The sequence below is a fragment of the Zophobas morio genome, unplaced genomic scaffold, assembly GCF_036711695.1.
Source record: "Zophobas morio isolate AGI-343-1 ecotype UQ-CSIRO unplaced genomic scaffold, CSIRO_AGI_Zmor_V1 ptg000054l, whole genome shotgun sequence".
In the NCBI taxonomy this organism is placed as follows: domain Eukaryota; kingdom Metazoa; phylum Arthropoda; class Insecta; order Coleoptera; family Tenebrionidae; genus Zophobas; species Zophobas morio.
Genome location: NW_026972159.1, coordinates 3,531,905 through 3,757,668, shown reverse-complemented (window position 1 = coordinate 3,757,668; position 225,764 = coordinate 3,531,905). Strand labels below are relative to the sequence as shown.

Sequence of the window (225,764 nt, the reverse complement as noted above, 5' to 3'; positions counted from 1 at the left end):
AACCTATTTTTAACTCAAAAATCATATCTTTCTACATATTTATCTCTCCAAACTAAACGAATCGAATATTGGGTCTGAAAATTTGAACATAGTACTAAAGGTCTTTAAGAAATCGAATTTCTCGAGTCGCAGTTCAGAATCTGGTGCTGTTTTGGAGGTATAACCCGTTAAATTTGAAAAAAGGTTATTTATAACTCAAAAATGACATCTTTTTATATATTCATTTCTAAATACTAAATGGATAGCGTATTCGGTCTGGAAATTTACCCATAATATTACAAAGCTTCAAGGAATCGAATACTTTAAGCCACAATGCGAAATCTTGTGCCGTTTTGGAGTTATGCCTCGTTAAATTTGAAAAAAAGCCTATTTTTAACTCAAAAATCATATCTTTTTTCATATTTATCTCTCCAAACTAAACGAATCGAATATTGGGTCTGAAAATTTGAACATAGTACTAAAGGTCTTTAAGAAATCGAATTTCTCGAGTCGCAGTTCAGAATCTGGTGCTGTTTTGGAAGTATAACCCGTTAAATTTGAAAAAAGGTTATTTATAACTCAAAAATGACATCATTTTATATATTCATGTCTCAATACAAAATGGATAGAGTATTCGGTCTGGAAATTTAGACACAGGATTATAAAGCTTCAAGGAATCGAATGCTTCAAACCGCAATGCGAAATCTTGTGCCGTTTTGGAGTTATGCCTCGTTAAATTTGAAAAAGGGCAATTTTTACCTCAAAAATCATATCTTTCTACATATTTCGGTCTCCAAACTAAACGGATCGAATATTGGCTCTGAAACTTTGAACATAGTACTAAAGGTCTTCAATGAATCGAATTCCTCGAGTCGCAGTTCGGAATCTGGTGCTGTTTTGGAGGTATAACCCGTTAAATTTGAAAAAAGGTTATTTATAACTCAAAAATTACATCTTTTTATATATTCATTTCTCTATATTAAAGGGGTCGAGTATTCAGTCTGAAAAGTAGCCCATAGAATTATAAGGCTTGGAAGAATCGAATCTTGAAACTGCAATGCAGAATCTTGTGTCGTTTTGGAGTTATGCCTCGTTAAATTGAAAAAAAGGCTGTTTCTAAATAAAAAATTACACTTTTCTATATATTCGTCTCTTCATACTAAACGGATCGAGTATACGGTCTGAAGATTGTCCCATAGAACTAAAAAACTTCAAAGAATCGAATGGTTTAAGTCACAGTGCGGAATCTTGTGTCATTTTAGAGTTATACCTCGTTAAATTTGAAAAAAGGCTGTTTTTAACTCAAAAATGACACCTTTCTATATATTTGGCTCTCCATATTAAACGGATCGTGTATTTGGTCTGAAAATCTAAGCATAGTACTAAAGGTCTTCAAGAAATCGAATCCTTCGAGTCGCAGTTCGAAATCTCTGTGCCGTTTTGGAATTATGCTCCGTTAAACTTGAAAAATGGCTTTTTTTAAGTCAAAAACTACACTTTCCGATATATTCATCAATTCATACTAAATAGATCGAGTATTCGGTCTGAAAATTTACCCACAGTACTAGAAAACTTCAAAGAATCGAATGGTTTATGCCTCAGTGCGGAACCTTGTGACGTTTTACAGTTTTACCTCGTTAAACTTGAAAAAAAGATGTTCTTTAGCTCAAAAATGACGCCTTTCAACATATTCATCTTTTCAAACTAAACGGATCGAGTATACCGTCTGAAGATTGTCCCATAGAACTAAAAAACTTCAAAGAATCGAATGATTTAAGTCACAGTGCGGAATCTTGTGCCATTTTAGAGTTATACCTTGTTAAATTTGAAAAAAAGGCTGTTTTTAACTCAAAAATGACACCTTTCTATATATTTGTCGCTCCATAATAAACGGATCGAGTATTTGGTTTGAAAATCTAAACATAGTACTAAAAGTCTTCCACAAATCAAATTATTCTTGTTGCAGTTCGAAATCTTGTGCCGTTTTGGAATTATCTCTCGTTAAACTTGAAAAATGGCTGGTTATAAGGCAAAAACTACACTTTCCGACATATTCATCTATTCATACTAAATAGATCGAGTATTCGGTCTGGAAATATACCCACAGCACTATAAAACTTCAAAGAATCGAATGGTTTAACTCTCAGTGCGGAACCTTGTGCCCTTTTAGAGTTTTACCTCGTTAAACTTGAAAAAAGAATGTTTTTTAGCTAAAAATGACACCTTTCTACATATTCATCTTTTCAAACTAAACGGATCAAGTATTTGGTCTGAAAATATGACCATGGTGCCAAAAGTCTTCAAAGAATTGGATTCTTCGAGTGCCAGTTCGGAATCTTGTGCTGTTTTGGCGGTATATCCCGTTAAATTTGAAAAAGTTTATTTATAACTCAAAAATTAGATCATTTTATATATTCATTTCTCTATCCTAAAGGGATTGAGTATTCAGTCGCAAAATTTGTCCATAGAATTATAAGGCTTGGAAGAATCGAATCTTGAAACCGCAATGCAGAATCTTGTGCCGTTTTGGAGTTATGTCTCGTTAAATTTCAAAGAAGGCTGTTTTCAAGTAAAAAATTACACTTTTCTATACATTCGTCCTTTCATACTAAACGGATCGAGTATACGGTCTGAAAATTGTCCCATAGAATTTGAAAACTTTAAAGAATCGAATGGTTTAAGTCACAGTGCGAAATCTTGTGCCATTTTAGAGTTATATCTCGTTGAATTTGAAAAAAGGCTGTTTTTAACTCAAAAATGACATCTTTCTATATATTTGTCTCTCCATTCTAAACGGATCGAGTGTTTGGTCTGAAAATCTAAACATAGTACTAAAAGTCTTCCAGAAATCGAATTCTTCGAGTTGCAGTTCGAAATCTTGGGCCGTTTTGGAATTATGCCTCGTTAAACTTGAAAAATGGCTGTTTATAAGTCAAAACCTAACACTTTCAGATATATATTCATCTATTGATACTAAATAGATCGAGTATTCGGTCTGGAAATATACCCATAGTACTAAAAAACTTCAAAGAATCGAATGGTTTAAGTGTCAGTGCGAAACATTGTGCCCTTTTAGAGTTTAACCTCGTTAAACTTGAAAAAAAGATGTTTTTTTTTGGTCAAAAATGACACCTTTCTACATATTTATCTTTTCAAACTAAACGGATCGAGTATTTGGTCTGAAAATCTGACCATGGTGCTAAAAGTCTTCAAAGAATCGGATTCTTCGAGTGCCAGTTCGGAATCTTGTGCTGTTTTGGAGGTAAATCCCGTTAAAGTTGAAAAAAGGTTATTTATAACTCAAAAATTACATCATTTTATATATTCATTTCTCTATCTTAAAGGGATCGACAATTCAGTCTGAAAATTTGTCCATAGAATTATAAAGCTTGGAAGAATGGAATCTTGAAACCGCAATGCAGAATCTTGTGCCGTTTTGGAGTTATGTCTCGTTAAATTTCAAAAAAGACTGTTTTCAAGTAAAAAATTACACTTTTCTATACATTCGTCCTTTCATACTAAACGGATCGAGTATACGGTCTGAAAATTGTCCCATAGAACTTGAAAACTTCAAAGAATCGAATGGTTTAAGTCACAGTGCGAAATCTTGTGCCATTTTAGAGTTATATCTCGTTGAATTTGAAAAAAGGCTGTTTTTAACTCAAAAATGACACCTTTCTATATATTTGTCTCTCCATTCTAAACGGATCGAGTGTTTGGTCTGAAAATCTAAACATAGTACTAAAAGTCTTCCAGAAATCGAATTCTTCGAGTTGCAGTTCGAAATCTTGTGCCGTTTTGAAATTATGCCTCGTTAAACTTGAAGAATGGCTGTTTTTAAGTCAAAAAGTACACTTTCCGATATATTCATCTATTCATACTAAATAGATCGAGTATTCGGTCTGGAAATATACCCATAGTACTAAAAAACTTCAAAGAATCGAATGGTTTAAGTCTCAGTGCGGAACCTTGTGTCCTTTTAGAGTTTTACCTCGTTAAACTTCAAAAAAGGATGTTTTTTAGGTCAAAAATGGCACCTTTCTACATATTTATCTTTTCAAACTAAACGGATCGATTATTTGGTCTGAAAATTTAACCATGGTGCTAAAAGTCTTCAAAGAATCGGATTCTTCGAGTGCCAGTTCGGAATCTTGTATTGTTTTAGCGGTATAACCCGTTAAAGTTGAAAAAAGGTTATTTATAACTCAAAAATTACATGATTTTATATGTTCATTTCTCTATCCTAAAGGGATCGAATATTCAGTCTGAAAATTTGTCCATAGAATTATAAGGGTTGGAAGAATCGAATCTTGAAATCGCAATGCAGAATCTTGTGCCGTTTCGGAGTTATGCCTCGTTAAATTTAAAAAAAGGCTGTTTTTAACTCAAAAATGACACCTTTCTATATATTTGTCGCTCCATAATAAAAGGATCGAGTATTTGGTTTGAAAATCTAAACATAGTACTAAAAGTCTTCCGGAAATCGAGTTGCAGTTCGAAATCTTGCGCCCTTTTGCAGTTATGCCTGGTTAAATTTGAAAAAAAGGTTGTTTTTAACTCAAAAATTACACCTTTCTACATATTCATCTCTTCGTACTAAACGAATCCAGTATTACTTCTAAAAATTTGCCCATAGAAGTAGAAAGCTTCAGAGAATCGAATACTTCGAACCGCAATGCGGAATTTTGTGTTGTTTTCGAGTTATGCCTCGTAAATTTGAAAAAAGGCCATTTTCAACTCAAAAATCACGCCTTTCTACATCTCCCCAAACTAAATACATCGAGTATTTGGTCTGAAAATTTTCCCAGAGAACTAGAACGCTTCGAGGAATCGAATTCTTTAAGCTGAAGTGCGGAATATTTAGCTACTTTGGAGTTATGTCTCCATAAATTTTAAAAAAGGTTACTTATAACTCAAAAATGACATCTTCCTATATATTCACTTCTCCATACTAAACGGATAGAGTATTCGGTCTGCAAATCTACCCATAGCATTATAAAGCTTCAAGGAATCTAATTTTTCAAACCAAAATGACAAATCTTGTGTCGTTTTGAAATTATGCCTCGTTAAATTTGAAAAAAAGATTATTTTTAACTCAAAAATGACACCTATGTGTATATTCATCTCTCCGTACTAAACAGATCAACCCTTTGTTGTAAAAATTTGTCCTTAGAAGTAGAAAGCTTCAGGGAATCGAATACTTCAAGCCGCAGTTCGGAATCTTGTGTTTGTTTGGAGTTATGCCTCTTTAAATTTGAAAAAAAGGTCATTTTCAACTCAAAAATCGCACCTTTCTACATATTCATCTCCCCAAACTAAATACATCGAGTATTTGGTCTGAAAATTTTCCCAGAGAACTAGAACGCTTCGAGGAATCGAATTCTTTAAGCCGAAGTGTGGAATATTTAGCTATTTTGGAGTTATGTCTCCATAAATTTTAAAAAAGGCTACCTATAACTCAAAAATTACATCTTTCTATATATTCACTTCTCCATACTAAACAGATAGAGTATTCGGTCTGCAAGTCTACCCATAGCATTATAAAGCTTCAAAGAATCTAATTTTTCGAACCAGAATGCGAAATCTTGTGTCGTTTTGAAATTATGCCTCGTTAAATTTGAAAAAAAAATTATTTTTAACTCAAAAATGACACCTATATGTATATTCATCTCTCCGTACTAAACGGATCAACCCTTTGTTGTAAAAATTTGTCCTTAGAAGTAGAAAGCTTCATGGAATCGAATACTTCAAGCCGCAGTTCGGAATCTTGTGTTTTTTTGGAGTTATGCCTCGTTAAATTTGAAAAAAAGGCCATTTTCAACTCAAAAATCGCACCTTTCTACATATTCATCTCCCCAAACTAAATACATCGAGTATTTGGTCTGAAAATTTTCCCAGAGAACTAGAACGCTTCGAGGAATCGAATTCTTTAAGCCGAAGTGCGGAATATTTAGCTATTTTGGAGTTAAATCTCCATAAATTTTAAAAAAGGTTACTTATAACTCAAAAATGAGATCTTCCTATATATTCACTTCTCCATACTAAACGGATAGAGTATTCGGTCTGCAAATCTACTCATAGGATTATAAAGCTTCAAGGAATCTAATTTTTCAAAACAAAATGCGAAATCTTGTACCGTTTTGAAATCATGCCTCGTTAAATTTGAAAAAAAGATTATTTTTAACTCAAAAATGACACCTTTGTGTATATTCATCTTTCCGTACTAAATGGATCAACCCTTTGTTCTAAAAATTTGTCCTTAGAAGTAGAAAGCTTCAGGGAATCGAATACTTCTAACCGCAGTTCGGCATCTTGTGTTGTTTTGGAGTTATGCCTCGTTAAATTTGAAAAAAAGGCCATTTTCAACTCAAAAATCGCACTTTTTTACATATTCATCTCCCCAAACTAAATACATCAAGTATTTGGTCTGAAAATTTTTCCAGAGAACTAGAACGCTTCGAGAAATTGAATTCTTTAAGCCGAAGTGCGGAATATTTAGCTATTTTGGAGTTATGTTTCCATAAATTTTAAAAAAGGCTACCTATAACTCAAAAATTACATCTTTCTATATATTCACTTCTCCATACTAAACAGATAGAGTATTCGGTCTGCAAGTCTACCCATAGCATTATAAAGCTTCAAAGAATCTAATTTTTCGAACCAGAATGCGAAATCTTGTGTCGTTTTGAAATTATGCCTCGTTAAATTTGAAAAAAAGATTATTTTTAACTCAAAAATGACACCTATATGTATATTCATCTCTCCGTACTAAACGGATCAACCCTTTGTTGTAAAAATTTGTCCTTAGAAGTAGAAAGCTTCATGGAATCGAATACTTCAAGCCGCAGTTCGGAATCTTGTGTTTTTTTGGAGTTATGCCTCGTTAAATTTGAAAAAAAGGCCATTTTCAACTCAAAAATCGCACCTTTCTACATATTCATCTCCCCAAACTAAATACATCGAGTATTTGGTCTGAAAATTTTCCCAGAGAACTAGAACGCTTCGAGGAATCGAATTCTTTAAGCCGAAGTGCGGAATATTTAGCTATTTTGGAGTTATGTCTCCATAAATTTTAAAAAAGGCTACCTATAACTCAAAAATTACATCTTTCTATATATTCACTTCTCCATACTAAACAGATAGAGTATTCGGTCTGCAAGTCTACCCATAGCATTATAAAGCTTCAAAGAATCTAATTTTTCGAACCAGAATGCGAAATCTTGTGTCGTTTTGAAATTATGCCTCGTTAAATTTGAAAAAAAGATTATTTTTAACTCAAAAATGACACCTATATGTATATTCATCTCTCCGTACTAAACGGATCAACCCTTTGTTGTAAAAATTTGTCCTTAGAAGTAGAAAGCTTCATGGAATCGAATACTTCAAGCCGCAGTTCGGAATCTTGTGTTTTTTTGGAGTTATGCCTCGTTAAATTTGAAAAAAAGGCCATTTTCAACTCAAAAATCGCACCTTTCTACATATTCATCTCCCCAAACTAAATACATCGAGTATTTGGTCTGAAAATTTTCCCAGAGAACTAGAACGCTTCGAGGAATCGAATTCTTTAAGCCGAAGTGCGGAATATTTAGCTATTTTGGAGTTAAATCTCCATAAATTTTAAAAAAGGTTACTTATAACTCAAAAATGAGATCTTCCTATATATTCACTTCTCCATACTAAACGGATAGAGTATTCGGTCTGCAAATCTACTCATAGGATTATAAAGCTTCAAGGAATCTAATTTTTCAAAACAAAATGCGAAATCTTGTACCGTTTTGAAATTATGCCTCGTTAAATTTGAAAAAAAGATTATTTTTAACTCAAAAATGACACCTTTGTGTATATTCATCTCTCCGTACTAAATGGATCAACCCTTTGTTCTAAAAATTTGTCCTTAGAAGTAGAAAGCTTCAGGGAATCGAATACTTCTAACCGCAGTTCGGCATCTTGTGTTGTTTTGGAGTTATGCCTCGTTAAATTTGAAAAAAAGGCCATTTTCAACTCAAAAATCGCACTTTTTTACATATTCATCTCCCCAAACTAAATACATCAAGTATTTGGTCTGAAAATTTTTCCAGAGAACTAGAACGCTTCGAGAAATTGAATTCTTTAAGCCGAAGTGCGGAATATTTAGCTATTTTGGAGTTATGTCTCCATAAATTTTAAAAAAGGTTACCTATAACTCAAAAATGACATCTTTTTATATATTCACTTCTCCATGCTAAACGGATAGAGTATTCGGTCTGCAAATCTACACATAGCATTATAAAGCTTCAAGGAATCTAATTTTTCAAACCAAAATGCGAAATCTTGTACCGTTTTGAAATTATGCCTCGTTTAATTTAAAAAAAAGATTAGTTTTAACTGTTTTAACTCAAAAATCACACCTTCCTACATATTTATCTCTCGAAACTAAACGGATCGAGTATTTGTTCTGAAAATTTTACCATAGAATTAAAAAGCATCGAAGAATAGATTTCTTCAAGCTGCAGTGCGGAATCTTTAGCTGTTTTGGAGTTATGTCTCTATTAAAGTTAAAAAAGGCTATTTTTAACACAAAAATGACACGCTCCTATACATTCGTCTCTACATACTAAACGGATCGAGTATTTCGTCTGGAAATTCCCATTGAACTACAAAACCCCGAGAAATCGAATTTTTCAAGCCGCATTGAGGAATCTTTAGCTGTTTTGGAGGTATATTTATATGTTTCCATAAATTTTAAAAAAGGCTGTTTTTAATACAAAAATGACACCTTACTATAAATTTGTCTCTCCATACTAAACGGATCGAGTCTCCAATCTAAAAATTTGTCCATAGAAGCAGAAAACTTCAAGGAATCGAGTACTTGAAATGGCACTGAAGAATCTGGTGCTATTTTGGAGTTATGCCCCGTTGAATTTGACTATTTTTAACTAAAAAATAACACCTTCCGATATATTCTTCTCTCAGCACTAAAGCGATGAAGTATTTAGTCTAGAAATTTTTCCGTAAAACTAAAAATCTTCATGGAATCGAATGCTTCAAGCCGCAGAGTGGAATTGTGTCCCCATAAATTAAAAAAAGACTGTTTATAACATTAAAATGACAACTTCTTATATATTCGTCTCTTTATACAAAATGAATCGAGTATTCGGTCTGGAAATTTACCCATAGAATTATAGAGCTTTAAGAAATTGAACACTTCACACTGTAATGCGGAATCTTGTGCCGTTTTGAAGTTATGTCCTGTTAAATTTTAAAAAAGGCAGTTTTTAAAGTCAAAAATTACACTTTTCTATATATTCCTCTCTCCATTCTAAACGGATCGCGAATACGATCCAAAAATTTTTCCATAGAACTAAAAGACTGCAAAGAATCGAATGCTTCAAGACGTTTGGAGTTATGTCCCGTTAAATTTAAAAAAAATAGAAATGCTCCATTAATTTAAAAAAGGCTATTTTTAGCACAAAAATGACGTCCTTTTATATATTCATTTTTCTATTCTGAAGGGATCGAGTAATCGGTCTGGAAATTTACTCATAGAATTATAAAGCTTCAAGAAATCGAACATTTCAAACCGTAATGGGGAATCTTGTACCGTTTAGGAGTTATGCTTTGTTAAATTTAAAAATAGGCAGTTTTTAAAGATAAAAATTACACTTTTCTATAGAATTAAAAAACTGCAAAGAATCGAATTCTTCAAGCCGCAGTCAGGAATCTTATGTTGTTTTGGAGTTATGTCCTGTTAAATTTGAAAAAAAGTTGCTTTTAACTAAAAAATCACACCTTCCTACATATTCACCACTCCAAACTAAACGGATCGAGTATTTGGTCTGGAAATTTTCCTATATAACTAAAAAGCCTTAAAGAATCGAATTCTTCAAGCCATAGTGAGGAATCTGTACCTGTTTTGGAGTTATGTCTCCATAAATTTTAAAAAAGGTTCTTTATAGCTCAAAAATGACATCTTTTCAACTATTCATTTGTCTATACTAAACAAATTGAGTATCCGGTCTGAAACTTCACCCGTAGCATTATAAAGCTTCAAGGAATCGAATTTTTCAAACCACAATGCGCAGTCTTGTGCTGTTTTGAAGTTATGGCACGTTAAATTTGAAAAAAGGTTGTTTTTAACTCAAAAATCACACCTTCCTACATATTCACCTCTCTAAACTAAACGGATCGAGTATTTGGTCTAAAAATTTTCCTATAGAGCTAAAAAGCTTTAAAGAATCGAATTCTTCAAGCCGTAGTGAGGAATCTTTACCTGTTTTGGAGTTACATCTCCATAAATTTTAAAAAAGATTGTTTATAACTCAAAAATGACATCTTTTCAAATATCCATTTCTCTGTATTAAACAAATTGAGTATTCGGTCTGAAACTTCACCCGTAGCATTGTAAAGCTTCAAGGAATCGAATTTTTCAAACCACAATGCGCAGTCTTGTGCTGTTTTGAAGTTATGCCACGTTAAATTTGAAAAAAGGTTGTTTTTAACTCAAAAATCACACCTTCCTACATATTCACCTCTCTAAACTAAACGGATCGAGTATTTGGTCTAAAAATTTTCCTATAGAGCTAAAAAGCTTTAAAGAATCGAATTCTTCAAGCCGTAGTGAGGAATCTTTACCTGTTTTGGAGTTACATCTCCATAAATTTTAAAAAAGATTGTTTATAACTCAAAAATGACATATTTTCAAATATCCATTCCTCTGTATTAAACAAATTGTGTATTCGGTCTGAAACTTCACCCATAGCATCATAAAGCTTCAAGGAATCGAATTTTTCAAACCGCAATGCGGAATATTTTGCCGTTTTGGAGTTATACCTCGTTAAATTTTTGAAAGAAGGCTGTTTTTAACTCAAAAATGACACCTTTCTAATATTCGTAACTCCAAACTAAATCGATCAAGTATTTGATCTAAAAATTTGTCCATAGAACTAAAAGTCTTCAAGCATTTTTCGTGCCGCAGGTCGAAATCTTGTACAGTTTCGGAGTTACGCGCCGTTAAATTTGAAAAAAGGCTGTTTTTAACTCAAAAAACACAGTTTCTCATATTCATCTCTCCGTACCAGACGGATTGAGTATTTGGTCTGAAAATTTACCCATACAACTAAAAGTCTTCGAAGAATCGAATGCTTCGAACCACAATTCGGTATCTTGCGTCGTTTTGGAGATATGGCTCGTTAAGTTTGAAAAAAAGGCTGTTTTTAACTCGAAAATGGCACCTTTCTATACATTCGTTTCTCCAAACTAGACGAATCAAGTATCCGGTCTGAAAATGTGCCTGTAGAACTAAAAAGCTTCAAGGAATCCAATACTCTAAACAATAGTGCGAAATCTTGTTGAAATTTGAAAAAAAAAGATATTTTGAACTCAAAAATTACACCTTTCTATATATTCATCTCTCTGTATTAGACGGATCGAGTATCCGATCTAAAAATTTGCCCATAGAAGTAGAAAGCTTCAAGGAATCGAATACTTCGGACCGCAGTGCGGAATCTTGTGTTGCTTTGGAGTTATGCCCCGTTAAATTTGAAAAAAGGCTATTTTTAACTCAAAAATCACACTTCTACATATTCTTCTCTCCAAACTAGACCGATTGAGTATTTGGTCTAAAAATTTGCCCATAGAACTAAAACTCTTCGAAAAATAGAATGCTTCGAACCACAATGCGATATCTTGTACCGTTTTGGAAATATATCCCGTTAATTTGAAAAAAAGCTATTTTGAACTCAATCTCAGTCATATTTAAAGTTTATAACGAAATTTTGCACAAAACTTTTTAATGTCCTTACCTTGACAAACAAATGAGAATTTAAAAAACGTTTTACTTTTTTTCACGGTTGATCAAATCTGTATATTGTGTATTCCCTCATATTGTTCAAATATCACACCTGTATTTTATAACATTTTGGGCTCTCCGCTATATACTTACTAAATTTGCCCAGGTTGATTCTAACATTTTTTAGCATTATTTTTCGGATCAAACCCAATAAACTTAATATCAAAAGTAAGTTTACTTATTAGGGAATACGTAGACAGTATTATAAAATACAGGGTGTCTTATTTAAAAAACATTAAAAAACTGACAATTTACAGTTATAATCACTGTATGAATAAACTTAAACATGTTCAGTTTTTTATACGTCTTTTAATATACGGTGACTAAGTATAATTTCTGTGATTTTTCTTTTAAGTGTAGTCAAGTTTAACATTTTTTTATCAAATATTTAATAAATGATAAACACGGACTTTTTTATCGAGTCCTTCGCACATCCTGAATTGGTCGCAAACCACAGTGACGTCACCTGCTGATCTTGCGCCACGTAAATCTGTTTTAAGCTGAGAACTACAAATTATAAAATAAGAGATTAAGAATCCCAATGTTAGTCTTACATTCTCTTTTATCATTTTTTTTTTTAGTTAAAATACTTTAATTTCTTGCTTCGTACATGGATTCTGATTGCGTGTGCATACAAAAACACATGTAACCAACCATAATTAAATCTAATTAATGCAACATTTTGTTTTGTAAATTAGTAATAATTTTGTTAATGAGAATTTGTTTTTCCCCCTAGGGAAACATTGAGCAACAAATCGAGCCTTTTTTATGCCACCAAAACAATGACGTAACCAATAAATCAGTCGACCGAAGACGCAGTTGCTGCATCTTTCTCACTTAAATCCAAAAACCAAGTGCGAATTTTGGTGGATGCGCCGGATTTTCGGTCCACCGATTTGGCAACGAACCAAAAACCGGAAAATTTCTCGCTACTGGTAATAATGCAACATACTTCAGCCGCGCCGTTCCACCCTAGCCCCTTTAAAATACTAGAACAACTAATTTACATTTTAATGTCCCTAATCGCCCGAGTTACCATCTATTGCACATTTTTCGAAATATCTGCAACGAAATAAAACCCACTCCGATTTGAATGTCACGCAAAGAACTAATCCTCAGTCAAAATTAACGATTAATTAAATCTTATCAACGCGTAAATCCGGCCGACCCACTCATTATCATAATCGTCGACGCACGTTTTTTGTGGACGTTTTTTTCCACAAAAATCCGAAAAACAGTGAAAGTGAACGAATTTTCGTCCGGAGGAAAAACAAGTTTTCACTTTATGGCCTTCAATAAACGCTATTTATAGAAGTGCGATGACTCGATGAGTCCACGGCATTTTCAAAATATTTCCGCCGAATTTGGTAACGCGGATTTCGTTATAGTTTCACAAAAACTGAATTTCGTTTGAATGAAAATTAGTAAGCGATGAATTGAGACCTACATATCAGGTCTTAAATGCTCATGAACTAAGATGAACTGAGCAGCGTGCTACTTAAATATAAACAACTTAAAAAATCATCGATTGTACAATTATATAAGTCTCTTATTCTCAATGATGCCCATAGTGAAAGTAACCGACTAGTAAATGTCTTACGATATTCAAAATATTTTATTTAAGTAATCCGTTTTCATAACGTGTTGATCTCGGGAGAAGTGGATCACACAATGCTCCACATTTTTAACGAGCGCTGCTACTTTATTTGCTTTATTTGTTTTATTTGTCTTCTTGATTTCGGGCAAACTTTGCAAAATCCACGCAGATCTCCACACTTATACAATTACAAAATTCCAGCCACACGACTTACGAAACCCCAATTAACTCGAAGGTTAAAATTTAGTCCAGAGCTAGAAAGTGACGAGGCGCAAGTTCACCTCTTCATTAATGGTGTGGAAACAACGAAGAAATGTAATTAAGCAATTAATTAGCTCCTAATTATCAAGAAAGCAGCCGTAGAACTCAAACCCCGATCGGTATGGAACCACAATTTGAAACTCGATGCACCTACATACTTTCTCATCTGAGACTCCAAGGCTAGCCAGCTTAGCTGGAAAATGCACACGACAGATAAAGGTTGCTGTTAATGGAGATAGCGCTGTTTTCTGGTTATCTTCATTCATAAAGCACCGCTGGCATTTGGCGAAATGCTGTGACATTTGCTGGCGATCTGCCAAGGATGTTACATCCTGTTACGTTAGGCCCTGGGGCGAATATTATTTGAAGATTCCGGGCCATCCGACGGCTCAGTGTGCCAAGTTGTGCCCATCTCGATGTACAAGGAGAACAACTTTTCATTTCAGTTCTAATTGTGTCTACCGGCAACGTTTCTCTCGAAATGGGGAAAAATTGCAACGTGGTGACGCGTAAAATCGGTGTTTGGTTACTTCAGAAAATCGACCATAAGAATCGGGGACGAAATCTTGAAACTCATTTGCGCGTTGATTGGATGTTTGGGAAAAAAATTCTTATAACTAAACCGGATCTGTTTTTGAATTTGCGGTGTCGGTTCCTTCTTGTTATGTCGACGTTTTTTCTTTGCTTGATCGATCGTCTAACAGATTAAAAAACTCAAGTCGCAAAACGTAATCGCTTATTTTTAAACAGAATTCTTTTTTCTTTGGTTCATTCTAGTTCAGTTTGCACGAATATTGACCGTGTTTTACTTTACCAACAAAATTCATACTTCAGAGATGATTGCTTGACTTCATTTTAACTGTGTAAATGCTTTAAATAAATTATTTAAACATTTCTGGACAAATAACTGCCAACAAAGAAAAGTTACTTATGACATACAGGTGATTCATTAAAATACACGAAGAAATGAACAATTTGCAAATTTTTTCATTCTAAGTATTTTTTGGAAACTTTTGTTTTTAATACATATTTTCTTCCTATATAAAGTTACATAAAAATATACAGGCGTATTATTAAAAATAATACAACTTGGATGTGTAACCTTTTACGGAACACCTGTACAGTACATAGTTGTTTAATTAATTAAACGCCAACAACTATAAATAAACACACTTACTCCAATTTATATTTACCAATTAATAATTAGAACTAATAAAACAGTGTTAACGGTAAGTAGTCACAACAAAATTAATTTTTAAATAAATTAAATTAATTAAAGCTAGTGTAATTAAGAATGGCGTATCATACTTAACCAATAATAAAGTGTAACTCGGTGATAATAATTTAAAGATACTTAATTGTATAATTAACTGTATTTAATTATACTTAGATAATAATAGTCAACAATAGTTCACCAAAATAAGTTACCACTATTAATTTTAATTAATTACATTTGGCTATGGTTTAATTACTGTCATTTACATGACAGTTAAAATTTAATTACTTAGTTAGTACGAAATGAACTTTATTTTATGGGTGTTGGAGAATAACCATTTGATTGAAAAAAAAAGCCCTCTAGTGGACTGTGAAATTTATTTTTCAAACAATGATGTTGGCAACATCGACGCGTTCCTTGTTCAATTTGACAGTTACAGTCAAATAACTGTCAAATAAAGTGTCCAATATCTCATTACTTTATTCTCGTCTAAGAAAAGAAAATGATGCGAAGATGTTGAGAAAGAGAATAATCAGAATGAAAATGATGAGAATGAGAAAGATGAGAGTGAGAATGATGAGAATAAGAATGATGAGAATGAGAACGATGAGGATGAGAATGAAAATGTGAACGAGAACGATAATAATGAGAAGGAGAAGGAGAACAAGAATCAAAATGCGAATTAGACTAGGAGTGAGAATAATGAGAATGAGAATAATAATAATGAGAATGGAAATTGAAATGAGAATAGAAATGAGAGAAATGAAAATAAAAAAGATCAGAATGAAAATGGAAATTAGAATACGAATGAGAATGATGAGAATAAGTACGGTGAGAATGATGAGAACGAGAATACGGACAAGAGGAGAACGAGATGGAGAACGAGAACAAGAATTAGACTGAGAATTAGAATGAAATGAGAACCAGAACGAGAACAAGAATAAGCTTGAGAACGAGAACGAGAATGACAACTAGAATGAGAATAGGAATGAGATTGATGAGAATGAGAATAACAAGAATGAAAATGGAAGTGGGAATAAGAACAGGAATGAGAGTGATGAGATTAAGAATGATAAGAATGAGATTAAGAATGAGAAAGAGAAAGAGAACCAAAACGAGAACGGGAATGAGATCGAGACCTAGAATAAAAATGAGAATGAGAATGAGATTTGGAATGAGAGTAAGAACTAAAACCAGAACGAGAATCAGAATGAAAAAGAGAATGAAAATAGCAGTGAGAATGATGAGAATCACAATGATGAGAATGCGAATCAGAATTGAAATGTGAATAGGAATAAGAGTGATGAGCATAAAAATGATAACAATGAAAATGGAAATAGAAATTATAATACGAATGAGAATGTTGAGAATAAGAATGCTGAAAATGATGAGAACGAGAACGAGAATGACAGTTAGAATTAAAATAGGAATGAGGATGAGAATGATAAAGAATTAAAATGGGAATCGGAATGAGAACATAAATGAGAATGATGAGATTAAGTATGCTGGGAATGAGAATAAGAATGAGAAAGAGAAAGAGAAAGAGAACCAAAACAAGCACGAGAATGAGCACGGGAATGAGATCGAGACCTAGAATGAAAATGAGAATGAGAATGAGATTAGGAATGAGAGTAAAAACTAAAACCAGAACGAGAACCAGAATGAAAAGTAGAACGAGAATGAGAATAGCAGTGAGAATGATGAGAATCACAATGATGAGAATACGAATGGGAATTGAAATGAGAATAGGAATAAGAGTGATGAGCATAAAAATGATAACAATGAAAATGGAAATAGAAATTATAATACGAATGAGAATGTTGAGAATAAGAATGCTGAGAAAGATGAGAACGAGAAGGAGAATGACAGTTAGAATTAAAATAGGAATGAGGATGAGAATGATAAGAATTAAAAGGGGAATGGGAATGAGAACACAAATGGGAATGATGAGATGAAGAATGGTGAGAATGAGAATAAAAATGAGAACGAGAACCCAAACGAATACGAGAATGAGCACGAGAACAAGAACTAGAACAAGAATGAATATAAGAATGAGAATGGGAATAAAAAAGCTGACTATGAGAATGGTAATAAGAAATCTGAGAATGAAGATTATGAGATTAAGAGTGATGAGAATAAAAGTGATAAGAGAATGAGAATAGAAATGGAAATTAGAATAATGATGAGAATAATGAAAATAAGAAAGGTGAGAATGATGAGAACGAGATAAAGAACGAGAACAGGAATTAGAATGAGGATTAGAATGAGATGAGAACCAGAATGAGACAAGAATAAGCATGAGAACAAAAACGAGAATGACAATTAGAATGAAAACAGGCATGAGGATGATGAGAATGAGAATGAGAATAGCAGTGAGAATTGTGATAATCACAATGATGAACATGCAAATGGGAATTGAAATGTGGAAATAGAAATTAGAATATATACGAATAAAAATGAGGAGAATAAATATGGTGAGAATAATGAGAACGAGAATAACGACGAAAACGTGAACGAGATAGAGAACGAGAACAAGAATTAGAATGAAAACAGGAATGAAGATGATGCGAATGAGAATGATGAGATTGAGAATGGTGAGAATAAGAATAAGAATGAGAACGAGAACCCAAATGAGAATGACCACTGGAACGAAAACGAGAACTAGAATAAAAATAAGGATGAGAATGAGAATGAGATCAGAATGAGATTAGGCATGAAAGTGAGAATAGGAATGAGCATAATGAGAAACAGATTGAGAATAAGAAAGCTGAGAATGAAGATTATGAGAATAAAAGTGTTGAAACAGAGAATAAGAAGTAAAACAAATACGAGAACCAGCATGAAAAGAAGAACGAGAATGAGAATAGCAGTGAGAATTATGAGAATCACAATGATGAGAATGCGAATAGGAATTAAAATGTGGAAATGGAAATAAGAATAGGAATGAAAATGATGAGAATAATAATGGTGAGAATAATGAGAACGAGATTAAGGACAAAAACGTCAACGAGATGGAGAAAGAATTAGAATGAGATGAGAACCAGAATGACAATAATTAGAATGAAAAGAGGAATGAGGGTGATGAGAGTGAGAATGATAACAATGAAGTGGGAATGAGAATGAGAACAGGAATGAGAATGATGAGATTAAGAATGGTGAGAATGAAAATAAGAATGAGAATGAGAACGTAACCCAAACGAGAACAAGAATGCGCATAGGAACGAGAACGTGAACTAGAATGGAAATAAGAATAAGATGACAATGAGATCAGGCATGAGAATGAGAATAAGAATGAGAATGAGGAAAATTAGAATGAGAATAACAAAGCTGAGAATGAAGCTTATGAGAGTAAAAGTGATGAAAATGAGAATAAGACTAAAACGAGGACGAGAACCAGAATGAAAAGGAGAACGATAATGAGAATAGCAGTGAAAATTATGAGAATGAGAATCACTATGATGAGAATACGAATAGGAATCGAAGTGTGGAAATGGAAATAAGAATATGAATGAAAGTGATGAGAATAAAAATGGTGAGAATAATAAGAACGAGAATAAGGATAAGAAAGTGGACGAGATGGAGAACGAAAACAATAATTCGAGTTGGATGAGAACCAGTATAAAACAAGAAAAAGCATGAGAAAGAGAATGGGAATGAGAATTAGAATAAAAACAGGAATGAGAAATAGAATGATAAGAATGTAAATGAGATTGGGAATGAGAACAGGAATGGGAACTGGAATGAGAATGATGAGATTAAGAAGGATGAGAATGAGAATGAGAACCAAAACGAGAACGAGAATGAGCACGGGAACGAGAACTAGAATGAAAATGAGATGACAATGAGATTACGAACGAGAGTAACAACAGGAATGAGAATGATGAAAATGAGAATAAGAATAAGAGTGATGAGAATGAGAATAGAACTAAAACGAGAACGAGAACCAGAATGAAAAGAAGAAGGAGAATGAGAATAGCAGTGAGAATGATGAGAATCACAATGATGAGAATGAGAATGAGAACCAAAACGAGAACGAGAATGAGCACGGGAATGAAAACGAGAACTAGAATGAAAATAAGAATGAGAATGAGGTTAGGAATGAGAGTAAGAATAGGAATGAGGATGATGAAAATGAGAATAAGAATAAGAATGCCGAGAATGAAAATTATGAGAATGAAAAAAAAACTAAAACGATAACGAGAACCAGAATAAAAAGAAGAACGAGAATGAGAATAGCAGTGAGAATGATGAGAATCACAATAATGAGAACGAGAATGTGAATTGAAATGAGAATAGGAATGAGAGTGATGAAAATAAAAATGATAAGAATGAGAATGAAAATCGAAATTAGAATACGAATGAGAATGATGAGAAACGAGAATAAGGATAAGACGAAAACGAGATGGGGAAAGAGAACAAGAATTAGGCTGACAATTAGAACGAATTGAGAACCAGAACGAGAACAAGAATAAGTATGATAACGAGACTGAAAATGATAGTTACAATGAGAATAAGAATGGGATTGAGAACAGGAATGAGAATGATGTGATTAAGAATGGTGAGAATGCGAATAAGAATGAGAACGAGATCCAAAACGATAACGAAAATGAGCACGAGAACGAGAACTAGAATGAGAATAAGAATGAGAATGAGATCAGAATGAGATTAGGCATGAAAGTGAGAATAGGAATGAGAATAATGAGAATCAGATTGAGAAAAAGAAAGCTGAGAATGAAGATTATGAGAATAAAAGTGTTGAAACAGAGAATAAGAAGTAAAACAAGTACGAGAACCAGAATGAAAAGAAGAACGAGAATGAGAATAGCAGTGAGAATTATGAGAATCACAATGATGAGAATGCGAATGGGAATTGAAATGTGGAAATGGAAATAAAAATAGGAATACAAATGATGAAAATAATAATAGTGAGAATAATGAGAACGAGATTAAGGACAAAAACGTGAACGAGATGGGGAACGACAATAAGAATTAGAGTTGTATGAGAACTAGAATAAGACAAGAAAAAGCATGAGAACGAGAACGAGAATGGGAATTAGAATAAAAACAGGAATGAAAAATAGAATGATAAGAATGTAAATGAGATTGGGAATTAGAACAGGAATGAGAATGATGAGATTAAGAAGGATGAGAATGAGAATGAGAACCAAAACGAGAACGAGAATGAGCACGGGAACGAGAACTAGAATGAAAATGAGATGAGAATGAGATTACGAACGAAAGTAATAATAGGAATGAGAATGATGAAAATGAAAATAAGAATAAGAGTGATGAGAATGAGAAAAGAACTAAAACGAGAACGAGAACCAGAATTAAAAGAAGAAGGAGAATGAGAATAGCAGTGAGAATGATGAGAATCACAATGATGAGAATGAGAACCAAAACGAGAACGAGAATGAGCACGGGAATGAAAACGAGAACTAGAATGAAAATAAGAATGAGAATGAGATTAGGAATGAGAGTAAGAATAGGAATGAGGATGATGAAAATGAGAATAAGAATAAGAATGCAGAGAATGAAAATTATGAGAATAAGGGTGATGAGAATGAAAAAAAAACTAAAACGAGAATGAGAACCAGAATGAAAAGAAGAAGGAGAATGAGAATAGTAGTGAGAATGATGCGAATCACAATGATGAGAACGAGAATGTGAATTGAAATGAGAATAGGAATGAGAGTGATGAAAATAAAAATGATAAGAATGAGAATGAAAATGGAAATTAGAATTCGAATGAGAATGATGAGAAACGAAAATAAGGATAAGACTAGAACAAGATGGAGAAAGAGAACAAGAAATAGGCTGAGAATTAGAATGAATTGAAAACTAAAACGAGAGCAAGAATAAGTATGATAACGAGAACGAAAATGACAATTAGAATGAGAATAGGAATGGGATTGAGAATAGGAATGAGAATGATGTGATTAAGAATGGTGAGAATAGGAATAAGAATGAGAACGAGATACAAAACGATAACGAAAATGAGCACGAGAACCAGAATGAGAATGAGATTCGGAATAAGAGTGCAAATAGGAATCAGAATGATGAGAATGAGAATGCAAATAAGAAAGCTAAGATTGAAGATTATGAGAATAAGAGTGATGAAAATGAGAATAACAACTAAAACCAGAACCAGAACCAGAATGAAAAGAAGAACGAGAATGAGAATAGCAGTGAGAATGATGAGAATCTCAATAATGAGAATGAAAATGGGAATTGAAATGAGAATAGGAATGAGAATGATAAGAATGAAATTGGGAATGGAAATGAGAACAGGAATGAGAATGATGAGATTACGAATGGTGAGAATGACAATAAAAAATGAGAACGAGAATTAGAATGAAAATAGGAATGGGAATGAGAATGAGAGTGAGAATAGGAATAAGAATGGTGAGAATGAGATGAGAATAGAAGTGAAAACGATGAGACTCACAATGCTGATAATGAAATTGGGAATGAAAATGAAAAGGAGAAGAAGTATGAGAATGAAAGTAAAAATTACCAGAGCAGCAGCTATCAGACCTATTTAATTATCAATAATGGAGTGGTTAATCTCTGGTCTAGAAAAAATACTTCCAGAACAAGTGAAACAAAAAAATTATATTTAGAATATTAATAAAAAAGGAGATCAAGAGAATGAGAACAAAATAACAATAAGAATGAGACCGAGACCAAGAACGTGAGTGATAATGACAACGAGAACGAGGAAGAGGAAAAATAAGAAAAAGAGAAACAAAAGAAAAGTAGAGAGAGAAAGAAAAAGAGAAAGATGAAGAAAAAGAGAATGAGATGGGAACGACAGGAATGAGAGTGAAAATGAGAAATGGAAATGAGAATGAAAAGGAGAAGAGCATTGAGAATAAAAATTGTCAGAAAGACAAAAGAATGCGATGAAAATGAGGATGAAAATGAGAATAAGAACAAAATCGAGAAAGAGAAAAAAAAGGGAAAGAGAAAGAGAGGGAGAAAGAGAAAAAATAGAATGAGAAGAGAATGATAATGATGACAATGGGAATGGGAAGGGGACGGGGAATGGGAATAGGAATGTGAATAGGAATGAGAATGGGAAAGACGAGAAGAATATGGAAATGAGAATGATGAGAAAGTAAACGGGAATGAGGATGATCAGACTGAGAATGATGAGAATGAGAATGAAAACGAGTACCAGAACGAGATCGAGAATGAGAATGAGAATGATAATAACAATGAGAATAGGAATGAGAGTGATGAGAAGAAGACTGATGAGAATGAGAATGACAATGGAAATCAGATGCTGAATGAAAAGGAAAATAGGAACAAGAATAAGAACAATAACAGTAAACAGTTATTTTATCAAAAATGGTGGGTGAACCCCCAGTTTCCAAAAAATGCTTACAGGAAATTAAAACACAAAAATTATACTTAGAATACTACCTAAAAAAGGAAGTCTAAAGCCAAGTACCGCCAATACTTAAATGAACATATTTGCATAATTCGAAGGAAAAGACACATTGTATTTTTTACGAAAGTTGTTTAATAAAAGATAAGCTCAAAATAAATCCATCGAATTGAATAATTTTACACAGTTATAGGACAAGGATCTTCCTAATATAGAAGTTTTAAACTCTGGCATTTGCAATTCGAAAACGATTAATAATAATTAATAACAACTGCGCTTCGATAATTCAAAAAACATGTTCAATTTGTGTTTCTCATCTAAAATAAAAATGTACTGAAAATTTTAAAAACAAAGCCACAAATAAAACAACAATTACACAAAGATGTCGGTTGTACTTACAGTACTTCGCACTTTTTAACCACCTATATGCGTCCTAATTACAAACAGAGAAAGTAATATCAATAAAAATTTCCTACTAATGTAAATTTGTATATTTCCTTTTGAAAATCTCTCTCCGACCCCCATAAAACGTCCTTCCGAGCATAATCTAGTTAATCTAGACCGTAAAAATGCAAACCGACTCACTCAACCGTAGAAAATAGTTCGCATGTGAAGAATGCTATAATTTCTAATTAGTTATGATTTGATAGGAATAGCAGAGATGTAATCTTTACACTTATCTAGGCAAGTTGTGACTGAAGCATTTCTTCACCGTATCATTAAAGAATTACGGAACACTTCTCGATGAGCCCCTTCGTAAAATAACTGTGCAAATTTACATGTCAGTCAGTGCCTTACTGTTAACTTCTTCGAATAATACGCCGACATCCGTTACTTTACTCGTATGCGCCGAAACTCATTACCACGTTTCTTATTTAGCGGAAGTCACGGCTAAACCGCCATATCCTTCGATTCTTCAGCAAGACAATATTTAATAAATAAAATTCCGTCACGACTGCAACGCCGGGAAAAAATTCCTCCAATTACACTTTTGCAACACGAGGACGAAATTTTCAGGAAAGAAAGGAAGAAATATGCTAACCACTTGATCTTTGGCTTTGACATCCGCTGACCTTATTAGAGGAAAAAACAAATTTCAAGTTTAACCGGACAACGTCCTGAGCTTTCTAAATTCGAAAACTGTGCACACTGTTGCAGCAGTGTCACTTTTATCAAATTTACAAACAACTATTTCGCAAGCTTCGTGAATGGTGCAAGTAGTTTTGTCGCAAACACCGGGTAAATCTAGGATTATTGACCTATCAGAAAATCCAAAATTAGGCAAACAACTCGGTTATGAAGTATCGAGTGACCAGTTTTGTCCAAAAACGTGTTCGTTTTAATCGCGCTTAACAAACAAAAAATTCGTAGCGGTAATTAGGCACGAAAGCGATTTCAAAATTTCTTGAAATGCATTTAAAATATCTGTAAAATATCTCCATAAAAAGCGGTTTGGTGGATTAATCCATGTTGGTCGGGATTCGCCAAATAACCCTGAGATGTTTTCTTGTTCGCACGATTTATCGTTAAACATTTAAAGATCAAAATGTGGAAGGTGAAGGTTAGTCGGATGCACACAGGTGCTGCATCTATTATGGACTGAGAGCGCTCATAAAAAATTAATTTCGCTTTTAACCATCGAAATTTACATAACCGTTTATTTTTTGGCGCGGTGGTCGATTTCGTTTACCAAATTTCTTAATATACAGCGAAGAAAAAAGTTTGGGCCTCTACATACTTACCTAATTGGTGTTTACGCCAAGGTTGTGTTTAATTTTTTAATGTAGCAATGCATTTGCAAATGTCTTTCCTAATGTCAATGATTTTTACTTTCCCATCACTTAAAAATTAAATATTTTTACCGAGTACCGCATAATGCACTGTACATTTTGAGCATATTTTTCATTACAGCTCGAGGTAATGCCTGCCTACAAATGCATAATAAACTTAGTGCATTGGCGTACGTTGCTCGTGAATACTAATCATTTACGTAATCGAGTTGTGCAAGAATTCTGAGAGAACCGGCGGAAGAAGATGCAGTTGAAGGTGCGACACAGAATAATAAGATTTTTATCTGGGAGATACGATAAAATCGCCTTTGTTCTAGATGCTTTTCAAAGATCGCTGATTCATTTCGAAGTTTCGAATTTGGTTTTCCTTGCCGTTGCTTCCGGGAAAATTCGATAAACTGTAAACATAACCGCTGTTGAATAATTATGCTTTACTGTTATGCAGTCGCCTTATTTATATTCAAATAATTATTTAGACTTAATTAAGCGTAAGTGGGCAACAAAATCAAAAGAAACGAACTTACAAACAACGAATTTAAAAAAACGGGGGTCATAAATAGCTAGTATTGTGCTATTACGATAAAAGCTGGCCATAAACCAAGGCCGGATCGAAGGATTAGGATGATTTTGACCAATTTATGATATCATCGATCATAAATACAGTACTCCATTCTGAGAACTATTATTACAAGTGTCAGTTTCATTTGGTCGATTATATTTAGTAATATATAACCTTTCAAACCAAATGATCAAATCTTGATTTATTAACAGCGTTTAAAGCGGTTATATGAACTCAAGTGACGTCTAGACAACAATAAAAGAATTTAATGGTAGATATAAATTACATTTTTTTTATTTTTGTGAAAATTATTGTCCTGCAGAAAACATTTTATATACTTTAGACATAACCCAGCCACAATATTATTAATCATAAACACACAATCACGGAAAAACCTTCTCTTTATGTTTAATAGAATTTTAGCTTTTTTGTATTTTTTTAAATAAATTTTATGAGTGTGTTTATTTCAAGAACATTTGGAAGATCTACCTTGGACGCTAACTATGACTTTTGCCGCGTAATTAAAATTACTGCAGGTTTTTGAGGGTATTGCCAACCTAACTGCACTCGCAGTGGTTATGTAACTAAAGTCACAATAATTACTGTTGTTACTTAATACTTATGTAGTTATGTCTTTTTATTTGGCACTAACGGTTTAATTAAAGAAGAATATAGCTTAATCTGGGCCTCACTGGCTACTTGAAGCAACTTTCTCGTTGGTTTTGTTGTCTTCCTATATTGGTGGCGGTGATGCATCGGAAAAATTGCATAAGAACTGGTATCTTTGTGGTGGTTCGTCATTATTACTGATTTCCGTCTTCAGTAATAATAATAATAACGCCAAAAATTGCATCTGTGTCGAATAAAATTGCTTACACCATTGGGGAAAAAATTTTGGTAGGGATAGACTGTCAGACTGATGATAATCTCAAAGCATGTGCAAAATTGGTTTTGTATTTTTCACGATAACTTTTCAAATTTTCTTGTAAAATTTTGGATTTTTTCCAAAAATTCGGGTGACTGAAGTCAAAAATAAGGGCAAATTGATGCAGCGCTTGTATGGAAGCATATTATTTTATATCTAACGAAATTTTGAGGTTACATCACAAACTGTTGGCGGATAAACAAACCAGTTTTGATTTGTTTTATCGTACAGACAAAAATTGGGGGTAATCGGTCCAATAGTTGCAGAGATTTTGTGTACAATAAAATCATTAACAGTCAGGTAACATAAAATTAGCCATAAATTAAAACTAAATATGATGAGAATGAGAATGACGAGAATAAAAATGATGAGAAGAAGAATAATGAGAATCGGAATACGAATGGGAATGAAAATGAAAAGTAATCTAAAATAACTTAAATGAGCATTAAATGGGAATAGGAATGCAAATGGGAATAAGAATGAGAATGGGAATGAAAATAAAAAGTAATATAAATCAAAATACGGGCCACACTTAAATGAACACATTTTCCTTATGAAAATATTGTGAATGAGAATGATAAGAATGAGAATAATGAGAATGAGAATGATGAGAACGAGAATGATGAGAATGAGAATGATGAGAATGAAAATGATGAGAATGAGAATGATGAGAATGAAAATGATGAGAAGACGAATAATGAGAATCGGAATAGGAACACGAATGGGAATGAAAATGAAAAGTAATCTAAAATAACTTAAATGAGCATTTTCGTATTATGAAAATATTGAGAATGAGAATGAGGAGAATAAGGGAATGGGAATAGGAATGCAAATGGGAATAAGAATGAGAATGGGAATGAAAATAAAAAGTAATATAAATCAAAATACGGGCCACACTTAAATGAACACATTTTCCTTATGAAAATATTGTGAATGAGAATGATAAGAATGAGAATAATGAGAATGAGAATGATGAGAACGAGAATGATGAGAATGAGAATGATGAGAATGAAAACGATGAGAATGAGAATGATGAGAATGAAAATGATGAGAAGACGAATAATGAGAATCGGAATAGGAACACGAATGGGAATGAAAATGAAAAGTAATCTAAAATAACTTAAATGAGTATTTTCGTATTATGAAAATATTGAGAATGAGAATGAGGAGAATAAGGGAATGGGAAGTAATATAAATCAAAATACGGGCCACACTTAAATGAACACATTTTCCTTATGAAAATATTGTGAATGAGAATGATAAGAATGAGAATAATGAGAATGAGAATGATGAGAATGAGAATGATGAGAATGAGAATGATGAGAATGAGAATGATGAGAATGAAAATGATGAGAATGAGAATGATGAGAACGAAAATGATGAGGAGACGAATAATGAGAATCGGAATAGGAACACGAATGGGAATGAAAATGAAAAGTAATCTAAAATAACTTAAATGAGCATTTTCGTATTATGAAAATATTGAGAATGAGAATGAGGAGAATAAGGGAATGGGAATAGGAATGCAAATGGGAATAAGAATGAGAATGGGAATGAAAATAAAAAGTAATATAAATCAAAATACGGGCCACACTTAAATGAACACATTTTCCTTATGAAAATCTTGTGAATGAGAATGATAAGAATGAGAATAATGAGAATGAGAATGATGAGAATGAGAATGATGAGAATGAAAATGATGAGAATGAGAATGATGAGAATGAAAATGATGAGAATGAGAATGATGAGAATGAAAATGATGAGAATGAGAATGATGAGAATCGGAATAGGAGCACGAATGGGAATGAAAATAAAAATAATCTAAAATAACTTAAATGAGCATTTTCGTATTATGAAAATATTGAGAATGAGAATGAGGAGAATAAGGGAATGGGAATAGGAATGCAAATGGGAATAAGAATGAGAATGGGAATGAAAATAAAAAGTAATATAAATCAAAATACGGGCCACACTTAAATGAACACATTTTCCTTATGAAAATGTTGTGAATGAGAATGATAAGAATGAGAATAATGAGAATGAGAATGATGGGAATGAGAATGATGAGAATGAGAATGATGAGAATGAGAATGATGAGAATGAAAATGATGAGAATGAGAAATTCTCGTTTTTAACAGATAACGTGAAATGAGCGTGAAAAAATGCCAAACAAAGGTACTAAATGAAATTAAAACTAAATATAATGAGCATGATAATGACGAGAAAGAGAATTATAAGAATGGGAATAAGAATGAGAGCAGGAACTAGAATGAGAGTGAAAATGAAAAGTAATCTAAAGCAAAACACGTGCAGTACTTAAATAAGCATATTTGCATTATGAAAATATTCCGAATGAAGATGATGAAAATGACGACGACGAAAAAACGATGAGAATGATGAGAATGAGATGATGGTAATGGGAATGATGATAATTAACCAGAACGATACGTATAACGAGAATGAGAAGAATAAGGAGAAGAAGAACGAAATGATGAGAATAAGAATGGTGAGAATGATGGGAATGACAAAAATGAGAATAAGAAACAGAACGGGAATGAGGTAGAAAACGGGAACAAGAATTAGAATTAGAATTAGAATGAGATGAGAACCAGAACTAGAACAAGAATAAACATGAGAACGAGAACTGGAATGCCAATTAAAATGAGAATGAGAACGGGAATGAGAATGATGAGATTAAGAATGGTGAGAATCAGAATAAAAATGAGGACGAGAACCAAAACGAGGACAAGAATGAGCAAGAGAACGAGGGTGAGCACGGAAACGAGAACGAGAACTAGAATGAAAATAAGGGTGAAAATGTGATGAAAATGTGAATAAGAAAGATGAGATTGAGAGTAAGAACTAAATCGGGAACGGGAACCAGAATTAAAAGAAGAACGAGAACGAGAACATCAGTAAAGGTGATAAGAATCATAATGATGAGAATGAAAATGCGAATGAGAATAAAAAGAAGAAGAAGAAGAAGGCGAATGAGAGTAAAAATTATCAGCAGGTACCAGACCTATTTATTTATCAATAATGGAGGGGCTGACCTCCGGCATACAGAAAATACTCACAGAACAAGTAAAACAAAAAATTATATTTAGAATATCAATAAAAATGTAGATCTAAATCCAAGAGAATGCGAACAAAAATCATGAAAATAAGGTTGAAAATGAGAATGAGAACGAGACCGAGACCAAGAACAGGAAAGATAACAATAACGATAAAGATAACGAGAACGAGAATGAGGACGAGGAAGAGTAAGAAAAAGAGAGAAAGAGGAAGAAAAAGAGTATGATAATGATGAGACGGGAAGGGCAGGGGATTAGGAATGGGAATGGGAATGGAAATGGGAATGGGACGGAAGTAAATGAAAATGCAGATGATAAGAATGAGAATGATCAGACTGGGAATGGTCAGAATGAGAATGATGAGAATAATGGGAATGATGAGAATCATGAGAATTATGAGAATGAGGATGATGAGAATGAGAATGATGAGAATGGGAATGACGAGAATAAGAATGATGAGAATGAGTATGATGAGAACGATGAAAATAGAATGACGCAAATGAGAATGATGGGAATGAGAAAGACGAGATAAAGTATGACGAGAATGAGAATGAGAAGAGAAATGGGAATCCTAATAGAATTGAGAAAGAGGATGGGAATGAAAATGAGAATGGAAACTAGAATAGGAATGAGAATGGGAATGAGAATGTGAATGAGAATGTGAATGAGAATCGGAATGAGAATCGGAATGAGAATGGGAATGAGAATGGGAATGAGAATGGTAATGAGAATGGTAATGAGAATGGGAATGAGATTGGGAATGAGAATGGGAATGAGAATGAAAATAAGAATAGGAATGAGAATAAGGTTGAAAACGAGAATGAGAACGAGACCGAGACCAAGAACGGGAACAATAACAATAACGACAAAAATAACGAGAACCAGAACGAGGAAGAGGAAGAGTAAGAGTAAGAAGAAGAGAAAGAGGAAGAAAAAGAGAATGAGAAGAGAATAACAGTGATGAGGATAGGAATGGGAAGGAAAAGTGGAAGGACAAGTGGAACGGGATTTGGAATGGGAATGAGAATGGGAGTGGGCGTAGAAGTGGGAATGGGAATGGGAATGAGAATGGGACGGAAGTGAGAATTATACTGAAAATGTGAAAGCTAATGGTAATGAGGATGAAAATGAGAATCAGAATAATGAGAAAGTAAATGAGAATGATAAGAATGAGAATGATGAGAATTATGAGAATGAGAATGATGAGTATGATAATAAGAACGAGGAGAATGAGAATGACGCGAATGGGATGACGAGAATAAAAATAACGAAAATAAGAATGACAAGAATGAGAATGATGGGAATGAGAAAGACGAGAATTAGAATGACGAGAATGCGAATGATGAGAATGAGAATAATGAAAATATGAGTTGAAGTACGAATGGGATTAAGAGTGGAAAGGGAATGAAAATGAAAGGTAGTCTAAAGCCAAGCGAGCAATTTTTCATGATGTAAGTGTTCAGAATGAGAATGATGAGAATGAGAGAGACGAGAATGAGAAGAGAAATGGGAATGGGAACCGGAATAGAATTGAGAATGGAAATTAGAATGAGGATGAGAAGGAGGAATAAAAGAAAATGAGACGAAAATGACAAGCATGAGAATGGGGATGGGAAGGGGATGGGGAAGGGCAAGGGAAATGGGAATGGGAATGAGAATGGGACGGAACTGAGAATTATATTGAAAATGTGAACGCGAATGGTAATGAGAATGAGAATGGGAATCAGAATAAAGAAAATGAGGATCATAAGAATGAGAATGATGAAAATTATGAGAATGAGGATGAGGATGATGAGAATGAGATTTATGAGAATGAGAATGACGAAGATGAGAAATGATGAGAATGACAATAAGAACGCGAATGAGATGACAAGAATAAGAATTACGGAAATGAGAATGCCGAGAATGAGAATGAAGTGAATGAGAATGACGAGAATGAGATTGACGAGAATGCGAATGATAAGAATGGGAATAATGAAAATGTGAATTGAAATGCGAATGGGATTGAGTAGGGAGGGAATGAAAATGAAACATAATCTAAAGCCAAATGAGCATATTTGCATTATGTTAAGAGTCAAAAATGGTGAGAATGGGGAGAGAAACGGGAATGGGAATCGGAATAGAATTGAGAATGGGAGCGAGAATGGGAACGAGAATAGGAATAAGATTGGGAATGGGATTGGGAATGGGAATGAGAATGGGAATGAGAATGAGAATGGGAATGAGAATGGGAATGAAAATGGGAAAGAGAATAAGGTCGAAAGTGGGAATAAGAATAAGGTTGAAAATGGGAAACAGAACGAGACCGAGATCGAGAACGAGAACGATAACAATAACGAAAACGGGAACGAAGAAAAGAAGAGTAAGAAGAAGAGAAAGAAGAAGAAAAAGAAAATGGGAAGAGAATGATAATGATGAGAAGGGAAAGGCGAATGAGAATCGGATTCGGAGTGGAAATGGGAATGAGAATAGGACGGACGTGAAAATTATCATGAAAATGTGAACGCGAATGGTAATGAGAATGAAAATGGGAATTAGAATAGTGAGAAAGTAAATGAAAATGAGGATGATAAGAATGAGAATGATCAGATTGAGCGTGATCAGAATTATGGGAGTGAAGATGATGAGAATGAGATGACGAGAATAAGAATTACGAAAATGAGAATGACGAAAAACAGAGAATGACAACAATGAGACTGATGGGAATGAGAATACTGGGAACGAGAAAGATGGAAATAAAAATAACGAGAATGAGAATGCCGAGAATGCGAATGAAAAGAATGAGAATAATGAAAATGTGAATTGAAATCCGAATGGAATTGAGAGTGGGCAGGGAATGAAAATGAAAAAGAATCTAAAGCCAAATAAGCATATTTGCATTATGTTCAGAATGAAAATAGTGAGAATGAGAAATATGAGAATGAGGAGAGAAACGGGAATGGGAATCTGAATAGAATTGAGAATGGGAGCCAGAATGGGAATGAGAATGGAAATGAGAATGGGGATGAAAGTGGGGATGAGAATAGGAATGAGAGTCAGAATGAGAGTGGGAAAGAGAATGGGAATAAGAATGGGAATGACAATGGGAATGAGAATGGGAATGACAATAGGAATGAGAATGGGAATGACAATGGGAATGAGAATGGGAATGAGAATGAGAATGGGAATGAGAATACGAATGAGGATGGGAATCAGAATGACAATTAGAATGTGAATAGGAATGAGAATGGGAATGAAAATTGGAATAAGAATAAAAGTGAGAATCAGAACAGAATGGGGAATTAGAAGAGAAGTAATCTAAAGTCAAATATGGACATAAATAAGCATATTTCCATTATAAAAATATTGAAAATGAGAGTGATGAGAATGAGAATGGGAATGGGAATGGAAATGGAAATGCGAATAGGATTGAGAATGGGAATGAGAATGAGAATGAGAAGTAATCCAAAGCCAAATTCGGCCAACTTATTTTTATTATTCGAAAGAAAGAAACATACAAAAGTAATTTAATATAATAAAAGATTCGCTCAACACAAATCTACAAATTATTAAGATAAAATAAAACTAAATATTTTGGAAACATGTTCAAAAAAATACAATAATTGTTTTCCGTAAATAATTTAAGTCCGCTGACCACTAAGACTACAAACAACCCGTCGTGAAACCACAGATATCCAAAAACACACAAAAAGATAATAAACAAAATTAATTGGAACAACAAACTACTTTTTCGAGAAATCATTTAAATAAGCAATTTGTTTAAACCATTAAGTGCCACTTCCTGCAGTTTTACAAGCATGTGTTGCAGATGTTTACGTTATGCCGAAATATTTTATTATAAATTTCTAGAACGATTGTTATAAAAGTGAAACAACAGAATAAAATCAAATCACTGACATTATAGCATTTTGACATAAATTGGGTTAACATCGTTTTAGAACAATTTAAACAAAATTCGGTGCGAACAGTTCAAAAAAATTAAACCACATTTTTTACAAAGTATGAGTAAGAAAGTTACTTAATATTCTCCTGTCACTAATGTAGTGTTAAAGTGTTAAGTAAAAATTTCAAAGAAATGTGTGACGTTAATGACAAGAAAACGCTGCACATCTATGTGAAATGTGAGTTATGAAATTTAGAAACGACGTCATCGACTTTTGGGGGGGATAAAGAGGTTGATTTTGGCTGATGACAATTCCGCGTAAACAGTACTACTATTTCGAAAGATAAACAAATAGAGTCACGAAAATATGAAAATATGCATCCGTTAAATTGAAAAATATAAACATGAAGGTGACACAAGAGTAAACCAAAAAATAAAACAACAAAAATAAGAATAAAATTAAAAAAAGCAAACTTGCCAACTTGGAGAGTTTGAAATTCAAGAAACTTCCATATTTCATATTTTTAGGACGACGACATTAAAATTTATTACACTAATAGTTAGTGTGAGAATAGGTCAATTTTCTCTTTGTCACCTTTGCAACGTTTGACATTACTGTAATATGCAATAGTAAAATCGCCAGTGAGACTTGAACCCAAGTATGAGAAAAATTTACCAAATAATTAAATCAAAAAATCTGAATACAAATAAACACAAAAACCAATAAAAAACGCCATAAAAAAACTAAAACAAAAATCGCGAAACACCTCGGCATCTTCACATATTACGCAACAAAATTTATGGCTCTTTACATGATTAACAATCTCATTAAGCCGCCCAGCATCCGAAGAATCACCCATTCATTTTCGCAACATCTGTAGGTTTGGTAAAAATTTCGCAGAAATGGTCGTGTTATCGTAAGGTCACACCAACGCCGAATCAATTACCCCTGATTAAGAAACCATCAGCACAGCGTTCGATTCTGCATCCAAAACCGCCCCACTTTCACTTTTTTCTGCACCTATCCCATGTGTCATATTTATGGCCCCAGAGAAAGCGACTTTTGCCTTTTGTGTCGCCACTCTTTGTTCTTAAAATTCGCACCGACGTTAACGAGCTCGAATCGCCATAAACAAACCCGGCGGTCCGGCGCTCCTGATGGCTCTTCGGAAGAAGTAATCCCGGCAAGACCAGCGCATTCCTCGTTCATTACAAATCCATGGGCGTTCGTAGATTATACAGTACGTAGTGGCTGCCTGGGCGTGTATAGTGAAAGTGAATTAACAAGAATATATTAAAATATTTAGCGGACAAAGTAAGAAGTCTGATGGGCACAGTCGGACCTTGAGCGCATGGTACAGAAATATACTGATTTATTTGCTTTCGTTCGATTGAGGCGCTTTTCTCGGCTTGAACACACTCCAAAAGCGAAATAAATCACTCGACACACAAACACCGACGGAATTTGCTTTCCGTTGTAAATTACGCTCGATTTTGTCGAAAATATTCGATATCGATGTTGAGGGGAAAAATTTTATAATGCGTTGTGTCTCGAGAATATTTACCGCGGAGTGAAAAGTGAGGTGAGGCGAAAACATTTAAATTTTGCAGTTACGTGTTTGGAATCGGATTTTCACAGAGAAATCGCCGATTCTCGCTCTTCCAAAAATTATAACATCGCGCAAATTTATCGATGTGATGTAAGGTATGTGTTGGGACACGAGGTTGCTTCATTTTTCTTCGAGAATAGCGCCAGATTAAGAAGAAAGTTGGCTTCTTTTGAAAAATTTACCAGCTTTGGCACGCCCCGACTTTCAACTGCCTACTCATCATGCACTCGGTTGCAACATATTCTTATTTTTATCTGATTGTTCGGTTTTATTTATTTCTATTGAGTGGATGTTGCAACCGAGTTTAACCAGTAGTACGAAATTTAAGTGCTTGAGTACGTTATAAATTTAATTATACAACACCACACTTACGGAAAAAGGTCTCTGCCAAGTTTAAGGTTACCCATATCTAGCCTAAACCTAGAGCACGAAATAGAACGCAAATTAGAGCTCGTAAACAAGCTATAAAACAGGACCTTAAGCTATGTAAATTACTATTTACTGTTTATTGTGCCACCCAGCTAAATTCCTTGATGTGTTAGTTGTCTTCATTCTGACACAAAAATTCCAGATATTTTAGTTGGAGGTGAACCACTTGTGATATAGAGGGTGGCTTATTAATATTATAGTGAAACGCTTCCATGATTAGATAAAACCAGATAAGTGACAAGTATTGTTCAATATGTATAGTGATCACTCTGGAAAGAGTGAAAGTCACTTATACATATTTGCCCTCTGCACAATGCTTATTTGACACTTTCTCTGCAGTTGTCAACTCTATTATTATACCTGAAACAGATTCGCCTCTGCCGAGCGATCTGCCACTTTTAATTGCACGCATTTAATTAAATTTCATGCTTGTTGACTATTATTTTCTCGCCTGCCCGCTTTAATTGCGCTATTCGTGCCTTATATTTTATACATACAATGAATGAATGAACATGCTGATATTTTCAACTGCACATATCGCCCTACTTTTGTAATTACAAAATAATTATCATCTATTTCGCAGACTTTCTGATCTATTATGAAGCGTGTTCTCACCCTAGATTGCAGATTAGTCGATCAGATTGAAGAAGATATCAACGGGTTTTTTACGAGAGGCGAAAAAAGTGCCAGTTTGATGTCAAGTCGTCAGTTACCGTAATGAAAACGTAAAAAATGACACCTTATTATGAAAGGTGTAAATTAAAGGTAGTGTGAAAATTGGAGTCGGTTGAAGTAGTGCTTGGAAAAAAATTATGCGACAAAAGTTTTCTGGAAGTATAGAATGATTGTCAATTGTTTTGTGTGGATTTTCCCCTACTCAAAACTGTCTTCTAATATATCGTACTTTAGGTGCTAAATATACATAAAATATAGATATCCTGAATTGGCGAATTGGAACTTTGACGTCTCTATGGATTTTTTCCTAGTCGATCATGTTAGGTCAGGTTGAGTCAGGTCAGGTGATAAACATTTTTTACGTCATAAGACCATAGAAAAATAAAAGGTCTATTTTTTGGAATAACGTAGTTGAATAAATCGCAATTTTTGTTATATTTATTTTTTTAATTTCGGTCTATCCTTTGTGTGATTTTTATTATTTATTTCAATGACTATTTCTGTTAATTGAAGAAATAATTTGAAATTAATTCATTAATTTCGAAGTAATGTTATATATTTTACCTTCTTGTATTTTTGTGTGATTTGTTAATGGAGTTATTTTGAAATTAATTGGAACTGAATTTCATTACATACATATACTGTACAAATTTTAATAATCCTCTTGATATTATTTGTATTTCATGGAATTTTTGGAAATATTAAATTATATTAAACTGCTGGACTTTTTTTTTTAATATTCAGGATTTTGAAAAAATTATTTTGTAATTTATTTAAAACAATTTTGGGGGAATTTGGTGTTCTATTTTTGGAAAATTCTGAGCTGATTTGTTTTTGATTTAATTTTAGGACCCGTTTTTTTTTAATTTAAAACAATCTTGAAGTTCTAGGTATTCCTGTGGAATGAAGTGATTTGGAGCTTCTAGTGTCTTTTCTTAACATAATATCTTACCAGGTAGTAGCCCCGCCCACCCATCCTCTCGTTTCTTGGAAGGTATGTCATTCGCCAAAATCAGTCTTCTATTAGCAAGTACTAGCCCCACCCACCCGCCCTTTATTTTCTTATCGAATGTCATTTGCCAAAATCTGTCTTATCTTAACTAGTACTGAGTAAGATAATACAGATTTTGGCAAATAACATACCCTCTAAGAAAAAAGAAGGCAGGTGGGCGGGGCTAGTCCCTGCTAAGATAAGACTGACTTTGGCAAATGACATACCTTCCAAGAAAGGAGAGGGCGGGTGGGCGGGGTTAGTACTTAGTAAAATAAGACTGATTTTGGCAAATGACCGATCCTCAAGAAAATAGAGGGCAAGATCTTAAAATTGAAAAAGTGAAAATTTTCTTAAATTATAATTATTAGTTACACATTTGAAATGAAAACTAGAAAAGTTGTAATTCAAAACTTGAAGAAATTTGCCAAAGTCGCTCTTTTTTAGCAAGTATTAGCCCCGCCCACCCGCCCTTTACTTTCTTCTAGAAAGTTATTTGCCAAAATCTGTCTTATCTTAGCTAGCACTGCGTAATATAAAACTGATTTTGGCAAATGACATACCCTCTAAGAAGAGAGAGGACGGGTGGGCGGGACTAGTCCCTGCTAAGATAAGATTGACTTTGGCAAATGACATACCTTCCAAGAAAGGAGAGGGCGGTTGGGCGGGGTTAGTACTTAGTAAAATAAGACTGATTTTGGCAAATGACCGATCCTCAAGAAAATAGAGGTCAAGATCCTAAAATTGAAACAGTGAAAACATTTTTAAATTACAATTATTAATTGCACATTCGAAATGAAAACTAGAAAAATTGCAATTCAAAAGTTGAAGAAATTTGACAAAATCGGTCTTTTTTAGCAGTTATACTAGCCCCGCCCACCCACCCTTTCATTTCTTAGAGGATACCTCATTTGCCAAAATCACTCTTGTCTCAGCAAGTAGTAGCCCCACCCACCCGCCCTTTCTTTTCTTAGAGGATACCGCATTTGCCAAAATCACTTTTTTCTTAGCAGGTAGTACCCCGCCCACCCACCCTCTCCTTTCTTGGAAGGTATGTCATTTGCTTAAAAATCAGTCTTATCTTAGCAAATATTAGCCCCGCCCACCCGCCGTTTATTTTCTTCTAGAATGTCATTTGCCAAAATCTATCTTATCTTAGCTAGTACTGGGTAAGACAAGACTGATTTGGCAAATGACATACCCTCTAAGAAGAGAGAGGGCGGGTGGGTGGGGCTAGTCCCTACTAAGATAAGACTGACTTTGGCAAATGACTTACCCTCTAAAAAAAAGAGAGAGCGGGTGGGCGGGCCTAATACTTGGTAAGATAAGACTGATTTTGCCAAATGACAGATCCTCAAGAAAATAGAGGGCAAGATCCTAAAATGGAAAAAGTAAAACAATTTTTAGACTATAATTATTAGTTACACATTTGAAATGAAAATTAGAAAAATTGTAATTCAATGAAGAAATTTACCAAAATCGGTCTTTTTTAGCAGGTATACTAGCCCTGCCCACCTGCCCTCTATTTTCTTAGAGGATATCTCATTTGCCAAAATTAGTTTTACTTTAGCAGGCACCGCCCACCCGTCCTTTCTTTTCTGGAGGATATTTCATTTGCCAAAATCACTCTTATCTTAGCAGTTAGTAGCCCCGCCCACCCACCCTCTCTTTTCTTGGAAGGATTGTTATTTGCTAAAATCAGTCTTATCTTAGCAAATACTAGCCCCGCCCACCCGCCCTTTATTTTCTTAAAGAATGGCATTTGCCAAAATCTATCTTATCTTAGCTAGTACTGGGTAAGACAAGACTAATTTTGGCAAATGACATACTCTCTAAGAAAAGAGATGGTGGGTGGGCGGGGCGCTACTACTTGTAAGATAAGAGTGATTTTGGCAAATGACAGATCCTCAAGAAAATAGAGGGCAAGATCCTAAAAATTGAAAAAGTGAAAAAAAATTTAAATTATAATAATTAGTTGCACATTTGAAATAAAAACTAGAAAAATTGAAGAAATTTGACAAAATCGGTCTTTTTTAGCATGTATACTAGCCCCGCCCACCTGCCCTTTCTTTTCTTAGAGGATACCTCATTTGCCAAAATCACTCTTTTCTTAGCAGGTAGTAGCCCCGCCCATCCACCCTCTCCTTTCTTGGAAGGTATGTCATTTGCTTCAAAATCAGTCTTATCTTAGCAAATACTAGCCCCGGCCACCTGCCATTTATTTTCTTCTAGAATGTCATTTGCCAGAATCTGTCTTATCTTAGCTAGTACTGGGTAAGATAAGATTGATTTTGGCTAATAACATACCGCCTAAGAAGAGAGAGGGCGGGTGGGCGGGGCTAGTCCCTGCTAAGATAAGACTGACTTTGGCAAATGACATATCTTTCAACAAAGGAGAGGGCGGGTGGGCGGGGTTAGTATTTGGTAAGATAAGAATGATTTTGGCAAATGACATACCTTCCAAAAAAAAAGAGAGGGCGGGTGGGCGGGGCTAATACTTGGTAAGATAAACTGATTTTGGCAAATGACAGATCCTCAAGAAAATAGAGGGCAAGATCCTAACATTGAAAAAGTGAAAATATTTTTAAATTATAATTATTAGTTGCACATTTGAAATAAAAACTAGAAAAATTGTAATTCAAAAGTTGAAGAAATTTGACAAAATCGGTCTTTTTTAGCAGGTATACTAGCCCCATCCATCCCCCCTCTATTTTCTTAGAGGATATCTCATTTGCCAAAATTAGTTTTACTTTAGCAAGCACCACCCACCCGCCCTTTCTTTTCTCAGAGGATATCTCATTTGCCAAAATCACTCTTATCTTAGCAGGTAGTAGCCCCGCCCACCCACCCTCTCTTTTCTTGGAAAGATTGTTATTTGCCAAAATCAGTCTTATCTTAGCAAATACTAGCCCCGCCCACCCGCCCCCTTATTTTCTTAAAGAATGGCATTTGCCAAAATCTGTCTTATCTTAGCTAGTACTGGGTAAGACAAGACCAATTTTGGCAAAAGACATACTCTCTAAGAAAAGAGAGGGTGGGTGGGCGGGGCGCTACTACTTGTAAGTTAATAGTGATTTTGGCAAATCAGATACCCTCTAAGTAAAGAGAGGGCGGGTGGGCGGGGTTAGTACTTTGTAAGATAAGACTGAATTTGGCAAATGACAGATCCTCAAGAAAATAGAGGGCAAGATACTAAAAATTGAAAAAGTGAAAAAAATTTTAAATTATAATAATTAGTTGCACATTTGAAATAAAAACTAGAAAAATTGTAATTCAAAAGTTGAAGAAATTTGACAAAATCGGTCTTTTTTAGCAGGTATACTAGCCCCGCCCACCTGGCCTTTCTTTTCTTAGAGGATATCTCATTTGCCAAAATCACTCTTTTCTTAGCAGGTAGTAGCCCCGCCCACCCACCCTCTCTTTTCTTGGAAGGATTGTTATTTGCCAAAATCAGTCTTATCCTAGCAAATACTAGCCCCGCCCACCCGCCCTTTATTTTCTTAAAGAATGGCATTTGCCAAAATCTGTCTTATCTTAGCAAGTACTGGGTAAGACAAGACTGATTTTGGCAAATGACATATCTTCCAAGAAAGGAGAGGGCGAGTGGGCGGGTCTAGTACTTGGTAAGATAAGAGTGATTTTGGCAAATGACAGATCCGCCAGGAAAATAGAGGGCAATATTCTATAATTGAAAAAGTGAAAAAAATTTTAAATTATAATTATTATGTAGTTACACATTTTAAATGAAAACTAGAAAAATTGTAATTCAAAAGTTGAAGAAATTTGCCAAAATCGGTCTTTTTTAGCAGGTATATAAGCCCCGCCCACCCACCCTTTCGTTTCTTAGAGGATATCTCATTTGCCAAAATCACTCTTATCTCAGCAAGTAGTAGCCCCGCCCACCCACCCTCTCATTGCGTGGAAGATATGTCATTTGTCAAAATCAGTCTTATCTTAACAAGTATTAGCCCCGCCCACCCGCCCTTTATCTTCTTCTAGAATGTTATTTACCAAAATCTGCCTTATCTTAACTAGTACTAGATAAGGGACGACTGACTTTGGCAAATAACATATCTTCCAAGAAAGGAGAGGGCGGGTGGGCGGGGTTAGTACTTGGTAAGATAAGACTAATTTTGGCAAATGACAGATCCTCTAAGAAAATAGAGGGCAAGATCCTAAAATTGAAAGAGTGAAACAATTTTTAAAATATAATTTTTAGTTGCACATTTGAACTGAAAACTAGAAAAATTGTAATTCAAAAGTTGAAAAAATTTGCCAGAACCCCGGTACATAACGTACTGAAGATTTAAATAATTTATTCCGGACACCCGGTATATGAACTTTTTATAAAAATGTATTTGGAATTATGGAAAATCGCCCAATTTCCTTTAAAATTCGCCTAAATGTTTCTTGCATGTTTTAAATTAATTTTGTTCTTTGTGTTTTGTTACCTGAAACTATAATATACCAGAAATACTTACAATTTTATTGAATTACTTAAATAAGTTTTACATAATGACAAAATTAATTAATTTCATCAAATTTTCTAAAGTAAATGTTTATTGTAATTACATTTTATACATTAACATTATTTTTTTTTTATTTCTAAGAACTTACTGAAGTTCTTTGAATTTCACCCAAATTCGTTTAAAATTCACCTAAAGTTTTGTGATATTCTTTATTTCCAATTTGTTAATTTGTTACTGCAATTAGTTTTTTGTTTAATTAATTAAAGAATTAACTGAAAATTGGAATTCATTAGGTAGAAGTGGAATTAATGGAGCTAGATTTACTGACGTAACCTGATCTAACCTGACTTAAACTGATCTGGCCTGACCTGACCTGGCGTGCGTTAGAAGAAATACTGCTAGTATTGTCAGTATTAGGCTACTATTTCGAATTTTTGGAATTATAAAAATTCATTAGAAATGACGGAATTTTTTAACAAATTATTGTTACTAGAATTACTTGCTGTTTTAATGACTTGTTTGGAATGTCGATAATTAATTACATTAATTAATAATCAGTGAAAATCATTAGGTAAAATTTAAACTATTTTAGAATTTAGATCAGACTACTATAACTGATTTCGAAAGTATTCAGCACCTACTCACTGCCTAAATCCGTTTTATGTTTTAGCAAAATTAATTCCAGCGTTTCTATTAATTTCATGAAATTTTCTGAAATTTCATAAATATGATATATTCTATAAGTTGGGATTTTTTAAATTTCTTAGGAATTATTGGAATTGTTTGAAAATCATTCGAAATCTTTGAAAATTGGTCTAAATTTTTGTGATATTATTTAATTTCGTTTCGTCCTTGGTGTTGTTTAATTGATCTTTTTTTAATTGAAGAATTAATTGGGAGCTGTTGGAATTGACTTAACCGGACCTTACTTGACTTGACCTGACTTACCTTGACCTAACCTGAACCGACCCGATCTGACTTCAATTGATCTGACCTGACTTGATCACCTGACATAACTTGACCTCACCTGACTTGACTTGACCAGATCTAACCTGACCAATGACCTGTCTTGCCCTGACATTTCTTGACTTATCCTGACCTGACTTGACCTGACCAGAATTCATTATTGGAATTCATTAGTTATAAACATTGTTAGAATTTCTTGTTGTTTTAGCGATTTGCTTAAAATTTTGATAATTTTAGGACCAGTCCGAACTAGTTTATAATATAAGTAATTCCGTTTTATGCTTTGACAAAATTACTTCCGGAAACAACATTAATATAATTTCATGATTTTTTTTTTATAAAAACTTCAGAACCGATTTTCATTTTCCGAAAAAATTTGACCTTAACAGACATATTGTCCTTGGAAACGTTTGTAGACATCTCACTGAAGACTTTATTTTTTTCTACAATTAAATATATTATTCAAACACAATCACCGGCAATGTTTGCATTCACAGCGCACCACTCAACCTCAACTTTCCACCCATCCATCAAACCATCACTTGCTGTGCGCCTACTAAAATTTCCAACCTTCGGAAAAATCTCAAACAACAGAAATCGCATAAGAAAACGCTGCATTCCTCCAACAAGGAACTAAAACCTGACCTTCCGCCGTGCACCTTCACACCTTCGCTGTCTCTTAAGGTCAATGTTTACCCAATGCCGAACTTTATCTCCCAGAAAATCCTTCATTTTCATGAATTTTCATCAACCCGTCTTTTATTTTTTCCTGAATTCGATAAGTAACTTCCCGCACCGCGCCCAATCCCGATCGAGCTCTCCACCCCACCTTTGCTCCTCGAGGACCCATCTTCCGTCGGGGGTGAAAACGCCAGCAGCCCACCGAGAACTGACCACGGAATGTGGACCCGAAGGAATCGGATCAAGGTAGTCTGCGTATGGGTGTGGTGTCGCGTTTGCAAGATCTTTCCTTGTTCATACAAGGAAATTAAAGTCGGGCTTCGGCAAAATGCTCTTGTTTCATCGGAGTGACTAACATAATGGTTTTGTTACTGATCTAGGCGCTGGAGGAGTCATAATTGTGTAACAACTAATAAAAAACGGATTACGGCGAATCGGCCCGGATTTACGATTTTTCAGCGTGACTGTAGAGTAAAAGTAGTCGGGTTTGGACAATAACGGCCTCTGAAATAAGTAGCGATGTGTACAATACGTCGCAAATTGGTTTGACTAAAGGCAATGTCATGTGAAGAAGGCTTGGTTTGTACTTGATCTACTTTTCGGTTGGTTCCCTTATAAGCCATCGTGGTTAGGTGCGCAATTTTCAATAGTGGCATTAGCATGAGTATTTTAATTAGTGTTTGACATGTTTCAAGGCGAATATTTTCTTAAATAAAATGTATCATTGTTGCATTTGGTAGTAAAAATTTAGTTGGACAGAAAAATACGCAGGTCAAGAAACCCAACGAGTGTTTTCCAGTTTCATAATCCGTCATGATTGATTTGTTTACTAATAAAATTCGCAAGTGGCTTATTTGACAATGAAAATTAGAATGGATAGGTAATGGGTAAAGAGAAATAAAAGTTACTTTCTCCTGACTAAATTTAAACAAAAATCGGAATAATTGATTTTGTCCAAAAGCAAAATTCGAAATTTTACATCTTTTTGTGATGAAAACACAGAAAAAAGTTCTACTAATGTGTGCTCATTCAAAATCAAACGCGTTCAAAATTAAAACTTAATTAAAACTTCGACTGACAGCGTGCTTTCATGTTAAGATTAATTGTCACTTAGCATTGATACAAACGCATTATTCTAAGAAACCATAAACTCTTGTCAGTGAAATCAGCTTCTTCGAAAAATTATAAAATTGAAATAACCTTTACAATTTAAACTACAGACAATAAAATTATGGACTGCGAAATTTTAGGTAAACCAGTCATAGTGGAAGGAAAAAAATGGATATAATGGAAGATCGAATCCCAGACCCTTTAGACGCAAACTATCACACTGGCACTGAATCATGGCCTACTATTGCATAATAAAAATTATAATATGTAGTAATAAACAAAATCAAGGCAAATTCATAGACCACAAATGCAGGAGTATGTTATTTTATAAAATCATATAGCACGTACTACACAAAATTTTGAGATGACCTCGTCAAATTGTTGCAGGGGATGATTTCGATTAATGTTTTACCATCTCCACGATATTCCTATGATGCATCTAAAATTTGAAAACAATCAGTGTGGTAGTTTCTATTTAATAAAAATCAGCACAGACGGCAGACAGATGATAGACAGGCGATTGACAAGCGGAAACGCGAGACCTACATTTTTATATTCTTCACCACTTCCCTGCCTTATTGTATCTATTATTTATAGATAAAAATTGATTTTTATTTTGACTACCAGAAAAATCTAAAATTAAAAAAAAGTAGCCCCGCCCACCCCCCTCTTTTTGGTTTTGAACACTATTTTCATCGTTCTGAGACGAAAAGTGAATTTTTTGTCACAATTTTGACCAACATTTTCACATTTTAAAAAGACTGTTTCAACAAAATTAAAAAAAAAGGAAATTAAATAGGTTACTGATTCAGAAAATAATTTCGGAAAATAAAATATTAATATTCTATTAAAACTGAGGTTCCTTGTTAACATCAACTACGAAATTGCAGATTTTTTGCTAGAAAATTATTGCCAAAGTAATATTGAAAAAAGCAACGTATATATAGGATGAGCAGTCAATTAGACGACAAGCGCGACATCACCTGGAAACCCGTATTACACTATATTAAAAGGATTTGAACCATATAAACTTTTTAATTTAATTCTATCTTTTAATTTGTTTAATTGATATTTGTGTCAACTGAAGAATTTATTGGGAGAACTTACCTGACTTACCCTGACTTGATTTGACGTGATCTAAGCTGGCTTGACATAACCTATTTTTTTTAAATCTTATATTCCACAGCTTATCAAAACAGAATTCATTTCCCATTTTACCGTAAATAAAGTAAGTCAGTGAAATGGAGGAAGAAAGTGGGCGGAGTAGCTTTGTTCACCCATCCCTCTTCATTCTGCTGACTACTCCTAATATTGTTCAGTCTTATCTTAGCAAATACTAGCCCCGCCCACCCGCCCTCTAGTTTCTTAGGGTGTAGATCATTTGCCAAAATTAGTCTTACCTTAGCAAGAATTAGCCCGCCCCCCCGCCCTTTATTTTCTCAGTAGGTATGTGATTTGCCAAAATCAGTCTTATCGTAGCAGGTACTAGCCCCGCCCACCCGCGTGTTGTTCTCATTCTAACGATTTTATTTCTGTTCAATATAAGATCCACCTTTCATTCAGACCAGATGAAATAAATTACTGAAATGGAGGAGGGGCGGGTGGGCGGGGTTAAGTTTAACTTTTCCACATTTGACTTTGCTTTAAATCGTAAATTCTACCGCTTGTCGAAATAAAATTCACTACCATTTTACAGTAAATAAAAAAAGTCAGTGAAATGGAGAAAGGAGGTGGACGGGAATGAGTTTACCTTTTTTTTACAAAGTCTTATTAGCCCCGCCCACCCGCCCTCTTTTTTCTTACAAGGTATCTCATTTGCCAAAATCAGTTTTATCCTAGCAAATACTAGCCCCGCCCACCCGCCCGCTAGTTTCTTAGGGGATATATCATTTGCCAAATTCAGCCTTATCTTAGCAAGAACTAGCCCCGCCCGCCCACCCTTTGTTTTCTCAGAAGGTATACCATTAGGCAAAATCAGTCTTATCTTAGAAGGTACTGGCCCCGCCCACCCGCCCTTATTTTCTTATAGAATGTCATTTGCCAAAATCTGTCTTATCTTAGCTAGTACTGGGTAAGATAAAACTGATTTTGGCAACTGACATACCCTTTAAGAAAATAGGGGACGGGTGGGCGGGGCTACAACTTGATAAGATAACAGTGATTTTGGCAAATGACAGATCCTCCAAGAAAATAGAGGGCGGGTGGGCGGGGCTAGTACTTGATAAGATAAGACTGATTTTGGCAAATCACATACCTTCCAAGAAAAGAGAGGGTGGGTGGGCGGGGCTAGTACTTGATAAGATAAGACTGATTTTGGCAAATCACATACCTTCCAAGAAAAGAGAGGGTGGGTGGGCGGGGCTACTACCTGCTATGATGAGAGTGATTTTGGCAAATGAGATACCTTGTAAGACAAGAAAGGGCGGGTGGGCGGGTCTAGTACTTGGTAAGATAAGACTGATTTTAGCAAATGGCATACCCTCTAAGAAAATAAAGGGCGGGTGGGCGGGGCTAGTACTTGCTAAGATAAGACCGATTTGAGCAAATGGCAAACCCTCTAAGAAAATAGAGGGCGTATGGGCGGGGTTAGTATACCTGCTAAAAAAGACCGATTTTGACAAATTTCTGCAACTTTTGATTACAATTTTTCTAGTTTTCATTTCAAATAATTATAATTTAGAAAATTGTTCACTTTTTCAATTTTAGAATCTTGCCCTCTATTTTCTTAGGTTTGTCATTTGAAAAAATCGGTCTTATTTTAGTAGGTACTAGCCCCGCCTACCCCCCTCTCTTTTCTTAGAGGGTATCTCACTTACCAAAATCACTCTTATCTGAGCAGGTGGTAGCCCCACCCACCCACCCTCTCTTTTCTTGGAAGGTATGTCATTTGCCAAAATCAGTCTACTCTTAGCAAGTGCTGAATAAGACAAAAGTAATTTGGGCAGATGACATAGTCTCTAAGAAAAGAGAGGGTGGGTGGGCGGGCTAGTACTTGATAAGATAAAACTGATTTTGGCAGATGACATAGTCTCTAAGAAAAGAGAGGGCGGGTGGGCGGGCTAGTACTTGATAAGATAAGACTGATTTTGGTAAATGACAGATCCTGCAAGAAAACAGAGGGCAAGATCCTAAAATTGTAAAAGTGAAAATTTTTTTAAGATGTAACTATTGGTTACACATTTGAAATGAAAACTAGAAAAATTGTAATTCAAAAGTTAAAGAAACGAAAAATTATAAAATAAAATATGAACATTGAAAAAAAAAGAAAATAGAAAAACAGAAAAAAAAATTTCGAAAATAGTTTAAAAGTGGTCGAACATGTCAAAAGCGCCAAAATCAGTCTTATCTTAGAAAGTACTAGCCCCGCCCACCCGCGTTGATCTCATTCTAACGACTTTATTTCTGTTCAGTATAATCCACTTTTCATTAACACCAGATAAAATAATTCACTGAAAGAGAGGAGAGGTGGGTGGGCGGGATTAAATATATTACATATATTAATAATTCTGTCGGCTGGGAATAAGAACCAATAGAACCTAGGTTGTTAAAAAAAACTCGAATCGTGATTTTCTGTTATTCTACTTGCTATAAGATTTATTTTTCATTTCAGAAGAAAAAATGCAAAAACGTGTGGGTGGATGGGTGCAGCTAAGTTTAACTTTTCCTACAGAGTCTGAATTTTTGGAATTTTTGAAATTCGTTAGGTCTGGCGCAATTGTTTGGAATTTCCAGAATTTCTAATAAATTACATACTACTAAATTTACTCATCGTTTTACCCAATTGTTTAAAATTTTGATATTATATCTACTATTGATAAATGAAAATTGAATTTTATTTTGACAAAAAACAAATTCGAAAATTAAAAAAAACTTAAAGTAGCACCACCCACCCACCCCTTTTCCATTTTGATCACTATTTCCTTGTCTCTGAGATGGAAAGTGAAAATTATTTTTTTTTTTGTCACAATTTTGGATTCTATTCGACGCGCAAAATAATAATAAAAGAAATGAAATGAAATTGTTTTTGAAATATAATATAGGTAGAAAATAAGTTCGCAAAATAGAATTTTAGTAAGGAACTGCAAAATTGGAGATTTTTGCGACAAAATTATTGCCAAAGTAGTTTTGGAAGAACAAGCATGACATCACCTGGAAACTTTGTATTACGCTATATTACCACCATTTAATTACCTTACCACAGATTAATAATAATGAAAACATGGATTATAGTTATTTCTGTTTTTGTAAAAATATAATTTGATGAGAAATCAAAAAAGTTCTCAGAACCCGGGGGCAGAGGTTATTTCGTGACAACCGCACCGCGCCGACGTCTAAAGAAAGGAATTAGTCTTCGACCGTGAAAGAATGGACTCCGAAGTTTATATTTTTAAAATCAGCGTCATAAATTCGATAACTTGATCAACCCATTTTCATTCAAGCCATTAACGAGATAAATTTAAGCAGATTTTGGACAAAAACAAAAATGTGGCCATTAGAACCAATAACTCTTCAAACAAAATCAGCGGTCGATCTCTAAAACTGACAATCTGAACCACTTCTTTGTTAATAAGGCAATTTAAAATCGCGTTGAACAGGTCCATGTTGCACACCAAAAATCCAACTTTTTGCAGTTCTTTAACACAAGAGAAAACAAAAAACTAAAATCGGCTTCGCGACATTTAAACTGATTTAAAAAAGTTTTACCCCTTCCAAAAATCTGATGACGTCACTTCAACTAATTATTACCTTTGCTTCGACTGCACGTCTCGAAATGCCACCGCAACCACAAAAGAGCGAAAATAAACTCTGTAATAAAACCTTCACACGCGTTAGATAACTCGCTTCACCTCTCAAGAATATTCCTCGCACATGCATCGTAAATCTGGCGCTCCCAGAACCCAAAATCCAGCACCATTTGTCCAGCTCTCAGCCCCCGACAATTTGTATGTAAAACATGTTCCGTCCATGTCTTGACCACGTTGCCGGCTCGGCCAGTGGCGTGCATTGGAAAGCAATAATATCGCTAGACAGACCGAGGAAAGAGCTATCAGCAGGATCTCAAGCGGGGGGTCCTGCAACAGCAGGTATAAAGTAGGCAGGCCTCCTGCGGAAAGACAGTCATACATACTTTAGTGCACAAAGATGAAGTCCTTCGCGTGTTTATTGGTGCTCGGTGCACTCACCCACTCTGGTACGTACTAGTGCACTTTTACGAATTTTTGGATTATCTTAGTGCGGCACAGTGGAATTCTCAGACAGTGAAGCGGCTAGAAATTTCGACAATTTGAAAGTGATTTACAAAAGTTTTTTTGGTGGAGTAAATATTTCGCGAAAATTCGTATTATTTTTTTACTTTCAAATGAGAAATTTCTAACGTTGCATGATTTAGAGTGCACTTGTGACACTTATTGTTGTAGAAATTTCTTGAGACAGATGGTCAAGCTTAAACAATACAGGTGGTCAGAGTGAAAATCGTTTTTTAGAATTTTTATGATAATAAATCAACAGCCATAAATGCACTCGTCTGTCTACAGCGTGAAATAACCGAGCAAGTAGGTTGTGAAATTTATTGTGAGTGGATTTATTTACAATCTGGTCAATAATGAGGCTTAATTCGCCCATTAACCACTTTTTACTTTAACGAGCACTCACAAAGCGCAATTATCACATTGCAGCCACTCAATACTTTTTTTAAATTTAACAAGACCTTACATAACGCGGAATCTTACATAAATAAATGATAATAATAAACTAGGATGCACCCACTTTTCGTGCCCATAATTCAAGTGCGTAATGAAGGTAACGACATTTCATGATCAGGAAATGTTGAATACTTTTACAAAATAAAAACGGTACCAGTCAACCTTCAACTACCACGACGACCGTTTTGCAATAAATTTCTGCATAAGATTATTATTGTTCTCGATAAATAATGCAACGCGGCGTCGTTGCATTTTTCGCTAAATTATATCGAATTCTCGCTTCAAAAAATTAACCACTAGATAAATTATTTATCAACTTTCAATTGCATTGGATGTAGGTTAAAGAGACGCTGAAGGCAGCTACAGTTTCAAGTTTATTATTTCCACTTGATCGACTGCAAAAATCCCGTCACTCGAGAGATATGGTTTAGAAACCGTGATCGTCAACATGTGCAACAAAAAAGAAACTTTTTTGGGATAAAAGCAATTTTAATTTGGTTATAAAGTGACCACATCACTTTCATTACTTTCGATTTACATCAAAGAAAAGCGAATTCTGGTTTTTGCGAAGATTAAATAGAAAACTCGAGATTATTCGACGGTTTTGCCATAAATAAACGCAAAAAACGCTAATTGTTATTAATAAGCAGTAAATGTGTCAATGCTGTGCTCAGCATCCGGATAATTACAGATTAAAGAAAACGCGGCGTTTTGAAATTACCATTTTTACGTGAGGAAAATGGTCAGAGCTATTAGACTAATGGCTGTTTACGGATTCTATTACTCGCTAAAATTTCGTTGAGATAGCGAAACATCCAATTAAATTTTTTCGCGCGACGTAAACTCGTCGAAACAAATTAAGGATCGCGCAATTTTCATATTAATGAAAAATCTCGGTATGTGGGTGCGAATTAAAAAAAACATAAATAGTTGTTTGTCGAGTTTATTAACACATAACACAGACAGTTTTTGCAATCAATCTGTTTTTCCAATTTAAATAAATGTCGGAATGTGTCTCAATATTTCTTGAGTAAAACATGACCAGTAATGTCAAGGACCCCGTTAGAAATGACATTTACAAAATTAGGGACATTAAAATTCAAGATTACACAAATAAATTCCAGTGCATCTGATTCATCACTTGAACTTCATGCGATTTGTAACTAGATTTAGTAACTTTTATGTTGTACTTCTGTCAACTTAGAAAATTTTGAAAACACTGAAAAACCAACTAATAATAGTAAAACTTTCACTACACTCGAAACGACGTGACACGATTTTATAAAATATAGAGCCGAAAAACAAATGACAGACACAACGTCAAAGTTGCTAAAAACCGGTTTACTGAAACTAAAATTTACACAAAACCTCGTAAATTCGTCCAAAAAAACTTGTAACACCTCGTAAATTAGATTATGTCAGTTATTATATGACCAGTGTAATAAATGGCCACACATACACTGGCCATTTATTCCACTTCCTACACTTACGTCGCGTGCCTACTTGATTTTTCCACGTCGCCTTTTTTGCACTTACGTCATTTCGGTCGGGTCATACCAAGCAATTAAACACGATTCGTGAATTTATTATTCTTACGTAAACTATATCGAGTAGGCCGTGTAAATAATGAACGGACTATACTTTCTATGAAAAGAGGGTCCATAACTCATAGTAATTTAATTATTTGCTTAATCCGTCGCCACGTTTAAAATGTATCTCACCTACAATTGCGTCATGCACTTTCACAATACCGCGCTTGCATTAGACAAAGACACACTGACTCAGTTTAAGAATAATTAAAATGATTACGTTTTATCTGAATCCAGCATTGTTCGAATCTCGCCGCTATAAAATCTGACCAAAATGCTCAACTCTGTTTACAACACATATGGCACACTTACTCTTAAGCATGCATAATCAAATAACAAATTATATAATAGTGTCATAACAAACAGTGTCGATACAACAAATTCCGAACTTTCTCTCGTGTGCCGTATTATAAAATTCGACAAAGTATTTACGTTTTTCGGTGGAACGTGACCTTCAAAAAAAAGCTAGAAAGCAACTATCACTCGCAATTTAGATTCATTGGAGCGACTAATGCGAGCACTGCGTAAACGGAAAAATGTGTGAAGCGACCTTAACCTTTACCGCTCGCTTGGAATAAGTGGGTAGAAAGCGCGATGATGGACGCAGCTAATTTCGGTCAAACGCTACCGCGAATCCACCTGTCGCTTATGTTGGTCAAAAACAAACATCCCTGAAACACTTGTCGCGCTTGGAATGACAGCTCAACTGTCAACTTTGACGTTCGCGGATCTTCTTCACCACGCTGCATTCACGCTGTGGGTGCGGTTATTTGCATGCAGGTGAAAGACCCCTTAGTGGAACACTTTTCAAATTCGCTTTTAGTCCACGTCTGACAAAAAACCGGCATTGCTTTCGATCGTTGTTCCATGGCGCAATAAGCTGCTCATATTACCTTTCCTCAACTGCAATTACAGGATTCCACTTTCCATTTTTTATTGCGTATGCGTAAGAACACGAACCGAAATGTCGATAGGTTACCAAAATGTCACCAGGCCCGTTTCACACCACAAAGCCCAAAAATTCGACTTATTCGATTACTTTCGAACGCTAAATGACCCGCTTTTGCAGCTCTTGGTCAAGAGAACTTCAAATGTCCGGACGACTTCGGATTCTACCCACATCACACCTCCTGCGACAAGTACTGGAAGTGCGACAATAACGTCGCTGAGTTGAAGACGTGCGGTAATGGGTTGGCTTTCGACGCCAGCGACCCCAAATTCCTGACTGAGAACTGTGATTACATCCACAATGTGGAGTGCGGGGATAGGACGCAGCTGGGTGAGTGCGACAGAGACGGAAAACGTGGGCCGCAATAACAATGTGTTTACAGAGCCACCAATTTCCTCGCCCCATTGCGAACGCCTCTACGGAATTTTCGCCGATGAGAGCAAATGCGACGTGTTTTGGAACTGCTGGAACGGGGAAGCGTCCAGGTACCAGTGCTCCCCCGGGCTGGCCTACGACCGCGAAGCGCGCGTCTGCATGTGGGCCGATCAAGTTCCGGAATGTAAAAATGATGGTAAGAAAAAAGACAAGTTGAAGGTCATTTGATGCCAACTGTTCGTCACGGCCATCTCTGGGCCAAAATCTTTTCGACTGTGAATATGTGCTTGACTCGGCACCAATGTTAGAGAAAGTACAACAAACGTGCAAAAATGCGCGGTTTAACCGATAAATAAAACAAAAAGTTGATCTTGCATGGAAAAAGTTTCAAGACTTTAATTACTAATGACAAATAAAAACTGATTGCTTTCTATTTTTTAAGTCGCTTCGATTGAAACCGCAATTTTTATTAGACGTTCCAAAATAGCAAAAATCTCGTTATCTGTTCAGTTTTTTAAGTTTTAATTTTTTAAATAATTGTGAATGAATAGACTTTTTGCACGACTAAGATGGCCGCCATTCAGTGGAACAATCGAGTGAAAAACATTGGAATATTTGTACGCATTCAAATTTAAGTTGGCAACAATGACTCTTTTAAATTAAACACCACATTCCATTGGTGGATTTAGTCTTAATTAATTTTGACTAATTTGGTGCTGTCTAATTTAAAGTTTTTTATTAAAATAAGCTAAATTAATATAAATTATTGTCTGCATTGCAATAATTGCACGCACATTATTTTTAGGAAAAATAAAATTAACAAAAATATACCTATAATTAAAATTAATTAAATATAAAAAGTACCTCTGGGTACAGATTTTAAAAAATAGTTTAAAGTAAAAAAAGTGACAAGTGAATCCAAAAAATAATTTTGACATCTCAGTACAAAAAAGTGACGTAAACGATCAAATTTGTAACAGTCGCCTACATTTTATTAAATGGCTTAGTTTTTTTAATTTTAAAAGGGATTTTTTTGTTTTTTGGTGTTTTTTCCGTCAAGGTTATCTTAAAAATCTCAAAAATTTTAAAATTTGCAGTAGTGCCATCTTTAGGGTTAAACTGGACTACTTGAACGACAATGTACACTTCAAGATGTTATCATAACCTCAAAATTTTGAGTACAGACTAGTACAAATAATTTTGTATGTTGATATATTTTACGGTACGATTTTATATTTATATTTTATGCTGCAGTTGTAAGTATGGAATTGACAATGTTATTCATTTGTGCAATTTTTAAAAATTTATTTATTTCTAAAATTCGAAAAAAAAACAATGTTGACAAAACTATGAAAATTGCTATATTTCAAAACTAAAACGACTTCTGGATATCGAAATCTACAAGAAAATATTTTGGCTAATTTTCGAAAATAGTTGAAACGTCGTCGAATATGTAAAAAGTGCCAAAATCAGTTCTATCTTATCAAAAACTAGCCCCGCCCACCCACCCGTATTTTCTTACAAGGTATGTGATTTGCCAAAATCAGCCTTATCTTAGCAAGTACTAGCCCCGCCCACCCGCCCGTTATTTTCTTATAGAATGTCATCTGCCAAAATCTGTCTTATCTTAGCTAGTACTGGGTAAGATAAGACTGATTGTGGCAGATGACATTCCCTCTAAGAAAAGAGACGGCGGGTGGGCGGGGCTAGTACTTGATAAGATAAGACTGATTTTGGCAAATAACATAACCTCTCAGAAAATAGAGGGCGGGTGGGCGGGGTTAGTAATTGGTAAGATAAGACTGATTTTGGCAGATGACATATCCTCTAAGAAAATAGAGGGCAAGATCCTAAAATTGAAAAAGCGAAACATTTTTTAAGTTTAATTATTAGTTCTACATTTCAAATGAAAACTAGAAAAATTGTAATTCAAAAGTTGAAGAAACGAAAAATGAAAAAATCTAAAAGTGGAAAATTAAAAAAATTGAAAAAAAAATTATAAGATATGAACATTGAAAAAAAAGAAAATAAAAATTTTCGAAAATAGTTGAAAAGCAGTTGAACATATCAAAAGTGCCAAAATTAGTCTTATCTTATCAATTATTAGCCCCGCCCACCCACCCTGTAGTTTCTTACAAGGTATGTCATTTGCCAAAATCAGTCTTATCGTAGCTAGTATTGGGTAAGATGAGATTGATTGTGGCAAATGACATACCCTCTGAGAAAAGAGAGGGCGGGTGGGCGGGGCAAGTACTTGATAAGATAAGACTGATTTTGGCAAATAACATATCCCCTAAAAAAAGAGAGGGCGGGTGGGCGGGGCAAGTACTTGGTAAGGCAAGACTGATTTTGGCAAATAACATATCCTCTAAGAAAAGAGAGGGCGGGTGGGCGGGGCAAGTACTTGGTAAGATAAGACTTATTTTGCCAAATAACATACCCTTTAAGAAAATAGAGGGCAAGATCATAAAATTAAAGACGTGAAATAAAAACTAGAAAAACTGTAAGTCAAATTTGAAGAAACGAAAAATGAAAAAATCTAAAAATTTAAAAAATTGAAAAAAAACCTTATAAAATATGAGCATTGAAAAAAAAAGAAAATAAAAAAACAGAAACAAAAATTTTCGAAAATAGTTGAAAAGTGGTCGAACATCAAAAGTGCCAAAATCTGTCTTATCTTAGCTAGTATTGGGTAAGATAAGACTGATTGTGGCAAATGACATACCCTTTGAAAAAAGAGAGGGCGGGTGGGCGGGGCAAGTACTTGGTAAGATAAGACTGATTTTGGCAAATAACATATCTCCCAAAAAAAGAGAGGGCGGGTGGGCGGGGCAAGTACTTGGTAAGATAAGAGTAATTTTGGCAAATAACATATCCTCTAAGAAAAGAGAGGGTGGGTGGGCGGGGTAAATACTTGGTAAGATAAGACTGCTTTTGGCAAATAACATATCTCCTAAAAAAAGAGAGGGCGGGTGGGCGGGGCAAGTACTTGGTAAGATAAGAGTAATTTTGGCAAATAACATATCCTCTAAGAAAAGAGAGGGTGGGTGGGCGGGGCAAATACTTGGTAAGATAAGACTGATTTTGGCAAATAACATACCCTCTAAGAAAATAAGAGGGCAAAATCATAAAATTGAAGACGTGAAATGAAAACTACAAAAATTGTAATTCAAAATTTGAAGAAACGAAAAATGAAAAAATCTAAAATTTGAAAATTGAAAAAATGTGTAAAATATGGAACATTGAAAAAAAGAAAGAAAATAAAAAACACAAAAATTTTCGAAAATAGTAGAAAAGTGGTTGAACATATCAAAAGTGCCAAAATCAATAACTAGCCCCGCCGACCCACCCTGTATTTTCTTATAAAATGTCATTTGCCAAAATCTGTCTTATCTTAGCTAGTATTGGGTAAGATAAGACTGATTGTGGCAAATGACATACTTATACTTTATGAAAATAGAGGGCAAGATCCTAAAATTAAAAAAGTGAACAAATTATTAGTTGTACATTTGAAATGAAAACTAGAAAAATTTTAATTCCAAGTTAAAGAAACGAAAAATGCAAAAATCTAAAAGTTGAAAATTTGAAAAATCATAAAATATGAACATTGAAAAAAAGAAACAAAAATTATCGAAAATAGTTGAAAAGTGGTCGAACATGTCAAAAGTGCCAAAATCAGTCTTATCTTCTCAAAAACTAGCCCCGCCCACCCACCCGTATTTGCTTACAAGGTATGTGATTTGCCAAAATCAGTCTTATCTTATCAAGTACTAACCCCGCCCACCCGCCCTTTATTTTCTTATAGAAAGTCATTTGCCCAAAATCTGTCTTACCTTAGCTAGTATTGGGTAAAATAAACACTGATTGTGGCAAATGACATACCCTCTAAAAAAGAGAGGGCGGGTGGGCGGGGCTAGTATTTGGTAAGATAAGACTGATTTTGGCAAATGACATATCTTCTAAGAAAATAGAGAGCAAGATACCAAAATTGAAAATATGAACATTGAAAAAAGAAAGAAAATAAAAAAATCACAAACAAAAATTTTTAAAAATAGTTGAAAAGGTGTCGAACATGTCAAAAGTGCCAAAACCAGTCTTATCTTAGCTAGTTATTTATTTAATTTGTATTCTGTGTAAAATTTAAAAATTCCCGCTCTTTCTAACAGGAACTAACATGAAACACCTGATAAAGGCATTTAAACAAAAATGTATTAAAACAAACCGTTTTTTTCGCCAGCCGTCTTAAAAGATGTCACTTTTAACGTCAATTTTGGACGGAAAACTTGACGTTTTTGTGAGAGTAAAAAAAAGTTGCGTTACTAAAGTAACAACGTCATTTTTGCCTTTTTAATCCTAGCATTAATTTTTTTTTTTAATCCTAGCCTTAAAAAGTTAAAATTTTTTTGAGATTTACTTTTTGGCTGGCGAAAAAGTAGTATGTTTCATTCGGATTAAAAGTCAGTTTTTGACTCGCAATTTTGCATCCGCTCGGCTTCGCTTCGCTCCGCCTCGCAAATGCAAAATTTGCTCGTCGCAAAAAATGGCACTTTTAATCCTAATAAAACAATCTACTATTTTACTCACTAAATTCTCTACCTGTTGCTTGTATCACATCTGGAAATTTGATTTTCCCCACATTTTAAATTTGGCGCCACGAAAACCACCAATCCAGTGTGGTGCTTGAGTTAAAAAATTCATTGTTGCCAACCTAAATTTCAAATGTTTTTTTTTGTGGTTAATTTTGAACACCGAAAAACCTCCTAATTCTCTTTTCCCTGCAGAAGTAGCTGGAGGCTTCTCCTGCCCCGCCCCCGGAGAAGTGAGCAACTCCGGCACCTTCTCCCGCCACGCCCACCCAGACGACTGCCGCAAATACTACATCTGCCTGGAAGGAGTCCCCAGGGAGTACGGCTGCCCCATCGGTACCGTGTTCAAGATCGGTGACGCCGACGGTACCGGCAACTGCGAAGACCCAGAAGACGTCCAGGGATGGTAAGTCCATGGTTAAAGCACCAAACTAACACGCTCACTCACCTACTCGCTTTTTCTACGCATGCGTATACTGGGTCTCCTTGTACAAATAACCTCGGTTCAAACCCCCAAACAACGTAACTGTACAGTAGTCGGATAGCGTTTGGCTATTGCGGGTCGAATTCATAGCCACGCCTCAGTGGCTATAAATCCGGCCCCGGCTCCTCCCCCGCCGCGTTAAACTCGACTCCTCCCCGCGTCCCGCTTGGCCCCTCCCTCACCCAGCACTAATGCCCGATGGGGGTTCACAGCGAGGACTACTACGGTGACTTGGACTTGAAGAGCATCCGCAAGAGCGAATTGTTGGCTGGCCTCCAGAGCAGCGGATCGTCGAGACAGGCCCCGGGCAAGAGCAAGCCTAGGCCGGCCCCCGCGTCGCGCAACGCCCCAGAACCCGCCGACAATTAATCCATAACCTCATCACCCTAACCTCAATCTAGACAGACCGTCATTCGGTAGACTGAGATACTCACTGTATTATTTAATTAGATAGCGTAACTTAGTGAATCGGGTATCTATTTAACCGATTGACTTTCTGTTCCTATGTTATAATAGCTTAATTTAAAAGTAAATTAATTGTGCGAAATTGATCTGTTCTTGAGACATGTTCTATTCTCTACACGGTACAAAAATACTACATAAATTTTTTTTTATAAATAAAAAAACTGTTTTTTAGCCCCTGGTTTTTATTTCGAGACTCCCCTAGAATTTCACTCTATTGGTCTCTTGGTAAGGAAAGTCTTTACTCACACGACTCTCAGTCTCAATGTTGGTGGCTCAGTACTTACTCAGTCATTGGCTCCAATTTAAACTTACACACTCATTTACTTACTTAACTTAAGTTAGTTTTAGTCAGTGACACACTTTCATTTTATTAACTACTAAATGGCTAAGGTTTCCAGTTGTACAGAAACAACGTCTCTGTGTTACTCATCCACTTACTTTCAAAGATCATAAGGTGAAGCGGGGTTAACACAATTCTCAATAATATTCAGCTGCATTAAACTGTTACGAAACAAAATCAAAGAATAAAATTTACTTTAATCGACAAAGTGCAATTTTCAGTGTGCCGCTTACTTCTACAATGACATTTATTACATAAGTTGAGGTTAGAACATCACATGACATTTGATTATAATTCATTCATTTTAACAAGGCGGCAAATTTATTACCCACTTCACCTTATCGCAACGCCCCCTGAACTGACGATTGGCCATTTGCAACCAACCGGACGACAAACGAGTGCCCAATTCCCACTGTCACTATTGAGTTGCGACGCCACTAATATCTTTTTTTCTACAGTGAAGACTACTACAAAGATGTAGACTTAAAGGCTCTGAAAAAGTTAGGGTACTAAGCTCGAAGACCCCGTGAGGCCTGTACAGATCATTTAGCTTAAGCGTCATCATTACGTCATCGTTGTGAAGTCCATGAGTGCGAGAGGAAGCAGAATGTTATACATAATGTTGATTTTTTGTTTGATACTGTTTCTGTAAAGTAATAACGAAGTATTATGTACGTAAGTAATTGTAAGGATGAATAAATTATAAGCTGAACGGGTGTTTGATTGAGGGTCGAGAAAAGCGAGTCGTTTTAAAATATCTTTTAATTATAATCAGGTAGGTAATATTTACATCTTTTAAATTAAACTATACAGTAATATCAGGTATGGCATCTTTAATTATTTACAAACAAACAATAACAACAAGTTTATCGTTATTGTGATTAAAAAGAATTAAAACCTGTAACAAAAACGAATAACGGGTACAACAAACTGCGAATGAATTTTAGAGTTGCAATACTTGTGAAATGTTGACAAATGACAGAATTAACAGCCTTTAAAATTATCTTAAATTAGAGCATTTAGTAGTTTTTCTAAACTCATGTTAATTACAAAGATTCAATAAATATTAACATAGCAGAAAAATAAAAAGAACTAAATCAGTCTCCACGTTTTAATTGTGACATTAAAAAATAGGAAACCGAATTGACATTCCGTCGAGGCAATGCTTGATTAGTTTAATCAAAACAATGTCGCTTCGACTCGACGCAACGTCAAACTAGAAATCGTCCACACTCGAAACAGTTCCAGTGTAGACCATTTCTCCAAAGGAACAGACTAACGAGTAATTTTAATAAATATCAGTCCAATAAATTGTTTGCTTTAAATCTTGAAGTCATTTAACGCTAAAATTATAGATGTGATTTTAAAATGATAAATTACTTATAAAATTAATAATACACAGGACCAGCAACCAACATCCTGACGGATTAAAGACTAGTAATGTAAAGTGACTATGTTTCAAAAACACAGCAGAACACACGATAATAAAACCAAAGACGCTTCGTAAATTCGACAGTACTCAAACCAACGTGCACGGTTTAAATTCGGACGAAGGCAGTGATAATTGTTCGCAATTAAAAAAAAAATTGTTACACGAAAGCGATATCAACTTCAAAATATCTTATTTGTTCGAAACATATTTTCGAACGTACCCTTAAATATAAATTTGACACTAATATAAGCTAATGATGTAAAAAAATATATTTCAAGGTTACGCTGAAACGTCAAACTTGACATGCCTTCGCTCCTCTCGTTAAAAGCCATGGCTGTAGAGGTAGATAGGTTAGGGTATAGTACTATTAACAAATTATGCCACCATAGAACTGTCACAGACTAGACAAACAAGTGACAAAATTTGTTAACCTAATCCTGTCATTTTTATTTCGCCACCTGCGATGTTACTTTTTGTTTTGACTTTTTCGTGGCAGTGTCCCGACCAGTGGCGGCTGGTGGGTCAAAATTTCGGGTCGGCCAAATATTTTGAGTCTACACCTTGGTGTTATATATTTTTGTAATGTATGGCTACTATTCATTAACCACTGACATTTTACGTGCCAGGATGTACAAAACATCTCAAATGTTTCGACCTGTTAAAATAATTTTTTATAGGAAATTGACAATGTCAGTTTGATTCCAAATACTATTAATCCTTAATTCTACTTGTTCTGCTTTATCATTAATTGAGAACCACCGAAACATTATTTTTACTGAGTTCCCCGTCGACCGGCGGCTATACGGCTTGCCGACCCCGGACATCCACAATTAAATAATAATAATTAAATAATGACATGCAGTTAAAAAATATAAAAAAAGTAATAATAAAAGTACCAACTGTTAACTATCTTCATTTACATTTATTTTTTTTAATGTATATGACAAATTGTCAAATAAATTAATTGAATAATTGAAAAATTAAAATGATTTAAAACTTTAAATTCGTTTCTGAAATATCTGAAAACGCTTAGATGCTAAAAATACAGAAAAAGCGCATTTATGTTGTAGCTAAGTTATGTACGAAAAATAAAATTTTAGATAATTTAATGTAATTTTTTTCGTTTATTATTCATACACAGAAAAATGTATTAAATCGACAATTATTATTAAAAAAAAATAGTATGCAGTGAAGAACATCGAAGCCGTTATTGTTTTGTAATTTGGTTAGCTATCTTAAATATTAAGCGTTTTAAAAACTAAATTCGCGTTGCTGGGTACGGCGAAGGAGGATTTCGCCGGACCTGGCACAACATACGTTCCGCCAGGTCTTTGTCTACTACAGTGTACTAGACAAAGAGAACGATGAAACCGTAAGCTGCTACGAAGTCGAAACATCGAGCATAATGCATTCCTGGGTACGGCTTGCCGAAATCTCGCCGGCAAAGCGTGTTTATCAGCATTTAAAATTAGCAACAAATGCTTTATTTTGTACCTACAATATAATAAAATATATTTTTAATATATATGGTCTATCCTAACGTACATTCAAACTTTATTTCTTTTTTTATTTTCTAATTTCAACGCTTACTAAGTATTTTAAAATGACTGGTACGGCGTGGCCGACCCTGCCGCCCCTGACCAGCCGCCCCTGGTCCCGACCTACGGATTGTACGACCGCGACAACTGCACCACCGAGATTTTCAAAAATATACAGGGTGCTGTTTTCAAATTGGCTTATGTGGTGTCGCTTCGACTTCTAAACTTGGCCTATGCAGCAATACTAACCTTAATTTTAGTAAATTACATTTATTTATTGACAAAATGTTGATAGTTGGAAGCTTGCTTAATTATTCGGTCGTCGTTCACGTTGATTTGAATATCGTTAACAAAAAATCTCAAGCACCATTAAAATCGAAAAGCTTTAGCTTATTTCTTTACACCCTGCAGCAGCAATACTATAAAGGCAATTAGTTTCCGATTAAAAAATCATAATTGGCGTTTCATTATTATCCAATTTGATGACCTGAATATGGTAAGTACTCACACTAATTTAACCTACAGCTGTTATGACACGTCGTTGTTGTGGAATAAGCGCCTCTGCGGTTCGGGGGTGTAGTGAAACCTCGCTCTCAGGTGTTGCGGAGAGCCAGGCACTGATGTGCTCTCGGAGAGTCGTCGCGGGGGCGGGACAGGCGGCGTTGGCGAGATGTACCTGCGAAATAACCAGTTTTTTAACACTTTTTTCAACTTGAATTTTTCAATTCTTCGAGTTTTCATTTTTTTGTTACTTTGGTTTTTCGAATTGCAATTTTTCAAGTTTTCAAATTTAAATTTTTGAGTTTTTCAATTTTCAGTTGCTTCAGTTTTTAGATTTTGCAATTTTTGGATTTAAAATTTCTCAAGTTTTCAATTTAGTTTTTCATTTTTTAATTTTTCAGTTTTTTGATTCTTTCACATACTTTTCATATCTTCAAATTTTTCGTTTCTTCATTTTTTCAATTAGCAATTTTTCAATTTTTGATTTTTTTGATTCCTCAATTTACTATATGCAACGCCTCGAGTTTTCATTTTTAAATGTTTCGATTTTTCAACTTTTAGTTGCTTCAATTTTTAGATTTATTCAGTTTTAGATTTTTCCGTTTTTTTTTTGTTATTGGACTTTCAAATTTTTTCATCTATTCGACTTTTCAATGTTTCTATTTTTAATTTTTCAATTTTTCGTTTCTCTAAATTTTAGATTTTGCAATTCAATTTTTCGGTTCTTTAATGTACTGATTTTATAATTTTTCTTTTTTTAAATGCTAAATTTTTTTCATTTCTAATCATTTTTAAATTTTCAATTTTACGATTTTAGAATTTTTCCATCCATTCTTTTCAATTTTTCAATTTTCATTTCTTCAAATTTTATATTTCAAATTTTTCGTTTTGATTTTCAATTTTCTTTATTTCTATAATTTTTTTATTTTTGAATGTTTCGATTTTTTGTTTTTTCAATTTCAATTTTTTTAATTTTTCGTTTCTTCAATTTTTCAATTTGCGATTTTTTCCATTTTTCATTTTTTTATTTCTTCAATTTTTAGATTTTGCAATTTTTCAATTTAAAATTTCTCGAGCTGTCAATTTTTAATTTTTCAATTTTTCGATTTAGAATTTTTCGTTTTGGTTTTCTCTTTTCCTTATTTTTTCAATTTTTCGATTTTTCACTTTTCTTATTTTATAATTTTCTTCAATTTTTGATTTAGAATTATTCTAGTTTTTATTTTAAATATGTACATATGTAATAATTATAATTCAAAAATTTTTCATTTTTTCAATATTAAGACTATAGAATTTTTAGATTTTATAGAAATAATAATCATTTTCAAAATTATTCAATGTCAGTTTTACGATTTTAGAATTTTTCCGTTTTTCTATCTTTAGATTATTTTAAAACTCTTTCATTTATTCGACTTTTCAATTTTTCGATTTTTAATTTTTCAAGTTTCATTTCTTCAAATATCAATTTCAAATATTTCTTTTTTTTATTTTTCCATTTGCGATTTTTTTATTTTTCTTTTTTTTTTGTTTCAATTTTTAGATTTTGCAATTTTTTGATTTAAAGTTTTCGTTTCGGTTTTTTATTTTCTTTATTTTTCAATTTTTCGGTTCCTAAATGTTCTGATTTTCAATTTTCCATTTTTTAAAAGCGATTTTTTCATTTTTGAATTTTCCAATTTCACTGGTCAACAAAATTCAATTTTTTCTCTCTAACTTTGACATAATTGTAATGTTTTCGTTTAATTTGTCTCTGTGTTTGTAACAAAGGGCATAAACCTTACAACTTAGCTCAATTAAAAATAAAAATGCATATTTGATGTTAAAAACAAAAAAGCAGGTAAAACAATTTAATTTTTGTATCTTTAACGGCAAAAAGTGATGTATTAACAAAAGAACAACCATAATTAAGAAAAAAACAACGATTGTAGTTTAAAAAAAGAAAAAAACAAAAGAAACAGCTAAGACCGACGTTTTTTCGGTTGCCTCCTATGGGTTTCATTGGAGATCTCTCGCTTGATGGTCCCGCCGTATTTTGCGAGCATTTAGGGGTTCCATCGATCTTGGTAACGTTTTTGTATCCACAAAATGCCCAGATGGAAACGTTCTCTATGTCCGTCACTCACGTCGTCATAATTTTTGGGGAAAAAATCAAGATCCGAATACATAAAATGCACTTTTAAGAATATGTTAATTTAAAATTTTTTATATGATGATAACATGTTTTCTACTTACTAAACGTAGTTTTCTTATTGTTTCCCAAGAAGTTTGTAGCAATTTGATCACAAAAAAATACACCTTATAGAAAGTTTCCTGTTACTTAATAGTACGATTTTTGTATTTTTCAAAGGATAATATTGAAGATTACTTTTAAATGAGAGCTAAGTTTGGGTTTAGCCGTTTATAATATCATTTAAAATTGTTAATTAAATAATAATTGGCTGCTATAATAAAAGTTAGAGTCTAGCTGTTGACCAGTGTTTTTTTGCAAGTTTTCTAGTTTTCAGTTTAAATATGTAACAATTAAAATTTTTAAAATGTTAACTTAATTTTTGATTTGCATGTTTTTTAGTTTTCATTTTAAATACTTAATAATCAAATTTTTTAAAATCTTTTACTTTTTCAATTTTACGATTATAGATTTTGTCCATTTTTCTTTTACTAGATTTTACTAGAACTTTTCAATTTTTAGACTTTGAATTTTTCAAATTTTCGATTTTAAATTTTTCTTTTCTTCAATTTTTCAATTTGCGATTTTTTTATTGCAATTTTATATTTTCAATTTCATGTTTTTTTTATTTTTCGTTTCCTCAACTTTTGATTTGCAAGTTTTTAAATATGTAATAATTAAAATTTTTAAAATTGTTCCCTTTTTCAATTTTTCAGTTTTTCTATTATTGGATTTTTAAACTTTTTCATCTAATGGACTTTTCAATTTTTCGACTTTTAATTTTTCAATTTTTCGATTCTTCAATTTTTATTTCTTCAAATTTTCGATTTCAAATTTTTTTTCAATTTTTCAGTTTGCGATTTTTTTATTTTTAATTTTTTTTGTTTCGTCAATTTTTAGATTTTGCAATTTTTTGGTTTCAAATTCTCGAGTTTTCAATTTTTAATTTTTTAATTTGCAATTTTTCATTTCGGTTTTTTATTTTTAAATTTTTCAGTTTTTCAATGTTCTGATTTTATAATTTTCACTTAATTTTTGTTTTGCAAGATTTTTAGTTTTCATTTTAAATATGTGATAATTGAAATTTTTAAAATTTTTGATTTTTTCAATTTTGGGATTTTCGAATTTTTCAATTTTCCGATTTTTCAATTTTCATTGCTTCAATTTTCATTTCTTCAAATTTTTTATTTCAAATTTAGGCTTCGATTTTATAATTTTTTGTTTCTTCAATTTCTCAAGTTTTCATTTTAAATTTTTCAGACTTTCAATTTTCCAACTTTTGAATGTTTCAATTTTTATTTTTATTTCGAATTTTCACTTTTTCAGAGTTATATTCAATTTTTTGTTTCGGTTTTGTATTTTCTTTATTTATCAATTTTTCGTTTCTGATTTTATAATTTTCCTTTTTTTAAATGCGACTTTTTTTTTATTTTTGAATTTTCCAATTTTTTTTATTTGCAATTTTATATTTTCCAGTATATGATTTTTTAATTTTACGTTTCCTCAACTTTTGACTTGCAAATTTTCTAGTTTTCATTTTAAATATGTAATAAATGAAATTTTAAAAAATGTTCACTTTTTCAATTTTACGATTTTAGAATTTTTCCATTTCGACTTTTCAATTTTTCGACTTGCAATTTTTCAATTATTCGATTCTTCAATTTTCATTACTTCAAATTTTCGATTTCAAATTTTTCTTTTCCTCGATTTTTCAATTTTCGATTTTTTATTTCGCATTTTTTTGTTTCTTCAATTTTTAGATTTTGCAATTTTTTGGTTTAAAATTGTCAAGTCAATTTTTAATTTTTCAATTTGCAATTTTTCATTTCGATTTTTTATTTTCTTTATTTTTAAATTTTTCAGATTTTCAATGTTTTGATTTTATAATTTTCTATTTTTTTAAAAATGTGACTTATTTTTTCATTTTTGAATTTTTCAATTTTATGATTTGCAATTTTATATTTTTCAGTTTCATAATTTTTTAATTTTTCGTTTCCTCAACTTTTGATTTGCAAGTTTTCTAGTTTTCATTTTAAATATGTAACAATTAAAATTTTTTAAAATTTTCACTTAATTTTTGTTTTGCAAGATTTTTAGTTTTCATTTTAAATATGTGATAATTGAAATTTTTAAAATTTTTGATTTTTTCAATTTTAGGATTTTAGAATTTTTCAATTTTCGGAATTTTCAATTTTCATTGCTTCAAATTTTTTATTTCAAATTTAGGCTTCGATTTTATAATTTTTTGTTTTTTCAATTTCAATTTTTTCAATTTTTCCTTTCTTCAATTTTTCGATTTGCAATTTTTCATTTTTTTTCTCTTTAATTTTAGGACATGCAACTCTTCGAGTTTTCATTTTTAAATTTTTCAGACTTTCAATTTACCAACTTTTGGATGTTTCAATTTTTATTTTTATTTCGAATTTTCACTTTTTCAGAATTATATTCAATTTTTCGTTTCGGTTTTTTATTTTCTTTATTTATCAATTTTTCGTTTCTTCAATGTTCTGATTTAAATATAATTTTCCTTTTTTTAAATGCGACTTTTTTTATTTTCGAATTTTCCAATTTTTTTTATTTGCAATTTTATATTTTTCAGTTTCACGATTTTTCAATTTTTCGTTTACTCAACTTTTGATTTGCAAAAATTTTCTAGTTTTCATTTTAAATATGTAATAAATAAAATTTTTAAAAATGTTCACTTTTTCAATTTTACGATTTCAGAATTTTTCCATTTTTCTATTATTGGATTTTAGAACTTTTGAATCTATTCGACTTTTCAATTTTTCGATTCTTCATTCTTTATTTCTTCAAATTTTCGATTTCAAATTTTTCTTTTCCTCAATTTTTCAATTTGAGTTTTTTGTTTTTCCAATTTTTTTTATTTACAATTTTATATTTTGCAGTTACATGATTTTTCAATTTTTCGTTTCCTTCTAGTTGTCATTTTAAATATGTAATAAATAAAATTTTTAAAATTTTTCAGTTTTTCAATTTTACGATTTTAGAATTTTTCCATTTTTCTGTTATTGGATTTTAAAACTTTTTAATCTATTCGACTTTTCAATGTTTCGATTTTTAAATTTTCATTTCTTAAAATTTTGGATTTCAAATTTTTCGTTTCTTCAATTTTTCAATTGGCGAATTTTTTATTTTTCGTCTTTTTTTCTTTCTTCAGTTTTTGGATTTTGCAATTTTTCGATTTAAAATTATTGTGTTTTCAATTTTTAAGCTTTCAAATTGCAATTTTTCGCTCTATTGCCTTTATTTTTGAATTTTTCGCTTCTTCAATGTACTGATTTAAAATTTTCCCTTCTTTAAATGCGTTTTTTTTAATTTACTAATTTTTTAATTTTCAGTTTCGTAATTTTTCAATTTTTCATTTCCTTAATTTTTGATCTGCAAGTCTTCTAGTTTTCATTTTAGTATGTAATAATTAAAATTTTTCAGTTTTTCCATTTTTCTATTACTTGATTTTAGAACTTTTTCATCTATTCGACTTTTAAATTTTTTGACTTGTATTTTTCAATTTTTCGATTTTTCAATTTTCATTTCTTCAAATTGTTTAGTTATTTCAAATTTGAGGTTCCGATTTTCTATTTTCTTTATTTTTACAATTTTCGATTTTTCAATGTTTCATTTTTTTTGTTTCTTTAATTTTTAGATTTTGCAAATTTTTCAATTTAAAATATCTCGAGTTATCAATTTTTTATGTTCAATTTTTCGATTTTCGATTTTTTTATTTTGGATGTTTCAATTGTAATTCTTTTTTCCAATTTTCATTTTTTCATACATACATTCAGTTTTGGTTTTTTTTTTATATTATTTACTTTTTCAATTTTTACGTTTTTCAATGTTCTTTCAACTTTTCGGTTTTCGATTTTTCAACTTTTAACTCTCTTAATTTTAGTTTTTTTTGTTAATTTTAGATTTTGCAGTTTCATAATTTTTCTATTTTCCGTTTGTTCACTTTTTGATTTGCAGTTTTTCTAGTTTTTGATTTTAAATATGTAATAATAATTACAATTTTGAAAATTTTTCACATTTTTCAATGTTACATTTTTTCGATGCCACAAGAACTTTGAAAAATTAGAAATCAAGAACTTGAAGAATTGAAGAAACGAAAAATTAAAAAATTGAAACTCAAAAATTGATAGTGTCAACTCGAAAAAACGAAATATGTATTAGAAAATCAAAATATTGCAAATATTTTGCATACTTCAGATATCGGCAAAATTTTGTGATGACGTCAAACATTTTGGGAGGGGATAAACGAATAAGATAAAAGAATAAATTTTTATTAATAGTCGGTTTGGCAATTTCAAAGTTAAATTGCAAAATATTGTGCAATTTGATTTTTTTTTTTTTAAATCTGGATGTTTTGGGTGAAAACCCGACACGCACTCATACACCACAAGTGTAATTGACAATCGGTCTAGTAGTTTCGGAGATTACCTATCCAATAAAAATCCGTACAGAGGGCAGACAGACAGACAGACGGAAACATAAACTTACGCTCGGGAAGTAAAAATACACACCTCCTTGACAGACTCGGCGAGTTCGATTCTAAAAAATTCCTGTGCAACGCTAGAGGGCTCTGGTTTTCGCTACTGGCGGCTCGGTTGACTCTGGGTGGCGGTTCCGGGCTCTGGTGCCTCGACGACCGCCCGCTCCTGTCGCCGCCCAACTGCAGCTTAATATAGGAGGCAAACCTTTTCTTTCCTAATCACAACAACCACCATTAACCCACCCTCGCCGACACCCTCCAACCCCAAACCCGCACTCACCGGATTCCTCGGCCTCCTTCGCCAGCTGCTGCTGCTTCTGCTGGTGGAAGAACCTCTGCAGTATAATCGGACTCGTGTTCCCGCAGTTGTACTGCTCCTGGCTCTGCGCCCTCAGCGGCAGCGGCGAGCCGGTCGGCGACTTCCAGCTCTCGCTCCGCCTCTGCGGGAACGGCGAGACCGCGCCGCCGGAGGTCTCCGGCGCCTCGTTGTCCCGCCCCCGCTGCGACTTGGCGGCGGCCACGTGATTCTGATATGCTTTGAACGGCGAGTAAGTTCTGTACAGGCTATCGGGTTCGGTGGTGCTTTGGTGTGGTAGGTCGGCTGTCCTTTGGTGCGGATATGGCTGATTATCGTTTCTTTGGTGATTGAGTGATTGGAATGTAGCGAGACGAGAGATGTGGCCCCCACGCGAGTCCGGCGGCAGGTTCTGGTAGGCGGACGGCGGCTCTTGGCCGCCCTTGGCGGCGGGCTCGGGGGGCTTCAGCGGTTTGTACTGGCACTGCGCGTTGCCGTTGGTGATGTTCGTCAGGTATTGAGCAAGATGTTGGGTGGTGGGTGGTTGCCGTTGATGCGAGGTAAAAAAACGACGGAGGGTGGATTGGGCGATGTTCGATCTGGGGGTTGTAGTTGGAATGGAGGCGAATTAATCACGTGGTAAAAGAGCGGTGAAACAACGATGGGAGATGGGGTGGATTAATTAGTTGGAATTTTATAACCTAACTTTTTTGGGGTGTTGTAAATTTTTCGTACATCTCGTGAGTCTAGTGACCTGAGAAATTCATCTGTCAGATTGATTATGACATTTGAACTTAGTTGTCACTTGATGTGCGAATAATTCATCTATGGGACTCCTATGAGGGGCAAAAGAGGATTTTTTCCCATCATTGTTTTACTTTTTATTTACTGGAAAATTCTACGGCGTTCAAAATAATATCAGTGTTACTGTTTCATGCTTGTGTCGACAAACATTAGCATGCACTTGACGTTATTAACTAATTAAAAAAAGAAATGTGAGTACTACGCAAAAAATAAATGCATCCAAAATGTTCTGTGTTTGTTTATATTTTTTAGTTTTTAGTAAACTGTATACAAACAAATACATGCTATTAAAAACTGAACAAACTGTTTTATTTTCACATGCCTTTTTTAGCGTTCATAACCAGTGGCGGCGTTGGGATTGCATACCAAAATTTTAAAAAATGGTCGAGGGGTCGAACATTATTTTGACACAATTTCCCTTGCCCGTGAAGTACCTCCAACACAACAAATCCCGCTTCTTTGAAAAATTATGAAAATTCTCCCGCGGTTTTATCGACTTGAATTTTTCAGTTGTTCAATTTTCCATTTTTTTGTGTCTTCAGCTTTCCGATTACTTTTGAATTTTTCAATTTTTATATTTTGCAATTTTTCAATTTAAAATTTCTCGAGTTTCCAATTTTTTCTTTCGGTCTTTTGTTTTTTATTATTTTACAATTGTTCGATTTTTCAATGTTCCAATGTTATATATTTTTCTTTTTTCAATTTCAATTTTTTTAAATTTTTTGTTCTTCAATTTTTCATTTGGAATTCGTATTTTCTCTATTTTTCCAATTTTTCGGTTTTTTAATGTTCTGATTTTATAACTTTCCTTTAATTCATTGTGAAATTTTTCAATTGTTGGATTTTAAAATTTTTGGACTCGCAATTTTTCGGTTTTTCAACTTTCAGATTTTTTAATTTTTCGATTTTTCAAACTCAAATTTTTCAGTTACTCGATTTTTCGTTTTTTCGTCTCTTGCATTTTTGATTTGAAATTTTTCTAGTTTTCATTTCAAAACGTAATAATTTTACTTTTCAACTTTAAAACTAGAATTTTTCCATTTTTCAATTATTGGATTTTAAAACTTCCATTTTATCGATTTTTAAATTTTCAATTGCTCGACATTTAATTTTTCAATGTTACATATTTTTGATTTTATAATTTTGACGATTCTAAATTTTTCGATTTTACAATTTCTGGATTTTCCAAATATTCGATTCGTTTTTTTTTCTTTCCAATTGTTCGATTAAATTAATTTTTTACGATTTTTACATTTCTCGATTTTTCAATGTTACAATTTTTAGTTTCCTCAGTTTTTCGATTTTATGTTTCGATTTTCGACTTTTTCGACTTTGCAATTTCTCGTTTTTTCAGTTTTTCGATTTTTCCGATTTTTAGTTGTCAATTTTTCAATTTTTCGATTTTGCAATTTTTCGATTTACAATTTCACGAGTTTTCAATTTTTAATTTTTCAATTTTTCAATTTTTCGGTTTTTCGATGTTCTGATGTTAAGTTTTTCTTTTTTCAATGTGAAATTTTCCAATTTTTGGATTTTTTAATTTATCGATTTGCAATTTTTTGGTTTTCAATTTCTGAATTTTTCAAGTTTTAGATTTTTTACTTTTTCGTTGATGAGTTTTCATTTTAAAATATGTAACAATAATAATTATAATTCAAAAAATCTTCACCTTTTCAATTTTACAATTTTAGATTTTTTCAATTTTTGAATTATTGGATTTAAAACTTTTTCATTTATTCGATTTTTCGTTTCTACAGTTCTTCGTTTTCAAATTTTTCGATTTTCTACTTTTTCGACTTTGCAATGACTGGTCTTTTCAGTTTTCGATTTTTGAATTTTTTCAGATTTTTTTTTTTTCGTTTTTCCATTTTTAGATTTTGCAATTTTTCGATTTGCAATTCCACGAGTTTTCAATTTTTAATTTTTTAATTTTTCGGTTTTTCTATGTTCTGATATTACGTTTTTCTTTTTTTTCAATGTGAAATATTGCAATTGTTGGTTTTTACAGTTTTTCGATTTTTCATTTTTTTCTGATTTTTTAGTTTTCGTTTTTCCATTTTTAGATTTTGCAATTTTTCGATTTGTAATTTCACGAATTTTCAATTTTTTTGGTTTTTCAATGTTCTGATGTTAAATTCTTGTTTTTTTCAATTTGAAATTACCCCATTTTTTAATTTCTTGATTTATCTATTATTAATTTTTCGATTTTTCAACTTTTAGATTTTTAATTTTTCGTTTTTCCAGTTTTAGATTTTTGAGTTTTTCGATTTTTCAATTTTTGATTTGCAATTTTTTTAGTTTTCATTTTAAATATGTAATAATAATTATAATTCAAAAATTTTTCACCTTTTCAAGTTTATGATTTCAGAATTTTTCCATTTTTCAGTTATTGGATTTGAAACTTTTCCATTTATTCGATTTTTCAAATTTTCGATATTTATTTTTCAATTACTTGATATTTAATTTTTGCATTTTTCGATCCTGCAATTTTTGGGTTTTCCAATTAATCGATTCGTCCATTTTTTTGTTTCCAATTTTTGGATTTTTTTTTTTAGAATTTTCAACGTTTAAATGTTTCAATTTTTCGTTTCTTCAGTTCTTCGATTTGCGATTTTTCGATTTTCCACTATTTCGCCATTGCAAGTCTGATTTTTTCAGTTTTTCGTCTTTCAATTTATTGAGATTTTTAATTTCCGTTTTTCCCTTTTTTGGATTTTGCATTTTTCAATTTGCAAATTCACGAGTTTTCAATTTTTCTTTTTTTTCAGTTTTTAGTTTTAGTTTTTCAATTTTTCAACTTTTTTCTGATTTTTTTTAGTTTTCGTTTTTCCACTTTTAGATTTTTTTCAATTTTTGGATTTTTTAATTCATCGAATTGCAATTTTTCGGTTTTTCAACTTTTACATTTTTTAATTTTTCTTTTTTCCGGTTTCAGATTTTTCAGTTTCTCGATTTTTCGATTTTTCATTTCTCTAATTTTTGATTTGATTTTCTAGTTTTCATTTTAAATATATAGCAGTAATTATAATTCAAAAATTTTTCACTTTTTTGATTTTAGGATTTTAGAATTTTCCCATTTTTGAGTTATTAGATTTTAAAACTTTTTCATTTATTCAATTTTTCAGTTTTTCGATTTTTAATTTTCCAATTTCTCGATATTTAATTTTTCGACTTTACAATTTTGACGATTCTATAATTTTTCGATTTCACAATTTTTGAGTTGTCCAATTTTTTGACTCGATTCGTTTTTTCTTCTTTTTAATTTTCCGTTTCTTTAGTTCTTGATTTGAAATTTTTAGGTTTTCCACTTGTTCGACTTCGATTTTTTAGTGTTTCGATTTTTCAACTTTTCGGATCCAAAAATGGAAAAATTGCAAAATTTGTAAAATGAAAAATCAAAAATGAAAAAACGAAAAAGTATAAAATAAAAACTTTGAAAAATTGTAAAAATGGGAATTAAGAACTTGAAAAATTGTAAAAACAAAAAATTGAAAAATGTGCAAAAGCGAAAAAACGAAACATCGTAAAATCGAAATATTGAAAATTAAAAAAGAGCAAAATTATCAAATTGAAAAAACATTAAAAAAGCAAAATAAATGAAAAGCAAAAAACTGTGATATTAAATTGAGCAAATGATAAATAAAAAATCCAGAAAATATCAAAAACTTGAAAAATTGAGGAAAATAAAAATTGAAAAATCAAAAAATTAAAAATTGAGAAACTAAAAAAAAATCAATTTTGAAAAACTGCAAAATTGAAAAATTTGGAAATCGAAGAATTGAAAAACCAAAGATTGAAAATTTGAAAAATTGAATAAACGAAGAATTATAAAATTGAAAGAAACATTGAAAAAACAAAGGAAATGAATAAGGGAAAAATTAAAAAATTCGGAAAACGAAAAATAAAAATCAAGAACTTGAAAAACTGCGGAAACAAAAAATTGAAAAATCGAAAAATTAAATTAAAAAATTCGGAAAACGAAAAATAAAAATCAAGAACTTGAAAAACTGCGGAAACAAAAAATTGAAAAATCGAAAAATTAAAAATTGAGAAAATGAAAAATCGAAAAATTTCAATTTCGAAAAACTGCAAAATTGAAAACTTTAAACATTGGAAAATCGAGGAATTAAAAAATCAAACACTGAAAATTTGAAGAATTGAATAAAAGAAGATTATAAAATCGAAAGCAACCTTGAAAAATCATTTCCTGTGATGAGAAAAGATTGAAAATTTGAAAAATCGAATAAACGAAAAATTATAAAATCGAAAGAAACATTGAAAAAACGAAGGAAATGAAAAACGAAAAATTAAAAAATCCGTAAAATGAAAAATAAAAATCAAGAACTTGAAAAATTGCGGAAACGAAAAATGGAAAAATCGAAAAATTAAAAATTAAGAAAATAAAAAACCGAAAAATTGCAAATCAAAAAATTGAAGAAACGAAACATTAAAAAATCTGGAAGTCGGGAAGCTGAAAAATTGAAAAAAGGAGGAATTGAAAAAATAAAGAAAATAAAAAACGAAAAATTGTGATATTAAGACACCGCGAAATTGAAAAATTTTAAAATTGGAAAATCGAAGAATTGAAAAATCAATGACTGAAAATTTGAAAATTTGAATAAAGGAAGAATTATAAAATCGAAAGAAACATTGAAACACCAAAGGAAATGAAAAAGCGAAAAAATAAAAAATCCGTAAAATGAAAAATAAAAATCAAGAACTTGAAAAATTGCGGAAAAGAAAAGTGGAAAAATCGAAAAATTAAAAATTAAGAAAATAACAAACCGAAAAATTGCAAATCAAAAAATTGAAGAAACGAAAAATTAAAAAATCTGGAAGTCGGGAAGCTGAAAAATTAAAAAAGGAGGAATTGAAAAAATAAAGAAAATAAAAAACGAAAAATTGTGAACTGCGAAATTGAAAAATTTTAAAATTGGAAAATCGAAGAATTGAAAAATCAACGATTGAAAATTTGAAAAATTGAATAAAGGAAGAATTATAAAATCAAACGAAACATTGAAAAACCAAAGGAAATGAAAAAACAAAAAATTAAAAATCCGAAAAATGAAAAATAAAAATCAAGAACTTGAAAAATTGTGGAAACAAAAAATGGGAAAATCGAAAAATTAAAAATTAAGAAAATAAAAAACCGAAAAATTGCAAATCAAAAAATTGAAGAAACGAAACATTAAAAAATCTGGAAGTCGGGAAGCTGAAAAATTAAAAAAGGAGGAATTGAAAAAATAAAGAAAATAAAAAACGAAAAATTGTGAAATTAAAACACCGCGAAATTGAAAAAATTTAAAATTGGAAAATCGAAGAATTGAAAAATCAAAGATTGAAAATTTGAAAAATTGAATCAAGGAAGAATTATAAAATCAAAAGAAACATTGGAAAATCAAAGGAAATGAAAAAACGAAAAATTAAAAAATCCGTAAAATGAAAAATAAAAATCAAGAACTTGAAAAATTGAGGAAACGAAGAATGGAAAAACCGAAAAATTGAGAAAATGAAAAATCTAAAAATTACAAATCAAGAAATCGAAAAATTTGGAAGTTGGAAAACCGAAAAATTGAAAAAAGGAGAAATTGAAAAAAATAAAGAAAATAAAAAACGAAAAATTGTGATATCAAAAAACTGAGAAATTGAAAAATTTTAAAACTGGAAAATCGAGGAATTGAAAAATCAAAGATTGAAATTTTGAAAAATTGAATAAAAGACGAATTATAAAATCGAAAGCAACCTTGAAAAACCGCAGGAAATGAAAATGCGAAAAATTAAAAAATCCGTAAAATGAAAAATAAAAATCAAGAACTTTGAAAAATTGAAGAAACGAAAAATGGAAAAACCGAAAAATTAAAAATTGAAAAAATGAAAAATCGAAAAATTGCAAATCAAAAAATTGAAAAATTTCGAAGTTGGGAAACTGAAAAATTGAATAAATTAAAAATTATAAAATCGAAAGCAACATTGAAAAAACAAAGGAAATGAAAAACCGAAAAGTGAAAAAATCCGGAAAATGATGTTTATCAAGAACTTGAAAAATTGAGGAAAACTGCGAAATTAAGAATTTTAAGTTGGAAAATTGAGAAAATGAAAAATCAAAGATTGAAATTTTGAAAAATTGAATAAAAGACGAATTATAAAATCGAAAGCAACCTTGAAAAACCGCAGGAAATGAAAATGCGAAAAATTAAAAAATCCGTAAAATGAAAAATAAAAATCAAGAACTTTGAAAAATTGAAGAAACGAAAAATGGAAAAACCGAAAAATTAAAAATTGAAAAAAAAAAAATCGAAAAATTGCAAATCAAAAAATTGAAAAATTTCGAAGTTGGGAAACTGAAAAATTGAAAACAGGAGAAATTGAAAAAATAAAGAAAATAAAAAACTACAAATTGTGATATCAAAAAACTGCGAAATTGAAAAATTTTAAAATTGGAAAATCGAGGAACTGAAAAATCAAAGATTGAAAATTTGAAACATCGAATAAACTTAAAATTATAAAATCGAAAGAAACATTGAAAAAACAACGGAAATGAAAAACGAAAAATTAAAAAATCCCTAAAATGAAAAATAAAAAATCAAGAACTTTGAAAAATTGCGGAAACGAAAAATGGAAAAATCGAAAAATTAACAATTGAGAAAATGGAAAATCTAAAAATTGCAAATCAAAAAATTGAAAAATTTGAAAGTTGGGAAACTGAAAAATTGAAAAAAGGAGAAATTGAAAAAATAAAGAAAAAAAAACGAAAAATTGTGATATCAAAAAACTGCGAAATTGAAAAATTTAAAGTTGAAAAATCAAGGAATTGAAAAATCAATGATTGAAAATTTGAAAAATCGAATAACGGAAAAATTATAAAATCGAAAGAAACATTGAAAAAACAACGGAAATGAAAAACGAAAAATTAGAAAATCCGTAAAATGAAAAATAAAAATCAAGAACTTTGAAAAATTGCGGAAACGAAAAATGGAAAAATCGAAAAATTAAAAATTGAGAAAATGAAAAATCAAAAAATTGAAAAATTTGAAAGTTGGGAAACTGAAAAATTGAAAAAAGAAGAAATTGAAAAAATAAAGAAAATAAAAAATGACAAATTGTGAAATCAAAAAACTGCGAAATTGAAAGATTTAAAAATTGAAAGATCGAGGAATTAAAAAATTATAAAATCGGAAGAAACATTGAAAAAACAAAGTATATGAAAAAGAAAAAGTGAAAAAAAAATCGGGAAAATGAAAAATAAAAGTCAATAACTTGAAAAACTGCAGAAACCAAAAATGGAAAAATCGAAAAATTGCAAAATTGAAAAATTTGGAAGTCCGGAAACGGAAAAATTGAAAAAAAGAGAAATTAAAAAAAATAATAAAAAACGAAAAATTGTGATATCAAAAAACTGCGAAATTGAAAAAATTTTAAAATTGGAAAATCGAGGAATTGAAAAATCAAAGACTAAAAATTTGAAAAACTGAATAACCGAAGAATTATAAAATCGAAAGAAACATTGAAAAAACAAAGGAAATGAACAAGCGAAAAATTAAAAAATCCGGAAAATGAAACATAAATATCAAGAACTTGAAAAATTGAGGAAACGAAAAATTGAAAAATCGAAAAATTAAAAATTGAGAAAATAAAAAATCGAACAATTGCAAACCGAAAAATTGCAAATCAAAAAATTTAAGAAATGAAAAATTGAAAAATCCGGAAGTCGGGAAACAAAAATTGAAAAAAGAAATTGAAAAAATTAATAAAATAAAAACGAAAAATTGTGATATTAAAAAACTGCGAAATTGAAAAATTTTAGAACTGGAAAATCGAGGAATTGAAAAATCAAAGAATGAAAATTTGATAAATTGAATACAGGAAGAATTATAAAATCAAAAGAAACATTAAAAAACCAAAGGAAATAAATAAGCTGAAAACGAAAAATAAAAATCAAGAACTTGAAAAATTGTGGAAACGAAAAATGAAAAAATTCAAAAATTAATTATGTAAATAATAATTATATAAATGGTATCAAAAAATTGTAAAATCGAAAAAAAAAAAACGAAAAATTGTGATATCACAAATTACCTTCGACCAATTTTTGATATCACAATTTTCCGTTTTTTTTTTTTTCAATTTTACAGTTTTTTATAAGGGGGAAATAAATTTTGATTGGTTTTGGAGTTTCAAAGTTAAATTGCAAAATGTTGTTATACAATTTTAATTTTTTCCCAAAAATCTGGATGTCTTGGGTAAAAAACTGAACACGTGGGGATGTTTATCCAAATTTTGGTTAGCATTTTACCATCTGCAAGATATTCCTAATACATTTAAAATTCGAACAGACAGACAGAAACGGAAGATCTATTTTTTCGTACTCTAGAGGTCGTGAAACTTCAAAAAAACATAAAAGTACCCAGTCGTACTCGCTTACAGTACTGCCTTAGCTTACTTTCAGGAAGTAAAATTAATTAATTTACAAAACAAGCTGCAATCAATAACAGTTTTTCTCATTGTCTGCCACTCACGAGGCATGCGAGACAAAGAGAAAAAATTCAAGGTTACCAAAGCCATTTCTATTGATTGCACTGTATATAAATACCGCAGACCTCCAATATACGTCTATTTCTGGACCAAGTGATAAAAGCTACTTTTAATCGCGCGAGCAAGTGTGCTAAAATTTTTTTCCCACAACGCCGCCACCATTCACTCCCCCACTCACCCAAACTACAAACTAAAGAAAAAATAAAAAAACGAAACTAACCATGCAACGTACCTAGGCGCTGTTGTACCAGCCACAGCGTCTGCTTCCTTAAGCGCTTTTACCGCCCACTCCCCCACATCGACGTGCTTAGTCTCATACTTTTTAATAAAAGCCAAAGACTTCAATTTCGCATATTTAGGCCTCTGTTTCTGATCTTTAATCAAACTAGAACAAACCCAAAACATTTGTACGTCGCGCAAATACAAAAAACACCTACCAACACTTGACAAATTCCCTAAACTCCGGACTAAAAGTATCAGGAAGACTCGGCGGATCCTGGCCTAATACTTTCGTTAGAACTTCAAAGTCGGTGGTGCAGTTGGGATATGGAAACACGCCAGTTGCTAACTCAACTAGGGTGATCCCCAAGGACCACACGTCGGCGCGAATGTCATAATCTGGATTTTTCGGATCAGGTTCGATGCGTTCAGGCTGGAATGATAAAGTAGAGGGAAACAGTGACAATAAGGACGACAATAAAATTACAGCTAGATATGCGGCACAGCCTGCACTTCTTGTTTTGGCCATTGAGTCGACTAAGCGGCCGCTGATACCGAAATCACAAAGTTTGACGTGGCCTTTAGTGTCTAGGAGGATGTTTGAGGGCTTGACGTCCCTGTGTATCACGCCGTGTTTATCTTTTAAATATGATAAAGCTTCCACAGTCTAAAAATTATTATTGATTCAAGCTTGAACAAATGAGTCAAGTACTCACCGCAACTGTCACTTTACCCAATATTTCTTCAGGTATCGGTTTCCCTAACCTTTTGAGTAATTTATCAAAACAAGTAGTCATTAATTCCATGCATATCCAAACTTCTGTGTCAGTAATAAAACAACCTAAACATTGAACTATGTATTTACAGTCGTGTGATTTTAAAACCACTTCTATGTCCATTATTATCCTTTTATTTTCTTCTGTGTTACCTGAGCGCCTCATTTGCTGAAACACACGCAGTTAAGGTTAGGTGGGGCTCAATGTGCGATTATTACTTTGACAGCTATTATTTCATTACTAGGTTTGTGCCTCATTTTGATAACGTGCCCGCAGGTCCCAAACCCCAACTCTTCAAGCCTCTCCATATCCTTAATATTTGTTTCATATGTTTTGTTGTTAATAGTTAAGTTACCACTAATCTTCATAATTTCTTTCAATTTGTTATCAGTCTCTAAGTTGTCATTGCTTCTGGCTGAGAACGCCAAATCCCTAGGCCTACTCTTGCTAGGGCCAGTAATGTCCACTAAACACACCTCGTTTACGCTTTTATTGAAAAATCAAAGCAACAACTTACATTGAAGAGGGGGGCGACTGTGAGCAACATCACCATTATTTCTGGGGACATTTTTACCGGACATTTGGGGGCTGCGTGGAGGATTACCTTCTTGTCTTAATCGATCTAATAAATTATTTATTTTCTGTTCTTGACTAGACATACTTATACACACTACAAAGTCAAAACCAATGACAGCTATGCGAAATAACCTGTAACTTTTGTTAGCTGCCAAAGGAAAAAACCATTGCCACCTTAGTGACAAAACGAAAGTCCCTAGGTTTTTGCTTGACAGCAGCTGCGGGTTTAAAAAGTTCAAGCGAAATCTGAAACACGAAAAATACTCTGGACACGTTATAACAACCCGAAACGTTCAATATAAAATTAAAATCGCCAATTTCACTCACGTCACAAATTTTATTAAATCAACACAAGTATAATAATACAAAGTTGTAAGAGTACAAAACAGGACCAGTTGTTTGACAAAGTGTACACAGATGTCGCAAACAATGCACTCACGATAAAATTAAAATCCCTATAATTAATAAAAACACAGCTAAATATCTATTTAAACACTATTTTCCTATTCTTTGGATCGACCACTGTTGTTGGCACAAAGGGCATTTAGGACTTTGCTTCACCCACAGAGACATGCAGCAGTGGTGAAACGTGTGGTTGCATTCGCCCCAAACTACAACACATTCTTCTTTTTTCTCGCCCTGGTTGTACACTTTCTCGGCCTGACACTTCAAACAACAGTCCGTCACTTGGTTGCGACAGATAGCACAAGTGTCGCATTCCACGTCCCATGTCCACATACCAACGGCGTTCCACTTTTTCAAAGTGAACATTTTCGTGTCGCTTTTGGTGGAGTCGTCGAGGGGTTGAGGCTTTTCGTTCCCAGTTGCCATTTTCGGAAAATAGAGAGTCTAAACCAAATTTGAAAATTTTTAGTCTTTAGAAAGTTGGGTCTATTTTGTTTACCTTGATTTTTGTTGTTTGAAGCGCGGCTGTAGAATAAATGGGTGGTACTGGCGACTTGGGATGGTATTTAGAGGGATTGTAGATGAAAAGTGAGAGTACTGAGGGTGTCCAGGTGCAGTTTTCAGTGGAGGAGGATTAAGTTAATTCCTACTTAACGATAGTTTTATGACGGAGTCACGTTGATAAACTTAGTAATTGTGCTTCTGGTCTGATAAGTACCATTAGTAATGGTAATGTGTTTGTAATGTAAAATTGTTTAGTATTCGATAGTGGATTGACCATCAGGAGTTCGAGTAACGCCCAAGGCTATAGTAAACAATGCAAATCCCTTTTTAGGTAGCTTATTACCTGATGGTTAGAAATATTCGCACATGGATTCTGCATGTCACAAAGTTTACAAATGTATTACCTTTGAAGACTATCTTTAGAAGTGTATAACTTACAAGTACATACTTAATGCTAACTAGTTCAAAAATTTTCTAATTTTTACTTAATTTTCCCTCAGTCCTTTATACATAAAAAAGTATTTACTTGAAATCATAAGTAAGAACTTATTGCTCGGAAATCTTGTAAATATTTTAAGATTATTGTAATCATGGTAAATCGTTAAACAAAATTTATTCTTTATCCCCTCCCAAAAAACTGGTGACGTCATCTCAAAATTTTGCCGATATCCAAAATGTGCCAACATAAATTTTATCTTAACAAGAACTAGCAACATTCGTGTTGTGCTAGTTTCGATTGCCAATATTGCCATATCAACTACCGCTACCAACCGCGTTCGGCGTAAAGTACTAGATGACAGGGCTACCAACTTGACTTTTTATCGAGTGGTTCCGTAGAAATGACCGCTACTGTATAAATGGATTTTAAATTGCATAAAATAACATAATCCCACACATGTACCTACCCGAAACGTCGAGATTTTTGAAAAAAAATCAAAAATATAGAACAACATTTTGCAATTTACTTTTGAATCTGCAAAATCGAATGCTTTGAAATCTTGCAAATATTTTAAAGTTATGATAAGCATAATAAATTTTTAATCAAACCATATTTACTATCCTCTCTAAAAAATTGGTGACGTCAGCTCAAAATTTTGTCGAATAAATCCTATCTAAAATGCCCAAAATATTATGAGTCTGCACTTGTGATTTATCATTCCATTCATATTTTTTGGATTTTCTCAGAGGATATTTCATTTGCCAAAATTAGTCTTATCTTAATAAGGACTAGCCCCGCCCACCCGCCCTCAATTTTCTTAAAAGGTATGTGATCTGCCAAAATCAGTTTTATCTTAGCAAGTACTAGCCCCGCCCACCCACCCTCTCTTTTCTTAGAGGCTATGTCATCTGCCAAAATCAGTCTTCTCTTAGCAAATACTAGCATTTTGGTATATCACATATCCTTTGAAAAAATAGAGGGCGGGTGGGCGGGGCTAGTACTTGCTAAGATAAGACTTATTTTGGCAAATAACATATCCTCTGAGAAAACAGGGGGCGGGTGGGTGGGGTTACTACTTACTAAGGTAAGACTAATTTTGGCAAATAACATACCCCCTGAGAAAAAAGGGTGCGGGTGGGCGGGGCTAGTACTTGCTAAGATAAGACTGATTTTGCCTCTATTAATCTTGCAAAAACTTGTTAAATTTAAAAGGTATTAAATTGTAAATTTCCATGCTAACGAGTTTAATTCCTAAATCTAACCAATTTTTTTATTTTTCGATTTATCGGTTTTTATATATTTTAAATTTTCCAATTTTTCCATTTTTAGTTTTTCAATTTTTAATTTTTCGATGTTTTGATTATCCGATTTTTATGATTTTCAATTTTTCAGCTTTTCAGCATTTCTATTGATAGATCTTCCAATTTTTCAATGTTCAATTTCTCAATTTTTCAACATTTAGTTTTGGGGATTTTTCAATATCTGGATTTTTCAATTCTTCGATATTTCGGCTTTTCAATTTTTCAATTCTTCGATTTTTAGTAATATTCCAACGTTCCAATTTTTCTCCCGATATTTAAATTTTTCAATTTTTCGACTGTTCAATTTCCCAATTTTGCGATTTTTTGACTTTTCAATTAATATTTTTAACATTTGTCCCCTATTTTCTCAGAGGATATGTTATTTGCCAAAATTAGTCTTATCTTAGCAAGGACTAGCCCCGCCCACCCACCCTCTCTTTTCTTAGAAGCTATGTCATCTGCCAAAATCAGTCTTATCTTAGCAAATACTAGCATTTTGGTATATCACATATCCTTTGGAAAAATAGGGGGCGGGTGGGCGGGGTTAGTACTTGCTAAGATAAGACTTATTTTGGCAAATAACATATCCTCTGAGAAAACAGGGGGCGGGTGGGCGGGCCTAGTACTTGCTAAGATAAGACTTATTTTGGCAAATAACATATCCTCTGAGAAAATAGGGGGTGGGTGGGCGGGGATAGTACTTGCTAAGATAAGACTGATTTTGCCTCTATTAATCTTGTAAAAACTTGTTCAATTTAAAAGATGTTAAATTGCAAATTTCCATGCTGAGTTAAATTCCTAAATCTGATAGGGTGTTTATTTTTTATGTTTCATTCTACGTCAGGAGCGAGGGAAGTTCTGTTGAAACAACTTTCGACCAATTTTTTGATTTTTCGATTTATCGATTTTTATAAATTTTAAATTTTCCAATTTTTTGATTTTTCGATTTATCGATTTTTATAAATTTTAAATTTTCCAATTTTTCAATTTTTAATTTTTCGATGTTTAGATTTTCCGATTTCTAGGATTTCCAATTTTTCAGCTTTTCAGCTTTTCTGTAGATATATCTTCCAATTTTTCAATGTTCAATTTCTCAATTTTTCAACATTTAGTTTTGGGGATTTTTCAATACCTGGATTTTTCAATTCTTCGGTATTTCGGCTTTTCAATTTTTCAATTCTTCGATTTTTAGTAATATTCCAACGTTCCAATTTTTCTCCCGATATTTAAATTTTCCAATTTTTCAAATGTTCAATTTCCCGATTTTGCGATTTTTTGACTTTTTAATTCATATTTTTTAGATTTGCCCCCTATTTTCTCAGAGGATATGTTATTTGCCAAAATTAGTCTTATCTTAGCAAGGACTAGCCCCGCCCACCCACCCTCTCTTTGCTTAGAAGCTATGTCATCTGCCAAAATCAGTCTTATCTTAGCAAATACTGGCATTTTGGTATATTACATATCCTTTGAAAAAATAGGAGGCGGGTGGGCGGGGCTAGTTCTTGCTAAGATAAGACTTATTTTGGCAAATAAGATCTCCTCTAAAAAAACAGAGGGCGGGTGGGCGGGGCTAGTACTTGCTAAGATAAGACTTATTTTGGCAAATAACATATTCTCTGAGAAAGTAGGGGTCGGATGGGCTGGGCTAGTACTTGCTAAGATAAGACTTATTTTGGCAAATAACATATTCTCTGAGAAAATAGGGGGCGGATGGGCGGGGCTAGTACTTGCTAAGATAAGACCGATTTTGCCTCTATTAATCTTGCAAAAACTTGTTAAATTTAAAAGGTGTCAAATTGCAAATTTCCAGCTAACGAGTTAAGTTCCTAAATCTGATAGGCTGTTTATTTTTTGTTTCATTCTACGTCAGGAGCGAGGGAAATTCTGTTGAAATAACTTTTCCACCAATTTTTTGATTTTTCGATTTCTAGGATTTTCAATGTTTCAGCTTTTCACCTTTTCTATTGATAGATCTTCCAATTTTTCAATGTTCAATTTCTCAATTTTTCAACATTTAGTTTTGGGGATTTTTTAATATCTGGATTTTTCAATTCTTCGATATTTCGGCTTTTCAATTTTTCAATTCTTCGATTTTTAGTAATATTCCAACGTTCCAATTTTTCTCTCGATATTTAAATTTTTCAATTTTCCGACTGTTCAATTTCCCGATTTTGCGATTTTTTGACTTTTCAATTAATATCTTTTAGATTTGCCCCCTATTTTCTCAGAGGATATGTTATTTGCCAAAATTAGTCTTATCTTAGCAAGGAGTACCCCGCCCACCCACCCTCTCTTTTCTTAGAAGCTATGTCATCTGCCAAAATCAGTCTTATCTTAGCAAATACTAGCATTTTGGTATATCACATATCCTTTGAAAAAATAGGGGGCGGGTGGGCGGGCCTAGTACTTGCTAAGATAAGACTTATTTTGGCAAATGACATATCCTCTGAGAAAATAGAGGGCGGGTGGGAGGAGCTAGTACTTGCTAAGATAAGACTGATTTTGCCTCTATTAATCTTGCAAAAACTTGTTAAATTTAAAAGGTGTTAAATTGCAAATTTCCATGCTAACGAGTTAAATTCCTAAATATGATAGGGGGTTTACTTTTTATGTTTCATTCTACATCAGGAGCGAGGAAAGTTCTGTTGAAACAACTTTCGACCAATTTTTTGATTTTTCGATTTATCGATTTTTATAAATTTTAAATTTTCCAATCTTTCAATTTTTAATATTTCGATTTTTAGGATTTTCAATTTTTCAGCTTTTCAGCGTTTCCATTGATAGATCTTCTAATTTTTCAATGTTCAATTTCTCAATTTTTCAACATTTAGTTTTGGGGATTTTTCAATTCTTCGATATTTTGGCTTTTCAATTTTTCAATTCTTCGATTTTTAGTAATATTCCAACGTTCCAATTTTTCTCTCGATATTTAAATTTTTCAATTTTTCGATTGTTCAATTTCCCGATTTTTCGATTTTTTGACTTTTCAATTCATATTTTTTAGATTTGGCCCCTATTTTCTCAGAGGATATGTCATTTCCCAAAATTAGTCTTATCTTAGCAAGGACTAGTCCCGCCCACCCGCCCTCAATTTTTTTAAAGGCTATGTCATCTGCCAAAATCAGTCTTATCATAGAAAATACGAGAGCATTTTGGTAAATCACATATCCTTTGAGAAAATAGGAGGCGGGTGGGCGGGGCTAGTACTTGCTAAGATAAGACTTATTTTGGCAAATAACATATCCTCTTCGCAAATAACGGACGAGTGGGCGGGGCAAGTACTTGCTAAGATAAGACTTATGTTGGCAAATAACATATCCTTTGAAAAAATAGGGGTCGGGTGGGCGGGGCTAGTACTTGCTAAGATAAGACTGATTTTGCCTGCAAAACATTATGAGTTTTTACTTGCGATTTATCATTGCATTCATATTTTATAGACTTGCTTATACTGGTGGCTCAAAAAATTAATGAATGTGTCAGTTTATTTTATTGATTAAATCACCAACGGCTCACTCCATTTCCCCAGAAAATTTTGAGATTAAAATACTGTTATTTTTAGTATTACAGTACACCAATCCAAGGTGTCTTTGCAAAAATGTTGATGACGTCATCACAAAATTTTGTAAAGTAAAAACTCAACTCAACTGCCGAAACAGCTTTTGACCAATTTTTTTAAGAATGTGAAACCTTCTCGAGGGTTCCAACTGTGTTTTTTTAAAATGTAAAACCTTCTCAGGGTCGCCAAATGTGCTTTTTAAGAATGTGAAACCTTCTCGATGGCGCAAAATGTATTTTTTTTTAAGAATCTGAAACCTTGTCGGGGGCGCCAACTGTCTTTTTTAAAATATGACCCAACAAACACGCTTATTTTATACCATATGTTTATTATTTAATAAATTTTTTTAAGGGTAAAAGTTGTGTTGACTTAAAAAGACCTTGTCTGAGTCGGAGGACCAAAATTACTGGTTATAGATTTGGTCCATCTTTCAATGTAGAAATTATTTCAAAAAGGAAACAATATACATCAGGACATTGTTTCAATTTTTAAATTTCCCACATTTTTTACATTTAAAACGTCATCTCGCTGTTTAGTTGGCTATCACATCGCTAGGGGCGCTGAAAATGTGTTTCCAAACGAATATTTTCAGGTCTTATCTTTTGATTTGTTTTGATAGGTTATTTTTTGAAAACAAAAAAACTTGGATTCGTTTTTGTTTGAAATATCGCCAGGAAAATTTAACTGAACAGAAATTTTCAACTATCAAAAAATGAGGGTAAAATAAAGCAACAACAATTTCAATTAAAATGCACATTTATTCATACTTGCACTTGCACACTGTAATACTTAAACTAATAAAGCTCTCACGGCCTTAAAGAATATAAACCACTAACCAACTTCATCCACCAAATACACATATAAAAGAAGTTAGCCACCAAATAAAATTAACACCTTAAAACTTATAAATCCTCACGTTTGTGTATGTTTAGCATTGTGATGTCGTTTAAGCTTCTGACTCTCAGTAAAAGACTTGCCGCAATCCGGAAACGTACAAACATACGGCCGCTCCCCAGTATGACTCCGTAAATGAATAGTCAAATGATGACGCTCATAAAACGTCTTAAAACACTCATCGCATTTGTGCAACCTAATCCCCTAAAAAATCAAACTATTAATCTTATCTAAAAATTATTTCCCCATTCTTTGGATGGACCACTCTTGCTGGCACAGCGGGCATCTGTTATTTTGCTTCACCCACAGCGACATGCAACAATAGTGAAACGAGTGGTTACATTCGCCCCAAACCACAACGCAGTCCTGCTTGCCGTAGGAGTCTTTCTTGCTCTCGGCCTGACACCGCAAACACGCGTCCATGACCTGGACGCGACAAATAGCGCAAGTGTCGCACTCCACGTCCCAGCTCCACATCGCCACGGCGTTCCACTTCTTCAAAGTGAACATTTTTTCGTTCTTTGAGGAGTCGTCGAGGCGCTCGGTGTTTTCGTTCTCGTCGGCTATGGAAGCGGACATTTTCGAAAAAACGAGGAAAGTTTGCTCTTGATTTAACTTTTCTAGTAAGTTGGGTTTTTAACCTCACTTTTTGACAGTTTGACTGTGGTTTGAGGTTGACAGATGTGACAAGCAGGATTGCCAAAATAACAGATTAGTGATCCCAAATATTCAAATTTGGGCACTATGCCATCAATTCTATCAATAATTTGTCTGCAGTCTTTACCTGGTGGTATCTCTGGTGTTTTAGAAGTTCTTTCTTCGTGTAAAAAGCTGACGGGCATGCCTGACACTTGAAATCTTTAATTCCAGTATGAATGCGCTCGTGACGTTCTAGACTACACTTTGAACAAAACGCCTTAGTACACTGAGAACAATAAAACCTAACTCCTTCGTGGTGCTTCTTTTCATGTGCTCTTAAGTTGCTTCGTACTGAAAAACCTATATTACATATTTTACACACATATCCTTTGACATCCAAGTGTATTTTTTCATGACAAGTTAGAGAATTTTTTGTAATGAAGCCTTTACCTGGAGAAATTGTCAATAATTGTGTGTACTCATGGAATTAGATTGACACTCACCACAAGTCACACATAAAAATGAACGCTTCCCTTGGTGTTTCAAGTGATGGGTTTTTAAAGTATATGCAGAACTTAGTATTTTCTTACAATTGTTGTATGTACAGATGTACTTAACGTTTTTCACAGGCTGATTTTGACTATCATCTACAAAATATGTTGGCAACAATGTGCAAGTCAACAGTCAAATTAGAAGTACCTACCTACATCAGAGTTATCTCCACTATCACCATTGTCTCTCACTAGTTCTAAAATTAAAACATAAAGTGTGTTAAAACGTTTCTGTATTAATATTACCATCATTTTCAGCATCTTCAGCTTTTATTTCTTGATTTTCAGCACCACACTGATGTGACCCAAATTCATCCAGACATTTAAAACTTACTTTACAAACTGAACATGGAATATTTTCTTTAATAGAGAAATTCGCGGAATGTGAATATACATGTTTTTTGAATACTTCTGAGTCATTAAATTCTGCAGGACATTCTCTACATTTAAATTGTTCCTGGCAGTCTTTTTTGGTCTCTGCGTTTTTTAATACCTTTCTTAAACTTTGATCCACCTTACGCACGTATTGTTTAAATAGGGAAAACGTTTTTATCGTTTTTTTGCATTCATCACACACTGAATGTGGCAAAAATTCCATTAATTTATCATTCACCTAAAATTGTACTTCACTTGAGAAACACACGAGTTGTTAAATTACCTTCACTTTGATACACTCGTATATGTCTTTTATTAATTTTTTATCGTTATTTATGTCGTGTAACCCAGGTTTTGAGTGACAGAGTCGACAATTTTTCATCACAATGTGGTCTATCATGCCCATGGTGGATTTTAATGTCTACAGTACACACGAGTGAAAATATTTACAATTTAAAGTCAAATTAACATTACCCTAAAAGTCGTTTTTATTGTTTGTTGTTATTTGGAATGTTTACTTATTTGACAAATTGCCACATAACCTTACTTTATTTGAAAATAAAAATTAGTAACCAGAAAATCACTAGTGTAACTATGTCAAGTTCGTCCAGTGGCGTACGATTTTTAAAATTCACGGGGTGCGAAAATACCGAGTAAACTACGAGAGTCAACAACAGATGTCGGACTGATACTTAGTATAAACTTGTCAAAGTTTTATTCTGTCAAATCTGGGAATTGACATAATTAAAACCAACTAAAAGATATTGGCTCAAGAAATTGAATAGAAATATCAAGCGTGATATGATAATTAAATAAATATTATAATAGTTGGTAATAGAAGTGTAAACGTAGATGCATATAATAAATATTTTTGACTTAATATAATTAGTAGCCAGCCACTCTAATAAAAGACCGGCAAAATCCTCAGTAAAGATAATTCTATTTCGCCCGTTTTCCATTACCTCGTTCGAAAAAAAACCTAAAATAAACCCGCTCGGTTTGGTATTAACATTTACTACAATAGATTTTTTTATTCCCTTTAATTAACGTCAGCGAAACGGCAGCGGATCCACGCCAAATGCAGATGACACTCATTGCATTTATTTCGAAGCACGCACAGATCACAGGACAAATTCGGTGTGCGGCGGCGGCGGCGGAGTATCCTATTAATACTCCATCATACTCTCAAACGAGCTTTTAATGCGGAACATGCATTTTTCATTTCCTAGATTCCGCGGATATCATAGCAGTGCCGTGCAGGCAAATAGAGCGGACGCGAGCTTACAATTGACAGATCCTTATTGTGCGAGCGCGGGGGCGGCGGGCGGGGGCGGCTGATTCGCCGCCGCTGCAATGTAAAAATCGCCCCCGAAGGGGTTGATGCGGCTATATTGAAATCAGAGCGAGCGATGTTTGCATGTTTCACCGCAGCCACCCCCGGCGTGTTTTTGTTCTTGGAAAGTGCTTGTTTCCTGATGGATGCCTCGCTGGCGGACTGACTACACTCGCCGGATTTTTACATTGTTAACGAGTGACTGTCAATAGCGGATTTTAGAAAAAATACACGGGAGGGTGGGCGTAAATTGGATCGATGTTTTTTCGGGGGGTGGTGAATGGTGGGATAATTATAGACGTAGTGTCGAGGATTTTTTAAGACTGTTGAGTTTTCTATGTAATGTAAATTTCGTTTACAATCGAAAATTTATTAGAGTATTATAATTAATTTTCTTTAGTGAAATATGCCTTTAACAAAAAAGGTCTAGAATTTTACGACGTTCTCTCTTACTTAAATATTTAACTGAAAGGTTTCAGGTCAATATGACATACGCAGGTTCATAATTCGTAACTTGAGGCATCAGCGGCTACAATTTTAAGCGCATCAGACCAATTTGGAATCAAGATAGACTTCAAACATTTATTTTTATAGATTTATTTATCGTTATTTAACAATTTGTTGATGATCTAGGCAACTTTTCTATTATAAAGCTCTTAGTGGTTTGCTTTTGAATTAAAGAATCGAAAATAATCTTAAAGGTTTCTAGTGTGTTATTTTTGAAATCATTGAAAGAATCTTGGGGGCTCCTTATGCTTCGTTCTTGGCTTAAAGAATTGAAAAGAATCTCGAGGGCTCTTGATGGATTATTTTTGAAAAGTTTGAAAGAGTTTCAGGGTCTCCTGGTGGTTTGTTCTTGGCTTAAAGAATCGGAAAGAATCTCTGAAGCACCTTGCGTGAAATTTTTGAAATAACTGAAAGAGACTCAAGGGTTCTTGGTGGTTCGTTCTTGGCTTAAAGAATTGGAAAGAATTTCGGGGGCTTTTGATGTGTTATTTTTGACAAACTTGGAAGAGTCTCGGGGGCTCCTAGTGGTTTGTTCTTTCCTTAAAGTAAAGAATTGGAAAGAAAATCCTGGGGGCCCTTGATGTGTCATTTTTTATATAATTGAAAGAATCTCGAGAGCCCCTAGTCGTTTGCTTTTGACTTAAAGAATCGGAAAGAATCTTGGAAGTTCCTAGTGTGTTATTTTTGAAATCATTGAAGGAATCTTGGGAGCTCCTTATGCTTCGTTCTTGGCTTAAAGAATTGAAAAGAATCTCAGGGGTTCTGGTGTTTTATTCTTGAAATAGTTTGAAAGAATGTCAGGGGCTCTTGGTGATTAGTTCTTGACTTAAAAAATTAGAAATAATCTGGAGGGCTTCTGGCGTGTTATTTTTGAAATAATTTGAAAGAATCTCGAAGACTCCTGGTGGTTCGTTCTTGGTTTAAAGAATTGCTAAGAATCTCTAGATCCGTTAAGGTGTTTTTTTTTTTTTAATTGAAACAATCTTAGTGACTTCCAGTGGTTCGTCTTTGTCTTAAAGAACTGGAAATAATCTCGGGAGCTCCTGGTGTGCTATTTTTGAAATAGTTCAAAAGAATCTCGAGAGTTTTTTCTCATTTTGACTCAATTTGAAAGAATTGTTGTGTTGTTATTTTTGAAATACTTTGAAAGAATCTCGGGGGCTCCAAGTGATTTTTTTTGACTTAAAGAATTGGAAAGAATCTCAGGGGTTCTGGTGTGTTATTCTTGAAATAGTTTGAAAGAATCTCAGGGGCTCTTGGTGATTAGTTCTTGACTTAAAAAATTGGAAAGAATCTGGAGGGTTTATGGCGTGTTATTTTTGAAATAATTTGAAAGAATCTCGAAGACTCCTGGTGTTTCGTTCTTGGTTTAAAGAATTGCTAAGAATCTCTGGACCCGTTAAGGTGTTATTTTTTTTTTAATTGAAACAATCTTAGTGACTTCCAGTGGTTCGTCTTTGTCTTAAAGAACTGGAAATAATCTCGGGAGCTCCTGGTAAGCTATTTTTGAAATAGTTCGAAAGAATCTTGAGAGTTTTTTTCTCATTTTGACTCAATTTGAAAGAATTGTTGTGTTGTTATTTTTGAAATACTTTGAAAGAATCTCGGGGGCTCCAAGTGATTTTTTTTTGACTTAAAGAATTGGAAAGAATCTCAGGGGTTCTGGTGTGTTATTCTTGAAATAGTTTGAAAGAATCTCAGGGGCTCTTGGTGATTAGTTTTTGACTTAAAAAATTGGAAAGAATCTGGAGGGCTTCTGGCGTGTTATTTTTGAAATAATTTGAAAGAATCTCGAAAACTCCAGGTGTTTCGTTCTTGGTTTAAAGAATTGCTAAGAATCTCTGGACCCGTTAAGGTGTTATTTTTTTTTAATTGAAACAATCTTAGTGACTTCCAGTGGTTCGTCTTTGTCTTAAAGAACTGGAAATAATCTCGGGAGCTAATGGTATGCTATTTTTGAAATAGTTCGAAAGAATCTTGAGAGTTTTTTTCTCATTTTGACTCAATTTGAAAGAATTGTTGTGTTGTTATTTTTGAAATACTTTGAAAGAATTTCGCGGGCTCCAAGTGATTTTTTTTGACTTAAAGAATTGGAAAGAATCTTAGGGGTTCCTGGTGTGTCATTCTTGAAATAATTTGAAAGAATCTCGGGGGCTCTTGGTGATTAGTTCTTGGCTTAAAGAATTGGAAACAATCTGGGGGGCTTCTGGCGTGTTATTTTTGAAATAATTTGAAAGAATCTCGGAGGCTCCTAGTAGTTCTTTCTTGTCTTAAAGAAATGGAAAGATTTTCGAAGGCTCCCAGTGGTTTATTCTTGGCTTAACGAATTGGAAAGAATCTCGGGGGCCCTTGGTGGGTTATTTCTGAAATAATATGAACGAATCTCGAGGACTCCTGGTGGATCGTTCTTGGTTTAATCAATTGGAAAGAATCTCAGGACCCGTTGAGGTGTTATTTTTTTAAAAATTGAAACAATCTTAAGGACTTCGAGTGTTTCGTCTTTGTCTTAAAGAACTGGAGATAATCTCGGGAGCTCCTGCTGTTCTATTTCTGAAATAGTGGTTCGTTCTTGACTGAAAGAAGTGGAAAGAATCCGGGAACTGCTGGTGATTTGTTCTCGGCTTAAACAACCGAAAAGTATCTCGGGGGCCTTTGATATGTTAATTTTGAATCAATTTGAAAGAATTGTTTTGTTGTTATTTTTGAAATGCTTTGAAAAAATCTCGGGGGCTCCTGGAGGTTCCTTCTTGGCATGAAGAATAAAAAAAAAATCGGGAGCACTTGGTTTGTTATTTTTGAAATAATTTGAAAGAATCTCGAAGACTCCTGGTGGTTCGTTCTTGGCTTAAAGAATTGTCAAGAATCTCAGGAACTGTTGAGGTATTATTTAAAAAAAAATTCAAAGAATCTCAGGGGCTCCTGGTGTGCTATTTTTTAAATGGTTTGAAGAAATTTCGAGAATTCCTTGTGGTTCGTTTTTGACTGAAAGAAGTGGAAAGAATCCGGGAACTCCTCGTGGTTTGTTCTCGGCTTAAACAATCGAAAAGTATCTCGGGGGCCTTTGATGTGTTAATTTTGAATCAATTTGAAAGAATTGTTCTGTTGTTATTTTTGAAATGCTTTGAAAAAATGTCGGGGGCTCCTGGAGGTTCCTTCTTGGCATGAAGAATAAAAAAAAAATCGGGAGCACTTGATTTGTTATTTTTGAAATAATTTGAAAGAATCTCGAAGACTCCTGGTGGTTCGTTCTTGGCTTAAAGAATTGTCAAGAATCTCAGAAACTGTTGAGGTATTATTTTAAAAAAAATTCAAAGAATCTCAGGGGCTCCTGGTGTGCTATTTTTGAAATAGTTTGAAGAAATCTCGAGGATTCCTTGTGGTTCATGTTTGACTGAAAGGAATGGAAAGAATCCGGGAACTCCTCGTGGTTTGTTCTCGGCTTAAACAATCGAAAAGTATCTCGGGGGCCTTTGATGTATTAATTTTGAATCAATTTGAAAGAATTGTTCTGTTGTTCTTTTTGAAATGCTTTGAAAAAATCTCGGGGGCTCCTGGAGGTTCCTTTTTGGCTTGAAGAATAAAAAAAATCGGGAGCACTTGGTTTGTTATTTTTGAAATAATTGAAAGAATCTCGGGGGCACCTAGTGATTTTTTCTTGACTTACAAAATTGGAAAACATCTCGACGGTTTCTGGTGTGTTATTCCTGAAATACATAGTTTGAAAGAATCTCTGGGGCTTTTGGTGGTTAGTTGGTGGGGCTTAAAGAATTGGAAAGAATCTCTTCTGAATAAATTTTTCGTAACAATTTTCTTTGAGACGACTTCTAATCAATTCACTTAATGTTTTACTTTCAAAACGTAGGTATATTTTACAAAGACTATGTTCTTAAAGACATGGAAATAAAAAATACTTCAACTGAATTTAGACTGAATAATTTTAGTGCAATCAACCATATTGCGTAGAATGTGCCAGCACCGAATCTATAGCTTGAAGCATATTTTGGAATTACGAGACATTTCTAATATTTATTTTTACATCTTTATTTAATATTATGTAGCTGAGAACCTGCACATTTCAAACCCATACAGTTTAGCAGCGTCTCAGATCCAGGTTTCATTACCGCTGGAATTTTCATTTAAACAAACTTTATTTAAAATAAAAACAATATAAATATATCTTATATTTTGGTTAGAAAGTGTTAGAAGCGTCGAAAGCAAATAAAAAACACATCTGCATGCAAAGTTCACTTTAAATGTAAATGTATGGGAGAAGTGTTCGTTACACCAGCCCGACCCACATGAAACTAGTGTTTAAAATGCAGACTTAGTTTGCAAAAACTTAAAAAGTGACAAGTCAAGAGGGTAAAGATGAAGTATGACTCCCCCATTCGCCAACTACCCTCAAAAACGAAATCAGATCCTATCTACAATCCTCCAAGGATTCAACCAAACTGGGTGCATTACAAATTGATTAGATATTATCACCCCGATGCAGCCAAAAACCTCCTTTGCACCAAACCGTTCCCGTTTAAATGAAATGTTAATTGAAAACTTTATGACCGCGCAAACCCAATGGAATTAGCGCGGACAATGCAACTGTATTTTGTTAAATAATAATTGATACTTGATAAAACGATATGAAATCGCTGCCGACACAAAAACAAACTCAGCGGTTTGTCGGATGAATTATGAGTTGGAAAGTGCAACAATGTCAATATAAAACAGGCTCATTGTGTGTTCTGTGTGGTCATATTGAATGTTGATTGGCAGGGTGGCGAAGGGAAGGGGGGTTAATTCAGGGTGAGATTTCATTTCATATTTGCGCGACGGATGGGGATGGCATCCATTCGCTGGGGAGAAAAGGGCACGCATTGTGATAATGAGCCCGTAAGGGGCAAAACGCGTCAATAACACTTGTGGTTTTATATATGTTACTGGCGAGATTATTACGTTTCTGGCCATTGTTAATGTCAAGGGTGACTAAAGTGGATGCATGGAGGAATTACACTGCGCCAAGATACTCCCCCAGGAATAATTCACATGTTTTCTACTAAGGAAATATTTTCTGAAAAAATTTAAACACACAAAAAATAAATTTTGACTGAAGAATCTTTTGACTCGCAGTTGGCATTAGTTCTAAAGGATTTTGTTTTGTCAACCTATAATCCCACAATTGGGTAACAAAGAAGAGGGGACGCGATACAGCTTCAGGTCACGCTTCTTACAGTAGTGGAGGGATGTAAATCGTTTATTGTTGTAACGTGTTGAAAAATATCTATTATGTTCTCATTATTATTAATACCACTCATGAATAGAAACGTTTGACAGTCTTAATCCCCAAAATAAACCATTTATTATTTCGCATTAACTAAACCGTTAATGTGCAATTTCAGTTCGGAGCTTTAGTAAATTAGCCTCGACTCTACATTCGTACATTCATAAAGCAAATCAATATGACAACCGCAACCCCGAACTTCATATTATCCACAACAAGCCGCGCCTCCCGAGCCGACCCAAAAATTCCTTAAGTATTATCAATTTCGCCGCAGTACAATTACCAACATCCTAATACGAGCACAATTATGGATGAGGGTTCGGCAGGGGTTGATAGACAGCTGAACGCCACATGAGTGCTGCGCGCAGATTGCGGGGATGATGATCAGCTAACACCCCTCCTCCTCGTATCTCTATCTGTTCCACTCTTCGCTATGTGATGTGATATGTAAATGAGATAACGCTTTTATTGTGTCTTCGAAAATCCGAACAAATTCAGCGTCCTTATGCGAAAACTCCATTTCAATCCGACGGGGTTGGCGGGAGGGGGAGGGTTTGACAGAGAGCGACAGCTGTCAGGTTTGACAGTCGGTGCGGTTTCGGGGGTGGATAGGGAAAGGGTCATTTGCATGAGTGGCTAATTTTGTTTTTTTTTTTTGGCAGTTTATGGGTTAGGGGGTGCGGACATACAAATCTGCGGGTTCCGTCAGTCTGTCTGTTGCGAATGTTTTCGTATAAATTATTTTCTCTGAAACTACCGATTGGATGCTAAAGACTAACTAAAATTTTTCTGTTCATTCTTTTTTAACGACGAATGACGTATTTAGTAAAATACAGAGTGTTTCATCGATTTGGTGGCGGAACCTTCATCAAGACTATTGAAAACAATGACTTGAGACAGTGTAAAAGAACTCATTTGGAGCTTCAGTTTAATTGACGGGGGTAAAAATACGTCTATATTTGTAGAACAAATAATCTATTCAATTCTTTTTAATGGAACACACTGTGTAGGTATTCATTTATTAATAGAGTGAGGATAACAAATATTTCAAAATAAGATAAAGTAAAGAAATGAAGAGGAGAAAAAAAGACAAAAACAAGATCTAAAATACCAAATAAAAGACATATAAATCAAGATGAAGAAGAAGAAGAAAGGATTTTGACGAAATGTTTCTACTCAAATTTCAAAATAAGAAATTTACACTGACACGTGTAAAATCAAGGGAATTTTATGAAAAAATCCTCAGTAAAAAATTTTTTCTCACAATGTCTCAGAGAATGACGAATTGTGATGGAAAAAGAGGAAAAATGAAAAGATTTTGACATTAGTACGAAGAACGAAATTCAAATGAGAAGATAATTTTATTGATCTTTAGAGAATGAAAACAAGTGAAGAAGAGATAAAAAGAAAATGAGTAAGATATTAATACGAAATAAAAGATGTATAAAGCAAAATGATGAAGAAGAAAGAATTTATACGAAACATTTTAGCTCATATTTCAAAACATGAAATTAAACTGAGGCTTGTAAAAGCATGGAAACTTTATGAAAAGACCCCCAATGTAAAATTTTTTCACACAATATCTAAGAAAAATAACGAATTTAATCGAAAAAGAAGAAAAATTAAATGATTTTGACATTAGTACGAAGAACGAAATTCAACTGAGACGATAATTTTGTTAATCTTTAGGCAATGGAAGCATCTGAAGAAGAGAAAAAAAGGAAAAGAATAATATCTAAAATACAAAATAAAAGATGTATAAAGCAAGATGGAGAAGAAGAAAGGATTTTGACGAAACATGTCAACTCATATTTCAAAACAGGAAATTTACACTGATGCTTGTAAAAGCAAGAACACTTTGTAAAAAAATCCTTAGTAACCGATTTTTCGCAGTGTCTCAAAGAATAGCGAAATCTGATCAAGAAAAGAGGAAAAATAATAAAATTTTGACATTACTACTACGAATGAAATTCAACTAAGAAGATAATTTTGTTGATTTCTAGGAAATGAGTTGAGGAAGAGAAAAAAAGACAAGAATAAGATATAAAACATAAAATAAAAGACATACAAATCAAGATGAAGAAGAAGAAGTAAGAAGGATTTTGACGAAGCTTTTCTACTCAAACTTCAAAATATGAAATTTACACTGACACGTGTAAAATCAAGGGAATTTTGTGAAAAAATCCTCAGTAAAAAATTGTTTCTCACAATGTCTCAGAGAATGACGAATTGTGATGGAAAAAGAGGAAAAATAAAAAAATTTTGACATTAGTACGAAGAACGAAATTCAAATGCGAAGATAATTTTATTGACCTTTAGAGAATGAAAACAAGTGAAGAAGAGAAAAAAGAAAAAGAGTAAGATATTAATACGAAATAAAAGATATATAAAGCAAAATGATGAAGAAGAAAGAATTTGGACGAAACATTTCAGCTCATATTTCAAAACATGAAATTAAACTGAGGCTTGTAAAAGCATGGAAACTTTATGAAAAGGCCCTCAATGTACAATTTTTTCACACAATATCTAAGAAAAATAACGAATTTGATCTAAAAACAGAAAAAATAAGAATTTGACATTACTACGGAAAACGAAATTCAACTGAGAAGATAATTTTTTTGATCTTTAGGCAATTGAAGCATCTGAAGAAGAGAAAAAAAAGGAAAAGAATAAGATCTAAAATACAAAATAAAAGATGTATAAAGCAAGATGAAGAAGAAGAAAGAATTTTGACGAAACATGTCAACTCATATTTCAAAACAGGAAATTTACATTGATGCTTGTAAAAGCAAAGACACTTTGTAAAAAAATCCTTAGTAAACGATTTTTCGCACACTTCTCAGAGAATGACGAAATCTGATAGAAAAAAGAAGAAAAATAATACAATTTTGACATTACTACGAAGAATGAGATTCAACTGAGAAGATAAACTTGTTAATTTCAAGGAGATGAATTGAAGAAGGGAAAAAAGACAAGAATAAGATCTAAAATACGAAATAAAGCACATATAAATCAAGATGAAGGAAAACAAAAAGAAGAAAGGATTTTGACGAAACTTTTCTACTCAAACTTCAAAATATGAAATTTATCCTGACACTTGTAAAATCAAGGGAATTTTATGAAAAAATCCTCATTAAAAAAAAATTTCTCACAGTGTTTCAGAAAATGACGAATTGTGATGGAAAAAGAGGAAAAATAAAAAGATTTTGACATTAGTACGAAGAACGAAATTCAAATGAGAAGATAATTTTATTGATATTTAAAGAATGAAAACAAGTGAAGAAGAGACGGTAAGAAAAAGAGTAAGATATTTAATACGAAATAAAAGATATATAAAGCAAAATGATGAAGAAGAAAGAATTTGGACGAAACATTTCAGCTCATATTTCAAAACATGAAACAAACTAAGGCTTGTAAAAGCATGGAAACTTTGTGAAAAAGTCTTCAGTAAACAATTTTTTCTCACGATATCTAAGAAAAATAACGAATTTTATCTAAAAGCAGAAAAAATAAGATTTTGACATTAGTACGAAAAACGAAATTCAACTGAGAAGATAATTTTCTTGATCTTTAGGCAATTGTGGCATCTGAAGAAGAGAAAAAAAGGAAAAGAATAAGATCGGAAATACAAAATAAAAAATGTATAAAGCAAGATGAAGAAGAAGAAAGGATTTTGACGAAACATGTCAACTCATATTTCAAAACAGGAAATTTACACTGATGCTTGTAAAAGCAAGGACACTTTGTAAAAAATCCTTAGTAAACGATTTTTCGCAAACTTCTCAGAGAATGACAAAATCTGATAGAAAAAAGAAGAAAAGTAATACAATTTTGACATTACTACGAAGAATGAAATTCTACTGAGAAGATAAATTTGTTGATTTCAAGGAGATGAATTGGAGAAGAGAAAAAAAGACAAGAATAAGATCTAAAATACGAAATAAAGCACATATAAATCAAGATGAAGAAAAACAAGAAGAAGAAGAAAGGATTTTGACGAAACTTTTCTACTCAAACTTCAAAATATGAAATTTATCCTGACACTTGTAAAATCGAGGAAATTTTATGAAAAAATCCTCACTAAAAAAAAATCTCTCACAGTGTTTCAGAGAGTGACGAATTGTGATGGAAAAAGAGGAAAAATAAAAAGATTTTGACATTAGTACGAAGAACGAAATTCAAATGAGAAGATAATTTTTATTGATATTTAGAGACTGAAAACAAGTGAAGAAGAGACATAAAGAAAAAGAGTAAGATATTTAATACAAAATAAAAGATATATAAAGCAAAATGATGTAGAAGAAAGAATTTGGACGAAACATTTCAGCTCATATTTCAAAACATGGAATTAAACTGAGGCTTGTAAAAGCATGGCAACTTTATGAAAAGGCCCTCAATGTACAATTTTTTCACACAATATCTAAGAAAAATAACGAATTTAATCGAAAAAGAAGAAAAATTAAATGATTTTGATTTTAGTACGAAAAACGAAATTCAACTGAGAAGATAATTTTGTTGATCTTTAGGCAATGGAAGCATCTGAAGAAGAGAAAAAAAGGAAAAGAATAAAATCTAAAATACAAAATATAAGATGTATAAAGCAAGATAAAGAAGAAGAAAGGATTTTGACAAAACATGTCAACTCATATTTCAAAACAGGAAATTTACACTGATGCTTGTAAAAGCAAGGACACTTTGTAAAAAAATCCTTAGTAAACGATTTTTCGAACAGTGTCTCAGAGAATAACGAAATCTGATCAAATAAAGAGGAAAAATAATAAAATTTTGACATCACTACTAAGAATGAAATTCAACTGAGAAGATAATTTTGTTGATTTCTAGGAAATGAATTGAGGAAGAGAAAAAAAGACAAAAATAAGATCTAAAACATAAAATAAAAGACATACAAATCAAGATGAAGAAGAAGAAGTAGGAAGGATTCTGACGAAGCTTTTCTACTCAAACTTCAAAATATGAAATTTACACTGACACGTGTAAAATCAAGGGAATTTTGTGAAAAAAATCCTCAGTAAAAAATTGTTTCTCACAATGTCTCAGAGAATGACGGATTGTGATGGAAAAAGAGGAAAAATAAAAAGATTTTGGCATTAGTACGAAGAACGAAATTCAAATGCGAAGATAATTTTATTGATCTTTAGAGAATGAAAACAAGTGAAGAAGAGAAAAAAGAAAAAGAGTAAGATATTAATACGAAATAAAAGATATATAAAGCAAAATGATGAAGAAGAAAGAATTTGGACGAAACATTTCAGCTCATATTTCAAAACATGAAATTAAACTGAGGCTTGTAAAAGCATGGAAACTTTATGAAAAGGCCCTCAATGTACAATTTTTTCACACAATATCTAAGAAAAATAACAAATTTGATCTAAAAACAGAAAAAATAAGAATTTGACATTACTACGGAAAACGAAATTCAACTGAGAAGATAATTTTTTTGATCTTTAGGCAATTGAAGCATCTGAAGAAGAGAAAAAAAAGGAAAAGAATAAGATCTAAAATACAAAATAAAAGATGTATAAAGCAAGATGAAGAAGAAGAAAGAATTTTGACGAAACATGTCAACTCATATTTCAAAACAGGAAATTTACATTGATGCTTGTAAAAGCAAAGACACTTTGTAAAAAAATCCTTAGTAAACGATTTTTCGCACACTTCTCAGAGAATGACGAAATCTGATAGAAAAAAAAAGAAAAATAATACAATTTTGACATTAGTACGAAGAATGAAATTCAACTGAGAAGATAAATTTGTTGATTTCAAGGAGATGAATTGAAGAAGAGAAAAAAAGACAAGAATAAGATCTAAAATACTAAATAAAACACATATAAATCAAGATCAAGAAAAACAAGAAGAAGAAAAGATTTTGACGAAACTTTTCTACTCAAACTTCAAAATATGAAATTTATACTGACACCTGTAAAATCAAGGGAATTTTGTGAAAAAATCCTCATTAAAAAAAAATTTCTCACAGTGTTTCAGAGAATGACGAATTGTGATGGAAAAAGAGGAAAAATAAAAAGATTTTGACATTAGTACGAAGAACGAAATTCAAATGAGAAGATAATTTTATTGATATTTAGAGAATGAAAACAAGTGAAGAAGAGACAGAAAGAAAAAGAGTAAGATATTTAATACGAAATAAAAGATATATAAAGCAAAATGATGAAGAAGAAAGAATTTGGACGAAACATTTCAGCTCATATTTCAAAACATGAAACAAACTGAGACTTGTCAAAGCATGGAAACTTTGTGAAAAAGTCTTCAATAAACAATTTTTTGTCACGATGTCTAAGAAGAATAACGAATTTGATCTAAAAACAGGAAAAATAAGATTTTGACATTAGTACGAAGAACAAAATTCAACTGAGAAGATAATTTTATTGATCTTTAGGCAATGGAAGCATCTGAAGAAGAGAAAAAAAGGAAAAGAATAAGATCTAAAATACAAAACAAAAGATGTATAAAGCAAGATGAAGAAGAAGAAAGGATTTTGACGAAACATGTCAACTCATATTTCAAAACAGGAAATTTACATTGATGCTTGTAAAAGCAAAGACACTTTGTAAAAAAATCCTTAGTAAACGATTTTTCGCAAACTTCTCAGAGAATGACAAAATCTGATAGAAAAAAGAAGAAAAATAATACAATTTTGACATTAGTACGAAGAATGAAATTCAACTGAGAAGATAAATTTGTTGATTTCAAGGAGATGAATTGAAGAAGAGAAAAAAAGACAAGAATAAGATCTAAAATACTAAATAAAACACATATAAATCAAGATCAAGAAAAACAAGAAGAAGAAAGGATTTTGACGAAACTTTTCTACTCAAACTTCAAAACATGAAATTTATCCTGACACTTGTAAAATCAACGGAATTTTGTGAAAAAATCCTCATTAAAAAAAATTTCTCACAGTGTTTCAGAGAATGACGAATTGTGATGGAAGAAGAGGAAAAATAAAAAGATTTTGACATTAGTACGAAGAACGAAATTCAAATGAGAAGATAATTTTATTGATATTTAGAGAATGAAAACAAATGAAGAAGAGACAGAAAGAAAAAGAGTAAGATATTTAAAACGAAATAAAATATATATAAAGCAAAATGATGAAGAAGAAAGAATTTGGACGAAACATTTCAGCTCATATTTCAAAACATGAAACAAACTGAGGCTTGTAAAAGCATGGAAACTTTGTGAAAAAGTCTTCAATAAACAATTTTTTCTCACGATGTCTAAGAAGAATAACGTATTTGATCTAAACACAGGAAAAATAAGATTTTGACATTAGTACGAAAAACGAAATTCAACTGAGACGATAATTTTGTTAATCTTTAGGCAATGGAAGCATCCGAAGAAGAGAAAAAAAGGAAAAGAATAATATCTAAAATACAAAATAAAAGATGTATAAAGCAAGATGGAGAAGAAGAAAGGATTTTGACGAAACATGTCAACTCATATTTCAAAACAGGAAATTTACACTGATGCTTGTAAAAGCAAGGACACTTTGTAAAAAAATCCTTAGTAAACGATTTTTCGCAAACTTCTCAGAGAATGACAAAATCTGATAGAAAAAAGAAGAAAAATAATACAATTTTGACATTACTACGAAGAATGAGATTCAACTGAGAAGATAAATTTGTTAATTTCAAGGAAATGAATTGAAGAAGGGAAAAAAGACAAGAATAAGATCTAAAATACGAAATAAAACACATATAAATCAAGATGAAGAAAAACAAGAAGAAGAAAGGATTTTGACGAAACTTTTCTACTCAAACATCAAAATATGAAATTTATCCTGACACTTGTAAAATCAAGGGAATTTTGTGAAAAAATCCTCATTGAAAAAAATATTTCTCACATTGTTTCAGAGAATGACGAATTGTGATGGAAAAGAGGAAAAATAAAAAGATTTTGACATTAGTACGAAGAACGAAATTCAAATGAGAAGATAATTTTATTGATATTTAGAGAATGAAAACAAGCAACGAAGAGACAGAAAGAAAGAGAGTAAGATGTTTAATACGAAATAAACGATATATAAAGCAAAATGATGAAAAAGAAAGAATTTGGACGAAACATTTCAGCTCATATTTATTTCAAAACATGAAACAAACTGAGGCTTGTAAAAGCATGGAAACTTTGTGAAAAAGTTTTCAATAAACAATTTTTTCTCACGATATCTAAGAGGAATAACGAATTTGATCTAAAAACAGGAGAAATAAGATTTTGACATTAGGACGAAAAACGAAATTCAACTGAGAAGATAATTTTGTTGATCTTTAGGCAATGGAAGCATCTGAAGAAGAGAAAAAAAGGAAAAGAATAAGATTTAAAATACAAAACAAAAGATGTATAAAGCAAGATGAAGAAGAAGAAATGATTTTGACGAAACATATCAACTCATATTTCAAAACAGGAAATTTACATTGATGCTTGTAAAAGCAAGGACACTTTGTAAAAAATCCTTAGTAAACGATTTTTCACACAGTGTCTCAGAGAATGACGAAATCTGATCGAAAAAAGAGTGAAAATAATAAAATTTTGACATTAGTACGAAGAACGAAATTCAAATCAGAAGATTATATTGATCTTTCGGTAATGAACATTCGGAACATATGACATAAGACAAGATGATGAAGAAAAAAGTATCTTGACTAAACATTGCAACTCATATTTAAAACACAAATAAAACTGACGTTTGTTAAAAGCAATGCAACTTTGTGAAAAAAAAACCTCAATAAACACTTTTCGTTAACAATGTTTCAACGATTGACGAACTCTAAAAAAAGGAAAAACCAATGAACGAAGTAGAGAAAAAAGAAAAAGAACACCATCTAAAATGAGAAATAACAGCCATCAACCGAAATGACGACGAAGCCCCGATTTTGACGAAACATTTCCCCCATATTTCAAACCAAAAAATCACCACCGACTTTATCTTTGACGCGAAAAAACCACAGTAAACAAGTTTTTTGGCAGTGTGTCAGCGAATGACGGTCACGTAGCAACGAATGACAATTGAAAAACGCGGCGGTGTGGGTGTCGCAAAGGGTGCTGTCACCTGTGGAAACCGCCCCACGTGCACGCCGCCCCACCCTCGTCATTATTATCACATTTAGCGCCCCTCATTGCGTGCCGTGCTGTCACTGAGCCAGCACGTGGTCTTTGCTTGTTGTCGTCGCGACGCTCACGCGACACCGACGCTGATAAGTGAGGTGCTGTGAGATTCGAGAGAGGGTGAGTGGATTTCGGAATCTTATTTTTGTGTTGATTGTTGCGTCTGGGCGCTGAAGTGAGTGACTTCGTGGATTTTTAACGCACCTGAATTTACTAAAGTAAAGAAAATTTGTTGGGAATCTTTTCGTAAACTCTTCTGAAATGATAGCTGAAATATGTATTGCAAAAGTGTCTTTTTGATAATTTTATGATTTATTATGTAAAACATGAAAATCGGGTCTCGCTTATCCGTCTTTCTGTCGCTAGTGTTTGTCCGTCGCCTGAGTGTCATGTGCTAACGATTTTGTTACGTCGAACAAATTTTTTGAAATTTTTTTATCAAAATTCAATAAAATTTACCTTAATTGTCTCATTCTGTCTGAAAGACGTATTGTTTTCGAATTAAAGCACGTTAAACCGTCAACCAGAACCCTCAAGACATTCCACAATGCACATCTAGCTAATCTATTTTCCTACTTCTAAAAATACGGGAATCTAAAACCATCATTAGTGGTAGTTGTTCCCCAATTCAGTGTTGAGTGTTTTTTACCAATTACATATAGGCTGTCATTCTTGTGTTAGAGGGTGTGTGAACATCGACTATAGACCAAATACAACTGGCGGAAGTGAAGTTGTTGTCACATGTGGGGTTCGAGGATGACTTGCACCCCATAAACGAACAATGGGTCTTGACCACGAACCATATGGTCGTGGTCGTGTCAAGACTCATTAAATTATCCTTTTTTTATAAATCTGCTAGCTAATTCGGCTGGAAAATCGATAACCTGTAATTTTGATATTATTAATTATTATTATTAATAATAAAAATTTCAGCTAAATACCCTGACTAGAAAATTTGAAGATTAAACTTTTCTCATTGGACAATCTACATAGTTATATCAAGTTAAAAATAAAAGTAGACCATTAAACCAAAATTAGAGAATTAAATATTTATTTGTAAATTTTATTTTCTAAATGTCAAATAAAAGGAATTGACAGATTTTCCATTTCTAAAATTATACGACAGATTTATTGCGGATATGAAAAGCACGTAATTGAGAAAATTTATTACTGTTATGTGACATAATTTAAACGATATTTTGAAAGTTTACAAGTTTACAAGATATTAAGGAACTTAAAATCAAAGTACATAATTATTTCAATTTCTGGAGAAATAGTGTCCAATGTAACATTTTATTCACGTTGTCACGGTAAAGAACATTTCGTATGAATCTGTGTAACAGATAGTTTGAAATGACGTCACCAGTTTTTTAAAGAAAATGAATACATAAATTTTGATTAAGGCACCTTACGTCATTAAAAATATGTTTAGGTAATTTTCTAAAAATGATTGAAAAATGTCAAAATTTTATTTATGGTTCCGAAGCAAATTTTTTAAAATATTTGGTTTGAAATCGAAATTTTTAAAATTAAAAATTACCATATTTCAATGGATGATTCCGAAAAAATAGTAGAAATTTTCGAAAAAATAAACCCGAAAATAATTTCCGGACGTCAAAATCTACAAAAAATATCGTTAGGTAAATTTCGCCAATGGTCCAAAACAGATCAAAAATTTTATAATACGAAGTATTGAAAAATTGAGCTTCTGGAAAAGTTGTTCAAAAATTCGCCAAAAAAATATGGGATATGGATCTTGGCGTGCTGATTCGAGAAATACAGCCTGTATATGGTGTCGGTACAATATTTTTGAAATATTCCATTTTAAAACCAATTTTTTTATCGTTAAACTTGCCACATTTTCATATGGGCGATTCTGGAAAAGTCGGAAGAAATTTTTGAAGACATATACCCGAAAATGGGTTTTAGAAGTCGAAATATACAAAAAATATACTCAGATAGTTTTCGAAAAATGGTCGAAAAATCTCAAAATTTTCATTAGAGACTATTGAAAAATTGAGCTTAGGAAAAAATTGTCTAAAAAATTAACAAAAAATTCTGGGAGATAAATCTCAACATGCCGTTCGGAAATATATACCATTGTTGTAGTTCTGAAACAAATTTTTTAAAATATTTGATTTGAAATCGAAATTTTTAAATTTGAAAATTACCATGTTTCAGTAGACGATTCCGAAAAAAATGGTAGAAATTTTTGAAGAAGACAAGGCGAAAATAACTTTTAGAGGTCGAAATGTACAAAAAATTATTGAGGTAATTTTCGAAAAATTGTCGAAAATGTCAAAATTTTCATAAGAGAGGCTATTACAGGATTGAGCTTATGAAAAAATTGTCTAACAATTAACAAAAAATTCTGGGAGATAGATCTCAACATGCCGTTCGGAAATATATACCATGGTTGTAGTTCTGAAACAAAATTTTTAAAATACTTGGTTTGACATCGAAATTTTTAAAACTGAAAGTTAGCATATTTCAGTGGACGATTTGAAAAAAATAGTAGACATTTTCGAAGAAATGAACCCGAAAATAATTTCCGGACGTCTATATCTACAAAAAATATCGTTCAGTAAATTTCGCCGATGGTCCAAAACAGATCGAAAATTTTTAATACGAAGTATCGAAAAATTGCGCTTATGGAAAAGTTGTCCAAAGATTCACAAAAAATTCTGGAATATGGATCTTGACGTGCTGATTGAAAAAATATAGCCTTTATATGATGTCGGAACAAAATTTTTGAAATATTCGGTTTTCAAATCAATTTTTTTTTATTGTAAAACTCGCCAAACTTCATATGGACGATTCTGGAAAAATCGGTAGAAATTTTCCAAGAAATATACCCGAAAATAGGTTTTAGAGGTCGAAATCTACAATAAATACTCTCAGGTAATTTTCGAAAAATGGTCGAAAAATCTCAAAATTTTCATTAGAGATACTACTATTGAAAAATTGAGCTTATGAAAAAATTGTCTAAAAATTAACAAAAAATTCTGGGAGATAGATCTCAACGTGCTGATCGTAGTTTCTGAAACATTTTTTTTTAAATATGTGATTTGAAATCGAAATTTTTAAATTTGAAAATTACCATATTTCAGTAGACGATTCCGAAAAAACTGTAGAAATTTTCGAAAAATTCAAGCCGAAAATAACTTTTAGAGGTCGAAATCTACAAAAAATATTGATGTAATTTTCGAAAAATGGTGAAAATGTCAAAATTTTCATTAGAGTGCTAATGAAAAATTGAACTTATGAAAAAATTGTCTAAAAATTAACGAACAATTCTGGGAAATAGATCTCGACGTACTGATTTGGAAAATATAGCGTATTTATACCTTCCACGCAAAATTTTTAAAATATGTGGTTTCAAATCGAAATATTTAAAATTGAAAGTTACCATATTTCAGTGGACGATTCCAAAAAAATAATAGAAATTTTCGAAGAAATGAACCCGAAAATAATTTCCGGACGTCTAAATCTACAAAAAATATCGTTCGGTAAATTTGGCAGATGGTCCAAAACAGATCGAAAATTTTATAAAGGGAAATATTCAAAAATTGACTTCCTGGAAAAGTTGTTCAAAAATTCACAAAAAAATCTGGGACATAGATCTTGACGTGCTCATTCGAAAAATATAGTCTGTTTATGATGCCCGAACAAGATTTTTGAAATACTTCCGTTTTCAAGTTAAATTTTATTTTTAATCGCAAAACTTGCCACATTTCATATTGGCGATTCTGGAAGAAACGATAGAAATTTTCGAAGAAATCAAGCCGAAAATAACTTTTAGAGGTCGAAATCTACAAAAAATATTTTCAAGTAATTTTCGAAAAATTGTCGCAAAATGTCAAATTTTTTATTAGACAAAGAGTATTGAAAGATTAAGCTTATGGAGACATTAAGCTTATTTAAACATTAACAAAAAATTCTGGGAGATAGAACTTGACGTGCTGATTTGCAAAATATAACGTATTTATAGTTCTGAAGTAAAATTTTTAAAATATTTGATCTGAAATACAAATTTTTTAAAAAATCCTGAAAATTACTATACTTCAGGTGGCGTTACAAAAATATTAACCCGAAAATAATTTTTAAGTTAGTTAAAAATTCACGAAAAATTCTTGGACGTAGATCTGAATGTACTAATTGAAAAATTTAGCAGCCAGATTTTCGAAATATTCCATTTTCAAGTCAATTTTTTGTAAATCATAAAATTTGCCATATTTTACATGAATGAATTTCCAAGAAAGGTAGAAATTTTCAAAGAGACGAAGCCGAAAATAACTTAGTCGAAATCTACAAAAAATATTTTCAGGTAATTTTCGAAAAATGATCGAAAAGTCGAAATTTTCATTGGGCCATTGAAAAAATGAGATTTTGTAAAAATTGTCTAAAAATCAACCAAAAATTCTGAGATATAGAGCTCGACGGGGCTGATTTAAACAATATAGCGTACTTATAGTTCTGAAGCAAAATTTTCAAAATATTTGATTTGAAATCCAATTTTTTAAAAATCCTAAAAATTACTATAATTCAGTGGGCGATTTCGAAAAAATGGTAAGAATTTCCGAAGAAATAAACCCGAAAATAACTTCCGGAGGTTGAAATCTACAGAAAAATATCTTTACATAAATTTCGTAGGTAGTCGAAAGCAGGTCGAAAATTTTATAAAGAAAAAGTATGCAAAAGTTATTGAGCTATTGGAAAAGTTGCCTAAAATTTCACAAAAAATTCCGGGATATAGATTTCGACGTGCTAATTCGAAAAGTATAACGTGTTTGTAATACGGAGTAAGATTTTCGAAATATTCCATTTTCAAGTCAATTTTTTTTACAATAATAAAATTTGTCATATTTCATATAAACGATTCCGGGAGAAAAGAAGAAATTTTTGAAGAAATGATGCCGAAAATAACTTCTAGAGATCAAAATTTATAAAAAAATCTCTTCAGGTAATTTTCGAAAAAATGTCGAAATTTTCATTAGATGGAACTATTGAAAAAATGGAAAAATTTTCTAAAAATTAACAAAAAAATTGAAATATTGATCTCGAGTTGCTGATTTGTCAAATATGACTTATTTATAATTCGTTTGAAATCCGAATTTAAAAAAAAGCCTGAAAATTACTGTATTTCAGTTGGCGATTTCAAAATAATAATAGAAATTTTCGAAAAAATGAACCCGAAAATAACTTTCGGGGTCGAAACCTACAGAAAATTTTTCTTTATATAAATCTTTAGATAAATTTCGAAGGTGGTCGAAAACAGGTCGAAAAGTTTGTAATATAATATTTATTCAAAAATTGAGCTTTTAGAAAAATTGCTTAAAAATTCACAAATTTTCGGAATATTTCGTTTCCAAGTTATATATTTTTTTTAACCTTAAAATTTATCATATTTCGTATGGCCGGTCCTGAAAAAAGAGGTAGAAATTTTCGAAGAATAGAAGTCGAAATTAAGTTCTAAAAGTCGAAATCTACAAAAAATATCTCTAGGTAATTTTCGAAAACTGGTCGAAAATATGGCGAAATTTTCATGAGGGAGACTATACATTGAAAAATCGAGATCTTGGTAAATTGCCTAAAGATTAACAACAAAACAACAAAAAAATATAGCGTATATCATTCCAAACAACAATTTAAAATAATCTGTTTAAAATCCAAATTTTTAAAAAAGTCTTCAAAATTTCCATACTTCACTGAGGAACCCGAAAATAATAAAAAATATAGCGTATTTGTGATGCCGGAGCAAGATTTTCAAAATTTTAGATTTAAAATTCTTTTTTTTTTTAATCCAAAAAATTTCCACATATTTTGCGCGCGTTTCTGGAAAAATGGTTAGAATTTCCGACAAAGCGAAGACGAAAATAATTTCTGGAGGTCGAAATCTAGAAAAAAAAGAACTCCAAAAGCATTGGTGGTGTATTCAAAAATACCTTCAAACTTGCATTATTTTTGTTTTTCGTAATGTTTACACAAAGTACGATTTGTATTTATGTGGGCGAACCCTCGGTAGATGTGTTCGACGAATTAATTTAATTAGAAGTAGGTATTGTTTACCCTCCTCGAAGGCTGCGGTTCGGATAAGACAAAGATTCAGACAATATGGAGACGCACATTAATTAAACATTGTTAGATTGTAATTAGTCTGACTGATGATTGTTTGCTCCGTTGAACATCAGCAGCAGCGAAACTTTCTTACACTTGTCTAGGAAAGCCGTGAATAAGACAAATTATGGGCACATCTCTGCGACTCCAACCGCACCTCCGCCCCGTCGTAAAAGTGGCACATTTTTAATCCAATTCAGTCTTAAATCCTCATTAAAACTTATCCATTGCCCGAAGTTTCTGTGTACAAGTGTTACGGATGCAGCAGTCGTAAAACCAGCTAATAAACTTTGTTTCCATCGAGGAGGATTTATTTGCATTCGACGGTCCCATTTTATTAAAGCATTATAAAGTTTAGTCGGGTTGATGTTGAAAGACAATCTGTCAAATTAAAGTTGGTCGTCAATAACAGAGCGAAATTCGAGAAGCGACAAGGAAGTTGGCAGAGCTCAATTCACGATGCAAATTGGGGAACATCTCCCCTAAATGATTTTAAAGTGAGCTTCTGGATTTAAAAGGATTTTATTAGAATGCTGCTGCGGCGTGAGTGTGTTTTCTTGTAGCAGACGTTGTGCTGAGACTTTGCCTATTTTTATACGTTTTTTATTTTAACGGGAATGTCAAATTTTACTGTCTTGCTTGTACTTCGGTCGCTGGAGAGAGACGCTAAAATCACTGGGACTCGATGGAAGAACTAATGCTGGCAAGTTTTTGGCGCAGAGTACAATCGTAAGTTTAATTAAATAACTCCCCGGCTGTTGTTTTTTATTGTTGGTAATAATTAATTTATGGATAATTTTCAGCGATGAAATCCGCTTGATTGTTAGGAAATTATTGTGGCACAGATTTTGCGAAGTGTTTGAACGAAAGCTCGACGCCTAAGCCCGAGAGCTTTGCCGAACGAGTTTTATGAACAAGTTTATGAAATCTTGCAAAAAACAATAAAACTAGTTGGTATTGCTCGTGTATTCGAACATAGAAAACAAAATTATAGAAAAAATTATTTGATTGCCCAAAAATTAGAAATCGCGATATTTAAAATGGATAATTTTGAAAAAATGGTAACAATTTTGAAAGTAATGGGACGAAAATAACTACCGGAGGTCGAAATCTACAAAAAATCTCTTTAAGATATTTTCACAACTGGTCCAGTAAAGGTTTAAAATTTCATTACATTGCTGCCTCACTTATCTCGCCCTTATCTGGTTTCCCTTTCTCTCTTTATATTTTTTTCTACTTTTCCCTTTCTTAAGCCTCGATTTGTCTATATCTTCCTTTTATTTCCATTCCGGTCACTTTCTAGTGTCGCTGTTTTCTAATCTCTTCTGTCACCCCTATGTAGTCTCTCTCTAATTTCGTTCTAATCTTTCTAGAGTATCCGCTTTCTTTTTCCTCTCTCTTCTGTCGTCTCTGTCTAATCTGGTTCTAATTTCTCTCTAGTTTCACTCTAGTCCCGCTTTCTGTCACCCTCTTTCTCTAGTTTATGTTTATGTATCTCTACTTTCTGTCTTCTCTCTCGTCTTTATCTAAGTAGTCTCCGATATCTCTCAAGTCTCGCTTTTTTCTTTCTCTCTCCCTACTCATCTCTTTAACATCTCTTTATGTGAATCACCTTTTCCTCTACTTTTTCTTTTGCCTTTAGTCTCGTTTTATTCCCTTCTTTCTTTCTTGTCTCTCCACAGTTTCGTTGTAATCTCTGTTTGTCTTTCTATGGGTGTCTCCTTTTTCTTTCTCCTGCTTCTTCTCTCTCTGGTCTAGTTTTTGTTTCTCTCTAATATTCATCTAAATACACTTTCCTTCTGTCTCTATTCTTTCTCTAGTCTCTCGTTAATCTGTCATTAGTTTTTCTTTATGTCTCTCCTTTCCCGCTCTGTTTAACCTATGTAGTCTTTATTTATGGGTCTCTTCTTCCTCATTTTTTCTTGTCTTTTTGTAGAGTTGTTTTCTTTCTTTTTTTTTCTCTCTAGCCTCCTTGTAGTCTCTCTATAATATTCGTTTTCTTTTTCCTCTCTCCTCTGTACTTTTTCTCTAATCTGGTTACAGTTTTCTCTTTAATTCCACTCTAGCATCGCTTTCTATCACTCTCTGTAGTTTATTTTTATGTATTTCTACTTTCTGTCTTCTCTCTCGTCTGTATCTAAGTAGTCTCTGATATCTCTCGAGTCTCGCTTTTTTCTTTCTCTCTCCCTTCTCATATCTCTAACTCCTCTTTACGTGAATCTCCTTTTCCTCTCCTTTTTCTTTTGCCTTTAGTCTCGTTTTATTTCCTTCTTTCTTTCTTGTCTCTCCACAGTTTCGTTCTAGTCTCTGTTTGTCTTTCTATGGGTGTCTCCTTTTTCTTTCTCCTACTTCTTCTCTCTCTGGTCTAGTTTTTGTTTCTCTCTAATATTCATCTAAATACACTTTCCTTCTGTCTCTATTCTTTCTCTAGTCTCTCGTTAATCTGTTATTAGTTTTTCTTTATGTCTCTCCTTTCCCTCTCTGTTTAACCTAGGTAGTCTTTATTTATGGGTCTCTTCTTCCTCATTTTTTCTCGTCTTTTTCTAGAGTCGTTTTCTTTCTTTTTTTTTCTTTCTAGCCTCGGTGTGGTCTCTCTCGAATATTCGTTTTCTTTTTCCTCTATCCTCTGACGTTTCTCTGTACTCTGATTATAGTTTTCTCTCTAGTTTCACTCTAGGCTCGCTTTCTATCACTCTCTCTCTAGTTTATTTTTATGTATCTCTACTTTCTCTCTTCTCTTTCGTCTTTATCTAAGAAATCTCTACTATCTCTCGAGTCTCGCTTTTTTCTTTCTCTCTGCTCTCTCATCTCTTTAGCATGCCTTGATCCTTTTTCTCTCCTCTTTCCTTTCTCTCTAACCTTGTTTTCTTTCCTTCTTTCTTTTTTGTCTCTCCACAGTTTCGCTGTAGTATTTTTCTAGTCTAGTTTTTGTTTCTCTCTAATATTCATCTAATTACGCTTCCCCCATACGTCTCTCCTTTCTCGTGTTTCTCATTAATCTATCTTTAGTTTTACTTTATGTCTCTTCTTTCCCTCTCTGTTTTATCTCGCTTTCTATCATTCCTCCCCCACCTCCTTCTTCCATTTTCTTTGTTTTTCTTTTTTCTCACCTCTCTTTAGCCATGACTTTTGGCTTTCTTCTTTTTCTCTCCTTTCTCGTCACTCTCTAGTGTCGCTATTTTCCTAATTTCTTCTCTCTCGCCTCTTTGTAGTTTCTCTCTAATTTCAGTCTTTTTCTCTCCTTTCTCGTCACTCTCTAGTGTCGCTATTTTCCTAATTTCTTCTCTCTCGCCTCTTTGTAGTTTCTCTCTAATTTCAGTCTAATCTCTCTCCTTTTTCCTCTGTCCTCTGTCGTTTCTCTCTAATCTGGTTCTAGTTTCACTCTAGTCTCGATTTCTGTTACTGCTTCTCTGGTTTATTTTTATGTATCACTGTTTTCTTGCTTCTGTTTCGTCTTTATCTAAGCAGTCTTTAATATTTTTCTAGTTTCACTTTTTTCTTTTTTTTTTTTTCTTTCCTCTCCCCTCTCATCTCCCCAGTAACTCTTTGTGGAAATCCCTTTTTTCTTCTCTCCTTTGTTTCTCTCTAGTCTTGTTTTACTTCTTACTTCTTTCTGTCTTGTCTCTCCATAGTATCACTCTATTATCCCTCTAGTCTCTGTGTATTTCTATGAGTGTCTCTTTTTTCTTTCTCCTATCTCGCCTCTCTCTACTCTAGTTTTTGTTTCTCTCTACTATTCATCTAGTTGCGCTTTTCTTCTATCTGTTTCCTCTTTCTAGTCTCTCTTTAATCTGTCTTTGGTTTCTCTTTGTGTCTCTTCTTTCTCTCGCCTCGTTGCAGTCTCTCTTAATGGATCTCTTCTTCCTCACTTTTTTCTCGTCTTTGTTTAGTCCTGTTGTTATTTTTTATCTTTTTTCTTTCGATTCTCTTTAGTCTCGATTTGTGTGTCTCTTCCTTTTTTCTCCTTTCGTGCCACTTTCTAGTCTCTGTTTGTTTTTTAACTTCTTCTCTCTCGCCATTCTGTAGTCTCTCTAATATGGTTCTAGTCTCTCTACAGTGTCTCTCTAGTTTTGCTTTCTTTCATTCTCTTTCTAGTTTCTTTTTGTGTATCATTGTTTTTCCTCTCCTCTCTCATCTTTATCTAGTCTCGGTTTCTTTATCCATTTTTTTTATTACGTCTTTTCATCCTCTTTTAAGTTGTCCTCTAATATTCCCCAATCGCTCTTTTCTCTTGTTTCTCACTAATCTCTATTACTTTCTTTCTCCTCTCTCGTCTCTTTCTAGTCTTTTGTTTCTTTTTAGTATTCATCTAGTTATGCTTTCTCTCTATTTCTCTTTTCTCTCTAGTATCTCAGTAATCTGTCTCTAGTTTTTCTTTATGTTTCTTGCTTCTCTCACCTGTTTAATCTCATTTTTATCATTTCTCTGTCACTTTCTTCTAGTATGTATTTATGGTTCTCTTCTTACTCACATTTTCTCGTCTTTCTCTAATCCTGTTCTCTTTTTCTATTACTTTTTCTCTTGTCTCTCTTTAGCCTCGATTTGTTTGCTTCTTCCTTTTTTCTCTTCTATACTAGTCTCTAGTCTCGCTGTTTTTTTATTTCTCTTCTTTCTCTCCACTCTGTAGTCTCTCTCTAATCTCGTTCTAGTCTCTCTCGATTTTCATTGAAGATCCACTTTCTTTCATTTTCTCTCTTGTGTATTCCCGTTTTCCTTCTTCTCTCTCGTTTTAATTTAACCCCGATTTCTTTTATCCATTTTTTTTTCTGGCGTTTCTTTAATCTCTCTCCAATATGTCTTAAGCTGTCCTCTAACATCTCTGCAGTCTCACTTTTTTCTTTCTCTCTCCACTCTCATTTCTCTCTAGGGTCTATTCTGTGTTTCTTCTTTTCTCTTTTCCCTTGTTTCTCACTGGTCTTTATTTCTTTCTTTCTCCTCCCTCGTTTCTATGTCTCTTTTTTCCCTCACCCATTTAATCTTTCGTTCTATCATTTCTCTCTCACCTTCTTCTAATCTCTCTTTATGGTTCTCTTCTTACTCACATTTTCTCGTCTTTTTCTAGTCTCGTTTTATTTTTTATTATTTTTTTCTTTTGTCTCTACTTAGCCTCGATTTGTTTGTCTCTTCCTTTTTTCTCTTCTATACTAGTCTCTAGTCTTGCTGTTTTTCTAATTCTCTTCTTTCTCTCCACTCTGTAGTCTCTCTCTAATCTCTCTCGATTTTCATTGAAGCTCCACTTTTTTTCATTTTCTCTCTTGTGTATCCCCGTTTTCCTTCTTCTCTTTCGTATTTATTTAATCTCGATTTCTTTTATCGATTTTCTTTCTGGCGTCTCTTTAATTTCTCTCTAATGTCTTTAGCTGTTATCCAATATCTCTCAAGTTTCTTGCTTCTTTCTTTCTCTTTCCTCTTTCGTCTCTTTCTAATCTATGTTTAGCTTATCTTTAGTATCCATTTAGTGACACTTTTTTCTGTCTCTCTCTTCACTCTAGTCTCTCATTAATCTCTCTTTATGTCTCTTCTTTCACTCTCTGTTTAATCTCGTTTTCTACCATTCCTCTCTCCCCTATTACTAGTATCTCTTTATAAGTCTGTTTTCCCCCTTTTCTTCATGTATCTTTTGTCTCATTTTTCTCGCTGTTTTTCTTAATATCTTCTCTCTCACCACTCCACAATATCTTTCTAATCCGGTTCTAGTCTCTCTAGAATTTCACTCTAGTTTCGGTTTTTTCATTCTCTTTCTAGTTTTTCGTTTAGTTGTCTTCGTCTAGTATTTGTTTTGTGTGTTTGTCATTTAGTTGCGCTTTTGTCTCTCTTTCTTCTCATTAATCTCTCCTTATGTCTCTTCTTTAACTCTCTGTTTAATCTCGTTTTCTATCATTCCTCTCTTCCCTCTTATTAGTCTCTCTTATAAGTCTCTTTTTTACCCTTTTCTTTCTGCGTCTTTTGTCTCCCTTTTCTCGCTGTTTTTCTTAATCTCTTCTCTTTCATCACTTCATAATCTATTTCTAATCCGGTTCTAGTCTCTCTAGAATTTCACTCTAGTTTCGCTTTTTTCATTCTCTTTCTAGATTTTCGTTTAGTCGTCTTTGTCTAGTATCTATTTTGTATGTTTCTCTTTCTTTCTCTTTTTGTTTTCCTCTTCTCTTTTTCTCTTCTATGTTAGTCTCTAGTCTCACTGTTTTTCTAAATCTCTTCTTTCTCTCCATTCTGTAGTCTCTCTCTAATCTCGTTCTAGTCTCTCTCGATTTTCACTCTAGCTTCGCTTTCTTCATGTTCTCTCTTGTGTATCCCCATTTTCCTTCTTCTCTCTTGTCTTTATTTAATCTTGATTTCTTTTATCCCCTTTCTCTCTGGCGTCTCTTTAATCCCTCTCTAATATGTTTCTAACTCTATCTAATATCTCTCAAGTCTCTTACTTCTTTCTTTCTCTCTCCTCTCTCGTCTCTTTTAATCTATGTTTAGATTCTTTTTAGTATCCATTTAATTACGCGTTTTTCTGTATCTCTCTTCTCTTTAATCCCTCATTAATCTCTCTTTATTCCTTTCATTCTCTGTTTAATCTCGTTTTCTATTATTCCTCTCTCCCCTCTTATTAATCTCTCTTTATAAGTCTCTTTTTCCCCCTTTTCTTTCTTTATCTTTTATCTATTTAGACTCGCTGTTTTTCTTAATCTCTTTTCTCTCACCATATATCTTTCTAATCCGATTCTACTTTGTCTAGAATTTCACTCTAGTTTCGCTTTTTCAACCTTTTTCAAGTTTTTCGTTTGTATGTAGTATCTATTTTGTGTGTCTCTTTTTCTTCCTTTTTGTCTCTCTTTCTATAGGTGTTTCTACTTGCTTTCTCTTCTTTCGTCTATCTAGCCTCTGTCTAGTCTCCCTTTGTCTTTCTTTGCGAATTCCTTTTTTTCTCCTTTCTCGTGTCTCCCTAACCTCGCTGCAGTCTTTTATGGTCTGTATGGTCTTTAATCTTTCTCTCTAGTGTTTTTACTTTCGTTCTGGTTTCTCTCTAACCTCACTAATGTCTTTTTTGTTCTCTTTTTTCTTTTTAATCTCTGGTTCTAGATTATTGCAGACTTGCTTTCTTTCATTTTCCCTCCTCCTTGCTTCTTCTTTTTTCCTTCTTTTTCGTTTCTCTTTACTCTCTTCTGTGATTTCTCTCTTAGTTTTGCTCTAGTCTTGCTTTCCTTATATCTCTCTAGTTCCACTCTAACTTTTCACTCTAGGGTGTTTTAAGCTCTATTCGTCTACTTCTGTCTTTTCTTGTGCCTCTTTTTCTTTGTATTTATCTCTCTCATTTCTTTTAAGCTAAATTCCAATTTTGTTATGTCAACATCCAAATAACAATTTTAGAATTCGCGCAAATAGTCCAAAGTCGATGGGGTTATTGGTTTTCGAAAAGTTCAGGTTCAAAATCAGCTTTTTAAAAGTACTGAAAAATTGTGTTTTAGGAAAAATTGAATAAAAATCAGTAAAAATTATGGAATATAGATATCGGTGGGAATTTTCGATTAAATGGAACCGAAAATAATTTCTGGAGGTCGAAATCTACAAGAAAATTTGTGTCGTAATGGTGAAAAATTGAACATTGAAAAAGTTGATGAGTGGAAAAACATAGCGTGATGATCTTTGACCAAGATTTCAGACGAAAATATGACCTGATTTGACCTGACCTAACCTGACTCGACCAAAATTTCGGGCGAACGTCTAAAAATATTTCAAAAATAATAACGCCTGACTGAAGAAAAGCGTTTTTTATGAAAATTTGGTTGATATTTTCCATCTTCCGCGTATTGGCAGTATCTCAGAAACCCAGTTCCCATCCCCTGTCTCGCTGTATCCAAATTAGTTCGTTCCCCGAACGCAATAAACTTCCACCCCGCCACCATTATCCCTCATCCCTGTCAATCGAGGTGAGCCCGCCGCCAAAATAAGCCGAGGTTGGCGCAAGGTCTGCGTCAGCGCGCCTCCGGGTCCAGGTGTCTGAGCACCCGCCTTCGAACGCGAATTGTCTTCGAAAGATATTAAACCTCGAAGTCTGAAACAGAGCTGCTTGCAATGCGAGAGGGGTAATGCTAAGCAGCTTATCGGCGGCATATTTTCAGCGAGCGGTTCCTTAACAATTAAATGGTCGGTTATCCCCGCTTTGACGATCCGCACGTTAATACGTTGGCATGCACTAAACGCTCATCAAACTTAATAATCTTTTGTGGGCGAAGCTTTTGTATGATTCGGGCGCATCGCTCGCAGATTTAGCGGCATCCGGGACGTTTCCAGGACGCCTGCATTGTGCTACTCTCTTAGACTGGAAGAGCTTAGTGTAATTGCAAAGAAATATTTTGGTGACGCGATCATATCAACTTCCAGCTAGCGAGCTTCTTTCGACGCCCTCGACGACGGGAATATTTGAGCGTTTTATGTTTGGGGAGGAGATAATAAAAAATGGAGTAGTGAGGGGGCGGGGGTGGGATGACGATTGAAATCGACGGCATTTCGAAGGTTTTTAAATTAAATTTGATTTGGGAGCGGCTCGTACTAAAGCGACTTTGGGTAAATATATACAGGGAGATTTATAAGTAATAATGAGATGCAACCCAAAATACACTACTACCGTTAGTGTTTAGAGTAGAAGTTTTTTCCTCAGTAAATTGTCAATAAATAATATAAAAAGGAGCTTTATTTGGAAGAACATCATACTGATAGTCAGCATTAGCAACTTTCTCTTTCCACCCCTCACCATACAGAGTGACCGAAAAACGCGAATTCTGGTTTTTCTCCTCACTTGGAGAAGTCTTATTGAAGACTCCACCACTAAATTCCTTAGGATACTATAAAAATACTTTAAAATGTACACGTTTCCAATTTTAAATATACTTAATTCTAGTAAAAGTTCCCGTCCACGCTGGTGCTGTGCCAAAGTTTGAACAATCAAACTCGATATAGCCAGTTTGAGTATAGTGAGGAAGGATTTAAGGATAAAGTAGACCTCGATTTGGATCGGGTGTTTTTTGGCTTGTTCGTAGAAAGAGCGTTGGGACCTTTTGACGACCGAGCGATCCGCGCCTGGAAAAGGTACCACCCAACCTTGCGCCAGGTTAGTTTTATGTGGCCGTGTTCTACAAACTCAGTTCTATCAAGGGCAAAGGTTAAAGTTTGCGTATACAGTACATGGATTGCAGTTTTGGTTCAAAAACGGGCAACTTATTAGAAAATAGTTTCTTCCGAACCGCCCCCAAGTCCTTGGCGTGTGCTAGCCCATGAACAGCGCTCTCCCAAGTGGCGTAATTCATAACGGGACCTTCCACGACTTTCTCGTCCCACGTTTCCATATACACGTTAATGGAGTTCAAAGTACCTTTGAACTTTCGTTGCAAAAACACTACCCCTAAATCTGAAGGGACGCTATCGATGCCACAACCACTGATAACATACACCCCTTGTTGTCTGGCTTTTTCGCTGTATTTCAGCTGCATTTCTTCCATGAATTGGGGTTGTCCACTTACGTCTACATAGTGAGTTTGTTCGGCGATGCATGCCTTCACTACTGGTTCCCCATAGAATCTGTAAGGCCCGCTACAATTTAAAACGATGCGGGCCTGTTTTGCCATTTCGATTAGAGATGGTTAGTTGTGAACGTCGGCGACGATGACCGGGATATTACTCAATGAAGTTCCTATTTTACAGGGTTAGATTTTTGACAAAACTACTAAAGTTTTAGCGATTTCTTGTTCACATTGTTATCGTAAAGCTTGCAGTTTTTGCTCGGAACGGCCGGCGATGCCCCAAGTCAGTGGGGGCATTGTTGATTGGGCGAATTTGTGAAGGATGGGTACTACGCGTTGACCGGTGTACCCGGTGGCCCCAAATAAGACCAGGTCTATGGCACGTGCCATTTTTAAACCGTCGCCTACTGCCTATATGATATACCGATACATAAATAAACAATGCAATGCCAAACACAGGTGGATAATTAACAGGGGCGGCTGGTCAGGGGCGGCAGGGTCGGCCACGCCGTACCAGTCATTTTAAAATACTTAGTAAGCGTTGAAATTAGAAAATAAAAAAAGAAATAAAGTTTGAATGTACGTTAGGATAGATCATATATATTAAAAATATATTTTATTATATTGTAGGTACAAAATAAAGCATTTGTTGCTAATTTTAAATGCTGATAAACACGCTTTGCCGGCGAGATTTCGGCAAGCCGTACCCAGGAATGCATTATACTCGATGTTTCGACTTCGTAGCAGCTTACGGTTTCATCGTTCTCTTTGTCTAGTACACTGTAGTAGACAAAGACCTGGCGGAACGTATGTTGTGCCAGGTCCGGCGAAATCCTCCTTCGCCGTACCCAGCAACGCGAATTTAGTTTTTAAAACGCTTAATATTTAAGATAGCTAACCAAATTACAAAACAATAACGGCTTCGATGTTCTTCAGTGCATACTATTTTTTTTAAATAATAATTGTCGATTTAATACATTTTTCTGTGTATGAATAATAAACGAAAAAAATTACATTAAATTATCTAAAATTTTATTTTTCGTACATAACTTAGCTACAACATAAATGCGCTTTTTCTGTATTTTTAGCATCTAAGCGTTTTCAGATATTTCAGAAACGAATTTAAAGTTTTAAATCATTTTAATTTTTCAATTATTCAATTAATTTATTTGACAATTTGTCATATACTTTAAAAAAATAAATGTAAATGAAGATAGTTAACAGTTGGTACTTTTATTATTACTTTTTTTATATTTTTTAACTGCATGTCATTATTTAATTATTATTATTTAATTGTGGATGTCCGGGGTCGGCAAGCCGTATAGCCGCCGGTCGACGCGGAACTCAGTAAAAATAATGTTTTCGGTGGTTCTCAATTAATGATAAAGCAGAACAAGTAGAATTAAGGATTAATAGTATTTGGAATCAAACTGACATTGTCAATTTCCTATAAAAAATTATTTTAACAGGTCGAAACATTTGAGATGTTTTGTACATCCTGGCACGTAAAATGTCAGTGGTTAATGAGTAGCAGCCATACATTACGAAAATGTATAACACCAAGGTGTAGACTCAAAATATTTGGCCGACCCGAAATTTTGACCCACCAGCCGCCACTGATAATTAACAATGCAAGGTCTAATACAACTTGTTACTGGTCTAATTTTAAATAATAATAAAAATAATTCGTATTGAAAGTCTAGTAATTTGATTGAACAACGCACTTGTAAACACGCTAACAGATAGCACAAGTGTCACGTTATCGTAGTGACTTGGTGTTTTATGATAATTAAAAACTTGTAGGGGAGACTAGTGCCAGGTGAAAGGAGGGCCACAGATTTTTTAAATGTGACGACTTAAAAATCTTGTCAGTTATCTCAGGTATGCGTAACTCATTATGTCAGAGTGCGATTCTCTGATGAACATATTACTTTGAAACTAGTGGTGCCAGTTGTACAAATAATTTTTACTGGCGTTTGACTGGTTTTAACGCAAAAAAACACACTTGGCCTTCCCGTTTAAGTATATATTTATTTGACATTACATGGTTAAAAAGTACAATAAATACGCACGTTAAATATTTTAACAAACACAAAGCAAATCAAACAAAGCTAAACCGTTAATGTTTAGAATCAGACAAATCCTTCTCAAAAAGTACATCAAACGTAACTTCGTTTTCATTAAGTTGCTCAATAAGAGAAGTATTAGCGAAAGCATAACCTGGTGGGTAAACTCCTCCACCAGAGGGCATCTTCTCGGGTTCTGTGATGACGGTTATAGCAACAAGCAACAAACAAACGCAAGTGGCGCCGTAACCTGGATTGCCTCCTTTGATTTTGGCACTTATGAGCTTGTCTGGAGGAGTGGAGTACTGATCGTTGACATTAGCAAGCTTTTCTTTCCATCCTTCAGCGCACAAAGTCATACTGAAGCGCTACTTCTCGATTTTTTCTTCACTTGGGGGCTTTCGGTTGAAGAATCCGGCGCTGAATTTTTCAGGGTACTGAAAAACAACGTGAATCACTATACTCGCTGCGTGGGCACTTACTTTCAATAGGAGACTCCTTCCGAAATCGAACTTCGCCAAGAATTGGAAAATCATGCCGAAAATGGATATCAGGAAGACGCTCCAAAGTGATTTGAGAATGAAATAGGTCTCGATTTGAACGGGTCTTTTTTGATCTTTCTCGTAGAAAAGGCGTTGCGATATTTTCATTACTGTGCGATCAACACCAGAGAAAGGCAGCACCCAACCTTCCACATACTCGCTTTTATGAGGAACGGTCCTAAAATCCGAATTTGAGTGAAATGCAAGAAACAATTTCATAATATAAAATAAAAAGGACTTTTTTGACTGCTAACAATACCGTTGAAAAATTGAAGACAAAATTCTTTCACATACTTGGCCTGCAATTTTGGCTTGAAACTGGTAAGTCTGGTGGTGAAAAGCTCCTTTCGCAGCGCCCTCAACTCCTGCGCGTGTGCTAACCCATAGACTCCAAATTCCCAAGTGCCATAATTACCAGCCGTACCTGAAACCGTTTGTCCTTCTTCCCATGACTCCATATAAGTAACAGCAGAGTTCAAGTGCCATCAAACATCTTTTGCAAAAACACGCCCTAAATCTGCGGTATGCTATCAAATCCGCAAGCACTAATAACATAAACGCCCTTCTCCCTAGCTTTCTCGTTATATTTCAACTGCATCCTGTCTATATACTGCGGCTCCCCGCTGACATCCACATGATCTGTCCCTTCTTCAACGCAGGCTAGGCTCACCGAAAAAGCGATAAAGACCACAACAGTTGACGATGATTCGGGCTTTTCTGGCCATGCCGGTTAGACTTTTTTCGACTTGGACGTCGGCGATGATCACAGAGACGTCGTTCAAGGGGGTCCCTATTTCAAAGATCTCCAGACTGTGCTAACCAACACGAAATTCTTACCACTATCTTTCTCGCATTGCTTCAAGAATTATTTTAGCTTTTTCTCGGTACGACCGGCAACTCCCCAATTACAGTTTTTTGCTCAATATATACAGGTTTATTTAAACACCATACTTAGTTCTTCCAAGAAACTGTGGAGGATAAAATTTACAATTTATAGATGTTTTTAATTTCTTGTTGTGAAGAGAAGACTGTGTATATTAAGAAAATAAATAACACAAAATATAAGCCCCGCCCACCCACCCAATCTCAATTGTGACGATATTTCTTTATTCATCGTGAGCGGGGGTGATGGGGGAATTTGGAGGGGAGCAGAGCTTAATTGCAAAATCCATATTTCTCTGCAAGATTTATCATGTGAAACATGTTCTTCAGTGATCGGGTTGTTCAAAGAAAACTATATGTATTAAGTAAAAAAAGAAGCCAAAGATAAGTCCCACCCATACGTTTGGATCTCAATCATGATGAATTTTCCCTTGATTGTCAGACCAAGCGGCCGTTTAAGTTTAAGTACAAAATCCATATTTCTCTACAAAATTTTACTCTTTTAAGAACATATTTGACATGATAATTTCTTGTAGAAAAATGAGAATTTTGCAACTAAGCTCCGCCCTCGACTCACGATGAATAAAGCATTCATCACAATTGCGAGGGGGTAGGTGGACGGGGCTTATATTTTATACATTTTTTCTTAACATACGAAGGCTTCTTTTCCCAACAAGAAACTAAAAACATAAGTATTTAACGTTTTTTGCAAATAAAACTATATGTAACTAAAAAAAGGCCCGATCTCAATTGTAATGATTTTTTTTATTCGATGTCGGACAGAGCGGCAAAGTTTAATTGCAAAATCCATATTTCTTTACAAAATTTTACTCTTTTAAGAACATATTTCACATGGTAATTTCTTATAGAAAAATGAGGATTTTGCAACTAAACTGTGCCCTCGACTCACGATGAATAAAAAAAATGTATCAGAATTGAGAGGGGGTGGGTGGGCGGGGCTTATATTTTGTCCACTTTTTCTTAATATACGAAGTCTTCCTTTCCCAACAAGAAACTAAAAACTAATTTAACGTTTTTTGCAAATAAAACTATCTGTAACTAAAAAAAGTTCCGATCTCAATTGTCATGAATTTTTTATTCGTTGTCAGACCGAGGGGCGGAGCGTAACTGCAAAATACATATTTCCTTAGAAAAATTTTGAACATGTTTTAAGTTTCCTGTTATGAAAAAAGGCTACGTATATTAAGAAAAAAAAGCCAAAATATAAGAACCACCCACCCACCCAATCTCAGTTGTAATGATTTTTTTATTCGATATCAGACCGAGCGGCGGAGTTTAACTGCAAAATCCGTATTTCTTTACAAAATTTTACTCTTTTGAGAACATATTTCACATGGTAATTTCTTGGAGAGAAATGCGGGTTTTGCAACTAAGCTTCGCCCTCAGCTCACGATGAATAAAAAAAATCATTACAATTGAGAGAGGGTGGGTGGGCGGGGCTATATTTTGTCCACTTTTTCTTAATATACGAAGTCTTCCTTTCCCAACAAGAAACTAAAAACTAATTTAACGTTTTTTGCAAATAAAACTATCTGTAACTAAAAAAAGTTCCGATCTCAATTGTCATGAATTTTTTATTCGTTGTCAGACCGAGGGGCGGAGCGTAACTGCAAAATACATATTTCCTTAGAAAAATTTTGAACATGTTTTAAGTTTCCTGTTATGAAAAAAGGCTACGTATATTAAGAAAAAAAAGCCAAAATATAAGAACCACCCACCCACCCAATCTCAGTTGTAATGATTTTTTTATTCGATATCAGACCGAGCGGCGGAGTTTAACTGCAAAATCCGTATTTCTTTACAAAATTTTACTCTTTTGAGAACATATTTCACATGGTAATTTCTTGGAGAGAAATGCGGGTTTTGCAACTAAGCTTCGCCCTCAGCTCACGATGAATAAAAAAAATCATTACAATTGAGAGAGGGTGGGTGGGCGGGGCTATATTTTATACATTTTTTCTCAACATACGAAGTTTTCGTTTCCCAACAAGAAACTAAAAACATATTTAATGTTTTAGGTAAATAAAACTATATGTAACTAAAAAAAGTGCCGATCTCAATTGTGATAAATTTTTTATTTGTTGTCAGACCGAGGGGCGGAGCGTAATTGCAAAATACATATTTCCCTACAAAAATTTTGAACATGTTTTAAGTTTCCTGTTATGAAAAAAAGGCTACGTATATTAAAAAAAAAAAGCCAAGATATAAGCCCCACCCACCCACCCAATCTCAGTTGTAATGATTTTTTTTATTCGATGTCAGACACAGCGGCGGAGTTTAACTGCAAAATCCGTATTTCTTTACAAAATTTTACTCTTTTGAGAACATATTTCACGTGGTAATTTCAAGTAGAAAAATGAAGATTTTGCAACTAAGCTCCGCCCTTGTCTCACGATGAATAAAAAAATCGTCACAATTGAGAGGGGGTGGGTGGGCGGGGCTTATATTTTGTACATTTTTTCCTAACATACAAAGTCTTCTTTTCCCAACAAGAAACTAAAAACATATTTAACGTTTTTTGCAGATAAAACTCTATGTAACTAAAATAAAAACAGGATCACAGTTGTGATGAATTTTGGAAAATAAGTATTTCCCTACAAAAATTTTGAACATATTTTATGTTTCCTGTTGTGAAAAGAAGACTACGTATTTTAAGAAAAAAAGGCACAATATAAGCCCCACCCACCCAACCTATCTCAGCTGTAGTGATTTTTTTTATTCGTCGTCAGACCGAGTGGCGAAGTTTAATTGCAAAATCCATATTTCTCTCCAAAATTTTACTGCTTTAAGAACATATTTCACATGCTAATTTCTTGTAGAGAAATGAAGATTTTGCAATTAAACTCTGCTTCAGCTCACAATGAATAAAAAAAATTGGTCTAAAGAGTTTAGACAGTACTTCCCTCGCTGTCGGAAACTTGACGACTGCATGCCTATTGTGTTTTTTTCTCATTACATTTTTGTAGTGGGAATTTAAAAAAAATTGCGATGACGTCATCAACATTTTTGCAAGGACACGTATATCAGTTGGGATAGATGTAGTGTAATACTAAGAATAAAATTATTGTATTCTCAAATTTTCGGGAAAATGAATTGGGTCGTTTTGAATATTGATTTTTTATAATCAATAAAATAATGAAACAATTTACTCACGTATACGGCAACTGAAAATCGTTTATGTATAAACATTCTTAATTTAAGATGACAAGCGTAACAGCATACGTGCATGAGAGTCAAACAGAGAAACTGTAAACAAAACGACCATCGGTTTTATTTCTTCGACTTCCGCTTATTATATAAAACATTGGGTTTTATTTTAATTCTTGACGGTGAAATTCACAATTGGTTGATTATAAACATGTCTATTTCACATTCGCGGAACCAAGTGAACGAATAAAACAAATGCAGGTCTGTAATGTTAAAGTCGATGTAAATAAGCGTGCTACCCTTATGTTTCAACCGAGTTTTTCCTTTAACAAATTTTGTGTCTACCAAATTGGGTTGGTTGGGGTGTAATACTAATAATAAGTGTTGCCTTTAATTTAATCAATAAAATAAATTGACTTCATTAATTTTTTTGAACCACCTGTTAAGAAAATCTAAAAAATATGAATGGAATGATAAATCACAAGTACAAACTCATCATATTTTTTGCATTTTAGATAGGATTTATTCAGCAAAATTTAAGGGTGACGTCATCAATTTTTTTAGGAGGGATGAACAAATACATTTTGAACAAAAGTTTACCATGCTTATAATAACTTTAAAATATTCCCAAGATTTCAAAGCATTCGGTTTTGTAGTTCCTGAGTAAATCAGTAAAATAAATTTACGCTTTCATTTATTTTCTTGAATCACCCTGTATATGCAAATCCAAAAAATATGAATGGAGTGATAGATCACAAGTACAGACTGATCATATTTTGTACATTTTAGATATGATTTATTCGGCAAATTTTCGAGCTGACGTCATCAAGTTTTTGGAGGGGATAAGCAAATATATTTTGACTAAACATTTATTATGCTCTTTATAACCTTAAAACATCTGCAAGATGTCAGAGCATTCCGTTTTGTAGTTCCTGATTAAATCAATAAAATATATTTACGCATTCATTAATTTTTTTGAGTCACTCTGTATATGCAAATCCAAAAAATATGAATGGAGTGATAAATGACAAGTACAGACTCATCATATTTTGTACATTTTAGATATGATTTATTCGGCAAACTTTCGAGCTGACGTCATCAAGTTTTTGGAGAGGATAAGCAAATATTTTTTGGCTAAAGATTTATGATGCTCTTTATAGCCTTAAAACATCTGCAACATTTCAAAGCATTCTGGTTAGCAGATTAAAAATTAAATTTCAAAATGTTGTTTTATAATTTTGATTTTTTTTCCAAAAATCTGGACGTTTCGTGTGAAAAGTCGATTCGGAGTCGTAAACTACATGTGTAGGACTATGTTATTTTATACAATTGAAAACCCATTTACTATGTACAATTTTGAAGTGACGTCATCGCATTAGTGGTGGGGATGATTAGACAAATTTTGGTTAGCGTTTTACCATCTACATGATATTCTTAATATAAGTACAAAATTTCACAACAATCGGTCGAGTACTTTCGGAGATTATCTGTCTAATAAAAATCCGGGACGGCAGACGGACAGACGGACAGACGGACAGACGGACAGACGGACAGACAGACGGAAATGGGAGACCTATTTCTTCGTCTTCTAGGGGTCATGAAAGATCGAGAAAACGTAAAAGTAGAGAGTCGGCCGACGGACTCGATAACAATACTTCCTTTGCTTACGCTCGGGGAGTAAAAAACAAGGGCTAAAGCTTGGTCATAAAATTTACCCTGATTATTGTAACAAACTTTTTATTTTGTCTCTTTAAAAACCAACAAATAGAAAAATTTAATAACAACGGTATATAAAAACCCTGAATAAAGAAAAACGTGCATCAGTATTTAGAACTGAGCAAATCCTTTTCAAACACCACTTCGAACGTAACCTCATTCTCATGAAGCCGCTCAATAAGGGTGGTATTGGCGAAAGCGTACCCCGGAGAGTACACACCCCCACTAGGAGGCATTTTTTCAGTCTCAGTGATCACAGTAATAGCAGACAGCACCATACACACACACGTGGCACCATAAGCCGGATTGCTAGCTTTGACTTTTCCACATATAGCTTTATTTGGAGGAACGTGATACTGATGGTCGGCATCAACAACCCCCGCTTTCCACCCCTCACCATACAGAGTGACCGAAAAACGCGAATTCTGGTTTTTCTCCTCACTAGGAGAAGTCTTATTGAAGACTCCACCACTAAATTCCTTAGGATACTATAAAAAATACTTTAAAATGAACACGTTTCCAATTTTAAATATACTTACTTCTAGTAAGGGTTCCCGCCCACGCTGGTGCTGTGCCAAAGTTTGAACAATCAAACTCGATATAGCCAGTTTGGGTATAGTGAGGAAGGATTTAAGGATAAAGTAGACCTCGATTTGGATCGGGCGCTTTTTGGTTTGTTCGTAGAAAAAGCGCTGTGACCTTTTGACGACCGAGCGATCCGCGCCTGGAAAAGGTACCGCCCAGCCTTGCGCGAGGTTAGTTCTATGTGGCCGGGTTCTACAAACTCAGTTCTATCAAGGGCAAAGGTTAAAGTTTGCGTATACAGTACATGGATTGCAGTTTTGGTTCAAAAACGGGCAACTTATTAGAAAATAGTTTCTTCCGAACCGCCCCCAATCCTTGGCGTGTGCTAGCCGATGAACAGCGCTCTCCCAAGTGGCGTAATTCATAACGGGACCTTCCACGACTTTCTCGTCCCACGTTTCCATATACACGTTAATGGAGTTCAAAGTACCTTTGAACTTTCGTTGCAAAAACACTACCCCTAAATCTGAAGGGACGTTATCGATGCCACAACCACTGATAACATACACCCCTTGTTGTCTGGCTTTTTCGCTGTATTTCAGCTGCATTTCTTCCATGAATTGGGGTTGTCCACTTACGTCTACATAGTGAGTTTGTTCGGCGATGCATGCCTTCACTACTGGTTCCCCATAGAATCTGTAAGGCCCGCTACAATTTAAAACGATGCGGGCCTGTTTTGCCATTTCGATTAGAGATGGTTCGTTGTGAACGTCGGCGACGATGACCGGGATATTACTCAGTGAAGTTCCTATTGTACAGAGTTAGATTTTTGACAAAACTACTACCTTACTTACCGATTTCTTGTTCACATTGTCGTAAAGATTGTAGTTTTTGCTCGGAACGGCCGGCGATGCCCCAAGTCAGTGGGGGCGTTGTTGATTGGGCGAATTTGTGGAGGATGGGGACTACGCGTTGACCGGTGTAGCCGGTGGCCCCAAACAAGACCAGGTCTATGGCACGTGTCATTTTTAAACTGTCGCCTACTGCCTATATGATATACCGATACATAAAAAAACAATGCAATGCCAAACACAGGTGGATAATTAACAATGCAAGGTCTAATACAACTTGTTACTGGTCTAATTTTAAATAATAATAAAAATAATTCGTATTGAAAGTCTAGTAATTTGATTGAACAACGCACTTGTAAACACGCTAACAGATAGCACAAGTGTCACGTTATCGTAGTGACTTGGTGTTTTATGATAATTAAAGACTTGTAGGGGAGACTAGTGCCAGGTGAAAGGGGGGCCACAGATTTTTTAAATGTGACGACTTAAAAATCTTGTCAGTTATCTCAGGTATGCGTAACTCATTATGTCAGAGTGCGATTCTCTGATGAACATATTACTTTGAAACTAGTGGTGCCAGTTGTACAAATAATTTTTACTGGTGTTTGACTGGTTTTAACGTAAAAAAAAACACATTTGGCCTTCCCGTTTAAGTATATATTTATTTGACATTACATGGTTAAAAAGTACAATAAATACGCACGTTAAATATTTTAACAAACACAAAGCAAATCAAACAAAGCTAAACCGTTAATGTTTGGAATCAGACAAATTCTTCTCAAAAAGTACATCAAACATAACTTCGTTTTCATTAAGTTGCTCAATAAGAGAAGTATTAGCGAAAGCATAACCTGGTGGGTAAACTCCTCCACCAGAGGGCATCTTTTCGGGTTCTGTGATGACGGTTATAGCAGCAAGCAACAAACACACGCAAGTGGTGGCATAACCTAGATTGTTTCCTTTGATTTTGGCACTTATGAGCTTGTTTGGAGGGGTGGAGTACTGATCGTTGACATCAGCAAGCTTCTCTTTCCATCCCTCAGCGCACAAAGTCACACTGAAGCGCGCCTTTTCGATTTTTTCTTCACTTGGAGGCTGCCGGCTGAAGTATCCGGCACTGAATTTTTCAGGGTACTGAAAAACAACGTGAATCACTATACTCGCTGCGTGGGCACTTACTTTCAATAGGAGACTCCTTCCGAAATCGAACTTCGCCAAGAATTGGAAAATCATGCCGAAAATGGATATCAGGAAGACGCTCCAAAGTGATTTGAGAATGAAATAGGGCTCGATTTGAACGGGTCTTTTTTGATCTTTCTCGTAGAAAAGGCGTTGCGATATTTTCATTACTGTGCGATCAACACCAGAGAAAGGCAGCACCCAACCTTCCACATACTCGCTTTTATGAGGAACGGTCCTAAAATCCGAATTTGAGTGAAATGCAAGAAACAATTTCATAATATAAAATGAAAAGGACTTTTTTGACTGCTAACAATACCGTTGAAAAATTGAAGACAAAATTCTTTCACATACTTGGCCTGCAATTTTGGCTTGAAACTGGTAAGTCTGGTGGTGAAAAGCTCCTTTCGCAGCGCCCTCAACTCCTGCGCGTGTGCTAACCCATAGACTCCAGATTCCCAAGTGCCATAATTACCAGCCGTACCTGAAACCGTTTGTCCTTCTTCCCATGACTCCATATAAGTAACAGCAGAGTTCAAGTGCCATCAAACATCTTTTGCAAAAACACGCCCTAAATCTGCGGTATGCTATCAAATCCGCAAGCACTAATAACATAAACGCCCTTCTCCCTAGCTTTCTCGTTATATTTCAACTGCATCCTGTCTATATACTGCGGCTCCCCGCTGACATCCACATGATCTGTCCCTTCTTCAACGCAGGCTAGGCTCACCGAAAAAGCGATAAAGACCACAACAGTTGACGATGATTCGGGCTTTTCTGGCCATGCCGGTTAGACTTTTTTCGACTTGGACGTCGGCGATGATCACAGAGACGTCGTTCAAGGGGGTCCCTATTTCAAAGATCTCCAGACTGTGCTAACCAACACGAAATTCTTACCACTATCTTTCTCGCATTGCTTCAAGAATTATTTTAGCTTTTTCTCGGTACGACCGGCAACTCCCCAATTACAGTTTTTTTCTCAATATATACAGGTTTATTTAAACACCATACTTAGTTCTTCCAAGAAACTGTGGAGGATAAAATTTACAATTTATAGATGTTTTTAATTTCTTGTTGTGAAGAGAAGACTGTGTATATTAAGAAAATAAATAACACAAAATATAAGCCCCGCCCACCCACCCAATCTCAATTGTGACGATATTTCTTTATTCATCGTGAGCGGGGGTGATGGGGGAATTTGGAGGGGAGCAGAGCTTAATTGCAAAATCCATATTTCTCTGCAAGATTTATCATGTGAAACATGTTCTTCAGTGATCGGGTTGTTCAAAGAAAACTATATGTATTAAGTAAAAAAAGAAGCCAAAGATAAGTCCCACCCATACGTTTGGATCTCAATCATGATGAATTTTCCCTTGATTGTCAGACCAAGCGGCCGTTTAAGTTTAAGTACAAAATCCATATTTCTCTACAAAATTTTACTCTTTTAAGAACATATTTGACATGATAATTTCTTGTAGAAAAATGAGAATTTTGCAACTAAGCTCCGCCCTCGACTCACGATGAATAAAGCATTCATCACAATTGCGAGGGGGTAGGTGGACGGGGCTTATATTTTATACATTTTTTCTTAACATACGAAGGCTTCTTTTCCCAACAAGAAACTAAAAACATAAGTATTTAACGTTTTTTGCAAATAAAACTATATGTAACTAAAAAAAGGCCCGATCTCAATTGTAATGATTTTTTTTATTCGATGTCGGACAGAGCGGCAAAGTTTAATTGCAAAATCCATATTTCTTTACAAAATTTTACTCTTTTAAGAACATATTTCACATGGTAATTTCTTATAGAAAAATGAGGATTTTGCAACTAAACTGTGCCCTCGACTCACGATGAATAAAAAAAATGTATCAGAATTGAGAGGGGGTGGGTGGGCGGGGCTTATATTTTGTCCACTTTTTCTTAATATACGAAGTCTTCCTTTCCCAACAAGAAACTAAAAACTAATTTAACGTTTTTTGCAAATAAAACTATCTGTAACTAAAAAAAGTTCCGATCTCAATTGTCATGAATTTTTTATTCGTTGTCAGACCGAGGGGCGGAGCGTAACTGCAAAATACATATTTCCTTAGAAAAATTTTGAACATGTTTTAAGTTTCCTGTTATGAAAAAAGGCTACGTATATTAAGAAAAAAAAGCCAAAATATAAGAACCACCCACCCACCCAATCTCAGTTGTAATGATTTTTTTATTCGATATCAGGCCGAGCGGCGGAGTTTAACTGCAAAATCCGTATTTCTTTACAAAATTTTACTCTTTTGAGAACATATTTCACATGGTAATTTCTTGGAGAGAAATGCGGGTTTTGCAACTAAGCTTCGCCCTCAGCTCACGATGAATAAAAAAAGTCATTACAATTGAGAGAGGGTGGGTGGGCGGGGCTATATTTTATACATTTTTTCTCAACATACGAAGTTTTCGTTTCCCAACAAGAAACTAAAAACATATTTAATGTTTTAGGTAAATAAAACTATATGTAACTAAAAAAAGTGCCGATCTCAATTGTGATAAATTTTTTATTTGTTGTCAGACCGAGGGGCGGAGCGTAATTGCAAAATACATATTTCCCTACAAAAATTTTGAACATGTTTTAAGTTTCCTGTTATGAAAAAAAGGCTACGTATATTAAGAAAAAAAAGCCAAGATATAAGCCCCACCCACCCACCCAATCTCAGTTGTAATGATTTTTTTTATTCGATGTCAGACACAGCGGCGGAGTTTAACTGCAAAATCCATATTTCTTTACAAAATTTTACTCTTTTAAGAACATATTTCACATGGTAATTTCTTGTAGAAAAATGAGAATTTTGCAACTAAGCTCCGCCCTTGACTAACAATGAATAAAAAAAAACATCACAAATGGGAGAGGGTGGGTGGGCGGGGCTATATTTTAAACATTTTTTCTTAACATACGAAGTCTTCTTTTCCCAACAAGAAACTAAAAACATATTTAACGTTTTTGGTAAATAAAACTATATGTAACTAAAAAAAGTTCCGATCTCAATTGTCATGAATTTTGTATCCGTTGTCAGACCGAGGGGCGGTGCATAATTGCAAAATATGTTATTTCCGTACACAAATTTTGAATATATTTTAAGTTTCTTGTTGTGAAAAGAAAACTACGTTTATTAAGAAGACAGGGAAAAAATAAGCCTCACCCACCCACCCTATCTCAATTGTAATGATTTTTATTATTCATTGTTAGACCGAGGGGCGAGAGTTAACTGCAAAATCCACATTTCTCTACAAAATTTTACCCTTTCAAGAACATATTTCACATGGCAATTTCTTGTAGAGAAATGAGGATTTTGCAACTAAGCTCCGCCCTCGGCTTACGATGCATAAAAAAATCATCACAATTGCGAGGGGGTGGGTGGGCGGGGCTTATATTTTGTACATTTTTTTTAATATACGACATCTTCTTTTGCCAACAAGAAACTAAAAACATATTTAACTTTCGTGTTGTTCAAAGAAAACTCTATGTAACTAAAAAAAAGTCCCGGTCCCAATTATGATGAATTTTCTATTCGTTGTCAGAACAAGGGGTGGAGCTTAATTGCAAAATCCATATTTCTTTACAAAATTTTACTGTCTTAAGAACATATTTCACGTGGTAATTTCTTCTAGAGAAATGAGGATTTTGCAACTAAGCTCCGCCCTGGGCTCGCGATGCGTAAAAAAACATCATCACAATTGAGAAGGGGTGGGTAGGCGGAGCTTCATTTCGTAGATTTTTTAGTATACGAAATCGTTTCCTAATAATAAACTAAAAACATATTTAACTATCGTGTTGTTCAAAAATAATATATGTGATTAAAAAAGGTCCCGATCTCAAATGTGATTACTTTTTTATTCGTTGTTAGACCGAGGGGCGGAGGGTAATCGCAAAATATACATATTTCCCTACAAAAATTTTGAACATATTTTAAGTTTCTTGTTGGGAAAAGAAAACTACGTTTACTAAGAAGACAGGGTAAAAAATAAGCCCCACCCACCCACCCTATCTCAGTTGTAACGATTTTTATTATTCATTGTTAGACCGAGGGGCGAAAGTTAACTGTAAAATCCACATTTCTCTACAAAATTTTACTCGTTTAAGAACATATTTCACATGACAATTTCTTGTAGAGAAATGAGGATTTTGCAACTAACCTCCGCCCTTGGCTTACGATGTATAAAAAAATCATCACAATTGAGAGGGGGTGGGTGGGCGGGGCTTATATTTTGTACATTTTTGTTTTAGTATACGACATCTTCTTTTGCCAACAAGAAAGTAAAAACATTTAACTTTCGTGTTGTTCACAGAAAACTCTATGTAACTAAAAAAAGTCCCAGTCCCAATTATGATGAATTTTTTATTCGTTTGTCAGAACAAGGGGTGGAGCTTAATTGCAAAATCCATATTTCTGTACAAAATTTTACTCTCTTAAGAACATATTTCACATGGTAGTTTCTTCTAGAGAAATGAGGATTTTGCAACTAAGCTCCGCCCTTGGCTCACGATGAGTAAAAAAAAATTATCACACTTGAAGGGGGTGGGTGGGCGAGACCTACATTTCGTACATTTTCTAGTATACGAAATCGTTTCATAACATACACTAACACTAAAAACATATGTAACTATCGTGTCGTTCAAAAATAATATATGTAATTAAAAAAGGTCCCGATCTCAAATGTGATGACTTTTTTATTCGTTGTCAGACCGAGGAGCGGAGCGTAATCGCAAAATATACATATTTCCCTACAAAAATTTTTAGCATTTTTAAGTTTCTTGTTGTGAAAAGAAGACTACGTATATTAAGAAGAAAGGGCAAAATAAAAGCCCCACCCACCCACCCAGTCTCAGTTGTAATGATTTTTGTATTCGTCGTCAGTCCGAGGGGCGGAGTTTAATTTCAAAATCTATATTTCTTTACAAAATTTTACGCTTTTAAGAACATATTACACATGGTAATTTCTTGTAGAAAAATAAGCTCCGCCCTCGGGTCACAATGAATAAAAAAATGATCACATTTGTGAGGGGGTGGGTGGGCGGGGCTATATTTTGTACATTTTTTCTTAATATAAGTCTTCTTTTCCCAACAAGAAAAGAAAATGATATTTAACGTTTTTTGCAAATGAAACTATATCTAACAAAAAAAGTCCAAATCTCAGCTGTGAAGAAATTTTCATTCGTTGTTACACCGAGGGGCGGAGTGTAATTGCAAAATCCATATTTTCTCTTTTAAACAATTTAAGTTTCTTGTTGTGAAAAGAGAACTACGCATATTAAGAAAAAAATGACAAAAAATAAGCCCCGCCCACCCACCCTATCTCATTTGTGATGATTTTGTTTTCATCGTGAGCCAAGGGGGTGGAGCTTAAAATCCTCACTTCTCTACAAAAATTTATCATGTAAAACATGTTTTTAAGTATCGTGTTTTTGAAAAAATACTATGTATAGTAAGTAAAAAATAAAGCCAAAGATTAAGCTCCACCCTTCCGTGTCGAACTTAATCGTAATGAATTTTTCATTCGCTGCCAGACCGGGGGGCGGAGTGTAATTGCAAATCCATATTTCCCTACAAAAATTTACCATTGTAAACATGATATAAGTTCTTGTTATGAAAAGGTAACTACGTATATTAATGTATTTTTCCTTTAACTATTAAAATTTTCAAATATCTCAAACCCGCACCCACCCCGCTCCCCCGCCACAGCCACCCGTATTATTCCTCCAGTTAAATTTTAAAATAATTACTTATTTCCTCTCCGCGACAAATTAAAACTTTTTTGATGAACGCGAGCGGCGAGAATTTGAAACTCCGATATTTCTTCGGTTATTCTTTTTCGTCTCGAGATAACGAACGCCAGCTAATTACTCGTCACCGCGATTCGAACAATAAATCTGCAAATGCAATAATTCAAATCAGGCCGCGGTGTTTATTAGAGAAAAATAAACAGAGTAATGAGAGATAATAAATGATTGGGACCGCCATAAATCAGTGTCGTCGGCACACGTTCCCCGGAAGACATGGGGATCGAGTGTATTGTGTAAGATAATAATCGTCGTCTAGTGCGCACAATTCTCGTAATCCCAACCCTTTCTTAGACGATGGCAAGACCATATTATCCTTATAGCAAATACAGATGATTTAATTGCGTCTCAACCAATCTGCAAATGGTTTAATTCCTCCCGCGATCGTCCCGAGATGCTCGCCGTAATTATATGACGAAGATTTAATATCAGAGATTGCGTTACCTGAAGCGACTTAAAATTCTGCGTTTTTGTTGCACAAAATTTACAAAGCTGGTCGCAGCCCCTCCCTCTTTATTCCCGTTATTTTCTTCCTGTTCAATGAATTTCCATCCCTTGACACATCCATACAAATTGTTTAAAGTAGATAACATAACAGATTCGAAAAGCTTGATTTCATTAGCCTACATTTGTGCGAACAATAGGGTCGCGTTTCCGACGCGGAGTCCAGAGTTCACGGAAGTAGTGGCGGTGGCAAGGCGATAGGAGTCCATCGGGATGTGGTGTGCGCTGATTACAATGCCTGAGACGAGTATTGTGCATGTCGGGACCGCTCTCAGACAATGAGCTTGGAAACAATCACCAGCAGCATCGCCATAGCAATGCACCACCTCACTCCTCGTTATCTGGAATTTCGCCCTCTGGCTTTGCCGGCTCGGTTTTTCTGTCTGACTGGTATTATTTGCGGAGTGAATGGAGAAGCGATGGAGCCGGCTCAATTATGACCCGGCGCATCCACCAAGAATAGGGTAGACGGAAATATAAATACAGCTTCTTTGAATGATTATAAATTTTTTTGCGGACAGACGACAGACAGACAGACGGAAAATAAATATTGAAGTTATTTTTTTTTGCAGATGTCTTCCGTCAACGAGCAACTCGCGCCGCCCCCCAAGCCCCGGTTGTCCCCTCTGGAATTTCGCAACACGGACCTCGTCTCGCGTCTCCTGGCGGCCACCCCCCCGTACCTCTACAACATGTCGCTGCTCCCCAACACCTACTTCTTCAGCGAAATGCTGCGATCCTTCGTCCAGGCAAAGTCCGACCCTTCGAGTCGAAGTTTCCCGACCCGACGAACCCGAAAACGTCCTTGGACGGCGATGAAGAGCGACTCCTCATCGCCGCCAAAGCTAGACCAAACCAACGACTGGGCTCTGAAGAACTCCTACGTCGAGCACAAATCAGAAAGTCCTCTTGAACTAACGACTGAGAGTGACAAGGCCAAAAGTACTTTCAGCAGTACCATGACTGAAAGGAAGGTCGAAATGCCGCTACCCGAGCAAGTGGAGCCGTTGTATTCACCCATGGGACAAGAAGGTAACCCGTCTGGGTTAATTTTACCGCCGCCGCCACCCATGTGGTACCCTCCACTGTACCCCACGACAACTCCATACGGGATTGATCCGCTGCACTTCTTCATCGATTTGAGGGTCTCGGGACACATCTACGACAGGAAAAACCAAAGGGACGAAGCGGCCAAAGTTGACTCAGAGGAAAAGAAGCAAACTGTTGGTAAAGAACCAGTCTTTAAACAATCACGACACGCGTCTGCTTTCTCCGTTCCTACTCCACGTCTCAACCGACCCATGAATTTGAGTCACAGTGAAGAATACACGGACTTCACTCAAGAATCCAAGAATTTAAAATTCGACGTTAAGTCAATGGGTTTAGATAGAAACAAAATCGGAACTAGCTACATCATGACCAACATCAACCACATTTACAAGAACGTGGCTGAAGAGGGTCAACACATGGTCAAGAATGAGGGTTCTTCCGAAAACGGAAGCACGAACGAAAACGACAACGAAACCGAAGAAGAAAAACAGAAGAGGGTGAAAGACTTGAGGGCTTTAATTGGGTTGGAGTTGGTGGTGGATTATATGAATCACGCTAAGCCGCAACCGAAGCGCCCTCTGGAGGAAACCGGCTTCACGGACTCGGAGTCCGCGGAAAGTCCGACTCTGGAAGTGGTAGCCGTTCACGACGAAACTTAAACTAGTTGTTATTTTGTGGTTAGGTTTGACTAGAGTTGCAAATGTATCGTTATACAATGTTAGATATGTAATAAATTATGCTGTACATATGTGTATTTAATTTGAAGGCTATGTGGCAAATAAAGATGTATATATGAAGTGCTAAGTTTTTTTTGAAAAAGTGTGAACAAAATTTTGAATGTCAAATTTGAAACTAAATAGTCAAACATTTGTGGTCAAACAACTACATCGTGACTGAAATTGTTCAAATAATAAATATAGGCTGCAAAGCCAGGTTTAATTCAAAAATAATAGACGGTATGCATATTTCGTTTCGGCGTTAATTTTTGGCGCATAAATTAATCTCGACCGTGATTGATTTCTTTTTAAATATTTTGCGATGTAAATGAAACCGTTCGGTTTCCACGCCGCGTTTTATTATAAAATGTAAATTCTATTGTAGCGTAGTGAAAATTTAACTAATATTTGCAGGCGAAAAGCTTTTCCTTATGAATATGCAAAACAGGAGCGGGTGAGAGTGTGTGTGAATATTTACACATTTTACATGACGGTAGTTGTGGAAAATCTCGCTTGTCGGCACCTAACCTACCCGAACGGCGGATTTGCATGCGATTTTAACAATGCCCCGGGCTTAATTTTAACGTGATTAAGTTTTAACAAAACTCCGTCGACATCGGGCTGTATTTGTTCTGACGGATGACGAAAGGGATTATATTACAAAATCGTAAATATTATTACATTGTCTGATTTGCAATAATCTTCATATTTTAAAGATTAAGTCAAAACGGGCTTTATTAGGATTTTTCGGCGATTGATCGTCGTGCGGCTGTAAAATTTTAATGGTGTAATTACGGCTTAGTGACAAAATGGCCGCACGTCAAGTTCTAAACATAAATTAAGCCACAATAAAGAAACTATAACTTAGAAAGTTTCATTTATAAAATCAATACATACTTAAATTGAGCTTTTCAAAGTATTGTAGACACCCCGTACACAAAAAATTCGATGTACATACCTACAAGTTTTGAAATATTGCAGCCGCCGTTTCCCCCGACAAACTTTTCCAATTTATAGCATCCCCTATAAATCACCGCGGTTGAGGAAATAATATCATTATTATATTGTCGGCGGATGACAGCAAGTATTCGTTTTTGTTAAATTTATTTATGAGCTAATATTTAAGCAAACAACGCGACTGCCGACTCGCCGAAATCCAATTAAACGAAAATTCTGTTTGCCGTCCCTCATTCCGAGAAAGAAAACTTAGAGATAGTGAGCCCCGAAAAAATTGTCTTATTCCGACTGCAAGAAACAAACGACCCGGCAGCAAGCAACCCCGAGGGAGTCAAAGTCTCGAAGCGATCACTTCTTTCCTCTTCGGGCTAATTTATTATGAATATTATTTAAAGTAGCTCGCCATATTTGAAAATTACCACCGCCAGGACTCATTTGTAATGGTAATGATGTAAAAGTTGCGCAAACAAATGCGGGATACTTACCTGAAAATCAGACTCTTAAACTTTGCGGCGGTACTTACTTTGCTTAATGAGGAGGCGGGGAGACCGAATTGAGGCGGAAAGAAACTTGAGTGCAGCGATTTTTTTTTCTAAAATTTATCCAAAAGTGAGTAAGTTCAAATTATTAATTTAACAACTAATATAAAATAAAAAAATAACAAATGTAGCTAATGAGGTGACGAGTTTAATTGCAAACGAGTTTATTAAAGTCGTTGACTTTATTGTTAACGTTTTTTGCTATTTAGTCAAATAAATCGATTAAAAAAGTGAAAATCCCTTTGACCTTGTCGTGCGATTGTAATCTGCGCCACTGCCTTGCCGCCGCGAAACTACAAATACCAACCCAACGCACCCAATATCACCAATTTTGATACACCACTTTGACATTTGATTGACTTATCAATATAACCTCCTGTCAACAATGACATTGGCAATGACGTGATATTTAAAAGTTGTTATACATTTATTCATTAGACTTTATAATTAACCCGTTTTACAATCGAAATGTCGACGTTTTACCTCAGAACCATGAAAGCTTTGGACCCTCTGGTCCCACAAAAACTTCAACCCTTGTGGCAACATCCTGCAGGTTAGTTAAAAACAATTACAACATTCAGTGACACTTGTGGAATTGCAGGCCCAAAAACCGTGTTTTTCTGGGCGCCAGCTTTCAAATGGGTAAGTTAAGAGTGTGTAATTTGGAACTAGTTGTATTTGATTATTTTTTCAGGGGTTAGTTGTTGCAGGACTTGGAGACTTGGCTCGTCCTGCTGAAAGTTTGAGTGTCCCTCAGAGTGCGGCGTTGGCAGCTACTGGGATAATTTGGTCACGGTACTCTCTGGTCATTATTCCAAAAAATTACGGGCTTTTTAGTGTCAACGTGTTTGTGGCTATTACTCAACTCATGCAGCTATATAGAGCATATAAGTGAGTTACTGGCTATATCTATGCATAATTTCGACACTTGTTTGTTTTAGTTATCAGCAAAGTCTCAAAAAGGTTGAGTATAAGTAGGAATTACTAAGGAAGTGCCTTCATTTATCAAAACAGGGTTATCTATTGTAGTTTTGTTGAATTTTAAACTCAAATTAGTTTAAGTGCAATTTTTAAAACTACCAAGGTTTGGTCTATTTTTGATATTAAGAAAATGTATTTTCGGATATGTTACATTGTGTCAGAGCTCAATAAAGAGGTGGAACTGCAGTTACTTTTTTCGTAATTTAAATTTGCCGCCAAAATTTCGAGTGTCAGCTGATTGTCAAACCCAAAATTGACAAGTGTTGACAAACACTAGTGGTATAATCGGTGTTATCACTTATAACAAGTGACATTTAAAAATAGAACATCTAAACAAGCACTCGTCACTTCATCCCAATTAGTATTTATCAATTTTTTGCGACTAGAAGGTGTAAAAAATAAGGTGAGTAAAATCGATTTTCGTGAGTAATATATTTTTATTTAATTACAATTAAAAAATATAAATAATTTGTGTGATTATTGTTTATGGTGAATCTTTCATGTAATCAATGTACCATGTGCGAGACCACGCGGCCTTGAAGGTACAAAGTCGACGAAATGTATTGAACCGATAGCTTTTTGATTCAGTTTTTGATTGGATTAAAAATTTTACTTAGTTTCCACCTATAAAAATATTCTATTTTGGATGTAGGAATCCTAAATTAGGCTAATATTAATTGTAGTTTTACTATGGAATTTCTTAAGAGTACCTACTTGTATCATGATAGTAAAAAATGAACCGTCATCCTAAGAGAATAATCGAGATCAAATCATAGTTGTTTTTTTATTGTGTACAAAAAATACAATCATATTTCCGATGCAAAAACCCTGATCATGAGTTCCACTTGATGACTATCCGGACGACCTTCACTTATAACACTTGATTGCTTGTTTACCGTGCAACAAGTTGTTCCTTTTGCACTAAGTGAATTAAAAAAACTGTCAGTCATATTTGCGTCGTCACGCTTACCTACTTCTTGAAATAGTGCGATTTATTTACCCAGTCTGTCAACCCAATTTAACCATGAGTACCATGACCCGAGACCTCGACATCATCCTGTTCGGAGCCACCGGATTCACAGGTAAACACGCCCTTCCTCTAATCGCCAAATTCGCGAAGGCCAAAAACCGCAACCTGACTTGGGGAGTCGCCGGCCGTAACGAGAACAAGCTAAAGGACTTCTTGGAGCAATGCGAGAAGGACACTGGTAAGAATTTCGCGTTGGTTGGCACAATCTGATTTTTGAACTAGGGACCCCGTTGAGCGACGTCCCGATAATCATCGCCGACGTCCAAGACGACAAAAGCTTAACCGACATGGCCCGAAAAGCCCGAATCGTCGTAAACTGTTGTGGTCCTTATCGCTTTTTCGGCGAACCTGTAGTCAAAGCGTGCGTCGAAGTAGGGACACATCATGTGGACATCGCCGGAGAGCCCGAGTATGCGGAGAGGATGCAGTTGAAATATAACGACAAAGCTAGAGAGAAGGGGGTCTACATTGTTAGTAGCTGCGGATTTGATAGCATACCTGCAGATTTAGGGCTTCTCTTCGTACAAAAGAAGTTTGACGGCACTTTGAACTCAGTTGTTAGCTATTTGGAGTCGTGGCAGGAAGGACAGGACATTCCGGGACCGGTGCTTAACTATGGCACCTGGGAGTCAGCGGTTTATGGGGCTGCAAACGCTGGACAGTTGAAAGCGCAACGAAGGCAACTTTTTCCGACGAAACTTCCGAGTTTTAAACCAAAATTACAGCGCAAGTATGTGACAATTTTTTCTACCAAAAAATTAAAACTAATTAAAATTTGTTTTTAGGGCCCGTCCTCATAAAAACGACCATGTGGAAGGCTGGGTGTTGCCTTTCCCTGGTGCTGATCGCGCGGTCATGGAACGATCGCAGCGCCTCTTCTACGAGAAGGACCAAAAAAGGCCCGCTCAAATCGAGACCTATTTTATTATCAAGTCATTCTGGAACGTCGTTTTGGTGGCCTTTTTCGGCTCGATTTTCCAACTTTTGGCGAAGTTCAAGTGCGGAAGAAATCTTTTATTGAAAGTAAGTACCAATGGAGCGAGTATAGTGATTCATGTTTGGTTTTCAGTATCCCGAAAAATTCAGCGCCGGATTATTCAGCCGGGAGTCTCCGAGTGAAGAAAAAATCAAAAATATGCACTTCAGTGTGACTTTATTTGGTGAGGGATGGAAAGGGAAGCTTGTTGATGGGAATGATCAGTACTCCACCCCTCCAGATAAGCTTATAAGCGTTAAAGTCAAAGGGAGCAATCCTGGCTATGGCGCCACTTGCGTGTCTTTGTTGCTGTCTGCTATAACCATCCTCACGGAACCTGAAAAAATGCCCTCTGAAGGAGGAGTATACCCACCGGGTTACGCTTTCGCTAATACCACCCTTATTGAACAACTAAATGACAACGGACTCACGTTTGACGTACTTTTTGAGAAGGATTTGTCGCATTCTTAACATTAACATTTATTGTACATTTTAACCATATAAAAGGCCCAATTCTGAATCAAACCCGTTAAAATTTAAAGGTTGTTAAAAAATAAACAGCCAATCAGATTTACGGATTTAACTCGTTACTATGGAAATTTGCAATTTAACATCCTTTAAATTTAACAACTTTGATTCAGAATTGCCCCTAATGTCAAATAAAATATGTTTAGTTTTATATTTAAACGGGTTTTTCCTGTTTGGAATTTATATTTTCTGACAGTATGAAAACTGTACTTTGGTACACAGTGTACAGAACTGTGAGCATTCTGAACCCAAGGTAAAATTTGACTGTTTATGGTTAAATTTGATCACGTTACATAATTCCGACATTTGTTTGTTTTAGTTATCAGTAGTCTCAAAAATGTTAAGTATTATCCATTTACGATCTTTATATAGTAAAGTACGCTTTAATATTTTTTCTTTAAGTTGGATAAACTGATCTGATGATTTGGTTTTTTGTCTATCAGTAGTCTGATTGACATTTGCTTTGAGCTGGATTGCCACTTTTCTACTTCATTTATTAGATCAGAATTATTAGACGCAATTGTGACAGATTCACAAATCATTGCGACATTATTTAAAAAGAAAATGCCTAAAATAGTTTTACTGCAACTAAAAATTGCAATAAAAAGATGTTTTTATTATATATTTTCTGTAATGTAAAAATACGCTGCAAAATATTTTTTAATTTATTTTCTCATCAACTGTGGCGAAAATTTTACCAACAGGGACCAAAATTTAAAAACATCACTATCTGGCAAGCGAAAACCAACGGATTTATTTACAAATTATATGTTTCGGAAAGACCTGCAACGACAAATTTGGCAACTTAATGAAAAAAACGAATATTTCACTGCAGATACTCTTTTGGCATATTCTAGGGAACAGTTGGAATTTAAAGGGGGGCGAACCACATTATACTAAATTCTTAAGTCAATGGGTTATAAACTCAGAGAAGTAAATGGTCGCAAAATTCTATGTGAACAAAAACATGAAAATTATTTTTTTGAGAACAGGTTTACAGTTTCTAAATTCTTGTGAAAATTTGACTTTCGTGTATTTGGATGAAGCATGGATCCATCAAAATGGTCGTCGCTGGGTGCACGATACTGATCTAAAAAGCGATGGACGGGACAATTTTTCAAAATTGGGTGGTTAATCAGCTCATTCCTGCTTTGGCAAAGTTGGACCAAAAATGTGTGGTGGTTTTAGACAATGCACCGTATCATTCGGTTCAGTTGGATAAACCACCCACTTTTTCTAGTGAAAAATGTATTGAATTTGACAAAAAATTTTCGAAGAGACAGTTGTGGGATTTAATTAAACCCTTCAGAAACAATATTTGGTAGACGATACATTAAGAGAAAGTGGCCATAAAGTTGTACCATTGTCAATATAATCCAATTGAAATGGCGTGCGGATTTTGTAAGAACTATTACAACAAGTATATAAATTCTCAACCTTCATTAAAAAATAGGGTGGAGGCGCTTTCTAAATGTATTCCAAGCATGTGGCAAAATTTTTGTAAACATTGTGAAAAACTTATTTTGCCAGATTTATTGTTTCACTAGGTGAATCTGATTCAGAATCTGAATTTGAAAATGACGATGATGGTACAGATTTTCATAGCGAAATAATGGAAATGGAGTGAATTATAGCTTGTCGGGGGGTGATATTTTTACGCATCTTTCGTTCTAAATTTACCAAGGTAGTATGTGAAAAACTACCTGACGTACAACAAAATAAGTCAATTTTAGTTAGATCATCCACGTTGTCACTTTGCACCAGATTTTAAGCATTTTCTTTTTTTTTTTGTAGTTCTTCATGGACCTGGAGAAGGCATATAGTAACGTTCTTGTTAATAAGCGTTTGAAAGTACTTAGTAAAAGCAAATAAAGAGCACTTACGTAAGCATTAGTAATAGCTATATAGATAAATCATTCAGTTTAAGGCCGGAAAAATGTTTCAGAAGAACTAAACCCATCAAAGCACTAGAGCAAGGTTGTTGTCCTTTACCAACCCTTTTAGTAATCTTAGAAAAGTGAAAAAAGAAGTTGGAAGATATGAAAATAGGCTGTTCACAAAGGTCGAAATTTCCATTTCTAAGAAAAGTGGGCGAGCAGAACGAACTTATGATTGAGAATTAAAGATGACATGCTAAATGTGGCATGCGACAATAGTCGTATGTAGAACCCCCATTCATATAAAAACAATGTTTAAGTGAAATTTTAGTGTTTGTTCCTTACATATGAAATAAACACTTACAAAAAGCCGAATAACTGTTTTAAATAGCGTAAAGTTTTATGCTTTCTAAGAAATGGATACCGTTAACTTGGTCATTGCTACTGAAAACTGAAAGTATCGGCAACAATGTTTATATTTCTGGCGTATTTTTTAATCTTTAATCTAATAAAACATAACCTAACGAAAAAAGTTCAGGGAATTTTTATTCGTCTGCATCGAATACCAACAAACTCACTAGATTTTCATGCCCAACCCTACTATATAAAGATCGTGAACGAATAATAAGTATCACGCTTCTTTAAACCCAGATTCTACGAAACTGTTTGATGAGAATTCAGCTTGATTTTTATTTTAAAAGTTAAATTCAAATTCACCGCGAAAATTTTCATGCTCATCGGGCTCATCGTCACAGACTCTCATCTCATCATCGTGTTAGTTCGGAAGTCAGCTGATTGTCAAAAGTGACAAATGTACGCGTTACCGGCGTTTTATTATCAGTGTGGTGCGGTGTTATCACTAGTCTTCAAGTAACATTTAAAAATAGAAAATAGAAGTGAGTACTGAACACTCAGTGTTTTATCGTTTAGTACCGACTTGTTACAACTGGAAGGTATAAGGCTATAAGGTAAATGGTGGACAAAAAATTCGTTTTTCGTGAGTTTTTCATCCTAATAAAGTTTCTAATTTAAGCAAAATGCATAAGTACTTTGTGAGATTATTTTTTATGTTGTGCTTTTTACGCAGTCAATTATGCAGCCATGTGAGATGCCACGCGGCCATAAAGGTACAGGGTCGATGAAATGTATTGAACCGATAACGCCGATGTTTGCTTTTTTTAATTAAGTTCTTAAAATTCACTTTTGCATCGTCACACTTATTCTCATAATATTGACTTTTCTCTTCCTGAAATGCGTATTAACTCGTCGAAAATAGCATTAAGCGTCACATTTCTCATTTTACGACTGGCACCAAACATTTACACTTCCATCTATAAACCCGCGATTTGTTTATACAGTCCGTCAACACCTGCACTGTTCGCAGTTTAACCATGCCCCGAGACCTAGACATCATCCTGTTCGGCGCCACGGGATTCACCGGTAAACACGCCCTTCCTCTAATCGCCAAATTCGCGAAAACCAAAACCCGCAACCTGGCTTGGGGAGTCGCCGGTCGTACCGAGAAAAAGCTGAAAGACCTCTTGGAGCAATGCGAGAAGGATACCGGTAAGAATTTTGCGTTGGTTGGCACAGTTTGATTTTTGAAATAGGGACCCCGTTGAGCCACGTCCCGGTGATCATCGCCGACGTCGAAAACGAGAAAAGTCTGACCGAAATGGCCAAAAAAGCGCGAATTATCGTCAATTGTTGTGGGCCGTATCGCTTTTTCGGGGAGCCTGTAGTTAAAGCGTGCGTTGAAGAAGGGACGCATCATGTGGATGTGAGCGGGGAGCCGCAGTATATGGAGAGGATGCAGTTGAAATATAACGAGAAAGCTAGGGAGAAGGGGGTTTATGTTATTAGTGCTTGCGGATTTGATAGCATACCGTCAGACTTAGGGCTGGTGTTTTTGCAAAAGAAGTTTGATGGCACTTTGAATTCGGTTGTTACTTATATGGAGTCATGGGAGGAAGGGCAAGCCGTTTCAGGTCCGGCTATTAATTACGGCACTTGGGAGTCTGCAGTCTATGGGTTAGCGCACGCGCAGGAGTTGAGGGCGCTACGAAAGGAGCTTTTCACCACCAGACTCCCCAGTTTCAAACCAAAATTGCAGGCCAAGTATGTGAAAGAATTTTGCAACTTTTATACTATGAAATTGTTTCTTGCACTTCACTCAAATTCGGGTTTTAGGACCGTTCCTCATAAAAGCGAGCATCTGGAAGGTTGGGTGCTGCCTTTCCCTGGTGCCGATCGCTCAGTAATGAAACGCTCGCAACGCCTTTTCTACGAGAAAGACCAAAAAAGGCCCGTTCAAATCGAGACCTATTTCATTCTTAAATCATTTTGGAGCGTCTTCCTGATATCCATTTTCGGCATGATTTTCCAATTCTTGGCGAAGTTCGATTTCGGAAGGAGTCTCCTATTGAAAGTAAGTGCCCACGCAGCGAGTATAGTGATTCACGTTGGTTTTCAGTACCCTGAAAAATTCAGCGCCGGATTCTTCAGCCGGCAGCCTCCAAGTGAAGAAAAAATCGAAAAGGCGCGCTTCAGTGTGACTTTGTTTGGTGAGGGATGGAAAGAGAAGCTTGCTGATGTCAACGATCAGTACTCCACTCCTCCAGACAAGCTCATAAGTGCCAAAATCAAAGGAAGCAACCCAGGTTATGGCGCCACTTGCGTGTGTTTGTTGCTTGCTGCTATAACCGTCATCACAGAACCCGAAAAGATGCCCTCTGGTGGAGGAGTTTACCCACCAGGTTATGCTTTCGCTAATACTTCTCTTATTGAGCAACTTAATGAAAACGAAGTTACGTTTGATGTACTTTTTGAGAAGGATTTGTCTGATTCTAAACATTAACGGTTTAGGCTTTGTTTGATTTGCTTTGTGTTTGTTAAAATATTTAACGTGCGTATTTATTGTACTTTTTAACCATGTAATGTCAAATAAATATATACTTAAACGGGAAGGCCAAGTGTGTTTTTTTTACGTTAAAACCAGTCAAACACCAGTAAAAGTTATTTGTACAACTGGCACCACTAGTTTCAAAGCAATATGTTCATCAGAGAATCGCACTCTGACATAATGAGTTACACATACCTGAGATAACTGATTTTTAAGTCATCACAATTAAAAAATCTGTGGCCCTCCTTTCACCTGGCACTAGTCTCCCCTACAAGTTTTTAATTATCATAAAACACCAAGTCACTACGATAACGTGACACTTGTGCTATCTGTTAGCGTGTTTACAAGTGCGTTGTTCAATCAAATTATATACTAGTCTTTCAATACGAATTATTTTTATTATTATTTAAAATTAGACCAGTATCAAGTTGTATTTGACCTTGCATTGTTAATTATCCACCTGCGTTTGGCATTGCATTGTTTATTTATGTATCGGTATATCAAATAGGCACTACGCGACGGTTTAAAAATGACACGTGCCATAGACCTGGTCTTGTTTGGGGCCACCGGGTACACCGGTCAACGCGTAGTCCCCATCCTCCACAAATTCGCCCAATCAACAACGCCCCCACTGACTTGGGGCATCGCCGGCCGTTCCGAGCAAAAACTACAAGCTTTACGACAACAATGTGAACAAGAAATCGGTAAGACTTTAGTAGTTTTGTCAAAAATCTAACCCTGTACAATAGGAACCTCACTGAGTAATATCCCGGTCATCGTCGCCGACGTTCACAACGAACCGTCTCTAATCGAAATGGCAAAACAGGCCCGCATCGTTTTAAATTGTAGCGGGCCTTACAGATTCTACGGGGAGCCAGTAGTGAAGGCGTGCATCAACGAACAAACTCACTATGTAGACGTAAGTGGAGAACCCCAATTCATGGAAGAAATGCAGCTGAAATACAGCGAAAAAGCCAGACAACAAGGGGTGTATGTTATCAGTGGTTGTGGCATCGATAGCGTCCCTTCAGATTTAGGGGTAGTGTTTTTGCAACGAAAGTTCCAAGGTACTTTGAACTCCATTAACGTGTATATGGAAACGTGGGACGAGAAAGCCGTGGAAGGTCCCGTTATGAATTACGCCACTTGGGAGAGCGCTGTTCATGGGCTAGCACACGCCAAGGACTTGGGGGCGGTTCGGAAGAAACTATTTTCTAATAAGTTGCCCGTTTTTGAACCAAAACTGCAATCCATGTACTGTATACGCAAACTTTAACCTTTGCCCTTGATAGAACTGAGTTTGTAGAACCCGGCCACATAGAACTAACCTGGCGCAAGGCTGGGCGGTACCTTTTCCAGGCGCGGATCGCTCGGTCGTCAAAAGGTCCCAGCGCTTTTTTTACGAACAAGCCAAAAAGCGCCCGATCCAAATCGAGGTCTACTTTATCCTTAAATCCTTCCTCACTATACCCAAACTGGCTATATCGAGTTTGATTGTTCAAACTTTGGCACAGCACCAGCGTGGACGGGAACTTTTACTAGAAGTAAGTATATTTAAAATTGGAAACGCGTACTTTTTAAAGTATTTTTTATAATAGTATCCTAAGGAATTTAGTGGTGGAGTCTTCAATAAGACTTCTCCAAGTGAGGAGAAAAACCAGAATTCGCGTTTTTCGGTCACTCTGTATGGCGAGGGGTGGAAAGAGGGGGTTGCTGATGCCGACCATCAGTATGACGTTCCTCCAAATAAAGCTATATGTGGAAAAGTCAAAGCTAGCAATCCGGCTTATGGTGCCACGTGTGTGTGTGTGGCGCTGTCTGCTATTACTGTGATCACTGAGACTGAAAAAATGCCTCCTAGTGGAGGTGTGTACTCTCCGGGGTACGCTTTCGCCAATACCACCCTTATTGAGCGGCTTCATGAGAATGAGGTTACGTTCGAAGTGGTGTTTGAAAAAGATTTGCTCAGTTCTAAATACTGATATATTTTTTTTATTCAGGGTTTTTATATACCGTTGTTATTAAATTTTTCTATTTGTTGGTTTTTAAAGACACAAAATAAAAAGTTTGTTACAATAAACAGGGTAAATTTTATTACCAAGCTTTAGCCCTTGTTTTTTTTAGGAGTGTTAAACTGTTTAAAATTTAAAAAAAAATCAATTGCAAAAATATATGAGGAATTCACGTTCGGTAGATGTAACTAGATTTTTTTAAGCGTTTAAAATGACAAATTTTTGTAAAAAAAATATGGATTTTGCAATTAGGCTCCGCCTCTAAATTTTCCAACGAATGAAAACTTCATTACTGTTTAAATCAGGGCAAGGCTTAATCTTTGGCTTTAATGTAACTAGTATTCTTTGAATAACGCGATACTCAAAAACATGTCTTACATGGTAATTTCTTAGAGAAATAATAAGAATTATGCAATTAAATTCTGCTCCTTTGGCTCTCGACGATTTAAAAAAAATCATCACAATTGAGACAGGGTGGGTGGGGTTTCTCATTTTGTTTTCTTTTTTAATTAATACAAAATAATGTAATAACAAAAATAATAACACGATTACTTAAAAACATAAATATTTCACATGCTAATTTCTCCTAGAAGCCATCTTTTCACAACATGGTTAAAATGGTACATTTTTATAAGAAAGAATGGATTTTGCAATTATGGGGAGAGTCTAATTGCAAAATCGATTTTCCTTATACAAATTTTCCATTTTAAACATATTTTAAGTTTCATGTTGTGAAAATAAGTCTACACATATCAAAACAAAAAGGTAAAATATAAGCCCGCCCACCCACCCTGTCTCAAATGTGATGATTTTTTTATTCGCCGTATACCAAGGGGGCGGAGCTTAACTGCAAAATACTGACTTTTTTACAAAGAAATTAAAGACATGTTTTTGAATGTCGTGTTGTTCAAAAAATACTATCTATACTAAGAAAAAAAGGCAAAATATAAACCCCGCCCACCCACCCAAACTCAATTGTGACGACTTTTTTTATTCTTAGAAACTTAAAACACGTTTAAAATGGTAAATTTTTCCGCTCTTTTGGCTCACGACAATTAAAATAAAATTTATCAAAATTGAGATAGGGTGGGTGGGCGGGGCTTATATTTTGCATTTTTTCATAATAGATTATGAAGTCGTCCTTTCACAACAAGAAACTTAAAATATCGAGACGGATGGGTGGGACTTCTCTTTTGGTTTTCCTTTTTAATTAATATATACATTTACTTTTCTTTATATACCATGATTACTTACGAACATATTTCAGATGGTAATTTCTCGTAGAAAAATACGGATTTTACAATTAAGCTCCATCCCTCGGCGTAACGACGAATAAAAAACATCATCCGAATTAAGATATGGTGGGTGGGCGGGGCTTATATTTTGTCTTTCTTTTATCTTAATATGCATAGCCATCTTTTCACAACATGAATCTTAGAACATGGTTAAAATGGTACATTTTTGCAAGGAAATATGGATTTTGCAATTATGGGGCGGACTCTAATTGCAAAATCAATTTTCCTTATACAAATTTTCAATTTTAAACATATTTTAAGTTTCATGTTGTGAAAATAAGTCTACACAAATTAAAACATAAAAGATAAAATATAAGACCGCCCACCCACCCTGTCTCAATTGTGATGATTTTTTTATTCGCCGTATACCAAGGGGGCGGAGCTTAACTGCAAAATACTTATTTTTTTTACAAAGAAATTAAAGACATGTTTTTGAATGTCGTGTTGTTCAAAAAATACTATGTACCTATACTAAGAAAAAAAAGCAAAATATAAACCCCGCCCACCCACCCAAGCTCAATTGTGATGATTTTTTTTATTCTTAGAAACTTAAAACACGTTTAATCTTTCCGCTCTTTTGGCTCTCGACAATTAAAATAAAATTCATCAAAATTGAGATAGGGCGGGTGGGCGGGGCTTATATTTTGCCCTCTCTTCTTAATATACATAGTATTCTTTTCACAACAAGAAACTTAAATTATGTTTAAAATAGTAAATTTGTACAGGGAAATATCGATTTTGCAATTAAATTCCTCTCCTTTGGCTCTTGGCGCTTAAAAAAAATCATCACAATTGAGATAGGGTGGGTGGGCGGGGCTTATATTTTGCATTTTTTCATAATATATTATGTAGTCGTCCTTTCACAACAAGAAACTTAAAACATGTTCGAAATAGTAAATATCGATGTTGCAATTACGCTCCGCCCCTCGGTCTGACAACGAATGAAAAATTCATTACGATTGAGATCGAGACGGATGGGTGGGACTTCTCTTTTGGTTTTCTTTTTTAATAAATATATACATTTAGTTTTCTTTATATAACATGATTACTTACGAACATATTTCACATGGTAATTTCTCGTAGAAATATAAGGATTTTACAATTAAGGTCCATCCCTCGGCGTAACAACGAATAAAAAAAATCATCAGAATTAAGATAGGGCGGGTGGGCGGGGCTTATATTTTGCCTTTCTTTTATCTTAATATGCATAGCCATCTTTTCACAACAAGAAACTTAGAACATGGTTAAAATGGTACATTTTTGCAAGGAAACATGGATTTTGCAATTATGGGGCGGAGTCTAATTGCAAAATCGATTTTCCTTATACAAATTTTCCATTTTAAACATATTTTAATTTTCATGTTGTGAAAATAAGTCTACAGATATTAAAACAAAAAGGTAAAATATAAGCCCGCCCACCCACCCTGTCTCATTTGTGATGATTTTTTTATTCGCCGTATACCAAGGGGGTGGGGCTTAACTGCAAAATACTTACTTTTTTACAAGAAATTAAGACATGTTTTTGAATGTCGTGTTGTTCAAAAAATACTAAATACAGGGTGTTATTGAAAGGTACGTACAACAAAATTGACAGTTCTTCCAGAAGTCTAAGAAGCCTGAAAAACGTATTTTGTGTTGTCAAAATTATAAAGGGAAAATTAACCACTATCCAACCTTTTTAGACGCTACTGAAGGATAAATAGGTAAAATTAATTTATTTTAGTAAATCCTAGTAACTGTGACAATAATAAAAAAATAAGAGACCCTTTTGTTTCTATAGAAACGAAAGATGACCTTTTTATCAGAGGCGTACAACGAATTTGGACATAAATTTTAATAATTTTTATCTCTAAAAGGAGAACACTTTTACCTGAACTTTTTTTTAATTTTAACACTCATACTTCTAGATCAATTGCCGATTTTATTTTGTACGTACCTTTCAATAACACGCTGTATACTAAGAAAAAAAGGCAAAATATAAACCCCGCCCACCCACCCAAACTCAATTATGACGACTTTTTTAATTCTTAGAAACTTAAAACACGTTTAAAGTCGTAAATTTTTCCGCTCTTTTGGCTCACGACAATTAAAATAAAATTCATCAAAATTGAGATAGGGCGGGTGGGCGGGGCCTATATTTTGCCCTTTCTTCTTAATACGTAGTATTCTTTTGACAACAAGAAACTTAAAACATGTTTAAAGTGGTAGATTTGTATAGGGAAATATTGATTTTACAATTACGCTCCGCCCCTCGGTCTGACAACGAATGAAAAATTCATCACGATTGAGATCGAGACGGATGGGTGGGACTTCTCTTTTGGTTTTCGTTTTTATTTGATATATACATTTAGTTTTCTTTATATACCATGATTTCTTACGAACATATTTCACATGGTAATTTCTCGTAGAAATATAAAGATTTTACAATTAAGCTCCATCCCTCGGCTTAACGACGAATAAAAAAAATCATCAGAATTAAGATAGGGCGGGTGGGTGGGGCTTATATGTTGCCTTTGTTTTTTCTTAATATACATAGCCATCTTTTCACAACAAGAAATTTAGAACATGGTTAAAATGGTACATTTTTGCAAAATCGATATTTCCGTATACAAAATTTCCATTTTAAACATGTTTTAAGTTTCATGTTGTGAAAAAAAATCTACACATATGTATAAATACAAAAAGGCAAAATGTAAGCCCGCCCACCCGCCCTATCCCAATTGTGATTATTAGAAACTTAAAACACGTTTAAAATGGTAAATTTTCGAAACGGAAATATGGATTTTGCAATTAGGCTCCGCCCCGAGGTCTCCCAACGAATGAAAACTTCATTACTGTTTAGATCAAGGTAGGTATGGGTGGGGCTTAATCTTTGCCTTTAATTCTTTCTTAATATACATAGTATTCTTTGAACACGATACTCAAAAACATGTTTTTAATTTTTCGTAGAGAAATAAGGATTTTGCAGTTAAGCTCCGCCTTTTTATCTCACGACGAATGAAAAAATCATCACAATTGAGATCGGGTGGGTGGGCGGGGCTACAATTTGCTTGTTTTTCTTAATATGTGTAGACTTATTTCGAGAACAAGAAACTTAAAACATATCTAAAGTGGTAAATTTTTGTAGCAATCAGCTTGAATCCTCCAGTTTAAATACGGCGAAAGCTGAACATTAAAGTTGGCAATTTTCAGCTCTAAAAGCAACATCAACAGCAAATTTATAAATCCCACTTTCAGTCTATCCGGTCGTGTGCATTGACGGTGTATAGTTGGTTGCCTAATCGTTTTTAAAATAATTTTAAAAATTATATTATATACCCTTGGTGTCCACTCTAAAAATCTCAATTTGTGACTTATTCATACAAAAGGGACTGAAGGCAGATTCCAAATGACTTTTAAATGGTTTAAGACAAGCATGGGAAATGAAATTCGAAAATCTAAAGGCAGGTACAAAGTTTCAAAATCTACAAATCTTTTAATAAATGTGGTAATAATAAAAATCTACAATAATGATGTCTTGTAAAATTATTTATTTATTAATGTGTTACATCGACAGTACATCACACTTTAAAAATGGCACATATCACAGACTTGGTCTTGTTTAGGGCCCCTGGGGGTAGCAGCCAACATGTGATCCCTGTAGTGAGCCCATCAACAACACCTTCACTTATTTATCAACAAAATTAAAAAATAACAAGGTGTCCTTCAGGGATCCAACGGGAGACATCTGCATTTCGTCATTTTTATTAACGACTTGCTTCCCAAACCGACTTGACTAAGTTCGTGACTAATGGGTGTTTACAAAGACACAACAACGTACTAATTAAAAGTATATTATTAAAAAAGGTGTATACTCACGTTGTACTTCAACACACTGTTTTCATTATAAAAATTAAATTAAACAAGTCTAAAATATCCACCTTATAAAAATTTCCGGGATTGTGTCAGACCACACCTGAAACCACCTGTCAAATAAAACCCAACAATAACAACCCAATCACCTCATCCCTGAGTCAAAGCCATCTGCGCTTGTTTTAGCAGCGGCCCCAATTCCTCCTTGAACAAACTACTGCCTACACCATGCGTGATTTTCAAAATTTTGTACGCAGTGGTCAGATGCTCCAGCGCCAATTCGTCGCTTTCCTCAAACAGCAGAATCTTCCCCAGCTTTAGGTGCAGCAGACCCGTCACCGGATGCACGCCGCCGTAGTACTTGCTGAAAAAATTTCTATTTTTCGTTTCTCTTAATGATGGATGTGAACAGGTTCGCGCTGACGCGGCAACCTGACCCCATTTATACTTACTAATAAGCGTCGACTAGCTCAAGGGCGAGCGTCCTGGCAAAATCCCACTTCTGAAAGTCAATACTCGATTGAAAAGCTAAATCTAGTGTCTTGACGTGTTTTATGTTGTATTTGTGTAACACACCGCGTTGTTTCTGCAAGCAGATTTCGCACACGTCCAGATCTAAGTATATACTTAAGGAAGACACGTCACGGCGCGAACCGCGGACTGAACACCTGGAAAGGATACAGGCCATTTGCTTCATGTTTTGTAGATGCATGTCGGTGAACTCTAGGACTTCGTTAAAATTGGACAAGAATGTCTCGGAGATCGGTGTTCCACATTTTGAGCAGCTGTCGCCTGGACTCGCGTTCTGGGCGTCGATGGAGTTATCACAGGTTGGGTTGGGGCATGCGGCAGCCTGGATTTCCGGCGGCTCGGGGCCCAGGCATTTGGGGCACTGACACAGGAAGTAGTAGGCCGTCTCTAGTTCTTTCTGTCTGTCTTTTGTTGTGTTTAAAATGTCAATGTAACTGATACGGATCTGGAAAAGTGGGTGTAGTTTTGTGGGGCGCTACGGGATCTGGGGCTTCAAATTCGCAAAAACGGCCCTGGTGCATCCGTTAAATTTCTGCAGCTTTGTTGTCGACTACCTTAATTGCATTTATTTATAATATTAAGTGGGTGATTTTTTTTTTTTTCGTCAAGTTGGCGACATATTTATTTTATGTTTGGCGAGGTTTTTAACATTTTTTGGCAATGTTGACATTTTGGCAGTATTTGTTTGCCTGTAGAAAGAACACGCTTTTTATAAATAAATCTTGCAAGAAATTTCTTTATTGTTTTTGACATGTTTGACGTTTTACATGTTGCATGATACCATGTTATTTTTTTTAGATAATTAACTAGCCAAGTTAGTGACCCTGTCTACATACATACATTTACTCCTATTATTTTTGTACCATTGGAACTAATTGTTGTTTATATATTATTCTAGTCACAATACTGAGACAAACACGTTGAGTCATCACAATGCCAGTGGCGTATCATTTGTGTTCTAAAATCAGGACATTCTAAAAAATATATTTTAAGAATTATTTTATACTCTGCAATTCTGGAAATAAATTATTTCAATAAAGAAATACTGACTGTAGGTCGTTTCATTGGTGCTAAAAATAAATCAAGTAATGTAAGTAAGAGTAGTGTTTTTTTAATTTTTGAATAAACTATAGTACGAGATCATTCAACTTTTTATAAATAAATCTTGACATGTTTGACATTTTACACGACACTGGTTTCTTTGACGTTTTTGACGTTTATTTGTTCCCTTTGAAATACCACGTTAATATTTTTTTATATAATTAACTAGGCAAGTTAGTTAAATTGATAACATACATTTACTCTTATAATTTTTGAATAATTGGAAATAATTGTCGTTTATATTATTCTAGTAAAAATATTATTGGAAAAACACGTTGAGTTATTACAATGCCAGTGGCGTATCATGTCTGTTCTAAAATCAAGACATTCCAAAAAATATATTTTAAGATTTATTTTCTACTTTGCAATTCTACAAAGAAATTATTTGAATAGGGAAAAACTGGCTGTTGGGCGTTGTATTGGTGCTAAAGATAAATCAAATCATACACAAAAATTTTTAAAAATCTGTTAAAACTGGGCTTAACATTCGCAAAAAACGCCACATTTATAGCTTTCTGTTGTGTCTAAATATGCTATAAAGGAATATTTCGCTTCAAAATTACCTTAAAAAAGTCCTATCTAAAATGTCCAAAATATGATGAGTCCGTACTTATGACTCAAAAAAATTAATGAATCAATGAATTTATTTTATTGAATAAATCAAGAATTGCAAAAATGAATACTTTGAAATCTTGCAGATGTTTTAAAGTTATTGTAAGTACATAACCAAATATATCTGTTTATTCCCCCCAAGAAATTGATGACATCATCTCAAAATTTTGCCGAATAAATTCTACCCAAAATGTGCAAAATATGTTTTTACTTGTGATTTATCATTGCATTCATATTTTTTAGATTTACTCCTATTTTCTCAGAAGATATGTCATTTGCCAAAATCAGTCTTATCTTAGCAAGGACTAGCCCCACCCACCCACCCTCTCTTTTCTTAGAGGCTATGTCATCTGCCAAAATCAGTTTTATCTTAGCAGCTACCAGCCACACTCATCCACCCACCCTCTCTTTTCTTAGAAGGAATCTCATTTGCCAAAATTGAACTTTTTTACCAAATACTAGCCCCACCCATCCACCCTCTCTTTTCTTAGAGGCTATGTCATCTGCCAAAATCAGTTTTATCTTAGCACGTACTAGCCCCGCCCACCCGCCTTCAAATTCCCTAGAGGCAGTGGTATTTGCCAAAATCAGTTTTATCTTAGCAAGTACTAACCCCGCCCACCCACCCTCTCTTTTCTTAGAGGCTATGTCATCTGCCAAAATCAGTCTTATACTATACAAATACTAGCATTTTGGTAAATCACATATCTTTTGAGAAAATGGGGGGCGGGTGGGTGGGGCTAGTACTTGCTAAGATAAGACTTATTTTGGCAAATGAAATATCCTCTGAGAAAATAAAGGGCGGGTGGGCGGGACTAGTACTTGCTAAGATAAGGCTGATTTTGCCTCTATTAGTCTTGTAAAAACTTGTTAAATTTAAAAGGTGTTAAACTGCAAATTTCCGTGCTAACGAGTTAAATTTCTAAATCTGATAGAGTGTTTATTTTTTATGTTTTATTTTACATCAGAAGCGAGGGAAGTTCTGTTGAAACAGATTTCGACCAATTTTTTGATTTTTCGATTTTTATAAATTTTAAATTTTCCAATTTTTCAATTTTTCGTTTTTTATGTTTTGATTTTACGATTTCTAGGATTTTTAATTTTTCAGCTTTTCATCTTTTCTATTGATAGGTCTTCCAATTTTTCAATGTTCAATTGTTCGATTTTTCAATTTTTCGAGATTTCAGTGTTTCAGTTTTTCGATTCTTCAATATTGCGATTTTTTGATTTCTCGATTTTCCAAATTTCTCAATTTTTCAACATTTAGTTTTGGGAAATTTTCAATGTCTGGATTTTTCAATTATTCGATATTTCGGCTTTTCAATTTTTCAATTCTTCGATTTTTAGTAATATTCCAACCTTTCAATTTTTCTCTAGATATTTAAATTTTTCAATTTTTCGACTGTTGAATTTCCCGATTTTTCGATTTTTTGACTTTTCAATTCGTATTTTTAGATTTGACCCATATTTTCTCAGAGAATATGTCATTTGCCAAAATTAGTCTTATCTTAGCAAGGACTAGCCCCGCCCACCCGCCCTTAATTTTCTTAGAGGATATGTCAACTGCCAAAATGAGTTTTCTCTAAGTACTAGCCCGGCCCACCCACCCTCTCTTTTCTTAGGGGCTACGTCATCTGCCAAAATCAGTCTTATTTTAGCAAATACTAGCATTTTGGTAAATCACATATCCTTTGAGAAAATAGGGAGCGGGTGGGCGGGGCTAGTACTTGCTAAGGTAAGACTGATTTTGCCTGTATTAATCTTGTAAAAACTTGTTAAATTTACAATGTGTTAAATTAGATCTTCCAATTTTTCAATGTTCAATTGTTCGATTTTCTAATTTTTCGACATTTCAGTGTTTCAGTGTTTCGATTCTTCAATTCTGCGATTTTTTGATTTCTCGATTTTCCAAATTTCTCAGTTTTTCAACATTTAGTTTTGGGAATTTTTCAATGTCTGGATTTTTCAATTCTTCGATATTTCGGCTTTTCAATTTTTCAATTCTTCGATTTTTAGTAATATTCTAACGTTCCAATTTTTCTCTCGATATTTAAATTTTTCAATTTTTTCGACTGTTCAATTTCTCGATTTTTCGATTTTTTGACTTTTCAATTCATATTTTTTAGATTTACGCCCTATTTTCTCAGAGGATATGTCATTTGCCAAAATTAGTCTTATCTTAGCAAGGACAAGCCCCGCCCACCCACCCTCAATTTTCTTAGAGAGTATGGCATCTGCCAAAATCAGTTTTATCTTAGCAAGTACTAACCCCGCTCACCCACCCTGTCTTTTCTTAGAGGCAATGTCATCTGCCAAAATCAGTCTTATCTTAGCAAATATTAGCATTTTGGTAAATTACATAATGCTCTGAGAAAATACGGGGCGGGTGGGCGGGCTTTATTTCTTGGTAAGATAAGACTGATTTTGGCAAATAACATATTCTCTGAGAAAATAGGGGGCGGGTGGGCGGGGCTAATACTTGCTTAGATAAGACTTATTTTAGCAAATAGCATACCCTCTGAGAAAATAGGGGGCTGGTGGGCGGGGCTAGTACTTGCTAAGATAAGGCTGATTTTGCCTCTATTAATCTTGTAAAAACTTGTTAAATTTAAAAAGTGTTAAGTTGCAAATTACCATGCTAACGAGTTAAATTCCTAAATCTGATAGGGTATTTTTTTTTCTTTCATTCTACATCAGGAACGAGGGAAGTTCTGTTGAAACAACTTTCGACCAATTTTTTGATTTTTCGATTTATCGATTTTTAAAATTTTAAATTTTCCAATTTTTCAATTTTTAATTTTTCGATGTTGTGATTTTCCGATTTGTAGAATTTTCAATTTTTCGGCTTTTCAGATTTGCTACTGATAGATTTTCCAATTTTTCAATGTTCAATTGTTCGATTTTCCAATTTTTCAAGATTTCAGTGTTTCAGTTTTTTGATTCTTCAATTCTGCGATTTATTGATTTCTCGTTTTTCCAAATTTCTCAGTTTTTCAACATTTAGTTTTGGGAATTTTTCAATGTCTGGACTTTTCAAGTCTTCGATTTTTAGTAATATTCCAACGTTCCAATTTTTCTCTCGATATTTAAATTTTTCAATTTTTCGGTTGTTCCATTTCCAGATTGTTCGATTTTTTGACTTTTCAATTCATATATTTTAGATTTGCCCCCCATTTTCTCAGAGGATACGTCAATTGCCGAAAATAGTCTTATCTTAGCAAGGACTAGCCCCGCCCACCCGCCCTCTCTTTTCTTAGAGGTTATGTCATCTGCCAAAATTAGTCTTATCTTAGCAAATGCTAGCATTTTGGTAAATCACATATCCTCTGAAAAAATAGGGGGTGGGTGGGCGGGGCTAGTACTTGCCAAGATAAGACTTATTTTGGCAAATAACATACCCTTTGAGAAAATAGGGGGCGGGTCTACATCAGGAGCGAGGGAAGTTCCGTTGAAACAACTTTCGACCAATTTTTTGAGTTTTCGATATATCGATTTTTGTAAATTTTAAATTTTCCAACTTTTCAATTTTTAATTTTTCGATGTTTTGATTTTCCGATTTCTAAAATTTTCAATTTTTCAGCTTTTCAGCTTTTCTAATGATAAATCTTCCACTTTTTCAATGTTCAATTGTTCGATATTCCAATTTTTCGAGATTTCAGTTTTTCGATTCAATTTTGCGATTTTTTTGATTTCTCGATTTTTCAAATTTCTCAATTTTTCAACATTTAGTTTTGGGAATTTTTCAATGTCTGGATTTTTCAATTCTTCGATATTTCGGCTTTTCAATTTTTCAATTCTTCGATTTTTAGTGATATTTCAACGTTCCAATTTTTCTCTCGATATTTAAATTTTTCAATTTTTCGACTGTTCAATTTCCCGATTTTTCGATTTTTTGACTTTTCAATTCATATTTTTTAGATTTACGCCCTATTTTCTCAGAGGATATGTCATTTGCCAAAATTAGTTTTATCTTAGCAAGGACAAGTCCCGCCCACCCACCCTCAATTTTCTTAGAGAGTATGGCATCTGCCAAAATCAGTTTTGTCTTAGCAAGTACTAACCCCGCCCACCCACCCTCTCTTTTCTTAGAAGCAATGTCATCTGCCACAATCAGTTTTATCTTAGCAAATATTAGCATTTTGGTAAATTACATATCCTCTGAGAAAATAGGGGGCGGGTGGGCGGGACTAATACTTGCTTAGTAAGACTTATTTTGGCAAATAGCATACCCTCTGAGAAAATACGGGGCTGGTGGGCGGGGCTAGTACTTGCTAAGATAAGGCTGATTTTGCCTCTATTAATCTTGAAAAACTTGTTAAATTTAAAAAATATGTCGGCTTTTCAATTTTTCAATTCTTCGATTTTTAGTGATATTTCAACGTTCCAATTTTTCTCTTGATATTTAAATTTTTCAATTTTTCGATTGTTCAATTTCCAGATTTTTCGATTTTTTCATATATTTTAGATTTGCCCCCTATTTTCTCAGAGGATATGTTATTTGCCAAAATTAGTCTTATCTTAGCAAGGACTAGCCCCGCCCACCCGCCCTCTCTTTTCTTAGAGGTTATGTCATCTGCCAAAATTAGTCTTATCTTAGCAAATGCTAGCATTTTGGTAAATCACATATCCTCTGAAAAAATAGGGGGTGGGTGGGCGGGGCTAGTACTTGCCAAGATAAGACTTATTTTGGCAAATAACATACCCTTTGAGAAAATAGGGGGCGGGTCTACATCAGGAGCGAGGGAAGTTCCGTTGAAACAACTTTCGACCAATTTTTTGAGTTTTCGATTTATCGATTTTTGTAAATTTTAAATTTTCCAACTTTTCAATTTTGAATTATTCGATGTTTTGATTTTCCGATTTCTAGGATTTTCAATTTTAAGCTTTTCAGCTTTTCTATTGATAGATCTTCCAATTTTTCAATGTTCAATTGTTCGATTTTCCAAATTTTCGAGATTTCAGTGTTTCAGTTTTTCGATTCTTCAATTTTGCGATTTTCTGATTTCTGGATTTTCCAAATTTTTCAATTTTTCAACATTTAGTTTTGGGAATTTTTCAATGTCTGGATTATTCAATTCTTCGATTTTTAGTAATATTCCAACGTTCCAATTTTTCTCTCGATATTTAAATTTTTCAATTTTTCGATTGTTCAATTTCCAGATTGTTCGATTTTTTGACTTTTCAATTCATATATTTTAGATTTGCCCCCCATTTTCTCAGAGGATACGTCAATTGCCGAAATTAGTCTTAACTTAGCAAGGACTAGCCCCGCCCACTCACCCTCTCTTTTCTTAGAGGTTATGTCATCTGCCAAAATCAGTCTTATCTTAGCAAATGCTAGCATTTTGGTAAATCACATATTCTCTGAAAAAATAGGAGGCGGGTGGGCGGGGCTAGTACTTGCCAAGATAATACTTATTTTGGCAAATAACATACCCTTTGAGAAAATAGGGAGCGGGTCTACATCACGAGCGAGGGAAGTTCTGTTGAAACAACTTTCGACCAATTTTTTGATTTTTCGATTTATCGATTTTTATAAATTTTAAATTTTCCACTTTTTCAATTTTTAATTTTTCGATGTTTTGATTTTCCGATTTCTAAAATTTTCAATTTTTCAGCTTTTCAGCTTTTCTAATGATAAATCTTCCACTTTTTCAATGTTCAATTGTTCGATATTCCAATTTTTCGAGATTTCAGTTTTTCGATTCAATTTTGCGATTTTTTTGGTTTCTCGATTTTTCAAATTTCTCAATTTTTCAACATTTAGTTTTGGGAATTTTTCAATGTCTGGATTTTTCAATTCTTCGATATTTCGGCTTTTCAATTTTTCAATTCTTCGATTTTTAGTGATATTTCAACGTTCCAATTTTTCTCTCGATATTTAAATTTTTCAATTTTTCGACTGTTCAATTTCCCGATTTTTCGATTTTTTGACTTTTCAATTCATATTTTTTAGATTTACGCCCTATTTTCTCAGAGGATATGTCATTTGCCAAAATTAGTTTTATCTTAGCAAGGACAAGTCCCGCCCACCCACCCTCAATTTTCTTAGAGAGTATGGCATCTGCCAAAATCAGTTTTGTCTTAGCAAGTACTAACCCCGCCCACCCACCCTCTCTTTTCTTAGAGGCAATGTCATCTGCCACAATCAGTTTTATCTTAGCAAATATTAGCATTTTATAAATTACATACCCTCTGAGAAAATACGGGGCGGGTGGGCGGGCTTTAGTACTTAGTAAGATAAGACTGATTTTGGCAAATAACATATTCTCTGAGAAAATATGGGGCGGGTGGGCGGGGCTAATACTTGCTAAGATAAGACTTATTTTGGCAAATAACATACCCCCTGAGAAAATGGGGGCGGGTGGGTGGGGCTAGTACTTGCTAAGATAAGACTAATTTTTCAATTCTTCGGCTTTTCAATTTTTCATTCTTCGACTTTTAGTAATATTCCAACGTGCAAATTTTTCTCTCGATATTTAAATTTTTCAATTTTTCGACTGTTCAATTTCCCGATTTTTGACATTTCAATTCACAGACTTTTTAAAATTTAAAATTTTCCTGTTCACAATATTTAATTTTTTGACTTTTGACAGTGATTTGTTTGCTTGAAATTACTCAACTTTTTATAAATAAATCTTGCGATAAACATGTCTGCATTGTTTTTAACATGTTTGACGTTTCTGACGTAGCTTCCTTGATGTTTTAGACGTTTATTTGTTCTTTTTGTAATACCAAGTTATTTTTTTATATAATTAATAAGCACAGTTAGTTAAATTGTTTTCACTCCTATTATTTTTGTATCAATGGAAATAATTGTTGTTTATATTATTGCAATCGCAATAGTAGAGAAAAACACGTTGAGCCACAACAGTGCCAGGGGCGTATCATCAGTGTTCTCAAATAGGGACATTCTAAAAAAAATGTGACAATCTGTTCAAAAGTTTTAGTATTCTTAAGTCAATTTAAACACACACAGGAACGTAAAACCCAAACTTTGACAAAGCTGTTATAAAACATTTAAAAGCACCCACATTTATTTACTTAACTCACTTTGATAAAGAACACCTTTTCGGCTCGTGACAAATTAAACCGTCGCGGTTTTGATATGATAAATAAACAGCGGAAACTCGAAAGGTTCACTAAAAATAAACTCGAAGCTTCTAGTTCCTGTGCACATACGTCAATCGCCAAAAATATTTTTCCGGAAACCCGTAGTAGACACAATTAGTCCAACGATAATTTTTAGTTAGCACCTGGGGCAATTCGAACTTTATTTTTCAGCCCAGATTCCCGGACTCAGTAAAATTGTGTACCTGCGACCAGTCCAAATAATGGAACGTTTTTAGAGCCCGGATGTACAGGACCGGGCCCTCGAAAGTGGCCACGGCGTTCGGAGTGCACGAGTGATCAATAACCGACGCTCCTAGGTACATTCCCGTGCCTAAACACTGCAACTCCTGGTCCATAATATTAAAGCTGTTAATACACATCTAGAAAAAAAAAGTTATAGGCTAGGTCTAGACTAAAATCAGGGCCAAGTGACCCCAACCTCGAACTTTTTTTGTTTCATTAATTTATGTCCACATTATTATTAGCGCCATGTAAATAGAAGTATTTTTAAGTTTGTGGATTATATAACACACAAGGTGTTTGTGGTGAGTGTGTAAAATGAAAACAAGCCTACCCTTCCATACATGCCCATCAACTCAGCCGAATTTGGAAGAATATCATCGCCCAAAAACTCAAATAAAACAGCGCACAAAGACGTGAAATGCTCCATTCTGGGTTTATCGCCTTTGATATTTGGATAGTCTTAAAAAAGCAATTTTGCAAAAACCACCACAATCAGAAAAAAATACTCACGCGACATCAAGTCCTTGTACATCCTGAAACAATTCTCCAGGTAGTAGCTCTTCACCAGATCGCCTCCTTTACGCAGAATCTGGATCAACCTGGCTAGAAGCCTCGCCGCGTCTGGAAGCACCCTTGGAGACACCCGCTTCAGGTTTCTACACTCAAATCTATGCACACTCCAGCCGTCCTTCTGGCAGATCTTTCCACAGTAGTGCACGTAGTGGCAGCCCGAGCACTTCATGAACTGCCCCCTTAAACGTGGTTCTTTTTCAGTTCGAGTAAAGAAAAAACATCAACAAAGTTAAATCATACGGGTGTCCAGGAGTGAAACTCACTTTTTGAGGCAGTAGTCGCAGCGCTCGGTCCTCAGCCTCGAGCTGAGGACGTACACGAACGGCTTTTCCTTGTGGATGGTGCATCCCTCGTGGACGAGTTTTTTCGTTCGCATGTCTGGCTCTGGAACGAGGATCAACAACGAATGCATATGACATAGAACGAGGCGTATTTATAAACCACAGGCTGAGTATTTACGGAGCGTACAGGTAAAAATATCTCGTGGTCTTTGAAAGCCGGAACGTAAGTACGGACATCACGAGGGCGGTAATTTGGAGTCGGAAGCGTCTGGTGTTGCGAGCACGTGGTCTTCTTCAATTATTTTGACTAATGACAATAATAATAATAATAGTGTGAATTATGGATGAAATAGTTTGAGATCGTCGGCGTACGCGAGTCCCTTGCGAGTAAAACCAATTAGTAGATCATTAATGAAACGATTAAATAGTAATGCACTTAAATCGAGTCCCTGAGAAATTCCAAATATAGAGAACTTGACTTTTTACTTCCCGAGCGTAAGCAAAGGAAGTATTGTAATCGAGTCCGTCGGCCGACTCTCTACTTTTACATTTTCTCGATCTTTCATGACCCCTAGAAGACGAAGAAATAGGTCTCCCATTTCCGTCTGTCTGTCCGTCTGTCCGTCCGTCTGTCCGTTCGTCTGTCTGTCCGTCTGCCGTCCCGGATTTTTATTAGACAGATAATCTCCGAAAGTACTCGGCCGATTGTTGTGAAATTTTGTACTTATATTAAGAATATCATGTAGATGGTAAAACGCTAACCAAAATTTGTCTAATCATCCCCACCACTAATGCGATGACGTCACTTCAAAATTGTACATGGTAAATGGGTTTTCAATTGTATAAAATAACATAGTCCTACACATGTAGTTTACAACTCTGAATCGACTTTTCACCCGAAACGTCCAGATTTTTGGAAAAAAAATCAAAATTATAAAACAACATTTTGAAATTTAATTTTAAATCTGCTAACCAGAATGCTTTGAAATGTTGCAGATGTTTTAAGGCTATAAAGAGCATCATACACCTTTAGTCAAAAAATATTTGCTTATCCCCTCCAAAAACTTGATGACGTCAGCTCAAAAGTTTGTGGAATAAATCATATCTAAAATGTACAAAATATGATGAGTCTGTACTTGTGATCTATCACTCCATTCATATTTTTTGGATTTGCATATACAGGGTGACTCAAAAAAATTAATGAATGCGTAAATATATTTTATTGATTTAATCAGGAACTACAAAACCGAATGCTCTGAAATCCTGCAGATGTTTTAAGGTCATAAAGAGCATAATAAATGTTTAGTCAAAATATATTTGCTTATCCCCTCCAAAAACTTGATGACGTCAGCTCGAAAGTTTGCCGAATAAATCATATCTAAAATGTACAAAATATGATGAGCCTGTACTTGTCATTTATCACTCCATTCATATTTTTTGGATTTGCATATAAAGAGTGACTCAAAAAAATTAATGAATGCGTAAATATATTTTATTGATTTAATCAGCAACTACAAAACGGAATGCTCTGACATCTTGCAGATGTTTTAAGGTTATAAAGAGCATAATAAATGTTTAGTCAAAATATATTTGCTTATCCCCTCCAAAAGCTTGATGACGTCAGCTCGAAAATTTGCCGAATAAATCATATCTAAAATGTACAAAATATGATCAGTCTGTACTTGTGATCTATCACTCCATTCATATTTTTTGGATTTGCATATACAGGGTGATTCAAGAAAATAAATGAAAGCGTAAATTTATTTTACTGATTTACTCAGGAACTACAAAACCGAATGCTTCGAAATCTTGAAGATATTTTAAAATTATCATAAGCATGGTAAATTTTTGATCAAAACGTATTTGGTCGTCCCCCCTAAAAAATTTATGATGTCACCACAAAATTTTGCTGAAAAAATCCTACCTAAAATGTACAAAATATGGTGAGTCTCTTCTTGTGATTTATCATTCCATTCAAATTTTTTCGATTTGCATATACAGGGTAACTCAAAAAAAATAATGAATGCGTAAATTTATTTTATTTTGATTTAATCAGGAACTACAAAACCGAATGCTTTGAAATCTTGCAGATGTTTTAAGGTTATAAAGACCATAATAAATTTTTAGTCAAAATACATTTGGTTATCTTCTACAAAAAACTGATGACGTCAGCTCAAAAGTTTGCCGAATAAATCGTATCTAAAATGTACAAAATATGATGAGTCTGTACTTGTGATTTATCATTCCATTCATATTTTTGGATTTGCATATGCAGGGTGACTCAAAAAAATTAATGAAGGCGTGAATTTATTTTATCGATTTAATCAGGAATTACAAAACCGAATGCTTTGAAATCTTGGGAATATTTTAAAGTTATTATAAGCATGGTAAACTTTTGTTCAAAATGTATTTGTTCATCCCTCCTAAAAAAATTGATGACGTCACCCTTAAATTTTGCTGAATAAATCCTATCTAAAATGCAAAAAATATGATGAGTTTGTACTTGTGATTTATCATTCCATTTATATTTTTTAGATTTTCTTAAGAGGTGGTTCAAAAAAATTAATGAAGTCAATTTATTTTATTGATTAAATTAAAGGCAACACTTATTATTAGTATTACACCCCAACCAACCCAATTTGGTAGACACAAAATTTGTTAAAGGAAAAACTCGGTTGAAACATAAGGGTAGCACGCTTATTTACATCGACTTTAACATTACAGACCTGCATTTGTTTTATGCGCTCACTTGGTTCCGCGAATGTGAAATAGACATGTTTATAATCAACCAATTGTGAATTTCACCGTCAAGAATTAAAATAAAACCCAATGTTTTATATAATAAGCGGAAGTCGAAGCAATAAAACCGATGGTCGTTTTGTTTACAGTTTCTCTGTTTGACTCTCACGTATGCTGTTACGCCTGTCATCTTAAATTAAGAATGTTTATACATACACGATTTTCAGTTGCCTCTGATACGTATACGTGAGTAAATTGTTTCGTTATTTTATTGATTATTACAAATCAATATTCAAAACGACCCAATTCATTTTGCCGAAAATTTGAGAATATAATAATTTTATTCTTAGTATTACACTACATCTATCCCAACTGATATACGTGTCCTTGCAAAAATGTTGATGACGTCATCGCAATTTTTTTTTAAATTCCCACTACAAAAATGTAATGAGAAAAAAAAACACAATAGGCATGCAGTCGTCAAGTTTCCGACAGCGAGGGAAGTACTGTCTAAACTCTTTAGACCAATTTTTCCTCATCACCGTGACTATGGTTTCACAAAAATATAAACGTCAGTTTTGACAAAAAATTGACATGAGTGAGTTGTCGTGACGGCCCTGCCCTGACGATAAAAAATCTGTAAAGGATTTGCATGGAATTTTTCTGGTTTTTGCGTCATTAACATTCACATTTTTAGGCACGTGTGATTCAAAATTTATCAGCAAGATTTATTTTTCCAGGATACTTTTAGCAATTTGAAGATCTAAAAAGTCCGAGTTTTGGAATGTACGGTAAATTCTGTGTAAAATATAACCTTTCGCCTGAGACCATTTTTGGTAATTCCAGATACTAACGGGAGGTTCATTTTTCCGTTATTTAATGAACTGTGGAAAAAGCCGTCTAAACCTAGGACTTACGACAAATTTGGTAGACGATCCAGATCAGCTGGAGGTTTGGGGTCGGCGAAAGAATTAACGTAAGATGGCGACTGTTTTAGCGGGATTGAACTATTTTTTAATATTTTTTTCATATTATTGTTTGATGAATTGAATGAAAACGGTCCAAATTTCAAATTTTGGGAAAATTCTGTGTACGAAAAATACCGAGTGACTATTAATGCTTGTGATTTTTTGTTAGGTTGGCAACATATTTTAAACTTTATGACTGTGCGCTCATTCACAATTACTGCCAATAATGTAGAATTGCCAACCTAAAATTTTGGTTCAATCGTTAATAGTCACCTGGTAAATTTTTTCATGATTGTCCACATTTTAAAATCTTTCAAGAAAATTATTTTTTTCCAATCTTGTTGAACAATTAGGATATCGAAAAATTGGAAAATCGATATCTAAAAAACCAAAAGTTGAAAAATTTGAAAAATCGAGAAATCCAGAAAATCGAAATATCGAAAAATTGAAACATAGAAAAATTGGAGGGTATCAATTTGAAAAAAATCGATAAATCGGAAAATCAAAAAATTTAAAAATCGAGAAATCGGGAAACTAAACTAACGAAATCTCGATAAATCCAGAAATCGAAAAATTAAAAAGCCGAAAAATTGGAAAATCGAAAATCAGATACATATTTTAAAAATGAAAAAATTGAAAAACCAAAAAATCCAAAGACCGAGAAATCGGAAAATCTAGCATTTTAAAAATCGAAAAATTGATGTACGAAAAACTGAAAAATCGGGAAATCCAAACATCAAAAAATCGAATGGAAAAATTGAAAAACCAAAAAAGAACAAATCAAGAAATCGAAAAATCGGGAAATTGAAAAATCTAAAAGTTAAATAGTCAAAAACGCGAGACACCGAAAAATGGATTAATCAAGAAATCGAAAATTTGGGAACGCCAAAAATTGAAAATTAAAACTGAGATAACAGAAAATTGCAAAGATAAAAGAAAATTAAGAAATTTTAAAAATCGAAAAGTTGAAAAATCAAGAACCTGAAAAATTGAAGAATTGAAAAAGTGAAAAATCTAGACGTCGAGTAATCGAAACATTGAAAAGTCGACAATTAGAAAAATGGGAAAATCAAAAAATCGAAAAATTGAAAAATTTGAAAGTGGAAAAGTCAAAAAAGAGAGAAACTGAAAAATAGATTAATCGAGAAATCGAAAATTTAGAAACGCCAAAAATTGAAAAATTGAAAATCAAAAATCTGAAATATCGGAAAATTGAGAAATCGAAAAATAAACAATAGAGACATAATTTTTTTTTTTAAATCGAGAAATTGAAAAATCAAATAACTGAGAACTCGGAAATACCAAAGTTTCAAAAACCGAAAAATTTGGTTTTTTCTCGGTTATTTGAAGAGATACGTCAAAAGCGAATACGGAATCGTAATCCTGAGGAAATTCCGCGTGAAATGACACCCAACACGGTCGAAAACGGACCAATTTTGAATAATTAAAAAAAAGGGGGGCCACCAATTTGCATTTTTCTCGGTTATTTGAAGAGATACGTCAAAAGCGAATACGGAATCGTAATCCTGAGGAAATTCCGCGTGAAATGACACCCAACACGGTCGAAAACGGACCAATTTTGAAAAATTAAAAAAAAAGGGGGGCCAATAATTTGCATTTTTCTCGGTTATTTGAAGAGATACGTTAAAAGCGAATACGGAATCGTTATCCTGAGGAAATTCCGCGTGAAATGACACCCAACACGGTCGAAAACGGACCAATTTTGAAAAATTAAAAAAAAAGGGGGGGCACACAAATTTGGTTTTTTCTCGGTTATTTGAAGAGATACGTCAAAAGCGAATACGGAATCGTGATCCTGAAGAAAATCCGCGTGAAATGACACCCAAAACGGTCGAAAACGGACCAATTTTGAAAATTTAAATATTTGCCATTTTCTCGCTTATTTGAAGAGATACGTCAAAAACGAATACGGAATCGTGATCCTGAGGAAATTTCGCGTAAAATGACACCCAAAACGGTCGAAAACGGACCAATTTTGAAAAATTAAAAAAAAAGGGGGGGCACACAAATTTGGTTTTTCCTCGGTTATTTGAAGAGATACGTCAAAAGCGAATACGGAATCGTGATCCTGAGGAAAATCCGCGTGAAATGACACCCAAAACGGTCGAAAACGGACCAATTTAGAAAATACAAAAATTTCCATTTTTCTCGCTAATTTGAAGAGATACGTCAAAAACGAATACGGAATCGTGATCCTGAGGAAATTCCGCGTGAAATGACACCCAAAACGGTCGAAAACGGACCAATTTTGAAAACTCCAATATTTGCCATTTTCTCGCTTATTTGAAGAGATACGTCAAAAACGAATACGGAATCGTGATCCTGAGGAAATTTCGCGTAAAATGACACCCAAAACGGTCGAAAACGGACCAATTTTGAAAATTCCAATATTTGCCATTTTCTCGCTTATTTGAAGAGATACGTCAAAAACGAATACGGAATCGTGATCCTGAGGAAAATCCGCGTAAAATAACACCCAACACGGTCGAAAACGGACCAATTTTGAAAATTCCAATATTTGCCATTTTCTCGCTTATTTGAAGAGATACGTCAAAAACGAATACGGAATCGTGATCCTGAGGAAATTCCGCGTGAAATGACACCCAAAACGGTCGAAAACGGACCAATTTAGAAAATACAAAAATTTCCATTTTTCTCGCTTATTTGAAGAGATACGTCAAAAACGAATACGGAATCGTGATCCTGAGGAAATTTCGCGTAAAATGACACCCAAAACGGTCGAAAACGGACCAATTTTGAAAATTCCAATATTTGCCATTTTCTCGCTTATTTGAAGAGATACGTCAAAAACGAATACAGAATCGTGATCCTGAGGAAATTCCGCGTAAAATAACCCCCAACACGGTCGAAAACGGACCAATTTTGAAAATTCCAAAATTTGCATTTTTCTCGCTTATTTGAAGAGATACGTCAAAAACGAATACGGAATCGTGATCCTGAGGAAAATCCGCGTAAAATAACACCCAACACGGTTGAAAACGGACCAATTTTGAAAATTCCAATATTTGCCATTTTCTCGCTTATTTGAAGAGATACGTCAAAAACGAATACGGAATCGTGATCCTGAGGAAATTCCGCGTGAAATGACACCCAAAACGGTCGAAAACGGACCAATTTTGAAAACTCCAATATTTGCCATTTTCTCGCTTATTTGAAGAGATACGTCAAAAACGAATACGGAATCGTGATCCTGAGGAAATTCCGCGTGAAATGACACCCAAAACGGTTGAAAACGGACCAATTTTGAAAACTCCAATATTTGCCATTTTCTCGCTTATTTGAAGAGATACGTCAAAAACGAATACGGAATCGTGATCCTGAGGAAATTTCGCGTAAAATGACACCCAAAACGGTCGAAAACGGACCAATTTAGAAAATACAAAAATTCCCATTTTTCTCGCTTATTTGAAGAGATACGTCAAAAACGAATACGGAATCGTGATCCTGAGGAAATTCCGCGTGAAATGACACCCAAAACGGTCGAAAACGGACCAATTTTGAAAACTCCAATATTTGCCATTTTCTCGCTTATTTGAAGAGATACGTCAAAAACGAATACGGAATCGTGATCCTGAGGAAATTCCGCGTGAAATGACACCCAAAACGGTCGAAAACGGACCAATTTAGAAAATACAAAAATTCCCATTTTTCTCGCTTATTTGAAGAGATACGTCAAAAACGAATACGGAATCGTGATCCTGAGGAAATTCCGCGTGAAATGACACCCAAAACGGTCGAAAACGGACCAATTTAGAAAATACAAAAATTCCCATTTTTCTCGCTTATTTGAAGAGATACGTCAAAAACGAATACGGAATCGTGATCCTGAGGAAATTCCGCGTGAAATGACACCCAAAACGGTCGAAAACGGACCAATTTTGAAAACTCCAATATTTGCCATTTTCTCGCTTATTTGAAGAGATACGTCAAAAACGAATACGGAATCGTGATCCTGAGGAAATTCCGCGTGAAATGACACCCAAAACGGTCGAAAACGGACCAATTTAGAAAATACAAAAATTTCCATTTTTCTCGCTTATTTGAAGAGATACGTCAAAAACGAATACGGAATCGTGATCCTGAGGAAATTTCGCGTAAAATGACACCCAAAACGGTCGAAAACGGACCAATTTTGAAAATTCCTAAATTTGCATTTTTCTCGCTTATTTGAAGAGATACGTCAAAAACGAATACGGAATCGTGATCCTGAGGAAAATCCGCGTGAAATGACACCCAAAACGGTCGAAAACGGACCAATTTAGAAAATACAAAAATTTCCATTTTTCTCGCTTATTTGAAGAGATACGTCAAAAATGAATACGGAATCGTGATCCTGAGGAAATTCCGCGTGAGATGACACCCAAAACGGTCGAAAACGGACCAATTTTGAAAAGTCCAATATTTGCCATTTTCTCGCTTATTTGAAGAGATACGTCAAAAACGAATACGGAATCGTGATCCTGCGGAAATTTCGCGTAAAATGACACCCAAAACGGTCGAAAACGGACCAATTTTGAAAATTCCATTATTTGCCATTTTCTCGCTTATTTGAAGAGATACGTCGAAAACGAATACGGAATCGTGATCCTGAGGAAATTCCGCGTAAAATAACACCCAACACGGTCGAAAACGGACCAATTTTGAAAATTCCAAAATTTGCATTTTTCTCGCTTATTTGAAGAGATACGTCAAAAACGAATACGGAATCGTGATCCTGAGGAAAATCCGCGTAAAATAACACCCAACACGGTTGAAAACGGACCAATTTTGAAAATTCCAATATTTGCCATTTTCTCGCTTATTTGAAGAGATACGTCAAAAACGAATACGGAATCGTGATCCTGAGGAAATTCCGCGTGAAATGACACCCAAAACGGTCGAAAACGGACCAATTTAGAAAATACAAAAATTTCCATTTTTCTCGCTAATTTGAAGAGATACGTCAAAAACGAATACGGAATCGTGATCCTGAGGAAATTCCGCGTGAAATGACACCCAAAACGGTCGAAAACGGACCAATTTTGAAAACTCCAATATTTGCCATTTTCTCGCTTATTTGAAGAGATACGTCAAAAACGAATACGGAATCGTGATCCTGAGGAAATTTCGCGTAAAATGACACCCAAAACGGTCGAAAACGGACCAATTTTGAAAATTCCAATATTTGCCATTTTCTCGCTTATTTGAAGAGATACGTCAAAAACGAATACGGAATCGTGATCCTGAGGAAAATCCGCGTAAAATAACACCCAACACGGTTGAAAACGGACCAATTTTGAAAATTCCAATATTTGCCATTTTCTCGCTTATTTGAAGAGATACGTCAAAAACGAATACGGAATCGTGATCCTGAGGAAATTCCGCGTGAAATGACACCCAAAACGGTCGAAAACGGACCAATTTAGAAAATACAAAAATTTCCATTTTTCTCGCTTATTTGAAGAGATACGTCAAAAACGAATACGGAATCGTGATCCTGAGGAAATTCCGCGTGAAATGACACCCAAAACGGTGGAAAACGGACCAATTTTGAAAATTCCAAAATTTGCATTTTTTTCGCTTATTTGAAGAGATATGTCAAAAACGAATACGGAATCGTGATCCTGAGGAAATTTCGCGTAAAATGACACCCAAAACGGTCGAAAACGGACCAATTTTGAAAATTCCAATATTTGCCATTTTCTCGCTTATTTGAAGAGATACGTCAAAAACGAATACAGAATCGTGATCCTGAGGAAATTCCGCGTAAAATAACCCCCAACACGGTCGAAAACGGACCAATTTTGAAAATTCCAAAATTTGCACTTTTCTCGCTTATTTGAAGAGATACGTCAAAAACGAATACGGAATCGTGATCCTGAGGAAAATCCGCGTAAAATAACACCCAACACGGTTGAAAACGGACCAATTTTGAAAATTCCAATATTTGCCATTTTCTCGCTTATTTGAAGAGATACGTCAAAAACGAATACGGAATCGTGATCCTGAGGAAATTCCGCGTGAAATGACACCCAAAACGGTCGAAAACGGACCAATTTTGAAAACTCCAATATTTGCCATTTTCTCGCTTATTTGAAGAGATACGTCAAAAACGAATACGGAATCGTGATCCTGAGGAAATTCCGCGTAAAATAACACCCAACACGGTCGAAAACGGACCAATTTTGAAAATTCCAAAATTTGCATTTTTCTCGCTTATTTGAAGAGATACGTCAAAAACGAATACGGAATCGTGATCCTGAGGAAAATCCGCGTGAAATGACACCCAAAACGGTCGAAAACGAACCAATTTTGAAAACTCCAATATTTGCCATTTTCTCGCTTATTTGAAGAGATACGTCAAAAACGAATACGGAATCGTGATCCTGAGGAAATTTCGCGTAAAATGACACCCAAAACGGTCGAAAACGAACCAATTTTGAAAATTCCAATATTTGCATTTTTCTCGCTTATTTGAAGAGATACGTCAAAAACGAATACGGAATCGTGATCCTGAGGAAAATCCGCGTAAAATAACACCCAACACGGTTGAAAACGGACCAATTTTGAAAATTCCAATATTTGCCATTTTCTCGCTTATTTGAAGAGATACGTCAAAAACGAATACGGAATCGTGATCCTGAGGAAATTCCGCGTGAAATGACACCCAAAACGGTCGAAAACGGACCAATTTAGAAAATACAAAAATTTCCATTTTTCTCGCTTATTTGAAGAGATACGTCAAAAACGAATACGGAATCGTGATCCTGAGGAAATTCCGCGTGAAATGACACCCAAAACGGTGGAAAACGGACCAATTTTGAAAATTCCAAAATTTGCATTTTTTTCGCTTATTTGAAGAGATATGTCAAAAACGAATACGGAATCGTGATCCTGAGGAAATTTCGCGTAAAATGACACCCGAAACGGTCGAAAACGGACCAATTTTGAAAATTCCAATATTTGCCATTTTCTCGCTTATTTGAAGAGATACGTCAAAAACGAATACGGAATCGTGATCCTGAGGAAATTCCGCGTAAAATAACACCCAACGCGGTCGAAAAGGGACCAATTTTGAAAATTCCAAAATTTGCATTTTTCTCGCTTATTTGAAGAGATACGTCAAAAACAAATACGGAATCGTGATCCTGAGGAAATTCCGCGTGAAATGACACCCAAAACGGTCGAAAACGGACCAATTTTGAAAATACAAAAATTTCCATTTTTCTCGCTTATTTGAAGAGATACGTCAAAAACGAATACGGAATCGTGATCCTGAGGAAATTTCGCGTAAAATGACACCCAAAACGGTCGAAAACGGACCAATTTTGAAAATTCCAATATTTGCCATTTTCTCGCTTATTTGAAGAGATACGTCAAAAACGAATACGGAATCGTGATCCTGAGGAAATTCCGCGTAAAATAACACCCAACACGGTCGAAAAGGGACCAATTTTGAAAATTCCAAAATTTGCATTTTTCTCGCTTATTTGAAGAGATACGTCAAAAACGAATACGGAATCGTGATCCTGAGGAAATTCCGCGTGAAATGACACCCAAAACGGTCGAAAACGGACCAATTTAGAAAATACAAAAATTTGCATTTTTCTCGCTTATTTGAAGAGATACGTCAAAAACGAATACGGAATCGTGATCCTGAGGAAAATCCGCGTAAAATAACACCCAACACGGTTGAAAACGGACCAATTTTGAAAATTCCAATATTTGCCATTTTCTCGCTTATTTGAAGAGATACGTCAAAAACGAATACGGAATCGTGATCCTGAGGAAATTCCGCTTAAAATAACACCCAACACGGTCGAAAACGGACCAATTTTGAAAATTCCAAAATTTGCATTTTTCTCGCTTATTTGAAGAGATACGTCAAAAACGAATACGGAATCGTGATCCTGAGGAAATTCCGCGTGAAATGACACCCAAAACGGTGGAAAACGGACCAATTTTGAAAATTCCAAAATTTGCATTTTTCTCGCTTATTTGAAGAGATACGTCAAAAACGAGTACGGAATCGTGATCCTGAGGAAATTCCGCGTGAAATGACACCCAAAACGGTGGAAAACGGACCAATTTTGAAAATTCCAAAATTTGCATTTTTCTCGCTTATTTGAAGAGATATGTCAAAAACGAATACGGAATCGTGATCCTGAGGAAATTTCGCGTAAAATGACACCCAAAACGGTCGAAAACGGACCAATTTTGAAAATTCCAATATTTGCCATTTTCTCGCTTATTTGAAGAGATACGTCAAAAACGAATACGGAATCGTGATCCTGAGGAAATTCCGCGTAAAATAACACCCAACACGGTCGAAAAGGGACCAATTTTGAAAATTCCAAAATTTGCATTTTTCTCGCTTATTTGAAGAGATACGTCAAAAACGAATACGGAATCGTGATCCTGAGGAAATTCCGCGTGAAATGACACCCAAAACGGTCGAAAACGGACCAATTTTGAAAATACAAAAATTTCCATTTTTCTCGCTTATTTGAAGAGATACGTCAAAAACGAATACGGAATCGTGATCCTGAGGAAATTTCGCGTAAAATGACACCCAAAACGGTCGAAAACGGACCAATTTTGAAAATTCCAATATTTGCCATTTTCTCGCTTATTTGAAGAGATACGTCAAAAACGAATACGGAATCGTGATCCTGTGGAAATTCCGCGTAAAATAACACCCAACACGGTCGAAAAGGGACCAATTTTGAAAATTCCAAAATTTGCATTTTTCTCGCTTATTTGAAGAGATACGTCAAAAACGAATACGGAATCGTGATCCTGAGGAAATTCCGCGTGAAATGACACCCAACACGGTCGAAAACGGACCAATTTAGAAAATACAAAAATTTGCATTTTTCTCGCTTATTTGAAGAGATACGTCAAAAACGAATACGGAATCGTGATCCTGAGGAAATTCCGCGTGAAATGACACCCAACACGGTCGAAAACGGACCAATTTTGAAAATTCCAAAATTTGCATTTTTCTCGCTTATTTGAAGAGATACGTCAAAAACGAATACGGAATCGTGATCCTGAGGAAATTCCGCGTGAAATGACACCCAAAACGGTCGAAAACGGACCAATTTTGAAAATTCCAATATTTGCCATTTTCTCGCTTATTTGAAGAGATACGTCGAAAACGAATACGGAATCGTGATCCTGAGGAAATTCCGCGTAAAATAACACCCAAAACGGTCGAAAACGGACCAATTTAGAAAATACAAAAATTTCCATTTTTCTCGCTTATTTGAAGAGATACGTCAAAAACGAATACGGAATCGTGATCCTGAGGAAATTTCGCGTAAAATGACACCCAAAACGGTCGAAAACGGACCAATTTTGAAAATTCCAATATTTGCCATTTTCTCGCTTATTTGAAGAGATACGTCAAAAACGAATACGGAATCGTGATCCTGAGGAAATTCCGCGTGAAATGACACCCAAAACGGTCGAAAACGGACCAATTTTGAAAATTCCAATATTTGCCATTTTCTCGCTTATTTGAAGAGATACGTCAAAAACGAATACGGAATCGTGATCCTGAGGAAATTCCGCGTGAAATGACACCCAACACGGTCGAAAACGGACCAATTTTGAAAATTCCAAAATTTGCATTTTTCTCGCTTATTTGAAGAGATACGTCAAAAACGAATACGGAATCGTGATCCTGAGGAAATTCCGCGTGAAATGACACCCAAAACGGTCGAAAACGGACCAATTTTGAAAACTCCAATATTTGCCATTTTCTCGCTTATTTGAAGAGATACGTCAAAAACCAATACGGAATCGTGATCCTGAGGAAATTTCGCGTAAAATGACACCCAAAACGGTCGAAAACGGACCAATTTTGAAAATTCCAATATTTGCCATTTTCTCGCTTATTTGAAGAGATACGTCAAAAACGAATACGGAATCGTGATCCTGAGGAAATTCCGCGTGAAATGACACCCAAAACGGTCGAAAACGGACCAATTTTGAAAATTCCAATATTTGCCATTTTCTCGCTTATTTGAAGAGATACGTCAAAAACGAATACGGAATCGTGATCCTGAGGAAATTCCGCGTGAAATGACACCCAACACGGTCGAAAACGGACCAATTTTGAAAATTCCAAAATTTGCATTTTTCTCGCTTATTTGAAGAGATACGTCAAAAACGAATACGGAATCGTGATCCTGAGGAAATTCCGCGTGAAATGACACCCAAAACGGTCGAAAACGGACCAATTTTGAAAACTCCAATATTTGCCATTTTCTCGCTTATTTGAAGAGATACGTCAAAAACCAATACGGAATCGTGATCCTGAGGAAATTCCGCGTAAAATAACACCCAACACGGTCGAAAAGGGACCAATTTTGAAAATTCCAAAATTTGCATTTTTCTCGCTTATTTGAAGAGATACGTCAAAAACGAATACGGAATCGTGATCCTGAGGAAATTCCGCGTGAAATGACACCCAAAACGGTCGAAAACGGACCAATTTAGAAAATACAAAAATTTCCATTTTTCTCGCTTATTTGAAGAGATACGTCAAAAACGAATACGGAATCGTGATCCTGAGGAAATTCCGCGTGAAATGACACCCAACACGGTCGAAACCGGACCAATTTTGAAAATTCCAAAATTTGCATTTTTCTCGCTTATTTGAAGAGATACGTCAAAAACGAATACGGAATCGTGATCCTGAGGAAATTCCGCGTGAAATGACACCCAACACGGTCGAAAACGGACCAATTTTGAAAATTCCAATATTTGCCATTTTCTCGCTTATTTGAAGAGATACGTCAAAAACGAATACGGAATCGTGATCCTGAGGAAATTCCGCGTGAAATGACACCCAAAACGGTCGAAAACGGACCAATTTTGAAAATTCCAATATTTGCCATTTTCTCGCTTATTTGAAGAGATACGTCAAAAACGAATACGGAATCGTGATCCTGAGGAAATTCCGCGTGAAATGACACCCAACACGGTCGAAAACGGACCAATTTTGAAAATTCCAAAATTTGCATTTTTCTCGCTTATTTGAAGAGATACGTCACAAACGAATACGGAATCGTGATCCTGAGGAAATTCCGCGTGAAATGACACCCAAAACGGTCGAAAACGGACCAATTTTGAAAATTCCAATATTTGCCATTTTCTCGCTTATTTGAAGAGATACGTCAAAAACGAATACGGAATCGTGATCCTGAGGAAATTCCGCGTGAAATGACACCCAAAACGGTCGAAAACGGACCAATTTAGAAAATACAAAAATTTGCATTTTTCTCGCTTATTTGAAGAGATACGTCAAAAACGAATACGGAATCGTGATCCTGAGGAAATTCCGCGTGAAATGACACCCAACACGGTCGAAACCGGACCAATTTTGAAAATTCCAAAATTTGCATTTTTCTCGCTTATTTGAAGAGATACGTCAAAAACGAATACGGAATCGTGATCCTGAGGAAATTCCGCGTGAAATGACACCCAACACGGTCGAAAACGGACCAATTTTGAAAATTCCAATATTTGCCATTTTCTCGCTTATTTGAAGAGATACGTCAAAAACGAATACGGAATCGTGATCCTGAGGAAATTCCGCGTAAAATAACACCCAACACGGTCGAAAACGGACCAATTTTGAAAATTCCAAAATTTGCATTTTTCTCGCTTATTTGAAGAGATACGTCAAAAACGAATACGGAATCGTGATCCTGAGGAAAATCCGCGTAAAATAACACCCAACACGGTTGAAAACGGACCAATTTTGAAAATTCCAATATTTGCCATTTTCTCGCTTATTTGAAGAGATACGTCAAAAACGAATACGGAATCGTGATCCTGAGGAAATTCCGCGTAAAATAACACCCAACACGGTCGAAAAGGGACCAATTTTGAAAATTCCAAAATTTGCATTTTTCTCGCTTATTTGAAGAGATACGTCAAAAACGAATACGGAATCGTGATCCTGAGGAAATTCCGCGTGAAATGACACCCAAAACGGTCGAAAACGGACCAATTTTGAAAATTCCAAAATTTGCATTTTTCTCGCTTATTTGAAGAGATACGTCAAAAACGAATACGGAATCGTGATCCTGAGGAAATTTCGCGTAAAATGACACCCAAAACGGTCGAAAACGGACCAATTTTGAAAATTCCAAAATTTGCATTTTTCTCGCTTATTTGAAGAGATACGTCAAAAACGAATACGGAATTGTGATCCTGAGGAAATTCCGCGTAAAATAACACTCAACACGGTCGAAAAGGGACCAATTTTGAAAATTCCAAAATTTGCATTTTTCTCGCTTATTTGAAGAGATACGTCAAAAACGAATACGGAATCGTGATCCTGAGGAAATTCCGCGTGAAATGACACCCAAAACGGTCGAAAACGGACCAATTGAGAAAATACAAAAATTTGCATTTTTCTCGCTTATTTGAAGAGATACGTCAAAAACGAATACGGAATCGTGATCCTGAGGAAATTCCGCGTGAAATGACGCCCAAAACGGTCGAAAACGGACCAATTTTGAAAATTCCAATATTTGCCATTTTCTCGCTTATTTGAAGAGATACGTCGAAAACGAATACGGAATCGTGATCCTGAGGAAATTCCGCGTAAAATAACACCCAACACGGTTGAAAACGGACCAATTTTGAAAATTCCAATATTTGCCATTTTCTCGCTTATTTGAAGAGATACGTCAAAAACGAATACGGAATCGTGATCCTGAGGAAAATCCGCGTAAAATAACACCCAACACGGTTGAAAACGGACCAATTTTGAAAATTCCAATATTTGCCATTTTCTCGCTTATTTGAAGAGATACGTCAAAAACGAATACGGAATCGTGATCCTGAGGAAATTCCGCGTGAAATGACACCCAACACGGTCGAAAACGGACCAATTTTGAAAATTCCAAAATTTGCATTTTTCTCGCTTATTTGAAGAGATACGTCAAAAACGAATACGGAATCGTGATCCTGAGGAAATTCCGCGTGAAATGACACCCAAAACGGTCGAAAACGGACCAATTTAGAAAATACAAAAATTTCCATTTTTCTCGCTTATTTGAAGAGATACGTCAAAAACGAATACGGAATCGTGATCCTGAGGAAATTTCGCGTAAAATGACACCCAAAACGGTCGAAAACGGACCAATTTTGAAAATTCCAATATTTGCCATTTTCTCGCTTATTTGAAGAGATACGTCAAAAACGAATACGGAATCGTGATCCTGAGGAAATTCCGCGTGAAATGACACCCAAAACGGTCGAAAACGGACCAATTTTGAAAATTCCAATATTTGCCATTTTCTCGCTTATTTGAAGAGATACGTCAAAAACGAATACGGAATCGTGATCCTGAGGAAATTCCGCGTGAAATGACACCCAACACGGTCGAAAACGGACCAATTTTGAAAATTCCAAAATTTGCATTTTTCTCGCTTATTTGAAGAGATACGTCAAAAACGAATACGGAATCGTGATCCTGAGGAAATTCCGCGTGAAATGACACCCAAAACGGTCGAAAACGGACCAATTTTGAAAATTCCAATATTTGCCATTTTCTCGCTTATTTGAAGAGATACGTCAAAAACGAATACGGAATCGTGATCCTGAGGAAATTCCGCGTGAAATGACACCCAAAACGGTCGAAAACGGACCAATTTAGAAAATACAAAAATTTGCATTTTTCTCGCTTATTTGAAGAGATACGTCAAAAACGAATAAGGAATCGTGATCCTGAGGAAATTCCGCGTGAAATGACACCCAACACGGTCGAAACCGGACCAATTTTGAAAATTCCAAAATTTGCATTTTTCTCGCTTATTTGAAGAGATACGTCAAAAACGAATACGGAATCGTGATCCTGAGGAAATTCCGCGTGAAATGACACCCAACACGGTCGAAAACGGACCAATTTTGAAAATTCCAATATTTGCCATTTTCTCGCTTATTTGAAGAGATACGTCAAAAACGAATACGGAATCGTGATCCTGAGGAAATTCCGCGTAAAATAACACCCAACACGGTCGAAAACGGACCAATTTTGAAAATTCCAAAATTTGCATTTTTCTCGCTTATTTGAAGAGATACGTCAAAAACGAATACGGAATCGTGATCCTGAGGAAAATCCGCGTAAAATAACACCCAACACGGTTGAAAACGGACCAATTTTGAAAATTCCAATTTTTGCCATTTTCTCGCTTATTTGAAGAGATACGTCAAAAACGAATACGGAATCGTGATCCTGAGGAAATTCCGCGTAAAATAACACCCAACACGGTCGAAAAGGGACCAATTTTGAAAATTCCAAAATTTGCATTTTTCTCGCTTATTTGAAGAGATACGTCAAAAACGAATACGGAATCGTGATCCTGAGGAAATTCCGCGTGAAATGACACCCAAAACGGTCGAAAACGGACCAATTTTGAAAATTCCAAAATTTGCATTTTTCTCGCTTATTTGAAGAGATACGTCAAAAACGAATACGGAATCGTGATCCTGAGGAAATTCCGCGTGAAATGACACCCAAAACGGTCGAAAACGGACCAATTGAGAAAATACAAAAATTTGCATTTTTCTCGCTTATTTGAAGAGATACGTCAAAAACGAACACGGAATCGTGATCCTGAGGAAATTCCGCGTGAAATGACACCCAAAACGGTCGAAAACGGACCAATTTTGAAAATTCCTATATTTGCCATTTTCTCGCTTATTTGAAGAGATACGTCGAAAACGAATACGGAATCGTGATCCTGAGGAAATTCCGCGTGAAATGACACCCAAAACGGTCGAAAACGGACCAATTTTGAAAATTCCAATATTTGCCATTTTCTCGCTTATTTGAAGAGATACGTCAAAAACGAATACGGAATCGTGATCCTGAGGAAATTCCGCGTGAAATGACACCCAAAACGGTCGAAAACGGACCAATTTAGAAAATACAAAAATTTCCATTTTTCTCGCTTATTTGAAGAGATACGTCAAAAACGAATACGGAATCGTGATCCTGAGGAAATTCCGCGTGAAATGACACCCAAAACGGTCGAAAACGGACCAATTTAGAAAATACAAAAATTTCCATTTTTCTCGCTTATTTGAAGAGATACGTCAAAAACGAATACGGAATCGTGATCCTGAGGAAATTTCGCGTAAAATGACACCCAAAACGGTCGAAAACGGACCAATTTTGAAAATTCCAATATTTGCCATTTTCTCGCTTATTTGAAGAGATACGTCAAAAACGAATACGGAATCGTGATCCTGAGGAAATTTCGCGTAAAATGACACCCAACACGGTCGAAAACGGACCAATTTTGAAAATTCCAAAATTTGCATTTTTCTCGCTTATTTGAAGAGATACGTCAAAAACGAATACGGAATCGTGATCCTGAGGAAATTCCGCGTAAAATAACACCCAACACGGTCGAAAACGGACCAATTTTGAAAATTCCAAAATTTGCATTTTTCTCGCTTTTTTGAAGAGATACGTCAAAAACGAATACGGAATCGTGATCCTGAGGAAATTCCGCGTGAAATGACACCCAAAACGGTCGAAAACGGACCAATTTTGAAAATTCCAATATTTGCCATTTTCTCGCTTATTTGAAGAGATACGTCGAAAACGAATACGGAATCGTGATCCTGAGGAAATTCCGCGTAAAATAACACCCAACACGGTTGAAAACGGACCAATTTTGAAAATTCCAATATTTGCCATTTTCTCGCTTATTTGAAGAGATACGTCAAAAACGAATACGGAATCGTGATCCTGAGGAAATTCCGCGTGAAATGACACCCAAAACGGTCGAAAACCGACCAATTTTGAAAATTCCAAAATTTGCATTTTTCTCGCTTATTTGAAGAGATACGTCAAAAACGAATACGGAATCGTGATCCTGAGGAAAATCCGCGTAAAATAACACCCAACACGGTTGAAAACGGACCAATTTTGAAAATTCCAATATTTGCCATTTTCTCGCTTATTTGAAGAGATACGTCAAAAACGAATACGGAATCGTGATCCTAAGGAAATTCCGCGTGAAATGACACCCAAAACGGTCGAAAACGGACCAATTTAGAAAATACAAAAATTTCCATTTTTCTCGCTTATTTGAAGAGATACGTCAAAAACGAATACGGAATCGTGATCCTGAGGAAATTCCGCGTGAAATGACACCCAAAACGGTCGAAAACGGACCAATTTAGAAAATACAAAAATTTCCATTTTTCTCGCTTATTTGAAGAGATACGTCAAAAACGAATACGGAATCGTGATCCTGAGTAAATTCCGCGTAAAATGACACCCAACACGGTCGAAAACCGACCAATTTTGAAAATTCCAAAATTTGCATTTTTCTCGCTTATTTGAAGAGAAACGTCAAAAACGAATACGGAATCGTGATCCTGAGGAAATTCCGCGTAAAATAACACCCAACACGGTTGAAAACGGACCAATTTTGAAAATTCCAATATTTGCCATTTTCTCGCTTATTTGAAGAGATACGTCAAAAACGAATACGGAATCGTGATCCTAAGGAAATTCCGCGTGAAATGACACCCAAAACGGTCGAAAACGGACCAATTTAGAAAATACAAAAATTTCCATTTTTCTCGCTTATTTGAAGAGATACGTCAAAAACGAATACGGAATCGTGATCCTGAGGAAATTCCGCGTGAAATGACACCCAAAACGGTCGAAAACGGACCAATTTAGAAAATACAAAAATTTCCATTTTTCTCGCTTATTTGAAGAGATACGTCAAAAACGAATACGGAATCGTGATCCTGAGGAAATTTCGCGTAAAATGACACCCAACACGGTCGAAAACGGACCAATTTTGAAAATTCCAAAATTTGCATTTTTCTCGCTTATTTGAAGAGATACGTCAAAAACGAATACGGAATCGTGATCCTGAGGAAATTCCGCGTGAAATGACACCCAAAACGGTCGAAAACGGACCAATTTAGAAAATACAAAAATTTCCATTTTTCTCGCTTATTTGAAGAGATACGTCAAAAACGAATACGGAATCGTGATCCTGAGGAAATTCCGCGTGAAATGACACCCAAAACGGTCGAAAACGGACCAATTTTGAAAATTCCAATATTTGCCATTTTCTCGCTTATTTGAAGAGATACGTCAAAAACGAATACGGAATCGTGATCCTGAGGAAATTCCGCGTAAAATAACACCCAACACGGTCGAAAACGGAATAATTTTGAAAATTCCAAAATTTGCATTTTTCTCGCTTATTTGAAGAGATACGTCAAAAACGAATACGGAATCGTGATCTTGAGTAAATTCCGCGTAAAATGACACCCAACACGGTCGAAAACCGACCAATTTTGAAAATTCCAAAATTTGCATTTTTCTCGCTTATTTGAAGAGATACGTCAAAAACGAATACGGAATCGTGATCCTGAGGAAAATCCGCGTGAAATGACACCCAAAACGGTCGAAAACGGACCAATTTTGAAAACTCCAAAATTTGCATTTTTCTCGCTTATTTGAAGAGATACGTCAAAAACGAATACGGAATCGTGATCCTGAGGAAATTTCGCGTAAAATGACACCCAACACGGTCGAAAACGGACCAATTTTGAAAATTCCAAAATTTGCATTTTTCTCGCTTATTTGAAGAGATACGTCAAAAACGAATACGGAATCGTGATCCTGAGGAAATTCCGCGTGAAATGACACCCAAAACGGTCGAAAACGGACCAATTTAGAAAATACAAAAATTTCCATTTTTCTCGCTTATTTGAAGAGATACGTCAAAAACGAATACGGAATCGTGATCCTGAGGAAATTCCGCGTAAAATAACACCCAACACGGTCGAAAACGGAATAATTTTGAAAATTCCAAAATTTGCATTTTTCTCGCTTATTTGAAGAGATACGTCAAAAACGAATACGGAATCGTGATCCTGAGGAAATTTCGCGTAAAATGACACCCAACACGGTCGAAAACGGACCAATTTTGAAAATTCCAATATTTGCCATTTTCTCGCTTATTTGAAGAGATACGTCGAAAACGAATACGGAATCGTGATCCTGAGGAAATTCCGCGTAAAATAACACCCAACACGGTCGAAAACGGACCAATTTTGAAAATTCCAAAATTTGCATTTTTCTCGCTTATTTGAAGAGATACGTCAAAAACGAATACGGAATCGTGATCCTGAGGAAATTCCGCGTGAAATGACACCCAAAACGGTCGAAAACGGACCAATTTTGAAAATTCCAATATTTGCCATTTTCTCGCTTATTTGAAGAGATACGTCGAAAACGAATACGGAATCGTGATCCTGAGGAAATTCCGCGTAAAATAACACCCAACACGGTTGAAAACGGACCAATTTTGAAAATTCCAATATTTGCCATTTTCTCGCTTATTTGAAGAGATACGTCAAAAACGAATACGGAATCGTGATCCTGAGGAAATTTCGCGTAAAATGACACCCAACACGGTCGAAAAGGGACCAATTTTGAAAATTCCAAAATTTGCATTTTTCTCGCTTATTTGAAGAGATACGTCAAAAACGAATACGGAATCGTGATCCTGAGGAAATTCCGCGTAAAATAACACCCAACACGGTTGAAAACGGACCAATTTTGAAAATTCCAATATTTGCCATTTTCTCGCTTATTTGAAGAGATACGTCAAAAACGAATACGGAATCGTGATCCTGAGTAAATTCCGCGTAAAATGACACCCAACACGGTCGAAAACCGACCAATTTTGAAAATTCCAAAATTTGCATTTTTCTCGCTTATTTGAAGAGATACGTCAAAAACGAATACGGAATCGTGATCCTGAGGAAAATCCGCGTAAAATAACACCCAACACGGTTGAAAACGGACCAATTTTGAAAATTCCAATATTTGCCATTTTCTCGCTTATTTGAAGAGATACGTCAAAAACGAATACGGAATCGTGATCCTAAGGAAATTCCGCGTGAAATGACACCCAAAACGGTCGAAAACGGACCAATTTAGAAAATACAAAAATTTCCATTTTTCTCGCTTATTTGAAGAGATACGTCAAAAACGAATACGGAATCGTGATCCTGAGGAAATTCCGCGTGAAATGACACCCAAAACGGTCGAAAACGGACCAATTTAGAAAATACAAAAATTTCCATTTTTCTCGCTTATTTGAAGAGATACGTCAAAAACGAATACGGAATCGTGATCCTGAGGAAATTTCGCGTAAAATGACACCCAACACGGTCGAAAACGGACCAATTTTGAAAATTCCAATGTTTGCCATTTTCTCGCTTATTTGAAGAGATACGTCGAAAACGAATACGGAATCGTGATCCTGAGGAAAATCCGCGTAAAATAACACCCAACACGGTTGAAAACGGACCAATTTTGAAAATTCCAATGTTTGCCATTTTCTCGCTTATTTGAAGAGATACGTCAAAAACGAATACGGAATCGTGATCCTAAGGAAATTCCGCGTGAAATGGCACCCAAAACGGTCGAAAACGGACCAATTTAGAAAATACAAAAATTTCCATTTTTCTCGCTTATTTGAAGAGATACGTCAAAAACGAATACGGAATCGTGATCCTGAGGAAATTTCGCGTAAAATGACACCCAACACGGTCGAAAACGGACCAATTTTGAAAATTCCAAAATTTGCATTTTTCTCGCTTATTTGAAGAGATACGTCAAAAACGAATACGGAATCGTGATCCTGAGGAAATTCCGCGTGAAATGACACCCAAAACGGTCGAAAACGGACCAATTTAGAAAATACAAAAATTTCCATTTTTCTCGCTTATTTGAAGAGATACGTCAAAAACGAATACGGAATCGTGATCCTGAGGAAATTCCGCGTGAAATGACACCCAAAACGGTCGAAAACGGACCAATTTTGAAAATTCCAATATTTGCCATTTTCTCGCTTATTTGAAGAGATACGTCAAAAACGAATACGGAATCGTGATCCTGAGGAAATTCCGCGTAAAATAACACCCAACACGGTCGAAAACGGAATAATTTTGAAAATTCCAAAATTTGCATTTTTCTCGCTTATTTGAAGAGATACGTCAAAAACGAATACGGAATCGTGATCTTGAGTAAATTCCGCGTAAAATGACACCCAACACGGTCGAAAACCGACCAATTTTGAAAATTCCAAAATTTGCATTTTTCTCGCTTATTTGAAGAGATACGTCAAAAACGAATACGGAATCGTGATCCTGAGGAAATTTCGCGTAAAATGACACCCAACACGGTCGAAAACGGACCAATTTTGAAAATTCCAAAATTTGCATTTTTCTCGCTTATTTGAAGAGATACGTCAAAAACGAATACGGAATCGTGATCCTGCGGAAATTTCGCGTAAAATGACACCCAAAACGGTCGAAAACGGACCAATTTTGAAAATTCCATTATTTGCCATTTTCTCGCTTATTTGAAGAGATACGTCGAAAACGAATACGGAATCGTGATCCTGAGGAAATTCCGCGTAAAATAACACCCAACACGGTCGAAAACGGACCAATTTTGAAAATTCCAAAATTTGCATTTTTCTCGCTTATTTGAAGAGATACGTCAAAAACCAACACGGAATCGTGATCCTGAGGAAAATCCGCGTAAAATAACACCCAACACGGTCGAAAACGGACCAATTTTGAAAATTCCAATATTTGCCATTTTCTCGCTTATTTGAAGAGATACGTCAAAAACGAATACGGAATCGTGATCCTGAGGAAATTTCGCGTAAAATGACACCCAACACGGTCGAAAACGGACCAATTTAGAAAATACAAAAATTTGCATTTTTCTCGCTTATTTGAAGAGATACGTCAAAAACGAATACGGAATCGTGATCCTGAGGAAATTCCGCGTAAAATAACACCCAACACGGTCGAAAACGGACCAATTTTGAAAATTCCAAAATTTGCATTTTTCTCGCTTATTTGAAGAGATACGTCAAAAACGAATACGGAATCGTGATCCTGAGGAAATTCCGCGTAAAATAACACCCAAAACGGTCGAAAACGGACCAATTTTGAAAATACAAAAATTTCCATTTTTCTCGCTTATTTGAAGAGATACGTCAAAAACGAATACGGAATCGTGATCCTGAGGAAATTCCGCGTGAAATGACACCCAAAACGGTCGAAAACGGAATAATTTTGAAAATTCCAAAATTTGCATTTTTCTCGCTTATTTGAAGAGATACGTCAAAAACGAATACGGAATCGTGATGCTGAGGAAATTCCGCGTGAAATGACACCCAAAACGGTCGAAAACGGACCAATTTTGAAAATTCCAATATTTGCCATTTTCTCGCTTATTTGAAGAGATACGTCGAAAACGAATACGGAATCGTGATCCTGAGGAAATTCCGCGTAAAATAACACCCAACACGGTCGAAAACGGACCAATTTTGAAAATTCCAAAATTTGCATTTTTCTCGCTTATTTGAAGAGATACGTCAAAAACGAATACGGAATCGTGATCCTGAGGAAATTCCGCGTGAAATGACACCCAAAACGGTCGAAAACGGACCAATTTTGAAAATTCCAATATTTGCCATTTTCTCGCTTATTTGAAGAGATACGTCGAAAACGAATACGGAATCGTGATCCTGAGGAAAATCCGCGTAAAATAACACCCAACACGGTTGAAAACGGACCAATTTTGAAAATTCCAATATTTGCCATTTTCTCGCTTATTTGAAGAGATACGTCAAAAACGAATACGGAATCGTGATCCTGAGGAAATTCCGCGTGAAATGACACCCAAAACGGTCGAAAACGGACCAATTTTGAAAATTCCAAAATTTGCATTTTTCTCGCTTATTTGAAGAGATACGTCAAAAACGAATACGGAATCGTGATCCTGAGGAAATTTCGCGTGAAATGACACCCAAAACGGTCGAAAACGGACCAATTTTGAAAATTCCAATATTTGCCATTTTCTCGCTTATTTGAAGAGATACGTCGAAAACGAATACGGAATCGTGATCCTGAGGAAAATCCGCGTAAAATAACACCCAACACGGTTGAAAACGGACCAATTTTGAAAATTCCAATATTTGCCATTTTCTCGCTTATTTGAAGAGATACGTCAAAAACGAATACGGAATCGTGATCCTGAGGAAATTCCGCGTGAAATGACACCCAAAACGGTCGAAAACGGACCAATTTTGAAAATTCCAAAATTTGCATTTTTCTCGCTTATTTGAAGAGATACGTCAAAAACGAATACGGAATCGTGATCCTGAGGAAATTTCGCGTAAAATGACACCCAAAACGGTCGAAAACGGACCAATTTTGAAAATTCCAAAATTTGCATTTTTCTCGCTTATTTGAAGAGATACGTCAAAAACGAATACGGAATTGTGATCCTGAGGAAATTCCGCGTGAAATGACACCCAACACGGTCGAAAACGGGCCAATTTTGAAAATTCCAAAATTTGCATTTTTCTCGCTTATTTGAAGAGATACGTCAAAAACGAATACGGAATCGTGATCCTGAGGAAATTCCGCGTGAAATGACACCCAAAACGGTCGAAAACGGACCAATTTTGAAAATTCCAATATTTGCCATTTTCTCGCTTATTTGAAGAGATACGTCAAAAACGAATACGGAATCGTGATCCTGAGGAAATTTCGCGTAAAATGACACCCAACACGGTCGAAAACGGACCAATTTTGAAAATTCCAAAATTTGCATTTTTCTCGCTTATTTGAAGAGATACGTCAAAAACGAATACGGAATCGTGATCTTGAGTGAATTCCGCGTAAAATGACACCCAACACGGTCGAAAACGGACCAATTATGAAAATTCCAAAATTTGCATTTTTCTCGCTTATTTGAAGAGACACGTCAAAAACGAATCCGGAATCGTGATCCTGAGGAAATTTCGCGTAAAATGACACCCAACACGGTCGAAAACGGACCAATTTTGAAAATTCCAAAATTTGCATTTTTCTCGCTTATTTGAAGAGACACGTCAAAAACGAATCCGGAATCGTGATCCTGAGGAAATCTCGCGTAAAATGACACCCAAAACGGTCGAAAACGGACCAATTTTGAAAATTCCAAAATTTGCATTTTTCTCGCTTATTTGAAGAGATACGTCAAAAACGAATACGGAATCGTGATCCTGAGGAAATTTCGCGTAAAATGACACCCAACACGGTCGAAAACGGACCAATTTTGAAAATTCCAATATTTGCCATTTTCTCGCTTATTTGAAGAGATACGTCAAAAACGAATACGGAATCGTGATCTTGAGTAAATTCCGCGTAAAATGACACCCAACACGGTCGAAAACGGATCAATTATGAAAATTCCAAAATTTGCATTTTTCTCGCTTATTTGAAGAGACACGTCAAAAACGAATCCGGAATCGTGATCCTGAGGAAATTTCGCGTAAAATGACACCCAACACGGTCGAAAACGGACCAATTTTGAAAATTCCAAAATTTGCATTTTTCTCGCTTATTTGAAGAGATACGTCAAAAACGAATACGGAATCGTGATCCTGAGGAAATTCCGCGTGAAATGACACCCAAAACGGTGGAAAACGGACCAATTTTGAAAATTCCAATATTTGCCATTTTCTCGCTTATTTGAAGAGATACGTCAAAAACGAATACGGAATCGTGATCCTGAGGAAATTCCGCGTGAAATGACACCCAAAACGGTCGAAAACGGACCAATTTTGAAAATACCAAAATTTCCATTTTTCTCGCTTATTTGAAGAGATACGTCAAAAACGAATACGGAATCGTGATCCTGAGGAAATTTCGCGTACAATGACACCCAACACGGTCGAAAACGGACCAATTTTGAAAAATTAAAAAAAAAAGGGGGGGGCACACAAATTTGGTTTTTTCTCGGTTATTTGAAGAGATACGTCAAAAGCGAATCCGGAATCGTAATCCTGAAGAAATTCCGCGTGAAATGACACCCAACACGGTCGAAAACGGACCAATTTTGAAAAATTAAAAAAAAAGGGGGGCACACAAATTTGCATTTTTCTCGGTTACTTGAAGAGATACGTCAAAAGCGGATACGGAATCGTAATCCTTAGGAAATTCCGCGTGAAATGACACCCAACATGGTCGAAAACGGACCAATTTTGAAAAATTAAAAAAAAAGGGGGGCACACAAATTTGTATTTTTCTCGGTTATTTGAAGAGGTACGTCAAAAGCGATTACGGAATCGTAATCCAGAGGAAATTCCGCGTGAAATGACACCCAACACGGTCGAAAACGGACCAATTTTCAAAAATTAAAAAAAAAAGGGGGGCACACAAATTTGCATTTTTCTCGGTTATTTGAAGAGATACGTCAAAAGCGGATACGGAATCGTAATCCTTAGGAAATTCCGCGTGAAATGACACCCAACATGGTCGAAAACGGACCAATTTTGAAAAATTAAAAAAAAAGGGGGGCACACAAATTTGTATTTTTCTCGGTTATTTGAAGAGGTACGTCAAAAGCGATTACGGAATCGTAATCCAGAGGAAATTCCGCGTGAAATGACACCCAACACGGTCGAAAACGGACCAATTTTGAAAAAAAAAAAGAGGGGCACACAAATTTGCTTTTTTCTCGGTTATTTGAAGAGACACGTCAAAAGCGAACACGGAATCGTAATCCTGAGGAAATTCCGCGTGAAATGACACCCAACACGGTCGAAAACGGACCAATTTTGAAAATTCCAAAATTTGCATTTTTCTCGCTTATTTGAAGAGATACGTCAAAAACGAATACGGAATCGTGATCCTGAGGAAATTTCGCGTAAAATGACACCCAACACGGTCGAAAACGGACCAATTTTGAAAATTCCAATATTTGCCATTTTCTCGCTTATTTGAAGAGATACGTCAAAAACGAATACGGAATCGTGATCTTGAGTAAATTCCGCGTAAAATGACACCCAACACGGTCGAAAACGGATCAATTATGAAAATTCCAAAATTTGCATTTTTCTCGCTTATTTGAAGAGACACGTCAAAAACGAATCCGGAATCGTGATCCTGAGGAAATTTCGCGTAAAATGACACCCAACACGGTCGAAAACGGACCAATTTTGAAAATTCCAAAATTTGCATTTTTCTCGCTTATTTGAAGAGATACGTCAAAAACGAATACGGAATCGTGATCCTGAGGAAATTCCGCGTGAAATGACACCCAAAACGGTGGAAAACGGACCAATTTTGAAAATTCCAATATTTGCCATTTTCTCGCTTATTTGAAGAGATACGTCAAAAACGAATACGGAATCGTGATCCTGAGGAAATTCCGCGTGAAATGACACCCAAAACGGTCGAAAACGGACCAATTTTGAAAATACCAAAATTTCCATTTTTCTCGCTTATTTGAAGAGATACGTCAAAAACGAATACGGAATCGTGATCCTGAGGAAATTTCGCGTACAATGACACCCAACACGGTCGAAAACGGACCAATTTTGAAAAATTAAAAAAAAAAGGGGGGGGCACACAAATTTGGTTTTTTCTCGGTTATTTGAAGAGATACGTCAAAAGCGAATCCGGAATCGTAATCCTGAAGAAATTCCGCGTGAAATGACACCCAACACGGTCGAAAACGGACCAATTTTGAAAAATTAAAAAAAAAGGGGGGCACACAAATTTGCATTTTTCTCGGTTACTTGAAGAGATACGTCAAAAGCGGATACGGAATCGTAATCCTTAGGAAATTCCGCGTGAAATGACACCCAACATGGTCGAAAACGGAGCAATTTTGAAAAATTAAAAAAAAAGGGGGGCACACAAATTTGTATTTTTCTCGGTTATTTGAAGAGGTACGTCAAAAGCGATTACGGAATCGTAATCCAGAGGAAATTCCGCGTGAAATGACACCCAACACGGTCGAAAACGGACCAATTTTCAAAAATTAAAAAAAAAAGGGGGGCACACAAATTTGCATTTTTCTCGGTTATTTGAAGAGATACGTCAAAAGCGGATACGGAATCGTAATCCTTAGGAAATTCCGCGTGAAATGACACCCAACATGGTCGAAAACGGACCAATTTTGAAAAATTAAAAAAAAAGGGGGGCACACAAATTTGTATTTTTCTCGGTTATTTGAAGAGGTACGTCAAAAGCGATTACGGAATCGTAATCCAGAGGAAATTCCGCGTGAAATGACACCCAAAACGGTCGAAAACGGACCAATTTTGAAAATACCAAAATTTCCATTTTTCTCGCTTATTTGAAGAGATACGTCAAAAACGAATACGGAATCGTGATCCTGAGGAAATTTCGCGTACAATGACACCCAACACGGTCGAAAACGGACCAATTTTGAAAAATTAAAAAAAAAAGGGGGGGGCACACAAATTTGGTTTTTTCTCGGTTATTTGAAGAGATACGTCAAAAGCGAATCCGGAATCGTAATCCTGAAGAAATTCCGCGTGAAATGACACCCAACACGGTCGAAAACGGACCAATTTTGAAAAATTAAAAAAAAGGGGGGGCACACAAATTTGCATTTTTCTCGGTTATTTGAAGAGATACGTCAAAAGCGGATACGGAATCGTAATCCTTAGGAAATTCCGCGTGAAATGACACCCAACATGGTCGAAAACGGAGCAATTTTGAAAAATTAAAAAAAAAGGGGGGCACACAAATTTGTATTTTTCTCGGTTATTTGAAGAGGTACGTCAAAAGCGATTACGGAATCGTAATCCAGAGGAAATTCCGCGTGAAATGACACCCAACACGGTCGAAAACGGACCAATTTTCAAAAATTAAAAAAAAAAGGGGGGCACACAAATTTGCATTTTTCTCGGTTATTTGAAGAGATACGTCAAAAGCGGATACGGAATCGTAATCCTTAGGAAATTCCGCGTGAAATGACACCCAACATGGTCGAAAACGGACCAATTTTGAAAAATTAAAAAAAAAGGGGGGCACACAAATTTGTATTTTTCTCGGTTATTTGAAGAGGTACGTCAAAAGCGATTACGGAATCGTAATCCAGAGGAAATTCCGCGTGAAATGACACCCAACACGGTCGAAAACGGACCAATTTTGAAAAAAAAAAAGAGGGGCACACAAATTTGCTTTTTTCTCGGTTATTTGAAGAGACACGTCAAAAGCGAACACGGAATCGTAATCTTGAGGAAATTCCGCGTGAAATGACACCCAACACGGTCGAAAACGGACCAATTTTGAAAAATTAAAAAAAAAGGGGGGCACACAAATTTGCATTTTTCTCGGTTATTTGAAGAGATACGTCAAAAGCGAATACGGAATCATAATCCTGAGGAAATTCCGCGTGAAATGACACCCAACACGGTCGAAAACGGACCAATTTTGAAAAATTAAAAAAAAAGGGGGGGCACACAAATTTGGTTTTTTCTCGGTTATTTGAAGAGATACGTCAAAAGTGAATACGGAATCGTAATCCTTAGGAAATTCCGCGTAAAATGACACCCAACACGGTCGAAAACGGACCAATTTTGAAAAATTAAAAAAAAGGGGGGCACACAAATTTGCATTTTTCTCGGTTATTTGAAGAGATACGTCAAAAGCGAATACGGAATCGTAATCCTGAGGAAATTTCGCGTGAAATGACACCCAACACAATTTTTTTTATAAATTTTATTATTAGTGTGTTAAAAAAACTGAAATATCGTAAATTTGATAATTCGATAATTTGAAAAATCGAAAAACTGAGGAATCAAATAATTCTAAGGTCGAGAAATCAAAAAGTATAAAAATCGAAAATTCAGAAACGCCGAAAATCGAAAATCAAAAATCTGAAATATCGGAAAATTGCAAAATTGCAAAACCGAAAACTTAAAATGTCCAAAAACGGAAAAATCAGGAAGTCCACACATCGAAAAATCGAATGGAAAAATTGAAAAATCGAAAAATACCTAGAAAAATCAAAATAGCGACAAATCCCTAAACTGAAATATCGAAAAATTGATAAATTAATAAATTGAAAAATCGAAAAACTGGAAATTCGAGAAATCGAGACGTCGACTAATCGAAACAATGAAGTCAAAAAATCGAGAAATTGGAAAATCAAAATATCGATAAATCGAAAAATTGAAATACATAAAATTCGAAAAGTTAAAAAAAAACGAGAAACGGAAAAATCGAATAATGGCGAAATCGAAAATTTAGGAACGCTAAAACTTGAAAAATTGAAAATCAAAAATCTGAAATATCGGAAAATTGAGAAATCAAAAAAGAAAAAATTGAGAAACTGAAGAATGCAACTGGAAAATCCCAAAATTGAAATACCGAAAAACTGATAAATCGAAAGTTGAAAAATCGAAAATTCGGAAAATCTAAAATTTAAAATGTCGAAAAATTAAAACCTCGGGAAATCCAAATATCAAAAAATCAAAAATCGAAAAATTGAAAAAAAAAAATTGGAAAACTAAAAGTCGAGAAAAGTCAAAATAGCGAGAAAAATCGATCAATTGAGAAATCGAACAATAAAAAATCGAGAATTCGAAGATTTAAATAAAAAGAATCGAAAAATTGAAAAACCGGAAAATTCAAAAATCAAATAACTGAAAAACTCTTTTTAGATATTGTTATACAATTTTGATTTTTTTTTTAAATCTCGATGTCTCATATAAAATTCAACAGGGATATGGTCAGTACTTTTGGATATTATCTGGCTAATAAAAATCGACACAGACAGATAGGCAGACAGACGGAAACGGCAGACCTATTTTTCGTACTGTATAGGTCATGAAACGTCGAAAAAACATAAAAGTAGCCAGTCACCCGATGGACTCGATTCCAATACTTTCTTAACTTACGCTCGGGAAGTTAAAACTGCAAAACTTCAGAAAAACTATTTTTCTTCGGTATTCTAGATCTACAAAAAAAACTTTTTATAAATATATTGGGTACTGTTTTTTCCCGAACTTTAGGAAAATTAGAAGAATCACTTCTGAGTTCTTAGATAATCAATAAAATACGAGTATATCGGTTAATGAAACATTTTCAGTAAGTTATTTATAATTTTTGGAAACAATGTTATTAGCAGAGCTGTTCAATGTACTCAAAAAAAGTACTTGAAGTACCAAGTACAAAGTACTACTTGAAATAGTGTTCAAGTAAAGTACCAAGTACTTACTTTCAGCAAGAGTATTTCAAGTATCAAGTACTTTTCAGATGTACTTGAAGTACAAGCCAAGTACATTACTTCAAGTACTTACGAGTACTTGAAGTACTGGAGGTATACTTCAAGTACTTTCTAATTATTTGAAATACTGTAGAATTAGATAACTTTTCATGTTTTTTTAAAAAAGCTTAATATATTTTAGAACTGAATTTTTTAATACTCAAAATTTAAGTATACAATAATACATATTTCGCCACATAAAAAATTGCATAAGCATCAACTTAAATGCAGAATGGTAGCTCACTTATTAATAATACTATGTTATTTATAAACAATATTCTTTTGAAATACTTTTACATCTTTCTGTTGACACAATGCCTTCGACAAAATTAACGTCTATTTCTAATTTAAAATTTAAAATAAAATACATGACGGCATTGTCTATGTATGCTTACTATTAATTTATAACAAAAACATCGGCGCTGTATGGTATTTTCTCAGGCTTCTGTTGCTTTTTTTTTAATATTTTGAATTTTGGTTCACCACCAAAACGTTCTGATTTTTTAATAAAGTTGTGTTAAAAATATATGAATTTTATGAACCGGTTCCGTGTTTAAGTTTGTGGGTAGTTTACAGCACCCTTAATCATTACCCATTGTGAAAGTGCACAGGGCCGGATTTGTGAAACTGAAATTTTTCAGAAAAAAATGTTAAGAGCAGTGCGATACATATACATGCTCGTGACATAAAAATGTTTAAGTCACTATGTTGCATTTTCAAAAAAAACGTATCAATTTTTTAAATAAAAAATAAAATGCCTAAAACGAGAGTCCATTTTCAGCGAAAACTATAACTCTTGAAAAATATCAAGGTGATCAAAGTAATTAGTCGTTTTTTACTTTTGCGGTTATCAAAAATGCTGAGAATTTTCTTGGAACGAATGCCCCATATTCCTGAATATATCTGTCTACCACTTACGTATTTACTATTCTAAAAATTATTAAATCAACCTAAATACTACAGTGACTAAATAGTAAACACTAATCACTACAATGTTTGTCTAACTAAGTAGGTAACTTTACACTGACAAATCATAAATAATAGGTTCGTAATGCTGTTCCGTCCATTTATACAAAATTTTGTTCCTCTAATGCCACAATACTTTCAGAATTTTCCTTTACATTTTCGATTGGCTTATTTTTTATTTTTACCTGAAAACCCAAAGAAGACGGTATTAGTAACTGATAACTACAATGACTTCAGGGAATGCCTAACAACGGCTTTTGCGAAAATTCAGGTAAATATGTACTAAATTTATTATTGTTAAAATATTTCGTAGGGGTGTATTTATCTAGGCAATTATACTAACTAATCGCGAATTTCATTAACTTTGTATTTTTTTATAATGTGAATATGTATTTTGTTCCATTTACGGAAGCGGCCACTGACCCTTTTGGGTATTTTTACCTGATATTGTAAATACAAATGTAAATTCAGTACTTCTGTAACCGTACTGTATTTAAACATCGAAACCGAACACTGTCTATTATTTCGCACACAACAAAACAAAGGTCCTTCGAGCAATATCAAAGTACAATTCGGTACTCATCAAAACCATACAATCATGGTCGTATCAACTGGATTACAAAAAACATTGGTACTACGAGCCGAGTTTCACAAAACATATTTCATTTTGAACAATATTGGGTTTATGTAATAAGCGATGCAATGTAATACGTAAAGTTGTTATACTGTAATAAATAAAATCCGCACAGGAAAGATAAATTACACTAATTAGTGTGACTTTTAAAATCATTGTTTTTCTGCATTACGTCTTTTTAAATTGTTGGTGTTCAAATAATTCATACAATTTAACAGATTATTTGAAACTGTAATGTGAGAAAATATAAGTAGTAATAACAAACTAAGTTTATATGACTGAACCATGTATAAACAAAAAAAGAAAATTTGGTAAAAAACGAGTGTCTAACATGATAAAGAAAATTAAACTGCAAAATATTTAACATAAAATTGTGTTTAAATTCTACGAGGAAGACGCGAATATGAAAGTCTGTACCTGCCATCAGCTATTGCTATTGTAATAAAAGGGATTATCCCCCCCGAGTTCTCCGCCCTGACCAGGCTTCTTACTGACAAATACACGGCGGGGTTAAGAAACTAATGAAAGAATAAATATCTTTTTGAACGAGTACTGAATCATTTCTCAAATATTTTCAAATCCGACCTTGCACTTTAACAGGTACGTCAACAAACCCGATTCCCTTTGGGTACCGGGAAGGTACTGAAAAACTACCCGCAAAGTTAAGTTCCAGACCAAAATACAAAAAAGACAAAATTCATATATTCACAAGTTTACATTGCTAAAATTTTACACAGATCTCCGACCCTTCTGCTGTCGTCATCCACTCTCAAATGACGTATTTATGACATTAATTTTCTTACCTACCTATCTATCGGCATTATGCAAGTACCTATGAAATGTACGTCATATTGTGGATAAGATATCCACTATCCACAATCACAGATCAAAATATAACCTCACAGGAAACAAACACGATTTTACTATAAAAATACACCTAATCAAATAATTGAATTAATAACTTCAAGTATTTAACAGACCCTATTTTGAGATGTGAAAACTTCGTAAAATATAGACTAAAGTATTTGAAATTTCCACTTTCATACTTCAAGTAATTCAAGAGTATTTAAAATACTGAGTGAAGTACTTGGAGTAAAGTACTTGGCAAAATCAAGTACTAAACTCAAGTACATTTTAGAAATACTTCAAGTACCAAGTACCAAGTACCTAAATATAAAAGTACTTCAAGTAAAGTACTTGAAGTACTTAAAATACTTGAAGTATTACTTCAAGTACTTTTACTTGAAGTACTGAACAGCTCTGGTTATTAGTAATCCCAAAACAATGCTGTCAATCGCAGACCGAAATGACGTCATCAATTTTTTGGAAGAGATAAAGAAAAACAACTTGTTTTTTGAAGATTCTGTAAATAATAGACGTGATGAGGTAGGGAAGTCAATCAAAATGTGTTACAAATATTAAATATTCAAATATAAAACAAAGTAAACTAAAATTTGGGGCCAAACAACACGGATACTTTTAGGAAGTAATTATGTGTCATTAACTCCGTCTGCATTATTTAGTTAAACAATAGGGCTCCTATGAACAAAAGTAGGGTATTGATTAAAACACTAATTGAGTAGGGTTTTTTAGTCATTAGTAAAACTAAACAGACGTCACAACATCAATAATACTCCACTATAATTTATTAATCGCCAGAAATATGAGGAAACATGACATTATTTAAACAATATGAACTAACCAACTTTGGCATTACTTACCCTCTGCCATACTTGAACCATTAACTGCCACAATTAACCAAAAAACAACGTTAAAAGTAAAATTTATACATCCAAATTCCGTTTTGTTTATATTTTAAACAACTTGAACACTACAAACACAACTACATAACCTCAAAATTTTTGAAGCGCTTGACCTTGAGAACCTTGATAAGGAATGCACCTGGTGGTGCCAAGATGCTCAAATTAGTTAACAAGATTAACAAAAATAATCAGTCTTTTTTTTTTCGTATCCGCTTGTCCCAGAAAAAGCGCATTGATATAAGTGTCTCGGAAAAACTTCCATGAATAGATAGCAATAATTGCACTAAACTAACCCGTACATGCATTCATCGATCATAAATAAGCTCTAAAAATTAAATTCTCACATAATTGTGTTTTTCTCGCTCTGTAAAAGTTAATCGAAACTAAATAATTTTCGCGCATAAATTTAAATTTGACAGTTGGCGTTGCAGCAGCCGGCGCGTGATGGCAGCACCCGTCCCATTTTAAAAAATAGGTCTAGTTTTTTCAAACATGGCTTACAGATTTGTGTACCGCGTTCGCAGTTTTTATTGATTCCACGTTTAAACCTCGATAAGTATAACAAAGAAAGCTCGCCGTAACGTATTTTTCTAATTAAGCTTTCAACCGCCCTCGATCGTGCTAAAAATTGGTGTAATCCGTGACCGGAGGATTTTAACCATTTCTCCGCAGACGTTAAAGGTGAGTCCGTTATTTTTCCAAAAAAAACCTCTCGTTCGTCTATCACACTCCAAGCTCCGTTTGATTGGTGACATTAAAGTAGGTAGCAAGAGCTAGACTCGCCACCAAGCCGAAACTCCTTATTTGGACGATGATTCATGTATAGTTGCTCTAATTGCTGTAACGGTCTCCAAACTTCAATTCAATCATTCCAACAATGGAAGACGAAGAATACAAAAAGCTCCCCATCGAGGAGCGCTGCGTGCACAAACTGTGGCAGGCCCGCAAGAACGGGTACGAGGAAGTGGCCAAGACCTTCCGACAGCTGGACGACGACAAGTCCCCGGAGTTCGGCAAGTACCTGGGGCTAGTGAAGAAGTTCGTCGTTGACAGTCACGCCGTCTGTCAGGAGAAGGGCCTGGAGGCCACGCTAGCGTTCGTGGAGAACTACGCCAACGCCGGCAAGACCGTGGGAGAGGTCATCACCGGAGTGGTGTCAAAATGCGTGGCGGCCCCCAAGACCCAGACCCGGGAGCTGGCGGTGCAGCTGATACTCATGTACATAGAGATAGAGAAAGGGGAGGCGGTGATGGAGGAGCTGCTCAAGGGGATGGAGCAGAAGAACCCCAAAATCGTGGCGGCTTGTGTGAGTGCAAGCACGACGGCGCTGAGGGAGTTCGGGCCCAAGATTGTGAATGTGAAGCCTTTGATTAAAAGGATCTCGGCGTTGTGTTCGGATAGGGATAAGACTGTGAGGGATGAGGCGAGGAGCATGGTCGTGGAGATTTATAGGTGGATTGGAGGGGCCTTGAGGTGAGTTTCTGTTTTTAGAAATTTTTAATTAACCTTGTGGTGCTCAGTTTCCTTGTTTGTGTGCTGTGTGATGGAAAGTTATGCATTTATGATCTAATCGCTAATCTTATCAGTGACTGCATTTTTATTTCTGGTATTAGTAATGTTTGGAATACAATAGCGGAGCGATAAATTGAGTTGATCTAGTTAGAATTTTAATTGAATAAAGTTCTTGTTAACTGGAGTTTATTACTTTAATTATATGGATAAATAGAAAGTTGTAAAGTTGGTTTTGAGGGTTATTGTGAATTTTAGAAGTTTTGGCAATTTCCTATGATTAGATGTTATTACGTCATACTGAATCACATAAAACGAAATATTAAATGAGAATAAGAGATGGCCAACAAAAATCAATATCAAATTGATCTCAGGAGAGTTGCTGTAATGTGGGGGTTGTGGTTCTCAGGAATTAAACTGAATAAATAAATAATAAGTTTCTTGTGGAAGGTCAGGAAAGGGGTTATATTGAGATTTTGTTGTTGTTTTCTATGATATTTATTATTATTATTAATGTGTGGATTTTTTTATATAACTTATGATTATTATATAATCTTATTTCATAAAGTTTTTGTTCCCTAGATACAATTTAAAAAAATAAATCTCCAATAAGTGTTTTTACCATATAAAAAATACCGAGTTCATAACAGCACATTATAGATTAAGTTTTTGAAATTTTCTAAATTTCTAGAAACTGAAGAAAAGTTTAAAAAAACTATGTTTAGTTTGACAAAAAGCAGTGATTTAGAACAGTGAAAAGACTAAATCACACTACCAATTCAAAAAATCAACGAATGATATACAGGGTGAGTCACTAATTGCGCGTTTGTCGTTATCTCATTAATTATTATTAGAAAATTTTTCAAAAACAAAACACCTTAATTCCCAAGTTTCGCTTTAATTATTTAAAAAAAAAAAAGGAACCCGAGATACTGTAAATGGTAAATTAAAAACTTGAAAAATAGTCAAAGACTTGAAGTTCGAGGAGCCGAAAAATTAAAAATCGAAAAACGAAAAATTCCAAGATTGCAAATCGAAACATTGGAGAGACGAAAATTTTTAAAAATAAAGAAAAAGAAAAAAACAGAAATTGTGATTCCAAAAAATTGTAAAATCGAAGGAAAAGGAAGAACGAAAAATTGCGGTATCAAAAAATAGAAAAATTGAAAAAATTAAAATCGAGTAAATGAAAAATTGTAAATTAAGAACTTGAAAAGTAAATATTAAGAACTTGAAGAATGAAAAAATAAAGACAATGAAATAGCAAAAAATTCTGCTAATCAAAAAATGGAAAAACTGGACAATTAAAAATTTACGAAACGAAAAATCAAAAAAAATAAAAATCGAAAAGCTAAAAATTGGAAAAGGAAAAATAAAAATTGATCAATAGAAGAAAATGAAAAACCGGAAAATTGTGTTATCAAAAAATCGAAAATTTAAAAATCGAGAAAATGAAAAATCAAAGATTGAAAATTTGAAGGATTGAATAAATGAAAAATTATAGAATCGAAAGGAATATTGAGAAAATAAAGGAAATGATAAAACAGAAAATTCTAATATAAAATAGAGAAAATAAAAATTAAACAATCGGGAGAATGAAAAATAAAAATCAAGAACTTGAAAAATTGAGGAAACGAAAAATTGAAAAATCGAAGAATTGAAAAATTGAAACATTTGTTCGAGACATTGAAAAATCGAAAGTTGAAAAAATTAAGCCAATGAAAAATCGAGAAAATGAAAAATTATAAATTAGAACTAGAAAAACTGAAGAAACGAAAAATCAAAAAAAAAAATGAAAAATTGAAAAAATGAAAATTCAAAGATTGAAAATTTGAAGGATTGAATAAACGAAAAATTATAAAATCGAAGGGAATATTGAGAAAATAAAGGTAATGAAAGAACAGAAAATTGTAATATAAAATCGAGAAAATAAAAATTAAACAATCGGGAAAATGAAAAATAAAAATCAAGAACTTGAAAAATTGAGGAAACGAAAAATTGAAAAATAAACACTGGGAAAGCGAAAAATCGAAGAATTGAAAAATTGAAACATTTGGTCGAGACATTGAAAAATTGAAAGTTGAAAAAACAAAAATTACGAAACCGAAACATTGAAAAATGAAGAATTTGAAAAAATAAAGACAATGAAAATCAAAAAATTCTAATATCAAAAAAAATGGCAAAAATGAAAAATCGAGAAATGTAAAATTATAAATTAGAACTAGAAAAACTGAAGAAACGAAAAAGCGAAAATTAAAGAAAATGACAACTCAAAGATTGAAAATTTGAAGGAAAAGTTATAAAATCGAGAAAATAAAAATTAAACAATCGGGAGAATGAAAAATAAAAATCAAGAACTTGAAAAATTGAGGAAACGAAAAATTAAAAAATCGAAACATAAAAATTGAGAAATCGAAAAATTGAAAATTTTGGAAGGCGAGACATTGAAAAATTGAAAAAATGAAAAGTTGAAAAAACAAAAAATTAGGAAATCAAAACATTGAAAAATTGAAAAAATACAAACAATTAAAAAAAGCAAAAAATTAAAAAGTAAAAATCAAAAACTTGAAGAATTGAGGAAACGAAAAATTGAAAAACTAAAACATCGAAAAAGGAAAAATTGAAAATAATGGAAGTCGGGAAATTGAACAATTAAAGAAAATGAAAAACCGAAAAAAAAATGAAAAATAAAAATCAAAAAAGGAAAAATTGAAAATAATGAAAGTCGAGAAATTAAAAATTGAACCATTAAAGAAAATTAAAAACCAAAAAATTCTGATATCAAAAAATCGAAGAATTAAAAACCGGAGATTTTTTTTTTAATTACAAAAACGAAATACCACCAGCCCTAGATTCTTTGATTTTTTTTTTTTTTTGAAAAACGAAATATGTCCCTAAAATTTTAGTTAATTTTTTCAAAAAGACACTCTGTGTTTTGAGATTTTTTTCAAACCTTCAAAATCAAACCAGCTGAGACCACCAAGATACATATCAAATTTTTCAAAAAAAAAAAACGAAACGCCAGGGGCTTCTTTTTGATAAAAAAAACCTCTGGGATCCCATTCTTAAAAAAAAAAACACGAAATACTCCCAACATTTTTTTACACACATTCTCCTGAGATACTTTCACTTATTTTTTCAAAAACGAACCAAAGACCCCCAAAATTGTTATTAAATTATTAAAAAAAAAAAAACGCAATGGCCTGAGATTTTTTTCAAACTTAAAAAAAAACAACTTTTTTTTATTCCTTCTAGAAAAGATACTCTGGGCTTTGAGATACAAAACAAAAATCAAAAACCAGAGTTCTTTCAAGACCACACTTATTATTATTTATAACCATACAGGGTATTATATTCATATTCTATTTTTTGTTTTCTTTCTTTTTGTGAAGCATTTTCTATATTTAAAGTTGGTAGTTACTGCGATTTTTTACTTTTTTAAGTGACTCATCGACACGCTAAAAGAACGAAAACAAAAAATAGAGTAAGATACAGTAATAAAAAATTTGATTTTTATCCTTCCACTGCCAAAAAATTAAAAAAAAAATGGAATAACCTGGCAACGTCGCGTCAGAATTTCAAAAATAAACTAATAATAATTTGTGTATTATCCCTCAAAAATACAACACTGTAGAGTTAAATATAATTTCAGAGTAAGCCCTCAAAGAGCCGTGCAACTTTTGTCTTAGACTTTTTTTATCTCTGACAATTAATTACATATAGAGGCCGCACGCTTTGTGACTCACCCTGTATATAATAAATGTTGCTTTGTACATTTCAAAATCAATGCGTTTATTTATCCCCACCAAAAAGTTGGTGACGTCAATTTATTTAAAAACTCTGTAGATAAATTTTCAGGAAATAATACGTTCCATTATAATCGCAGTAGGCTCACAACAGTGACGTCACGGTGCCGTTGCAGCTACGTCATCGCGAAATGCGGTGCTTGAAAATGACCTTGAACTAAAATAAAACCAAGTCGTTTAAAATTATCGTACTTTCACCGTTATCGATTCGTGAACTCTAGCCAAAATTGTGACATAATTGTGTCTGTTTACGTGGACGACAAACAATTTCCAGTGTTTACACCTGGATCTTTTTTACCTTTTCTCATTAATACTTTTTTTATATAAATATATTGTGGAAATAAAAGAACCTTTTGAATTTTGATCAATTTGTCTAAAAAAAACCTAACTTTTCTTCTGCCTCATCCAGGTCCCAATTAAACAACCTAAAGCCCGTGCAAATAACCGAACTCGAAACCGAATTTGCCAAAGTCGAAGGCCAAAAGGCGCACCCTCAACGCTACATCAAATCCGAACAACAAAAGCAATCAATCCCATCAGCTGTAACAGAAGAAGTAGACGGAGGTAAATGTCGCCATTTTAATAATCGCCCAGTTTTCATGCATCGCCGAGCGTAAATTTCATTAAAAATGACATCACCTTGCTCAGGCGAGTCCGACGATGATCAAGAGGAGGACGAGTCGCCCGAGATGGACCCGTACGACCTGGCGGATCCCGTCGACATCCTCTCCCAGCTCCCGAAAGACTTCTACGAGAAAATCGAGGCGAAGAAATGGCAAGAGCGCAAGGAGGCGCTGGAAACCGTCGAGAAACTCGTCAAAACGCCCAAGCTCCAGAACGGCGACTACGCGGACCTCGTCAGGGCGCTGAAGAAAGTCATCGAGAAGGACAGCAACGTGGTAGTGGTGGCGCTGGCCGGCAGGTGTCTGACGGGGGTGGCGACAGGCCTGAAGAAGCGCTTCCAGCCGTACGCGAACGCCTGCATCCCCTCGCTGCTGGAGAAGTTCAAGGAGAAGAAGCAGAACGTCGTCAGTGCCATAAAAGAAGCGATTGATGTTATTTATTTAGCGGTGAGTGGGGCGTAGCGGAGAAGGTTAAGGGTGGTAATTATTTGTGGGGTTTTTCAGACTAGTTTAGAGGCTGTCTTAGACGATATTATAGAAGCTTTAGGTAATAAAAATCCATCTGTCAAAGCCGAGACGTCGTTTTTCTTGGCGAGGGCGTTCACTAAGACGCAGCCGAGTGTTATAAATAAGAAAATTCTGAAGGCGCTGTGTGCTCCATTACTGAAAAATATTAACGAGTCAGGTCAGTATTAAAAATTGTCTTACTACCAAAGTAGTTTAATTTCAGCAGGAAAAAAAACACATTTATACAGTAACGCATAATTAAAATTCTGCAAGACAATTCTTGAGTTTGGTTAAAAACTGCCATTATACATTGATTCAGGCATCTCAAGTCTAAAATTGTTAGTAAAACAATAAAATTGTGGATACAAATCTTTACCAGATGACATATGTCAAAACAAAAGCTTCCTCTAGTGGGCCATGGATTTAATTTTTTCAAAACTGTGGTGGCAGCACTGTTATTTTCCATTAAAGTTATCTGTCATTTGTGTTGTCAGTGTAATAAAAAAATGCTTCTAATGCAAAAATGTGTAAAATTATGCGGGTAATTTCCCATAACCTCAATTCTGGTTTATCAAGATTTTCTGTTTTCTTTTGAAATGCGAATTATTTCAAAATACCACGCAAATATTCGATATTTGGAGGGAAATTTTCATAATATAGAAGTTATGAGTCAGTGTAATAAAAAAAAGGTTAGTCTTAAGTGCATAGCGATGATTAATTTGTTATAATATCAAAATAATAATAAATAACGATTGTCACGCGAGGCTTGTCAGGAGTCACGCGAGGTGCGTGGGGGTGGCGTGACGTTGGGCAATAATAACAGAACAATGAGTACGCTGTAATGCTAGAATGGGTTCATTCCGTCATTAATGTCATCAATGCATACCATTACTTGGGTATGGTTCCCGCAATGGTAGAATTATTGCCCGAACGTCTATAATTTTCTTGAATCCATGAATTTTATTTTTTATTTTCTACCAGATCCCACAGTCCGAGACTCGGCCGCCGAAGCCCTAGGAACCTTAATGAAACTAGTCGGCGAAAAAGCCGTAGGCCCCTTCTTAGTAGAACTAGAAAAAGACGCCCTGAAAATGGCCAAAATCAAAGAGTGCTGTGAAAAAGCCGTGATAACGATAAAAATCGTGGCTCCCAAGAAGGAAAGACCCACGACGGCGCCGGCTAAGCCGCCCCCGAAAGCCAAAGCCGCGACGGCAGCGCCAAAGTCGGCCCCCACGGCCGCCACCAAATCCAACGCCCCCAAGAAAAAGGCGGGAACGGTGAATTCGGCCACGGTCGTGCGACCCAAAGGCAAGAACGCCCCCAAGAAACCGACCGAGAAAGAACTCAGCGACGAAGAAGTCGACGAAATCTTGGCCAACATAATTCCGACGAACGTCGTCTCGGAAATGTCGGACGTCAATTACAAAACGCGGTAAGTGGTAAAGTCGCTTGAAACGCTAGATTCTAAAACGTTTGTAGGTTGGCAGCGGTCGACCAGTATCTAAAAAGCTTAAAAACGTTGAGTCCGAGCGACCTGCCGGTTCAGGCTCTGGTGAAGTGTTTGAGCCGAAAACCGGGACTAAAAGACACCAATTTTCAAGTATTGCAAATAAAGTTAGAAATTATTAAGTATCTGGCGGAGAACGGTAATTTTTCCACCACGACGGCGAATATCTGCGTCAACGACATAATGGAGAAGTTCGGCGACCAAAAAAACGGACACTTGGTTCAGGAAACCATGACGGCTATAGCTGAGGCCACCAGTTTAGCGCTGATTTCGTCGATCGCGGTTGATTTTGCGCTGAATCAAAAAAATCCCAAAGTGATTACGGAAATGTTCACTTGGCTGTCAAGCGCTATCAAAGATTTCGGTTTTAAGTAAGTCGGGTTCACAGTTAGCGAAAAAAATTAACCAGTGATGAATTGTAGCGATTTAAATACGAAACTGTTGATTGAGAGTGGAAAGAAGGCTTTAGCTTCGAGCAACCCAGGAGTGCGGCAAGCCGCCATCACTTTCTTCGGAGTCGTGTACCTCTACGTCCAGAATCCGTTGTACAGTTTCTTCGACAATGAAAAGCCGGCTATAAGAGACCAACTTACCGCGGAATTCGATAAACAGCAAGGAGTGAAGCCCCCAGTGCCCACGAAAGGTTTGTAAATACCCATTTACCAAAGTCTCCGCAACAAAAAGTAGTTCCTAAAGCCAATTAAAAATTCAATCTAGTTTCTTTACATTTAAAAATGTGTGTACGTCAAGATAACACAAACTAACGAACCGTATTAATACACAAGAACACAAAAAACGGACTAGCATGAGTTAAAATACTTCAGGACGTAATTAACTGTCATTTTGAAAATGCGTTCGAAAAGCGTAGGAATTTGAAGTTTGTCCGTTGCCAACATAAAACACCCAAAAAGTAAAATTTTAGTAGCAACCAGTTCGGTATTTTGTTGCTGCAAGGTTTTAGTAACAACTCACTAGCCGGGAAATATATTTTGTTCAAAGTTGGCTGCAGAAACTCGAAAATCGTCGTATTCCCAGTTGGCTGTCGTATCAATTTCAAGTTTTCAGGTCTCCCTAAATGCGCGAGCAGCAACAGCCTCGACAACCTCGACGAAGACGAAGCTCCGGGTGGCGGCGAACCCGTCAACGTCCAAGACCTGATCCCCCGCGTCGACATCAGCGGCCAAATCACCGAACCCCTACTCAACGAGCTCGAAGACAAGAACTGGAAAGTCCGCACCGAAGCCATCACCAAAATCAACCAAATCATCCAAGAAGCCCACAGTATTAAACCCAACTTGGGTGACCTCCCGCAAGCTCTCAACCGCCGGCTGGCCGACAGTAACAAACAGGTGGCCCAAACGGCCCTCAGCACTTGTCAGAGCATCGCCAAAGCCATGGGCCCGCCGTCCAAGCAGTACATCAAGGTCTTTTTCCCGTTCTTTTTGCGCTGCTGGGGCGACAATAAACCGCAGTTGCGGACCGCCGCCAAGGAAACCATCGACGCGTACGTGGAACAGAGCGGCGGCTACAAGGAGTTCTTCGAGAACGAGATGATCGCCGACGGGCTCAAGATCGGGACGCAGCAGCTGAAGATCGAGCTGTGGGAGTGGCTGGCGGAGATCTTGCCTAAAAGTGAGTGTGGTTTTGGGTGAGAGGGCACTAGGTTGTTTTGTGTAGTTCCAGTGAAGAGTATTCCCAAGGAGGAGGTGGTCATATGCATTCCAATTTTGTACGTCCATTTAGAGGATAGGACTTTTGATATTAGGTCGAGTTCGCAGAAGGCTATATTGGGGGTGATGATGCACGTGGGGTACGACTGTATGGCGAAGCATTTGGAGAAGTTGAAGCCGGGCTCGCAGAGTGAGGTTAGGAAGAAGCTGGAGAACGAAAGGGGGAAATTGCCGGCTCCGGTGACGAAAAAAGCGGCGGAGAAGGAGGAGAAGACGGTGCGAGGGACGAAACCGGTCGCTAACGCGAAGAATGCTGTCAAACCAAAAGTGAGTCAATTGACGCCTTATAACTCCAAAAAAAAATTTTTTTTTTTTTGCAAAGGGGAATGCATCCAACGCCAAAGCGGCCGCCGCAACCACCAAAAACAAGAAAGAAGAAGACATCGACACATCGCCTCTCCTTGTTGTTAATAACATGAAACACCAAAGGACGATTGATGAGTCGAAATTGAAAGTGCTTAAGTGGAACTTCACCACGCCCCGAGAGGAGTTCGTTGATCTTCTGCGAGATCAAATGAGCGCTGCCAACGTTAATAAAAACTTAATATCGAACATGTTTCACACCGATTTTGGGTACGACTTTTCAGTTATTTTTTAACACCCTCTGAACGTAATCTTCAGGTATCACATAAAAGCTCTCGAATCTTTGATGGACGACTTAAACGACAACGCTTCGGCTTTAGTGGCAAACCTCGACTTAATTTTAAAATGGCTGACTTTACGCTTTTTCGACACCAACCCGTCGGTAGTTTTCAAAGGCCTAGAATATCTGCATTCCGTTTTTAACACGTTGACGGAAATGAACTACAAAATGCTCGAAAGTGAAGCGTCGTCGTTCCTTCCGTATTTAGTCATGAAGGTGAGTTTTCGCGAAAAATTAAAAAAAAAACATTAAGTTTTAATTGTAGATCGGCGATGCTAAATTCTGTAATGGAGTGCGTTCCCTTTTTAAAGAAATCTGTTTTGTTTATCCGGTTGGTCGCGTTTTTACTTATATGATGGAGGGCGTCAAGTCCAAAAACGCCAGACAGAGAGCAGAATGTTTGGAGGTTATGGGTTCTATAATACAAGATCACGGTGAGTGATGGGTGAAATTGTAGCCCGAGCTACAACGAACACTGCTAAACACGTTATTGTTTCATAGGTATGTCCGTTTGTGGTTCCTCACCGACTGCGGTTCTCAAAGACGTCGCTAAGCAAGTGTCTGATAAAGATAAGTCGGTTCGTAACGCTGCCTTGAATTGTCTAGTGGAAGCGTACACGATTTTGGGTGATAAGCTTTACAAAATGATAGGGAATGTAGGTGTTTGTAGGTTAGGGTGTTAGGGTTTTAATTGTTGTTTGTTTGGTAGATATTAGGAAAAGATTTGTCTCTCTTGGAAAGTCGAATTAAGCATTCAAAACGCACGACTATTATAAAAGCGGACGCTCAGATACCCCAGTTTTCGTCTAAAGAACAAGAAGCCATTAACACAGACGGTGATAGTGGGGATACTGAACCCGAACGGAACGAAGATGAAGAAGAGGATAATTTACCGCCTGTGATGTAAGTAAAAGAGTAAACTGAAATGTATTTGTTACATTTTTCCACTTTGAAATAAAATTCTGGGGAATTTTGTTGCGGTTGGTACCACAAATGTCAAATTAAACATTTGAAGTTTGAAATTTATTTAACATTGGCGTTTGTAATGGTCACCAATCTTGAAACCAAAATTAACCAGTTTTCTTGACAAGATAGAGATTCAGACTGATATGATACTACTTTTTTTAATAGAATGCCCCTGAAAGTGGCCCAAGAGACCACCGAGCCCACTGGCCCGTTTGCTCTAGACCGAGAGCTGCTAGCACAACTAGACAAACTCCACGTGGTCCAAGTACCGGCCAAAGTTAAAGAATTCGACTTAGACTTTCTGAAGGACGACATACACATTCCCACACTATCACCGGCAGATATGAGGGCCAAGTAATTTAATTTTTGCAATAAAAACAATTTTTTGTTATTTATTTATTTATTTTTCAGAATAATGCCACTCTCACCACCAAAACCCCTAGACCCCAACGTATCTATTTCAAGACTGAACGCAGGCCAGAGACAAGGAAGTCCCAAAAAGCACGACCCCTTCTTGACCAGCATCATCCACCAAATCGGGTCGCCCGACCCCAATATGGCGCTACAGGGTTTGCAGCAAATGATCGAGTTCTTACAATCCACCAAAAGTGGCGCCATGGTAAATTACGAAAACGAATTTTTCCGTTCCATGGTCACCCAATTGAAGCACCTGCGGGGTCAGGACGCCGTGAGTGACCATCAAGTGGCCAAAATTTATCGCAGTCTTTTGACAGCAATTGATGCGGTTAGTTGTTTGTTCCGAGTAACGAAAATCCCTAAATGTGCGTTTCAGTTCTACCACAACAAAAATTTCGGGCAGCAAGTGTTTGTCGAGAATTTGAAAGACATAGTGGATCAGTTGATACACGTCTTGGTTGACGCTAAATTGGAGAATTGTACCAACGGGGATGCGTATGTCAGGGTGATCAACTTGCATTGCGTGAAAATCATTGAGAAGTCAGACCACACGAAAATAATTTGGTTGGTTTGGGTCATGTTTTAGTTGTATTTTAGTAACTGTTTGAAATTACAGCGCTTTAGTTAAGTTAATTCATGAGTGCATCCGCATGGATAATTGGGCTCGGCACACGGAGCTAGTTATGAAATGCCTTTGGAGAGTGATCAAACTAATGCCAGACTGGGGAGAGGATGTAGATTACGACTCCGTGTTACTAGAAGTGCACAATTTCCTCAAAGAGTTTCCCTCGACGTGGTGGAAAAATAAACCCACAGACACCGCGCTTCGCACCATCAAAACCATCCTTCACTCGTCGGTTAAAATCAGAGGGGGCTCCATAATGCTCCACTTTGGCAAAATCTCGAATCCCAGCGAATCAGAAATCGAATCCTACATTCTAAAATTATTAAAGGTAAAACGTTTTTTAATTGAACTAGAAACTTAATAAATGAAAATCCCCTAGACTATGAAACTGGAAGCAGTCCACGTGCAGCCAAGTCAACAACAACGCATGCCCTTCTCCAGAGCCACCCACACAATGTTGACGGAAATTTTCCAGAAAATCGGAAACAAAGACGAGACTAAGGAAGGTTTGACGTTGCTGTACGACTTCATGCAGCAGCACCCCGAAGCCGACATTGACCCATTCTTGAAAAAGTCGTCCAAGTTTTTCCAGGATTATATCCAGAACGGGTTGCAAGAAATCGCGGAATCTCGAAAATCGGCCAAATCGACTATGGGTGAGTGGGTTTAGTTGGTTCGTTGGACGAAAGTGACATATTTTTGCAGAAAAAGTCGAAGAAAAGGCAACTGAGTTGATCACGTCGTCGTCGGGGGTGGCGCAGGACGTGAAAAGTCCAGAGTATTGGAATCGACGGTTGGAGATGTGGAAGAAACAGATGTACGGTGATCGCGTCGCCGACAACTGATTGGAACTGAAGTCAGAATAATTTATTTATTGGAGTAAAATTAAGCTGACTAAAATAGTTGAAATTGTTTACTATATTTATAATTGTCCCGGTTACGACAGTGGCTCTACGATTAGTTCTTCACCTATTTAATTATGCGTAGTGTAAATAACTGTTACTATTGTAATTTCTAAAAAATCTGTTTTTGTATTATTTTTTTACGGTTTCGTTCTGTCATTAAACGTATTCCCAGTGAACTGTCTTTTATTTAGTTAGTTAGTTAGTAATAGCTGCGTGGTAAATTCCAGACGCACCTTGTACGTAACAACAACCATCTAGAAAACTCCACGTCAGAAGATCGTTTTTATCTTATTAAACTCTCTCTTATCCAAATTTGCGTTACGCCACTGCACCGGAACATTCACGAAGCTACGGTCACGTGGACCAATCAGAAGCGGCCAACAAAAGAGAGATTAGCCAATGACAAATCCGGACTTTGAAAATGTGACCAATCACAAGATACCACGACAAATTCTAGATTTATATGCGGCGTGTCAAACCAATTTCGCCAGTTTTGTGCACTAGAGAGGAGATCGAACGTTGCAGTGATTTTAGCGACGAAAAGTGTGCGAGTTTTTTCTTTTTCGGGTATTTATTTGTCTAATTGGTGAGTATTCATTGGTATTGATTAAGTTTCAGCGCTTCGGGGTTAAATGAGAGCGAAAATAGTGGCTTGGTCGGGCCACCATGATACTTCATTGCCGGCTTTTCGGGGGCTTGGGGGTTTGGGGCGGGATGGCGGGGTGGAATTAGGTTAGTTTGGGGAAAACGCGGCGTTTTTGGGGCGTTGAATGTATAGGGTTTGTGGGGATTGACGGATGTGGTGGCTACGTGTCATTACTTCGTGATTACGGAGGTTGGAATTGTACAGTTAGATTACGAGGTGGCACGGCCACATCACATATTGGTGAACATTGGTGGTTGATTGAGCGGTTTTTGGGTTTCAGTTGGGGAGAGAAGAGTTTTTGAAGATGAAGTTGCATGTGGCGTTGGGGGCGATTTGCCTCTTTTTGACAGTTGTGGCCAAAGATGACAAGAAGGAGAAGGAGGATGTAGGGACGGTGATTGGGATTGATTTAGGAACAACGTACTCGTGGTAAGGATTTCACCCGTTTTTGGTTATTTGTTAAAGAAAAATTGGAAGAACTGGCGTGGTGGAAATTAATGAACTGTCTTGAACTGAAAGTGAGATTATTGTTGATCTCTTAAGTACATTGAGGATATAGATTAAAGATAGTCTCATATTTGTTGGAAGTTTTTCTGCCTTGGTTTTAACTAAACAATGATTCAGACATGATTAATTCAACGAAAAAAATGTTACCAAACATGTGTTCAGTGGCGCTAGTACGAAAAGTAAAGTTTTATTGTTCAGTTTTAAGATGAATTAGTTGTTAATACCCAAAAATGGGCTAAATATACGCAAAATTCGAGGTTTATACACACCTTTTCATTCATAAGTTGTGTTAATGAATGTTTTTACGTTTTACGCCTTGAATGTCAATGAACGCCACTTTTTATCACTGTCTTTAAGATTTTTGTTCTCAAATTGCTGTGACCTTTGTACTACTGGTAATGTTTTTTTTTTTAAGAATTTTGGTACCTTTCGGTGTTTATTTTTGAAAAAGTCTTGGGAACCCTTGATGTTTTTGTAATTGAAAAAATTTGAAAAAACCTTTAGGTAACCTGGTGTTTTTACCTCAAGGTTCCAACTCATTGTAAGTAAGCTCGTAATTCCAAATTTTGATCATTTTTTTTTTTGTAAAAGTTAGTCATCAGTATTTGATATGATAAAACTGATTTTGGCAGATGACATAGCCTCTAAGAAAAGAGGGTGGGTGGGCGGGGCTAGTACCTGCTAAGATAAAACTGATTTTGCCAGATGACGTATCCTCCAAGAAAATAGAGGGCAAAATTCTAAAATTGAAAAAGGGAAAAAAAATTTAAGTTATAATTATCAGTTGCACGTTTGAAATGAAAACTAGAAAAGTTGTAATTCAAAAGTTGAAGAAACGAAAAATGAAAAAATCGAAGTTAGATTTTTTAAAAATTGAAAAAAAAAGGAAAATTATTAAACATGAACATTGAAAAAAGAAAGAAAAAAATAAAATACGAAAATAAAAATTTTCGAAAATATGTAGTTGAAAAGTGATCGAATATGTCAAAAGTGACAAAATCAGTCTTACCTTAACAATTACTAGTCCCACCCACCCACCTTCTATTTTCTTACAAGGTATGTCATTTGCCAAAATCTGTATTATTTTAGCTAGTACTGGGTAAGATAAGGCTGATTTTGGCAAATGACAGATCCCCTAAGAAAATAGGGGGCAAGATCCCAAAATTGAAGAAGTGATTTTTTTTTTTAATTATAGGAGTAATAATTATTTGTTGCACATTTGAAATGAAAACTAGAAAAAATAAATAGATATTTTAGCTACTTTTGACATTCACAACTGCTCTGAATCCTGATATTGTAAGTAAGCTCATAATGTTTCCAAATTTTGATAATTTTCTATAAAAGTTACTCATCAGTAGTTGGTAAGATAAAACTGAGTTTGGGAGATGACATAGCCTCTAAGAAAAGAGAGGGTGGGTGGGCGGGGCTACTGCCTGCTAAGATAAAACTGATTTTGGCAGATGACATAGCCTCTAAGAAAAGGGAGGGTGGGTGGGCGGGGCTGGTACTTGCTAAAATAAGAACGATTTTGGCAAATGGGATTCCCTATAAGAAAAGAGAGGGTGGATGGGTGGGTGGAGCTAGTAGTTGCTAATATAAAACTGATTTTGGTAGATGACATAGCCTCTAAGAAAAGAGAGGGCGGATGGGCGGGGTCAGTACTTGGTAAGATAAGACTGATTTTGGTAAATGACATATCCTCTAAGAAAAGAGAGGGTGGGTGGGCGGGGCTAGTACCTGCTAAGATAAAATTGATTTTGGCAGATGACGTATCCTCTAAAAAAATACACGGCAAAATCCTAAAATTGAAAAAGTGAAAAAAGTTATAATTATTAGTTGCACATTTGAAATGAAAATTAGAAACATTGTAATTCAAAAGTTGAAGAAACGAAAAATGAAAAAATCTAAATAGAATGTCATTTGCCAAAATCTGTCTTATCTTAACTAGTATTGGGTAAGATAAGACTGATTTTGACAAATGACAGATCGCCTAAGAAAATAGAGGGCAAGATCCCAAAATTGAAGAAGTGATTTTTTTTTTAAATTATAATTATTTGTTGCAAATTTGAAATGAAAACTACAAAAAATAAATAGCTATTTTAGTTACTTATGACATTCACAACTGCTCTGAACCCTGAATAAGTAAAGTCGTAAGAGTCGTAGTGTTTCCAAATTTTGATTATTTTTTGTAAAAGTTAGTGATCACTTGCTAAGATAAAACTGATTTTGGCAGATGACATAGCCTCTAAGAAAAGAGAGGGTGGGTGGGTGGGGCTAGTACCTGCTAAGATAAAACTGATTTTGGCAGATGACGTATCCTCTAAGAAAATAGACGGCAAAATCCTAAAAGTAAAAAAAATTTTAAGTTGTAATTATTAGTTGCACATTTGAAATGAAAACTAGAAAAATTGTAATTCAAAAGTTGAAGAAACGAAAAATGAAAAAATCTAAAAGTTGGAAATTTAAAAAATTGAAAAAAAAATTGTTAAACATGAACATTGAAAAAAGAAAGAAAATAAAAAACGGAAACAAAAATTTTCGAAAATAATTGAAAAGTAATCGAACATGTCAAAAGTGTCAAAATCAGTCTTATCTTAACAATTACTAGTCCCGCCCACCCACCCTCTATTTTCTTACAAGCTATGTCATCTACCAAAATCAGTCTTACCTTAGCAAGTACTAGCCCCACCCACCCACCCTCTCTTTTCTTATAGAATGTCATTTGCCAAAATCTGTTTTATCTTAGCTAGTAATGGGTATGATAAGACTCATTTTTGTCAAATGACAGTTCCCTATTCCCTAAGAAAATAGAAGGCAAGATCCCAAAATTGAAAAAGTGTTTTTTTTTAAACTAGAACAATTATTTGTTGCACATTTGAAATGAAAACTAGAAAAAATAAATAGCTATTTTAGTTACTTTTGACATTCACAACTGCTCCGAACCCTGAATAAGTAAGCTCGTAATGTTTCCAAATTTTGATCATTTTTTGTAAAAGTTAGTCATCAGTACTTGTTAAGATAAAACTGATTTTGGCAGATGACATAGCCTCTAAAAAAGAGAGGGTGGGTGGGCGGGGCTAGTACCTGCTAAGATAAAACTGATTTTGGCAGATGACATAGCCTCTAAGAAAAGAGAGGGCGGGTGGGCGGGGCTAGTATTTGAGAAGATGAGACTGATTTAAGTTAGTTGCACATTTGAAATGAAAATCAAAAAATTGTAATTCAAAAGTTGAAGAAACGAAAAATGAAAAAGTCTAAAAGTTGTAAATTTAAAAAATTGAAAAAAAACACAATTATTAAACATGAACATTGAAAAAAGAAAGAAAATAAAATACGGAAATAAAAATTTTCGAAAATAGTTGAAAAGTGATCGAATATGTCAAAAGTGCCAAAATCAGTCTTATCTTAGCAAGTACTAGCCCCACCCACCCACCCTCTCTTTTCTTATACAATGTCATTTGCCAAAATCTGTCTTATCTTAGCAAGTACTTGCTAAGATTAGACTGATTTTGGCAAATGACAGATCCTCTAAGAAAATAGAGGGCAAGATCCCAAAATTGAAGAAGTGATTTTTTTTTAAATTATAATAATTATTGCACATTTGAAATGAAAACTAGAACAAAAATTGCTATTTTAGTTACTTTTGACATTCACAACTGCCCTGAACCCTGATATAAGTAAGCTCGTAATGTTTCCAAATTTTGATAATTTTTTGTAAGAGTTAGTCATCAGTACTTGCTAAGATAAAACTGATTTTGGCAGATGACATGGCGTCTAAGAAAAGAGAGGGTGGGTGGGCGGGGCTAGTACCTGCTAATATACAACTGATTTTGGCAGATGACTTATACTCTAAGAAAATAGAGGACAAAATCCTAAAATTGAAAAAGTGAAAAAAACTTTTAGTTATAATTATTAGTTGCACATTTGAAATGAAAACTAGAAAAATTGTAATTCGAAAGTTGAAGAAACGAAAAATGAAAAAATCTAAAAGTTGGAAATTTAAAAAATTGAAAAAAAAAGAAAAATTGTTAAACATGAACATTGAAAAAGGAAAGAAAATAATAAACAAACAAAAATTTTCGAAAATAGTTGAAAAGTAATCGAACATGTCAAAAGTGCCAAAAATCAGTCTTAACAATTACTAGCCCCGCCCACCCACCCTCTATTTTCTTACAAGCTATGTCATCTGCCAAAATCAGTCTTATCTTAGCAAGAACTAGCCCCACCCACCCACCCTTTCTTTTCTTATTGAATGCCATTTGCCAAAGTATGTTTTATCTTAGCCAATACTGGGTAAGATAAGACTGATTTTGGCAAATGACAGATTCCCGAAGGAAATAGAGTGCAAGATCCCAAAATTGAAAAACTGAAATTTTTTTTAAATTATAACCATTATTTGTTGCACATTTGAAATGAAAACTATAAAAAATAAATAGCTATTTTAGCTACTAATATTTCCAAATTTTGATCATTTTTTGTAAAAGTTAGTCATCAGTAGTTGCTAAGATAAAATTGATTTTGGCAGATGACATAGTCTCTAAGAAAAGAGAGGGTGGGTGGGCGGGGCTAGTACCTGCTAAGATAAAACTGATTTTGGCAGACTACATAGCCTCTAATAAAAGAGAGAGTGGGTGGGCGGGGCTAGTAGCTGCTAAGATAAAACTGATTTTGGCAGATGACAGTCTCTAAGAAAAGAGAGGGTGGGTGGGCGGGGCTAGTACCTGCTAAGATAAAACTGACTTGGCAGATGACATTGCCCTTAATAAAAGAGACGGTGGGTGGGCGGGGCTAGTACTTACTAAAATAAGATCGATTTTGGCAAATGAGATTCCCTCTAAGAAAAGAGAGGGCGGATGGGTGGGGCTAATACCTGCTAAGCTAAGACTGATTTTATCAAATGACGTATCCTCTAAGAAATTTAATTACATTATTATAAGAAAAGGCCCTAGAGGCTCCAAAGCACTTTCAAGTTCTTTGCAAACAGGAATACCTTAAACCTCAAGATTTTTTTAAATTAAAAAAACAAACACTGGGTCCCAAAATTGTCTGCACCCAATGGTGTATTATTTTGGGAGCCCATGGAGAATTTTTTTTGTAAATTATTTAAAACAATTTTGGGAGACTTTCGTGTGGTATATATTTTTGGAAAATTCTGACCTGGCATGTTTTTGAGTCATTTTTGGAACCCCTTTTTTTTGAAAAATTTAAAACTGTCTTGAGGTTCTGTTTGGAACGAATTTGAAAGTGCTTCGGAGCCTCTAGTGTACATCATTTGCTAAAATCAGTCTTAACACCAGTCACCCCCCTCGATTTTCTTTTCATTTCCCAAAATCAGCCTTGTCTTAGCAAGTACTAACTCCGCCCACCCACCCTCTCTTTTCTTAGAGACTATGTCATCTGCCAAAATCAGTCTTATCTTAGCAGCTACTAGCCCCACCCACCCACCCTCTTTTCTTAGAGGCTATGTCATCTGCCAAAATCAGTTTTATCTTAGCAGCTGCTAGTTCCACCCACCCGCCTTCTCTTTTCTTGTAAGGTATTTCATCTGCCAAAATCAGTTTTATCTTAGCAGGTACTAGCCAAGCAACTCCCCAATTAAAAAAAAACACTGCGGCACTCAAGACTTTTTCAGATTCCTAAAAAGTAAAACACTAAAACTTCAAAAGATTTTTGTAGTACTCCATAGATTTAGAAGCAATAAATACACTATCAAAGAAGCAATAATTTCAGATGGATCACTCATTACCTTTATAGATCATAAAGCCTGGAATTCTAGATGTTCCTTTTGAATAAAACTTCAGAACTTTTTGGAATCAACAGAAATGGATTGTTCTAAGTCGGAAGTATTTTTTGTAAGCAATGTTAGATTTGGAAGAAGACGTTCAAATGATTCATAAGATTGTGAAGATCCACTCTTTTTGTATTTTTTAAAAGTACAATTTTTTAATTGAATAGAATGAATGACGTCACAAATAAACCAAGGAGGGTGATATTGGCGGTGGAGATTTGAGGGAGAATATTTGGGCACAGTTGAGTCAAATAAAGTTGAAGTTATTGTTCAAGTTGTTCATTTGAAAAACTTATGAGGCGCGAAAAGAGATTGAAAATTAGAAAGAATCTTGAAAATCTGTTGGTTTTTTTTTTTCATTAAGAAATTTAAAAAAATTTGGGAACGCCTGGTGTCTTTTTGAAGAAATTTGAAGAAACCTTGAGGAAACCTGGCGTTTTCTTTATTACACGATTATATAGGTGTACCTCAAGGTTCCAACTGGGACTTCGTCTTTTTATATTATTTATTGACGACGTAGATTTGCAGAAGACTTGAAAATGTATTCTTCTCTTGTTAATCTTGACATGAGGCGAACCTAAACAAGATTCACAGAATTTATCATTATCATTCGAACCGACATACTAAACCCCGCCTTTTTCCAGCGTCGGGGTCTACAAAAACGGTCGCGTGGAGATCATCGCCAACGACCAAGGCAACCGCATCACCCCCTCGTACGTCGCCTTCACCGCCGACGGCGAGCGCCTGATCGGCGACGCCGCCAAGAACCAACTGACCACCAACCCCGAGAACACCGTCTTCGACGCGAAACGCCTCATCGGGCGCGAATGGAGCGACCCCACGGTCCAAAACGACATAAAATTCTTCCCGTTCAAGGTGGTCGAGAAGAACTCCAAGCCGCACATCTCCGTCGAGACCGGCCAAGGAGACAAAGTTTTCGCCCCCGAAGAAATCTCCGCCATGGTCTTGGGCAAAATGAAGGAGACCGCGGAGGCATACCTGGGCAAGAAAGTGACCCACGCTGTGGTGACGGTACCGGCGTACTTCAACGACGCCCAGCGCCAGGCCACCAAAGACGCCGGTACCATCGCTGGGTTGAACGTGATGAGAATCATCAACGAACCCACGGCGGCCGCCATCGCCTACGGTTTGGATAAGAAAGACGGCGAGAAGAACGTTCTGGTGTTCGATTTGGGCGGCGGTACTTTCGATGTGTCGCTCTTGACCATCGATAATGGGGTGTTCGAGGTGGTGGCCACGAATGGAGACACCCATCTGGGTGGCGAAGATTTCGATCAAAGAGTCATGGATCACTTCATCAAGTTGTACAAAAAGAAGAAGGGTAAAGATATTAGGAAGGATAACAGAGCGGTGCAGAAGTTGCGTCGTGAGGTCGAAAAAGCCAAGAGGGCGCTGTCGTCGGGTCACCAGGTCAGAATCGAAATCGAATCGTTCTTCGAAGGTGACGACTTCTCCGAAACTTTGACCCGAGCGAAATTCGAAGAGCTGAATATGGATTTGTTCAGATCGACGATGAAGCCGGTGCAGAAGGTCCTCGAAGACGCCGACATGAACAAAAAGGACGTCGACGAAATCGTGTTAGTTGGAGGTTCCACCCGTATCCCCAAGGTCCAACAACTCGTGAAGGAGTTCTTCGGAGGAAAAGAACCCTCTCGGGGTATCAACCCCGACGAAGCCGTCGCTTACGGAGCAGCCGTCCAAGCTGGTGTCCTTTCCGGCGAACAAGACACCGACGCCATCGTCCTCCTCGACGTCAACCCCTTGACCATGGGTATCGAGACCGTGGGTGGAGTCATGACCAAACTCATCCCTCGCAACACCGTCATCCCCACCAAAAAGTCGCAAGTCTTCTCCACGGCGTCCGATAACCAGCACACCGTCACCATCCAAGTCTACGAAGGCGAGCGTCCCATGACCAAAGACAACCATCTCCTGGGCAAATTCGACCTTACGGGTATCCCTCCAGCACCACGTGGTGTCCCCCAGATCGAAGTCACCTTCGAGATCGACGCCAACGGCATCCTCCAAGTGTCCGCCGAAGACAAAGGTACCGGAAATCGCGAGAAGATCGTCATCACGAACGACCAGAACAGGTTGACTCCTGAGGATATCGATCGGATGATCCGCGATGCGGAGAAGTTCGCCGACGACGACAAGAAGCTGAAGGAGCGGGTGGAGGCGAGGAACGAGCTGGAGAGCTACGCGTATTCGCTGAAGAACCAATTAGGCGACAAGGATAAACTGGGGGCGAAGGTGTCGAGCGACGAGAAGGCGAAGATGGAGGAGGCAATCGACGAGAAGATCAAGTGGTTGGAGGACAATCAGGACACGGAGGCGGAGGAGTACAAGAAGCAGAAGAAGGAGCTCGAGGACGTGGTGCAGCCGATCATCGCGAAGTTGTACCAGGGGACGGGAGGGGCACCTCCACCGTCGAGCGAGGACGACGACGATCTTAAAGACGAGCTGTGAGGTGCAAGACTGACTTTACTGTACTAGCGCGGACTGTGTGGATGAGTGTGGATGCGTCGAATGTTTGCTATGTTTAGGAATTTTATTTTTAACAAATTTCCCAGTAAGATACCTGATGGGTTTTGTATTAAGTAGTAAATCTTTTATATTGCAGTTTTTATGTGCGTAATGGTATTTATTTATTTTTTCCGATCTCAAATATGGGTGTACGACTGTAGATTGCAAATCTAGTGTACGTTTTAGTGGATTGTACACTTGTATTTGATTGTTGTTATCTTCAATTTTTCAATAAAGTATTGGAAAATTTGTTTGGTTTTTTTTTAACCTAGGTAGCGTTGGGTGAGGACGTGCTGCTCGCTCAGGCTGGGTTACAAAGTCTGATTATTGGTCAAATCAAGCCCATGAAGTCAGTTAGTGGCGTAAATAACACGCCACTGGAAAAATATGGATATTCTCAGTTTGTCAGTACAGTACAGTACTTAACTTCAACTGTTTATGTTTATACTTCAAAAGAATTCGACTAATAGCACGTTCAAATTACAACCATGAACGGTTAAAAGAAAATGAAATTTGATTGATTGTGTTTCCTGAGCAAA

At 34.9% G+C, this 225,764-nt stretch overlaps 13 protein-coding genes and 3 pseudogenes across 21 annotated transcripts; 8 read left to right on the top strand and 8 right to left on the bottom strand.

The window, feature by feature from the left end:
• Window positions 1-48,515: 48,515 nt before the first annotated feature.
• On the top strand, window positions 48,516-58,637 carry LOC135142824 (protein obstructor-E). 2 transcript variants are annotated; one of them, XM_064074596.1, is made up of 5 exons: window positions 48,516-48,626; window positions 51,796-52,005; window positions 52,058-52,246; window positions 56,832-57,042; window positions 58,384-58,637. In XM_064074596.1, exons 1-5 carry the CDS (start codon window positions 48,578-48,580, stop codon window positions 58,436-58,438), a joined length of 714 nt encoding a protein of 237 aa, XP_063930666.1. In that variant the 5' UTR covers window positions 48,516-48,577; the 3' UTR covers window positions 58,439-58,637. The 2 variants fall into 2 exon arrangements, with proteins under 2 accessions (XP_063930666.1, XP_063930664.1); XM_064074594.1 differs by lacking the exon at window positions 58,384-58,637 and adding an exon at window positions 57,333-57,756.
• A 32-nt stretch (window positions 58,638-58,669) lies between these two features.
• Window positions 58,670-79,523, bottom strand: LOC135142799 (dual specificity mitogen-activated protein kinase kinase 7-like). Its single transcript, XM_064074548.1, has 9 exons — window positions 79,211-79,523; window positions 78,912-79,159; window positions 78,634-78,861; window positions 78,405-78,584; window positions 78,136-78,350; window positions 77,931-78,083; window positions 68,351-68,964; window positions 68,102-68,285; window positions 58,670-61,571 (listed from the first exon to the last, which is right to left on the bottom strand). Exons 1-9 carry the CDS (start codon window positions 79,350-79,352, stop codon window positions 61,424-61,426), a joined length of 2,112 nt encoding a protein of 703 aa, XP_063930618.1. The 5' UTR covers window positions 79,353-79,523; the 3' UTR covers window positions 58,670-61,423.
• A 241-nt stretch (window positions 79,524-79,764) lies between these two features.
• On the bottom strand, window positions 79,765-80,100 carry LOC135142795 (RING-box protein 2-like). The gene has a single exon (XM_064074541.1). It carries the CDS (start codon window positions 80,098-80,100, stop codon window positions 79,765-79,767), a length of 336 nt encoding a protein of 111 aa, XP_063930611.1.
• Window positions 80,101-86,212: 6,112 nt separating this feature from the next.
• LOC135142855 (zinc finger protein 624-like) lies at window positions 86,213-88,486 on the bottom strand. 2 transcript variants are annotated; one of them, XM_064074630.1, is made up of 7 exons: window positions 88,408-88,486; window positions 88,217-88,354; window positions 87,805-88,171; window positions 87,711-87,755; window positions 87,511-87,654; window positions 87,153-87,457; window positions 86,213-86,572 (listed from the first exon to the last, which is right to left on the bottom strand). In XM_064074630.1, exons 2-7 carry the CDS (start codon window positions 88,337-88,339, stop codon window positions 86,387-86,389), a joined length of 1,170 nt encoding a protein of 389 aa, XP_063930700.1. In that variant the 5' UTR covers window positions 88,340-88,354; window positions 88,408-88,486; the 3' UTR covers window positions 86,213-86,386. The 2 variants fall into 2 exon arrangements, with proteins under 2 accessions (XP_063930700.1, XP_063930701.1); XM_064074631.1 differs by having other exon boundaries at window positions 87,153-87,358.
• Window positions 86,480-87,126, bottom strand: LOC135142856 (RING-box protein 2-like). The gene has a single exon (XM_064074632.1). It carries the CDS (start codon window positions 86,945-86,947, stop codon window positions 86,606-86,608), a length of 342 nt encoding a protein of 113 aa, XP_063930702.1. The 5' UTR covers window positions 86,948-87,126; the 3' UTR covers window positions 86,480-86,605.
• Window positions 88,487-104,256: 15,770 nt separating the features above from the next.
• On the top strand, window positions 104,257-138,843 carry LOC135142907 (uncharacterized). Its single transcript, XM_064074717.1, has 2 exons — window positions 104,257-104,309; window positions 137,636-138,843. The coding sequence occupies exon 2, from the start codon at window positions 137,636-137,638 to the stop codon at window positions 138,770-138,772; it is 1,137 nt and encodes a 378-aa protein (XP_063930787.1). The 5' UTR covers window positions 104,257-104,309; the 3' UTR covers window positions 138,773-138,843.
• LOC135142794 (saccharopine dehydrogenase-like oxidoreductase) lies at window positions 121,824-123,534 on the bottom strand (annotated as a pseudogene).
• LOC135142853 (saccharopine dehydrogenase-like oxidoreductase) lies at window positions 128,191-129,924 on the bottom strand (annotated as a pseudogene).
• LOC135142793 (saccharopine dehydrogenase-like oxidoreductase) lies at window positions 130,205-131,915 on the bottom strand (annotated as a pseudogene).
• Window positions 138,844-140,673: 1,830 nt separating the features above from the next.
• Window positions 140,674-141,492, top strand: LOC135142809 (mitochondrial pyruvate carrier 2-like). Its single transcript, XM_064074562.1, has 4 exons — window positions 140,674-140,878; window positions 140,927-140,967; window positions 141,020-141,216; window positions 141,267-141,492. The coding sequence occupies exons 1-4, from the start codon at window positions 140,794-140,796 to the stop codon at window positions 141,301-141,303; spliced, it is 360 nt and encodes a 119-aa protein (XP_063930632.1). The 5' UTR covers window positions 140,674-140,793; the 3' UTR covers window positions 141,304-141,492.
• Window positions 141,493-141,580: 88 nt separating this feature from the next.
• Window positions 141,581-143,999, top strand: LOC135142808 (saccharopine dehydrogenase-like oxidoreductase). Its single transcript, XM_064074561.1, has 5 exons — window positions 141,581-141,709; window positions 142,311-142,514; window positions 142,559-143,066; window positions 143,122-143,359; window positions 143,406-143,999. Exons 2-5 carry the CDS (start codon window positions 142,331-142,333, stop codon window positions 143,781-143,783), a joined length of 1,308 nt encoding a protein of 435 aa, XP_063930631.1. The 5' UTR covers window positions 141,581-141,709; window positions 142,311-142,330; the 3' UTR covers window positions 143,784-143,999.
• Window positions 144,000-146,506: 2,507 nt separating this feature from the next.
• On the top strand, window positions 146,507-148,683 carry LOC135142810 (saccharopine dehydrogenase-like oxidoreductase). 2 transcript variants are annotated; one of them, XM_064074563.1, is made up of 5 exons: window positions 146,507-146,685; window positions 147,102-147,283; window positions 147,328-147,835; window positions 147,908-148,145; window positions 148,191-148,683. In XM_064074563.1, exons 2-5 carry the CDS (start codon window positions 147,109-147,111, stop codon window positions 148,572-148,574), a joined length of 1,305 nt encoding a protein of 434 aa, XP_063930633.1. In that variant the 5' UTR covers window positions 146,507-146,685; window positions 147,102-147,108; the 3' UTR covers window positions 148,575-148,683. The 2 variants fall into 2 exon arrangements, with proteins under 2 accessions (XP_063930633.1, XP_063930634.1); XM_064074564.1 differs by having other exon boundaries at window positions 146,510-146,613.
• A 259-nt stretch (window positions 148,684-148,942) lies between these two features.
• Window positions 148,943-150,699, top strand: LOC135142811 (saccharopine dehydrogenase-like oxidoreductase). Its single transcript, XM_064074565.1, has 4 exons — window positions 148,943-149,323; window positions 149,369-149,873; window positions 149,926-150,163; window positions 150,218-150,699. Exons 1-4 carry the CDS (start codon window positions 149,149-149,151, stop codon window positions 150,599-150,601), a joined length of 1,302 nt encoding a protein of 433 aa, XP_063930635.1. The 5' UTR covers window positions 148,943-149,148; the 3' UTR covers window positions 150,602-150,699.
• A 4,750-nt stretch (window positions 150,700-155,449) lies between these two features.
• On the bottom strand, window positions 155,450-202,644 carry LOC135142905 (histone-lysine N-methyltransferase SMYD3-like). 4 transcript variants are annotated; one of them, XR_010282638.1, is made up of 9 exons: window positions 202,458-202,644; window positions 166,215-166,335; window positions 165,889-166,130; window positions 165,710-165,837; window positions 165,339-165,515; window positions 156,231-156,754; window positions 155,928-156,142; window positions 155,785-155,881; window positions 155,450-155,713 (listed from the first exon to the last, which is right to left on the bottom strand). XR_010282638.1 is itself a non-coding variant. In XM_064074715.1 (9 exons), the coding sequence occupies exons 1-8, from the start codon at window positions 202,465-202,467 to the stop codon at window positions 155,929-155,931; spliced, it is 1,350 nt and encodes a 449-aa protein (XP_063930785.1). In that variant the 5' UTR covers window positions 202,468-202,643; the 3' UTR covers window positions 155,744-155,881; window position 155,928. The 4 variants fall into 4 exon arrangements, 3 of the variants coding, with proteins under 3 accessions (XP_063930785.1, XP_063930784.1, XP_063930786.1); XM_064074715.1 differs by lacking the exon at window positions 155,450-155,713 and having other exon boundaries at window positions 155,744-155,881; window positions 156,231-156,393; window positions 156,460-156,754; window positions 202,458-202,643; XM_064074714.1 differs by lacking the exon at window positions 155,450-155,713 and having other exon boundaries at window positions 155,744-155,881.
• Window positions 169,669-215,913, top strand: LOC135142904 (protein mini spindles). 3 transcript variants are annotated; one of them, XM_064074713.1, is made up of 21 exons: window positions 169,669-169,762; window positions 169,818-169,947; window positions 208,224-208,378; window positions 208,463-208,884; window positions 208,942-209,122; window positions 209,926-210,376; window positions 210,424-210,822; window positions 210,874-211,094; window positions 211,517-212,083; window positions 212,129-212,448; window positions 212,504-212,754; window positions 212,803-213,040; window positions 213,090-213,258; window positions 213,326-213,480; window positions 213,534-213,727; window positions 213,956-214,144; window positions 214,202-214,535; window positions 214,584-214,771; window positions 214,824-215,160; window positions 215,212-215,488; window positions 215,538-215,913. In XM_064074713.1, the coding sequence occupies exons 1-21, from the start codon at window positions 169,756-169,758 to the stop codon at window positions 215,675-215,677; spliced, it is 5,325 nt and encodes a 1,774-aa protein (XP_063930783.1). In that variant the 5' UTR covers window positions 169,669-169,755; the 3' UTR covers window positions 215,678-215,913. The 3 variants fall into 3 exon arrangements, with proteins under 3 accessions (XP_063930783.1, XP_063930782.1, XP_063930781.1); XM_064074712.1 differs by lacking the exons at window positions 169,669-169,762; window positions 169,818-169,947 and adding exons at window positions 202,968-203,180; window positions 203,263-203,972; XM_064074711.1 differs by lacking the exons at window positions 169,669-169,762; window positions 169,818-169,947 and adding exons at window positions 202,968-203,180; window positions 203,260-203,972.
• A 293-nt stretch (window positions 215,914-216,206) lies between these two features.
• LOC135142873 (endoplasmic reticulum chaperone BiP) lies at window positions 216,207-225,474 on the top strand. The gene is made up of 3 exons (XM_064074658.1): window positions 216,207-216,323; window positions 216,664-216,812; window positions 223,323-225,474. Exons 2-3 carry the CDS (start codon window positions 216,688-216,690, stop codon window positions 225,166-225,168), a joined length of 1,971 nt encoding a protein of 656 aa, XP_063930728.1. The 5' UTR covers window positions 216,207-216,323; window positions 216,664-216,687; the 3' UTR covers window positions 225,169-225,474.
• The last annotated feature ends 290 nt before the right edge of the window (window positions 225,475-225,764 follow it).

Excerpts from the sequence above, each read along its gene's own strand:
- LOC135142904 (XM_064074712.1), top strand. The coding sequence starts at position 203,377 with ATGGAAGACGAAGAATACAAAAAGCTCCCCATCGAGGAGCGCTGCGTG. Across the intron at positions 211,095-211,516 it reads GCCCCCAGTGCCCACGAAAG|GTCTCCCTAAATGCGCGAGC; the intron begins GTTTGTAAATAC and ends TCAAGTTTTCAG. Across the intron at positions 213,259-213,325 it reads TTCTATAATACAAGATCACG|GTATGTCCGTTTGTGGTTCC; the intron begins GTGAGTGATGGG and ends ATTGTTTCATAG.
- LOC135142905 (XM_064074714.1), bottom strand. Across the intron at positions 165,516-165,709 it reads TGATGGGCATGTATGGAAGG|ATGTGTATTAACAGCTTTAA; the intron begins GTAGGCTTGTTT and ends TTTTTTTTCTAG. Across the intron at positions 156,755-165,338 it reads ATTATTTGGACTGGTCGCAG|ATCCGTATCAGTTACATTGA; the intron begins GTACACAATTTT and ends CCACTTTTCCAG.
- LOC135142810 (XM_064074563.1), top strand. The coding sequence starts at position 147,109 with ATGCCCCGAGACCTAGACATCATCCTGTTCGGCGCCACGGGATTCACC. Across the intron at positions 147,284-147,327 it reads GCAATGCGAGAAGGATACCG|GGACCCCGTTGAGCCACGTC; the intron begins GTAAGAATTTTG and ends TTTTTGAAATAG. Across the intron at positions 147,836-147,907 it reads AAACCAAAATTGCAGGCCAA|GACCGTTCCTCATAAAAGCG; the intron begins GTATGTGAAAGA and ends TTCGGGTTTTAG.
- LOC135142873 (XM_064074658.1), top strand. The coding sequence starts at position 216,688 with ATGAAGTTGCATGTGGCGTTGGGGGCGATTTGCCTCTTTTTGACAGTT. Across the intron at positions 216,813-223,322 it reads TTAGGAACAACGTACTCGTG|CGTCGGGGTCTACAAAAACG; the intron begins GTAAGGATTTCA and ends GCCTTTTTCCAG.
- LOC135142811 (XM_064074565.1), top strand. The coding sequence starts at position 149,149 with ATGACACGTGCCATAGACCTGGTCTTGTTTGGGGCCACCGGGTACACC. Across the intron at positions 149,874-149,925 it reads GAACCAAAACTGCAATCCAT|AACCCGGCCACATAGAACTA; the intron begins GTACTGTATACG and ends CTGAGTTTGTAG. Across the intron at positions 150,164-150,217 it reads GACGGGAACTTTTACTAGAA|TATCCTAAGGAATTTAGTGG; the intron begins GTAAGTATATTT and ends TTTTTATAATAG.
- LOC135142795 (XM_064074541.1), bottom strand. The coding sequence starts at position 80,100 with ATGGCAACTGGGAACGAAAAGCCTCAACCCCTCGACGACTCCACCAAA.
- LOC135142856 (XM_064074632.1), bottom strand. The coding sequence starts at position 86,947 with ATGTCCGCTTCCATAGCCGACGAGAACGAAAACACCGAGCGCCTCGAC.
- LOC135142799 (XM_064074548.1), bottom strand. The coding sequence starts at position 79,352 with ATGTCTAGTCAAGAACAGAAAATAAATAATTTATTAGATCGATTAAGA. Across the intron at positions 79,160-79,210 it reads CAGTCGCCCCCCTCTTCAAT|TGGACATTACTGGCCCTAGC; the intron begins GTAAGTTGTTGC and ends AGGTGTGTTTAG. Across the intron at positions 78,351-78,404 it reads GCTGTGCCGCATATCTAGCT|CCTGAACGCATCGAACCTGA; the intron begins GTAATTTTATTG and ends TTATCATTCCAG.
- LOC135142907 (XM_064074717.1), top strand. The coding sequence starts at position 137,636 with ATGTCTTCCGTCAACGAGCAACTCGCGCCGCCCCCCAAGCCCCGGTTG.
- LOC135142824 (XM_064074594.1), top strand. The coding sequence starts at position 48,578 with ATGAAGTCCTTCGCGTGTTTATTGGTGCTCGGTGCACTCACCCACTCT. Across the intron at positions 52,006-52,057 it reads CGGGGATAGGACGCAGCTGG|AGCCACCAATTTCCTCGCCC; the intron begins GTGAGTGCGACA and ends ATGTGTTTACAG. Across the intron at positions 52,247-56,831 it reads TCCGGAATGTAAAAATGATG|AAGTAGCTGGAGGCTTCTCC; the intron begins GTAAGAAAAAAG and ends TTTTCCCTGCAG.
- LOC135142809 (XM_064074562.1), top strand. The coding sequence starts at position 140,794 with ATGTCGACGTTTTACCTCAGAACCATGAAAGCTTTGGACCCTCTGGTC. Across the intron at positions 140,879-140,926 it reads CTTGTGGCAACATCCTGCAG|GCCCAAAAACCGTGTTTTTC; the intron begins GTTAGTTAAAAA and ends GTGGAATTGCAG. Across the intron at positions 140,968-141,019 it reads GGGCGCCAGCTTTCAAATGG|GGGTTAGTTGTTGCAGGACT; the intron begins GTAAGTTAAGAG and ends TTATTTTTTCAG.
- LOC135142855 (XM_064074630.1), bottom strand. The coding sequence starts at position 88,339 with ATGGGCATGATAGACCACATTGTGATGAAAAATTGTCGACTCTGTCAC. Across the intron at positions 87,458-87,510 it reads ATTTTTATGTGTGACTTGTG|GTAAAGGCTTCATTACAAAA; the intron begins GTGAGTGTCAAT and ends CAATTTCTCCAG. Across the intron at positions 86,573-87,152 it reads AACACCAGAGATACCACCAG|GGGATTAGGTTGCACAAATG; the intron begins GTAAAGACTGCA and ends TTGATTTTTTAG.
- LOC135142808 (XM_064074561.1), top strand. The coding sequence starts at position 142,331 with ATGAGTACCATGACCCGAGACCTCGACATCATCCTGTTCGGAGCCACC. Across the intron at positions 142,515-142,558 it reads GCAATGCGAGAAGGACACTG|GGACCCCGTTGAGCGACGTC; the intron begins GTAAGAATTTCG and ends TTTTTGAACTAG. Across the intron at positions 143,067-143,121 it reads AAACCAAAATTACAGCGCAA|GGCCCGTCCTCATAAAAACG; the intron begins GTATGTGACAAT and ends ATTTGTTTTTAG.